Genomic DNA, 288,358 nt, shown 5'->3' on the forward strand with positions numbered 1-288,358 from the left:
GTGTGGAAGTGGCGTCCGAGATCCCCAAGGGCCAAGCCAAGTAACTGTAAGTTTTCATGTGAAATATGTTTGTTATACACATATAGCCTACACTGTGCCACACAATATATATATATATTTTTTTTTTGAGGGGGGGCGCCACAAGGTTAGCTTGCACAGGGCGCCTGAACACCTAAGGCCGGCCCTGAAGGTCAGCCCTGTAAAGTGAAAAGGGGTCAAAATTATGCTTGACATACTGTAATGACCATAGTGAGAAGGGGCTTTCTCATGTACACTATGTACAGACGTGGACAAAATTGTTGGTACCCTTTGGTCAATGAAAGAAAAAGTCACAATGGTCACAGAAATAACTTTAATCTGACAAAAGTAATAATAAATTAAAATTCTATAAATGTTAACCAATGAAAGTCAGACATTGTTTTTCAACCATGCTTCAACAGAATTATGTAAAAAAATAAACTCATGAAACAGGCATGGACAAAAATGATGGTACCCCTAGAAAACACAGAACATAATGTGACCAAAGGGACATGTTAATTCAAGGTGTGTCCACTAATTAGCATCACAGGTGTCTACAACCTTGTAATCAGCCATTGGGCCTATATATATGGCTCCAGGTAATCACTGTGTTGTTTGGTGATATGGTGTGTACCACACTCGACATGGACCAGAGGAAGCAAAGAAAAAGAGCTGTCTCAAGAGATCAGAAAGAAAATTATAGACAAGCATGTTAAAGGTAAAGGCTATAAGACCATCTCCAAGCAACTAGATGTTCCTGTGAGTACAGTTGCACATATTATTCATAAGTTTAAGATCCATGGGACTGTAGCCAACCTCCCTGGACGTGGCCGCAGGAGGAAAATTGATGACAAATCTAAGAGACGGATAATCCGAATGGTAACAAAAGAGCCTAGAAAGACTTCTAAAGAGATTCAAGGTGAACTTCATGCTCAAGGAACATCAGTGTCAGATCGCACCATCCGTCGTTGTTTGAGCCAAAGTGGACTACATGGGAGACGACCAAGGAGGACACCATTGTTGAAAACGAATCATAAAAAAGCAAGACTGGAATATGCCAAACTACATGTTGACAAGCCACAAAGCTTCTGGGAGAATGTCCTGTGGACAGATGAGACAAAAATCGAAGTTTTTGCCAAGGCACATCAGCTGTATGTTCACAGACGAAAAAATGAAGCATATCAAGAAAAGAACACTGTCCCTACTGTGAAACATGGAGGAGGCTCTGTTATGTTCTGGGGCTGCTTTGCTGCGTCTGGCACAGGGTGTCTTGAATCTGTGCAGGGTACAATGAAATCTCAAGACTATCAAGGAATTCTAGAGAGAAATGTACTAGCCAGTGTCAGAAAGCTTGGTCTCAGTCGCAGGTCATGGGTCTTGCAACAGGACAATGACCCAAAACACACCGCTAAAAACACCCAAGAATGGCTAAGAGGAAAAAATTGGACTATTCTAAAGTGGCCTTCTATGAGCCCTGACCTCAATCCTATTGAGCATCTTTGGAAGGAGCTGAAACATGCAGTCTGGAAAAGGCACCCTTCAAACCGGACACAACTGGAGCAGTTTGCTCATGAGGAGTGGGCCAAAATACCTGCTGAGAGGTGCAGATGTCTCATTGACAGTTACAGGAAGCGTTTGATTGCAGTGATTGCCTCAAAAGGTTGCGCAACAAAATATTAAGTTAGGGGTACCATCATTTTTGTCCATGCCTGTTTCATGAGTTTATTTTTTTACATAATTCTGTTGAAGCATGGTTGAAAAACAATGTCTGACTTTCATTGGTTAACATTTATAGAATTTTAATTTATTATTACTTTTGTCAGATTAAAGTTATTTCTGTGACCATTGTGACTTTTTCTTTCATTGACCAAAGGGTACCAACAATTTTGTCCACGTCTGTATATTGTGCATGATGACTATGTTGGTGGTACTGTTTGCCAGTTCAGTAATTGGTTCAGCCCAGTTAATGATGTCCTTTTGAGTATTTTTGCTACGGTGCAGAGGCTGACCAGAGAGCCAATGAAAAAGTAGGGGAGCGCCTAGCCCTACTTGTCTTAAATCTGTGACTTGAATACAGTACGTGCTATCCTGTTCTGCCCCAGCGGTGACCAGTGAAGACCTTGCTAATCTCTGCGAAATTCCAACTTGATGACCACAGCCTTAATCAGCCACATGCATCCTGTCCACGTGCATTCCGCATGTTCCCTAGAACCATCTACCAGGATACATCATTGCCAGACGGATTACAGCATCAACAGCCCACCAATCTGGAGTAGAACGCAACAAGCCCATGATGAATCCAGTTTATAACATTTAAGAGCCTAAAACCTAGGGGGAAATTGAAGGCCCCCCTAGAGCTGGACGATTTCAAACACAATGTGCATAATTGGTACCCTGTTGCACAAATCTTCTTTGTTAAATAGTCCTGACTGTGTGACACCACAGTTAAAGTAGAGTAGAGTGTAGTGCCCTGGAGCAGGGACTACTTTGACATTATTTGGACATTTTTGGACATTAGCCTATTTCCCCTATGCAAAGTTAAAACTTCTTACTTTATTTCACCGAAAAGGGTTAACTTGCACTGTTTAATACTGTGTAACTGCATGTTATATATCTATATATATATATATATATATATATATATGTTGTGATATATATCCTGTTCATTATCACTGTATTTACATGGCTCTGTGGAAAGGGTTTATGAATACTGAGAGACTGTTAGGGCTTTGATTGAGAAGCTGGTCATTTTCCACATCTGCCATAGGGTTTAAAGAAGACCATGTTTTGGAGGGGAAAAACCCAGACTTGTTTACCACCATGTTTTGGAGGGAAAAACCCAGGGTTATTTACCACCAAAAAGCAGACAGTCTGATCTTTTAAATGTCTGGTTTTAGCTATGTTGTTATGTCTGGAAACTTGTTCTTGTTTGGAAAACCTGCTGTGTCATTGCCATTGAGTATCATTGAAGCTCTAATGTAAATCTATACCAGACGGGAGCTGAAAAAATGTGTCTGTTTGTGCTGAGCTTCTCCACTCCACCCCTCCCACTAGAAGGTTCTAGTCTAGCAAAAACTGTATATAAGGAGAGCAGTCAGAGCCCCTAGTGTGTTGCAGTTAGGCAACAGTGTTTGGAAGAGGAGATTCTTCCAGACCACTGAGTGACCAAAAGAAGATGCAGAGATGGGGATACGCTGCCACAGACCCTGAATCACCAGCCTTGGACCAGGGTACCAGCCTTCTGAAGAGAAAGAGGGACAGCTAGCTCAGGCCTTTTCTCATCATCAAACACTTCATCTGCCAGGGTGGAGACTGGAGAATCCATCCCAATGCCTCATCTGTATTGTTTTGTACCTGAATTTCTCCAGTAAAGAAGCACCCTGGTTTACTGCAGACCCTGACTCTCTGGACTTATTTCCCATTGGGGTGCACCACGCCTTACCATCTCTCCCGGAGAACAGCAACACATGGTGACACCGCGACTGTGAGCAGGGGATCTAGTGTAGTGTTGGGGCCAGCCTAAACCAGGCCACTGCAGTGGTAACAAACAGCTTGTTTAATAACACACTGTAGTGTTGTTATATGCTGTTCTTTATTTGGGAGAAAATTCCACCAGTGTTTATACACACGGTGGTATTGGAAGAAGCAGTAGTTTGTTTTTGACAAGTAATTCAAAAAGTATCCCTTTGGGTGGAGTACAAACGCATTTGGTGTTATTTTAATGAAGAAAATGTGATATATAAATACATATATATATATATATATATATATATATATATAATATTTGCTTGAAAAAAGTCCCAGTAAAAGGACTGAAACATTGCATGGGTGAATAAAGGATAAAGGACAGATTTTTTCACCATATGGAGGTGTCCTAGAAGTCTTCTATCTATAAGGTAAATTGGTATAGTAGTGGCAGCAGCACTGAAAAATAATGGACAAGGCAGGAGATGTTTGGCTGGGTAGAGGTAGTAATAGTGGTAGCAGAAGCACAGTGTGGAACATTATGGACAGTCAGGGGATGTGTGACAGTATGGCAACAGAAGCACCATAATGAACATGATGTACAAGATAGGAGATGTGCCACTGTGTCTAGGCAAAGCAATAGCAGCACAGTATGGAACATAATGAACAGGCAGACACCGGCAATGGCATCACTGAGCTGGTGATAACTAGCCAGTCCCCATTGTCAGCAATGGCAGATCTATTCATTATATCAGCTAGAGGTGATATGGATCCATGCCAGATTAATTTTCACAAATATGTTATCCACACTTTGGTGTGACGACTATGCCACCTACCTACTGAATACACTCTCCATCAGCCCACTGGAGTCTGTACAAGACAGTACACCAATGACAAACTGGGACAGTCCCTGCTATTTGACTGTCCCACAAGTCCATGGGGCATGGATCAGGGCATTTAAGGGAGAGAGGGCACAGTCCAGGTACACCTGAACACGGTTATTCAGGTGGTTGTAATCTGTTTCCTGTCTTGTGTCAGGTTGGTTACAAAACTGTACCATCATGCTCAGCAAACTGTATTGGCTTTTGTTTCTGCTACTTGTTGTAGTGGTAGTGCTGGCAGAGGTGGTAGTGAGGTTAACAGGGAGTGGATAGGGGCCTCCTGGCATGGCATGAGGTCAGCAAGTGTCTGCTCAGCAAATGCTACGTCAAGCTGGGTACAGAGCATGTTCTGGTAATTGCAATTTTACTGCATAAGGAATGCTATAAAACAAAACCTATAAAAATGTGGCAGAGTTCTGTGGTTTTTTTTCCAATTCCACACCATGAAAATCGAAACCACAAAAATGGAAAATCGCCATGTCAGGAAGGGATTTACACCACCAAATTTATGAGGTGCCATGTGGGGAGCATGTGTTGTATTCCGCAAATGCAGGGCAACTATAATTTTTCTTCCACTACATTTCTCAGTTGTAGTTGGCAGGAAGATTTTCCAACCTCATGTGCTGGAAGTTTGTTGAAAGGATCTACTACTCTTCTAGTAAAATAATCTTTTTTACATTGCTTCTGATCGTTGCAACAAATTTTAAACTATGCTTCATTCTCACAATAATTTTTTTTTTCAGACTATGCTTTTGTCACGCTTCGGTGTGGGAGGAAAATACCACACCGAGCATAGGAGGGAAGGGGGAAACAGTGAATTAGGCCTGAGAACTAGGGAAGGAAAATGGACACCTCCTTGTGAAAACCCTAACCAAAATCCTGATTGACTACCAGTATGAACAGACCCCAAAGGTAGTCAAGTTCATGCACAGGAATACCTAGAGTCCTATCAAGCCCTATAGGACCCTGGTACTAATAGCAGGGACGAGACAACCTGTTCCTCTAAAAGGAAGGACGAACAGGAGTCTCCTTCAGGCCCAATACAAACAATAAGTAAATGCAACACACAGAACCCAAACAAAATACAAAAGGGAAAGTAAAGACTTAACTTCAAAGGAGCAATAGAAGCACCAGGAACTCAGCCGAGATCCAACCACAATCTATCCAATCTATACAAAGCACAGCATTGTGGGAGAAGCAACTATAAATAGAGAATGTTAAATGACCCTAATAGCCACACCTGGGGAAAGAAGGTGTGGCAAGCACCAGAAACAACACAGACGTCATTTGATCCAAACGGAAAATATGTCAGATCAAACCACGTGTTGGCAGTCTAACCAATCATCTGCCACCTGTCGCAGGAACGTCTTTGACAGCTTTGTTCTCACTTTCAGTTTTCTTACTAAAAGCTAATAGGCTGACATTTCCCATTCTGTAGAAATCACATTTCATCAATTAACTCATTATCATCAAAGCAAGATTAGGATATATACAGGCACATCTTAAAAAAAATTTATATCATGAAAACTTCATTTATTTCAATAATTAAATTCAAAAAGTGAAACTCATTTATTATATTGATTCATTACACAGAGAGTGTTCTATTTCAAACATGTATTTATTTTAATGTTGATGATAGGTCTTACACCTAATGAAAATCCAAAAGTCAGTATCTCAAAATTAGAATATTGTAAAAAAAAGTTACATTTTGTTGAGTCATGGTTTCACTCTAATCAACTAATCAACACAAAACATCTGCAAAGGTTTCCTAAATCTTTAAATGGTCCCTCAGTCTGGTTCAGTAGGCTACACGATTATGGGAAAGACTGCTGAATTGACAGTTATCCAGAAGACAGTCATTGCTAAAGAAGCTGGCTATTTCCAAGCATATTAATGTAAGATTAAGTGGAAGGAAAAAGTGTGGTAGAAAAAGGTGCACAAGCAACAGGCATAACCACAATGATTGTCAAAAAAGGCCATTCAAGAATATGGGGGAGATTCACAAGGAGTTGACTCTGGCTTGAGTCAGTGCTTCAAGAGCCACTACACACAGACCGAACCAGGACATGGGCTACAACTGTCACATTCCTTGTATCAAGCCACTCATGACCCAGAGACGTCAGAAGCGTCTTACCTGGGCTAAGGAGAAAAAGGACTGGACTGTTGCTCAGTGGTCCAACGTCTTGTTTTCAGATAAAAGTACATTTTGCATTTAATTTCTAAATCAGGGTGATAGATTCTGGAGGAAGAATGGAGAGACACAATTCAAGTTGCTTGAGGTCCAGTGGGAAGTTTCCACAGTCAGTGATGGTTTGGGGAGCCTTCTCATCTGCTGGTGTTGATCCACTGTGTTATATAAAGTCCAAAGTCAGCGCAGCCATCTACCGAGAAATTTTAGAGCACTTCATGCTTCCCTCTGCTGACAACAGCTTTATGGAGGTGCTGATTTAATTTTCCAGCAGGACTTGGCACCTGTCTACACTGCCAAATATACCAATACCTGGTTTAATAGGCACAGTATCATTGTGCTTGATTGGCCAGCAAACTCGTCCGACCTAAACCCCATAGAGAATCTATGGGGTATTGTCAAGAGGAAGATATCAAAGCAACCTGAGCTTCCATAACACTTCAGCAGTGCCATAGGCTGAAAGGAGCCCTGACCAAGTATTGAGTGCATATACTGTACATATTTTTTGGTAGGCCAACATTTTTGTATTAAAAATGATTTTTTTTTAAATTGGTCTTAACTAATAATCTAATTTTCTGATATACTGACTTTTAAGTTTTCATTAGCTGTAAGCCATAATCATCAACATTGACTGAAATAACTGCTGGAAATACATCACTCTGTGTGTAATGAATCTATATAAATATTAGTTTCACTTTTTAAAAATTTAATTATTGAAATAAATTAACTAATTTATGATATTCTAATTTATTGAGATGCACCTGTATAAATAACACAGGTCCACCATTCACAATAGGTGATGATCACAGCTTATCTACTCATCTTTACACAGTGACCCCTGCATAGATCAGAGAACATGTCTAGAAAACTTTTTGATAGACGTCAATTAGTCATCTGTCCATTTTGCCTTTAGTTCATGTGGATGCTATAAAGCATATACTATATGGACAACAGTATTGGGACATCTACACATCACATCTACAGGAGCTTTTTTTTTACATCTTGTTCGTGCACAAATGGATGAGGTGAGTGTGTTTTTTTTTTAACACTATTTCAGGGAAAATTGATTCGTTACCACAAAGCACGAGGAAATTCGGCTTTGTGGCAAATCAAATTTTCCCTGAAATTTGTATCAAAGTCCACTTTGGATACTTCGATTCGCTCAACCCTAATTGTCATTTTCCCCAAACTCTTCCCACAAAGTTTGAAGCATACGATTGTCAAAAATGTTTTGTTATGCTGAAGCATTAAGATTTCCCTTTACTGGAACTAAGGGGCCTAGGCCAGTGGTCGGCAAAAGTGCGGTTCGCGAGCCACAAGCGGCTCTTTAGAACCTTCAATGCGGCTCTTTGGTGCGGTTGGGCGGTGCTCAAGCTGCTTGCAAAATGTCCGTCATGCGCCTCCTGCCCCGTCTGTCTGCTCCTTCCACTTTATGAATGAAGCAGGCAGGCGGGGCAGGAGGCGCATGACGGAGGGTGAGATGTCACGCTGCGCACAGCAGCAAAAGGGCGGGCAGTGGCACTCTAGTTCGGCTGCCCACTGCCGGCCATGTGAGGAGTGGTGGAGTGGTGAAGAGGCTGCCGCTCAGGAGACTTGGAGCGAAATGTCCTGCAGCAGAAAGGTAGGAGCTGCCCCCTGTGTGTGCACAGTGCCGGGCACTGCATCGGCCCCGCCGCAAATGTCCCTGCCTCCTCCCTTCCCCCCACTAATACATTACTTTACTTACTAGAAGGCACTTATGGAGTATATCTGTGGAGGGCACTTATGGGGGATATCTGTGGAGGGCACTTATGGGGGATATCTGTGGAGGGCACTTATGGGGGATATCTGTGGAGGGCACTTATGGGGGATATCTGTGGAGGGCACTTATGGGGGATATCTGTGGATGACGCACGTATGGGGGATATCTGTGGATGACGCACTTATGGGGGATATCTGTGGATGACGCACTTATGGAGATATCTGTGGAGGGCACTTATGGGGGATATCTGTGGAGGGCACATATATAGCATCTTATGCTATATATGTGTCATCCACAGATATCCCCCATAAGTGCCCTCCACAGATATCCCCCATAAGTGCGTCATCCACAGATATCCCCTATAAGTGCGTCATCCACAGATATCCCCCATAAGTGCCATCCACAGATATCCCCTATAAGTGCGTCATCCACAGATATCCCCCATAAGTGCGTCATCCACAGATATCCCCCATAAGTGCCATCCACAGATATCCCCCATAAGTGCGTCATCCACATTACCTCCATATCTGCAGACAAGTTTAATAAAAGTAAAAAATGATAAAGATAAAATGAAATAATAATCAAGATCCAAATAAAAGAAAGTACATATAAAAGTATGTGAAAACACACTCTGGGCTCATGCCCACGAATGTAAGGGCAAATAGCGGTCCGCAATGCACGGACACAGACCATGGGGCAGCTGCATGAGGATCGCAGACCCATTCACTTGAATTGGGTTCGCGATCCGCATCCAACTGCCCGCACCGCAAAAAAGTAGCGCATGCTGAAGTCAATGGGTCAATGATGCGGGCTGCACACGGCCGTGTGCAGCCCGCATCATGGACCCATTCACTTCAATTGGTCCAGGACCCAGGATATGAGTGCTACAGTGTGCTTCCGTGGTGCTTCTGGCTGTGCCTCCGCACCGCCAAAAAGTTGTGTATGCGGCCTGCAATATGACAACGGCGGGCACATGGTCGTGTGCATGAGCCCTAATAGTCCTCACTGGTACTGTTGACGCAATGTTTTAGGTTTTAAAAATGTGGCTCTCAAAAGAAATTTCAATCGTGGTTTTGGCGATATTTGGCTCAGTTGACAAAAAGTTTTCCCACCACTGGCCTAGGCAAACCCTAAAAAACAACCTCGTAGCATTATCCCTTCACCAAACTTTACAGTTGGCACAATGCAGCCAGGCAGGTAACATTCTCCTGGCATTTGCCAAACCCACACCCATCCTCGAGACTGACAGATAGAGAAGAGTGATTGGTCACTCCACAGAAGACATTTCCATTGCTCCAGAGTCCAGTAGCGGCATGCTTTACACCATTCCATTTGATGTTTGGCATTGGGCTTGATCTAAGGTTTGTATGCAGCTGCTTAACCATGGAAATCCATGCCATGAAGCTCCCAAGGCATAGTTTTTGTGCTGTTGTTATCATCAGAGGAGGTTTGGAACTCTGCAGTTATTGAGTCAGTGGACCATTGGTGACTTTTATGAACTATGGGGGTCATTTACTTAGCCGTAATACACCTAAATTAGGTGTATTTCAGGCGCAAATGGCAGCGCAACAGTTAGTTGCGCCGCTATCTGCAACTTTTCCCCCGCTTAGGCAAGGTCTAAAAAAGTGGGTGTGGGCCTGTTTTATGCATTGAAAATGATCTAAATGTAAGACGCTGGATGGCCGAAGTGATGAAGAGGCCTGCACGGAACCACCGCCAGCTATGGGCCTTAATTAAGACCCGCGTCTAAAAGGACAATGTACCTCAGCGCTTGACATTCCTTCTCTGTAACTTCATGTGAATGTTCACTTTGTGCCTGAGCTGCTGTGGTTCCTAAACTCTTACATTTTTTAGTAATGGCATTCACAGTTGATCATGGAATATGTAGGAGGGAAGACATCATTTCATAAATTGACGTATCGCAACGGTGCCATCCTATTACAATACCACACTGAAATCCAGTGAGCTCTTTGGAGCAACCCATTATGTCTGGAGCTATGTATGAAGCTACAATACCAACAAACTAATGGTTGTAATGACATATTCTCACTACTTATTGACACTAGTATTCCTGACTGATATTTAATATGCTGAAAGTGACACATGGATACAGCACTTGGGATGCTATCAAATAATTTAGTTTGTTAAATACATCAGAATGGATGTTCTAGAAATTTGCTGTTACATAAAACTTTAGGCTTTGTGATTGAAGTACAGATTACCAATCTTACAGGCAGCATGATAGAAACCACCAGACTGAAAATGTAGTAACTGATACGTTGGACTTTTTTGAATGGAGTCTAGGTTACTCACCTTTAGGAGCAGCTTGTGACATGCAAAGTTCAATGACCGCTTTCAGTGAAAAGACAAGGTCACATTTCTGCAATATTAAAAGTACTGGGTACAGATCTCAGAATGAGCTTTTTACCCATTGAAATCTTATTTCTTTTTTTTTTTTACTGAGGACAGCCAACATTGTTTATATAGAAAAACAGATCATACATAGTGGTTATTTATTCAGAACACCTTAATAAACATGTCCTTGCCCTGGTATTCCTTTTCTCCAAAAACAGTGCTCTGTCATCTGTATAAGGACTAAAGGGATATTGATCAAGATTGGCGCTTGACATCCCCTGTGGTGCTGGAGGATGCGCCTAATTTATGACGAAGAGCACACCTTGTCATAATTAGGCACATCCTCCTACAGTCTGTGTGCTTAAACAGAGAGCTCTGAACTATCGTAGATTTCTTTCATCATTTGCACCAGAAAACTGGCGTAAAAGAAGATACATTTGTTGGGGCGGATGATCACGCCCCTTCACACCCTTGCCATGCCCCTTCCCAATCTTACCATGCCCCTTAACGCTGGGTTCACACCTGAGCGTTTTACAGCGTGTTCCTACGCGCTGTAAAACGCACAACAGGCAAGAACCAGTGATTTCCTATGGGAATGGTTCTCACCTGGGCGTTTTACAGCGCGTACGATCGCGCTGTAAAACGTCCGACGCTCAAACAAGTGCTTGAGCTTTTTTTTGGGCGTTTGTCGCGCGTTCCCGCACATAGAAATTCGGAAACGCGCGACAATGTGTGAACGCCAGTCTCTGTATGCGCAATTGTAAACGCCCATACAATCGCGCATACAGAGCGCTCGTTTCAGAACGCTCAGGTCTGAACCCAGCGTAAGGGAAAGTGGCGAACGCGGCGTAAAAGCCAAGAGATGCAACAATTTATTTATTTTTTTAAAGTTGCAGTATGCGACTTTTTAACACCGTTTTTCAGGAACATGGGAGATGATTAGTCTTCTTTCTGCTGTCAGCCAGACTATTCAGAGAAATGGAGGGAATGAGATAAAACAGCTACTTATGTTAAAAAAAAGAAAATGACAAAAAATGCTAAAGTACCGCAACACCTAAGGGGACATTCACACGGGCGTATCCGTTTTGCGATCCGCAAATCATGAATCCACAAAATATAGATACAATATAGATACTGTCCGTGTACATTCCGCATTTTTTGCTGTCTCCATTGAAAAAATACCTATTCTTGTCTGCAAAATGGTTCTATAGTTTGTGTTTCGTCTGCACAGGATGACATCTGTGTGCTGGCCACATTTTTTGAGGCCCCATAGAAATGAAAGGGGCAAGATGCAATTCGCAAAAGAATGAGGATCAGATGCGGACCGAAAATATGGTCTACAGTCATAATTAAATTCTAATTTTCTACTTCAAAAGCTGATATTAAGGTATACAAGAATATCTATTAAACTAATCTAGGGTTATTTAAATATCCAGAATAACTAGTCCTCTTGAAAAAATAATTTTTCTAGAGGTCTTAGTTATGGAGTCACTTTAGAAATTGAGATATTCCTGTACTTTAAAGAGGACGTTATTGACAGTTATATTTTAATATATTAGTGTACAGCCCAAATATGCACCAGAAATAGACCATTTTGTAACTGTATTTTTTATATACTAAGTTTAAAGCGTCATTGTTAAAGTATATATTTTTTCTGCAAATCATATTACAAGAAAAACTTTAAATGCTCATGTCTAGATGCCTTAGTTTCTTAACCACTTCCCGATCGCCCATAGGATATAAACGTCCTATGGGCGGTTGTTTATCTCTAAATGGACATTCTAAAAGTCCATTCATAGATGGCAGCTGCACACTAATCGTGCAGCTGCCGAGCGGGGGGCCTGCTGTCAGTGACAGCAGCAGGGCAACCCAGAGAGAAGGCAGGGACAGTTCCCAGGTGTCCCTGCCTTCTAGATCGCTGTATACACAGCACTCAACGAGCTATGCGCTTCCTGTCCCGGCCCGGTGTTCATGCTATGCGCTTCCTGTCCCAGCCCGGTGTTCATGTGACCGCCGGGGCCAGGAAAGTGCAGGAGCTGTCGGGTCTTCCACAGACCTCGATCAGCGCTGCACTGAGGCTGTACAGCACTGTATAGTGCTGTACAGCCTCTCTGGGGGTGTATTTCCACTGTAACTGGGGCTACTATGTCAGCCCCAGTTACAGGAGAAATAAAAAAAATAAAAAAAGTGAAGTTAAATGTCCCCCAGAGGTCTTGTATGAACTTATGGGGGACGCAAAATGTAAAATAAAATAAAAATGTTAAAAATAGAAAGAAAAAAATTGACACATTTGGTATTGCCGCATCCATGATGGCCGGCTCGGTAAATATATCCCATGATCTATCCTGTCCGATAAACACTATAAAAAAATAAAAATAAAACCTGTGTCAAAAAAAGCAATTTTTGTCAACTTACTTAAGAAAAAGTGCAACACCAAGTGATCAAAAAGGCAGGTGTCCTACAAAATGGTACCAATAAAACTGTCACCTCATCCTGCAAAAAATGAGCCCCTACATAAGAAAATCACTCAAAAATTATAAAATCTATAGCTCTCAGAACATTAAAGAGACATTAAAACATCATTTTTTGTTTCAAAAATGCTTTTATTGTGTTAAAGTAAAATAAATCAAAAACGTATACATATTAGGTATCACCGCGTCCGTAAAAACCTGCTCTATAAAATAATCCTATGACCTAACCCCTTACATGAACACCCTAATAAAAATTAAAAATAAAACGTGCCAAAAAAGCCATTTTTTGTCACCTAACATCACGTAAAGTGCAACACCAAGCAATCAAAATGGCGTATTCCCCCAAAATAGTACCAATCAAACCATCACCTTATTCCGCAAAAAATTTGACCCTAACTAAGACAATCGGTCAAAAAATAAAAAGCTATGGCTCTCAGACTATGGAGACACTAAAACTAAATTTTTCGGGTTTCAAAAATGCTATTATTGTGTAAAACTTAAATAAATAAGAAAAAGTATACATATTAGTTATTGCCACATCCGTAACAATCTGTTCTATAAAAATGTCACATGACTGTGAACGCTGTGAACATAAATAGATAAAAACTGTGCTAAAACAAACAATTTTTGGTCACCTTGCCTCATAAAGTGTAATAATGAATGATCAAAAAATCATATGTACCCAAAACTGGTACCATCAAAAAACGAGCCCCTGCACAAGATGACTGGCAAAAAAAAAAATGGCAATCAGAAAATGGAGACACAAAAACATAATTTATTTAAAAAATGCTTTATTATGTAAAACTGAAACAAACAAACAAAAAAAGTAGACATATTTGATATCATTGCGTCTGTAACAACCTGCTCTATAAAAGTAGCACATGATCTATAAAAAATAAAAACAGTGCCAAAACTGTTACCTTGCCTCGCCTCACAAAAACTTAATATAGAGCAATTAAAAATCATATGTACCCCAAAATAGTACCAAAAAAACTGCCACCTAGTTTTCAAAATGGGGTCAATTTTAGGTAGTTTCTACTGTAATCTAAATGGCATCTAAAAACCAGTTCAGCAAATTCGGCCTTCCAAAAACTATATGGTGCTTTTTTTGCGCCCTGCCATGTGCCCATACATCGGTTTATGACCACATGTGGAGTGTTTATGTAAACCTCAGAATTAGGGTAATAAATATTAAGTTTTGTTTGGCTGTTAACCCTCGATGTGTTAAAGAAAAAATGGATTAAAATGGAAAATCTGCCAAAAATTTGAAATTTAGAAATTTAATCTCCATTTTCCTTAAATTTCTGTGGAACACCTAAAGTTTTGAGTAACTTGAGGGGTGTAGTTTTTACAATGGGGTCATTTATTGGCGTTTTCCACTGTGTAAGCCTCACAAAGTGACTACAGACCTGAACTGGTCCTTAACCCTTTCATGACCAAGGGTCATTGATGCCCCAGTGTCCAGGTCAAAATTTACAAATCTGACATGTGTCACTTTATGTGGTAATAGCTTTGGAATGCTTTTACTTATCCAAGCCATTCTGAGATTGTTTTCTCGTGACACATTGTACTTCATGATAGTCATATATTTGAGTCAATATATTTCACCTTTATTTATGAAAAAATCCCAAATTTACCAAAAAGTTTTAAAAATTCCCAATTTTCCAAATTTCAATTTCTCTGCTTCTAAAACAGAAAGTGATACCTAATACAATATTTATTACTTAACATTCCCCATATGTCTACTTTATGCTGGCATCATTTTGGAAATGTAATTTTATTTTTTTAGGACGTTAGAAGGCCTAGAAGTTTAGAAGTAATTCTTACAATTTTTAAGAAAATTTCCAAAACCCACTTTTTAAGGACCAGTTCAGGTCTGAAGTCCCTTTGTGGGGCTTACATAGTGGAAACCCCCATAAATGACCCCATTGTAGAAACTACACCCCTCAAGTTACTCAAAACTGATTTTACAAACTTTGTTAACCCTTTAGGCGTTCCACAAGAATTAAAGGAAAATGGAGATGAAATTTCTAAATTTCACTTTTTGGGCAGATTTTCCATTTTATAATTTGTTTTTCTTTAACACATTGAGAGTTAACAGCCAAACAAAACTCAATATTTATTATCCTGATTCCGCGGTTTACATAAACACCCCACATGTGGTCGTAAACTGTTGTACGGGCACACGGCAGGGCGCAGAAGGAAATAAATGCCATACGGTTTTTGGAAGGCAGATTGTGCTGGATTGGTTTTCTGAACGCCATGTTTTTTATTTTTCTGCCGATCATCTTGTGCAGGGGCTCGTTTTTTGCAGAAAGTGTTGAGGTTTTTATTGGTACCATTTTTGGGTACATAGGATTTTTTGATCATTCCTTATTACACTTTATGGGGCAAGGTGACCCAAAAATTGGCTGTTTTGGAACAGTTTTCATTTATTTATTTTTACAGCGTTCATCTGAGGAGTTAGGTCATGTGATAGTTTTATAGAGAAGATCGTTACGGACGTGGCAATACCTAATATGTATACTTTTTCTTATTTATTTAAGTTTTACACAATAATAGCATTTCTGAAACCAAAAAAATGATGTTTTAGTGTCTCTATAGTCTGAGAGCCATAGATTTTTTATTTTTTGGGCGATTGTCTTAAATAGGGTATCATTTTTTGCGGGACGGGTTTACGGTTTGATTGGTACTATTTTGGGGGTCATAAGCCTTTTTGATCGCTTGCTGTTGCACTTTTTGTGATGTAAGGTGACAAAAATAGCTTTTTTTGGCACAGTTTTTTTTATTTTATTTTTATGGTGTTTATCGGACGGGGTCTATCATGTGATATATTTATAGAGGCGGTCGTTACGGACGCGCTGACACCTAATATGTGTATTTTATTTTATTTTTTCATTTTTTTATAGGAAAAGGCAATTTATTTGTTTAATTTACATTTTTATTTATTTACTTATTTTCTCTTTTATTATTTTCACTTTTTTTTATCAGTTCCCTCTTGGATCTTCAAGATCCAGTGGGGCTGATAGTTGTACTATACTTTGCAATGCTCTTGTATTCCAAAGTATAATACTTCCAGATGTCCTGTAGGTGGCAGCACTGGACACCTTTCCATGGCAACAGGACGCTTTTGCAAAGCGTCCGGTTGCCATGGCAACCATCGGGTGCTGCAATCACAGCGCTGCAGCCCCGATGGTGGAGAGAGGGAGCTCCCTCCCTCTGTTAACCTCATGGATGCCGCAACCGCGGCATCTATGGGGTTACAGGAGAGTGTCAGCATAGAGCTGACACTCTCTGCTGATGGCGGCGGCTCAGTAATGGAGCCGCCGCCATCGCACACAGCAGGGGGATCGGAGGGCAGCGCTGGAAAGGTGGGGGGGGATCGGGGGTCTACAAAATGACTGCATGGGTAGGGGGGGATCGGGGAGGCTACAAAATGACTGGAGGGGGCGGGGAGGGGGCGGACCACATCTCGGCAGCTAGTAGGAGTTGAGCTGCAGGCGGCACAAGGGGGGGCACAGACACAGATCAGAGGCACAGATCGGCAGGGGGGGGGGGTGTATTACTCGAGGACACATTACCTGATTTCATGCTCTGGTCTGCAGATCGCAGATCAGAGCATGAAACCGGCATTTTAACACTGCCGCGATCCGATTGGTTAGTCTGCACAGACTAACCAATCGGATCGATTGCCGGCAAGGGGCCACTCTGATTGGTCCCTTGCCGGCATTACTGCACTGTATGCTGTCCGTGACAGCATACAGGGCAGGGGCAGAAGCTTTAATCCAAGCGCTTTGCAGCGCTTGGATTAAAGAGCTGCCAGAACGTTTATATACGTGGTAGCTGCACGGGGTATGTGCAGCTATCACGTATATATACAGATTGCAGTCGTGAAAGGGTTAAAAAGTGGGTTTGGGAAATTTTAAAGAATTTTAAAAACATTTTAAGAATTGCTTCTAAACTTCTAAGCCTTCTTAAATTTTTTTTAATGACATTTATAAAATGGTGCCAACATGAAGTTGGGGAATGTTAAAAAATAAATATTTTATGAGGTATCACTTTCTGTTTTAAAAGCAGAGAAATTCTCATTTAAAAAAGTACAATGTGTCCCGAGAAAACAATCTCTGAATGGTTTGGATAATTAAAGCGTTCCAAAGTTATTACCACATAAAGTTACAAAATTAGGCCTGGTCAGGAAGGGGGTAAATGGCCTGGTCTGGAAGTGGTTAAAGGGGTTTTGCCTAGTTTTCAAGTTAGATCCTATCCACAGGATAGGGGATAAAAAACTGGTGGATGTCTGACTGCTGGGACCCCAACTGATCTCGATAATGGGGTACCAATCCCCTGTCTTGATGGGCATGGGACCCACTGCTCTATTCATTCTCTATGGGACTCTTTTATAAGACCTCTTTCACACGAACAATATGGATTGTGTCAGGATCTGTTCAGGAAAAAAACTGATGGTTTTGCACGTAAGTTCAGTAAGTCTTGTCTGCGATTCCGTTCAGTGTTTCAGTTTTTTCCGTGTGGGTGCAATCAGTTTTGGATGCGTTTCACGCGCATGAATAAAAACTGAACAATAACAATATTAATCTCCTGGCAACCATAATTGAAAAACGAATTGCACCTCCCTTTGCGTCACGTATGTGATCGGCACGCCGGTCGTGATATTTATCTACATAATAATTGCCACTTGCTGAAGTGAGACAACCCCTTTGAAGTTATGCAAAGTGGCATAGTACCCGCTTCCAAAACAGCCTCTGGCAGCGCTATAGACCACCCATATGTGCTGGTGATGTTACCGGGCTCACTGTAGCTGGCCAGCTAAGACCTGTCCTAGGTTGCTAGTATAGCTTATATGTCCAAAAGTTCAAAGATCCAGCTCCACTTCAGTAAAGGAATTCTTTTATTTTTGCTTGCGGTAAAAACACATCCAGTTTACAAAAAAGTCTTGTCTACGCTTTTCGGGCTATCATAAGACAATTCAAGCCCTTACTCATGACAACTTAAGACATTAAAAAGGCGATATTTGTAGGGAAGGTTGCATCTGTCTTCACTAATTGTGGTCACATGACTGCAAGCACCCTCAAAAAACGCCACACCTTAAACAACACTTCACCACAGGAATTTATGTTCAACACCAATTTTTCTTTTTGCAGATATCGGGGGTGTCGATGTGGGCAAAGTTCTCTCCCTCCATAGCCAATATTTTTATGGCATGGTGGGAGAGGAGCTTAATCCTCATCGACACCCACCCTTTTTGGCATTGCATCAGGTGGTATGGTCATTACATTGACGACCTGATCCTTGTCTGGACGGGCAATGTGACGGCCATACCAGCCTTTGGTTGTTACATAGATTCCTGTGTGGAGACCATCTCCTTTAGTCTTCATTATGACACACGGGAGATCTCTTTTTTGGATTTGCGCCTGAGAGGGGATCCTCTCACCACTAAAATCCATACGTCCACATACAGAAAGCCGTTGGCTGGCAATACTACTCTCCATGCCACATCTTGTCATCCCAAACATGTTGTAGCCAATATACCAAGGGGTGAAATAATTTGTGCAAGAAGGTATTGCACAGAGTTGAAAAGTTTCGGGATTGAAGCTGAAAATATTGCCCATAGATTATCTAAACGTGCCTATGCTGGAGAACAAGTGGCAGATGCAATACAGCAGGTGACGGATATTGAGAGGAGTTCTCTTATCTATCCTAAGCAGGAAAATCTGCCCGATAGTGATGAGAACCAATTGAGAGGAGTTCTCTCATCTATCCTAAGCAGGAAAATCTGCCCGATAGTGATGAGATCCATGGTACAAATAAAAATAGAAATAAAGAAAAGAATACCAAAAACAACAGAAATAAATTCATCAATCTATTTGTTACACAATATAGCATGGTGTTCACACAAATTTGTCATATCATTAAAAAAATTATTCCCATCTTAGCCTATGATAAGGAGTGGATCGATATAGTCGCAGATGGGGTTAAATGTGCAGCTAGAAGGGCGCCCACTATTGCCAGTTATGTTAGTCCCAGTTTATATCAGGAGAAGAAAAAAATCGCAACCTGTATGGTTAACGACTAAGGGGAGTTACAGATGCGGACATTATAGATGCATCTATTGCACTCATATGTCAGTCTCTACCACTTTTGTTTCAACCTCAAATGGCAAACACTTCCATATGAAATCATATCTTAATTGCAACACTACTCATGCGGTTTATTTAATTACATGTGGAAAATGCAAATTGCAATATGTGGGATGCGCCACTAATGCCATCAAGACCAGGGTACGCAAACATATTTCCGATGTGCCCCACCATGGCAGCCGCAATATATCTGCGGCTAGTCTGCACTTTGCTGTCTGCCATGGTGGGGACACGTCGGACCTGATCGTACAAGGCATTGAAAGGGTTGTAATGCCCAAAAGAGGAGGAGACCACAGAAGGAAATTACAAAAAAGAGAACCCTTCTGGATCTTTGAATTAAATACACGTCAGCCAGGGGGTTTAACTAAACGTCTAGACTTAATTTTACAACAATAGTTCATATGTGTAGAGTTTTTATAGCCTCCCATATTCATAAATGATTCCTTCAAACAACTTATTTCAAGCCAATATAACTCAAGTTTTTTTAAATTGATTGTATGTTTTTTTTTGTTTTCTGTGGTGAAGTGTTGTTTAAGGTGTGGCGTTTTTTGAGGGTGCTTGTAGTCATGTGACCACAATTAGTGAAGACAGGTGCAACCTTCCCTACAAATATCGCCTTTTTAATGTCTTACAATGTCATGAGTAAGGGCTTGAATTGTCTTATGGTAGCCCGAAACCCATAGACAAGACTTTTTTGTAAACTGGATGTGTTTTTACCGCGAGCAAAAATAAAAGAATTCCTTTACTGAAGTGGAGCTGGATCTTTGAACTTTTGGATTTGTGTTTGCCCGGTTCCTGATCCGGGCTTTCCGTGCTCACAGGTGAAGGTGGGGCAGGTGAGAGCTGCTGAACTTTCCTTCTCATATAGCTAATATGTCTATACAGCTAAACCTGCTAATAGCCGTAATACAGTTCCTATGTTTATGTGTTAAAAGACAAAAGCAGAGTTATTTACTGTGACATCATGTTTTGGATGTCATATATTTTGTGTTCACAGAAGCAGAAAAAGATAATATGCCTTTAAGATTCATTTTGTAATGTAAGGTAAACTCAGTGACACAGCAGAAACAACAGAAAGCATAGTGTTGCTGGGCAGAAGTCTAGACCAATCACAGCCAGCTTTTTTCACCAATCACAGCCAGCCTCACACACAGCCTGTCTGGGAATTCCCCCAGCTCCTGCTGCTAGAATCATTATTTACCAGAGACAGGAGCTGAAGAGACATTCACTCCACTGAGAGCTGAGTTTTATGGGAGCAAAAGGCCCATATAGGTATTTAAAACAGTTATATAATGTTCATATTGTTAGTATTGTGTTTAGAACTGTATACAGAACTAGATATATATGTGTTTACTTACATTTCCACCAATTGCAACCATACTGAGCCATTCAATCATACAATCCATACAAATTGCAAAAGCAAACTGCAATCTGCAGTAGAACTATTAGTTAGACCTCAGATATACCTCTCAGAGAGATCATAACGTGCTTAAATAACTTAAAGTGAGAGTATAGATACTCAAGAGAGAAATATATCTAGCATTTTATGTTGAATTGCAAGATTGAACAGTTGAACCACCATCTCATGCATACCACCATTCTGTGATATCTTTTCAACATGTGTTTTGTACATGGACTATCTACTGCGGAGGTGGCAGTGTTATATATGAAGAAAGTTGAAGTTAATAAATAAGTTATTTGAAGCATTTGGTGTGATCTTTAAACCTACAGTTTCCATAGAACGGCGCTAGAGGAATTACAGAGTAATAGACAGTCTGGTTGGACTAAAAGTCAGAGATATCAAAATTCTTCTAATGCCACAGCGCAAAAGGCACCTCATAGTGCTGCGCCTGCCATACTCGCTGCTGGGTGGAAGTCTCCGCTTAGCATAGTGAAGCCGGTATATCACCAGCACAAAACAAACACAGCCTTATGCTGCGTGATGCAAGGGATAGCATCGGAGCAAGGAAATGCTCCAATGCGCCACTCATATATAGTCAACGAATACAGAGCAGCTTATATCCATATTCAGTCCTGAACCCGGAGAACCCCTTTAATGTTACAAAAAAAAAAAATAACGGAGCAAAAACCATTACAGTAAATGCATTTTTTGTAATGTACTATTAAAGATGACAAAACAGTCTTTGGTGAACTGCATGTGTAAAAAGTGTTCCTTTTTTTGTTCATTTCAGTATTACTACTTATTTAGTATTACATCTGTAAAGAGAACAGTAATACTATTAGTAGTTTTTTAAGCATGGAAAATCCTATCGTTACTAAAGGCTAGTTCTATAATGTAATGGTAAATTGGCTGCTTGTCATACAGATGGTCTAGGGTTCAAACTCCAAAAGAGACCTGTAAAATAACATTTATTAAATGGGATCTACCCATATAGAGGGGAAGGGCCATATAGCACATATGCATTAGTATTTACTGCTCTGAAGTGAATATAAATCAGACTGATGAAGTCACAGATGCCAAATGGCTGGGCCCAAGCACCCATCCGCTTCCAGACTGTAACTGCAGTACCTCCAATACTGATGGCAGTCCATAGAACAGAAGCAGTGGGAATTGGTAAGGTATTACTTCTTTTATTACGTTATAACATTCTAAGCAATTTTGAATAAATGTACTTGGCTGGACAACTCCTTTAATTTTTGTGTGTGATATAAAGACCTTACTGTCAGTAGTGTCATATAATAAGCAGAAAGGTTTCCTCATGTTAAAATAAGGACATGGCAGATACAGATATACACAGCATCATTTCTTTATTGTGAGTTAGTTTTCAGCTACATAGTTACATGCAATTGTCTTTTAGGGATTTGGAGTTTTGTCACTTGTCTCCTTAAGTTCTTCTGGTTCTTCGCCATGTTTAAAAACACTCACAGTTACTTTCCCAACCTCTGACCCATACTTATTCTTCACAGTAATGCTGTAGTGCCCAGAATCCTCAGCACAGATCTTCTCTATGGTCAAAGTTACAATTGTACCCTTCACATCCAGTTTATACCGATCTTTCAAGACCACCGGCTTCTCATTCTTTATCCAGGAGACCTCAGGAGCAGGATCTCCAGATATATGACACGTTAAACACAGGGTCTAGAATTGAGAGGGAAGGTTTTTATTCTAATGGTATTTCTTGAAATGTATCACAAAATGTACTCTGTATTACTAAGAAAAAGTTTTACTGGGAAAGTAAAAAAACAGTACATATGTTATCTACGATATATACAGTAATGAGCCTCATGCAGAAAGTCCTAAATGCAATATGGTAAAAGAATAATATCTTAATCTGGTCATACAAATTAGATCTATGTTAAAGTGTATAAGGTCTACCAACATCTACTGCCGAGGGAGATAAAGATCAGGCAAGAAAATAAGTTTTTAGTGAACCATACCTTGTCCACCATTATTGTTGCCAGATCAGGAAGCCCACGGACCACTTTAGCACGATCTAGAGATATGAACCACAAATTACACAGTAAATCATACATCAGTTGATATCATACCAAATTGACACGAATGGATAAAAAAAAAAGAAATCAATGCAAACATTTTAGTGACAATCAAGATTTATGGCGGTCAATTATGTGTTATATACCCCACTTTTTGGCGTATTTAGGTCACATATTTTGTTGCAAAGGTGTTTTGCGACAAAATCTGTGACTTTTGCGAAGTGGTGGAAAAAGGAGGCATTGTGTGCGTGGTGAAGAGGTCAGGCTGTCCCATCCGTTCGGCCCATTGTGGATAGATATCAGCCAATTTAGCTGTGTATGACCAGCTTTAGGGCTCATGCACACAGCAGAGCCCAGTGTACATAGCCTGTATGGGTCATCAGTACGGAGCCATGCAGCCTGTAAGGATATATTTTCCTCAGAAAGTAATGCTCAGCAAATACGGGCTTATTCCCATAAGGTATTGCAGTCCATTAAATCACATATATGGCCAATTTATATGGTGTAAGAATTCCATAACCTGGTAACTTACTCTTTTCAATTACAGCAACTTCCCTGAAATAAATGTGATAAAAAAAATCTCATGAGACGTAGTTATAAAATGACAACATCTATTGAATGGAAGAACTGTAACACATTTATCATGTCAATATTGATTCTGAATTGTTAGTAAAGTCCTTTGTGTAGATGACACCTAAAATCACTTTTCACTAAATAACTATACTAGCTTTTAACAAAATACTGATAGTAGGAGAACAGCGTGGACTCCTTCTGTGATCTGTGGTGTGCAGCTGATGTGACAATTATGCCAAGGCTTGACGCTTTGTCTTACATATTAGCTAGCCAGAAGAACTAACTGAATCACTGCTTTCATACATGCCCCTATTTGAGACTAGGAAATCGCCCACTGTCTTAGATCTTTATGGTTCCATACCATATTGCATTTATTTCATAGTACTGTTTTGTTCTATGCCTAATATTGTATGCATAAAAGTAGATGTAACTAGTATTGAGCTGTGAATATCACATCAAGATTTTTAATTACAGGCATACTTGATACTATTAAAATTCACTTTTGATAAGACCTGACCTTAAAAGATCAAAGAATCATTCTTTGTCCATGTACATTGGCAAATTGGATTAATATAGCTTAATCAATAATTTAAGACAACCCGTCTAATATGAGAGATGTAAGTCAGATTCCAGAGACACCATCCAAAATAATTTTTTCCCATCAGCCGCTCATTCCCCTGGAACAGCTGTTAGTAGTATTACATGCCTCCATTCCGCTGCTTCTTGATAGGTCTTTCTGTTGTGGTTCAGAGGTGGGGACCCGAACAGGAGACCCCACCGTAAAGTTCACACCCTAAGGCTCCATTCACACGTCCGCAATTCCGTTCCGCATTTTGCGGAACGGAATTGCGGACCCATTCATTTCTATGGGGCTGCATGATGTGCGGTCCAGAACCAGAAATGCGGACCCGAAAAAAATAGAACATGTCCTATTCTTGTCCGCAATTGTGGACAAGAATAGGCATTTTCTATTAAGTGCCGGCGATGCGCGGCCCGCAAAATGCAGAATGCACATTGCCGGTGTCCGTGTTTTCCAGATCCACAGATCCGTGTATTCGCAAAACACACACGGATGTGTAAATGTACCCTCAGGCCGCTTTCACACAGTCAGGGTGCTGCCACATGTTGCGGCTGTGCTGTGTTTCGGCTGAGGCAAAAAAAATCACACAAAAAAAAGTTATGTGAATTTTACAACAACATACCTGCATTTGTAGTGTTTTTTCTTCCAAAAAGGGAAAACACGTGGGAAAATACACAATGACATGTAAAAAAAAGGTACAGCTACACTGCGACATTTGTAATCCACAAGTAAGTTGCACAACATCTCATGTACTGCATTTCAATAGTCTGGCAATGCGACATGCTGATACTGCAACGTGAGTCGCATAAAAAAATCCAACTTGTATGGATCCAACTTTCTTGTCGTGCGACACGTCACTGTGTAGCCCTAGCCTTGTTACTTTAATGTAAATCTATTTTGTAATTCATGTAATTTGGTTTTCCTGTGCGTTTTCCCTTTGCTGGAAGAAAATGCACCATGAATGTAGGGATGTTGTTGCAAAAACCAAGTTTTTTCTCAAAAATGCAGCACAGCCGTTATGTGTGGCAGTACCTTTATGCCTCATTTACATGTTCAGTGTTTTTACCAGTTATTTCCATTAGTGATGCCTTCACAAAGATGAGGTAAAATGGAAAGATTTGCACTTTGTGTTTTTAACCTGCACCTGATTTTGGCTTACTATCATACCAGCAGGCCCTTCTCATTTACCTTTTTCTACTCCTGTTTCAGGTGCAGCAAATGGTCTAAATGTAAGACAGTTAGGAAGCTGTCTTACATTTAAAACTAGCGCTGGATGCGGCAAAGTTATGGAGAGGGCGGCGCCTCCTCTGAACTCCGGCGGATCTTCCGCCAGCATAGGGGTTTATTAAGACTGGCATCTAAAACGCTGGTTTTAATAAATGAGCCCTTGAGTATACGGTCGTGTGCATGTAGCCTTAGACTAGAGAGAAATATTGGGGGAGATTTATCAAACTGGTGTAAAGTATAACTGGCTTAGTTGCCCAAAGCAACCAATCAGATTCCATTGGAATTTGTGTCCTCCTTGATCAGTTTAATTTCAATCTTTTAACAAAAATTGGTGAAGGCAGACAGCCCTTTTAAATGCGGCAATCATAAAGTCTAAAGTCTAAGTAAATTCACGTGCAACACGTATATACTTGCAATGATTTATTAATAGAATTATCTTATTTATCAATGCAGGTATCTTAAAATGCATGCCCCTTTAATGTATAGCATTGTGATCAGGTCTCTTAAATCAGAGGACATTAACACTTACTTGTATTTCTGGTGTTCTGCCATTGCATCATCAAATGCTGAAAATGAAGAAATAAATTATTTAAAGCATGTAGATATACAAAGTATCACTCCAGTTACAATACAAGCATTGCTTTGGCTGGATTTGGTTTAGGAAATGTATATAATATTTTTTTTACAGGAATATAGTAGAGTTGCTGTAGCCAACTTAGGCTACTTTCACACTTGCGGCAGAGAGATCCGGCAAGAAGTTCCGTCGCCGGATCCGGCAAAACGTATGCCAACTGATGGCATTAGTAAAACTGATCAGGATCATGATCAGTCTTAAAAATGCCTGATCAGTCAAAAAAAATGCATTGAAATGCCGGATCCGTCTTTCCGGTGTCATCCGGCAAAACGGATCTGGCATTTATTTTTATGACCTTTTTTTTTTCGGTCTGCGCGAAGGACGGATCCGGCATTCCGGTATTTTGAATGCCGAATCCGGCACTAATACATTCCTATGAAAAAAAATGCCGGATCAGGCAAGTTTTCAGTTTTTTTCACCGATGATAAATCCGTAGTATGCTACGGTTTTCTCTTTTGCCTTATCAGTCAAAATGACTGAACTGAAGACATCCTGATGTATCCTGAACGGATTACTCTCCATTCAGAATACAAGGGGATATGCCTGATCAGTTCTTTTCCGGTATAGAGCCCCTGTGACGGAACTCAGTGCCCGAAAAGAAAAACACTAGTGTCAAAGTACCCTTATTCCAGTTCTTAATTTTCTATAGATCCTACAGGGAAATTTCCCGGTGGGGCCGATGCCTAGGGATCGGCTCGAGCCCTCATCACGGTGGCTGGGTACCTAACGATCTGATGCTCTCAACATTAATTCATGCTAGGAGCATTAGGTACTTACGCACCTGGCCTGCAGCCACAGGTCTCCTCCTGAGCTCAACTGTATCACCGTCCTCAGTATGGTGATTGGGCAGCATTTTGTTCTGCACTGAAATATTTAGTTTTGCTGGAGCAGCATTTTGTGCTGCAGTACTGTATTACTGACCTGCCCAGTTCTGTTGTCCCTGCCTACTTGTATTGCCCCACCTTCTGTCAATTTGGACTCACCCACAACACAGGGCCTCTTTTAGGTTTTTTCCAGGTTCACTTTAAGTTCCCAGTACACTACCAAAAAGCAGTGACCTGTTTGGCTGCTCCTGGCCTCTTCTCTACCTACACTGATTTTGATAAGTTTTCCACATTATCTTTGTGACAAGACTAAAGGTCTCTTTAGACAGGATGATTATTGGGCACGAACATTCATACTTTCCTAATATTCAGCCTGTGTAAAGTTGCTGCTGATCACTGGCTGAAATTATCACCGATGCAGACATCAAAGTGTGATATTTGCACAGCAGACTGTGCTGTGTGAACAGGGATCTGCTGCCCAAAAACAAAGAATCTGTAGAGATCGCTTGTCCCCATGTAAATGCAGCCTTCACCACCTCTAATGAGGAGGCAATTATCAGGAATGAGTGGTTCATTCACAATAATTGCCTGCTCAGTTAGCTGGTGTAACTGGCTATAAGCTTAGAAGAAATCAGAACAGGAATAGATACCATAAAAAGCCTCACGCTCATTAAAACCTTCGGCACTGCTGAAAGATTTCTGGAAATCTTACACTTAGGCCTCATGCACATGACCGTTGTGTGTTTTGCAGTCCGCAAATTGCGGATCCGCAAAACACGGATGGCGTCCATGTGCGTTCCACAATTTGTGGAACGGCACGGACAGCCATTGATATAACTGCCTATTCTTGTCCGCAAAACGGACCACGGAACGGAGCAACGGATGCAGACAGCAAACAGAGTGCTGTCCGCATCTTTTGCAGCCCCATTGAGGTTAATGGGTCCGCATCCAAGCCGCAAAAACTGCGGCTCGGATGTGGACCAAAACAACGGTCGTGTGTATGAGGCCTTACAGTATTACTTCCAATGGCCATTTTTAGATTGGCAAGTTCACCGTGAGAAACACTCTCAGTGTGGGAACGTGATTTCCCATCCTGGACTTTGCTCATGGCATTATAATGATTTATAATGCTGTGTGTCCCTGCCAACATCAGCTGTAATGTATTGTACTGATAGCATTATGAGAGTACAAATCATTAGAGATGATGTCGGGATGGGAAACACAGCATTATAAATCACTAGGTCCTGTTACAAGAACATAGTCCAGGATGCGAAGTCACGCTCCCACAAGGAGCGTATTTCCCACAGACAACTCGCTCGTCTGAAACTGGACAGTGAGAGATATCTAGGAGTAGTGCCAATGGGGGTTGATTGTTTGATGGAGCCCTTTTGTTGTGAAAATCAGGGGAGGTCTGAGATCACAGACTACACATATAGAATGCACATGTATCTATAACCAAAAGCATAACTTGAAGCTTTTAAAGTGCCTATTCACTTATCCACTGAAAATGAGTGCACACTCAGGCCTGCAAATGTATTGGCGAGTCAGGGGAATATCTATCAGTTGAAGCTTTAGGCGTATTTCTGTTGCAGATTGCAGCGCAAAGGTCCTTTACGCCGCAATGTGCGACTTTTCCCTGTTCACGCCAGGACTAAAAGAAAGTGGGTGGGGAAGGGGACGGGCCAGCAGGCCCGTCTCATTTACCATTTTCCACACCTGTTTTACGAGTAGAAAATTGTCTAAATGCAAGACAGCTAGGAAGCTGTCTCACATTTATAAGCAGCAGTGGATCCACTGAAGTTATGGAGAGGCCGGAGCCTCTAAATAACTGTGATGGATACACCACCAGCGCATGGACTTTATTAAGACCGGTGTCTAAAATGCTGGTCCTAATAAATGTTCCCCTAAGTCTTATGTTGTAAAGGAGTCTTTGGCTACCATCAAGTGCCAGGCTACAAGTATGATCACTAGTGTTGATCACGAATATTCGAATTGCAAATTTTTATTTTGCGAATATCGGCACTTTGAGAATTTGCGAATATTTAGAATATAGTGATATATATTCGTAATTTTGAATATTCAAGATTTTTTTTAAATCAGTACACTTGATCCCTCCCTGCTTCTTGTTGGTGGGTCAATGAGAAGGCTGCAATATCTTTGACTTTAGGAGTAGTGTCGAATTCTCGTAATGCAAATTTTAATCGCAAATTTTTCAATTGCCGTTTTTCGCAATCAAGAACATAATGACTGGAGATAATGAATTCCCAAATTCGCGAGTATATGGCGAATATTCGCGAAAAATATCACAAATTCGAATATTGCCCTATGCTGCTCATCACTAATGATTACTACCTCTTCACCCCCTATAGCTACGCCCCTGTCTGTGACACATCATTTTGACTGACTCTTCAGTTTGAAGCGCTGCATCCTGGTTAAATGAAACTTTGTTAACATAACTTAAATACACAACATGACTATATATTTATTACCTTTACCACTGAGATCTAAGGTCCGTTTATGGATGTCTTTACCATCAAACAGTTCAAGTGTATACAGACCTCGGTCTGAGTCGGTAGGTTTGTTTATTTGAAGCCATACTTGATTCTCAGTGCTGCCTGATTTAACCTTTTCTGTACTGGACAATTTCTGAGTTCTGTGTATAGAAATAGCATTTTTTTATGTATACATACGTTTAAAGAGCAATCAAAAGGCCACCCTGAAAAACTTAAAAAAGACAAGACTTGACTGAAGTTTAGTACCGACTTAAAACAGGTAGTTCGGGATAGAGGTGGGACTTATCATCCCATTCACTTCAGTGGACAATCAGAGTATTGTGAAAGGGCTTGAAACTCCAAAACTTGGCAGCTGTGTGTGCAACTATACTATACATAACCAGATCACTGATGCTACAGAAAGTGTCACTTAGCTTTTCCAGTTGCCTGAATGTCAAGTTTACCTATATAGGCAGAAGGGATTAAAGGCAAATTGGACATTCATCAGTGTTGGAAAGCTGGATTATGTCTTGTGAAGCTGTACACACTGTCCATATAATGTCATCCTTACATTGCACAAGTAACCCATCCCAGGACTCTGAAAGGCAAATCTGCCTAGCTATGGCACTGTTTAGGAGTTCGGGGGGGATTTATCGTGGTAGATTTGGCAAATCTGTCTAGCTTGCTACTGTATGGAGGATTTGTCATGAGGATTCTTACTCCTAGCTAACAAATACAATTAGCCATTCTACAATAATGGGGATTTATCAGTTCTAGACTGATCTGGCACTTTGCCATCTGGGAAATCTGTTTAACAATCTCTGTAGGATAATGATCATGACATATTGGTGATATAAAATACAATGCTGCCTTGACACATTGTGTGAATCTATCACATAATACCAGGGCAATATAATCAGTTGTCACCAACGCGGCTTCACATTGTTGTCATCCAGCTTATCCAAAATCTGAATGGTAAGTTGGTCTTTCTATATGAAGGGATTTATCACTACATAACAAGAAAAAATTGGAATTCAGCACTCTAGAAAAGCTAGGTAGTATCCTCTGCGAAAATGTAATGAAACCACACTTGGTACATATATTCTTTACATACTATATTCATACATATCAAATCATATCAGGATATATGCTATTTATGTAGTTTGATCTCCAACATAAAATTCTCCCGGCTCTCCAAAGCTTATGAAAGACAAATCTGCAGTTAAGGGTGAAATTATCACTGCATAACTGGGCAGATTAGCTATTTAGTTGTATGTACTAAGGCTGGTACTATGTATATACTACAGCTGGCACTATGGCTTGCACTGTCACCCAGATTACTTTGTTCTATTAGTTGGAGATTCCTTCCAGCAAAATGGTCATTCTCACCGTGTAAACAAAAATTATACAACCTAAACCCAGCCCCCTCTTCCTAGACTTCCTGGTTCAGGTGCACTAACAGGGGAGAGCTAGGGGAAAAAGACATGGATGCAGCTGGTCTATAGGACTGGTCTATAGGAGTTCCAGAGATAGTCTAGTACAGTTCTTGGCCATCTCCGGAACTCCTATAGAAATGAATGGAGCAGCCACGCGCATGCCCATCAGGCCTCTCCTTTCATTTCTGGGTGGGGGCATCCTCATGATCAGTGGAGATCCAACAAGTAGGACCCCCCACGATTTAAAAGTTTTCCATTTAAAAGTCTGTGCAGCTGAAGGGGTTAATGTTTTTCCTCAAGAATCCAAAGAAAGAGCAATAAGCAGCATCTGGCCGTGCAGGGGGGCATGGCCAGCACAGTGATGTCTCGTGTACAGACAGAGATCTGCTCTCTCAGGCTTGTGCACCAAACCTCATCAGAGCAGGGAGAGAAGCTGAGATCACAGGTCATGCGACCCTCAGTGAAATCTGAGAAAGGAGCAACTGGAGATAAAGTAAGTGAATTGTAAAGTCCTTACATTTACCTAGTTAGAAACATACAAAGAACAAAAAAATAACTCAGACAATCCCTTTAAGTGTAAAAATTGCAAGTTTTACTAAATCTTTTCCCACAAAACGATACATCAATCTGTTCAGCTCTTCCTGCTCTATAACTTGCTGCCTACAGATTATTACGCATTTGACATTGTGGTGACATGGTCCTGGAGTCTGATCATATTTCTTTTACATATGCTCGTCTATATGGATGGCATATGTATGCATAGATCCTTTTGTACTCATTCCCTATATAGGAGGTACGATAAAAAATACTATTGATATGTACTGAGTTTTTAAGGGGGTTATCCAATAGTACAAATACCCCTCACAATGCCAAGGCCCCTCCTATAGGCAATACCCAGCACCCGCATGTCTCCAGACCCCTGCACAGGCTGCACTGCATCTCCCTGTCATGTGGATCAAAACATCCGTTGACGGAAGAGCAGTCAATAGCAGGGCTCAACAGTGACCAGCCTCCCTAGCTTTGCGGTTGACACCAGGGAGGCTGGTCAACGTTGCGGCCTGCTATTGGCTGCTCCCCCGTCGCCAGATGTTTTGATCCGCACAACAGGGAGTTGCAGGGTTCCGGAGGGACGCTGGTGCCAGGGACCAGGTAAGTATTGTCTATAAGAGGGGCTCGGGCATTGTGCTATTGGATAACCCCTTTCAGTACATTATAGATATATATATATATATATATATATATATAATTCCTTTAAATGGAGATTAAGGAGCTAGGACATACTTGTGGTGCCACGCTGGATTCATGATATCGGTGAACTGTTTCACGTCACTGTAGATCTTAATCCCTTCAGCAGTGCCTTGGCATTTCAGCGGGGAGGCAGAGAAAGCTTTGGGAACAAGAGATAGATTATTCAGTTTATGGAAGGTGCTTACAGTCCATACATTGTTACACTGTTACATACTTCTCTTCCCTTAATTTCACTTCTTTTCCCTGATTTCATATCCCCTCCCTTCCCCTGCACTCACAGAGCGTGCAGCCTGCTGTAGAACTTTATTATCAGCACTTAAAAGGGCTGTGACACTATTGAATATTAATTTTAATAATTGAATAGTTATTTTAATAATTTTCCGTATGAAAAACTAGTTACTTTTGTAATTTACTTTCTGTTATAAAAATGCTCAGTTATGAGGTATTTTCTTTACTTCATTATAATGGGGCCTCCCCGTGTTTAATCTGTATAGTAATGTGCATGTTCACTTACTGAGTTGGATGAGCATGGTCGCATGTGCTCAGTTCCATCCTTCAGCTGCCACCAGTCATATCTACTGTTAGAAGCTGGTGGGCTCATTATGCATGTTGGACCTGCATTCCCTGGATTTAATGGAAGCCATTATGGCACCAAAAGCTGCAAATGGCAGAGTGGACCCAGCATGCATGTGGAAACTGCATTCCCTGTATTTTGTGAGGATACATTTAGCGTAGGTTCCTGTCCTATAGAGATTGCCTTGACGCCAGCAGACAGACACAAATAATTTTGTACAAAATGTATTTGCCAAGAATCTCAAATTTATAAAATGAGCATAGCATTCGCACCAAAATATTTTCCATAGTGATATTGTACTTTATTTGTGTTTGCAGAGTGCTGCTGCATTGTTTTTTGTCTTTGTGCTTTCAGCCATGGCAACGTGCAGCTGCCTATTGGCATGTGCTGAGTGACCCCCTTTTTCTTCACTGTTAGATTGTGTGACAGTTACAGGGAGAGAGTTGTAGCAGTAAGGACATGCCCCCTTAGCTGCTAGGCTAAAGAGAATCTATTTGAACAATTGGAAGAATGAATGGCGGGAGCTATTTTCAGAACTCCAATAGAAGCGCATGGAGAGTGCTGTACATGTGTGGCCACTTTTCTATGAATGTCGGCAGCAGACATGGCTCTTTTCTTAAGACAGAAGCAGCTCCCAGAGGTGGGACATGCACCCATCTTGTGTATTACTTATCCTGTGGATATGACACTAATGTCCAGATGGGAGTACCCTTTTAAATTTACCTTGTGTTTTTTTTTTTGTGTGTGGAAGTTTTACCTATTTCCGTAATCCAGTCTAAATGATCATTCATGTTTATTTTCAAACATGCTATAAATAGGAGCTCCAATTGCTCTGCTAGATCTATTTCAAGCTGATAGTTCAGGGGAATTACCGTTCTCAAAGGACGTGTCCTTTCTGCTGCAACTCTCTCCCTATCACAGCTCAGGGAGCATGTCCTTTCTGCTGCAGCTCTCTACTTGTAAGGGTGCCTTCACACGCGGCAGATTTTGTGGCAGAAGATTCTGCAACTGAAAATCAGTTCCATTCACCTTAACAGAACTTGCAGAAATCCATGTGCTTGCTGCCCTATTCAAATGAATAGAGCATATTTTTCAGTTGCAGAATTTTCTGCCACAAAATGTGTGAAGGCACCCTTACTGTTACAGCTTCTAACAGAAGAACAAGTTAGGGCTGTGGCAGTTGAAGGATAGAACTGAGCATGTGCGACCACCTCAGAAAGGTGGACAGAGAAATAAGGAAAAGAACAAACAGCAGCTGGCATTTAATTAAATAACTCAGTGGCTATACAAAATTTTTAATTACATGCAACTACAAAAGTATTCAGATTCAGGTTTCGGTTGAAAAATTTAGCTTTTTTTGTGAAACAATCCCTGTAATGTAATTTTATAGCATGCATTTTCCAGTTTAGAAATGCTTACCACTTATTTTAGAAATTTCTTTCATTATATCTTCAAAACCTGAAATGATACAAACACATAAGCTTCTTAAATACATACTGCACACATCTCTATCCATTCGTCTTATTCATTTTATTAAGATGATTGTCTTGACTACTACAGAATTTAAAAGTTTGAGCAGAATTGTCCCCCACTTTCTTCCTGGCCACAGCTACTGTGAAATCAAGCATTTGGGCATATTTACGTCAAAGAACCTCTCATTGATCCATAACGATCTGAAAGATCAGTATGTATAAGTATTGGCAATTAGAGGGCAACAAATTTTCATCTTCTACTATGCATCTACCTAAATAGTTTCTCAAAACATGTAGCTACGTTTACAAAATTTATTTTCATTTTATTTTATTTGTATAGCACCCATATACTTCACAGTATCAATAGTCTCATAATGCCCTGTCCCTAAGGGTCCTTTAAAAAAGGAAAGTCTGGTACTGTGTTAGCCAATAGAAAACTCACTTAGTGCTCTCATTAAGAGAAATAAAATAAGAGTATTGCAGGTTTGATACCTTTTAATGGCTAACAAAAATAGAAGTGATGATGTTACATAGCGAGCGTTTGAGACATCACCAGTCCCTATATCAGGAGTACTACTAAGGGTCCTTTTCCACAAGCAGATAAACTACCCAAAATGGACATTAATACAATATTACAAGTTGATCGGCACTTGTTTACTTTCATTTTCCAGTTACCGTGACAGGTTTGTACCCACCTCCTAGTAGTACTGCCGACAAGTTTTCATGCCCATTTAAAAAAGATGTGATAGATTTAGTGCAAACATTTTTTGGGTTTGTCATTCAGTCGCTGGGCATGTTTTCACGGGCCAATGATAATAAATAAACGTTACTACGAAGATCGTCCCATGTAAAAGGCCCTTAAAAGCATTTTCTGGTAAGTAGTTATTTATGACCTATCCTCAGAATAGGTCATCAATATCAGATCAGTGTGGGTCCTACATCCGGTACCCCCACCAATCAGCTGTTTTAGGAAGCTGATAGTGACAGAATTTATAGAGTGGAAGGGGGCAGAAGGTTACATGCACTGTGTAGTGGCTGTGCAGGGATACCGCACTTGAGACTACATTCAAATTAATGGGAGTTGAGTTGCAGTACACTGGCGCAGGAAACTACACAATGGATGGAGTCTTGCATCCACTGTATAGTTTCTGACACATGCAGCTGCCCAATGCAGCTGATCAGTAGGGGTGCTAGGTGTTGGACTCCAACCGACCTGATATTGATGATCTATAGTGATGCTTGTAAATTTGTGAACCCTTCCTAAACTTTATATATTTCTTCATGACTATGACCTAAAACTACATTCAATTTTAACACAAATCCTTAAAACAAATTAAACAAATGAGTCAAAATTATTAGTTTTGGTCATTTATTTATTGAGGAAAATAATCCGATATGACATGTCCATGAGTGGCATGAGTATGTAAACATTAAGGATTAGCATATCATTTGAAGGTAAAATTAGAGTCAGAAGTTTTTAGCTAATGGGATGACAATCAGATCTGAGAGGACAACCCGTTTTATTTAAAGAACAAGGATCTATCAAAGTCTGATCTTCACAAGATGTTTGTGGAAGTGTATCATGGCATTAACAAAGGAGATTTGTGAGGCCCTTTAGAAGAAGACTTGTTGATGCTCGTCAGGTTGGAAAGGTTACAAAACCATCTCTAAAGAGTTTGGACTCCACCAATCCACACTCAGACAGATTATGTCCAAATTGAGAAAATTTAAGCTCACTAGTACCCTCCCCTGGAGTGATCAACCAAAAACAAATCTAGTCAAGAGCATGGCATGTAACAGTCTGCGAGGTCACAAAGGAACCCAAGGTAACCACTAAGCAACTAAAGATCTTTGCCACATTAGTTAATGTTAATGCTCATGATTCCACCATCTCGAAGACACTTAATGGTGTGCATGGCAGTATTGCAAGAAGAAAGCCACTGCTGTCCAAAAAGAACATTGCTGCTCACCTGCAGTCAGCTAAATATCACCTGGACACACCAGAAGGCATTTGGAACAATATGTTGTGGACAGATGAGACAAAATAACTTTTTGGTTTAAATGAGAAGCTTTATGTTTGGAGAAAGGAAAACTGCATACATTTTTTTATCCTATCTACGAAACACAGTGGTGGTATCATATTTGAGCCTGTTTTGCTGCATCTGGGTCAGGATGGCTTGAAATTATTGATGGAACAATGAATTATGAATTATAACAGCAAACTAGAGATATAGAAAATTCTTAAGGGTTCAGAATCTTGCAAGCACCACAGTATCCTGAAGAAAGGTAGTCAATATCTAAGTACCAGAAAAACCCCTTTAATGGCACTCATAATCAAATTTTAGGTATACAAGGGCCAACTTCACAGTTCATCAATTAACATGTAAGTATGTCTACTGTGGGTGAGCTGACAGCAGCAATAAGATCACTAAATGGCACACATAGCAATCAGAAAACTTTACACACGTTATCCCTAAATAACCTTATCCAAGACACATTAAAGAGGACCTTTCATGGGTCCAGCCATTATGAAATAACTAGCAGGTTATGTAGGGCATAGTGCAGGGATGTAATATTGCTTACTAGTTTGTCTGGGCACTGCTTGGTATGCTAATAAATAGCATCGGTACAAGGAGAAGGAGACTGCCCTGTTTCTCAATCGGCGTCTCCTTCTCCCTGGCTGTAGCGCTGTCCAATCACAGCAGAGAGCGTCACAGCCAGGGATAAGGTGAGTTTTTTTTCCTCCCTGGCTGTGACGCTCTCCGCTGTGATTGGACAGCGCTACAGCCAGGGAGAAGGAGACGTCTATTGAGAAACAGGGCAGTCTCCTCCTCCCTGTACCAATGCTATTCATTACCATACCAGGCGGGAATAGTGAACAGGGGCACAGTGGGTGAACGGAACGGCGCCCAGACAAACTAGTAAGGAATATTACATCCCTGCACTATTCCCTACATAACCTGCTAGTTATTTCATAATGTCTGAACCCATAAAAGGTCCTTTTTAAAGTTCTTCCTAGTTTTCATGCTGTTCAAAAAGCCTCTACAATGTACAGAAAATTGTCAACACCTAAAAACCAATTATACTAACCAAACTATAGCTACTTTTACAGCTTCTGATATATTAGTATTTTTTATTTTGCTTAGAAATTTTACCTTGCCTTCCTAATCTAGTATTTGGCAATATTTAACTTTTGGTTGATTGAAATCCTACCTTGTTTATCCCACTCCCTCTATAAGTTGAGGCATTGTATGCTTCTTTAACATGTATGCTAATGCTAACCTGTAAAATGTTCTTACTGATCTTTGATGTGATATTCTTATCCTACCTTCCTTGGTGAGGTCCAAATCACTGATATCTTCTCCTCTGCTATCCTTCACCACAGCTTTGTAATGTCCTTTCTCTTCTTTTGTGAACTGTTGAGAGAATGCTGCAATTAACAAAGATATCGTCTGTGTTACCCTCCAATTTTCTGTAAAAATGCTCAAATCCACTAAATGTTATGTTTGGGTATATCCAAATACAGCAAATTTGTTGCAGACCGTTCTGCAGCTATCAATTTATCTGAATGAATCTTGAACAAACCTATGTACTTGCAGCGGAAGCAGCCACTGTCAGTTGCCCAAATTTCTCTCCTTATCAACAAAGTAATATGCCATAGTTATGCATGTACAAAATGCTAGCTAAACTCATGACAAATATATTTACCACAGTGTTTGTCTTGATGCTGTTTAAAGAGGACACGTCATCAATAGTTACAATGTAGAAACCATTTTTTTATTTTTTATTTTGCATTGCACCATTACTGGGACAAAGACCTCCAGGCACTTCATCAATGCACCCCTATGAGACTTCAGGGCCAGGCTCGAATATATTTTCACTGCCTATCCTGTCAGTCAAAGTGGTACGGGTGTAGCAGAGGAGACAGGGAGTGGAGTCTCTGATGTAATGACATGCAACGATACTGTCCTCGTTGCACCAAGGGGCTAATTTACATATTATAAAACAACTATTTTCTCAACATTGTGGCTACCTACGGATATGCAATCACCAGTGTTACATTCAGCTGATAAGTTCACATCTCACATGTCAGTTGGATTATTGCTAATAAATGTATTGACAGATTTCAATTAGGAATGCTAAAATATATACCATGGAGCTCTGATTAGTCATTATGTGAAATAAATATTTTTGGAGCTGTGTCGAGTTATTTAGAATGAAAGACTTTACTAATACATTTACCAATTTTTTTTATTTTTTTTTGTCATTTTGTTTGTTTATTGCATATTCTGCTTGTAAATCAGTGCACAATGTATTCCAGGCCATTAAAGTCATTAATATTGTACTAATTCTCTGTAAATATGCTTTAAGAAACAATATCAAAAGTGTGTAAACTTCTGTAGGAAAACTAATGTATTTGCATTTACCTTTTTGATAACCAGTGTTCCCGATCCGCTTTGTCCGTCATATTGCCCCTTTGGAAGCGGCTTCTTATCAAAGGACCATTTAAGAGTTGTGTCTTTCTCAGTATTTGTCACCTAAACAAAAAAAGCTAATCTAACTGTAGTCATGAATATGCAAGAGGTCAATAAGCTATAGACAAATCAGAATACCAGTATAAATGCAATAAATATAATGAGATGTTAGGTAAAGAGTATATTAAGCTGCACATGCTTGCGCTGGAGCCATTGAATTGCCCTGAGGTTGGACAACCTGTTAAGGGCTCAACCTGTTACGTGTGAATGCACCCTGAAGGGTATTTTAAGTCCTAGGCCCTGGTACCTGTGTCCTTGAATATTGGCAGAATAGAAGGCTACCCCATTAGAGCTGCTCCATTCTACTGCTACTGAACACGCATGTGAATTTCCAGTAATAGTATAATGGTTTACTACACTTCTTACGTGTCTAGAGCCTGAAAGAAGGGGAGTACTCACTAGGTCACTATGGAAAATCACTAAACCAATGCATCTCAGTAGATGACCTCAAAATTATCCTAGATCAAATTTGTCCGAGAAGAACACCAACAAATGGGCCCTGCTGTATTGCTAGGTACTTGTTGGCACTATTAGGCTCCTTAAAATGTAAAAATCACAGCAGGTTCTATATTCTGCGTTTTTCACGCAATGCAGGCCCCATAGAAATGACTGGGGCTGCGTGAAAATTGCATAGCATCCGCAAGCAAGTGCGGATGCGGTGCGATTTTCACACATGGTTGCTAGAAGATAATAGTAAATGAAAGTAAAAGTAAATAAGGATGAGCAACCCCGGACCCCATTAAAGTCAATTCACTGTATTATTTTCCCTTCTAACATGGTTAGAAGGGAAAATAATAGCATTCTTAATGCAGAATGCTAACAAAAATGTCCATTGAGGGGTTAAAAAATAAAAAAATAAACTCACCTCATTCACTTGATCGCGCAGCCGGTATCATCTTTTTTCTTCTTCCTGCAGGTCCTGCAGTAAGAAGAAAGAATGTTTTTAACCCTTACTGGACATTTTAGTTAGCATTCTGTATTAAGAATGCTATTATTTTCCCTTATAACCATGTTAGAAGGGAAAATAACAAAATCAACAGAACACCTAACCCAAACCCGAACTTCAGTGAAAAAGTTCGGGTTCGGGTCTGGGTACCACATTCAGTTTTTTATCATGCGCATGCAAAACGCATTGCACTCGCGTGGAAAAAACTGAACAATGGAACAACACAATCGCAGACAAAACTGACTGAAATTGCGTGCCTATTTGCGCGGGTTTGCCGCAATGCACCCTGAACGCATCCGGACAAAATCCGTGATGCCCATGTGCAAGGGGCCTTACTGGTTTATCTTCTTTCCACAGTATCTCTGAGTCTGATGACGCCATCAGATCTGGAAAGACTGTCTTACCCCATTATAAGTGGGTCTCCAAGGTTTGTTTTGAATAAGTCCATATGTACGAATGTAGACAAATTATATAATATATTATATATCCCATATAGTTTTGTGAACCTAACAAAACATTTGTCTAAACATTATACGCACATGAAACATACCTTGCATGTTATAATAACGTGACACTCTTCTGTAACCTTCCACTCCAACTGCTCCACAAAATGCGGTCCTGTTACAAGTAAATACATTGCCATGAGGGATTGTTCATAGTTTGCTATAATAAAAATTATATTGCTGAAACGTTTACTTTTCTACCTTTCTTCTTTTTCCATTGTTTTCGTTTTTGCTTGGACTCATCATTAATCTTATCAAAATCTGCAAATAAAAGTACATTTAAGTAAACGACAAACACTTATAAAGGAAATATTGACCCAAATCTATAAACCTAAAGATGGCGTAAGCTTACACAGGCGATCCAGAAGTCCATCAGATTTATCACAGTGGCTCGGAATGGATGATAAATCTGGCGCAGGGATAGACACTTTTGTCTAACTCTGTATTAGCTATTGGTTGGGTTACTTTGAGACAAAATTATACCCTGCATTTCGGCACAACACGGCACATCTTGGGTCACGCTCCTTTCTCAAAAAGCTCCCCTTTTTGACCAGCCTTGCACCCCATTTTGAACAAGTTGAAACAAAAATGTAGAATCTCTAGCTGCTTCAAATTGTGCCATATTTGTGCCACTTTTTAGACAGATTTTACATGCAGGCACATTAGTGATTTACTAATGTGCCTGCATGTAAAATCTGTCTAAAAGTGGTTCTATGTGTTTAAACTTTGTATAAAAATGTCTATAGTAAATATGTGCATCAAAAGCATGTTGTGAAGAGCATGCTGATTATACGTAGATGAGTGTCTCTGCTTAGGCAAAAACAGACACACTTAGAACCTCCATTCCTTAAAGGGAATGTGTCATCAGAAAACAACATTGTTTAACCTCTTCAGGACACATGGCGTACCGATACGGCATGTTGTCCTGGTACTTATGGACACATGATGTATCGGTACGTCATGTGTATTTCCGATCACCGCCGCCCGGCGGGCGGTGATCGGAACAAGGTGCCTGCTCAAATCATTGAGCAGGCACCTTGGCTAAATGTGCGGGGGGGGGGGGGGGGGTCCCGTGACGCCCCCGTGTTGGCAATCGCCGCAAACCGCAGGTCAATTCAGTCCTGCGGTTTGCGGCTTTTACCTGCGGTTGCGGCGGCTGGCAACGGTGCCATCGGGTCCCCATGGGGCTGTAGGGGGGACCTGATGGCATGGAAAGCAGTGCGATGCCTTCCTGAGGCATCGCCACTGCCTTCCGGTGACGTGCCTGTGAGATCCAGCCCCCTGGATCTCACAGGCCGGAAGCTGTATGAGTAATTCTCACTGTATTACTCATACAGCCACTGCATTCCAATACAGAAGTATTGGAATGCATTGTAAAGGGATTAGACCCCCAAAAGTTCAAGTCCCAAAGTGGGACAAAAAATAAAATGAAAAAAAAAGTTGAAAAAATAAAGTTTTCCCCCCCAAAAATTAAAAGTTTCAAGTAAAAATAAACCATAACATAATTTTCCCCAAATAAAGTAAAAACAAAATTGGTAAAAAATAGGGGAAATAAAAAAAAGAGTATACATATTAGGTATTGACGCGTCCGTATAGACCAGCTCTATAAACATATCACATGACCTAACCCCTCAGATGAACAATGCAAAAAGTAAAAACTGTGCTAAATAAACAATTTTTTAGTTACCCTACATCACAAAAAGTACAACAGCAAGCGATCAAAAAGGCGCATGCCTACCAAAATAGTACCAATCTAACCGTCACCTCATCCCGCAAAAAATGAGCCCCTACCTGAGACAATCGCCCCAAAAAATAAAAAAACTATGGCTCAGAATATGGAGACACTAAAACATCATTTTTTTTTGTTTTAAAAAAGCTGTTATTGTGTAAAACTTACATAAATAAAAAAAGTATACACATTAGGTATCGCAGCGTCTGTAATAACTTGCTCTATAAAAAAATATCACATGACCTAACCCCTCAGGTGAATACCATAGAAAAAAAAAAATAAAACGGTGTAAAAAAAGCCATTTTTTTGTCACCTTACATCACAAAAAGTGTAATAGCAAGCGATCAAAAAGTCACACGCACCCCAAAATAGTGCCAATAAAACCGTCATCTCATCCTGCAAAAATCATACCCTACCCAAGGTAATCGCCCACAAACTGAAAAAATGATGGCTCTCAGACTATGAAATCATTGTGTAAAACTTACATAAATCAAAAAAAGTATGCATAATGGGTATCGCCGCGTCCATGACAACCTGGTCCACATGATCTAACCTGTCAGATGAATGTTGTAAATAACAAAAAATATAAACGGTGCCAAAACAGCTATTTCTTGTTACCTTGCCTCACAAAAAGTTTAATATAGAGCAACCAAAAATCATATGTACCCTAAACGAGTACCAACAAAATTTCCACCCTATCCTGTAGTTTCTAAAATGGGGTCACTTTTTGGGAGTTTCTACTCTAGGGGTGCATCAGGGGGGCTTCAAATGGGACATGGTGTCAAAAAACCAGTCCAGCAAAATCTGCCTTCCAAAAACCGTATGGCATTCCTTTTGCGCCCTGCCGTGTGCCTGTATGAGCAGTTTACGACCACATATGGGGTGTTTCTGCAAACTACAGAATCATGGCCATACATATTGAGTTTTGTTTGGCTGTTAACCCTTGCTTTGTTACTGGAAAAAATTGATTAAAATGGAAAATTTGACAAATTTAAATTCAGAAATTTCATCTCCATGTGCCAATAACTTTTGTGGAACACCTAAAGGGTTAACAACATTTGTAAAACCAGTTTTGAATACCTTGAGGGGTGTAGTTTCTTAGATGGGGTCACTTTTATGAAGTTTCTACTCTAGGGGTGCATCAGGGCGGCATTAGTCAGAGAGGCTGCAAAGTTACGCTCAGGTCCTAGTGACCACCTAATCCCAATTTGTTGTATTATAATAGCGTAGCAACCTCCTGAGGGATCTTTTCGTTTGTTATTTTCAATTGTTTGGCTGTTAATCCTTGCTTTGTAACTGGAAGAAAATTATTAAAATGGAAAATCTGCCAAAAAAGTGAAATTTTTTAATTGTATCTCTATTTTCCATTAATTCTTGTGGAACACCTAAAGGGTTAAAAAAGTTTGTAAAATCAGTTTTGAATACCTTAAGGGGTGTATTTTCTAAAATTGGGTCATTTATGGGTGGTTTCTATTATGTAAGCCTAGCCAAGTGACTTCAGACCTGAACTGGTCCCTAAAAATTGGGTTTTTGAAAATTTCTGAAAAATTTCAAGATTTGCTTCTAAACTTATAAGCCTTGTAACATCCCCAAAAAATAAAATATCATTCCCAAAATGATCCAAACATGAAGTAGACATATGGGGAATGTAGAGTAATAACTATTTTTGGAGGTATTACTATGTATTATAGAAGTAGAGAAATTGAACTTGGAAATTTTTTACACATTTTTGGTAAATTTTGTATTTTTTTATAAATCAAAATGAATTTTTTTAACTTCATTTTACCAGTGTCATGTAGTGCAATATGTGACAAAAAAACTATTTCATAATGGCCTGGATAAGTCAAAGCGTTTTAAAGTTATCACCACTTAAAGTGACACTGGTCAGATTTGCAAAAAATGGCCTGGTCCTTAAGGTGAAATAAGGCTGTGTCCTAAATGGGTTAAATCACATTTTTTTGTTTAACATATGTTTAAAGAATTTTTGATATTTTTTTGGGTGCAACATTTTCTTTTAAGTAAAGAAGTAATGCATAACTGCTATTTGATGCATCTGTTTTTAAAATATATCATATGTGTCGCAAACTAGGATTGAAGGGAATGTTTCATCAGAAAATGATCTACTGTTTAAATCATGTTTTTATGTTAAACATATTTTTTAAGAATTTTTGTTGATGTTATTTGTAAATTTATATGTTTATATTAAAAAAAGAAGCAAAACATAAAATCCCTTCTTACATTTGTATGTCATGTATTTTATATTTTGCTACACCCTTAACATCTGGCCACAGCATTTTTGCCCCCACCAAAAATGCATTAAAAATTGATTCATGGTCTTGTTTTTTTTGTTGGTTGTCAGTGAATAGGAATAATCATGCTGAAAACCCATACATACCTACCACAGACTACAGCTGGATCTTACAATTATATCTAGTTTTGCAATTAGTTTTGAATAAAAATGCCCTTCATTAAAAATGTTTTACGCTTTCTATGCAGACCTCCTATGTGCAGTGAGCCCCTGAGAAGCTAGTGCAGAAGATTGGAGTGGTAGTGTCCCTGATGAGATGACGTGTCACAGTGTACACTCTCAAGCCATTGCTCCCTGGGCATCTGTGCAGTGAAAGGGTGGTATAAGGAATCAGGCCAGAAGTAGAAGAATAAAATTCTCTCTTTACTAAGTGCAAGATAGGAGTTGTGATACATCTAGCAGTAGTTGGCAAAGGGGCAGTTAATGGCACCTCTGGTATACTATCTTGTTGATGTCTCTCTCCTGAACTTCTGTCTAACAGCTGAAAGCAGGTACTTGTGTCCACTGTGTAATACAGGCTTAATTTTAGTTGGCTTGGCCGGGATATAGTCTAGGTGAGGGGTGTCCCTCACCTGCAGTAGGTTCTGGATAGCTGTTGTTGCTGGTCAGTCTGCTGACTTTAAATGCTATAGCTTTGAAGATATCTGTAATTCTGTATTACAGTAGTCTTTATGGAGTAGTGATCTCACAGATGTGCCGGGTCTCAGATCCCTAAGGTCTTTGGAGCAGAGCAATAGAACCAGGGCCGTCTTTAATATTGATTGGACCCTGGGCAAAAATTTACTTGGGCCCCCTGGATCCCGCCTTCCCACACCTTAGCAGGCAATCACGCCCTCCACCACAACACACACACAAAAAATCCACACATCTGGTAGAGTACAGTGAATGACTGTAAATACTTCCAGTTCTGAAGACTCCAGCGGCTCAGGATCAGTGCTCTGGGCAGCTGGGCTCAGGCTGGAAGTGAGCACCGCTCTGCAGGAAGGAGACCAGGGCTCGGCTCACCCTAGTGTTACAGTGCACCCCAGCACCCCACAGTATGCAGTATAGCACCCCACACTATACAGTACCCCACAGTATATAGTAGAGCAGTATAGCAGCCCACAGTATACAACACCTCACAGTATAGCACCTCACCGTATACAGCACCCCAAACTATACACGATACAGCCCCCCACACTATACAGTACAGCAGTATAGCACCCCACACTATACAGCACCCACAGTATACAGTATACAGACCCCCACAGTATACAGTACAGCAGTATAGCACTCCACAATATACAGCCCCCACAATATACAGGCTCCCCACACTATACAGGCCCCCCACACTATACAGCCCCCCACAGTATACAGGCCCCCACACAGTATACAGCCTCCCACACTATACAGGCCCCCCACAGTATACAGCCCCCCCACAGTATACAGCCCCCCCACAGTATACAGGCCCCCCACAGTATACAGGCCCCCACACAGTATACAGGCCCCCCACAGTATACAAGCCCACCACACAGTATACAGCCCACCACACAGTATACAGCCCACCACACAGTATACAGCCCCCCACAGTATACAGCCCCCCACAGTATACAGGCCCCCCACAGTATACAGCACCCCACTATACAGTAGTTTACAGTATATTAACATAACAGCCCCTGTCACCTTTTTCTGATGTAATCTTTACACAAAAAAGCTCCACAGTTAACTTCTGCAACACTCCTGGTAGGACCTGTGATGACCTCATACCCATGTGACCAGTAATATTGCTAGGTTACTGGTCACATGGTGATGATGTCATCTAAGGTCCTAGATCACAGCTCTAACACAGTACGATGCCTGGACTCAGTGCCGGCAGGCATGGCATGGCAGCACCCCCTGTGTAGCTGACAGCCTGACACCCGGAGCAGTGGCTAGCAGGGCTCAAGAGACAGCTGCCTTGGGCCCCCCAGGAGCAACTGGGCCCGGGGCAGCTGCCCCTTTTGCCCCTTGGTAAAGACGGCCCTGAATAGAACGTGCTTCCTCACTCCTCATTATTTAGACTAGCACTCCCCTCCTTGACAGGGAGTAGAGCCAGCCCACTCCTACCAAGAGGGGAGGAATAGGGTGGTTAGCCCCATCCCTATGTTAACTGTACCCCACCTACTGGTGTGCGGTGGAAACATTACATAGCATGACATAACATAACGCTGCATTACACACCAAAAATTTTCAGATACTCCCTGTACTTGGGGTACTGCATATGCATCTTTATGGTGAAAGGGTGCAAACAAACCGTGCTGTGGTCTGATCCTACAATTATGTTCCCTTCTATTTATCCCCTTCTTGTATGTGAATAAAAAGTAGGAAATTAAATAGAATAAAGAGAGTAATCTGTGGGTTAGCTCTTAATTTCTATCAACGAGAAGCAGACAGAGGCAAAACTGTAGATTTCTGCTGATTATAATTATTCAGTGGAGGATATATATATATTTTTTTATATATATATATAAAAAAGTAGCACCGAAAGACAATGCTTGGGAGATCTCAGCACATACATACAGTGGGATGCGAAAGTTTGGGCAACCTTGTTAATCGTCATGATTTTCCTGTATAAATTGTTGGTTACGATAAAAAATGTCAGTTAAATATATCATATAGGAGACACACACAGTGATATTTGAGAAGTGAAATTAATTTATTGGATTTACAGAAAGTGTGCTATAATTGTTTAAACAAAATTAGGCAGGTGCATAAATTTGGGCACCACAAAAAAGAAATTAAATCAATATTTAGTAGATCCTCCTTTTGCAGAAATTACAGCCTCTAAACGCTTCCTGTAAGTTCCAATGAGAGTCTGGATTCTGGTTGAAGGTATTTTGGACCATTCCTCTTTACAAAACATCTTTAGTTCATTTAGGTTTGATGGCTTCCGAGCATGGACAGCTCTCTTTAAGTCACACCACAGAGTTTCATATATATTTAGGTCTGGGGACCGAGATGGCGATTCCAGAACGTTGTACTTGTTCCTCTGCATAAATGCCTTAGTGGATTTTGAGCAGTGTTTAGGGTCGTTGTCTTGTTGAAAGATCCAGCCCCGGCGCAGCTTCAGCTTTGTCACTGATTCCTGGACATTGGTCTCCAGAATCTGCTGATACTGAGTGGAATCCATGCGTCCCTCAACTTTGACAAGATTCCCAGTCCCTGCACTGGCCACACAGCCCCACAGCATGATGGAACCACCACCATATTTTACTGTAGGTAGCAGGTGTTTTTCTTGGAATGATGTGTTCTTTTTCCTCCATGCATAACGCCCCTTGTTATGGCAAAATAACTCAATTTTAGTTTCATCAGTCCACAGCACCTTATTTCAAAATGAAGCTGGCTTGTCCAAATGTGCTTTAGCCCAACTCAAGGGGCATTTTTTGTGCTGTGGGCGGAGAAAAGGCTTCCTCTGCATCACTCTCGCATACAGCATCTCCTTGTGTAAAGTGTGCCGAATGGTGGAACGATGCACAGTGACTCCATCTGCAGCAAGATGATGTTGTAGGTCTTTGGTGCTGGTCTGTGGGTTGACTCTGACTGTTCTCACCATTCGTCGCTTCTGTCTATCCGAGATTTTTCTTGGTCTGCCACTTCAAGCCTTGACTTGAACTGAGCCTGTGGGCCTCCATTTTCTCAATATGTTCCTAACTGTGGAAACAGACAGCTGAAATTTCTGAGACAGCTGAGACAGCTTTCTGTATCCTTTCCCTAAACCATGATGGTGAACAATCTTTGTCTTCAGGTCAGTGGCGTACCAAGGGGGGGGGGGGGTGGGGGTCGGGCGGGCCGCCCCGGGTGCCACTCACAAGGGGGGTGCCATGACGGAGTCACCCCGGCTCCATCCACTGCTGCACCGCGACCGCGACGCGACTCCGCCAGGCGCCGGCTTCGGTGGAAGGATTATTGCGGCGGCGCACAACATGACGTGACGTCACTACGCTGACGCCGCGCCGCCTTCATGGATATGAAGCGGAAGGATCCATTATACCAGCGGTCGGACGGGCATCATCAAAATAAATGTGAGTAAATAATTGTGTAATTAAGGGGTGTGTGTGTGCGTAATTAAGTGGGGGTTTGTAATTAAGGGGGGGGGGGGTGTAATTAAGGGATGTGTGTGTGTGTAATTAAGGTGGGGAGGGAGGGGGTGTAATTAAGGGGGGGTGTAAATTGTAATTAAGGGAGGAGGTGTAATTAAGGGGAGAAGAGAGGGGGTGTAATTAAGGGGGGGGGGGTGTAATTAAGGGGGGGTGTACCGTGTAATTAAGGTGGGGAGGGAGGGGGTGTAATTAAGGGGGGGTGTAAATTGTAATTAAGGGAGGAGGTGTAATTAAGGGGAGAAGAGAGGGGGTGTAATTAAGGGGGGGTGTAATTAAGGGGGGGTGTACCGTGTAATTAAGGTGGGGAGGGAGGGGGTGTAATTAAGGGGAGAAGAGAGGGTGTAATTAAGGGGGGTGCAGGATTTGTTCATTTTATTGATGGGGATTTGGATTTTTTTCTTTTTGGTGCAGATGGAAGTGATTTTTTTAAGGGGGTGCAGGTTTTTATTTTATTAAGGAAGGGTTAAGGGGTCTGACTCTATTAAGGGGTGGTTAATGGGTTTTATTAAGGGGGGTTAATGGGTTTATTTCGTTAAGGGGGTGTGCAGGTGTTTTTAATTATTAATGTACTATACTGCTGTACTCGAGTCGGGGGACATCGCCAAGCGGCCAAACACAAATATGAGCGTTTTGAAAACCGTAAAAATGTGTGATTTTGATACCAGTGAAAAGTGCAGTTTTTGTCAGAATGCAAAAAATAAATAAAAAATGTGAACACTAACTATGCCCACGGTTTGTGACTACTAAAAAATAGTGGACAATTTTAAATACCCTAGATTGTTTACTTTTACAAATGGCATGTCAAGATGGGAAATTTAAGACTGATATCGCACTAACCAACCCTGGCTAGAACCAAAATATATTAGATTTTTTTTTGCAGAAAACACCAATATGAAGCGAAATCGACCAAGCGGGTCTCAGCAGCGAAAAATTAAGAAGGCAAGAGAAAAGTCAGCTGAGGCGATGTCTGGATCAATTTTAAAATATGTTGCACCTTCAACATCTACCGCAGTAGGAGAAAGTGCTGAAGACATACAGTCTGGTGATGTTGCACCTTCAACATCTACCGCAGTAGGAGAAAGTGCTGAAGACATACAGTCTGGTGATGTTGCACCTTCAACATCTACCGCAGTAGGAGAAAGTGCTGAAGACATTCAGTCTGGTGAATCCAGAGGTGAAATGCCTGAAGTATCTTCTCAAGAAAATTTCTATGTGAACGCGCAAGAATTGGAGAAGATCGTTTTAGCTTCAAGCGGTGAAAGTGATGTAGACGAAGCAGATGCCAGCAAAAGCCTGCATCGGCAAGAATCTGATGATGATGAAGAAGAAAAAGAAGAGGAGACTGTACGACTGTCAGTTTATTCTGATGTTGCTGCTTGGCCAGTTCCAGTTCCAGATGTCTTAACCAGGGGCGTACACAGAAATCATTGGGCCCCATAGCAAGAATTTAGATTGGGCCCCCATGCCCGTTCCTAGTCCCTCCTACTATGCGCCCTGGCTCCTCTCACTACCCTCCCTAACTTCTCCCCTGCCCCACCTCATGCAGAAGTATTTTGTTCTACAAAATGGCAGTACTCATGCCGGAACCCAACAGACCCATTAGGGTACTTTCACACTTGCGGCAGGACGGATCCGACAGGCTGTTCACCATGTCAGATCCATCCTGTGGCTATTTCGCCGTGCCGCCGGACCGCCGCTCCGTCCCCATTGACTATATGGTGCACGGCGAAAGTCGCCGGACTAAAAAGTCAGACATGCAGTACCTTTTAGTCCGGCGGCTTTCGCCGTGCACCGCCATGCTGCGCCAGAGCTCCGCCCCCGTTATAGTCAATGGGGACGGAGCGGCGGTCGCGCGAAATAGCCGCAGGACAGATCCGACATGGTGAACAGCCTGTCGGATCCGTCCTGCCGCAAGTGTGAGAGTAGCCTTATAGAGAATGGGATCTGATAGGTCCCGGCGGTGTTCAGCATATATTGACAAGAATCTGGGGCGTTACATGATGTAATAGCACCCAACTTTCCTGCTGTCCAGCATTGCACATGCGCATAGACATGAGAAAAGTTTGAGAAAGTGCGTGCCACCATTCCCCCATCCTCTGTGTCATGCAGGACAGCTGGGAGACACTGACATTACTCGCTATCCTGCATGACACATGTGCAGAGACAGGAGTCTCTGGGAAAGCTGGGTGAACCCCTCCCCCCTGCCTTTCCATGTTCTTATTATCTGCATTTATGCCTTGCAGGATAGCAGGAAATCTGAGTGACATCACATGATGTAATAGCACCCAGCTTTTCTGCTGCCCTGCATGGCACATGTGGAGAGACATGAGAATAGTCTGAGAACGCTGAGTGACACTACTCCCACCTCCCCTCATATCTTCTCCTGCCTCTGCACTTGTGCCATGCAGGACATCAGGAAAGCTGAGTCACATTACATAATAGCACCCAGCTTTCCTCCTGTTCTGAATGGCATATGTGCAGAGGAATAGCCTGGGAAAGCTGAGTGATCCCCCCCCCTGCACTGTCCTCACCTACAAGTGGTCACTTACTTCATTACTGGTGGGGTAGTGGCAATCCGGAGGAAATAGGAATCAGGCATAATGGAGCTAACAGGCGGGAGGCGGAGCTAACAGGCGGGAGGCGGGGCTAGGAGGCGGGGCTAGCAGACGGGAGACAGTTAGAAAGATAGACGGGGCGGGGCCTCTCCTCCACTGCGGCCCCTCTTCCTCACGGGCCCCATAGCAGCTGCGTGGTCTGCCTATATGGTAGGTATGCCACTGGTCTTAAGAGTGGACCTTATTAAGAGGGGAAGTGAACCTTTCCAAAATAGAGATGGGCCATTCAATCCTGTTGAAAGACAAGGAGAGAAATCAAAAGGGAAGAGTCGACAGCTGACCACTGCATGGTTCTATAAGGCTCTGCCTAATGGCGAAAAAATTCTTAGAACGTGGATGGTGTACTCTCCATCAAAACAGAGTTTGCTTTGTTTCTGCTGCAGACTTTTTGCTGTAGATGACAAACTAACAGGTACATCTAGTTTTGTTACTGGGTTTCAATTGTGGTGGAAGCTGAACCCAAAGGTGTTTGATCATGAGGCTTCTGAGCAGCATCTTACATGCTTGGAGAAATGGAAGACCTTGAAAGCAGGATTGAAGCTACAAAAATGCCTTGATCATGTCCATCAAACAACAGTGGACAGAGAGAAAAGGAAATGGAGGGATATTTTGCATCGCCTCTTGGATGTAACTTTGTTTCTGGCTCACCAGAATCTTCCTTTTCGTGGTCATAGAGAGACCATGTCATCAGCAAACAAAGGAAACTTCCTGGAATTGATAGATTTGCTCTCAAACTATGATCCCATTTTAAAGGAACATTCCATGCGACTGAAACATGCTGTTGCATCTGGAAAGAGAATGACTTCCTATTTCTCTCCAAAAATTCAGAATGAATTAATTTGTCTTTTGGGGAATCACGTGAAGGACAAAATAGTGGCTGATCAAGAAAGCAAAATATTTTGGGATTCTTTTTGACAGCACCCCTGATGTGTCCCACACTGATCAGATGTGTGAAGTGATCAGATATGTTCATATTGAAGGTGACAAGGTTGAAGTAAAAGAATCATTCTTGAGCTTCTTTCCTATTGCTGGAAAGACTGCTGCTGAGCTCACAGAAAATATCCTGCAACATCTGGAGGAAGATGGACTAGACATAAGTCTTTGCGGTGGTCAAGGATATGATAATGCTGCAACTATGGCAGGGATTCATGGTGGTGTGCAGGCAAAAATAAAAGAGATTAATCCCAAGGCTTTGTTTATGCCATGTGCAAATCATTCCCTGAACCTCTGTGGGGTGCACTCATTTGGAAGTGTTGCTTCCTGTTTTTTGGAACATTGGAGAGAGTGTATTCCTTTTTTTCGGTTTCTACACATCGTTGGGAATTGCTGATGGAGAACTTAGGTGTGACAGTGAAAAGACTTTCCCAAACAAGATGGAGCGCTCATTATGATGCTGTGAAGCCAGTGAGGGCAAATTTCGAAAAACTGACTTCAACCCTTGAAAAACTGTGTAATCCCGAAGAAAATGTGGACACAAGAGGATCGGCTCAGATGTTGCTCTCTGCCGTATGTGATTTTTCTTTTTTGTGTTACCTTGCTTTCTGGTGGGAAGTTCTAGAAGAAGTTAATATCACACAGAAGTATTTGCAAACAGTGGGACTCACTCTTGAAAAGTGCATTGTGAAACTACAAGGTCTGAAAGCTTTTCTTGCAGATCAGCGCAGTGAAATAGTGGAGAAGGCCATTTGTTATGCAACTACTACGTGTGAAGAAATGGACATTTCTATGGAAAGGAGAGTAGTGTTGAGCGCGAATATTCGAATATCGAATTTTTTTCGCGAATATCGGCACTTCGCTAATTCGCGAATATTTCGAATATAGTGATATAAATTTGATATTTCGAATATTCGTTTTTTTTGTTTTTTTTTTAGTGTTATATTTTTTTCTTTCCCACTTCCCTAAAGTTGTTCTTACCTGTCCTTTGGATTCCTGGCTTCCTGGCTGCTCCAGTCAGTGCCCGTTGCCGCTTCTGCCGACTTCCATGCTCATGGAGCGTCCCCATCACCATGGGAACATCTCCATATACTAGAATGTACTGTCGGATTTGAGAATTACGTTGAAATCGCAATTCGATTTTTTCAAGTTATAATAATCGAATTTCGATTTTAACTTAGCACTGCTATATGCCATATTAGGCTAACTAATATGGCATATAGCAGTGCTAAGTTAAAATCGAAATTCGATTATTATTACTTGAAAAAATCGAATTGCGATTTCAACGTAATTCTCAAATCCGACAGTACATTCTAGTATATGGAGTCGTTCCCATGGTGATGGGGACGCTCCATAAGCATGGAATATGGCTTCAATGGCTTGGTAGAATTAGCGAATTGACGAATATATTCGTTATATTCCACAAAACGAATATAACGAATGTATTCGTCATATTCCACAAAACGAAGATAACGAATGTATTCGTCATATATCACAAAACGAAGATAACGAAGTATTCTGCATCTTCATTTTAGCTACCTATTCATCAATTTCGCTAATTCTAGCAATGATATAGGAAAGTTGACTATAGAGACAGCTAAGTTTAATTCACTATGCGATTATATGACTGCTTTTTTTATAAATAGTATAATTATAATAATTATCAGGTATTATAATTATTCTATTTATTTAAAAAAAAAGCAGTAATATAATCGCATAGCGAATTAAACTTAGCTGTCTCTATAGTCAACTTTCCTATATCATTGCTAGAATTAGCGAAGTTGATGAATAGGTAGCTAAAACGAAGATGCAGAATACTTCGTTATATTCGTTTTGTGGAATATAACGAATATATTCGTCAATTCGCTAATTCTACCAAGCCATTGAAGCCAACCATATAGTAAACCAGGTCCAAGTTGGAATCGCAATTCGATTATGTCAAGTTATAATAATCGAATTTCGATTTTAACTTAGCACTGCTATATGCCATATTAGGCTAACTAATATGGCATATAGCAGTGCTAAGTTAAAAATCGAAATTCGATTATTATAACTTGAAAAAATCGAATTGCGATTTCAACGTAATTCTCAAATCCGACAGTACATTCTAGTATATGGAGATGTTCCCATGGTGATGGGGACGCTCCATGAGCATGGAAGTCGGCAGAAGCGGCAACGGGCACTGACTGGACAGCTAAGTTTAATTCGCTATGCGATTATATTACTGCTTTTTTTTTAAATAAATAGAATAATTATAATACCTGATAATTATTATAATTATACTATTTATAAAAAAAGCAGTAATATAATCGCATAGCGAATTATACTTAGCTGTCTCTATAGTCAACTTTCCTATATCATTGCTAGAATTAGCGAAATTGATGAATATGTAGCTAAAATGAAGATGCAGAATACTTCGTTATCTTCGTTTTGTGATATATGACGAATACATTCGTTATCTTCGTTTTGTGGAATATGACGAATACATTCGTTATATTCGTTTTGTGGAATATAACGAATATATTCGTCAATTCGCTAATTCTACCAAGCCATTGAAGCCATATTCCATGCTTATGGAGCGTCCCCATCACCATGGGAACGACTCCATATACTAGAATGTACTGTCGGATTTGAGAATTACGTTGAAATCGCAATTCGATTTTTTTCAAGTTATAATAATCGAATTTCGATTTTAACTTAGCACTGCTATATGCCATATTAGTTAGCCTAATATGGCATATAGCAGTGCTAAGTTAAAATCGAAATTCGATTATTATAACTTGATAAAATCGAATTGCAATTTCAATAGGAGAGTAGCCTTTAAGTTAAAATCGAAATTCGATTATTTAAATCGCATATTAATCGCGATAACAAGAATAATGACGAATATTCGATTTCGACGAATATAAAACGAATATTCTATCGAATATTCGCGAATTTCGTCGAAATCGAATATGGCACCTGCCGCTCATCACTAAAGGAGAGGGAGAGTAAAGCTCTGGAAATCAATGCCAGGAGAGAAGGCAAAGGACGCTGGTCTCACATTGCCAGAGGAAATGAAAAGGGCTATGTTTGAGTGCCTTGATCGTTTTCATCACGAGTTGGCAATTCGTTCTAAGGCAATTGAAAAAATCCTTTCCATATTTGCTGTTATTCAGCCAAACACTCTGGTAGTTGCAACAGAGGAAGATATTCGGAAGTATACACCAAAATTGACTGAGATTTTTGACGAATTCTCCAATGAAGACATCTTTATGGAAATTGAACGTCTTCGGAGGCATTTGGAAGCTGCCAAAATCAGTGTGGAAGAAGCAAAGAAATGGACGGTATTGCAGTTCCTGGAGTTCATTGTTAAATGGGATTTTTGTGAATCTCTGCCAACTTTGTCACTGTGTTTAAGATTCTTTTTGACTCTCTGTGTGTCTATTGCTTCATGTGAAAGAAGTTTTTCCAAATTAAAATTGATAAAAAAATTCTTTCGCTCAACCATGAGTGAGACAAGGTTGACTAATCTGGCCATACTTTCCATTGAGCATGAATATGCAAGGCAGATTAGCTTTGATGAAGTAATCGATAAATTTGCAGAAATGAAGGCTCGAAGGCAGAGGATGTAAATCCTTTCCAATTACCTAGGCCTAATAGACTGAGTGGTCACTTTGGATCTCAGTTTTTTTTGTTTCTAGAAAGCTGTTCAGTAATTATTTAAGTTTAATTTATTTCCAAGTTAATTTATTTTTCACAGTTATAGTTTTTTCAAGTTGATATAGAGCTTACAAATTTGATATAGAGCTTACCCTTTGTTTGGGGGGGGTTTGCCAAACAAAGGGTTCGCCCCGGGTGCCAAATGCTCTAGGTACGCCCCTGCTTCAGGTCATTTTAGAGTTGTTTTGAGACCCCCATGTTGCTACTCTTCAGAGAAAATTAAAGGAGGAGGGAAACTTACAATACTCTTTCTCATAATTGGATTCACCTGTGTATGTAGGTCAGGGGTCACTTTTTCTGTGATTTATATGATTATATTTTCATCCGCACAATGCTCCATTTTGTGTAGGATGCCTTTGTGGTGCATGTGGACCGCGCCGACATCCTCCACCGTATGCATTTTTTTTGCTGGGGATAGTCGTTTGCTGCGGTCCACATGCGGTGGGGCTGCTCCCCCAATGAAAAACACGCTACAGTGTTAGGGGTTGAGCAGCTCCCCCAGATTTGCCACTATATTTCTGTGTTTGTGTCTTGTTTTATATGTAGTGTATGTGCCTTTACCTGGCATTCAAACACTCTCTTTTGCACCTGGTGGCCTCCATCACATGGTCTGATATGGGTGTGGCTTACAGTCTGGCTTTGTTCACATTGTATTAGTTGTCCTGCTAGGCGGTTGTGTGGAAGCCTGGCTGTGAGCTGGATTACATCACCTTCAGACCTTGTTCACACCATAGGTAGCTTATTGGTAGGACCCCTTACCATGCTGAGTGACCGTGACGAGGTGCATGATGGGCTCTGAAATTTTCCTGACAGGAATATATTGGCAAAAGTCTCAGCTTTTAATATCTGCATTTATGACTAGATAAAACAAGAGAGAAAAAACAGGAGGCAGCGCCTCGTGTGTAAAACCGTATGATATTTTTATAAAAACCACCAAAGCACTGATTGTGCTTACCGTGTTTGGTTGTGATGAGGCACAACTCCTATGGATCACTTTAGCTGGTAGAAAGGCCCGTCCAGCTTGCAGGGGTGACTGCTGCTGCCTAGGTTCTTACCGGTAGCCGTGGGGTACAGTGTCCGGGATTAGGTAGTGGTGGATAGTGATAAAAAATTTAACCTTATTTAAGTGGCGCTGCTGCAGAAGACAGGACTCAGATAGGTAAAATAAAGTAGGTTCTTTATTAATATAAGTCTACGCGTTTCTGGGGCGGACGGCCCCGTTCATCAGGACAATGGGTCTGTTCATTAAAAATAAAAGAACCTACTTTATTTTACCTATCTGAGTCCTGTCTTCTGCAGCAGCGCCGCTTAAATAAGGTTCAATTTTTTATCACTATCCACCACTGCATTTATGACTAGCCAGTATAGTCAGTGGTATATCCGTTTGGTGCATTTTTTCTGTGATTTACAGGGGTCACTGAGCTTACCAAGCCAATTTGAGTTCCAATAATTAGTTCTAAAGGTTTTGGAATCAATAAAATGACAACAGTGCCCAAATGTATGCACCTGCCTAATTTTGTTTAAACAATTATAGCACACTTTCTGTAAATCCAATAAACTTCATTTCACTTCTCAAATATCACTGTGTGTGTCTCCTATATGATATATTTAACTGACATCTTTTATCATAACAACCAACGATTTATACAGGAAAATCATGAAGATTAACAAGGTTGCCCAAACTTTCGCATCCCACTGTATGTATACAGTTACCACAGAATGCAATGGAAGCTGTAATATTCTGTTTGCACTGAGCTCCCCTTAGAGGTGACTGCATGAAAATACCATGTTGCCATGTGCCTTCTCTTTCTCTGAGCCCTTTAGCAATTGTGTGGTCTGTCTCTATGGAAGATATGCCACTGGATGCAGATCTGTGGTTTGACATAAGCACCCAATGATTGAACAAAAAAATCCCACATGGCAGACTGACTTTTCCAAATATCACTTCATACAGCATCTGTTCTGCTCAGTTGTGTCATGAAAAGCGACAATATTTTACAGAAAATGGTCCAAACTGTCCCAAATCTGCAATATTTGGTGAGCTTAACCTTACTACACTACAATGTATCAGTCACATGGACTAACGCAAGCACACGTCTAATGTGTAATAATGATTATAGGGTGTAAGTCCAAACATTGCTCACCTTCCCCAGTAAGGACGATACTGAACTGGTTTGATGCTTTTCCATCTACCACTTTGGCAGTGTATGTTCCCTTATCTTCTTCTCCAAAGTCTTCTTTGATAATTTCAATGAGACCATTCTCCTTGTCAAATGTTATTTTCCGTTTCTGCAATAAGAAATATAGACTTCAATTATTACACTTGAACTATCTTTAAATCTGTTTAAAGAGTTTGTCCCGAGAAATAAAAATTTATTTGGTTGTTGCTAAAGTGAAAATTAATGAAACTTACTAATGTACTTTCATTTTGAATATTGCTAATATAGTAACATAGTAACATAGTACATAAGGCCAAAAAAAGACATTTGTCCATCCAGTTCGGCCTGTCATCCTGCAAGTTAATCCAGAGGAAGGCAAAAAAACCCTGTGAGGTAGAAGCCAATTTTCCTCACTTTAGGGGAATAAAAATTCCTTCCCGACTCCAATCAGACAATCAGAATAACTCCCTGGATCAACGACCCCTCTCTAGTAGCTATAGCCTGTAATATTATTACACTCCAGAAATACATCCAGGCCCCTCTTGAATTCCTTTATTGTACTCACCATCACCATATATATACTTTCATATTTTGTTCTGACACAGTAAAGAGCCCCCCTCTGTGTCGATGACATGTATCAAGGGATTTTGGCTGTCTAGATCAGTTCATTAACCAAGCCAACTACCTTCTCCTTCATTGCTGATGGGATAAAGAAGGGGGCATGTTCAGCTAATAAACTGAGCCATGGAGCCATCCTCTTCATGCCCAACACTAACACAAAGAGAGGTAGAAGCTCTCTGCCGTGTCAGAACAAACTGGACTGTGATGGGGTCTGACATTCTGGCAGTATTCAGAATAAAAGTACATGAGTTCACCTTTCGTTTTTTCTTTATGTCGAGGGCATACGTTTATAAACAGTTAAAAGGATCTTAAAACATATTGCTCGAGGTACCCTTATACTATAATTGGGTAAACGTAGTTCAAAAGTGCATCCTTTTTGTGAAGAAAAGAAAGGTTTCACAAAAACGCACACTTAAAAAAAATAAAAAACGGATACAAACATATTGAAAGGTATGCATATCTCTAAAACGTATACATTAAAAAAGGAAAGATAACCTCAAAATTGCATCTAATGTACAGGGTGGGCCATTTATATGGATACACCTTAATAAAATGGGAATGGTTGGTGATATTAACTTCCTGTTTGTGGCACATTAGTATATGTGAGGGGGGGAAACTTTTCAAGATGGGTGGTGACCATGGCGGCCATTTTGAAGTTGGCCATTTTGAATCCAACTTTAGTTTTTTCAATAGGAAGAGGGTCATGTGACACATCAAACTTATTGGGAATTTCACAAGAAAAACAATGGTGTGCTTGGTTTTAACGTAACTTTATTCTTTCATGAGTTATTTACAAGTTTATGACCACTTACAAAATGTGTTAAATGTGCTGCCCATTGTGTTGGATTGTCAATGCAACCCTCTTCTCCCACTCTTCACACACTGATAGCAACACCGCAGGAGAAATGCTAGCACAGTCTTCCAGTATCCGTAGTTTCAGGTGCTGCACATCTCGTATCTTCACAGCATATGCTGCAGCACCTGAAACTACGGATACTGGAAGCCTGTGCTAGCATTTCTCCTGCGGTGTTGCTATCAGTGTGTGAAGAGTGGGAGAAGAGGGTTGCATTGACAATCCAACACAATGGGCAGCACATTGAACACATTTTATAAGTGGTCAGAAACTTGTAAATAACTTATGAAAGAATAAAGTTACGTTAAAACCAAGCACCAATGTTTTTCTTGTGAAATTCCCAATAAGTTTGATGTGTCACATGACCATCTTCCTATTGAAAAAACAAAAGTTGGATTCAAAATGGCCGCCATGGTCACCACCCATCTTGAAAAGTCCCCCCCCCACATATACTAATGTGCTACAAACAGGAAGTTAATCACCAACCATTCCCATTTTATTAAGGTGTATCCATATAAATGTCCCACCCTGTATACGTTAAACGTACAGCAAAAATGAGAAGTGCCCCTCATTTTTTATTAAAGAGGTGGTCTTGCCCCTTTCTTTTAAAAGCAACTCTGAATAGTGTAAAATAATAAAATAGATAATACTCACCTAATCGATATCCCACAACTCCTCCTCTGATGCTTTCCAGGTACCTGCCAGTGTATACTTCCTGGTGGTTCTAGAAATGGACAAGTGAGTACTGCACCAATCACTGTATGTAGTGGGTCACTTCTACAGTGATTTATTGGCTGCTGAGACACATATCCATACCAAGAGGGATCAGTGGGGTACCCGGGAAATGTCGGGAACAGGAAAATTGGGGAATCAGTAAGGGAAGTATTATTTATTTTAATATTTTACACCATTCTGCAATTAAATTAATTTGTGGTAATTGATGGACAGTGGTTTAAGTTTGGTTGGTGGGAGGGTGGCAAAGAGAAAGTAGGGAAATAAACATTGTAATTATGAATGTATGTTCAATTAAATGCCTGCTAGCTTGTACTCATTATATTGGGGGGAAATTACATATTTTACATAAAGTTAAAATGATTGAGCATAGTTAAAAAAAATAAGTATAAGGCAACATACTGGTGTATTTTCAATAACTTTGTCATTAAGGATCATTTCTAATTCTGCAGCAGGGGACAGTTTTTCCACTTCTAACCAGAGCCGCACATCCCCATTCTCCAGCACTTCCACATTCCAGCCTGATATCTTCTGTATCACTAGAAATAACAAGAGATAACATTATTGGTCTTTACATATGTTTTTGATGCCATTTTTCTGCACTTCTGTGTTTTAGTTGTGTTTTTGTGTATTTATGGCTTCTTTAAAAACGCTGTTCATAAAAAATAATCAAAAAAACATCACAAAAAATGCAGGTAACAAAAGAAAACAAAAACAATGTTTGTCTGGTGTTTTTTACCAGTAGAAAAACATCAGACAACATTTTTGTGTGTAAGGACCCTTAATCCCACCAGGTTTACCAAGCAATGAGATTTTATACATGATATTTTCCCTATCTTTTTACTAGGCATTGCAGAAGTTTAAGGTGCCCACTTACCTTCAACAGCTGTTAGGCCGCCAGCTATTCTTCCCCACTCCCACATACACATGCATGCTTGGCTGAGGATACATGTGTTTTATTGGGAAGAGGATTGCAACATTGAAAGTCAACATGCCTAGTCCTGTTTTCCCCCAACAACACATGGCAGAGGAAAGTCAAGAGATCTGCATGAAGTCGGTATGTTTGGCCAACTTTTTTGTATCTGAGGGCCTTTGGTTAACTTACAAATATTCACAAATCACTTTTTTTTTTTTAAACATTTGCAGATTAGAGTCTAAAGTTTCTTTAAAGAGCATCTTTCACCATGTTTAACTCTAATAAACCAAGCATTCTGCCTGGTAGCGTTGATCATTAGCAGACCAATAGTACGGCCAGCTGCACATGTGGGAGATTTCAGGGCCATGCATTGGAGCAGCGAGAATGTCTGGCCTTGTTAATCTCAATTGGAGGAGGAGTGGCAAAGGGGAGAGGTGGAGGTGAAGTGGTGCTCCAAGGGGTAGACCAGCCCTTGGTGCTCCGAGCACCTGATTTGCTTATAACTATAGATAAGAATTTCTCTGCATTGGTTATTCCAATTGTGATGGGAAAGGACTGAGCTGTAATATCATACACAACACATGAACAGGTGTGGTGCTGTTTCAGCAAAAAAATATTTTTCTGTGTACAACCCTTTTAATACTGAACAGTTGTGCAGATTTACTGAACATACACTCACTTACAGGGGTGTTGTACATTGTGGCTTTTTTTGAGCAAATCTTCTAATTCTAAGAGGGAAGAAAACAGAAAATATATAAAAACAAAAAATTTCTAATACATATAAAAGTTTTTATATGTATGACCATCTCTTATTCTTTACATGATCATATTTACCCTAAATGAACAAATTTATTTCTTAGAATTAACATGTTCAGATAACCATATATATGAGAAAGCTTTGATTTTGCCAGGATCGGCTGATGATCTCCCAACATCTATAAAGGAAGACCTGGCATGTTTTCAACTTGTCTCATCATTTGTTCCTACAGGTGAAAAGCCCCTGCAAGAAGTATCCTCCTCTTATTCTCTCTAAAGTCCGCATGTTAGTGAGCTATCTCATGTATATGATGCCCATCAATGTTAGCTGACTAATGTCTAACCAGATTATTTTTACATAGCTGACTCAATGCAACGTCATTGAAAGAAACATGTTTCCTACCCTCCTTTGTTAGTGTGTGGCTAGCAGATACCCCATCTGTATTTGGAACTTCCACAGAATAGATGCCTACATCTTCCTCAGATGGCTTTGTCAGGATTAGCTTGGACCTATTAAAAAGGAAAATTATTAACTCTCAAATCTTGAAACATGCAACATATTTATACAAAAATTTCACAGATCTTTCCTAGTAAAAGTACAGACATGTGCCAGGTAGATGTCAGTGGGCGTGCATAGATTATCTAGAACTTGCATTACATTCACATACACCTGTACACATGCCCAGTAAGTTTAATGACAATGATCATTTAAAGGTGTTGCCCAATGTTGGCCAACATTTGGCAGGGGGCTGGACAGAGTGTAAGAAGACAAAAAACTCACTCACTTTGGCCTCATGCACACGACGCGGACGCTCTTGTGTGCCTCCGTGTTTTTTAGCAGTCCTATTGACTTGAATGGGTCTGCGAACCGTTTTCCACAAAAATAATAGGACAGGTTATATTTTTTTGACGGACTGGAACCACGGATCACGGACGCGCATGACAAACGGTGCATTAGCCGAGTTTTCAACGGACCCATTGAAAGTCAATGGGTCCGCAGAAAATCACGAAAAACGGAACAACGGACACGGAATAAAACAACGGTCGTGTGCATGAGGCCTTTGTCAGAGCCGTTCCTGCACACGTCACCACGGAGTCCACTAATTGACTGGCAGCGGTCACGTGCATGCAGATGATACTTCTGGTCCAGCGGCGACAGGATCCGTGGCCCTGGAACTAGAATGCTCTGACAAGGTTTTTTTTATTTTATTTTATTCTTACACCTGTCCAGCCCCCTACAAAATTTGTCTAGACAAAATTGTCCAGACAAAATTTGTTGGACAAACCCCTTAAATAATGTACACTAAAGGGTCCATTCAGATGTCCGTAGTGTTTTGCGGTCAGCAAAACACTGACACCGCAGATCACCGGCACTATATAGAGGATTCCTATTCTTGTCCGCAGCTGTGGACAAGAATAGGACATGCTCAATTTTTTTGCAGTGCTGCGGATCGAAAGTTCGGGGCCGCGGACCGGAAATGTGGATGCGGATAGCACACTGTGTTCTGTCCGCATCTTTTCCGTCCTGATCTAAAAATAATGGGTCCGCACCCGTTCCGCATAATTGTGAAACATATCCGGACCATTCATATGAACATGTGAATGGACCCTAACTGTCAGAACAATAGGTGCTACAGCTAATATAGTTATTTACATGTTTCCGTCTGTAGAGATGTCAGTTCTCTCTGGATCTGGAGCACCCTTGTAGTCTTTAGACCAGTCAAAATGTGGGGAATCAACTGGCTCTGGATTCTCAAAGGAAAGATATATGAACCCTTCATCATCCACACCAACTTCAATTTCATTTGTGCCTGTGATTTAAAAAAGCATTATAGGGTATCAGGACTACCATCAGGGCAGCTTAAGTGGTATTGCTATTAGGGGTGTGACCAAATCAAGTGGGTGATAACCTCACCTATCCCATCCTAAATAACCAGTTATAAATTTCTATATACTAATCTATGGTTTATATCAAGTTTTTATGTTAAACACATTTTGGCCTGAAATGTTTCAGTTTGCATACTAGCCACTGACCCTCACAATTGACTGACTCTTTCTGTTCTGTAGAAACCACTTTTCAGTCACCTTATTATCTTACAGGCAGGATTACAATAACAGATAACACCTCTATTCTGACAGCAGGTGATGGTCACAGCTCAACTCCTGCACCTCCCTTCACAGTGACCTTTGCATAGGCTTCAGAACAGGCCCACAAGACTTTCCCAAAAATAGTCAATGAGTCATCTTATTTTCAATATTCATGTGGTTGCTTTAAGACATACATGTATTTCTGAAATGCTTTTAAAGGAGCATTCCAGGAATAATTTAAAATGGCCACAATCAACCTGTCCTAGAATGTAAGTGGGACTTGTGGTCATCACTTGCAGAGCTGCCTGGGAGGGGTGTAGGTGGCGGGGCCTCACTTTCCACTACACCATTGTACAATAGGTGGTAATGATGTGATCCATGTCTAAGCAGCCTGGTAGGAAAATTCACCAATGTGTAGTATATGCAAGTGCCAGAGCGTAGTGTGTAGTCAAGCCCTGCCCCCTAACCCCCTAAGCAACTGTTCAAGTAGAAGCAACCAGTCATGCCCACATTCTAGGACAGGTTGCTGGTGGCCAATTTAAATAATTCCCAGAGAACCCCTTTAACAGAGCAGAGCAGCTACTCAGCCAAGATAAGTTCCCCTATAATCCTGTACAGAAAGTAATAAAAATACAGGGGGACTGTGAGGAATGTGGAATTATGATCTAATGCCAGCCATTTGCTGTGATATAGTGAGGGAGTGAACTCCGCAGGGGTCCTGGATTCAAGCAGGCCAAATGCGTACAATTCACACCTCACTCAGCCAGCATGGAGGCCAACTTATCCTACAGGAAAACCTCCTGTAGGTGGTCTCAGCATACACCCAGTTAAACACTATTGCCTACTCGGCTAACTAACCACTCTTGTCCCAGACTAATAAAACATAACTTTTACTTGTTCATGTTAAAAAAGAAAAAAATCAAAAAGAAAAAAATCTATTGTGAGCTACCTATAGGGTTAAAAACACTGTACCCCATGAGGCTTACTGTATATAAAGGGTCACTTCGGTGTATGAGTTGGCGGGAGTGCACTAACACCACTCAGTCATACATCATAATCCCAATTGTATAAACAGATTCAAGAAAAGTGCCTGATAACTACTTGGCCCCCATGTCTGGGGAATACACACCAAGGTTAAATAGGCTTAAAGGTACCATATATTGTGGTATCAGGCACACAAAAAACACTGTAAGGGCTCAGTAGGGTCAGCAAGTTAAAATCCTAAATTCCGCCCCCCAACATGTTTCGCCAGCTAATCTGGCTTCATCAGGGGTCTGCCCGATACTGACTCCAGCCTGGAAGCCACAGGTGATAAAAACCAAGTAGCCACACCTAGCCAGGAAGTTAACCGCTCCAGCACCAGACAGGGGAGGAACCAGTAGAAGGGGAGCAAAGCACATAAATGCTGCGACAACAAGGCGTTGCCCCAGCACATGTTTGGTCTCCACCTGTAGCCGGAACCCAGGCGGACCCGTTGGTCTTAGAACCTTCTCCCTGTGACCTTCCGGTCTGGAGCTATGGGCCATAATGAATGTTGTGGGTCTTTGGCTATCAGGACAAGGAAGGGAGGGTGGACTCTTCCCAGAGAGAGGGAGGGAGGGGCGTGACTGACTACAGGTGAAAAGGCTCATGCAGGCCAGAGGCCAGGGTCTTTCTCTGAAGGGGGTCACATCGAGTAATGTGTTTGGAGGGACACATAGACAAACACATTGTCAAACTGTGGAAAACTGCTGATATCACTGCCCCCATGTGACTACAACCAAGCACTACAGCAACCCAGAACTCATTATAACCCAAAAGATGACTCATCTATCTGGTAACTGACCCTTGCTCTGTTTAACTCTGTTGTATCATACCACCTGTATTTGCACATCCGACCACTGTATATATTGTCTGTGTCTATCGTGTATTGTCTAGTGCACCCTTAAGGCAATTTAGTGCACCCTTAAGGCAATGTATCTCGGTCCATGAATTCCCACATCCGTGTTTCGGCATAGTTATACGCTACTGCGGGTTGGTTTCTCACCCTATATAATCCCGTTAGCGGACCGGGCTTAGAGGAACTGGTGGCAGTCTACTGGGCTGAGAAAGCTCTGTTTCACTGGGGTAGTGAAAAGGCTCTTTCAGGTTGTCAGGACCACCGTCTCTCACACCCTGCCTCTCTGTGCCCGCGTGGACAGGAGGCGTCTGTGTAAACTTTGTCAAGCTGACCTTACGTGCTCCCAGGGAGGGTGTAACATCACGTCTTGGAAACCAGCGACTAAATCGTATCTCGTGAGCTCGACGCAGTTGACATCAGGCGGGACCGCGAGGTGCGGTTTTCGTCACAGGGACATTTATTAAATGTGTTACTAAATTTACGCCTTTTGGCCTCCTCCACCCCGTGCTACTTTCAACAGAATAGTGGGATTTAGGCCAAGTTTGTTTTAGCTTTTGCAACTTTTAAAAAAGTTGCAAAAAAAGTCACAATTACACACCAGGCATCCCTCAGGCTAACTTTTACTGATATAGGTGACAGTTGGATGACTGAAATTCTGGTATAAAGGGAGCCATTATAGTAGCACATTTGGACAGCAGCGGGAGGTGATACGGTATATTTAATTAGTTTATGCCCATGACTTGACTTGATTTGCCTTCTTTCTCTAACAACTGACATTCACGTTACTGAATTTTGCATTAGCACGCAAAATGGTCAAAGGACCCAGTGTGATTTTCTTTTCAATGCGGCAGCAAATTGATTTCGAGAACTCTATTAAAACTTTCCAAACCTTGCTTGGTTACGGGAACCACAGGATCACAAGGCACAGATGCAATGCCAGGACCAGATGCGTTAACAGGAACAACACGGAACTGGTAACTCTTATCTGTTTCCAAATCGGAGATCTAAGAGAGAAATATCAACATATGTATACATCTCAGTGATTTTATTTAATGATAAGTAAAGTTTAAAGGGGTTTTCCGGTTTGCATCAACTGCCTTTAAAATACTCATTTATGAAGGTAGCTGTAATTTTTTATCACTTCCATTCTTGTGCTGCGGTCACATGACCATGTCCATGGAGCACTTTCCTATTTCCTGTGATGTTATGTCCATGAGCTTAACAGTGATAGGGGAGTGTCTATGTAACTAGCTGGGTGGAATGAGCTATAAACTAGCAACTAGCTGGGGTTGTTAGGGTAATGATGGAGCTGTGGTAGAGAAAGGAGAGCTGCATCATGGGTTTGGTTAGGGGGATTTGTTTACATGGTGAAAACAGGTCAGGAGAGTCCAAACTGAAGGAAAATGCATGGGAAATATATTCAGCAACTACATTAGTGTATCTATTAAAAGCCATAGTAATGCCGAAAAACCCCTTTAAAGGTTATGTCTACCTTTGCATACCATTTTACAGCACAGAGATATTGTATGTAAGAATTGAAGTAACTTTGTAAATACATTGCATTACTAAGGCCTCGCTCATATTTCTTTTTTTCAAGTATGTATTCTATCTGCATTTTCTGTGGACAGCACACGTACCCATAAATGCACTACTTTGGTCCGAGATGCGGACCCGACACACCCACTGAAGTCTATGGGTTAGAGAAAAACCACTAACACAACACGGATTGGCATTCAGGTTCGGTCCATTTTTCACTGACCATTGGTAGGAGCACAAATAGGTAGGAGACGCTCTGGAAATTAAATTTTAGTCTAGCAGTGTCCATGTAATATGGATGACACGCGGAGGGCAAAAAAACAGACACAAGGTTGAAACACGGACGGATTTATCCACGGACGTGAATGGGACATGGAAATGTGAATGAGGCCTTAGATTGTACTGGTCCAGAGTTACACTCTTTATTATAGTCCAGTATTGCCACCGTAATTCTGAGTTTTTTCTCTAGAAACAGTCAACAAGCTTGTAGTCAGACACTTTCTTGTTAGCTTATTAGCATTGTTAATGTGTTAAAAAGCTACTCAAATTTTTATGAGTATGAATTCGATATGTAAATTGTGAAACAATGCTCAAAGGTCACACTATTAGCATGAACTCCATGCTTATAAATTGTACCCTCATATGTGTGTCCGGCACTGGATTCTCATTAATCCTCTTCCATTCTCCAGAACCTTCTTCACATGCCTCTACCAGGTAGCCAGTGACACGGCTGCTTCCTGTGTATATAGGGCTTTCCCAGTGGAGCATCAGAGTGTTATCTCTCACTTCTCTGCATCTGACATCATATGGCGGACCTTAAATATAGAACAAAGTAGAAGAATAATGTGAAGCTGCTAGCCACTGAGCAAAATCTGTAACTGGGTTCTCACTTGACGTGACATTTATAATACTGGTATATACCCATATGGCAGAGTTCTACTAAGTCTCTGAGTCCAAAAACATGTATTCTCTCAGTGCTCTCTTTTCCATGTACTATATTTTCAGACTTGCTTTATCCTTCATATCATTACCTGGTTGAGGCATTGTCCATTCCTCACATTTAAAAAGGTCACTTGGCTCAGACATCTTTCCAACACCTGCCGAATTTAAAGCTCGGGCACGGAACTCATAGAAATGTCCTTCAGTCAGACCTGTTACCTTGTATGAAGATACATATATTACAATAACACTATAATCTACTGTAGTAAAATAAGATTATTTATACATTAAGTGATATATATTATGCGAAAATATAATGAATGGTACCTTATATATTGTTTCTTGGATTTGTTCATTATTGACGTCTTTCCAAGAAACATCCTCAGGATCATGTTGATCAAGAAAATATCCAAGCACTTCTTTCCCCGCTGTGAATTTTGGAGCCTTCCAACAGATTGTCATTTCATCCTTACCACAGCTCAAGAGACCAAAACCATAGGGGGCAGATGGACAGTCTATGAATAAATGATAGGTTAAGTAACATGTATAATTGTTGAGTGGCAGTGGAGTAACTAGAACTGACTGGGCTCTGCAACAATTTTGCAGACCTCAGACTAGTCCTAAAAAAATAAAAAAATACTCACCTCTCTTCTCCTCCTATGGGCATTTCCGCTCTTTGTGCAATACTGCGTCTAGGCACACACTACACTGTGACCTGAGGTTGCACAGCATCAGGTCATAGTGGTCACATTCCATCCCAGGACTAGGAGCATCATACTCACCGCTCACTGGGCCCTGGAAATGAATCAATTTGTCCTTCTCCTGAACCCCTTCCTGACTTTGGGCCCCATAGCCGCCACTTCCCCTTCTTCCATGGTAGCTCTGCCCCTCTTTAGTGGGCTACTCTGTTTAACATGGATCTGTCAGGTCTCCTATCTGATGGCAGTATGACAGAGGGGAAGATTCTGAGCTTGGAAATATTTCGTTTTATTTATAATTTATCATTATAATTTTACAAATAAAAAGAGCCTGTTAGTCATACTTACTACTGTTTGGTGGCCAACAGAAAGGACCCTTAGACATCCTGAGTTTAACCCATTACTGAAAGGAACTTGTAAGGTCTGGTTGTCTATGAGGGACACACTGGCCCCTTTCCATCCCCATTACTCCCTTCAAGTCTGCTTCCCAAAGCTATTACCAACATTGATTCACCTTAATCAGATTTTTGGGAAAAGTTTAAAAATATCCCTGTTGCTGATTTCATCTCAGCAGGATGCCATCGCGAGAAAAGCTAGATCTACTACAATATGCACCTATTAAACCGCTTCATCTAGCACAATTTAGAGATTAGAGTAGCAGAGAGATTCTTACAGGCCTTCTCTTTCAAAAGGCAACTTCCTTCTTTTGAAACTGCTCTGTCTACTGGTTTGTTAGCACCAAGGAAAGTGGGAAAACTCTACTCCTTAATCATCACTCCACAAACCTTTTCGAGACCTACTTTCATCTCTTCATGGGAAAGAAAGCTGAACATAACTCTCAAAGATGAAGAAGTACAGGCAACCCTGCGCACATCACATGGCTTTTCACCGTGTGTAAGACTGCAGGAAAATTAGCAGCGGCTTAAGCCCTCATCCCTCTTTATTGGCGGATCCACCATCTTTTCAAGAATGGATCTCAAAGGTGAACCAAATATGTCAATTTGAGGAACTCACTAGCATGGCAAGTAGAACCAGGGACAAATATCTTAAACTCTGGGCACCCTGGAGACAGTTCCAGTTACAAAGTTCACTAGAAACTTAAACACGCACTTTCCCACTCTCCTCGGCAAGACCTTCTCAATGTGGCATGTTGCAAGAAAGTAACATAATATCAGCTGTCCATCTCATTAAACCACCCCTCCCCCTCCCTACCCCCAGTCTCCCTTACCTTGATATTCTCCCCTCTCAATTAGAGGTTTATACTGCAAAAGTTTACAGTTTATCACACTACGTACTTGTATATCATTTATACAATCAATGTAATTTTAATGTAAAATTTTAATTTTGTTACAACAATGTTCTATATGGTCATTGTACCTTGGTTTATTTATGAAAAATAAAGAATTTATAAAAAATTTAATAAAATGACATGTCAGATTTGCAAAAATCGTCCTGGGATTTAAGGTGAAAAACGGCTCAGTACTGAAAGGGTTAAGCTATCTATTTAACATAAAAAAGTTTGTGGAGCAAATGAAAAAGAATGTTTTTGTGTAATGGAAACATGTTCACAGTGTCTTTATACTTACAAACAGCCTCATTTATATTCAATGGGTCAGATATAGGTGATATTTCACTAAGCCCAGCTTCATTTGCTGCTCTCACACAGAACTCATAGTCTTTCCCAGTCTGTAACTTGGGCACGGTAAACCTGTATAGATATACAATTGTTAACAGGTTATGGCTTAAAGAAATGTTACTCAAAAGAGATTAACACTAACATTTTAATAGTCAGATTCATTTTGATTTTTACCTCTTAAAGGGGTTGTCCAATGAAAAATATTCTACAGTTTTTAAACCAGCACCTGGATCTGAATACTTTTGTAATTGTATATAATTAAAAATGTAGTATAGATTTTGACTTATTTAACAAAATCTATCTGTATAGCGCCACCTGCAGTTTGCTCTTTTTATCATTTCTATTTCCACCTCACTGAGGTGGACGCACATGCTCAGTTTTATCTTTCAAATGCCACCAGCTGCAACAGACGGGACATGCCCCGTGAGAAAAGACTCCTGAGCTGCCAGTCTTTCCTAGGGAAAAACAAAGAACAAAACAGTTTTTGTAATCTAGCTACACTTAGATCTCCTTGAAGTATATTTTATTCTTCAAGCAATAAGCTGATGCCATGACAGGTGACAAACTGTTCCTGCAGTAATGCAGAAGGTGGAATGTTACACTAATAGTCCCCATTTACAGAGAATATGCTCAAAATTTTAAATCTGTGTACCTCCCTCAATCAGCACTACTCTGAGTCCTCCAGTGTTTTTCTCTATGTTCACCGGTCCTATGCTGTCAATGCTAATTGGTCAGTGTAAGAGCAGTAAAGTTCACTTTCTCTTTATATACAGTAAATGAGTGACTATGTAATTATGGTAGTACATTATTTCGAATATAGATTCATATCTATATGTCTGTGTGTGTATATATCTAAGTGTGTGTGTGCGCCAGACTGATATTATGGGCTGACATCTATTGGCATTTTCTTTATCTCTGTATTATGTCATGCTGACATTCTACACAGGACCTAACAGAAAGGTCAATGACAGTGTTTTTATGTTGGGCTCATACTGCTACAGACACAATATTCAGTCAATAGTATTAGTTCATTTAAAATATTTTATACATACTTTAGAAACAAATTTTTTCATGAAATATGTATTAAAGGTATGCAAATGTTAATTTGCCAAATAGTGCTAATAAGGACAATTAACATCGAAGTAGTGATTTGTTAATAAACCCCTTTATAAAAAGAAATGAGCATGTTCAAATACACAGAGTTTACGAAACAGAATGTTCTGTGCCAGACATCAGTCAGAAAGTTATGGCATATCATAGCCATATGCTATGACTTAGTATTAGGAAATACCTCATTGCACATTAGAGGAGTTGTCCTCAGGATAGGCCATCACTAGTTGATTGATGGGGGTTCTCACACTCCCCGCAGCCTCGCTGATCAGCAGGGCCAGATTAAGGGTTCCAGGAGTATTAGCAGTTCATTCACTGGGGACCCCAAATTAATGTGAAGCCCTCCTCCACCACATACTGAACAACGTTTAAAAAACTTATGTACTCCTTTGGAGTAAACCATGAGGAATTTTTAATGCAGTGTGCACCACACTGTAGTGTACTTGCCAATATGAATAAGCTAGCTCAAGGGAGGAAAAAGTAATTTTTTTTCAGGTGTGGACATGACCCTCTTTATGAGACTCTACCCGTTCCATGTATTCCTCCCACCCCTTTCATGAAGTGTCCTCCATGCGCTGTGCAGTGGATTTGTCAACTTTGCTGGGAGTTCAAGAGGTCTCAGCTTTTTCAAGGAACCCTCCTGGATGTTCCAGGAGAGGTGACAAGTTTGCACTATAGCTAGAATAACATCTACAGGGTGGGCCATTTATATGGATACACCTTAATAAAATGGGAATGGTTGGTAATATTAACTTCCTGTTTGTGGCACATTAGTATATGTGAGGGGGGAAACTTTTCAAGATGGGTTGTGACCATGGCGGCCATTTTAAAGTCGGCCATTTTGAATCCAACTTTTGTTTTTCCAATAGGAAGAGGGTCATGTGACACATCAAACTTATTGGGAATTTCACAAGAAAAACAAGGGTGTGCTTGGTTTTAACGTTACTTTATTCTTTCATGAGTTATTTACAAGTTTCTGACCACTTATAAAATGTGTTCAATGTGCTGCCCATTGTTTTGGATTGTCAATTCAACCCTCTTCTCCCACTCTTCACACGCTGATAGCAACACCGCAGGAGAAATGCTAGCACAGGCTTCCAGTAACTACGGTACGTCCTAGGAAGCAGCACCTGAAACTACGGATACTGGAAGCCTGTGCTAGCATTTCTCCTGCGGTGTTGCTATCAGTGTGTGAAGAGTGGCAGAAGAGGGTGGAAGTGGATCCAGCTGTGAAGCTGAAGCTGTAACTGAGGAACAGGCCAAGCAGACAGGATATCAGAGAGGTCAGTAGGGTAAAAAGAAACACAAGGAGGAACAATAGTAAAAGAAAACATTTAAAGGAGGAAGGGAGTGTCTGAAGACAGCGCTGCCCTGCGCTAGCATCACAGCTGATCGTCCCCGCTGCTGACACCTCATTGGCCGTCGCTGACTGACACCCGCCGCCGCCGCTCATCGCCAGCTGTCAGGTGTGCAAGTCTGCAGTTTGAATCCTGTGCCCGGGTATGAGAAAGGCTTGTACCTGGGCACAGGATTACAAACCCGGACTGTCCGTGTCATTCCCGTACGGGTGGCAACCCGACCCAATATAGTCTATGGCAGGCATGCTCAACCTGCGGCCCTCCAGATGTTGCAAAACTACAACTCCCATCATTCCCGGACAGCCTACAGCTATCAGTCTACAGAAGGGCATGGTGGGAGTTGTAGTTTTACAACAGCTGGAGGGCCGCAGGTTGAGCATGCCTGGTCTATGGGGTCTTTAGGCTCCGTTAAGCTCAGTTAGGTCTCAGTTATCCGCAGAATCCGTCCTTTCCGTTCTCCTGCTCCTCAATGGAGCCGGAGAAAGGAAAGGAGAAACGGTGATGTGAAAGGAGCCTGACTTGAAATGCAAATGAGCCAGTAAGGTGCCCAGAGGGGCGTCACTCTTGCAGGAAGGAGCTCAGACATGCCCCCTGCCACAAGGTATCCACCCTCAAAATACTTAAAACCCTGCCCCCAGGTCCCGCTAAGCCACGACCCTGATCTAGTTAGTCCATGCCTCCTCCTACTCCTGAGCCGACAGGGATTGAAAAAAATGAAGATAAAAATCAACTTCTGTCAGCTGCAGGCGTGGGAGGGAGAGTGACTTTCTCCCTGCAGCTCACACTCAGACAGTACAGTGCTGCTGTCTTAGAGTGAGCTGTTCAAAAGGACATGCCCCCGATTCAGTTAGGCCATGCCCCCTCCCACTCCTCAGTCGACAGATTATAAAAATGAAGTTAAAAAATCAACTTCTAGGTCCCGCTAAGCCACGCCCAGATCTGATTAGACCTCGCCCCATCCCACTCCTGAGCTGACGCGGATTGAAAAAATGAAGGTAAAAATCCACTTCTGTCAGCTGCAGGGGTGGGAGGGATGGTGACTTTCTCCTTGCAGATCACACTCAGACAGTACAGTGCTGCTGTCTTAGAGTGAGCTGTTCAAAAGGACACCCCCCGATCCAGTAAAGGCCACTGTTAAGGGGGCGGGCCCCTGTGCAGGTCGCTGTCAAGGTGGTGGTATGCTCTGAAAGTCACTGTTAAAGGGGAAGGCTGCTGTAAAGGTCAAAGTTAAGGGGGTGGGCTGCTGTGGAGGTCCAATTTTAAGGGAAGGGGCACTGTGAGGGGGTCAGTGTTAAGGGGTGGGGGGCTGTGGAGGTCACTGTTTTGGGGGCAGGGTGCTGTAGATGTCACTGTTATAGTGGATAGTGTTGATATCTTTTAACGACCCACACAAACATTAGATTAAATATACCCGAGCAAAGCCGGGTCCTTCTGCTAGTTATCAATAAAGAACAGCTGATCTATTGTGTGCATCAGGTTGTCTGAAAAGTGGGGTGGCCATCTTGGATGGCAGAGAAGGAGCTCAGCAATTGGAAGTGTTTTATTTGTTCCCCAGTTAATATGCATTTTTTCTTGAACTGGAGGATCACATTCATGAACTTACCTTGTACATTGCAATGGCTTGTTGTTTACAGGTTGCCAGCCATCCTCCCCTACCATTCGGCTGTACAAGTAATAACCTAGGATCTCTGGCTCATGCTCAACTTTCTCCCACTGTACTACTGCAGATGTCTTTGTATCTCGGAGGGCTAAAATATTCCCAGGTGCAGGTGGGACCACTGTAAAGGGACGAAATGTATATTTTCAGAAATGTAATAAAGAATGGGCTATTTATTAATCTGCTGTTCTAATATTTTTATACTAACAATTCATATTTAAAATATCTGATAGATTGATGTCCAAACCTTCAAGGCTTAAAAGAGTGTAATTTTCATGGGAGCTTCTGCAGATTGATACACAGTGATTATAGTGAATTGAAATTACAGCAATGACTATAGTTACAGGAAGAGAAAGCTACAATGTCTTCTGAATGGCTGCTCACATGTACTTCAGTGCAGGAACATGGAAGATATAAGTGGCACTGTGACAGGCATACTATTTTTACTCAGAACTGTGTATGGGCAGTGCTATTTCAGGCAACTTTTATGGGCATGTAGCACAAACTACTCAGTGGACACGGCAAAATATTATTGGTGATTGTGAAAGGTTTGAGTAATTACTACTTAGTTGTACTACTTTTTAACTTCTTTAAGGTTACTATGGTGAGAAATGGCACTACTGTAAGGACTATGTGATCCACGTTTGGAGACTAATCGGCACTACTGTACCAATGACTTGTTGTTTACTAAAAGGAAAACATTCGGCACTGCCGGGCATCTATCTGGAGTATGTTTAGACATCAAACTATAGGTGGTGGTCTACACTCTTATAACTTCCATAAATCCAGAAAGAACAAAACTAAAAGCGTAGCACTCACTAATAAAAACAATGGGCCAGATTTATCACGACTCTGACAGCTCACTCCACTTTCACATATAGCTAAAGTCAGTTTTAGCCAAGTCAGATTTATGATCGGCCCTTTAAGACTGTAATTAATGTGGTTTGACGGTAGCAGTTTATCCGCCAGTACGCGGCTTTACAAAAGTCGCACGTCTTTATGAAAAAGTCGCATGTTCTATTAAAAAGTCTCATAAGATAAGCATGGTCCTCACTGGAGTGAAATTGCGCATTTTTTTTGCGACTTCTTTGTGACTTTTTAAATAGTCGCAATAGTAAATCTGTCTAGAGATTCATTTACATAAGAAAACACACCCACTTTCAGAAAACTGGCGAGCATAGTGCAGAGCAGAAAAATGTTGCTAATTTTTGCGCAGTTTTAGCGATTGCGCAAAAATTTGCGCCTTTTTCACTGCATTATTCTGACTTGAGCTAATGATAAATCTGGCCCAATGTCTTTTCTTTAATCTTTCCCTTAAATACAACACAGGTGGGAGGAATGTGAAAGAGCAGGCGACGACTGTTTCGCATATTACCACCCTCCCTCAAGACCTATCTTGAGAAAGGTATTGAGGAAACGTGGTAATACGCGAGACGACCATCTCCTGCTCTTTCACATTCCTCCTGCCTGTGCTGTATTTTATGAAAAAATTTAATAAAAGACATTTGGGATCATTTATTAAACAGAAATACGCCTATATTTTCAGCTGAATGCCCGTTCGTTCAACAACTCTTTCTCTTGTTCCCCCCCATACATATGATTATCTGACCTTGCATGTGTTCTGAATGGTAACAGGGGAGAAAACCGCTGTCAGACTCCACTGGCAGTAGCGAATCTCCCAGAGAACACAAGGATTGTGCTGTTGAAATCCTACATATTCAGTCCTCAGCTCCCCCAACCAGCTTTAGACTATATATTATATATGTTTATTTGTGGGGGTTTTGGCCAAGATAATAAGGGAATTTTCAAAATATTTACAGTACTATGTACTTCTGTAAATGAGATTGCCAGTTGTCCATTATTGTGGCTCTCTAATACCATTAGACAATCACTCCTGCTTTTTTGTATTTGAAATAGAAAAATCCGTAAATAATCAGTGTTATACTGTATCATAGTAAAAATAACAAGTGTATTATTGATGTTCGTAATATATACTTAGTCCCGTGGCAAAGATTCTAATAGTTTTTGCATTGGACTAAAATCACTTTTACCGTATCCATAATTTACCTCAACCATGATTTTTTTTCTTCCTTTTTTTGCCTTCTGTTCCCCTATTTTGCCCATCACTACCTGTGATCTATTTTGGTTTTGTTATACTTTCTTATGAAATTAATTAATATATCCTTGAGATATATCAGACTTTCAGACAGATTTGCTTGGTCATGAGTTATGCCCTTTATAATATATATATTTTTGTGAAACTGCCTTGTACAAATATTTAAACAAATATTTAAACAGATAATTTATGTAAAGATAAAACCAAAGCAGTCACCTAATGTAGTTTTAAGAGTGATTGGGGAACTCGGCTTAGATAGACCACTGATTCCATGTTTGTTTGCAGCTTGTACTCGGAAACAGTAGAATTTGCCTTTATCAAGATCCATCACAGACAACCGTGGAGAATGGAGAGGTGTGTCCAGGTTAATCCTCTCCCATCTGTTGCTTCCTTCAAGGCACTTGACATGTAATGTGGACACGTAAATACACATCAATGAAAATATTGAATAAATACATACATGATTCGTGACAGAATGAATCTTTGTCTACCTACATCACCTCTTAATGGCAATGTTAAGTTTAAATAGTGAAGTATATACCTTTTCTACGTAGTATTTAACAGGGTCCTTGACGCATGGATCAGGTTCGTCCCATGAAAGCACAATATATTCTTCATTGACCTCAGAGGCATGAACATTTTTTGGCGATCCAGGGACTTTGACATCTTCTGTTTTGAACAGGAGAGAATAATGTGCAGAGAATGGTCATAGTTGTCACAGTAGGATGTTGAAGGGATAATGTGAAATTGATTGTGAGAAATAAGTCAATAAAAAAAATATAAATGGAAAAAAAAAACATAGAAAACCCTACATTTTATAGGGTATATCTTCTGTTTTCAATGGCCTTTATTGGTTTTCTTCACACTTATTCCTTGAATTCATTTATACATCATGGGATATCTCCTTTATCTACATATTTACCTTCAAGATCCTCTTTATTGATTGTAATTGCCCTTGCTTCATCATATGGAACTACTGGATAGACAAAATGAATAAAGAAGTAAGAACTTAGTAACTTATATATCTTTAAAATGTATATATTCCACACCGGATGAGCACACCATTGTCCGAATACATAATACCCATACACTTTGACACATATTAGACAAAACAAGAGAAACTATTTGCTCTTGCCAAATTTAGAGTTTTCTAATTGACATGTTGGCTAAATGTTTTCAGCAAGGGAGCCCAGCGGAGCATCGCAGGCCAGGAGGAGAAGGAATGGGAGCCAGCGTCATGGAGTAGGTAAGAAAGCTTCCCTTTACAGGTCTGGCCGAGTGTGTGTGGGGAGGGGGGTGCCAAATTTTCCCTCCCTCCATTCTTGCACAACCAATTCATATAATATCTGCTTTAGAAAATATAAAGAGAGAAAACAAATTCTATAGCTTTTGTGTCCATTAGCATCAGTTTTTCTGACACATTTCCTTCTGAGCCAGGCAGATGAATGTTGCATGCCATATTTCTCTGTCTGGCAATGTATGTATATTAAAGGGGTTGCCTCTCATTTCAGCAAATTGCATTTATAATGTAGACAAAGTTAATAAAAGTCACTTACTAATGTATTGTTATTATCCATAGTGCTTCCTTTGCTGGCTTGATTCATTTTTCCATCACATTATACACTGCTCATTTCCAGGGGTTAGGACCACCGTGTACTCCAGCAGTGGTGGCCGTTATTGCACACTATAGGAAAAACCACTGACCTCTCTGGTGGCTGGGACCATGGGAGTGTGCATAGGCCGATGCTTTGTCCTATAATATATAAGCACGGCCACCACTGCTGGATTACAGGGTGGTTGTAACTTCTGGATATGAACAGTGTATAATGTGATGGAAAAATAAAAACAAGCCAGCAAAGGAAGCAATACATTAGTAAGTGGCTTGTATGTACTTTCTCTACATTATAAATGCCATTTCATGAAGTGTGAAAACTCATTTAAAGTTGCAGGTACAAATTGAGTATAAATCTAAAGGATTATTGCAAAATGTCAGCATGTAAACAACAATTCTTATACACACCTATGATATTTTCCTTCTGAGCTGGATCTTCCATTGTCACAGGTTTACTAGGCTTTGAAGGATGACTAAGGCCAGCCTTATTAAGGGCTTTCACTCGGAATTGATATGTATGTCCTTCAGTAAGTCCACTTACAGGAAACTTGCAGATTTTTGCTGGAATATGATTGCATTGTATCCACTCATTTGTTGAAGCATCAAGTCTTTTTAGTAAAGACATAAAATGTTGTTACATTAGGGAAGATATTGTTGAGAAAAGAATCAAGTAAGTCAATATTTAGTGGTCTTTCACATCTGCATTGAGCTTGATCCATCAGAAGATCAGAAATATTGTTTTATGCCCCATTTGTTTTGATGGGTGTTTTACAGCATTCGTTATGATCCGTTAGTGTCCTCTCCATCATGTATCCACATATTTTAACGGAATTAAAATTATTGTCTCCGGTAGTTTTCTTTCCGCCACAAATAATGGAATATGTTTTGTTTGCATCTGTCTTTTGATTAATTTAAGATTTTTTTTTTTTTTCACATTTTCTGTTCTTCTGATGGATCAGAAAAATAGAAAACTCAATGCATGTGATAAAGAACCCTTAAAAGCATTGTCCACAATCACAGGTACTGGGACGCTAGCACATCACAAATGCAGCAGTCCCGTGTCCCCCGTTTGAATGGAGTGGCAGGTCCATTCAAGCTCTGTAGAACTGTGGGACAACCCCTTTGAGTAGGCTTACTTGTAGATAAATTACATACAACAAATTCAAGATTTAATTAAAGACTTTTTAGTTTTGTTTCAGGATGTAAATCAGCTTTTTAACAGCAAAGTCCTTATATGGCTGATTAAGGGATTCTTGAGGTGTGCAAATCACACCATGGTAAACTAGACCTAATATTTATAAATTTGAGAGATTTGGCCCTTTCCCCAAAACACCCTTATAGCTAAAGTATAGATCACATATTAGTGTACCTGTTCATATATACATATAGTTCCCTGTTGAATAAAGTCATACACTGTGTCATGAACCAGCGGGTGTGAACCCACTATGCCACGTGTCCTATCTCTTCTAAGAGCGTTGTCTAAGTGAACCCCTCCATCTTCACAGTACCCCTGATGGTGTGGATAGACTTTCCCAAGGGGAACACCAGGTTGCTACCTCTTGAGGCAGCTGGTTCAGGTGGACCAGGAGGTACCTGAGTAAGGTACCAAAGGTACAGGTGTTGTCATCAGGCCGAGTCCTAACCAGGAGCAACAGTACAGGACTGAAGGATGAGGCAGAGGCAAAGTCAAACAGGCAATAGGTCAGGGAAGACAGCACAGGTTCAGGTCAGGTAATCTGGATCGGCAACAGGAGAGTCAAGGCAAGCAGGCAGGGATCAAACAAGTAGCAGAGTCCAGGAATACAAGTATGAGTCAGGACCACAGGAACACAAGCAGAAATCAGGAACCTTAGCAGGACACAAGGACCTTGAAACTGAGGCATCTGGGAAGGGGCTGAGCCACTTATATATGTGCAGGAGTGCTAGGATTGGTCAGCGAGGTCACATGACCTAACCCATAAAGCACAGGAAGTGACGCACCCCGACTCTTAAGGAAGTGCTCCAGGAAACAAGCAGCAAGCATGCTGTGGCCAGGGCTGAGAGGGAACTGTGGAGCAGATCCCAGAACAACAGTACCAACACAGACAGTGGTGAATGGTAAGCACTTGAAGCAGATCACTCCTGAACACGGTGCCTGGGACTGCAACGCTAAGCAGGGGAACAGCGGCACACATTTTCCGCTGTTACAGTACCCCCCCCCCCCTTTCTCCCCCTCTTCTCGAGTCCACAACGAGAGAGAAACCTTTTTATCAAGTTCGGAGCATGAATGCTCTCTTCTGGTTCTCAAGATATCTCCTCAGGACCAAAGCCCTTCCAGTCCATAAGATAGTAGGTCTTCTTGCCAAGCTTCTCGATGTCCAGGATGTCTTTGACCTCAAATATCTCATCAGAATCTTCAGATACCGGAGTTGGAGTAGAAGGAGCCGTCAAGAAGTGATTAAGGACTACTGGTTTTAGTAAGGACACATGGAAGGCATTCGGAATACGCAGAGAGAGAGAAAGGCAGACGTAACTTATATGTCACTTCATTGATCCTCCTCAATACTTCAAAGGGTCCAAGGAACCTAGGAGCAAACTTGAAACTGGGAACTCTTAAGCGGATGTTTTTAGAAGAGAGCCATACCTTATTTCCAGATGAGAACTGAGGCGGTTTTCTTCTCTTGTCTGCATTCTTTTTCATGAGGGTCACCGCTTTGTTGATGCAGTCCTTGGTGTCACGCCAAATCTTCAAAATATGCCTAAAAGAGGAACCTGCAGCTGGTATCCCAGAAGATGTAGAAGCAGGGAGAGTACAACAAGGGTGTTGTCCATAAACGACAAAGAATGGAGAGGATCCAGTAGACTCACTAGAGTGATTGTTATAGGAGAATTCAGCCCAAGGTAGCAATTGTACCCAGTTGTCGTGTTGGGCTGAAACAAAATGCTGGAGATAGTTCTCTAATATTTGACCCACTTCTACTTGCCCGTTGGTCTGGAGATGATAACCGGAAGAGAAGTCCAGCTCAATTTCGAGCAGTCGGCAAAGAGCTCTCCAGAGCTTAGAGGTAAACTGCACCCGGGTTCGGAAACAATATGCCAAGGTAAACCATACAAGCAGAATATGTGTCTCACAAACAGTTTAGCAAGTTCAGCAGCAGAGGGCAGTCCAGCCAAAGGAACAAAGTGTGCCATCTTGGAGAAGCAGTCTAAGACTATCCAGATAGCTGTACATCTGGCAGAAGAGGGCAGATCTGTAACAAAGTCCATGGCAATGTGTTGCCATGGGGCATCAAGAACAGGAAGAGGTAACAGCCTGGGTGGTTTGATAAACTCACGATAAAAATGAGCAAATCCAAGGAAGCGCTGTATAGCACGAAGACCCTGTGCGCTGGGCCAGTCCATTACTGCATTACATTTTTCAGGATTTGTCTGCAACCTGGCATCCAAGATTATGTATCCGAGGAACGATATGGTAGATTTTTCAAAGATGCATTTCTCGAGTTTTGCGTAAAGTCGATTCTCTCTCAACCGCTGTAAAACTAAATGTATATGCTTCCGGTGACTGTTCAAATCTGGAGAATAGATCAGTATATCGTCCAGGTACACTCTCACGCAGACATAGAGCAGGTTCCAGAAGATATAGTTTACAAACTCCTGGAATACCGCGGGAGCATTGCACAGACCGAAGGGCATGATGAGATACTCATAGTGTCCATCACGAGGGTTGAAAGCAGTCTTCCACTCATCTCCCTTTCGAATGTGGATAAGGTTGTATGCGCCGTGCAGGTCGAATTTTGTGAAGACCTTAGCTCCCTGGAACCTGTCAAAGAGTTTGGAGATTAGCAGAAGAGGGTATTGATTCTTGACTGTGACCTTATTCAGACCTTGATAGTCGATACAGGGCCGCAAGGATCCATCTTTTTTGTGCACAAAGAAGAACCCAGCACCGGCTGGTAAAGTAGATTTCTGGAAAAAAAACCTCTTGAGATTCTCCTTCATGTAATCAGACATCACTTGGGTCTCAGTAAGTGAAAGTGGGTAGACTCGACCACGAGGAGGAGTGGCACCAGCAAAAGGTCAATCGGACAATCATAAGGATGATGAGGTCGCAGGGTCTCAGCCTGTTTCTTACTAAATCCGCAAAACTGGCATACTGCTGGGGATATCCAGGCAGGTCTACAGGTACAGTAGGAGAGGAAGCAGGTCAGACCTCTGATAAGCAGGTGGACTGGCAGGATGATCCCCAATTCAGAATCTGACTGGAGTGCCAGTTAAGAACTGGAGTGTGCTGTCACAGCCAGGGAAGACCAAGGATAACCGGAGAAGTAGATAATCTCTGAATGCAGAACCCCTATTTGCAACTTAAGGGGTATAGTTACAGAAAGCACAGGTTCAGGGAGTGGCAGTCCATTTACGGAAGCCACTGACAGAAGTCTTTCTAGACGGATGGTAGGAAGCCGGTTCTGATGGACCAGAGCTTGATGAATGAAGTTACCGGCTGACCCAGAGTCCAAGAATGCAGGCACAGACAGTGTGACTCCCTTGTGAGAGAGAGTCACCGGAACTGAAAGTTTCGGAGAGGACTTCTCCTTGTCTAGGACCACCTCTCCAACTGATCCTAGACATTGGGGTTTCCCGGCTTCTGTGGACAATTACGCACAAAGTGGGCCTTGCCTCCACAATACAGACACAGGTTCTCTGCTTTACGGCGTAAACATTCCTGGTCAGACAATCAAAGACGCTTTATTTGCATGGGCACTCAGATGGGACGGACAATAGAGGAAGAACTGGCCTCTTGAAGGATGGAGCCAAACAAGGTGGTATTCGGGTGCCTGCGACCTCCTTAGAATGTTTCCTGAAACACATATCTATCCTTGTGGCCAAGGCGATCAGGTCATTCAGAGTAGATGGACAGTCGCAACCAGCTAATTTATCCTTAATCCGGCCTTAAAAGGCCCTCCGAGAACACTGCCAGTTGAGCTTCATTGTTCCATGCAAGTTCAGCAGCCAAGGTACGAAACTGGATGGCGTACTGACCCACAGATGAGGAACCCTGTCTTAGACACAGCAGAGCTGATGCAGTGGAGAACATGCGGCTGGGCTCTTCAAAGACCAGCCGGAAGGTAGCCAGAAAAGACTGCAGATTAGGGGTCTCTAGACCTCCATGTTCCCAAAATAGGGTTTGGCCAAGCAAGGGCCTCATCAGACAGCAGGGACACAATGAAGGCAACCTTGGACCAGTCAGTGGGAAACTTCTGCCCATACAACTTAAAGTGGATCAGACACTGGTTCAGGAATCCACGACAGGTTCTTGGATCTCCACCATAGCATGATGGCAGAGGGAATTGCACACCAGCGGCACACAAATCTGGATTCACCAGTGTGGGAATTGCAGGAGTAGCAGCGAATGGCGACCCTGCAGTAGCTGGAGAAGCGATGGCATCCAGACGAGCAGCAACATTTTGCATGAACTGCATCATGACATCCTGACGTTCGCTCTGACACCTCACTTCATGTAACAATTCCTGAACGTCAGGCTTGGGTTGACCAGCGGGGTCCATGGCCTCAGTGTACTGTCACGAACCAGTGGGTGTGAACCCACTGTGCCACATGTCCTACCTCATCTAAGGGCGTTGTCTAAGTGAAGCCCTCGACCTTCACAGTACCCCTGATGGTGGAAATAGACTTTTCCGAGGGGAACACCAGGTCGCTACCTCTTGAGGAGGATTGGCACATGAGTCAGATGGTCCAAGCGGACCAGGAGATGCCTGAGCAAGGTACCAGAGGTACAGGCGTTGTCAGCAGGCTTAGTCGTAACCAGAAGCAACAGTGCAGGACCGAAAGATGAGGCAGAGCCGAAGTCAAACAGGCAATAGGTCAGGGCAGGCGGCACAGGTACAGGTTAGGCAATTGGTATCAGCAACAGGAGAGTTAAGGAAAGCAGGTAGGGATCAAACAGGTAGCAGAGTCCAGGAATACAAGTACAAGTCAGGAACACAAGCAGATATCAGGAACCTTAGCAGGTCACAAGGACCATAACACTGAGGCATGTGGGAAGGGGGCTGAGCTACTTATATATGTGCAGGAGGGCTAGAATTGGTCAGCGAGGTCACATGACCTAACCTATAAAGCACAGGAAGTGACACGCCCGGCCCTTAAGGAAGTGCTGCAGGAAACAAGCAGCAAGCATGCTGTGGCCAGGGCTGAGAGGAAACTGTGGAGCAGATCCCAGAACAACAGTACCTACACAGACAGGGTCCAGGACAGCAGCGGTGAATGGGAAGCACTGGCAGCAGATCACCATTGAACACGGCGCCCAGGACCGCGGCGGTTATTAGGGGAAAAGCACAGCAGTGGTGATATAAATAGTATTATACCCATATGCTGGTGGTGGTCACTGGAATTACCTGCCCTTGCCACCACTTTGCATCCAGATGCTAGGTCTCAGGCTCCTTTTGGCCTTTGGTGTGCATGGTCTGAGGTTATAAACTGATGCCAATACAGTATTTAGGCTTACAGCCTGCATGATGAATGGCAGGAATACAAAAGTCCTTTTTATCTGGCTATTTGTATTTTATCTTAGTTCTCTATACTGTTGTGACTGAATACAGTTAAGGAGAAAACAGATTGCGATTGTTTTTACCAGGATAATGGAGGCATGTCAAGGTATTTGCTGCTGTAAAGCAGAGAGTGAATAAAGACAATCCTGTAAGTGTAGATAAGGCATGTATGCATCTATTACATCTTACATCATTCCTAAATGCCTACCAGGCAGCCATGTTACCTTACAAACTGTGGGATAGTCTTTCAAAGGGAACCTGTCATCAACTTTATGCTGACCTCACTCAGGGCAGTATAAAGTAGTGACAGAAATGCTGATTTCACCAATGTGTCACTCATGAGCTAATAGTAAGTGGTTGCCGAGAACCAGCATCATAATCATTGCAGCCCAGGCCTTGAAAAGAGTCAAATCTACTTGAGAAGAGTCCTGGTTATACATAATCTCCTGCTCTCCCAGCCAATCTGCTGATGATTGTCAGTTCTCTCCTAGAGAGAGGGAGATAACTAGGTAGAAGACTGTCAGTCATCAGCAGGTGGGCAGGAGAGCAGGACTTCATGGATAACGAGGACTCTTCTCAGGTGGCCGGGACTCTTTTCCAGACCCAGTCTGCAATGATTGTGATGTTGGTTCTTGGCAACCTCTTCCTTTTAACTTAAAAATGATAGACCGCTGAAATCAACTCACCTGTCTCTACTTTATTCTGCCGTTAGTATGGGCAGCATAAAGGTGATGACAGGTTCCCTTTAAGCATGCAAAATATCCACTGCTTTTCTTAGTAGCCCGAGACTACTTCTTAATACCAGATAGACCCTATAGACAGACTTGGCACTGGTTTTAGAAAATAGCAGCCATGTTTCTCTAATCTCGGATAATTATTTTAATCCATCCCCCCTCCTCACAAACAAAAGTAGTGCAATGTGGCCATTCAGATAATTATTACAACTATTACACAATTCAGTAACATTAATGCATAGTTGTCCTTCGAATCCCGATCCCTGGTTTTACAGTGCACTTACCTCTCAATGAAGTAACCAATTACAGGGCTGCCTCTATCATCACTTGGAGGAGTCCAGGATAAGAGTAGACAGTCTTTCTGGATGTCGTAGCACTGTACACCGAGAGGTGATCCTGGTACCCCAGCCTTATTGGGTTCAGCATCTTGGCAAGAATATTGAAGATAAAATTTGCTAACCAGTATGGTATTAAAGGGGTGGTCTGCTTTTTTAAATATTGATGACCTATCCCAACCCCCCCCCCCCCCCCCCCCCGGCCAATCAGCTTTTTGAAGAAAAAGCAACACTCGTACGAGCACTGCCTTCTCTTCACTGTTCATTGTTCATCTGCTTGCCGTTGCAACTGCAGCGGCAAGCAGGGTAATTCTCAGCTGCCCCATTCACCTCAATTGGACGGCTCCTTCCTATTCACTTGAACAGTCGGCCCCCGCTGATCTCATATTGATGATCTATCTTGAGGAAAGGTATTCAATATTAAAAAAGCAAACAACCCCTTTAAACTTAAATGTGCTTCAATAACAATATTATGTAATAGATAAAAATATAATTTTGTAGCTATATTTAAATATGCCTGTGAAAATACATGTTTAATCCTCTCTGCTTTTCCCTGCTGTTCAGTGTTCTTTTAATTGTCATAATCGTACATAATTAAGATAGCAGTGTAACAGATAATGCAATATTTTTGCCAAGCAGTCCTGCATGTATTAAGAATAAAAACAGAGATTTTTAGCCTCTGACTTTTGCGATCTAAAATCTCTTGGTCTTTAGTATTGTCATAATCTATAAAATTTACAATAGAGTTATTAAAGGGGTTGGCTTCTTTCTCTAAGAAATAGCTCAAAACGTGTCTACAAGTTGTGTGTGGTATTGCTGATCAGTCCTATACACTTCAAAGGAGCTGAGCTTCAATACCAGACACAACCCATGGACAGATGTGGCAATGTTTTCCAAAAAATTCCTTTAATCCATACTTATTTTATTTTTTGTTGTTGTTAAGGGGTTGTCAAATTATAGTGGTCCATCTCCTGGTCATCCCCCCCCCCCCCCGTTCCCACAAACCATCCAGGTAATACAAGGATGGCTTCAGTCCACCACGAACCTTTAAGATGTCTACATGCCTGAATAGGCAGACTGGATGTCTGGATCTGCTCCCCTTCCTCATCCTGCTGCCCTTCCTATAGCTGGAGGCCTCTGAGGATTTAAGGTGCCTTCCAGCTTAACTAGTTAAACTAGTAAACTAGGAACCTAAGCTCAGGCACCCTCAGGAGGGTGCCTGAGCTTAGGTTTCTAGTTTAACTAGTGAAGCTGTTCTGTTTGTCTACCGAACTTCTGCCTGTTAACCGACTCTGCCTAATACTCCTCCGACTTTCCTAACCTTAGCCTGTCTACAGCATTGACCCCTTACTGCTTGCCCTGACCTCAGATTCATATTTTGGAATCGCATGAACTCTGCCTGTTCTGACCTCTGTCTTTTAACTGACTAATTAACAGGGGATGGCTTAATGAGACAACACCTTCAACGCAAAACATTATGATCAAAAGAGTTTTCATACAAAGGCAGCTGCTTTTCAAATTAAATTTTCCCCAACAAATGCATGGTCATCTCTGATATGTCTTTTATCACATTTGTCAAATATCTAAATTTGCCTCATAGGGCACATGGGCACATGAACATGGGTTTGCAGCGAGCCCGGGAGGAGGGGAGTGGTAGTTGTGGCACTGATAGGAGTGGTGATGATTCACGGTGGCTATGCTCACTCCAAGGGGCCATGCACAGTGGCGTCTCTAGCTTTCAAATTTTGGGGGGGCACACTGGGGGCCAGGACAAAAGTAGGGGGAGCAGCTATAACAACGATACATTTACACATGTACACTTAGAAATGCTGCGATACTTTACCCAATACCTAAAACCGCAACAGGAAAGAAAAGTCCAGCTGTCTGTGGATGACACTGCTATGGGGGGGATCTGTGGATGCCACATACCGTGTATAGCATCTTATGTGTCATCCACAGATCCACCCCATGACAGTGTCATCCCCATTTCCCCCTCCATAACAGTGTCATACACAGATCTCCCTCCCCGCCTCTCACAGGAGTGTACATTTGACATTTCTAAACTGTAATCCATATCCTGCAGTAACTTTAACTTTAAATCAGGATTAAGCGGCCGCTCATCTCTACTAGTACCTTAACCTTACACCACTCGGCTAGCTTCAGTAACAGGGCCAGGCTACAGCCTACAGGTCCTGCCTGTTAGTTGTTAACGAGCGAGTGCTGATTTCTGCAGGTCAGAGCATACGGATTACAGTTTAGAAGAAATGTACACTCCTGTGAGCGGTCCAGAGCCTGGTCTCGGGAGGGGCACTTCCAGATTATTTTCTGTCCGCCGCCACAGAACAAGGGTGCTTATAGAACAGACTACACAGTGTAGAGGTATACTGTATATTGTGGGGCACAGTGTAGAGGTATACTGTATATTGTGGGGCACAGTGTAGAGGTATACTGTATATTGTGGGGCACAGTGTAGAGTATACTGTACATTGTGTGGCACAGTGTAGAGGTATACTGTATATTGTGGGGCACAGTGTAGAGTATACTGTATATTGTGGGGCACAGTGTAGAGGTATACTGTATATTGTGGGGCACAGTGTAGAGGTATACTGTATATTGTGGGGCACAGTGTAGAGGTATACTGTATATTGTGGGGCACAGTGTAGAGGTACACTGTGTGGCACAGTGTAGAGGTACACTGTGTGGCACAGTGTAGAGGTACACTGTGTGGCACAGTGTAGAGGTACACTGTGTGGCACAGTGTAGAGGTACACTGTGTGGCACAGTGTAGAGGTACACTGTGTGGCACAGTGTAGAGGTACACTGTGTGGCACAGTGTAGAGGTACACTGTGTGGCACAGTGTAGAGGTACACTGTGTGGCACAGTGTAGAGGTACACTGTGTGGCACAGTGTAGAGGTACACTGTGTGGCACAGTGTAGAGGTACACTGTGTGGCACAGTGTAGAGGTACACTGTGTGGCACAGTGTAGAGGTACACTGTGTGGCACAGTGTAGAGGTACACTGTGTGGCACAGTGTAGAGGTACACTGTGTGGCACAGTGTAGAGGTACACTGTGTGGCACAGTGTAGAGGTACACTGTGTGGCACAGTGTAGAGGTACACTGTGTGGCACAGTGTAGAGGTACACTGTGTGGCACAGTGTAGAGGTATACTGTGTGGCACAGTGTAGAGGTATACTTTATATTGTGTGGCACAGTGTAGAGGTATACTGTACATTGTGTGGCACAGTGTAGAGGTATACTGTATATTGTGTGGCACAGTGTAGCGGTATACTGTTTATTGTGTGGCACAGTGTAGCGGTATACTGTATATTGTGTGGCACAGTGTAGAGGTATACTGTATATTGTGGGGCACAGTGAAGGCTATATGTCTATAACATAAACATATTTCACATGAACACTCACAGTTACTTGGCTTGGCCCTTGGGGGTCTCGGACGCCACTTCCACACTTTGGCCGGGGGCTCGGCGGAGCTGATGTTGTGCTTTATCCTAATGAGAAAGATTTCATAATAAGGATTTGGAGAAGGGGCAGAGGGATAGCAGAGCAGGGAGAGGCTGGTGCTGCTACTAGGGGGTCATACCATGGGGGAGTAATAAAGCCCACCATTATGCCCCCCAGTAGAAATAATTCTCCTTATAATGTGACAGTGCAAAAAATACCCCCTTGTAATGCCTCCAGTTGAGCTAATGTCCCCCATAATGTGCCAGTATAAAATACCCCTATATAGTGCCCCCAGTAAATGCCCCCATAGTGCTCCTCTCCCCCTTCCTCCTAGTGCCCCCATAATGTACCAGTATAAAATGCCCCAGTAGATGCCCTCAGTGTCCCCCATAATTTTGCAAGTACAAATTACCCCTTCTTAGTGCCCCCGTAGATGACTCCATAGTACTCCTCTCCCCCCTTCCTCATAGTACCCACCATAATATGTCCCAGTATAAAATGCTACGGTACAGAGCCCCCCATATAAAACACCCCTTCTTTGTGTTGCCTCAGTAGATGCCCCTATAGTGCCCACCAATAATGTGCCAGTAATAAGCCCCCCATTACGTGCCAGTAATAAGCCCCCCACTACGTGCCAGTAATAAGCCCCCATTACGTGCCAGTAATAAGCCCCCCATTACGTGCCAGTAATAAGACCCCCATTACGTGCCAGTAATAAGACCCCATTACGTGCCAGTAATAAGACCCCCATTACGTGCCAGTAATAAGACCCCCATTACGTGCCAGTAATAAGCCCCCATTACGTGCCAGTATTAATCCCCCCCATCATGTGCCAGTATTAAGCCCCCCCATCATGTGCCAGTATTAAGCCCCCCATCATGTGCCAGTAGCCAGTATTAAGTAAGTCCCCCCCATCATGTGCCATTATTAAGTAAGTCCCCCCATCATGTGCCATTATTAAGTAAGTCCCCCCCATCATGTGCCATTATTAAGTAAGTCCCCCCCATGTGCCATTATTAAGTAGGCCCCCCCATCATGTGCCATTATTAAGTAAGTCCCCCCATCATGTGCCATTATTAAGTAGGCCCCCCCATCATGTGCCATTATTAAGTAGGCCCCCCCATCATGTGCCATTATTAAGTAGGCCCCCCCATCATGTGCCATTATTAAGTAGGCCCCACCATCATGTGCCATTATTAAGTAGGCCCCCTCATCATGTGCCATTATTAAGTAGGGCCCCCCATCATGTGCCATTATTAAGTAGGTCCCCCCCATCATGTGCCATTATTAAGTAGGTCCCCCCATCATGTGCCATTATTAAGTAGGCCCCCCCATCATGTGCCATTATTAAGTAGGCCCCCCCCATCATGTGCCATTATTAAGTAGGCCCCCCATCATGTGCCATTATTAAGTAGGCCCCCCCATCATGTGCCATTATTAAGTAAGTCCCCCCCATCATGTGCCATTATTAAGTAGCCCCCCATCATGTGCCATTATTAAGTAGGCCCCCCCATCATGTGCCATTATTAAGTAAGTCCCCCCCATCATGTGCCATTATTAAGTAGGTCCCCCCCATCATGTGCCATTATTAAGTAGGTCCCCCCATCATGTGCCATTATTAAGTAGGCCCCCCCATCATGTGCCATTATTAAGTAGGCCCCCCATCATGTGCCATTATTAAGTAGGCCCCCCCATCATGTGCCATTATTAAGTAGGCCCCCCCATCATGTGCCATTATTAAGTAAGTCCCCCCCATCATGTGCCATTATTAAGTAGGCCCCCCCATCATGTGCCATTATTAAGTAGGCCCCCCCATCATGTGCAATTATAAGGTCATCCCCCCCATCATGTGCCATTATTAAGTAAGTCCCCCCCCTCTTGTGCCATTATTAAGTCGCCCCCCCCATCATGTGCCATTATTAAGTAGGCCCCCCCATCATGTGCCATTATTAAGTAGGCCCCCCCATCATGTGCCATTATTAAGTAGGCCCCCCATCATGTGCCATTATTAAGTAGGTCCCCCCCATCATGTGCCATTATTAAGTAGGTCCCCCTCATCATGTGCCATTATTAAGTAGGTCCCCCCCATCATGTGCCATTATTAAGTAGGCCCCCCCATCATGTGCCATTATTAAGTAGGCCCCCCCCATCATGTGCCATTATTAAGTAGGCCCCCCCATCATGTGCCATTATTAAGTAGGCCCCATCATGTGCCATTATTAAGTAAGTCCCCCCCCCCCATCATGTGCCATTATTAAGTAGGGCCCCATCATGTGCCATTATTAAGTAGGTCCCCCATCATGTGCCATTATTAAGTTGTCGTCCCCATCATGTGCCATTATTAAGTAAGTCGTCCCCCCCATCATGTGCCATTATTAAGTCGTACCCCCCCATCATGTGCCATTATTAAGTAGGCCCCCCCATCATGTGCCATTATTAAGTCCCCCCCCCATCATGTGCCATTATTAAGTATGTCACCCCCCCCATCATGTGCCATTATTAAGTAGGCCCCCCCATCATGTGCCATTATTAAGTAGGCCCCCCCCCCGTATCACTATTGTAAAAAAAAACAAAAAAAAAACACTTATACTTACCTCAGTGTCAGCGATGCGATGCAGGCCTCTTCTGGCCTGTGTCCCACGCTGTATGGCTCAGGCGGCTCGATGACGTCATCGCGCCGCCTGCACCGGCCTCTGATAGGCTGCCGGCCTAGTGCCTGCAGCCTATCAGAGCAAGGGGAAGGGACACGCCTCTCCCTCCCCTGCACCGCGGCTGGCACAGGCAGATTACCAAGGAGATGAGCGCAATGGAAGCGCTCATCTCCCTGTGCCCGGCGGCGGCTCTCTTGGGGGGGGGGGCGCATTTTAGTTGGGGGGGCACATGGGGGGGCGCAGCATGATGTAGGGGGGGGGGCCGTGGCCCCCTCTGGCCCCCCCCCCCGGTGACGCCACTGGCCATGCAATAAATGGAGGTCCACAACTCTTCTTCACCTTGGGGCACTCCTGGTATTGAATATCTTGCCTAATGGTGGTGATGAGTTGCAAGGCAGGAGAGCAGAGTCAGGTAGGGGCTGATGGATGATGGTACACTTGTTTAGTTGCAATAAGTAGAGTCTCTCTTTACTAAATAGACAATGGGAGTTTATAGTACAGGTAGCAGCAATCGGTTCCAAGGTATGTTACAGAGTAGGCTTATCCAAATAGCTGTTTATAGACAGCGGTAATGATGGTAGTAATCCTCCCTGAGTCTCACTCTCACTCTAGTACACTTTGCAATTTCCCAAATATCCAAAGGTATGCAATTCTGTTCTCATTAAAGATCCTTTTAGATGGGATGATACAGCAGGCGATTGTAGGAAAAGAAGCGTTCTTTCCCGACAATCGCCTGCTCTTCAGTGGAGGAGACTGCTGCATTTACATTCAGCGATCTCCTCCACAGTATGGGGAGGTGTGATTGCTAATGCCATCGTTCATCGCCATACTGACTCGTTATTTGCTGGCAGTAGAATGTTGTTTGCAGACGACGATTTTTGTGTTCGCACAAATGATCTATTACCCAATGAACAAGCTTTTTCGGCGGCGGCATCTTTATACCACCAGATAATTGCTAACAAATGTTCCTATGAATGCTTGTTAGCTCGTTCTGCAATTCCCAGGCTGCAGGGTGCTGAACTCACATCCTGATGGCCAGTCCGTCTCAAAGTGTGGTGGGTGCCGAAGCAATACACCCTTTTCACAAGCAAACAACCTACATAGAAGAAATTAGCCCACAACGTACCCATAAAATGTATACAGTTGAAATAAAAAAGTTTCCAGACCAGAGGTAAAAAACTAGTGTCAATATTCAAAACTCAGCTATTTGTAACTGTGGTCAGTGGTGGACGCAACCCCAACCACCGTGGTGCGGACAGTAAGGAGAAAGGTATTATTTTTAGTCTATGTGACAGATTCACTAGAAAATGCTAAATAATTCAGCATTGTAAAGTCAATGTCTGGAATCAGAAAGCATACTGTGTAAGTTTCAGGTCAATATCAAAAGTCATTAGACATTCATAGTGGACTAAACCATAGCTAACCCAGAAAACAAGTCTGTTTTGAGAGTGTATGTATATTTTATCAATATAAATTCCATAGAAAGTCAGTCAAATCCAGACAGCCTTAGGCTACTTTCACACTTGCGTTCGGAGCGGATCCGTCTGGTGTCTGCACAGACGGATCCGCTCCTATAATGCAGACGATGGGATCCGTTCAGAACGGATCCGTCTGCATTATAGTTTAGAAAAAATTCTAAGTGTGAAAGTTGCTCAGACTGATCCATCCAGACTTTACATTGAAAGTTAATAGGGGACGGATCCGTTTGAAATGGAGCCATATTGTGTCAACTTCAAACGGATCCGCCCCCATTGACTTACATTGTAAGTCTGGACGGATCCGTTTGCCTCCGCACGGCCAGGCAGACACCCGAACGCTGCAAGCAGCGTTCGGGTGTCCGCCTGCTGAGCGGAGGACAAACGGTGCCAGACTGATGCATTCTGAGCGGATCCGCGTCCACTCAGAATGCATTAGGGCAGTACGGATGCGTTCGGGGCCGCTTGTGAGAGCCTTCAAACGGAACGCACAAGCCGAGCCCCGAACGCTAGTGTGAAAGTAGCCTTACCAATAGGTACGTACAAGGGGTAAACTACCCTTACTTGACAAGATGGAGGGTATTCATATATAGCTAGGGAGGCTCATCCCCGTCACGGCCTGCTATTGGCTGCCCCCCCGGATGTTTTCATCTGCGAGATGGGGAGATGCAGCGGCGGCCATGACGACATTAGAAGCAATGCGGGTGCCGGGTGAGCGGGGTAAGTACAATCTATATGAGGGGCATTTGGGGGGGCATTATAGGCCTTGGATAACCCCTTTAAGATTACAATAAAATAATATTAAAAATACAATGATCAAGTACCTGCTATAAACATAAATCTACACATAACATAACACAGATTAGGGGAGGAATTTAGTACAGCTAGATTTAAATATTCATTAACCCCTTAGTGACCACCCATACGCCTTTTTACGGCTGTCACTAAGTGGCCTTAGGCTGGGCTGCCGCTTTTTTACAGTGGCCCAGTCTAAGCGCTGCATGGTTCCCACGGGGAGCAGGGATCCGGCTCTCAAATTAGAGCTGCTGCTCTGCTCTAACAGCCCAGACTGGCAGGAGTGCCGATCTGGGCTGTTTAACACTTTACATGCAACGGGCAATGGTGCTCGTTGCATGTAAAGTGCTGACAGAGGGAGCGGAATCCCTCTGTCTCCCATCGGCACCCTGCAAATGCGATTGGCGGGGTGCCGATGGCTGGGGGGCCGATGTGTGTGAAGGCTGCCTGCTGGTCAATGTCAGAATAGCATTGCCATTACAATGCAATGCACTACAGGGATAGTGCATTGCATTTTAAAAGCAATCAAAAAGCTGTCTGTTAAAGTCCCCTTGTGAGACTATTAAGTGGTAAAAAAAAAGTTAAAAAACACCAAATTTATTCAATTAAAAAATCCCATTAAAAAATTGCATTTTTTCCCCATAGAAAATACGCTTTTTCAATGAAAAAAAAATCGCTAAAAAAAATTCTTCCCCATATGTTTGGTATTTCCGCGTCCGTAACAACCCGGACTACATAAATATCATGTAAATTATCATATAAATATCATGTAAAAAAAAAAAGACAGAATTGCTAATTTATTATTAGTTGCCACCGAAAAAACGTAATAACAAGCGATCAAAACAAGCGCCATTTACTCCAAAATGATACCATTGAAAAATAAAACTCATTCCCCAAAATGCAAGCCCTCACACAACTCCATATAAAGAAAAATAAAAAAAGTTATGGGTCTCGGGAAGTGGCAATGCAAAAAAAATTATTTCTTTAAAAAAAAGGGTGTTTTATTGCAAAAAAAAGGAGTAAAACGTAAAAAAAAATATATATATGTATTTGGTATCACTATAATTGTACTGACCCAGAGAATAAAGATATTATGTTACTTATACCGAAAAATGAACGCCGTAAAATTTATAACATAAAAACGCAGTGACACTATTGCTGTTTTTCCCATTTCCCTCCCAGAAAGAGTTAATAAAAGTTAATAAGAAAGTTATGTGTAACCCAAAATGGAGCCATTTAAAACTACAACTTGTCCCGCAAAAAACAAGCCCTCATAAAGCTATATAGACGCAAAAATAAAAAAGTTATAGCTCTTGGAACAAGACCATGAAAAAAGGAAGAAAAACGCTTGGTCAGTAAGGCCCAAAACAGGCTGGTCCCTAAGGGGTTAAAGTTATGATAGTTGAATTATGTTAATTGATAAAACAACCTAAACTCCCCTGAAAAAAGATCTGAGTTCTCCTAGTACTTTTCCAGAACAAAATGTGATTTTAGGTTGAGTTCAGCAACCTCTTGGTTAAAAGTTAAAAGGGTAGCACAGATTACTGACATTTTATGCAGTAGGGTCGATATGGAACTTAACCTCTTTGCTTTCAAAATCTATTGCTGACTGCTGCAAATAGTTCAAACTGAATATTTAACATGTTCTTGCTGCATTATATATGCATCTGCTCTATAATAGTAAAAAATGTAACTTAAAATGGGAACTTAGTGTTTGTAAGAAGCACAGTGCAGATGATATTTAACTTAAAAATGAAAATCCGTATACACTGCGAAACAACAGCAGCTGTGTGAGCTAGACCAGGTTAAGGCGGGTTTGCAGCCTCTGAGTATAACTATGGGTGCTATGTGACTGTAAGCACAGGAAAATGACAAAGAGGGGAAGTTATCAAGCCCTGCATCGCAGAATTGTGGCTCTAAAAAATCGCAAGTTGGGGTTTTGCCTTTTTTTGGAGTCACTTGTGACATTTTGAGTACTGTGCCTTCCGGTGCCACCTACAGAGATAGGGGGAGATTTATCATAGACCAGCATTTTATATAAGTCTGTGATATCCCCTGTGATGCCGGAGGATATGCTTAATGTATGACAAGTCGCTGACCTCGTCATAAATTAGCCGCATCCTCCGGCAGTCCGTGCACCAGAATGAAATCTACGGCGGTGCTCTGAGCTGCTGTAGATTTCAGTTTTCTTTAACTGAAAAAGAAGATAAATGTGCTGGCCCCACTGGCCCCTCACGCTCTCTCACCATGCCCCCTTTTTCGGGAAAGTGGCGAGGGCGTTGTGCAATGGCATTAAAACATCGTAAATCCAGGATTTGTGACTTTTTTATGCCAGCATTTGAGGGACTCACAGTTACATACCTCCCAAATGTCCCTCTTTTGGACCCAAGTCCCTCTGTCCCTCTTTACTCCTTATATGTCCCTCTTTTAGGTCTGAGGTACAGATTTGCATTATCGCATTTACAATATTGATCCAGAATGTGTTTCCCTGGTTCCTTGCATATTATTTCATTATTTGAAATATTATTTGATGCAATTTAATTTTTTTTTATTTTTTATTTTTTATTATACCATGCTATATAACAGGCATCCTCAAACTGCAGCCCTCCAGCTGTTGCAAAACTACAACTCCCAGCATGCCCGAACAGCCTACAGCTATCAGCCTACAGCAGGGCATTGTGGGAGTTGTAGTTTTACAACAGCTGGAGGGCCGCAGGTTGAGGATGCCTGCTATATACCATCATGCCGTGCAAACAACGAGTTAGTATGTGGAGAAGTGATGGCATTAGCGATCGCTCCTCCTTAATGTTGGTCTTTGATGAATAACCCCCATAATGTTATCTGGGAGAATTGATAGAAAATTCATTTGAGGAAATCAGCTTAACCTGTCCCTTTGATGTAGGTTGAGACAGCATAATGCATAACTGGGCAGTGAGTGTCACCAATGCATTATACCATCAGCACTTATTGATGCTGAATTAAAAACCTTATGCAAGTCCTCCAGCACATATGCCATGGGGAGGGGGGATCCTATTGTAAAGGCAGTGTCTGGAAGACCATTGGAAAATTGTAGTGAAATATTTCTGCTGCTCCCCTGAAGTAAGAGAGCACCTACAATGGAACATTTGTCCAACTACCAGAGCAAAGTCAGAGAGAACACAAGTACTGAACAGAGTATGTCACCTTCTAGCTTTACTTTCCTATGGCAGAGGTGACATAATCTGTTCAGTGCCTGCGTTCTCTCGGACGTTGCTCTCGTAGTTGGACAAGTATTCCGTAGTAGGTGCATGAGGTACAGGCGACGGTTGTGCATAGGGAAAGGGTCACTGACCCAGACACTGGCTGTTGGATTACTGAAAAGAATCTGTCACCAAAGAAACCACCTTGAACTACTGACATGGCTGCATAGCTCTAAAGACTCATTCAGAATATGTCATTTATGTCTTTCTACTCACTTGCATTCCCCCCACATTAATCCGCAAAGGGTCATGTACACTGAAGCACTTATTGCAGAACTTAGGAGTCCTCAGGGTGCATTAGCATGTAGTGCACATACAGTATCATATGCAGGATAATTGGGGAATTGCTCGTGAGTAGAAATATAAAAATTGCATATTCCTAATCAGTTTTTTTAGAATGATCCAGCCATTATAGTAGTTTAGGGAGGTTTACTGTGATATCATATTATCTCTAAGGACCTTCCCCTTTTTGACACCTTTTTGACAGAGAGCAGACATAGTGGGACAGGTGCAATCTATGTAAGGCCTCATGCACACGACCGTTGTGTGCATCCGCGGCCGTTGTGCCGTTTTCCGTTTTTTTATTTTCACTGACCCATTGACTTTCAATGGGTCTGTGGAAAAATCGGAAAATGCACCGTTTTGCAGCCGCATCCGTGATCCGTGTTTCCTGTCCGTCAAAAGAATATGACCTGTCCTATTTTTTTGATGGACAACGGTTCACGGACCCATTCAAGTCAATCGGTCCGTGAAAAAACACGGATGGACACAAGATTGGCATCCGCGTCCGTGGTCCGTGGCCGTAGGCTACTTTTACACAGACGGATCCGCAGATCCGTCTGCATAAAAGCTTTTTCAAAGCTGAGTTTTCACTTCGTAAAAACTCAGATCCGACAGTATATTCTAACACAGAGGCGTTCCCATGGTGATGGGGACGCTTAAGGTTAGAATATACTAAAAGAACTGTGTACATGACTGCCCCCTGCTGCCTGGCAGGTGCTGCCAGGCAGCAGGGAGCAGACCCCCCCTCCCCCCCCTGTATTTAACACATTGGTGGCCAGTGCGGCCGGCCCCCCCTCCCTCCCTCCCCTGTAGTTAACTCATTGGTGGCCAGTGCGGCCGGCCCCCCCTCCCTCCCCTGTAGTTAACTCATTGGTGGCCAGTGCGGCCGGCCCCCCCTCCCTCCCCGTAGTTAACTCATTGGTGGCCAGTGCGGCCGGCCCCCCCCCCCTCCCCTGTAGTTAACTCATTGGTGGCCAGTGGGCCCCCCCTCCCTCCCCCTCCTAATTAAAATCTCCCCCCTATCATTGGTGGCAGCGGAGAGTACCGATCAGAGTCCCAGTTTAATTGCTGGGGCTCTGATCGGTAACCATGGCAACCAGGACGCTACTGCAGTCCTGGTTGCCATGGTTACTTAGCAATATTAGAAGCATCATACTTACCTGCTGGCTGATGCGCTGTCTGTGTCCGGCCGGGAGCTCCTCCTACTGGTAAGTGACAGGTCTGTGCGGCGCATTGCTTAATGATCTGTCACTTACCAGTAGGAGGAGCTCCCGGCCGGTCACAGACAGCGCAGCTCGCAGGTAAGTATAATGCTTCTACAAATTGCTAAGTAACCATGGCAACCGGGACTGCAGAAGCGTCCTGGTTGCCATGGTTACCGATCAGAGCCCCGGCGATTAAACTGGGACTCCGATCGGTACTCTCCGCTGCCACCAATGATAGGGGGGAGATTTTAATTAGGAGGGGGAGGGGGGGGGCACTGGCCACCAATGAGTTAACTACAGGGGAGGGAGGGGGGGCCGGCCGCACTGGCCACCAATGAGTTAACCACAGGGGAGGGAGGGGGGGGGGGGCGGCCGCACTGGCCACCAATGAGTTAACTACAGGGGAGGGAGGGGGGGCCGGCCGCACTGGCCACCAAGGTGTTAACTACAGGGGGGGGGGTCTGCCCCCTGCTGCCTGGCAGCACCTGCCAGGCAGCAGGGGGCAGTCATGTACACAGTTCTTTTAGTATATTCTAACCTGAAGCGTCCCCATCACCATGGGAACGCCTCTGTGTTAGAATATACTGTCGGATCTGAGTTTCACGATCTAACTCAAATCCGATGGTATATTCTAACATAGAGGCGCTCCCATGGTGATGGGGACGCTTCAAGTTAAAATATACCATCGGATTGGAGAAAACTCAGATCCGATGGTATAAAAGGGACTCCTGACTTTACATTGAAAGTCAATGGGGGACGGATCCGTTTGCAATTGCACCATATTGTGTCAACGTCAAACGGATCCGTCCCCATTGACTTGCATTGTAATTCAGGACGGATCCGTTTGGCTCCGCACGGCCAGGCGGACACCAAAACGGCCTAAGAGAGAGTAGAAGGAGAGATAAGCTGGAATGGATGGAATCGGCAATAGGGAGGTAAGCCTCATTCACACGTCAGTGTTTTGGTCAGTGATTTCCATCAGTGATTGTGAGCCAAAAGCATGTGTGGCTCTAAACACAGAACAGGTGCAAATCTTTCCCTTAGGGCTCATGCACACGACCGTGTGCTGCCCGTGGCCATATTGTGGCCCGCATACGGCGGGTCCACAATACACAGGGCACCGGCCGTGTGCAGCTGCATCATGGATCACGGATCAAAGACCCATTCACTTCAATGGGTCCGCAATCCAGTGCTTCTGTGGTGTTTCTGGCCGTGCCTCCGCACTGCAAAAAAGTAGTGCATTCACCCCGGATGCGGATCGTGGACCCAATTCAAGTGACAAGAGTGATACACATCAATTCCTAATCTGTCTTCTATGTAAGACACGTAGCTGAGGATTATACTGCAGGGCCCTGGTGCATTTATGTCCTTTTTTTTTTTTACTTTTGGATTTTGGGGCTTTTTTTAATTATTGCATCTAACTTTTGGGACAAATATAAATGTATTTCACTTGGGGGCACATTTATTAAGAGGGGGTTTTAAAGTCCTAAGCTGGGAGTAGTTCCGCTGGCCTCTTCATAACTTTGGCGCATACAGCGCCAATTCTAGAAGTAAGCCAGCTTCGTAGCTGTCTTAGCCCTCTTTCACACGGGCGTTGCAGGAAAAGGTGCAGGTGCGTTGCGGGAACATGCGTGATTTTTCCGTGCGAGTGCAAAACATTGCAATGCGTTTTGCACGCACTTGAGAAAAATCGGCATGTTTGGTACCCAAACCCGAACTTCTTCACAGAAGTTCGGGTTTGGGATCGGTGTTCTGTAGATTGTATTATTTTCCCTTATAACATGGTTATAAGGGAAAATAATAGCATTCTGAATACCGAATGCATAGTAAAACAGCGCTGGAGGGGTTAAAAAATAAAAATAAAAATGTAACTCACCTTAATCCACTTGCTCGCGCAGTCCGGCATCTCTTCTGTCTTCTTCTTTGCTGTGTGCAGGAAAAGGACCTGTGGTGAAGTCACTCCGGTCATCACATTATCCATCACCATGGTAAAAGATCATGTGACGGACCATGTGATGACTGGAGTGACTTGACCACAGGTCCTTTTCCTGTGCACAGCAAAGAAGAAAACAGAAGAGAAGCCGGACTGCGCGAGCAAGTGGATTAAGGTGAGTTACATTTTTTTTTTATTTTTTTTTATTTTTTTTTACCCCTCCAGCGCTATTGTACTATTCATTCTGTATTCAGAATGCTATTATTTTCCCTTTTAACAATGTTTAGCTCAGTTTCGTTAGACGGACACAAAAACGCTGCAGGCAGCGGTTTGGTGTCCGCCTCCAGAGCGGAATGGAGACTGATCGGAGGCAAACTCATGCATTCTGAGCGGATTCCTTTTCCATTCAGAATGCATTAGGGTAAGGCTCCATTCACACGTCCGCAAAATGGTTCCGCATCCGTTCCGCAATTTTGCGGAACGGGTGCGGACCCATTCATTCTCTATGGGGACGGAATGGATGCGGACAGCACACAGTGTGCTGTCTGCATCCGCAATTGCGGAGAGCGGCCCCAGTCTTCGGGTCCGCAGCTCTGCAAAAGAGAGAACATGTCCTATTCTTGTCCGCAGCTTGCGGACAAGAATAGGCATTTCTATGGGGGTGCCGGGCTGGTGTGTTGCGGAACCGCAATTTGCGGGTCCACAACACATCACGGACGTGTGAATGGAGCCTAAAACTGATGTGTTTTGGACCGCTTGTGAGACTGACTGAGCCATCAGACTGAGCCGTCAGAGCAGTTCCCTGATGGAGTCATTGTCCATCAGAGAGCCTGCTAAAGTTGGAAAACACACAGAAAGTGAAAGCTGTACAGTGAAAACTAAAAAAAAGTTTTAATAAAGACCAATTGAAATAATGATTTTACCAAAAATTAATAGAGTGTGATAATAAAAAAGGCCCTCAAAGATGTCCATGTTAGCCTTTAATATGCTATGACTATTAGATAATGTATGTAGTACAGACTATAATGCCCATAAGTGCAAATGAAATATTGGAGGAAAAAATATTTTAGCTCACCTCTCACAAACATATAAGCAGTTTGTTCCTGATGCCCTGAGGCAGCGGGAACACTGACTGTGTAGAAACCTTCATCTTCTTTGAAAGCAGGAGACCCCCTTAAGGACACACCCAAGCCTTCACAGCTTATCTTCCTGTCTTCTGTCTCTTCCAATATTGTTCCTGTTGATTTAAGCAAAAAGGTATGTACAGTATGTGCATGTATTTTCTCACACATTTTCTAGTAACATCAAGACCATCTTCTAAAACTATGACTATCTTGTATTAACATTTTAGGACTTATGAACACCCTCTGCACATGCAAATATAATATATATATTTACAGTTATAAAATATACATACCATCTCTAAACCACTGAACACTTGGCTTGTATCTTTCAAGACTGGAGGAAACCGAACAAGACAAGATAAACGATTCCTTCTCCTTTGTAAACACTGGTCCCAAGGCACTAGTAAATTCACCTTCATAAGCTGGCAGCAAAGCTACAAGGTACAACAATACAATAAATAGCTAATAATTTAAAGATAATAGACATTAAGGTCACAATATTTATAATATATAACTACACACGATACTGAGGTGGTTTTCTCACGTAAGAGATTAATCATAATATACTGTAACAAAGATATGCCATCAATGTCTGGTGATTGAATTTACCAACTTCTAGAACAAAGTGGCAGTAATAAAGTGAACTTTGCTTAAATTTTGGCTGCCCATTGTAGTCAATCCTGACCATGTAGACTTAGAAAATTCAGAGGGCAGCTGACAGTACCCAAAGTGATATGAAGCGTATCAAGTGTGGCTGCCACTCCAAGCAACTAGCATAATTTATGTTAGTTGAACTTGCATTATTTGATATTGTTGGAATACCCCAGCAATATATATTATTTAATTATATAAATAGGTGTAACTAGCAAATGTATAAACCACTCAATTTAAAAAATATGCCTGCATCCACCTGAGAAAAAGCTGTAAAGTCATGGCCACTAGGTGTCTCACTTCCACCTAAGTTGCAGTCAACTGCCTGTTGTCAGGCAAGATCCATCTCTGGTAACAGAGACTCAGAAGAGGGCTGAGAGGAAGTGGGGGCATGTCAGAGCTAGCTGAGCTTATGAGCCTTTTAAAACAGCTGCTTCTACACTGTTTCTGGAGAGCTGAGAATCTCCTGTGTGCCCGTTAGTGTGATTTTTCCCTCCTTATCAGCTTTCTGAGCTCTCTAGAAGAAAACATAGTGGGAAAGGATGTCACAGCAGTACAGTGCTGGCAGAAGGGAGATGCCCCCTGCTTCTGAGTGAACTTCATCTAGCTGTGCAGCTGAAACAAGGAATACGGCTGAAATAAACATTAGGGAAGCCCAAACATAACTGTTCCTTCACAGTTATGATTGTACAAAGAAGCACAGCCATTATGCAAACTTTTTTTTTTTGAAAACTCAGGTACACTTAAAGTGAGAAATCTCTTAAATGATGAGTCCACGTGTGCCAATTTTCTTCAGCTGAAATCCGCAATTCCACAGGAAAATCATTGTGCATTACATTTAGACTTTAATTTGGATTGTGCTGTGGTTTTACAGTAGAGTTAACTTCTAACGGGGTGAAATCAACTGTGAAAATCTTCTACAAATCCACAACATAATACACATGTTGCAGATTTGAAAATCCCCATCCACGTGTATTGAAGTGAAATTTTTTCACAGCAAATCTGCATCTTATTGTTCATTTTGTCTTTAATGCAGGGGGTAATATAATTTTTAGGTATAACCATTGTACTCTCCTGTCTCATTTAGCAGTTTGATATATGCATCATATGTAAAACCAGTAATATTAATTTGTTACACTCCTGATGAAACTTGATAGTTGTCATAATCCAATACAGATAGACTAATAGCCGTATATAACATGTTTAGCTAAAAGGTTTAGAGATTCACTTACCAGGATATGTAACAGAATCCCAGCCAGACTGTAACCCTAGATATTCTGCAAAAAAAAAAAGGATACTTTGGTTACAGTTTCAGTTATGGTTAAAAAGGTTGTCTGCTTTATTTTATATTGATGACCTATCCCTTAGTTCATCAGTATCAGATTGGCAGAGGGGCCAACTCCCGGCAGCGCTGCTGATCAACTGCTTGAAGAGAAAGCAGTGCTTGGGCTAATGCTGCCTTCTCCTAATTGTTTACCTGCTCGCCACTGCAACTGCACTGCAGATGGAATTATAACTACATCACCTCATTCACATCAATGGGACGGCTACTTCAGATTTAAAGTTGTTATCCAATTTCACAAACAGCCCCCCCATGTGCTGGGCCCCTCAGAGGGAATGTACTTACCCCACTTCCTGCGCCGCTCCTGGTCCCCGCACCGCTGCTTCTCCCTGTACATGGATGAAAACATCCGGTGTCGGGGGGAGCAGTCAGCTGCAGGCAGGGACGGGGACCAGCCTCCCTAGCGTCACCTGCGATGTGAAATTGGATAAACCCTTTAAGAAAATAGGAGGGAGACACCTCATTTAAGTGAATGGGACAGCAGAGTTGTAAATATAACTGTTCACCACTGCAGTTGTGACAGCAAGCAGGTGAACAGTAAAGAGAATGCAGCGTTAGTGGTCTTACACATTCAGTGCATAAAGGGTTTGTCCCACGAAAAATACTAAATTTTTTTTTTAAACCAGCACTTAGATCTAAATACGTTTGTAACTGCATGTCATTAAAAAATTTGAATAGCCACTGAATTATTTAATAAAAACCTATCGGTATAGCATGTTTAAGGATAAGACATATTTATCAAAAAACATGCGACATTTGATAAATGTGGCATAGAGTACTCCAACACAGACGTAAGCAAAACTCCTTAAACCTAGCACGTTTTCCTAGAAAAGCTTCTCCAGTTTTCCTACTCCACCTTGCTATTGGAGTGAGATCGTGACATTTTAATTTTGCAATGTTTAAAAAAATATCTCAATGATAACTCTGGAGTGAAACTCATTAACATAGCTGACCAAGCCCACTTTCCACCCACATTTCAAAACTGCAGTAAGTGGTATAAAAATGCAAAAAGTCCCCAATTTTTTGCCTAAGTAAGTGCAAAAAAGCCCTACTTTGCCCTACCAGAAATCGGGAGTGAAGGCATGATAAATTGGGCACATGGTGTATTTTTAGACCAAAGAAGAATCAGGTCTCAGAATACCGTATGCTGAAAACACTGAACTCTAAACTCTCTACTGAACAGAAAAAGATATCACTAGAATGCACTTGAACAAGCAGAGCAAAAAGGTGACATTTCTGAACTGTGTACTCGTGAAGGTTCATCTAGTCTATATTTGGCGTGTACATTAACCGCTACAGGACCGCCGTACGCAGGATTGCGTCCTGGCGGCGGCCCTGCTCTTCTGGGTGGACGCATATACGCGTCCTCCCGCGAGAGCCGAGATTTCCTGTGAACGCGCGCACACAGGCGCGCGCGCTCACAGGAATGGAAGGTAAGCGAGTGGATCTCCAGCCTGCCAGCGGCGATCGCTCGCTGGCAGGCTGGAGATGTGATTTTTTAAACCCCTAACAGGTATATTAGACGCCGTTTTGATAACAGCGTCTAATATACCTGCTACCTGGTCCTCTGGTGGTCCCTTTTGTTTGGATCGACCACCAGAGGACTCAGGCAGCTCACTAAAGTAGCACCAAACACCACTACACTACACTACCCCCTGTCACTTATTAACCCTTTATGAACCACTGATCACCACTGATCACCCCATACAGACTCCCTAATCACCCCCCTGTCATTGATCACCCCCCTGTCATTGATCACCCCCCTGTAAGGCTCCATTCAGACGTCCGTATGATTTTTACGGATCCACGGATACATGGATCGGATCCGCAAAACGCATACGGACATCTGAATGGAGCCTTACAGGGGGGTGATCAATGACAAGGGGGTGATCACGCATATAGATTCCCTGATCACTTCCCTGTCATTGATCACCCCCCTGTAAGGCTCCATTCAGACGTCCGTATGATTTTTATGGATCCACGGATACATGGATCGGATCCGCAAAACACATACGGACGTCTGAATGGAGCCTAACAGGGGGGTGATCACGCATATAGACTTCATGATCACTTCCCTGTCATTGATCACCCCCCTGTAAGGCTCCATTCAGACGTCCGTATGATTTTTACGGATCCACGGATACATGGATCGGATCCGCAAAATGCATACGGACGTCTGAATGGAGCCTTACAGGGGGGTGATCAATGACAAGGGGGTGATCACGCATATAGACTTCCTGATCACTTCCCTGTCATTGATCACCCCCCTGTCATTGATCACCCCCCTGTAAGGCTCCATTCAGACGTCCGTATGATTTTTACGGATCCACGGATACATGGATCGGATCCGCAAAACACATACGGACGTCTGAATGGAGCCTTACAGGGGGGTGATCAATGACAAGGGGGTGATCACGCATATAGACTTCCTGATCACTTCCCTGTCATTGATCACCCCCCTGTAAGGCTCCATTCAGACGTCCGTATGCGTTTTGGGGATCCGATCCATGTATCCGTGGATCCGTAAAAATCATACGGACGTCTGAATGGAGCCTTACAGGGGGGTGATAAATGACAGGGGGGTGATCAATGACAGGGGGTGATCAGGGAGTGTATATGAGGTGATCACCCCCCTGTCATTGATCACCCCCCTGTAAGGCTCCATTCAGACGTCCGTATGTGTTTTGCGGATCCGATCCATGTATCCGTGGATCCGTAAAAATCATACGGACGTCTGAATGGAGCCTTACAGGGGGGTGATCAATGACAGGGAGGTGATCAGGGAGTCTATATGGGTGATCACCCCCTTGTCATTGATCACCCCCCTGTAAGGCTCCATTCAGACATTTTTTTGGCCCAAGTTAGCGGAAATATATATATATATATATTTTTTCTTACAAAGTCTCATATTCCACTAACTTGTGTCAAAAAATAAAATCTCACATGAACGGGGAGTGCACCTTTCGGATTTCACCGGTCATTTTTTACAGATTTTGATTGCAAACTTCTTCTCACACATCTGGGCCCCTAGAATGCCAGGGCAGTATAACTACCCCACGAGTGACCCCATAGTGAGTTCATGGAAGTTTTTATTTTTTGTCACAAGTTAGTGGAATATGAGACTTTGTAAGAAAAAAAAAAAAATCATAATTTTCCGCTAACTTGTGACAAAAAATAAAAAATTCTAGGAACTCGCCATGCCCCTCACGGAATACCTTGGGGTGTCTTCTTTCCAAAATGGGGTCACTTGTGGCGTAGTTATACTGCCCTGGCATTCTAGGGGCCCAAATGCGTGAGAAGTACTTTGCAATCAAAATGTGTAAAAAATGGCCTGCGGAATCCGAAAGGTGCACTTTGGAATATGTGCCCCTTTGCCCACCTTGGCTGCAAAAAAGTGTAACACATCTGGTATCGCCGTACTCAGGAGAAGTTGGGGAATGTGTTTTGGGGTGTCATTTTACATATACCCATGCTGGATGAGAGAAATATCTTGGCAAAAGACAATTTTTCCAATTTTTTTAAACAAAGTTGGCATTTGACCAATATATTTATCTCACCCAGCATGGGTATATGTAAAATTACACCCCAAAACACATTCCCCAACTTCTCCTGAGTACGGCGATACCAGATGTGTGACACTTTTTTGCAGCCTAGGTGGGCAAATGGGCACACATTCCAAAGTGCACCTTTCGGATTTCGCAGGCCATTTTTTGCAGATTTTGATTGCAAACTTCTTCTCACACATCTGGGCCCATAGAATGCCAGGGCAGTATAACTACCCCATAAGTGACCCCATTTTGGAAAGAAGACACCCCAAGGTATTTTGTGATGGGCATAGTGAGTTCATGGAAGTTTTTATTTTTTGTCACAAGTTAGTGGAATATGAGACTTTGTAAGAAAAAAATAAATAAATAAAAAATTCATCATTTTCCGCTAACTTGTGACAAAAAATAAAAAGTTCTATGAACTCACTATGCCCATCAGTGAATACCTTAGGGTGTCTACTTTCCGAAATGGGGTCATTTGTGGGGTGTTTGTACTGTCTGGGCATTGTAGAACTTCAGGAAACATGACAGTTGCTCAGAAAGTCAGAGCTGCTTCAAAAAGCGGAAATTCACATTTTTGTACCATAGTTTGTAAATGCTATAACTTTTACCCAAACCATTTTTTTTTTACCCAAACATTTTTTTTTAATCAAAGACATGTAGAACAATAAATTTAGCGAAAAATTTATATATGGATGTCGTGAACTGAAAGTGAAAAATTTCATTTTTTTGCAAAAAAATCGTTAAATTTTGATTAATAACAAAAAAATTAAAAATGTCAGCAGCAATGAAATACCACCAAATGAAAGCTCTATTAGTGAGAAGAAAAGGAGGTAAAATTCATTTGGGTGGTAAGTTGCATGACCGAGCAATAAACGGTGAAAGTAGTGTAGTGCAGAAGTGTAAAAAGTGGCCTGGTCATTAAGGGGGTTTCAGCTAGCGGGGTTGAAGTGGTTAAAGGGGTTTGTCCCGCTGCTGAAAATGTTTTATAACTGACTCAGAATTACATAAAACAATAATATAAGGGCTATTCACCTTACTGTTTCCCCACCACACCAGTTCTGAGTCTTGCGGGGTCCAACACCGGTCTTCCTTGTCCCACATGACCATGAAAGAAATGCCCGCTCAGCCAGTCACTGGCCACAGTGGTGACCTGCCTTAGGTTAGTGGCATTTGAGTTAGTGGCATTTCCTGTGTGTTGAGGTGGAATCAGGAAGTGGAGACCGGAAAGGAGCGGTAAGAGTCAGAGTTGTAGCGAGAAATGTTAAGGTGAGTAGCCTATATTTTATTGTGTTACACTGTCATTGTCCACTCAACCCCTTTTAAGGTGAGTCGTTTCTTGCATAACCTAAGTGAGGTACAGGATACAGGATATTTGAGTCAGGATATTTGATTCACATGGTATACTGTTAAATAAAAAGCTATTTGGGTCTCTGTTCCAACAGCTAGAAGCGCATAAATAGTAAAAACTAGATAAGGGGACATATGGAATTTCTGAGTGTCAAGGCAAGCCAACAGAATTTGGAGACCCTGGATTACCTGTGGATAAACAAATTTTACACATGTTTAAAAAGGTGTGATTTTGGTGTTGCTTTGTCCATTGCTTTTTGTATACTTATTTCACCCATGTTTGTATATGAAAGTGAAAATTCAAAAAGTTCAGTATCTACCCAGGGTCCAAACAGTAGCAAGTTCAATCTCTGATATCTTGGCACTTACGTCTGACAAGCACATTAGCAAAAGAAGTTGCCTGCCCAAAACTATTAGTAGCCACAACACTATAGTCAGCAGAGTCTTCCATGGAACATCTGTTGAGGACAAATGAAAATCACAGTCATTGATGTAGTATGGTACAATTAATTTCTAATAATGGGCTTATTCACACAAGTGTTTTTCTCTTCTGTGCTCTGTCCGTTTTTAAAACAGACAGAATATGGATTCATTCAAGCCCATAGGGCTATTCACACAACCTTTTTTTCTAGGATCTATGTGCCCAATTAGTGCATGTCTATTTTTGGTCCAATTTTTTACTCCCATTCAAGACTATACATTTTTCATAAATCATTTTTTTTTTTGTGGTTGCAAAATCAGACTGTCAATTAGGGTCCATTCACACGTCCGTAGTATGGGTCCGGACCTATCCATTTTCAATGGGACCGGAAGAAGCTGTCCGCATCTGTATTTCTGGTGCGCGGCCCCGAACTTCCGGTCCACAGATCCCGAAAAAAATAGAACATGTCCTATTCTTGTTCGCAATAGTGGACAAGAATAAGCATTTCTAGAGGAGTCCGCAATACACAACGGAAGTGTGAATGGACCCTTAGGCTTACAATTGTAATAGACCTGTTTCAGACGAGTGTGTCCTGCACGGAAATCATTCTCAGTATGTGACCGTGATCCCCTGTTAAGTGCACTGCTCGTTTCTCAGGAGAGGACGGTATTATAACGATTTACAGTGATCCCTTAAAATACCATGGCCTCAAGATACAATATTTTCAGCATACAATGGTCTTTTCTGACCCATCGTAAGTTGAAACTAGACTCAACATACAATGCGTCAGATTCAGATCAAAGCAATCAATGCCACTTCTCTAGAAAAATAGCTGGATTAGTTGCTAGTTAGCAGCTATTTCTGACTGTTATATGTAAGGACTTGTTTTATCTGTCTTAGTTATCTGCTTATTTTACTTGAATCTTCATTTTCTCTTATCTTGGCTGACATTTTGGGGCCTTGGAACCAATTACTTAACTTACAATGGTTCAACATACAATGGTCCTGAAAACAAGGTTAGTTAGTGGTCTGTAGTTAGTGGCCAGATAACCTGTCTACTTTTACACTCTGTTTGTGAGATCCGTTCAGGGCTCTCACAAGCGGTCCAAAACGTATCAGTTTGCATTCTGAATGGAAAAGGATCCGCTCAGAATGCATCAGTTTGCATCAGTTCAGTCTCCATTCCGCTCTGGAGGTGGACACCAAAACGCTGCATTTTGGTGTGCGCCTCCAGAGCGGAATGGAGACTGAACAGATGCAAACTGATGTATTTTTTCTCTGGCACAATAGAAAACGGATCCGTCCTCCATTGACTTTCAACGGTTTTCAAGACGGATCAATCTTGGCTATGTTAAAAATAATACAAACGGATCTGTTCTGAAAGGATGCAGACGGTTGTATTATCTGAACGGATCCGTCCATGACGAATCCGCACAAAACGCGAGTGTGAAAGTAGCCTTGTTTTGAACCCTGTGTTGGAAATGTACACCAATTGCTGTGGAAGTACGCTGTTTTGCTGTGACAAGAGATAATATAGCTGGCTGTGGCCAGTTTGCAACCAAATCTATGATGTTGGAGTGTCTAAGCTTGTTTGTACCTTTTATATATGTGCTATGCTTGGTTTTACCTATATATGCAGTACGCACTATACCTGGTCATATAACTCTTTGTATGTGCTATGTTTGGTCACACCTATTATATTAGGTATGTGCTATCTATATTTACAGGTAAAACAAGGCATAGTACATATGTAAAGGATATATATACAGTGGATATAAAAAGTCTACACACCCCTGTTAAAATGTCAGGTTTCTGTGATGAGACAAAGATAAATCATTTCAGAACTTTTTTCCACCTTTAATGTGACCGATAAACTGTACCACTTAATCTAAACTGAAATCTTTTAGGTGGAGGGAATAAAAAATATAAAAAATTATAATGTGGTTGCATAAGTGTGCCCACCCTCTTATAACTGGGGATGTAGCTGTGTTCAGAATTAAGCAATCACATTCAAAATCATGTTAAATAGGAGTCGGCATACACCTGCCATCATTTAAAGTCCCTCTGATTAACCCCAAATAAAGTTCAGCTGCTCTAGTTGGTCTTTCCTGAAATTTTCTTAGTCACATCCCACAGCAAAAGCCATGGCCCACAGAGAGCTTCCAAAACATCAGAGGGATCTCATTGTAAAGACTGTCACCATCAAGTGGAGAAAATATGGCACAACAGTGACATTACCAAGAACTGGACGTCCCTCCAAAATTGATGAAAAGACAAGAAGAAAACTGGTCTGGGAGGCTACCAAGGAGCCTACAGCAGCATTAAAGTAGCTGCAGGAATATCTGGCAAGTACTGGCTGTGTGGTACATGTGACAACAATCTCCCGTATATGGGCTATGGGGTAGAGTGGCAAGACGAAGGCCTTTTCTTACGAAGAAAAACATCCAAGCCAGGTTACATTTTGCAAAAACACATCTGAAGTCTCCCAAAAGCATGTGGGAAAAGGTGTTATGGTCTGATGAAACCAAGGTTGAACTTTTTGGCCATAATTCCAAAAGAACACCATACCCACAATGAAGCATGGTGGTGGCAGCATCATGCTTTGGGGCTGTTTTTCTTCAGCTGGGGCCTTAGTTAAGTTCGAGGTAATTATGAACAGTTCCAAATACCAGTCAATATTGGCACAAAACCTTCAGGCTTCTGCTAGAAAGCTGAACATGAAAAGGAACTTCATCTTTCAGCATGACAACGACCCAAAGCATACATCCAAATCAACAAAGGAAGAGCTTCACCAGAAGAAGATTAAAGTTTTGGAATGGCCCAGCCAGAGTCCAGACCTGAATCTGATTGAAAATCTGTGGGGTTATCTGACGAGGGCTGTGCACAGGAGATGCCCCCGCAATCTGACAGATTTGGAGTGTTTTTGCAAAGAAGAGTGGGCAAATCTTGCCAAGTCAAAATGTTCTGGAGGACTTTGCTATATCCTCTCCAGCACTGGATCGGTCAGGTGTCTCCTGGCAATGCCCTTGAGATGGTGGACCTGGTGTAATGCTATGACGCTACCAGGAATCTAAAGGAGGGTACTGTCGGAAGGGAGGTCAGCAAACCCTGGAAATCTCCACCCCGGTCCCGGAGATTTGAGCTGATAAAACCCGCCCGGGATGTACTCACGGTGGATCTGGCTCCGATAGTCTGCTGGTGGTGTCAGGAGCCTGGTAATATAAGAGCCCATGGACACTAACTAAGGCTACCGTCAGTTGCTATATGCCAGGAGGCTGTGTGCAACAGGTACCCCAGAGTCTCTAGATCACTTGTGGGAGTCACTCAGGCAGATGCTCTGCTGGACTCAGGGAGTCTGATGACCCTAGTAAGGGCTACACTGGTGCGGTCCACTGAGTATACTGGCCGGAAAGTCGGAGTGATGTGCATCCACGGAGACTTAAAAAACTACCCCACCGCACTGGTGTTTCTAACCACGGTGGCCGGTAGATGGACCCACGAGGTGGCTGTCGCCACAAATCTAAATTATGAACTTATAATAGGGAGAGGCTTTCCGGTCTTCCCGACACTGTGGCCTGCCATGAGAGTGACTGATACCCATGAGACAGGGGTAACCCTAGCAGAATGGCCCGGCTCTGGGGGGAGACCAGAACCCTGGGAACCTGAGACAGAAGGGCCAGCAGTAGGGATGACCGCCACTTCGGTAGAAGAGAGGGAGACAACCCCGCTAAGTGTGATGGTGGGAGGCGTGGAGGACTTGCCGCTGGGGCCTGAATTGGCAGACCTCAATGTCTCCGGGGATAATTTTGGCACCGCCCAACATCGGGACCCAAACCTCCCTCCTTGGAAAATGTGTTAATAGTAGATGGTGAACCACATCAACCAGGGGCAGAGTCAGTGTTTCCCCGTTTTGTGGTTCATCAGGATGTGTTGTATCGGGTAAACCAACTACGGGGTGAGCCTATTGAACAATTGGTGGTCCCCAAGACTTATCGCAAGTTTGTGTTAGATCTAGCCCACCAACATGTTCTCGGGGGTCACCTGGGGCTGCAGAAAACTCAGGATTGTATTCTACAGCGGTTTACTGGCCCAGCATATTCAAAGATATGGAAGAGTTTTGTAAGCCTTGCTCGACCTGCCAGATAACTAGCCCCCAGCCACATTTCCGTAGTACCCTAGTACCTCTCCCGATTATCGAAGTACCGTTTGACCGAATAGCTATGGACATCATACACCCAGTACTGAAGAGGGCATCAACACATCTTAGTCATTCTAGACTACGCCACTCGGTACCCGGTGGCGGTGCCACTGCAACATACCTCGGCCAAACTCATAGCTAAAAAGTTAATGGAGATGTTTTCCCGAGTAGGACTACATAAAGAGGTTCTGACCGACCAAGAGACCCCTTTTATGTCTAAGGTCATGAGGGAACTCTGTAAGTTGTTGCACATAAAACAACTACGGACGTCCGTTTACCATCCACAAACGAACGTCCTGGTAGAACGGTTTAACCAAACATTCAAAAATATGTTGAAAAAGGTAGTGTCTAAAGATGGGAAGGACTAGGACCTCCTTCTGCCCTATCTCATGTTCGCACTGCGAGAGGTACCCCAGGCCTCTACTGTGTTCTCGCCCCTTCGAACAGACACCCTCGTGATCTCTTGGACGTGGCCAAAGAGGCGTGGGAACAACAACCCACTCCACATAAAAGTGTAATTGAGTATGTTACCCAGATGCAAGATCAGATAGAGACAGTGTTGCCTCTTGTTAGGGATCATATGGAGGCAGCTCAGCGAGCCCAGAGTCGGGTCTATAATTAGCAGGCTCGGGTCTGGATCTTTAACCCGAGTGATTGGGTTTTGGTTCTGGTGCCAACCGTGGACAGTAAGTTCCTGGCTAAGTGGCAGGGGCCCTACGAGGTACTCAAGAAAATTGGAGATATAAACTACAAGATACACCAGCCAGGGCGGCGAAAGCCGGAGCAGGTTTACCATGTGAAACCGTGGAAACATAAGGAAACCTGTACAGAAGACAGCCCATGCCCGGGTTTTCTAGGAGAAGAGGTACCGGCCCCTCTGTCCGATGCAAGAGAGGCCACAGTAAAAATTGCTGACAGGCTCTCCTCTAAACAGACTTAGGAGGCCAGGGAGTTTGTTAGTCAAACACGGATGTCTTCTCGGACCTCCCTGGACACACCTCCATAATTCAGCATGACATTGTCATTGAGCTTCAGGCAAAAGTCTGATTAAAACCATACCGGGTACCCGAGGCTTTTTCCTACACAACAATGCTACGGACAACTCGCAGACTGAGTTCTCCCCATAAAGGCAAGTTTTTATTGCTTAAAGGAAATTTAAAATGAGCGCAGTGTAATATATAGTTCAGTTTTGAGTACTTGATTGCATTCTAAAATACACGCGTTCTTGTAGCTGTGGAGTAGCCCTAGACCCCCCCCCCCCAACCCAACACTGATTGGAAGAAACATTTGAGCTACTCATAGTGCAACTTGTGGAAGAAGAAAATACTAGTATGCTGGCTGAAAAATGATAATTCTATTGTTTGTAAAACAGCATACATTGTATTACTGAGATTGCCCTCTAGATGGCAGCATAACTCAAGGTTATTCAGAGTGCTTTCACATCAATATCAGCTGGTTAATATATCCAGAGATACAATTCCACAAAATTATACTGAAGATCCCAAATATCTTACAGCAGCTTTACATTATTTTGTAATGATATTATATCCTATCATGCTGAAATAATATAAGAAATACAATTATTTCACATTCTTCTGTTCTCTACAGGGTGTCTAACTAATATATTTTTGAATCTGAGGTTTGTGACATTCCAACACATTGTAACAAGGGATATTTAGGAATATTTAACTTTCTTTGGTTTAAATAATGTGCATATGTTATATTTTCTCAAATCAGTCACTTTGCTTAAAGGAAACCTATCATCTTGAAAATGCAGTGTAATCTACAGGCAGCATGTTATAGAGCAGGAGGAGCTGAACAGACTGATGTATAGTTTTATGGGCAGGGGCGTACACAGATCTCACAATATGTTTATTATTTTTTTATCATGTAGAAGAAATGTAAATTAAATACAAACTGTAATTTAAAAAAAGTTGCCTTAAGGCTACTTTCACACTTGTGGCAGGACGGATCCGACAGGCTGTTCACCCTGTCGGATCCGTCCTTCCACTATTTCGCCATGCCGCCACTCTGTCCCCATTGACTATAATGGGGACGGGGGGGAACTCCGGCGCAGTAAAGCAGTTCGCGGTGGGAGGCTGCCGGACTAAAAAGTCAGACATGCAGGACTTTTAGTCCGGCGGCCTTTCGCCGTGCTCTGCCGTGCTCTCCCATTATAGTCAATGGGGATGGAGCGGAGGTCCGGCGGCACGGCGAAAAATAGCGGAAGGACGGGATGAACAGCCTGTCGGATCCGTCCTGCCGCAAATGTGAAAGTACCCTTAGCCTCAACCACTTTATCCGACTTTTATTTTTGGAAAAGTGGAACAGGTGCTTCAAGTATATGATTCTCATTCTGAACACCATATTTCTCAATGTACTTACACCAAGAAACTGGCAAAAATACATTGATAAATCTGCTTTTCTTCTATTACAAAGCTAGCTGACTGCCTACAGTACAGCTACCAGTAGGGGGAGCTCAGTGAATAGGAAATAATAATACAACTACCATGGAAGATATACTTTGTATTGAGCTTCTTCCTAGAGGCGGTTGTTTGAAAATGCAGTGCTTTCATGTAGAAGAGAAGAGCAAGTTCCATGTGGGAGAATTTCTTGACGCTTTGTGGTTTGTGGTTTTTTAACCCCTGATTAACCCCCTGATAGACTGAATGGGACAAATTCAAATTTCTTGTCAAAGTTCGGCAAAGCAGCCGAATCACATTTTTAAAAACTTTGCTCATCACTAATTACCATAGAGACTATAGCTGCAGCAAGTGAGATTGTTAATTTAGGTTTCTGCATCTGTGCAGACTCAATAGACTAGGCATACAGTGCACAGGAAATACTTGTAGCAACTAGAATGGGAACACGCTTGTATGGAAAATGAGCAGTTCCTAGTGCATGTAATGGAAGTGCGGGATTCTGCAAAGAACTGGCAGGAACAGAGCCTAACAGATCCTATTGACTATAATGGGATCTGTTAGGTTTCCGTTCGGGGGAACGTTTTTTTTACCGGAGAAAAAAGTCCTGCATGCAGGACTTTTCTCTCTGCTACATTTGACAAATTCCGTGACAGAAGCCCCAAACAGAGCTTCCAACACAGATGTGAAAGCAGCCTTAGGCCTCATGCACACGACCGTTGTTTCATTCCGTGTCCGTTGTTCAGTTTTTCGTGTTTTTCTGCGGACCCATCGACTTTCAATGGGTCAGTTGAAAAGTCGGCTAATGCACCGTTTGTCATCCGCGTCCGTGATCCGTGGTTCCAGTCTGTCAAAAAAATATAACCTGTCCTATTTTTTTCACGGAAAACGGTTCACGGACCCATTCAAGTCAATGGGTCAGTGAAAAAACTTGACTTAGACTTTTTTTTACTTTCCTTCATGTCTAATGATCCTCCAAAAATAAAGGAAGATACACGGAAACAAAAACAGAAACAGATCACGGAACGACGGAACCCCATTTTGCGGAACGGAACACAACAATGATCGTGTGCATGAGGCCTAAGCCAGACTTTGACCCAGTTGATATTCTACAGTTTTAACTCTACATTTGCTTTATTTGCAAAATCTTCCTTTAGCATACACTTCTGAACGATTTATAAGAACCTCCTTGTGGTACTGGACATGTATTCAGCAGTGCCCTTTCTTAATTGCATAGTGATGGAATTAACACAGAGCGGCAGCTGATTGCACTTCTAGGGTAGGACAGAGCTCAATGACAGTGGTAAGAGTACTAGGACTTACAATAGGAACTTATTAGCTTCCTCATATTGGTCCCCATGTATAGAATAAAGGGCACCCATCCCATGTCTCTCTCCACAAGGACAGCTGTGATAAAGGAGAAGTTGTATGGACCTGCAGTAAAGCATATGTTTTACCATACAGCTGTATGGGAGATAGGAAGAGCTGAGAGAGCCCTTGGCTTCCGTATCTCCCATAACAGTTGTAGCCCCTTCAGTTTAACATTTATCACCTATTGAGTGGATTGGATTTCTTTTAGTCCTGTGCCAACTCTTGCTGATGGAAATACTCCACATACTGCGGAGGGTCAGTCATGGAAATCATGCAACTACTAAAATTACTGAACCATGCTTGTGGCTGGTGGCCATGATTCCACAACTGGATGTTCTCTCAATCCACAGTTACCTGTTTGACCATTTCCTTATGACCAGTTTGCAAACTCCCGAAATACTTATGTTAAAAGGGATTACTTTACCTGCGTATCTCCAAGGTAAGCAAGCCAAATTCATTAAGGATTTTATATTTTCCAGGGGGTGATGTTTTCAAGTCAATAGGCTGCCCATTCTTGAACCTGTAAAGACAGTCCCAGAAGCACATTAAAGGACGTACAATAAACTTCTACATATGGTTGTTAGAAATCCCATATTTTACTTTTCTTGATTGTATGTCCTAATCCTAGGTTGCTGGCTTAAAAATGAATTTTGACATGATACTAGCATAGCTTGAAAGGTGTTCTGGTAGGACATGTGCGCCAGGTACAAAAGGGGGTCGCCAGAGAGTTTGGCCAGGGTATGCAGGGTATCTTTAATCCTGAGTGAAATAAAGCCTAGATAGACCTCTGTAGGTACTTTTCAGAAGTTGCCACCACCACTTTCCAAAACAGATGGGTTGTATAGGTTTATAAAGTACTGGAAACTCTTAGGAACGTCATCTATTGTATCAGAGGCTACTGAATTTTATTACATGACACGTAGGCTCATATTACTATCTCTTTCTTTACTAGATTAAACAGCAGCAAAGAAAAAATACAAGTCAAACAAGTTGCCATGGCAACAGAACCCTCCCCATATGATCCAGTATAATAGGTCTGGACCCCGAACACTCCTCCTCTTTCTTTGCTGCTGCTTCCACAGATAAGTACTTGTGTGGGCTAATCTGTGGGGCTTCATTTTGTTAAGGGCATTATCTCCCTTCTCAATTTATTTAGGCAATTGTCCTATTACTTTACTGTGTATAAGGTTTACTGTCCGTATATTTCTTCCTTAGGTATATATATATATCTATGTTAATTTCGTTATTCTATTGTTCTGTGGGTATCCCTGAGTTGTTTTTTATTCCACAGGATTCGGTCGGTTAATTCCGTCTACCTCCCCCCGCCTGTTTACCCTCTTACTTTACAGGTTCGCTCTCCTGTGCGCTCCCGTCGGCGGCCGTTGTCTCGCGGGACTTCGGCCGCCATATTCTTATCTTGTCTTCTGTCCTGCTTCTTCTCCGGTTCTTCGCGCCGTTTCTTTGCCCTGTTCTCGCGGGATCTCGCGCTTCCTTGCCCCCAGCATCGCGAGATCTCGCTCGCGTGCGTTCACTGTGTATTCCTTGCTCCCAGCATCGCGAGATCTCCCTTGTGACCGTTTGTTAGTATATTGGTGCGGACGTTTTTTTCCGGCAGTAGCGCTCTGTTCCTTGCCTTAGTGTTTCCTGCTGGCTCTAGGTTGGTTATCTCTGGGGCCCTTACACATATTAGTGCCCCGTCCATATACTCTCTACTCTGATCCTGTCCCAGGTCATATTTTTTAGTCAGGCATATATAGCTGCTTTAGTTTTACCATGACTGATCACAATCAGCGCACCCCCACTCCTAGGGACTTGGAGCAGTTGTCTCTGGCCCAGGAGTCTGTTGCTGGTCAGTCTGATGATCAGGCGCTGGCGATTCAGCGCTCTGTTGCTATGGCCATTCAGTCCGCTATGGGGTCCATGGCTTCGGCCATATCGCACTCCATTTCTGAAGCTTTCCTTTTGCATAATCCGCCCTCTAAGGATAGTTCCATCCCTGCACCCTCTAGTTCTCGGGCACCTGCCCCTGAATTACCTGCCTCCAGAACCAGTAATGTTGGTGAGTTACCTGCCACCCTAGATAGCGCGCCTCATCCGCGCAAAAGAGCCTAAGCCCGCCAGGCAGAAAAGGCGAGGCAGTGGAAATGCGCCAGAGCGCAACATGACACTGAATCTGACTCCGATCATTATTCGGATGAGGAGGCACAGGATGATTGTTTTTACGGTACAGAGGAGGAGGGTTTAGTCCCTTTGGATATGGACCCCCCCCCCCGGTCCTTCTTCTAACCCGGCCTTACCCCTTACTTCCAATACTGACGGTTCCGTGGAACCCTCCTTGGCCATACTAGACCCAGCGGGAGTACCGCTTTTTGATCCGGATGCACTTCACCATCCCAGATCCGCTGAATGGCTCCCCTCTGAGCATGTTGCCAAATACTTGGAGGCGAGAGTTCGCCAACCTCTTAGTAAAGAGGCTAGAAATAAGTTACGGGCTGAATGCCCCAGGCCAATTGTTCCCAATAAGGTCTGTGAGACCCCTATTGTGGACCCCGAAAATGTCCCAATATTTAACGAAGTCAGGATGGAATCCCCGCAGAGGGCTTGAATCTGCTCTAAAAGCCTGCCAAGACAAGGTCTTAGATATTTTGGGCCCCCTGACTAAAATATTTGAGTTGGCTGAGGCCGCTAAAGCTCAAAACACGCTGGTTGACCCGGAAGAGCTACGAGGTTGGGTCCAGCGTGCAGTATGTATCACTGGAAATATCAATACGTCCCTCTCTATTGAGAGACGTAAGGCCATATTGTTTAAAATTGAGCCAAAACTCTCGAATTTGGCATTAACGGAAGCAGGCAAGGATGCTCAAGGCCTCCTTTTTGGAGATTCTTTTATAAAAGATCTCTCCCGTTTTGTTGGGGCCTTTACAGCCTTGGATAAGGCTCAAACGTCTATGAGACGCGTTTTTCAAGGTCGGGTCTCCACCAGGGCCGGCAGCTCTAGGGGCCGCCTGTCCGGCCGTTCATCGTTCCAGACCCGTGGTTCGGGTCGAGGCTCCTTCATGTACCGCAACTCCAATCAGGAATCCAGACAGCCGTCTACCTTCTTCCCCTCTCGTGGCCCGGCTTGGAGATCCAGAGGCTCCAGAGGTTTCCCAGCTTCAAGACGTCCATTCGGTAAGTCTACCAACCCCATCCCTTTCTTCAGTTTCCTGTGTAGGGGGAAGACTCCGTCTTTTTTCCCACGTTTGGGCTACAATAACCTCGGACCCATGGGTTCTCTCTACTGTACTAGGTTTCCGAATAGAGCTAACCAGATCTTAGATCTACATTCCCCCTCCAGACCCGTACCACCTTCCTGCTTCAAAACTCCTCCTTTTGCACAAGGAATTATTGGCCCTATTCCGGAAGGGCGCCATAGAGCCGGCCCCATCTTCCTCCCTGGGAGTGCTAAGCAATATGTTTCTTGTGGCCAAAAAAGGGGGCCAAATGCACCCTGTGATCAACCTCCGGCCACTAAAGGCCTTCGTCCTTTACCGCCATTTCAAAATGGAGGGTATTCACCTCTTGAGAGACATGCTCCTTCACGGCGATTGGATGGTAAAGTTGGATCTGAAGGACGCCTACCTGACTGTACCAGTGTCTGAGGTTTCCAGGGACCTCCTTCAATTCCGATGGGGCAAGGAGATATGGAGATTTACTTGTCTCCCATTCGGTCTTTCCTCAGCTCCTTGGGCCTTTACAAAGTTATTGCGCCCGGTTGTCTCCTACCTTCGCAGTCGAGGGATCCGTCTCATCGTCTATCTCGACGATATCCTTCTTATGGCTCTGGATCGAACTACCCTTCTGACGCATTTGAGTTGGACAATGGACCTACTGTCCCGTCTAGGTTTCCTGCTCAACCTAGAGAAATCCTGTCTCACTCCGGCTCAGGAGATGGAATTTTTGGGTTTTTCCATCAATTCCATTACAGAAACTCTCAGTCTCCCGTCTTCCAAGGTCCAGGCGATTCGCAAAGAGCTTTACCGGACTCTATCTCTCCCGCAGGTCTCCCTGCGTCAACTGGCCCGTGTCATCAGCCTCCTTTCGGCCTCTATCCAGGCAGTTTTTCCTGCTCCCCTGCAATACCGGGCCATGCAACGCCTCAAGAACTCTCATCTTCTGGCGGGCCTTTCGTATTCGGACCTGATCACCTTGGACGTGGCAACCAGGAACGAGTTGACTTGGTGGATTGGCAACTTGGAGGTCTGGAACGGCAAAGCGATTTTCGCCTCTCGTCCGGATTTTACTGTCGATTCGGATGCCAGCCTTCTGGGTTGGGGAGCCTTCTGCGACGGAGTGACCACTGGAGGACGCTGGTCTGCGGAGGAATCTGCCTTGCACATCAACGGCCTGGAGTTGCTCGCGGGCACCTTCGCGATTTGCAGTTTTGCGAATGGATTGACCGGAACCTGCATCAGACTACGGATGGACAACGTGTCGGCCATCCGTTATGTCAACGCCATGGGAGGCACGCACTCATCGACCCTGTCCCGACTGGCTCGGGAATTTTGGACTTTCTGCCTTTCCAGGGACATCACCGTGGTTGCAGAGTACCTACCCGGTCTCCACAACACTCACGCGGACTGGAGTTCGCGTTTTCTTTCCGATTCCAGCGATTGGAAGCTAGACTCGACTGTGTTTGCTTCTATATCCTCCCTTTGGGGACCCTTTTATTTGGACCTTTTTGCGTCCCGCTTGAATTCTCAGCTGCTCCGTTTCTACAGCTGGCGTCCAGATCCGGACGCGGAGGCAATAGACGCCCTGTTGCAAGACTGGTCGGGTCACCTGATGTATGCCTTCCCACCATTTGCCCTGCTTCCCCGTGTCCTGGCTAATATCACCCGTCGCACCAAGACCAATATTCGTTCAGTGTCTTACCCATGTTTCCCGGATTCTCCGTCTCTATGCCCGGTCGCTTGTCTGAGAGAATATGAGTCCCGTACTTCTTCTCATCGTATCTCCTCCTGTTCTCACCTTTTGCTATCATATCGCCGTCCTTTTCAACCTGTCACCAGCGTCACCTTGGCCAGATGGGTTAAATGGATTATGTCCCAAGCGGGAGTGGATACCGCGGTATTCACCGCACATTCCACCAGAGGTGCTGCTGCAACTTCCATGGCAGTCGCCGGAGCACGATTGGAGGACATTATGCGTCTGGCGGACTGGTCCCGGGTGTCTACATTCCGTGAGTTCTATTTTCGGCCTTCTTCTCATGCTTTTACTTCAGTTGTTTCCCAGCTTTAAACTCGCAATATGAGCCTCCGTGTCATGTAATAAAATTGCATGATTTTCCTATTTTATGACGTAAAGTCATGATTTTATTAAGGACACAGAGGCGAGTATTGCCCCTCCCTTCCCTCCCTGATTTATTCGGTTGTCATTTTACTTCTGAGATTGATACCTTCATTATGCCATGTTTTTAGTCTCCTACTGTATTTGAATGTTCCCTTGCTGCAGAACATCTTGTTAATAGCGTTGTCCTTCTTCCTTAAAAGGTTGATTACCCTTTGTTTTTCAGTTTTTTCTTTCTCAGGATGAACTTACCTATTACGCTACAACGGCTGACTGCAGCGTCTACCTTTTCGTTTTCCAGCTCTGCGAATCCGGTTCCATGAGGATTTCGTCTTAAGTTTTCCTTTTCAGCTGGAACTTTTCTTCAAGTTGGATTGTTCAGTTCTTCTATTACGGAATCACCATCAAAGAAAGAGGAGGAGTGTTCGGGGTCCAGACCTATTATACTGGATCATATGGGGAGGGTTCTGTTGCCATGGCAACTTGTTTGACTTGTATTTTTTCTTTGCTGCTGTTTAATCTAGTAAAGAAAGAGATAGCAATACTCGCCTCCGTGTCCTTAATAAAATCATGACTTTACGTCATAAAATAGGAAAATCATGCAATTTTAAGGCGTTGTCCAAAATTAGAAAAAAAGGGACAGTTTTTTCCCAAGTAACAGTGCCACTTTTGATTACCCTGTGTATTGCATTGCAGCTAAGCCTTATAAGCCTTATAGGATGAGATGCAAAAGCAGACAGAGTCAATGGAATTTCCTGGAATTGATGACGAAATTCATAGTACTTGAGTTTCTGTGCAATTAAAGATCTAAAGATTTAAGCAGAAAATTCATCCATGCGTCAGATGACATGTAAAGTTAAGTGTTAGTACAGCCAGAGATTAATATTTCACGGTTTGGTCCATCGGACCTCCCTTGGTATTAAAGGGGTTATCCAATACTATAAACTGCCCCCCCATGTGCCGGGCCCCTCACAGGGAATATACTTACCCCGCTCCCCGTGCCGCTCCTGGTTCCTGCACCACCGCTGCTGCTTCTCCCTGTGTCGGGGGGGGGGGGGGGGGGAGCAGCCAATGGCAGGCGGGGACGAGCCTCCCTAGCATCGCGTGTGACGCTAGGGGGAGAAGTATATTCCCTGTGAGGGGCCCGGCAAATGGGGGCAGTTTATAGTATTGGATAACCCCTTTAAGGCTACGGTGAGATGTAGAAAGTCACCTTGGGCCTGGAGTGGTAACTGCAGGGAAAATGTAGCATTACATGGAGACCATTGAAATGAATGGCCATCTGATACAGCGCTGCTAGAATGGTAGCTATTCTATATTTTGACTCATAGAACTCTATGATTTCCTGCTCTACGAGTCCCTCTCTTCGATTTCCAAATAATGGGGCTTATGACTAGTGATGAGCAATGTTTTCAAAAATTCAATTCGGCTGCTTGGACAAACTTCAACAAGAAATGTGATTTGTTACAAATTACTTTGAAATGAATCATATTCCTTTGTATAGAGCAGATGGTATGAGTGCAGGACATTAATCCAGCAGGCGGCCATAGTAACCTATGATGCTGTGCGCTCCCGTGCGCACGATGTATGCCGCTCCGGGACATATGGCCCGCTCACGGACCGTATGTCTCGGAGGGCATACGATTGTGTGCATGAGCCCTTAGTCACATTAGGGCGTTAATCAGGGGTTAAACCAAAAGATACATACTCATCTCATCCATTTGATCGCGGAGAGGCTGTCGTGGCCATCTTGATTGAAGAAGACACGTCAATTCTCTTGCACACTGACGTGATGACTTCACTACATCATCACGTTGGGCGGGTGTGGTGACGTCATTAGCGATGATGTTATCATGTCATGCGCCGTGAGAATTGACGCGTTTCTTCGATTAATATGACTGCGATGGCCTCTCCACGGTCGAATGGGTGAGGTGAGTATGTATTCTTTTTTTACTGGCATTCCAGGAAAAATTGATTCCTTACCACAAAGCGGCAAGAAATTCGGATTTGTGGCAAAACAATTTTTTTCTGAAATTTGGATCGAATTCTATGTCTTTAACTTCAATACGCTGAACACTACTTATGACCAGTGACTTTCTTAATGAAGAGTCTGAATGGATTAAGGAGTTTATGGAATTCAATTAAGAAGTTATTTTCTATTTTGAACATTTTAAATAAATGTCTGTGAGTGCTAAATTTAACCAGTGCCTGAACTCTCAGTGACTATAAACTTCCAGGCAGTCTGGATTTATCTCTGAACTGATGTTTTGGAACGTCCGTTCAGAGGTCGCAGCTGCACGCTAATTGTGCAACTGCTGAGCGGATGGCCCGTTGTCAGTGACGGCAGGGCACCACATAGAGAAGGCAAGGATGGTTTCTCAGTGTCCCTGCTTTATAGATTGCTGCATACACAGCGCTGAACGAGTGCTGTGTTTACATTTGATGAAATGCCGCTTCCTGTTCTGGCCCCAATGATCATGTGACCACTGGGTCGGGAGACTGCAGAAGCTGCCAGGTCTTCCTAGACCTCAATCAGCTGTGCAATGAGCTTTACAGCATTGTATATCACTATGTCAGCCCCATTTACGATAAATCAACAGTAAAAAAAAAAAAAAAAAAATGTTAAATGTCCCCCAAAGGTCTTGTATGATCTTATGGGGGACACAGAGTGTAAAAAAATAAATAAAAAGTCTTTTATAAAAATAAAATTTCATTTGCAGCAAAGCCGAATAAGTAATCAGTCAGGTGCGCTTTGTCGTAACAAATTTGATCTTTTCTAAAATGGCTGCTGCACACGTTACAAAATGAAAGTAAGAAGCCTGGGAACGATATATGCTGTGCAGCTAGCCAATCAGCAGATAACAATTCCCTGTGATGTCACAGCCCTATAAAAAGCCTCATCCTGTGCAGTCTCCACCATTTCACTGTGGAATGAGCATATGGAGAGACATGAGAAGCGCTAATTGGCTACGGACAGTGTTGCAGAAAGCTTTTAACAGTAGAATATTTGATAGGGAGAGTGCGGGTACAGTGTAGGGAGTTCGTAGGGAGAGTTTTTAGACACTGTAAGGCTGGTTTCACACGGGCGTGACGGATTTGATCCGGATGCGTTCAGGGTGCGTTCAGTGAAAATGCTGCGATTTTGGCACTAAAATAAGTCAGTTTTGTCTGCGATTGCGTTTAGTTTTTTCCGCACGGGTGCAATGCATTTTGATGCGTTTTTCACGCGCGTGATAAAAAACTGAATGTTTACAAACAACGTCTCTTAGCAACCATCAGTGAAAAACGCATCACACCCGCACTTGCTTGCGGATGCAATGAGTTTTTCACGCAGCCCCATTCACTTCTATGGGGCCTGTCCTGTGTTACAAACGCAGAATATAGAGCATGCTGCGATTTCAAAGCATTGCAGAAGTGATGCGTGAAAAAAAACGCTCATGTACACAGCCCCATTGAAATAAATGGTGCCGGATTCAGTGCGGGTGCTATGCGTTCACGTCACGCATGGCACTCGCGCGGAAATCACGCTCGTGTGAAAGGGACCTAAGGAGAGCATACAGAGACTGCAGGGAACGTGCAGGTTGAGTATAATCGCTGTGTGCATCTTGTTCAACTACTGCCTTAATCCCAGTTAATCTTTTAGTTTATATATAGAATTACTGTGCAGCAGTATTAAAGGGTGGTCTAATAAATCGCTTTGTGCATCTTGTTCAACTGCTGACACATTCACAGTTAATCACTTATTTTAAATATAGAATTACTGTGCCTCAGTATTAAAGGGCAGTCTAAGGGTACTTTCACACTAGCGTTAAAGTTTTCTGGTATAGTTCTGTCATAGGGGGCTCAATACCGGAAAAAAAAACGCTTCAGTTTTGTCCCAGTGCATTCTGAATGGAAAGCATGTGATGTCAAGTTCATCGGTCACATAGCCTAGACGCAGCTCAGTCCAATTCAAGTGAATGGGCCTTGGCTGCAATACCAAGCACGGCAACCATACAATGTAAGATACTGTGCTTGGTAAGCTGTGAGGAGTGCAACACGCCAGACCTGCAGGGGATGACGAAGTGAGGTCACAGTTATGGGCAATCGAGGGTACTCACGATATTTGAAGAACCCTGGGCAGGCGCGTGGCAGTGAAGGAGAGGTAGACACAGTTCCTCTGGGGCACGCTCTGTAGATAGGGACCAGGCCTGATGGTAGTTGAGGTGCCCTGGATGTTACAGGTATTTTGTGTGCCTGGGGCAAGGTCCCTGTGGTATTCGTGACGCCAGTGCCTTTGGCCGGTGGCACGCCGGTTGGTGGTTGGAAAGATGAAGGTACACAAGTATGCAGTGAACCAAAACATAAACTTTACTGGACAATCCAACTTTGTACAGCAGGGAGTAGTATAGTCTTCAGATTACAGTTCCACAAAAAGGGGCTTATTCACAAGTATGGCAGGCAATAGACATGCAAGTTACACTGAGGGTAAATTCCACAAGCACTCAGCAGCAGGTTGCACTTTTACACTGTCCTTTATAGAACTCCTACTCTGGCTTGATAATTCCCAAGGCCCGGATGCCTAAAAGGGTGGCTTATATCCTTGGTTACTTCCTTCCTCAGGTATTATACTGCTTGCAATGGTTCCTAAGTTCCTCTGCCTATCAGGGGCACGTGGCTTACCCTGGGACGCCTCCTCCTATCAGGTGGATAACTGTCGGTTTCTCCCAGGAGGTTGAATCCTGCAACTGGGGTATCTCTTCAGAGCTAACTTAGGCTCTCTTGTTCTTCAGGCAGGCTGGAGCTTCTCAACAGCCTCCTGGACATCACTAGCAGCCAGGGCTATCCAGCTGCATGTCAGGAGCAGGCTTACTGGCCTCTGTCTTCTCAGACTCCTGACTCTGCACTCACACTCCCTGTCTGGGCCTGGACATTTATACTAGGGGCTCCCTATCTCCCTCTAGTGTCTGGGATGTCTAATTACACCCAACTAGGCCTGCTGCTGCATTAGACAGGGGTACATTGCATCTAACAACACAGTAAAACATACATTAAATGCAGAATAAAATATGACATTTCCGTTCCTTGTGAGTAAGAGTAATGCGCACACCAATTGACCCTTGTGTAGTGCCCACCCATACCTAGTGGGACACTACATACCCCCACGCTATAACGTTGCCCGTCCTCGGCGCAACATGGAGGGTACCTGCACAGCTGGATACTGCACCTGTAATGAGGACAATAAAGCAAAGCAGGAAAACACATCTACATTTGCAAAATATACATTATATGTATACATATATTAGGCAGTTCCACTGGAATAGGAGCAAGTAATGGTGAAAAGGGGCGTCGTTCTCTTCTCTCAGGATAAAACAATGGGAACAGGGGCGCTGACCTGGCACAGCGTACCAATAAATACCAGGATAGTCCATATAATACTTTTTAAGTGCAAATTGTCCATGATAGAACAGTTGTAGTCCATGGAAAATGTAAACATTAAATAACAGTTCTTTGGAGGCTCAAAGCATTTAAAATGAGTCCGTACCCAGGTTCTTTTCTTTTCGTTCATTCCACAGCTAAGTAGAGATATAGGCAGAGGCGACCATAAAGGGCAGTAAGAATCACAGAGGCTCGCACGGGGTGGAGTCCATCTCTGGGCACAATACTTTAAAATAGTAGCAAAATCTCAGAGGCTCATGTGCATTTGAGTCTATCCCTGGGCCCAATTCTTTTAAATTCCAGTTGCATCATAAAATAGCAGCACATGAAATAGTCCATATTATTTAAATGGCATACACATCAAAGTAGTGCTGTAATACCCTTAATCAACCTGAAAAGGGGGTTAAAGGGTTAAAAGGTGCAACATGGAAACAGGCACAACTGGGTTTTCACTCTGAGAAAGCAGGCAGGAGGTCCTGTAAACAAGATGGCCTTGCTGCACGTGGTACTTCAGTGGCTTGCCGCTTCCACTGAGCCGTGGGTAACTGGCAGCAGCAACAGAGGGCCAAAACAACGAAGGACTCCTGTCCTGAAAGGGTTAACTCTTCTTTTAGGATCCCTTGGCAAAATAAACAAACATCAAGGGCCTAGCAGGCCAATTCACAGGGGCAAGTCATATCCACTTTGCATTTCAGTGGGGCTCCCTGGCTCCATTTGTATATTGGGCCTGTACTGAGGTTCAATCGATGGATGTGCCCACAACACAGTATTGGGGGGCAACTGTAGCATAAACGGACCCCTAATAGGTATAGGCCCCATAGGCCTAGGGGTTATCACAGTCGCTGACCTCACCGGAGCAGGCATAACAATCGTAGGCTGCTGCACTGGCCTGGGTACCGCTGCTGCAAGCGGTCCGGTGGGTTCTTGGACGACTGGCTCTGTGCGCCGGTGCACAGCGTATGAGGATCCCACCGCAGGTGCCGGTACTAAGGGGGGACGACTGGCAGGGACAGGTACTCTCACCTTAGACCCGGAGACGTCCGAGTCCTTACGTTGTAGGCCAGGTGGAGTCCGGATCCTGGCGGAGGCAGTCTGGCGTAGCTCCCGCAGTTTCAGCTCCAACCGCACGATCTGGTTGTCCAGGCTTTCGGAGTCGGGATCGCTGGTCTCCGCTGTCGTTGTCGGCACTGGAGCGGTGGGTGGTTCGTCCTGCGCAGCCGCTGCAGGCTCAGGTGAGGCGTCCGCTTTCCTCCCTCTGCGGATATTCTCCAGGGTAGCTCTGAATCTTTCTGTATCCTGAAGCTCACGGATAGTTTTCTCCCTGCGAGGCAACTCAGGTGAGGGCCATGGGCTAACCCTCTTCTCTACCACTGTCGGCTGCCAGAACACATTTGGGCCAATGAAAGAGCCCCGTTCTTGGAAGGCGTGATGGGCCGGTCCTGGAGAGCATTCAGATTCACGCTCGCAGCCAGGGTTGTCCTCCGGAGAGCGCACAGACTCACGCTCGCAGCCAGAGTAGTCCTCATCAAAGTCCCAGTCCTCTGTCTTCTTCTTAGGACGGGACACGGCAGTGGCGTAGGGGCCTCGCAGGCCCTCAGCAGGGGTAAATTCAACCTCCTCTCCCTCGCGGAGGTTGTGTAGACGTTCTGGGAGGTAACTCCGCTTGACGGACCTCCTGTTGACATATAAGTCTCGTCCAGTCAGGTAGTCTTTTATGAAACCGAAGCCTCGGTCCTTGTCAAAGGCCACAACCAGCCCCATTCTCCTTTCCAGGCGGGGTTGTGTGTCAGTGTGGCACTCGTGAACGGTCTTTGCCAGTTCTTCATAGTAAATCTTGGTTTTGGTTGTCTTCTTTATGGCGGCCTCCCGGATCTCTGCCATCAATGCGGACCACTTGAACGAGGGCTGGAAGAAGTCTCTCCAGGAGGCATAATAGGTCTCCGGTTGCGTCCTCAGTGGCGGGCAGGCGGGTCTCTCCGGTCCCGGAGAGTAGGCCGGTGGAGCGTCCTCTCGCTCAACACCAGTCACATTCATGTTTAATAAGTCAGGCGCGGACATATCATCAGGAAAGTCCTCACTCCTCAACATGCTCGATCCTTCTCTGGAGAGCGACAGGGTGGCGCCAATAAGTTCAGACAGATCCTCCCATTGCACTGGGAGGCCGCCCCCCAGGTACTCCAGTATTGGGGAGGCGGAGTCCATCACAGCAGACATGCAAATGTCCAGACAGGGCAGTGGCGCCAGCATACAGCCTTCCCGCACTTTTAGCAGAAGGCGCCAATTTTTACCGCCAATTTATGATGAAGATGACGCAGCAAACAATTTCAAGCAAGCTCAGCGGCCATCTTTGAGCAAAATAGCTGTCTATTCATTGACAGCAAGCGGTGGCTTAAATAAGCAGAAAACAGTCCATATAGTGCAATCTTCACACCGCAATTATTACAGTTCACTTTGGCCCAGCAATTTTCAATAAAACAATTGGGGCATGTCACTTTAAGATAATTTTCAGCACACAGTTTTTAAATCCGCTATGGCGCAGGAATATTCGGATCCTGTTCGTGACGCCAATTTATGCAACACGCCAGACCTGCAGGGGATGACGAAGTGAGGTCACAGTTATGGGCAATCGAGGGTACTCACTATATTTGAAGAACCCTGGGCAGGCGCGTGGCAGTGAAGGAGAGGTAGACACAGTTCCTCTGGGGCACGCTCTGTAGATAGGGACCAGGCCTGATGGTAGTTGAGGTGCCCTGGATGTTACAGGTATTTTGTGTGCCTGGGGCAAGGTCCCTGTGGTATTCGTGACGCCAGTGCCTTTGGCCGGTGGCACGCCGGTTGGTGGTTGGAAAGATGAAGGTACACAAGTATGCAGTGAACCAAAACATAAACTTTACTGGACAATCCAACTTTGTACAGCAGGGAGTAGTATAGTCTTCAGATTACAGTTCCACAAAAAGGGGCTTATTCACAAGTATGGCAGGCAATAGACATGCAAGTTACACTGAGGGTAAATTCCACAAGCACTCAGCAGCAGGTTGCACTTTTACACTGTCCTTTATAGAACTCCTACTCTGGCTTGATAATTCCCAAGGCCCGGATGCCTAAAAGGGTGGCTTATATCCTTGGTTACTTCCTTCCTCAGGTATTATACTGCTTGCAATGGTTCCTAAGTTCCTCTGCCTATCAGGGGCACGTGGCTTACCCTGGGACGCCTCCTCCTATCAGGTGGATAACTGTCGGTTTCTCCCAGGAGGTTGAATCCTGCAACTGGGGTATCTCTTCAGAGCTAACTTAGGCTCTCTTGTTCTTCAGGCAGGCTGGAGCTTCTCAACAGCCTCCTGGACATCACTAGCAGCCAGGGCTATCCAGCTGCATGTCAGGAGCAGGCTTACTGGCCTCTGTCTTCTCAGACTCCTGACTCTGCACTCACACTCCCTGTCTGGGCCTGGACATTTATACTAGGGGCTCCCTATCTCCCTCTAGTGTCTGGGATGTCTAATTACACCCAACTAGGCCTGCTGCTGCATTAGACAGGGGTACATTGCATCTAACAACACAGTAAAACATACATTAAATGCAGAATAAAATATGACATTTCCGTTCCTTGTGAGTAAGAGTAATGCGCACACCAATTGACCCTTGTGTAGTGCCCACCCATACCTAGTGGGACACTACAGGAGGTCACAGTACTCATAGGAGCCCGGGCGTACATACAGGGGTCACTGTTGCGACCGGGTCCGGCACTCCAGGGGGCCCGGTCGCCTGTGGACCCCTGGCTCCGCCCTGCTGTAGTGCTGTGTGTATCCGGGGCCGGGCCCGCCGCCCAGTGCTCCTCGTGCCCGCCCCCCCAGTGCTCCTTGTGCCCGCCTCTTTAATATACTTACCCTCCTCTTCCCGACCACAACTTCACTGTCCTGAGCACGTACAGCGTCAGGACGTAGTGCGCGCACTATAACCTGATGCTGCACACTGTCAGGTGATAGTGCAGCACCGGCTGGGAAGACAGACAGAGAGATGCGAAGCGCGACTTCTGCCGGAGGCCCGAAGAGGAAGAGTAGCCCAGCGGAGTGGGGGTCTGATGGGGGTCTTTGGGCTGATCTAAGGTCTGATGGGGGCTTAGTGGGGGTCTGATGGGGGTCTTTGGGCTGATCTGAGGTCTGATGGGGGCTGACTGGGGGTCTGATGATGATGGGGGTCTTTGGGCTGATCTGAGGTATGATGGGGGCTGATTGGGGGTCTTTGGGCTGATCTAAGGTCTGATGGGGCTGAGTGGGGGTCTTATGGGGGTCTTTGGGCTGATCTGAGGTCTGATGGGGGCTTACTGGGGGTCATTGGGCTGATCTGAGGTCTGATGGGGGCTGACTGGGGGTCTTTGGGCTGATCTGAGGTCTGATGGGGGCTGAGTTGGCTGATATGAGGTCTCTCTGCAGTGGCAGAGAGACTCACCGAGGCCAGCAGCAGCCATTTTAGTAAGATTACAGCCACTCTGCAGCTTTGGCTCTAATCTGACTGAAATGGCTGCTTCTGCCCCTTATTTGTTGTTATAGATGATGGGACGGCGGGTCCGGCTCAGGCATGGTCACTTAAAGTACCAATGGCAAGGGGCAGGGCCTGGCAGCATGTCCGGATCACACTGCACGCTTACGTGACGTCACAAAGTTATCAGCGCTGCAAGTCCGGCAGGATGTAGGGAACAGAGGAGCGCCGGAGCCACTGCTAGTCTGCCACTGCCCAGTAGTCTGACTCTATACTACAGTTACTCACCCCACCTCGCCTCGCTCTCTCTCTGCCAGACATTTCTGCCAGCCTAAGCCAGGCCCAGGAGCAGCACTGAGCCCAGCCAGCCTCCAGCAGTGACGGAGACCAGGTAAGTGTAAACCCCACTGCAGGTCAGCCACTTTCTAAGGTCTTTTAAAATCTTGGATAACCCCATTAACTCTGCACCTTTCATGTTGGGAATTGCAGAAAAAGTTAACAAGAAGCTCATTGCTGCGTATGGTTCTGTTAAGAGACTTTTGAGAAAGAGAGAGACAGCGAGAAAGAGTACTGAAACCTCCATTGCTACTGTCTATACATTGCTGTTGGGGAGGAACTGCATTGTGATCTACTTAGAACTGTGCCTTGTTACTGCTGAATTTACTACTACTCCTATTCTGTACTTTAGTAAAGAGAGACTTATTTATTTATCTCAAGTGGCCTGGTTACTGACTCCACCACTTGCTGGCCACTCCAGCTGCCCTCCTACCTTGCACCCAGACACCTAACACAAAGGGTACCCTAACTACCACCAGGTAGGAGGCCCAATATCAGGGTGTGCCCAGAGGTAAGAAAGGGTACACACTTCTGTCACTGCATGGCCCTAAGGAGTACCAGTGAGTATTGCCCCACCACAAGAGACACTGCCTCTCCCATCCGCCATCCGCTCCTCCTGGGCTCGCTATGACAACACTTATCTGACATGTTGCAGCATAATGGAAGATGGGGGAACATACTGTGACATATTTACCCCCTCATCTGCCTGTCTCTACTTCAGTTGTCAAATCTCAGTAATGGCTAAAGAAACATTATTTAAAATTCAGTACAATAGTAAGGGTCATGGGTCATGGTAAACACAAGCCAGCTATTTTAGAGTCTTACATGGACCGTGTAGTTAGGTAGATTTTATAACTGGGTAGAAAGTCAGGACTTCTCATTAGGGACAGGATAGGGTCAGTTAGTGTACTCTACAGCCAGGGCTGGGACTGTTCATAACTTCATGTGTTGCACTGTGTAAGATGCGCTTTTAGAGAGACAGTACTCTTTATGTGCAGGATCTAGGCTTTTGTGCAACGCTTATCCAGTTTATAAGTGGGCCAACAACACAGTGTACTGTATATTTTTGTCACAGCCACGAGATGTTCAGTTGCATCTGTTTTTTCCCCCAAAACCTGTTTCAATTCTTCTACTGTTTGTGTGTGCAAAGAACTTAAAGGGAACCTGTCATCAACTTTATGATACCCATACTAATGGCAGTGTAAAGCAGAGACAGGTGAGTTAATTTCAGTAGTCTGTCATTTATAAGTTAAAAGTAAGTGGTTGCCGAGAACCAAGATCACAATCATTGCAGACTAAGCCTGGAAAAGAGTCACATCCACCTGAGAAGAGTCCTGGTTATTCATGAAGTAATGCGCTCCCTGCCCACCTGCTGATGGCTGACAGTCTTCTACCTAGTTATCTCCATTTCTCTCTATCAGAGAACTGCCAATCATCAGCAGATGGGCGGGAGAGCAGGAGATTATGTATAACCAGGACTCTTCTCAGGTAGATTTGACTCTTTTCCAGGCCTGGGCCGCAATGATTATGAAGCTGGTTCTCGGCAACCACTTACTATTAGCTCATGAGTGACACATTGGTAATGTGAAATCAGCATTTCTGTCACTACTTTATACTGCCCTGAGTGAGGTTAGCACGAAGTTGATGACAGGTTCCCTTTAAATAAGTATATTTTAGTGCATCAACAGCAGTGTATATGTTTAGTCACAGCCAGGAGATGCCCAATTGTGCCTTTCCCAAACACCTGTTGCAAATTTTCTAGGATTAATAAATGTACAAATGAGCAGATGTTAGTGCATTACCAACAGCATATATTTTGGTTGCAGGGGTTGTCCAATTGTGCCCCTTTCCCAAGAATCTGTTGAAAAATTCAGAACAAGCCTACATTTTTTCTGATACTAACATGTTTGTATAAATACCATCAGGTATCTAACCCCAGTAAGGGACTATTTTTTAGTACCTTTGTAATTTTAAAAAGCATGACAAATCTGACAGCGTGGTGTGTTTTTAAACACACAGTTTGTTTAAGGGATTCTGTCACCTGGATTTTGCCTATAGAGCTGCGGACATGCGATAGCACGTCTGCGATATGCATTCTCGATAGCTGTGAGTGCTTTTATTTAGGCAAAAATACTATTTTATATATATGTAAATGAGGCAAGTAAGGAGCCCAAGGGGCTGTACTAACGTTTCTGGAGCCCAGCCACGCCCACTGTGAAGGAGCCTAGCACCGCCCGCATCCTCCAAATCTCCTTCATGCTCCCGGACGTCACAAAGTTAGAGCGCCATAATCTCGCAGCTACCGCATGCGCAGTTCGCTCCCTGATGCTGATGCCAGCACAGGGAAGGAACACTATGCAGGCACTGACATGCCACGTACTCGCACATGCGCGAGATTACGGCGCTCTAACTTGGTGACCTCGGGGAGCAAGGAGGAGATTCATAGGATTGCGGGGCGGTGCTGGACTCCTTCACAGTGGGCGTGGCTGGGCTTCAGAAACGTTAGTAACAGCCCCTTGGGCTCCTTACTTGCCATATATATGTATTTATATATATATAATCGTTTTTTTGCCTAAATAAAAGCACTCAGAGCTATGGGGAATGCATATTGCGGATGTGCTAGCAGCGATCTAGCAGCACATGTCTGCAGCTCTATAGGCAAAATCCAGGTGACAGAATCCCTTCAACACCGACAATCATGTGTTTACCCAAATCAATATATGTCAGTGTCATTCTGACATTATTTTCTATAGCTGTCTTTGCGTTAAAGACCTTGAAATGGGACAAGGAAAAAAAAGAGAGTGTCATACACTAATATTTAGGCCAATTGGAGCACTTTTGATTTGGGTTGAATTTACTTGTACCTGAATCAAATTCTCTGACCGATTCTTTAGAATCAGAGTCTAAAACTACTGTAATTTCTAGAAATACTCTCATCCCTACTGTTTTTCTTTCCTCCAAAAATCCAGAAAGTTGCCCTAAAAGGAGTGTGTGTCTAATATAGGGAAAACACATACATAATGCTGCCTTACCACTGGACGGCTGGTTTAGGTGTCCCAATCACAGTGCAGACCAGCGTGACAGACATTCTTTCCCACACACAATGTGCCCTGAGGGGTATCCAGAACATTGGTGCACGTCTTCCACATAACTCTCTGAATTCTTTATTCTGTCTGGATTTTATTTCAGCCTACATTCAATACAAACAGTCATAATATACCAGATTCTAATATGTATTACAATTAAAAATATACAAATTACATAAACATACAGTATGTAGAAGTTCAGTAAATGAGACTAACCTTTGAACCGGCTTTTAGACACAAGGTAGATTAAAGGGGTTTTCTGGGAGTACCATACTGATGACCGAAGGGTAGGTTATCAGTTTTTGTTCGGTGGAGGTCCAACTACTGGCACCCCAGCCAATCAGCTGTTTTAAAAAGCTGCGGTGCTCCAGTGAGCACTGCAGCATCTTCCTAGGTCAATCACTCCACATTCATTGGTCTCTTTGCTGCTCAGTCCCATTCAAATGAATGGGCGTGGACTGCTATGCAAAGAATGGCCACTATACAAAGTATGGCCTCATGCACACGACTGTTGTGTGTTTTGCGGTCCGCAAACCGTGGATCCGCAAAACACGGATGGCGTCCGTGTGCGTTACGCAATTTTTCACCTTAAGGACCAGGCCATTTTTTGCAAATCTGACATGTGTCACTTTATGTAGTAATAACTTGAAAACACTTTTACTTATCCAGGCCATTCTGAGATTGTTTTCTCGTCACATATTGTACTTCATGACAGTGGTAAATTTGAGTCAAAATATTTCATTTTTATTTAGAAAAAAATTCCAAATTTACCCAAAATTTTGAAAAATGTAAAATTTTCAAAATTACAATTCCAAATTTACCAAAAATTTTGAAAAATTTCAAATTTTCTACATTTCAATTTCTCCACTTTTAAAACGGATAGTCATACCTCCTAAAATATTTATTACTTTACATTTCCCATATGTCTACTTCATGTTTGGATCATTTTGTAAATTACATTTTCTTTTTTTGGGATGTCAGAAGGCTTAGAAGTTTAGAAGCAAATCTTGAAAATTTTCAAAACATTTCCACAACCCACTTTTTAAGGACCAGTTCAGGTCTGAAGTCACTTTGTGAGGTTTACATAATAGAAACCACCCATAAATGACCCCATTTTAGAAACTACACCCTTTAAGGTATTCAAAACTCATTTTTACAAACTTTGTTAATCCTTTAGGTGTTTCACAAGAATTAAAGGAAAATGTAGATGAAATTTAACTTTTTGGGCAGATTTTCCATTTTAATCCATTATTTTCTGCTAACAAAGCAAAGGTTAACAACCAAACAAAACTCTATATTTGTTGCCTTGATTCTGTAGTTTACATAAACACCACATATGTGGTCGTAAAAACAGCTGTACGAGCACACGGCAGGGCGCAGGAGGAAAGGAACGCCATATCGTTTTTGGAAGGCAGATTTCACTGGAATAATTTTAAGTTGCCATGTGACATTTAAAGACACCCTGATGAAACCCTAGAGCAGAAACTCAAAAAAATTACCCCATTTTAGAAACTACAGAGGGATCTGGATAGATTGGAGGCTTGGGCAGATAAGTGGCAGATGAGGTTTAACACTGACAAATGTAAAGTTATGCACATGGGAAGGAATAATGCAAGTCACCCATACATACTAAATGGTAAAACACTCGGTAACACTGACATGGAAACAGATCTAGGAATTTTAATAAACAGCAAACTAAGCTGCAAAAACCAGTGTCAGGCAGCTGCTGCCAAGGCCAATAAGATAATGGGTTGCATCAGAAGGGGCATAGATGCCCGTGATAAGAACATAGTCCTACCACTTTACAAATCGCTAGTCAGACCACAAATGGAGTACTGTGTACAGTTCTGGGCTCCTGTAAACAAGGCAGACATAGCAGAGCTGGAGAATGTCCAGAGGAGGGCAACTAAAGTAATAACTGGAATGGGGCAACTACAGTACCCTGAAAGATTATCAAAATTAGGGCTATTCACTTTAGAAAAAAGACGACTGAGGGGAGATCTAATTAATATGTATAAATATATCAGGGGTCAGTACAGAGATCTATCCCATCATCTATTCATTCCCAGGACTGTGACTGTGACGAGGGGACACCCTCTGCGTCTGGAGGAAAGAAGGTTTGTACACAAACATAGAAAAGGATTCTTTATGGTAAGAGCACTGAGACTATGGAACTCTCTGCCTGAGGAGGTGGTGATGGTGAGTACAATAAAGGAATTCAAGAGGGGCCTGGATGTATTTCTGGAGCGCAATAATATTACAGGCTATTGCTTCTAGAGAGGGGTCGTTGATTCAGGGAGTTATTCAGATTTTAATTCCCCTAAAGTGGTGAAAATTGGCTTTTTTTTTTGCCTTCCTCTGGATCAACTAGCAGGATAACAGGCCGAACTGGATGGACAAATGTCTTTTTTCGGCCTTATGTACTACTATGTTACTATGTTACAGGATAAGGTGGCAGTTTTGTTGGTACTATTTTAGGGTACTACTGTTCTATATTACAGTTTTTATGAGGCAAGGTAACAAAAAATAGGTGTTTTGGCACCGTTTGTATTTTTTGTTATTTACAATGTTATTACAGATGCGACAATACCAAATATGACTACTTTAAGCTACTTTCACACTAGCGTTCGATCGGATCCGTTCTGAACGGATCCGCTCATATTAATGTAGACGGTGGCTCCGTTCAGAATGGATCCGTCTGCATTATAACTTAGAAAAATTTTCGAAGTGTGAAAGTAGCCTGAGCGGATCCGTTCAGACTTTACATTGAAAGTCAATGGGGGACGGATCCGCTTGAAGATTGAGCCATATGGTGTCATCTTCAAGCGGATCCGTCCCCATTGACTTACATTGTAAGTCGGAACGGATCCGCTCGCCTCCGCACGGCCAGGCGGACACCCGAACGCTGCTTGCAGCGTTCAGGTGTCCGCTCACTGAGCGGAGCGGAGGCTGAGTGCTGGCAGGCGGATGCATTCTCAGTGGATCCGCCTCCACTGAGAATGCATTAGGGCCAGACGGCTGCGTTCAGGGCCGCTTGTGAGCCCCTTCAAACGGAGCTCACGAGCGGACACCTGAACGCAGGTGTGAAAGTAGCCTTAGTTGGTTGTTTGTTTCAGTTTTAGATAATAAAGCATTTTTGAAAAAATATGATTTTTTTTGTGTCTCCATATTCTGAAAGCCATATTTTTTTTATTTTTTGGGTGACTGTCTTATATAGAGTAAAATGTTTTTCGTTATGAGATGCCAGTTTAATTGGTACTATTTTAGGGTGCATATGACTTTTTTATCGCTTGGTATTACACTTATTGTGATGTAAAGTGACAAAAAATGGCTTTTTTGACACACTTTTTATTTTTTATTTTTACGGTGTTTACCTGAGGGGTTAGGTCATGTGATATTTTTATACAGCAGGTTCCTACGGACGCGGCGATACCTAATATGTATACTTTTTATTTATTTATTTAAGTTTTACACAATAACAGCATTTTTGAAACAAAGAAAAATCATGTTTTAGGGCTCATGCACACAAATGTTTTTTGCGTTCCGCATACGGGCCGTATTTTGATTCTGTATACGGTCTGTATACAGAACCATTTATTTTAATGGGTCCGCAAAAGATTTTTTGGGAGATTGTCTTAGGTAGAGTCTAATTTTTTTACGGGATAAGATGACAGTTTGGCACTTTTTGTGATGTAAGGTGACAAAAAATGGCTTTTTTTACACTGTTTTTATTTAATTTATTTTACGTTGTTCACCTGAGAGGTTAGGTCATGTGGCATTTTTATAGAGCCGGTCGATACGGACGCGGCGATACCTAATATGTGTACTCCCCCCCCCCCCTATCTTTTACACATTTTTTTACTTTATTTTGGGAAAAGGACGATTATTATTTTTTTTACAAAAATGTTTTTCCTAAAACATTTTTTTTTACTTTCTTTTTTGTCCCACTCTGGGACTTCAACTTTTGGGGGTCTGATCCCCTTTACAATGCATTACAATACTTCTGTATTGTAATGCATTTGGCTGTAAGTGTATTACTCAATGTAATACACTTACAGCTTCCTGCCTTTTAGTCACAGGTCACACAGCACTAGGGAAGGGGTATGGGTGTCTGAGGGGGACTAAGTGCAGCTGATGGGGTAACTGCAGCTGAGGGAGAAGGGCAGGTACAGCTCACTGGTCACACAGCTCCCCAAACATCAGGGAGCTCTAATGAAGGGCTATAGATGTGTGAGGGGGACTGAAGGGGTTAACTCTGCAGCTGAGGGGGAAGGGCAGGCTTATCCACCGCTCCGATCCCCTCAGCACTGAAGACAGAGGGTTGAGGGGGGATATCAGGCTGCAGCTGCAATCTCCTAGACAATTGGGAGTGAACTGCTGAGGATATATAGCACACAATCTCGATCTCCCCAGCACTGTCACAGTAATGACAAAACTGTGGAGATCGGAGTTGAAATAGGCGCCTTTAGCTGTGATTGGTCAGTCTGGATTGACTGACCAATCACAGCCATCGTCAGACGGGGACAGCTGTGGCTGTCTCTGTCATAGGTGTTGTGACCAATCATCTGTCTGTAACAACTATTGTCACTATCCTGACACTGTTGGGGTCATTTATCAAACTGGTGTAAAGTAGAAATGGCTTAGTTGCCCATAGCAACCAATTAGATTCCACCTTTCATTTTCCAAAGGGGCTGTGAAAAATGAAAGGAGGAATCTGATTGGTTGCTATGGGCAACTAAGCCAGTTCTACTTTACACCAGTTTGATAAATGACCCAATGTGTGTTTACTCACAGTGACAGTTTGACTGCAGGACCAGAAGTCTTGTCCTAGTGCCTGAAGTACCTGCAAGTTAGGACGAGCATTCTGGTCCAAGGTCCTGAAGGTGTTAAGGATAAAAAAGTAATACCTCACTGTTTTCCTGCTGATCCTATTATAATGCTTCCTTGGTCCCATACTGGTTTCTACTTCCTGTTTCCTCTTGATATGAAAATGTGGGCGCTAACAAATAGCAATTACTCTCCTCTTCCAGTGATCCGCTCAGCAGTCACATTGCCAGGAAGTAGAAACCAGCATTGGGACCTGGGAAGTGCCAAAACAAACATTCAAATAGAACCTATTTCTGTGTGCGAAAGCATCTTTAGGTAGTTTATAAGTATGTTATTATTCTGATTATTGCCACTCATTTTTCAGGGTAAATGTTACATGTTATTACATTGTAGAGGCTCCTAGGCCAATAGGGGATTATTATTTGCAATAGGCAATTAAAAGTCTTAGCAGAATACTTACTTTTTCACGCAAGGCTCTGCGATCTGCTCTAACACGCAATGATCTGCAAGCTTGAAGTACCTTGATTTCTAACTTCTCCATATTGTTTCTAAAACCAACATGCTTCTGTCCTCTTGTTTCCAGCCACAAGTCTGTAGAATTTGACTTTATTCTGTTATCTCTGTGGAAGCATTCATTATTGATCAGTAGCTTCCCATGCTCATATTTAGTTGCACCATATAAAGAGCTCATCTGCCGGTATACAATTCTATTCTACCGTACATGTAACAGATAGTAATTACAGGAGTAGTCAGAACATACGTGTAATACATATGAGCAGCTCAGAGAAATTATTAATAAATCAGGCCTAAGATTAAAATGCATTTCTGGATTGAAGATATAACAACAAAGCAATGGTATGGTGGCAATTTTCTCCTACATATTTAAGTACTGGGGATGTTGCCTCTGTCTCTACAGCAGAAGGAAGTCACAGCAAGCACATGAGAGTACTGCAATTCCACTATTCACTCTACAACAAGTCATCATTGTGTAAATTTAGTTATGCATTGATTGGTTTACTATCAAAACTTGCCAAGTGTTCTATTTTCCTATAGTGCATGTGAACATCCCTTACAAGGCATATGGACACTGTCAGACTGGACTTCCTAGGGCCCACTAGAGGAAATTATTCTCGAGGGCCAACCTCTATATGATCAATAAAGTTTATAGGTTTTGAATCACAGATATAAACCCTAGTAGAAAGTGATTGGCTCCAAAGACAGCCAATGGGGGTTTTCTCCTGGATCTTTGGGACCCATTAGGGTATCATAGCCTGGCCCAACAGAGGATTTTCTGATACTCTGGTCTACTACTCCAACCCTGCATATGGATTAGATAAGGGTCTGTATTACCAACCTGTAGGCATTCTGCTGAATGGTGCCTTTGCGACTCACTATATTCTCCCTTATAAGCAATATCAGAAGGGGAGAATACTTCCATAGTGTTGGAGAAAGACACATTTTTCCCACAAATTCATATAAATCTATGAGAATAAAAACTGCCTCAGATATCTAGGAGGCACATGGAGTTAAAGTAAGGATTCCTTGAAGTCTATGATTACATGTTTGTAACGTGGCCATGAGCAAGAACGGTCTTCTGGGACAATATTAGAATGCTAACTTCTGTATTTCTAATCTTCCTTAGGTTTTGTAGTATGATATAATGATTTGAACTATGTCTTTAAGAAAAAAAAAAACTGGATCATTAGTTGATGATTAATAAGCCACTTAACAAAATAAACTTTTTTTTTTACATATCACAAGAATAACAAAGAATGATGTACTTACAATGTAGATCTCAATGTTTGTTCTGCTCTCGCTATTGAAAAGTCTATGGAGGAAACCGGTATGTCGAGAAGTTCTTCCTCACTGAGAGAGATAAAATGGAAACATTATTTTATCTCTTCAACTTCTTATATATTGTGTGTATTACAATATATTGTACATTGTGTTATAACCTGTTTAATATTAAGATTAGAAATGAGCGCTTTGTTTACTGGTAAAAGGTGAATTGTGTTATGGATTTCGTTACCACGGACCATAACGCAATTCTATGACAGAATGCATAACGGAATGCCTATAGAGGACTCCCCTGCATAACTTAAACAGGACGGATCCGTTTTGCAGCCCATAGACTTCTATTATGACGGAATGAATAACGGAATGCCTCTAAAGGCATTTCATTATGCATTCCGTCATAGAATTGCGTTGTGGTCCGTGGTAACAGAATTCATAACGCAATTCTCCTTTTACCAGTTCACTCATCTCTAATTAAGATTGCATTAGTCCAAATCTGTGTAATTAAGGCTTGTTCACATCTTGGTTGGAGGCTCCGTTCAGGGCACATTCCACCAAACAGAGTGCATAAAAAAAGTCCTCCATGAATCTTTTTTGCCCCAAAAAGCACACATCTGAATGGAAACAGAATGGACACCATCATAGTCAATTGTGTCTGTTTGGTTCTATTTGTTTCAGTTACATACCGACTCTGGTACTTTCATTATTTTTGTTGTTCTGCTCTTCTAACAGAACATCAACGACAATTGCTAACACTGATGTGAGCACTGTCTTATTTTTGCCTGTTAACATTGATGACTGACAGTGGATACTATTCTATAAATGAGATTAGCACACTGAAGCTTCCAATTATGGTGCCCGTTGAGAACTTGGCAGTCAAAAAGGTCCAATTTGTAAATCAGGAACAATAGAAAAAGAAGTGCATGGCTGCAATTTCAGCAGATAGATGGAGTCTTGAACTTTTCACAGGGTCTGGTATACAAAGTGCTAACACATAATAAGTGAAGAAGTGCTTTATAGGGCGAAAACATCTGAACACAAAACTGGTGGAAGACACCAGAGAGCAATAGCTTAAATGCTCCCCTTAATTAGTTGTGCAACGATACAGCTCTTAATTCGCATAGAACAGTTTTGCACACATCTGGTAGCCCCATGGTTGATTTTGGTGGCAAGTTGCTCAACTGTACTGTGTTGGGCTGTCCTCCTGCACCTTTGTAGTAATTGTTCACTTCTCACATGAATGGCACGTGGTGCTCCACAGTTTCCACAGTGCTTATTTCCAATGGTGCCATTTGTAAACAGTTCACAAACTACGTAGTTTCCAAAATACTGACACCCCGTGGCCCGAAAGCTAATAATCATTAATTTTTGCAACTCTGATAAATTGCCCCTTTAACCATGACAGCAACCAACGAAGGATATATGTGCAGACAGCCTATCTCACACTCTATATAGTCTCCAAGCCAGCTCTCGAAACGTGACTTCCTTCATGAGCTACGTACTGACAACATCTAAAGTAAGAAGTTGTCATATTAATGTGTATCTATCTATCTGTCTATCTTTATATCTATCTGTCTTTTTTTCTATCTGTCTTCTTTCTATTTATCACATTGTCTATCTATCTCTTGTAACTATCTACTGTATCTATTGTAGGAAGGCGCAAGGGACTGTCGTTGATGGAAGGTATGTGTCATCGAGGTTCCTGGTCTCGGTGGAGTAAGAGCCAGTTTTCATGTGTCAGCAGCTGTTGCTGTTTGACACCTTGCTATGTAGTATAGCTTTAATAGCTGATCCGGGAAGGCTCCTACTGGGAGTAGTCAAAGTGCTGGGTGGGTGACTACTCCCCACGTTCCAGGCTGGGTTTAGAGAGGCCTATAAAAAAACAGGCAGCAGTGTCAGGTGGTGGTGAAGATCTCTCTCTGACTTTGGAGCTCTGGTAATCTTTGTGGGATCTGAGCTTTGTGCCAGGATGGAGGCCTGAATCCGGGAGGACTGCTCTGTCCTGTGCTATGCCGACCGGGTGTGGATTAACACCCAGGATAAAAGGTGACTGTTTTTGCTGTATGAACTGTCAAAGTGTGAATGAACACCAAAACTGCAAATGGCCTGTCGTACTGTTTTGTTGCTATAAGTGTGAATAAAACACTGACGTTTTTGAGTTACAAACTGGTCTTTGCCTCTATACTGTGTCCGCTTGTCCTGTCTACCAGAGCGATTCCCCACACTATGTATCTACTGTATGTATCTATCTAGTAACTTCATTGTTTTTAGATTCTCAACAATTTCTGTTTCCCATCTCCTTCACTTCATCCGAGGCATAATAGGAGATATCACTCTGTTGAGAAGTTATCATTTATAGTTTTAGGTACACTGGATCTGCAGCTAAGTGTGGGAAACTATTTTAATACAGCTAAAGAGTTTTTCCAGGACCCTGATATTGATGCTCCTGATACTGATTGATACCAGGGGCTTGGAAAATCACTGTCAGCAATGATAAGGACTGTCCTTGTTATGTTATTCTCTGTGGCTCCTTGTAACTATGAAAGCTGTATAATATGCTGGATAGAAGAACTATTTATAACTTCCATCATTTGGCAAAGAATTTAGACAATATAGTGAATTATAAGGGAAACAGATAGATCTATTACAACATTCAAGCCACTTGAAGCCCAGATGAGGCTATTCTTGCCATGCATGACAAATATACTAATTAATTACTATAATTATGAACGCCCAACTGTTCCTTTTACATGGGCCAACTGTGCTGGCAATTATCAGAAGCAAACTGTTCGTTCCCAATAATTGCCTGACCTTGAGCAGAGATGAGAGCTGCGTTTACATGCAGCAATCTCCTTTGCTGTACAGGGATGAGTGATTGCTACTCCCTTTTACACAGGGCAATTATTGTGAACAAATATTCCCAGGAACACTTCTTCCCAATAGTTGTCCCAATTGTCGGCCTGTGTAAAGGGACCTTTACTTTGTCAGAAAGTGGGAGACTTAAAACTACAGTAAGTTTCCTTGCTTCGGACATTTTGCCACATATTGACACAGTTCTACAAGCCTCTAAGGTCACTTCACTGTGTTTGCTGTACTAAGAATCAAGAAAATACATTACAAAAGTGCTCTCCAGATAGTAATTAACTCTGTCAACCTGAAGCAAATGTATAGCTATGAAAATACTTCCTGCTGGTGATTCAGACTCCATACAGGCACCTTCTTAGATATTTGCGGGAAATCTGTTCTTTTTGTCAACAGGTCTTTAATAACTTAAAGGGGTTGTCCCACGAAAAATATTCTACAGTTTTCAAACCAGCACCTGGATCTGAATACTTTTGTAATTGCATGTAATTAAAAATATTGTATCGCTACTGAGTTATTCAGTAAAATGTATATTTATAGGGCCACTTAATCTCTTATTTCTTTGACCTGCTCACTGAGAAGGCCGCACATGCTCAGTTTAATCTTTTAACTGTCTCCTGAGCTGTGATAGGGAGAGCATGGACAACGCCCCCTTAGCTGCATTGGAAAATACACTCCCTTGATATAAATCTAGCAGAGCAATGAATGGGGAGATCGATCTCTGGATCCATGTGAGGTACAGGGCTGGTTCTAGTTTTGTTAGTAAGAGACTATCATGTACTATATGATGTCGGATTTTCATTTTTTACATTATTCATGGGATAAACCCTTTAAACAAAATTTGCAACAATAAAATACCATCCTTCCCAGAAATAGTGCTCATTGTTAGTGATGGACGAACATCGGCCAGGACGGTTCACGAACGCGATCAAATGTTCGTGAACCGCAAGATTGCAGCGGGCCCCATTCACTTTAATGGCAGGCAAACCTGAAAAACCTTCAGCTCATATTTGCAGCCACCAAATACTTAGTAGAAGTACACAAATAGTCCCACAACATGGACAGTGACATACTAGAGGGGGATTGCAGTGAGCTGGACCATGGTATGCACTCTGACACCAAATTATGCAATGGCTGGGTCAGGTGTAGGTGATAGTATATAGTTTTGTTCGTGGTGCCAATTGCAGCGTGCGCAGGGTACAATCACAGGGCCCACCAAGGTGTTATAGCTCACGCCCCAGGTTAGGAATGCCAGAGTGGTGTGATGTCTCTTTATGGTAGTAGTAATGGTGTCAACGGTGTCTCCTACCCGGGTACGGCTGGACTCCTGGATCCTGGATCACTTGCAAAAAATTGAGTGTGGTGCTAGTAGGAGTAATAGAGGAATTTGCAGCAGAAATTGAGTTCAAACTTGTCTTTACTGATTATAACTTTCATCCAAGCAAGATACAGCTTTAGTCTTTGGTCCCAGCAGGTATTGGCAATGGTTGGCAGGGATTTATCTTCTGCTCTGTCAACCTGGAGCTTGCAGGAAAGGACGTCTGCTTTGTAGCTCTAAACTGTGGCAGGAATTTGGCTTCTGCATTTTCTATGTTCTGCTGTATGAAGACTGACTAGCTGAGGAGGATTATGGCTTCTCCTGGGTCTCTGGACTTTACTCACAGTTATCTTCACAGGGTATGCTTTCTTCTTGGAACTCTGGAGTTTGTCTGCTTGCTTCATCCAGCTGAGACTGCAGGGCTCAGGCTGGGGATTTGATCAATGTCTCAGCCGAGACAAGATCCTGATTTGGTTCCTTATATCTGGGAGCTCCTAACACACACAGCCTTCCCCAATAGGGGTGGCTGGCACACTGACTCTAACTTCCTTCTCTCCCGATGCTGCAGGATATCAGCACAGCCCACTCTGCTCACAGAGAGGGAGCTAAACTGGAATGAACTATTCTAGCTTAGATGTACTAAACTGAACCTGTCATTGCTAACACATTGCTGCCACCTGCTGGTGAACATTGAAATTACACAAGTACTCGGCGGCACCAAATCAGAAAAAATATGTCCTACCACAATCCGGGGGGTTCCAGTGCACATAGATGAATTCCATAGGGAAAGCAAAAAACATCTATCCCTGGGCTAGATGATGATGTGGTATTGAATGACTGAATGTAAAATGGTGGCCAAATCAGGTCTATTTACAAGGTAGGGGGTATGTCCATGTGCTGAAACGTCTCAAATGGCTGTCCTGTACCACCTGATGGATGTGTCATGGGTCAAAGTTCTTCACAATGTATAAGAATATGGCGGGCGAGAATATCGCCATATGTTCGCATGTTCGGCGAATCGCGAACGCGCAAAGTTCACCGCAAAACGACTGCCGGACGAACTGCAAGGCCATCTCTACTCATTGTTTCTGATTAATACGCCTAAAGGGTCCCTGGACTCTAATAACATATATATTAATGCCAATAATGGCCTAGACCTATCTTGACCCAGGTATAAAGTATGTATTAAAACTTCACTTTTAATTCAATATAATGATAAATCGGCTGTGAGCCATAAAACACAATTAAAACACTTTGTTTCCACCCCAAAGAGTTGACGACTTAGTTGCTGCAAGGGTGAGGGAGATGTGCACAACTATATCTGCAGAGCTTAAACATAGGGGGGCAACGTGTGGATAGATTAATGTAAGCAAACTACCTGTAGTTGCCTGCAAAAACCAAATAAACTGCCCCCCAACATATTTCACCAGATCACTGGCTTCTTCAGGGGTTTGGGCAGAATGTGTGTGTGCAGTGTGTGAATGCGTCTTGACAGCTACTGACGTAGTGTCAGACAAGTGTGCTGTGCTGTGAATGTTTGTGTGTAGGAGCACAGTTACCTATTCCATTTAATCCGTTTTTGTAGTCAACTCCACACGTTGCCCCCTTATGTTCAAGCTCTGCAGATATAGTTGTGGTGAATAGGAGATAGTGCACATCTCCGTCACCCTGGCAGCAACTAAGTCGTCAACTCTTTGGGGTGGCAGCAACTAAGTCGTCAACTCTTTGGGGTGGAAACAAAGTGTTTTAATTGTTTGTTATGGCTCACAGCCGTTTTATCATTATGTCGAATTAAAAGTTAAGTTTTAATACATACTTTATACCTGGTCAAGATAGCTCTAGGCCATTCTTGGCATTAATATATATGTGTATACAAATAGCTTCACCCAGGTCAGGTCCCCTCCCCCTTTTTTGTAAACTTTGGACTCTAATAACGACCTTATTGCTGGCAGCATACCTTCTAATCACTATCCAATGAAAATGAACAGAAACTACCTCCATTGGATTAACAAAATTGAAGAAATTGCTCTCTCATTGGGAACTCGTTATATATTCTTACACATTTGGAGTAGATGTGCAGTGGCCATGTTTGGCCAACACTATTCTGGGCTTCACAGATACTGTTGTGGTGCCCTCTAGAGTTGATGCTAAGGCATAGTGCACTCATGGCCTAGTTTGCAGTAAACCAGTGTACTTCTTTACTGGAGAAACTCAAGTGCAAAACGATACAGAGAATGCACTGAGCTGGTTTCTCCAGTCTTCCTTCTTGTAGCAGAAGGTTCTTTGCCAAGGAAGATCCAGTGCAAAGCTATTCCTCTCTTCCTCAGAAGGCTGGTACTCTGACCAAAGGGTTGTTGGCTCAGGGGCTGTGACTCAGTCATCCGGCTGGCTCCTTGGTCAAAGTGCTGGAGACCCAAGGTTTGTGGCAGAATATCCCCTAGCTTAGCATCTTCTTCTGGTCACATTTGCAATCCGGCCGAGACTGTCCTGCTAAACACTGGTCCCTATGTGCAGACATCTAGGCGCTCTGGCTGTTGTAGTTGCAGTGTACTGCAGCACGCCAGACCTGCAAGGTATAGCGACAGCGAGGTCACGGTATGGGCAATCGAGGGTTACTCACTTTTTGGAGGACCTTGGGCAGGCATGCAGCAGTGAATGAGAGGCAGACACTAGTTCCTCTGGGGCACACTCTGGGTGTAGAGACCTGGCCTGATGTTGGGTGAGGTGCCCTGGTTGTTGCAGGTGTTTAGAGTGCCTGAGGCAAGGTCCCTTTAAGGATTGTGACGCCAGTGCCTGTAACGGTGGCACAGCGGTTGGTAGGGATAGAAATTGAGGTACACAGATTGTATGGTGAACCAAACATTGCTTTACTTGGTAAACGGCAAACAGTCCAACTTTGTACAGTCTATTACAGAAGTTACAGATGATGATGCAGTCCCTTAAACACAATGTCCCAAGCAGGCTTACTTCACAATGATGGCAGGTATAAATCATGCAAGATACTTGGAGGACAAACAGTTAATGCTTTGCAGTGCAATGCTGCTCTATCCCCTCAGCTATTCTAGCTGGCTGGATCCCAAGGCCCGGATGCCTAAGTGCTGGCTTAAATCCTTGGTATAAATTCCTTCTTCCCGTATAGACCCTTGCTCTTCACTTTATAGTGTTCTGCCCATCAGGTTACTTATCTGTACTTGGTTGTGTTCTCCCCTCTTGGTAGGGAAACTGCAGGTTGCTCCCAGGAGGTGCTGTCCTACTACTGGGGTATCTCAACTGAGCTAATGCTTAGCCTCAGGAGCTTCAGGCTGACGAGGTAACTCCTCTAGTCCCCTGGAATACACTCAGACTCCAAGCAGGCTGTACTCCTTCTAGCCTCTTGGTGCAGCTAGGAACCAGGACTATCCAGCTGCATGTCAGGAGGAGGCCCTCAGCATATCCTGGGCTGGTGCCTTCTCACTTCTGTCTCCACAGACTCCTGACCATAAACTAACCCCTCCCTGTCTGGGCCTGGACATTTATACTAGGGGCTCCCTATCTCCCTCTAGTGTCTGGAATGTTAAATTATACCCCACTAGGCCTGATAAAGATATGACAGGGGAAACCATTGCATGTAAAAACACATAGAAAATGCATTAAAGTGCACAGTAAAATGTAACATCACTGTCCCTTGTGAGTAGAAGTACACACTACCCAATTGACCCTTGTGTAGTGCCCACTCCTACCTAGTGGGACACTACAGTATTGCAAAGTTGTGGGTACTGCAAAGTTGTTATGTTATGCTTTGTATGCTGTATACAACCTGTTTTATGCTGCAATGCATCTTTATGCATGATCCCTGCCTACAGGTGTGTCAGATTGCATTACACTGAGCCTACCACTAGGGGGAGACAACACATCCCATATATATATAGCCCAGCTCAGGCCTAGTCTTGGCAGTTGTTTTTTAGTCTTAGCTCTCAGTCTGGAGTCTTCAGCCCTGAGCTGAAGTGATCCGCATACTCAAAAGGATATTAATCTAAAAAGCACTAAAGAAACAGACACCCAAAGGGTTACGGCCATCGCAATACGGCCTTTGGAGTCAAAAGTGAAGGATTTACCGGCCTCCGGCAGCCTCACTAACCTGCACTGGGATAACAGGAACCAGCATAAAAGTCCTCTACCAGTAAGCATAAAAACTTATATCATTAATATCTTAAGAGACATCACACCTGTGAGCAGTGGACCTCTTGCAGCTTTACCTCTGTCCATCTTAGAGAGACTATTTTCTATATGGATGTGACTGTTACTAGGAGCAACGTTCAGTAAAAGTTCTAAGTTGGCTTGCATGTAATTCCCCTGGCATACCGCATAGTTTTATACAGATTCTAACTGTAGTGAAAGGGGTGAAGCTGGCAAAGCTTTACTCCTAACAAAAACAATTGCTCTTCATAGTCTAAAACTTTGCTCTTCATAGTCGATTATGACTGCAGTGGAACATTACTGGCTTCTCAGTGCACATGCTGGAAATTTTCAAATTTTATTTTTTGTGTGTGAACTGGCTGTGCATTAACCCTTTTCACAATTCAGTAGAAATACAGTGCAAATAAACAGGATATATCATATAAAATAAAATTCAACAGCATAAGTGCAAATAATGGCATAATCACAGTGCAAGTTAACCCTTCAGAGTACACTAAAGTACTGAGTGGATGGCTTTGCATTGCAGTAATAGGGGCAAAAGTCCACAAACCTCCAGACTCCAAAGTATACTCACTCCAGGGCACTACATATATGGCCAGAACTATTCCTCTCTCTGGTGCATGCGCAAACTCCCGAATTCATCTCATCAGCACATGCGCCAGGGAGAGGAAGAAGTCGGTTTGCCAGGGCCCACCGGGTCATTTAAAACCCCTTTAAGACTCATTCCTGTCATTATAAGCGGGGCGATAATCTAGTATTCATCTTTTTCTCACCATGGTTTAGTCAGTGGTACTTTATCATCATTCTGCTCTTGTTGTAGCAGAAATTACCGTTCTATGCACTGGCATCCTGTGAGCATCTCTGGCATAGCAAACGCCGAGGATAATCAACGGCGTCTTGGACTGCAGAGAAGCAAGAGGAGCAGGGGTTAATGTATGGAGCAGCTAAAGAGAGTGGTATAACCCGCAAGGGGTGTATGGCATCTAGGTTTAAATAAAGGTTATAGGAGCTGTATTCACCCGATTATTCCCCCCCCTGTTATCTGATTGGCTGTTGTGGTGGCCTTGCTGGAGGTTATGAAAGGGGCGTCAGGAGTCCGCCCTGCCTCTTTCTCCTGGCACCTATGCAGCTTCCCAGGTATGGCCACGGAACAAGACCTTATGGCTGCGCTTGCAGCTCGCTTATATACTGAAGGGCCGGCTTTTATATCTCGCCTGCTGGCGGGATTACAAACCCCCGCGCTGTCCTCCCTAGCTCCCCCTGATCCCACACCACCTCCGGTAAGAGCGGCTGTCAGGCTCACTAATAGAACCGTCCGCCAGCCAGCTCGCTAACGCTGGTTGGGGGAGTGCCGGCAGGACAGGATGTGTGTCTTCCGACCGAGCGGCTCTTAGCCACGCCCCCCGACCCAGCAGTTGGCACGGCTGTTCAGGAAAGCAGGAGTATCTTACACAGAGTGCCACTGCCAGAACACGTGCCTCTCACCATGGGCAATCGGCCAAGTAATGTCTCCTCTGCTGAGGAGAACACCCCCACCATTCCCCCAGCCTCCATAGCCCTGCTCCATACTGTTTCACAGGCGGTGTCTACCCCTCCAGCCCCCTCCCAGTTAACCCCCGCACCCCCATCAATAATTGCTAACCTGGAGCCTCAGGAACCATCTTCAGTGAGGCCATCCTCTACCCTTCCTGCTGCACCGATGCGATTAACCCCCTACATGCCGATCGGCGGCTAGATCCAGATCCCAAGCTGCAGTACCCGACCGCCGACACCGGCGCAGGTCGGCATATCATTCGCGGCGCCACTCACGCGTCAGGGCTTCTCGTCGGAGGCACAGGGATACCCGCTCCAGGTCATCCAGGTGGCGGTCGCTGTACTCATCAGATTGGAGTTCCAGCGGACCCAGTTCCGGCGGGTCAAGGACCAAACGGAGACGTGATGACAGGCAAGCTGCCAGCCGTTCGTCTTGCAGGACCGATCCAGCAAGCATCACACAGACTGCAAACCCTCAGATCGCTCAAGCTGAGGTGGTGGCACCATCTACACAAGGTCAGCTTAATTGCACAGGGGCATGGGGCATTGACAAGGTGGGTACAGGTTTAGTGCCAGCATTGCGAGCGTTGTTAGCACAGCTAGAGGCCGCCCCTGCGGTTGATCCCCTTCCTGTCCGGTTACCTGATAAAGCACGCGCTAGCGTCCATAAAGAGTCTTTATTTTGCGGTCTTAGCCCATTAGGTACCCATTTGGATGAGGAAACGAAAAATAATATATGGTCAAACCAGTATGTTGATATATGGTCCTTAGTTTCCATAGATCAGCATACAGTAGACAAAGAAAGGAGGCCGAATGCGGAACGTTTCCTAGACCGTAAACCAAAGTAGCTCGCACCATAGGAAATTGGCTACAAGCTTTTACTGTATTAGGCTATACGATGGCTACTCGTCATCCTGAGCGGTCGGCGGAACTCTTTATCTACATGGACTCCATTTATAATGCATACAAGTCACATGGGGGTTCAGCCTGGTGGCGATAAGATGAGGAATTCCGTCGACGGCTGGCATTGCACCCAGAGATTGGTTGGGGTGTGAATGCTACGGACTTGTGGCTTCGGCTCATGTTAGCTCAAAAATCCAACCCCTTTCCTTCTGCGGCCGCTGGCCCCCCCCAGCAATTATACAGGGACCAGTGGCCGTCCGCAGACCAGGGGCCTATTGTCTATACAACAGTATAAACATGAGTGCTCAGTGTGCGGAGGAGCCCACCCCGCCGTCTGCTGCTCACGTAACCCCCACGGCCACTAGCCTTCCCCTGCCGCAGGCGGGAAAGACCCGAGTGAGCATTTACGCAATGGCACATTGGCTAAATAATTACCCCAGTAAAGATGTGGCGTCACAGTTGCGTTTTGGTTTCACTTTCGGTTTCTTCATCCCTTTCAACTATTCGAGGTTACCCATGTTTTCCCAAAACTTAAAATCAACATTAGAACACCCAGAGCAGCTACGCCAAAAAATTGCAAAAGAAGTTTCATTAGGCAGAATAGTGGGGCCATTTTCCTCCCCCCTTTTTATAACATTTGTGTTTCTCCATTAGGCCTTATCCCCAAAAAAGAACCAGGAAAATTCAGGTTGATCCACCATTTGTCCTTCCCTAAAGGCGCATCGGTTAACGACGCCATTTCAAAAGTTGATTCATCAGTCACCTACGTCCCTTTCGACAGTGCAGTGGCCTTAGTCAGACATGGGGGTCATCGTGCGCTATTAGCTAAGGCGGACATTGAGGCGGCTTTCCGTTTAATCCCCGTCCACCCAGATTGTTATCACCTACTGGGTTGTATGGTTGACAATTTGTACTATTACTACACCTGTCTGCCATCTCGTGTCATTATTTTGAGATGTTTAGCACTTTCCTGGAATGGGAGATAAGATATGAGTCAGGCTCTCAGTCGATAACACACTACTTGGATGATTTTCTGTTTGTCTACCCGAGCAATACTAATCAATGTCAACACCTCCTAACACGTTCCGTTATTTTATGTATAAGTTTGGCGTTCCCCTATCTGAAGAAAAAACCTGTGGTCCCAATACGACTATTACATATCTAGGCATTGAAATCAATACCATCTTAATGGTTTTCCGCCTTCCCCAGGATAAATTGCAGAACTTAGTCGGCTTAATCCAAGGTTTTATAGCATCAAAATCTGTCACTTTAAGACAAATGCAGTCACTGTTGGGTTCCCTAGTTTTCGCATGTAGGATTATGCCCATGGGACGAGTTTTCTTCCGCCGTTTATCCCTCGCTACACGCGGTGTTGTTAAGGCTACTTTCACACTAGCGTTCGATCGGATCCGTTCTGAACGGATCCGCTCATATTAATGCAGACGGTGGCTCCGTTCAGAACGGATCCGTCTGCATTATATTGTCAAAAAATGTCTAAGTGTGAAATTAGCCTGAACGGATCCGTCCAGACTTTACATTGAAAGTCAATGGGGGACGGATCCGTTTGAAGATTGAGCCATAGTGTGTCATCTTCAAACGGATCCGTCCCCATTGACTTACATTGTAAGTCTGGACGGATCCGCACGCCTCCGCACGGCCAGGCGGACACCCGAACGCTGCAAGCAGCGTTCAGGTGTCCGCCTGCTGAGCGGAGCGGAGGCTGAACGCCGCCAGACTGATGCATTCTGAGCGGATCCGCGTCCACTCAGAATGCATTGGGGCTGGACGGAAGCATTCGGGTCCGCTTGTGAGCCCCTTCAAACGGAGCTCACAAGCGGACAGCCGAACGCTAGTGTGAAAGTAGCCTAACCCACATCACCATGTCCACTTAACTAGACAGATAAAAATGGATTTACTAGTTTGGCATCAATTTTTGGAAACCTACAACGGTCACACGTGTTACCAAGGGCCGGAAATATCATCCCCTGACTTGTCCTTATTCACAGACCAGTGGCGTAACTACCAGGGAAGCAGGGGAAGCGGCTGCTTCGGGGCCCGGGCTGCCAAGGGGCCCGGCGCCCAGCGTGTGTGTGAAAGTTTATTTTCAACTTGATTAATGATTCGATTCTCATTCTTCACAGCAGGCACAGCAGGCGCAGCGGCGGCGGCGGCCGGGCCCCCCCCCCCCCCCATGTGATCGGATCGGATCATGATCTTTCATCTTTCTATTCTTACTGTCTCCAGTCTCCTGAAGTCTGCGCCTCCTGTCACTTACTGCTGCCGCCTGCCGCTCCCTGCTCTGCTCTTAACCATCAGTATGTGGGCGGGCTTAATACAGTCTGCGCGCTGCGCAGACTTCAGGAGACTGGAGACAGTAAGAATAGAAAGATGATTGAAAGATCATGATCCGATCCGATCACATTGGGGGGGGGGGGGGGGGCGGCCGCCGCTGCGCCTGCTGTTAAGAATGAGAATCGAATCATTAATCAAGTTGAAAATAAACTTTCACACACACGCTGGGCGCCGGGCCCCTTGTCTGCGCAGCGAAGTCTGCGGCCCCGAAGCAGCCAGGAGGAGCTGCGCAGGCGGCAGCAGTAGAGAAGAAGAGGCAGAGCACTGAGAGCAGCACCACATCCATGTCAGGTCCAGCACCAGCAGTCCAGCGCCCAGCCAGCCCAGAGCCAGAGTGTGGTAGCTAGTAAGTTGAACTTGTAACTACTTTGTCTTTGTGACTGACTGAGGTTGGGTACTAATGGAATATGGCTACTCTGTGGGGGCTGGGGCAATAAAGGGGCAATGGGCATTCATTGATTGGCATAACTAGTGTGTGGACACTAATGGGGAATAATAATAACATTTTACTGTGTGGCGTGGGGGCAATAAGGGATGCTGGGCCTGGGAGCATAACTACTGTAAAGGGGAAATAATGGAGCATAACTACTGTTTGGGGGTACTAAGGGGCATACATACTGAGTGAGTGGGACATCCGACGTTGTGTGGAGAGTGTAGGAGTCTTACAAGCCGCTGCTGAGGGAGGGGTTATGGGGAAGTTGCTCTGGGCATTCATAAATTTGCTCTGGCTGGGGCTGGGGCCCATACATTTCTAGCCATTGTCTGCGCCTCCCTGGCCCCTGGCCCTTATCTGTGCCCCCTGCCTTTGTCTGCGTACTGGCCCCTGTGTGCACCTCCCTGGCCCTTTCAGTGCAGCCCCTGGCCCTTATCTGCGCCCCCCCCGGCCCTTGTCTGTGCCCCCCTCCCTCCGGCCCTTGTCTGTGCCCCCCTCCCTCCGGCCCTTGTCTGTGCCGCCCTGACCTGTGCCCCCCTGCTTGCTGTTCTGCCATCTACTACTGCTTATTTTATTGCTCTTATATATGCAGAGGGTGTGCGCTTATATGTGCCATAATAACCACTAGTACATGGCAGAACTGCGGGCAGAAAGGGGAGGCTGCCATGTACTGCAAGCTAAAGACATTATCACCCCCCTTGCCAATGTTTTATATAAAGATAAATAAATAAACAAAACAAAAAAGTCTTCCCTTTTAAAATATAAAAAATACTAAAAACATGGTTTTGGTGACCATAAACCCCCCCCACTCCTCCCCAACACTCACACGCACACACCAAACAAAAAAAAAATGAATAAGGGCCCATGCACACGACCATATGCCCTTATGGTCGAAGCGCGCTGAGGGGGGCCCTTACAAAAATTTGCTGTGGGGCCCAGTCACTTCTAGTTACGCCCCTGTCACAGACGCAGCTGGTTCCACAGGTTTTGGGGCAATACTTGGTAACGAGTGGTGCACTTCCCCATGGCCTAAAGAATGGCGTACCTCCAGCCTTTGTACTAATATTACCTACCCTCTTGGAACTTTTTCCTATCATTGTAGCTGTTAATCTATGGGGTCACAAATTCACTAATCAGCGAGTATGTTTTTGGACTGACAACATGGCAGTGGTTTTCTGTATAAATAAGCTTACGTCCTCTTCCCCTCCTGTACTGGCGCTGCTCCGGCATTTAGTATTTAGCTGTTTAGAGCTCAACATCTGGTTTCTCGCTCGCCATGTACTAGGCATACTAAATTCTGCTGCTGATGCTCTCTCTCGCTTCTAATGGCAGGAGTATCCTGCCGGGAGCCACCAAGGAAGGCCTCCCCTGCCTGCGACACCTATGGGATTTGCTGACGAACGCCTGATGTCATTGGTGAGAGTGTCAGTGACGCCATCGACGTGGTCAGGACATGGTAAGGCATGGGCTGAATGGTGCGCGCAAGCGAGTATTAAACCCAATGATGCATTACCCGAGGATACCTTTCAGGTGACGATCTTATATTTGTCTTGGCTTAGAACGCTAGGGGTTTCCGCTGCAGTTGCGCAATGGCGACTTGCGGGTGTCAGTTTTTACCTAAAGTTATGGGGTTCACCTGATGATACTAAGCATTTCTTAATTCACCAGGCCATTAAAGGAGAAAGGAACATACCCATCGCGAGTGTAGGCGCCCGATATCTTATCCCCTGTTAATCCGAATTTGCAATGTTCTGCTTAATATCGCCCCGAAACGCGTTTGGCTCAAGACCCCCAGATCAACCACATGGACTTGATGTTGAACATGTGCTGAAACCATTCCAGGCTGATCCCGAAGAAAACCGTGAATACCCTGAAAACAGCCAATACCTTACACGCAGACTATTACAAATCGCAGCACGAGGATACAAGGTATCGTGACTGTGTACCAAACCAAGCGTGGGAGAAGGTAGTTAAAGGCTCAGAGCACACTGGCTTCTAAGAAGTACAGAGCGGTGCCCAGAACGATCCAGGGTGACGGCAGAGGAAGCCTGGGAGGAACGTGTACAACATCACACCGGACCGCAACTATAGCAGTGGAAAGCTTGTAACGGGACATCGCTGTGCAGTGAGTATAGCGGGACGCTGCTTTCAACACTCACTGGGAACTACTTACCAAAGTTACAATAGTATTTCCACTAGGAGGGGACCCAATCCCTATATCATCCAAGTATTTATAGAAGATACTTTAAGACCGTAAATGATGAACCAAATACGGACATTTCTTATGTTTGTTAAGTCCCACTCTTGATTAGATTGCTGTACAGGTACCGATCCAGCGTTATAGTCATCCAAGTTGCTACATTGTGTATCAGCACCATGCGATTTTAGTTTGTGCATATTAGTGCATTATTATTTTATTGTACTTTTTACTAAGGCATTTTATCAAGGTATTTTAGTAATAATTGCTTATTTGCTTCTTTAATCTCCAAGGTTGTTTTACATGGTATATGTATATTATGCATTATATGTTTTAGATGTGAATATCTATTTGTTAATAAATCGCATGTTTCCACTTATAGAGTGAGTGCCCAGTATCTATTTCACATTTATTCTATTTTCACCTGAGGAGGGGCGAATCCTCATTACTGCGAGCACCTCCTGTGTTTTATTCACTCCTGTGTGTCTCATACCCATATTTATTTTGAACTAAAAAAAAGTAGGTGTTGGAAAAAATTAATAGTCAAATAAAAGCTGTGACCGACTCTCACCTAACAAAGAAGGTGTTGCGTGGTTTTTATGTTAGCTGCGATAAGATGGGTTGGGGGGGTAGGTTCAGTTTTCTCGGCAGTCTAGCCAACGCCGAGGATAATTGACGGCGTCTTGGACTGCAGAGAAGCAAGAGGAGCAGGGGTTAATGTATGAAGCAGCTAAAGAGAGTGGGATAACCCGCAAGGGGTGTATGGCATCTAGGTTTAAATAAAGGTTATAGGAGCTGTATTCACCTGATTATCCGCGCCCCCCCTGTTATCTGATTGGCTGTTGTGGTGGTCTTGCTGGAGGTTATAAAAGGGGCGGCAGGATTCCGCCTTGCCTCTTTCTCCTGGCACCTGTGCAGCTTCCCACCACCCCTCCCTGTTGTTATTTTTCGTTTTTTCAATGTCATATCTTTGCAGATCATTCATAACAGAAGTCACAGCTGAGGTCGGTGAAATAAATGGAGATGGAGAAGAAGGCGGACTTGCCCACGGAGGGATTCCGTGGGGCATACTACTTCATATGACTCCGAGTTTGGTATAAGTTTGAATTTAAAAAAGTTGGTGTTGGAAAAAATCAATAGTCAAATAAAAGCTATGACCGACTCTCACCCAACAAAGAAGGTGTTGCGTGTTTTTTATGTTAGCTGCGATAAGATGGGTTGGGGGGGGTAGGTTCACTTTTCTCGGCAGTCTTCAGCCAATCTGACAGGATCCCGGACATTAAGGAGGGGTCCACATGGCAACAGCAGCATTGTTCCATCTAGATTTAGTCTTTATCACTGGGCTTAGATTGATTTCTGCCCAGTGATTAAGATACAACTTTTAGCTTTAGTTTTGGAGGGAAAATTTTCCGCCTCTGTTTTGTGGGTCACTGGGCAGCATGGTTATTCTGCCCTGTGATGGCCAAAATTGGTTAAAGTAATGGGCCTATTAGGGGCCCGCCCAGTTGCTGTCAGAAGGGGGGGGGGGCGTCGCCACCCCGGCAGGGCACAGCAGGAGATGAGCGCTGCGCTTCCATTGTAGAAGCACTCACTCATCTCTATAGTCATCTGTCATCCTCAGGACAGCGATACAAATGTCTGTGCTGCGGCAGCAGTCAGGGGAGGGAGAGGTGTGTCCCCTCCCTGTTCCTCTGATAGGATGCCAGCACTAGGCCGGCAGCCTATCAGAGGCTGGTGCAGGCCGCGCAATGACATCATCGCATAAGGGGGGGGGGGTAGCGGCACATAAGGGGAGCTACTTGCACATAAGGGGGGCTACTGGCACATAAGGGGGGCTACTGACACTTGATAGTGGCGACTGGTACATAAGGGGGCTACTGGCACATGATAGGATGCTACTGGCACATAAGGGGGGCTACTGGCACATAAGGGGGGCTGCTGGCACATAAGGGGGGCTGCTGGCACATAAGGGGGGCTACTGACACAGAAGGGGAGCTATTGGCACAAAAGGGGGCTACTGGCACATAAGGGGGGCTACTGGCACATGATAGGGGGACTACTGGCACATAAGGGGGCTACTTGCACATAAGGGTGCTACTTGCACATAAGGGGTGCTACTGGCACTTGATAGGGGGACTACTGGCACATAAGGGGGACTACTGGCACATAAGGGGGACTACTGGCACATAAGTGGGACTACTGGCACATAAGGGGGGCTACTGGCACGTAAGGGGGTTGCTGGCACATAGGGGGGCTGCTGGCACATAGGGGGGCTGCTGGCACATAAGAGAGGCTACTGGCACATGATAGGGGGACTACTAGTACAAAAAGGGGACTACTGGCACATAAGGGGGGCTACTGGCACATAAGGGGGGGGTAGCGGCACATAAGGGGAGCTACTTGCACATAAGGGGGGCTACTGGCACATAAGGGGGGCTACTGACACTTGATAGTGGCGACTGGTACATAAGGGGGCTACTGGCACATGATAGGATGCTACTGGCACATAAGGGGGGCTACTGGCACATAAGGGGGGCTACTGGCACTTGATGGGGGGGCGACTGGCACATAAGGGGGCTACTGGCACATAAGGGTGGCTACTGGCACATAAGGGGGGCTACTAGCACATGATAGGAGGCTACTGGCACATGATAGGGGGGACTACTGGTACATAAGGGGGGCTACTGGCACATAAGGGGGGGGTAGTGGCACATAAGGGGAGCTACTGGCACATAAGGGGGGCTACTGGCACATAAGGGGGGCTACTGACACTTGATGGGGGGCGACTGGTACATAAGGGGGCTACTGGCACATAAGGGGGGCTACTGGCACATGATAGGAGGCTACTGGCACATAAGGCGGGCTACTGGCACATAAGGGGGCTACTGGCACTTGATGGGGGCGACTGGCACATAAGGGGGCTACTGGCACATGAGGGTGGCTACTGGCACATAAGGGGGGCTACTAGCACATGATAGGAGGCTACTGGCACATAAGGGGGGCTACTGGCACTTGATAGGGGGCGACTGGCACATAAGGTGGCTACTGGCACATGATGGGGGCACTCTGGCTACTAGCACATGATGGTGGGGGCTCTTATTACTGGCACATGATTGGTGGGCATCTATGGGGGCACATCTTACTGGCACATGATTAGGGGGCATCTATGGGGGCACATCTTACTGGAACATTATTGGGTGGCACTATAGGGGCATCTACTGAGGCTAAAAAGAAGGGGTATTTTATATGGGGGGCTCTGTATAGGGGCATTTTATACTGGGACACATTATGGTGGGTACTATGGGGAAGGGGGGAGAGTAGCACTATGGGGTCATCTACGGGGCACTAAGAAGAGGTATTTTATATTGGCACATTATGGGAACATTAGTTCAACTGGGGGCATTACAAGGGGGAGAATTATTTCTACTGGGGGGGGGTATTATGCTGGGCTTTATTACTCCCCCATGGTATGACCCCCTAGTAGCAGCACCAGCCTCTCCCTGCTTTGCTATCCCTCTGCCCCTTCTCCAAATCCTTATTATTAAATCTTTCTCATTAGGATTAAGCACAACATCAGCTCCACCGAGCCCCCGGCCAAAGTGTTGAAGTGGCGTCCGAGATCCCCAAGGGCCAAGCCAAGTAATTGTAAGTTTTCATGTGGAATATGTTTATGTTATACACATATAGCCTACACTGTGCCACACAATATACAGTATACCGCTACACTGTGCCACACAATATACAGTATACCTCTACACTGTGTAGGGGTTATACTGTTTATTGTACAGCATGGCACAGAGGTTATATTGTCTGGCATGGTGTAACCTCCATACATTTATGTACAGTATACAGTAATCCGCCTTGCCAACTATAATTTTAATCTGGTTTTATATGTTACTTTGTTTTTGTACATTTACTTGCGTGTGCTAGTTGAGATCTGCTGTGATTGGGTTTTAGTTAGTTATTAATGCTAACATGACAGTTTTTTGGTTTTGCACATTATTGATGATTGTATTTCATGACTACTCTTCTAAGGGTATTGCCTTCCTTTATACTGCAGTTCTCCTGTACCACTCTGCCTGCGACTTTTAACAGTTTAAGCAGTAATTTATGATTTTCTTTTGCTCTCAATAAATCTTGCATTAAGCATAAAAAATAAAATTAAAATATATGGTGAGACGGTTGCAAGTACTCTTCTGATATGATTTCATTGAGCAGTTTTGATGGGGGGAGGAGGAGTTTTTTTGACACGCTGAGAGAAATTTTACCTAGAAACTGCAGTGGGCCTATTGTGTTCCAGGGTCCTAAGTAGGGCTACCTGGACCCTGGTAACAGGTACCTAAATGGTGGAGGAGGTTAGGATTGGGGCTATAATTGTGCTGGCTCTACAGGCTGTCTTGTCTTTTGTCTGCACCAGCCTGTGGAGCTGAATCTTTGTGCCCCCGTCCGCCCTTCCTTAATAAGATTTTATGGTAGGTGGTTTGATATATGTCATCCTGTGTAAAAGGATGGACTCTGAAGTTGTTGTTATTGATGGTTTGAGTCTGAGTTTATGGCTAGGCTATGAAAAATGTTGCTGGTTGATGGTTTTAATATTATACCGGCCTTCTGAGGAAGAGAGGAATAGCTTTGCACTGGATCTTCCTTGGCAAAGAACCTTCTGCTACCAGAGGGAAGACTGGAGAAGCTGACGTTAGGAGGTGGGCTAGGGATAATAAGTGGAATGATCCGACTCTCCATAGCCAGGGGTTATCAGAGAGGCTGAAGGACGCTTTGGCCTTTCATGAAACTCCTATATCTCTGGAGGCTGCTATGTCTCTTGCATACGCATTGATAGATGCCTGAGAGAGAGATCTAGGGACCCCAACTTTCAGGACGTACTATCACATGATGTATCGTCCTCCTCTGACACTTTGGGTGAATATACTCCTGAGTTTAGGCCTGCGGACGAACCCATTCAGTTAGGGGGAGATACTCCTGGATCCACTTTTAAGCATACTGGTCACAAGAAGGGATTGTGTTTTTTCTGCGGACAGGAGGGACATTTTATCAGAGTATGTCCATACATTTAGCGTTAAAAAAAAAAGGGGACGTTTAATTCCCATCTGACTCTTGGAGGGGTGAGAGGAGAGTCAGAAAATGTGCATTTGTCTTTGACTGGTACTACCCAATTTCTCCTGACTGTTGAGGTGGCACTAAAGTAAAAAACTGTGGGGATTAAGGTGTTTATCAACAGCGGGGCAGTGGTAAACCTGGTTGTTGCTTACTTCGTCCATATGCATAGGTTGTCACCGAGTGCATTAGAGAAAATTATTTCCATTTTTGCTATTGATTCTGTACTTCTGACTCAGAAGTGTTTATTGCAAGTGGTGCATGATTTCAGATTAAGAATGGGTGACTTTCATCAGGAATTTATCTTGTGTTTTGTGTTGGAGGGTCTTCCTGCTCTGGTGGTCCTGGGTTTGCTGTGGTTGAGCAAGCACAATCCAACCATCGATTGGCAAGCTAGACAGATTCTGGATTGGGGTGATTGTTGCGTTGACAATTGTCGTAATACATCTTGTTCTGTACTAAGACCTTGCCTTCATTTATATCTGATTTTGCAAACGTATTTTCTGAGAGTGGATACCGGGATTTACCTCTACATCGGGAATATGATTGTCCTATCAATCTTATTCCCGGAGCTAAGTTGCCCAAATCTAGGTTGTATAACCTTTTTGGACCTGAAATACTGGCCATGAGAGAGTATATTACTGAGAGTTTGGCTAAAGGACACATAAGACCTTCCAAATCTCCAGCGGCAGCAGCAGGTTTTTTTTGTAAAAAAAAAAAAAAAGACGGAGGTCTTAGGCTGGATTTCCGTGAACTCAATCGGATTACTGTCTGTGATCCTTACCCACACAAGCCGTCCCATTAATTTCAATGGTACAGATCGCTTCTATACACTTGTCGCTCGTGCTCCTTCTCTTTAAACAGCTGATCGGCAGGGGTGCCGGGTGTCAGACCCCAGCCGGTCTGATATTGATGACCTATCCTTAGGATAGGTCATCAATAAATATAACTTGGACAACCCCTTTAAGGGGGGCATATAATCTGGTCATGATCAAGGAAGGGGATGAATGGAAGACGTCTTTTAATACTCCTGAGGGTCACTCCGAGAATCTGGTCATGCCTTTTGGGTTGACCAATGCTCCTGCGGTTCTCCAGCATTTTGTGAATAACATTTTTCATCACCTGTTGGGAAGGGTTTTGTAATGTAGTTTCGATGACATACTAATTTGTTCTCCAGACGTGGAGATACATCAGGATCACGTTAGACAGGTGTTGCAGATCCTAAGGGATAATAAATTGTATGCAAAATTAGAGAAGTGTGTTTTTGCTGTACACGAGGTGCAATTTTTGGGATACCAGTTGTCGCCTTCAGGTTTTTTAATAGATCCGGAGAAAGTCCGTGCTGTATTGGACTGGGATTGACCCGAAAATCTGAAGGCTCTTAAGTGTTTTTTTGGGGTTCACAATTATTACCCAAAATGTATTAAGAACTATTCTACAGTGGTGAAACCCTTAACTGACATCACAAAGAAAGGGACGGATTTCTCAACGTAGTCTGATTTGGCGTTACGAGCCTTTTCTGCGGTTAAGAAGTGCTTCTCCTCGGCCCCTATATTGGTGTAGCCGGATGTATCACAACCTTCATTGTGGAAGTGGACACGTACGAGGTGGGAGTAGGAGCAGTTTTATCGCAGGGCCCATCGCCTGGTAAATGGTGTCAATGTTTTTCTCAAAAAAACTCTCTTCCACAGAGAGAAATTACCATGTGGGTAAGAGATAGTTACTGGCTATTAAGTTGGCTTTCAAGGAATGGCATCATTGGTTGGAAGGGGAGATTTATCCAATCACGGTGTTCACAGATCACAAAAACCTGGCTTACCTGGAGTCGGCTAAACGACTGAACCCAAGGCAGGCCAGATGGTCTTTGTTTTTCACCAGATTCAATTTCACTGTCACTTATTGTCCTGGGGTTAAGAATGTCAAGGCAGATGCCTTGTCATGTAGTTTTCCTGGAGGTGGTAATTTTGAAAATACGAGTCCTATTCTGTCAGAAGGGGTAGTGATATATGCTCTATACCCTGACATAGAGGTGAAGGTGTTAGAGGTCCAGGGAGAAGCATTGGAGTCTTGCCCCTCTGAGAAATTGTTTGTGCCATCGGAATTGCGTCACAAGGTGTTTGAGGAACATCATTATACGGTTCTTACGGGACACCCTGGGAGCATATCCACTGCCGACCTCATCTCTTGTATATTCTGGTGGCCGGGGTTGCGTAAGTGTGTTGAGGATTATGTGTCAGCCTGTAGTGTCCGTGTGCGTGCTAAGGTGACACATACTCGGCCTTCTGATCCCTACTTCCGTTGCCCATCCTGGCCAGACCATGTACTCATTTATCTATGGATTTGATCGCTGTTCTGTCTAATTCGTCAGGAAAGACGTTTTACGTGGTGGTTGATCGTTTTAGTAAAATGATGCACTTTATAGCATTGTCTGGCCTACCTAATGCTAAAACACTTGCTCAAGTGTTTGTTGACAACATTGTGAAACTCCATGGCATTCCCTCTGAAGTGGTTTCGGATCGTGGGACTCAATTTGTGTCTAGATTCTGGAAGACATTTTCATCCTCAGTCGAAAGGACAGACAGAGCGCACTAATCAAAGCCTGGAGACTTACTTAAGATGTTTTGTCTCTGAGACCAGGAGGAGTGGTCCTTGTTTTTGTCTTTGACGGAGTTTGCCATAAATCATAGACAGGAGTCCACTGGTAAGTCACTTTTTTGGGGGGGCATATGGGTTTCATCCGCAGTTTGCCCCATTCTCTAGTTCAGATACTTTAGGTATTCCTGAGGAGGAACTTTTTTTCTTCATCATTATCATCTATATTGCGGAAAAATCGAAATAACTTGAGGAATATGGGCAACAAGTATAAACGTGTGGCTGACAGGAAACTTATGAAGGGTCCGGACCTAAGAGTGGGTGATTTGGTGTGGCTGTCCACAAGAAACATTAAGTTGAAGGTATCTTCTTGGAAGTTGGGTCCAAGGTTTAATGGTCCATTTAAAATCACTGTCATTATTAATCCTGTAGCTTTTCGTCTTGAACTTCCTCAGGTTCTGAAAATACATAATGTGTTTTATAAATCTTTGTTGAAAAGATATGTTGAACCTTTGGAGCCGTCTTTCCTGCCATTCGCTCCTGTCATGGTGGACGGTAGTTTGGAATTCCAGATCGCCAAGATAATTGACTCTCAAGCTCTCTGTAGATCTCTTCCGTATCTTATTCACTGGAAGGGTTATGGACCTGAGGAGAGGATGTGGGTACCGGTATCTGGCGTTAATGCCAGTCGTTTGGTGAAAGCTTTTCACAGGTCTCATCCGGATAAGGTCAGTCCTGGGTGCCCGAAGGTCACCCGTAGAAGGGAGGGTACTGTCACGGACGTACCGAGACATACAGACGTCTCCGCAACAGTGATTGTCAGGAGATCTTTGAGACTGGCAATACGTGGTTTGATTTGACATGTTTACCTTGTGGATCAATAGGCATCTGTGTTGTTTCTGGTACTGGCCACATCCTTAACCTCCAGGTGTTGCTATTGTGGTCATTTAACTTTCCCTATTTATAGTTGTTTCTCCCACAATGCTAGGCCGTTTATAGCTTCAGTTGGACCTGTGGATAGCTGGTGTTTGGATCATGGCTGAGTTCCTGTTGCTGCCATAGCTTCTTGGAAGTTAAGTGTTACCTTTCCTTTTTGTATTTTATTTTGACTTTTCTGTGGGTTGCATTTCCTTGTTGTTTTGTATTAGGCCTCAGGGAGACTCCTGTTCATCCTTCCTATTGGAGGAACAGGTTATCTCATTCCTGTCATTAGTACCAGGGTCCTTTAGGGTTAGATAGGGCATTAGGTATTCCTGTGTATGAACTTGCCTACCTTTGGGGTCTGTTCATACTGGTAGTTAGTCAGGGCTTTGGTTAGGGTTTTCAGTAGGTGGTGTCTATCTTCCTTCCCTAGTTTTCAAGCCTTATTTCCTTTCCCCTTTCTTTCCTATGTTCGGTGTGGGGTTTCCCTCTAACATTAAAGCGTGACACAGGGACAGTTAATATACTGGCAGAAGTTCCCATAGGGAGATAGGAGATGTAGGCAGGCATCATAGTTTGACCACTGAGGGATACATCTCCATCATTTTATTTGTTAACATTCGCTAACATGGGAGTCCTCTGCTCCTCCTCACCCCTACAACTTCGAATGGAGCAAGTGCATGCATGCTGCCAATCCTTTCTGACTCTATAGCATTGACAGAAACATGCAAAATCATGTTTTTGGTGCACCTAAGGCACTTTGTCTCAAGATAAGATTATTTTATTTTGTAAAATGTATATTTAATATATGCCAAATAATATAAGGCAATGTAACGTCATCTAATATTACTGATGCAAATCTGTAGGCTTCTAGGATTGTCATAGTTTTCCACATACATCGGATAGGTAATCTAAGACATTTTCCTTCAAGGACCAATAAAGGACCAATAAATCTGTTTTAATGAGGACAGTTTTTCCATGCCAATAAGGATTAAAGCCTATGTAATTCTATCATGGTATGCAAACATTTTTAGATACTTGGCATTACATCTACATTCTAGAGCAGTACATGGAGGGTGAGAAGAGTGACAGGTGATGATTAAAACTAACATTTTGTAAACAGTATTGACCTCACAACTGCTTAGAAAATGCAAACAAAACTGGGAAGACATTTGGTAGAACTGACTACACATACAGAATAAACCATGGACATCACTAACCCCTTGAATACTTACTGTTGCAAAGTTGCAAAGTTAAAAGTTTGAGAGTGACTTTCAATCATTTATCTTTTCTAATGATGTGCATAAATCAATGGTACAGGCAAATATACAGTAACAAACTTTGTAATATATCTTATCAGAGAAAAATGCCTTGTTCTTCACTTATCAGCAGTTTTTTTGCTCCATAAATATTAAAATATATATATTTTTTAAATAATAATATTTTTTTTCCCCAAAGGTTGTTACTTTTTAAAAAGTATTTAAACATAACAAAAATCTATAAGAATTTGATATCATTGTTATCATACTGACCCTGAAAATGAAGTTAACATGTCAGCTTTAAGGGTGTATTAGACTCCAGATTTTCAGGCAGATGATCGCTAATGAGCGTTCCTTTTAGCGATCATCTGGAAGTCTAAGGCCCCTTGCAGACAAGCGTTCCTCCGGCAGCGAGTCCGCATCACAGCACCCGGCGAGTCACTTAGCATTATATTGAGGAAGAAGTCAGTACATTTTGGGACTTCGAAACGCGTCTGGGAGGAACCTGGACCCCATAATACCACCACTTTGGCGTACGCAAGAACATCTTCACCTTTATCTCCTCATCAATAACCTTCTAAGAGACTGACTCGTCCCATACAGAAACTTGTGCTCATTAACTTCCTGGAGTGATACAGTTCCATTCCCAGCTTGATCGGAGCTAGTGAGGATTCGAGCACAAGGGACGCTGAAGGAGCGGTGATCAAACGAACAAGCCGCACTATGATGCTGGAGGTAAGGGAATAAGATAGCTCGATAATAGGTGGGACGCCACCTAGAGCTAAAACTCCAGAATTACTCAAAATAACGATAAGCCTATGAGCTGCTACATAAGAACTATTTGACTCTTCCAGCCGTTCGAACCAATAAACAAATCGAAAAGTGTATAAGTACATCATATTACCGAGAATCGACGATTATAGTAATCACATTTTTGGTGATTATTTAATTGAGAACTTTGCTTCAGGTGAATTATCGATAATTAGATTTCTTTGTGGTGGATACACCTAGCACTTATATGCTGTCTGACCTATGTGACAACCAGTTAAATTCCTACCTCAAGTGAATTTTATCTTCATCGTCATTTTTGTGATGTTTTATCCATTTGTTTGTTAATTTCTATGCAATTTACGTATCTTCTATACAATTTACGTATACTCGCTGCGGGAGGAAGCTCGTCTGCAAGGGGTCTAATACTGCCTCCAAATACCCAATAAATTAGCTCATTCATCGGACAATTGTGATTTTTCAGCATGTTTAAAAATCACAATGGTGCCGGCCGCAGATAGCGCTGTGTAAAAGAGATCTGCAACCACCACACTGGTCCCCTGCATGGGGATGAGCGATGGCATAGTGATCACCCCATAAGTTTCACCCACAGATCCCCCATAAGTGTCACCCACAGATCCCCCATAAGTGTCACCCACAGATCCCCCATAAGTGTCACCCACAGATCCCCCATAAGTGTCACCCACAGATCCCCCATAACAGTGCGTCACCCAGAGATCCCCCATAACAGTGCCATCCACAGATCCACCATAACAGTGCCACCCACAGACCACAATTAGTTCAAAACCCACCAAAAGCACACCTTTTGGTTCAAAATATTTTTTTTCTTATTTTCCTCCTCAAAAACCTAGGTGCGTCTTATGGGCCGGTGCGTCTTATAGGGCGAAAAATACGCTAACCCTTACAGTTCTGGAATGTGTTGGATAACACTGACAGCATTATGTCAGTGTTATCCAACACATTCCAGAACTGTAAGGGTTACATAGCATCATAAATCAGTATAATGCTATGTGACCCCAGTCAGCGCTTGCAGGTCAAGCTTTCAGAGCTAGTTATTACTTACATTATTACAAAAAACAGTAATAATTTAATGCAGTGACAATAATTTATGATAATAAAGAGTGGACACATAGTCCTACAGATACAACCGGCCCTTTGAGGGTGACCAAACTGCTGATGCGGCCCCCGATGAATTTGAGTTTGACACCCCTGCTCTATACATTTATTTTCATCCTAGCAGTCTCCATGAAATACAGATGACACACGGAGGGCAAAAAAACGGACACGGATTCCTCAAGAACATCTTTATGAATGAACGGATGACTATCTTATCACAGATGTCGTCATTGACATGGATGTTTAACTGAAGCTAACTAGTACTTTTATATTTTGATAGGCCTCCATATGTAGTCCAGGAGCCTTTAATATGTACTAAAAGTGTATGTTACAAAGTGATTTACTGTTCCTAGAAGGGTCACCTGAATATAAGGTATCACAGGGTATCATGTTGCTGGTACATCTGGTTCCTAATGCCAGGTCCATCTGGTCTCACCTTTAGGGGTATAGCCCCATGCAGCGACTGCAACGTGGTCGAGAAACCCACTCACAATCAAACGTATTTTATGTAACCCTTAATTATTACAATGATCCAGCCTCACAAGTGTGCAAAGAACTGGGTGTATCTGTTTAATGATAGACTGACCTTGTTCTAAATTTCTTCTTGGTAGTTGCGGTTTCCATTTGAAGTTTACGCTTGTTTTGCTCAGACTCCTCTTCTTCCCTGTGGACATATCTAATAGTCTTCTCCATCTCAGACACAGACTTCTCAAGGTATCTAGAAAACAAGAAGGATGTCTGTCTGCTCTGTAGTTTCAAATTTTAATTCAGTGTATAGCCATATATGTGTTAATACTATAGGGTCCATATTGTCCTCAGAAGTAAAGTCGTCACACAGTAAACATCTGCATTTTGCTAAAAGTATGATTTATTGATAAAATATACACATTAATTTGTATTTGACTTTACAAAAAAAAAAAAATTGTCTTTACTAAATCATTAATTACTCCTTGGCTGGCTGCTAGGTGTGTTTTATGCCTCACACCCACTGGATGAGGCTTGACAATAATAATAGTGAGAGATGCCAATATGTCTACTAGCTTATAAGGGCAGATGCTAAATGATTAAGTGGGTCGAACAGGGATGTGACCATTAATGAATATTCATAATGATCCTTTTTAAGATACACAGCTGTAATTAAAGAATATCAAGGGATTATACACAGGAGTATGTGACATTAGTAATATCATAAGTGATAGCCAGCCAAGGACAGAAGTTGTCAAACTAACCTGATTTATGAAGAGATGAGCAGAAGTCTGTAAGGTGCGGCAGCTTTGGATATATTGGACTTTTGGACTTTGCAAAGGTGTTTGACACTGTCCCTCATAATGGGTAAAATAGGGTCTATATTTTGCAACTGGGTTGTAAACTGAATTAAGGATCGTATCCCAAGATTGCAGATAAATGATTCTTAAGGTACCTTTACACATACTGATAACTGCGGATTATCAGGAAAGGATCAAACATTTGTATTAACACCCACTCCTGATAACCGGTCTGTTTGAAGGGACTTCCCATTACAGGATGATGCTCCAGGGGCGTAGCTATAGGGTAAGCAGGGGAAGCGGCTGCTTTGGGGCCCAAACCCACAAGGGACCCCCTCAGGAGGAAGACAAAGATTTTATTGTCAGGGTTGCTTCAAAGGTATTATACAATGACATTATATACAGACGCACTGTAGGAAATGGCGGGCCTCATCTGACAGTGAGGGTGGCACAAAAGTTGGGAGTTGCAAAGAAGTTGCTGGGGGGCCCCGTTCAAAAATTTTCTATGGGGCCCAGTAAGTTGTAGTTATGCCACTATGATGCACGTTCATTGGGTGAAAGCATTGTTGGGGCACAACCAAAACCATTGTTTCTGGGCAGCAGACTGTTATGTGTAAAGAGAGATCTGCTGCCCAGAAACTAAGAATCTATTTGGGGAAAAGTGATCACTGTAGCCATTGCTTATCCTCATACAGTGGAGGTGATTGCTGCATGTAAAAGCAGCTCTCGCCTCCTCACAAGAAAGCAATTGTGATGCATGAATGAATGCTTTGCAATATCAGTCAGTGTAAAGGGGCATTTAATCTGAATGATGCCAAGTTAGAAATAGTGCATTCCGAGGTTCAGTGTTGGATCGACTATTTTCCAACTTATTTATTAATGATAAATAATGGGATTAATAGTTTCAATTTTTGTACACTACATAAGGCTTCTATTGTTTTCCTTTGTGTCGATTTGGTCATCTCATCATTAAAGGGGTATCCCCATGTTAGACATTGGCATTTCCAGTGGATATGTCATATGTATTTAATAGATGTGGGTCCCACCTTTGGGACCTGCAGCCATCTCGTGAAACTGGGAGTAGCAGGAGAGGACTGGATTGGTAGGTATGCTTTTGCACGGTTCCCTCTGTTTACTTCTATGAAAGTCATAGAAACAGCCCAGTATGGCTTGCAGGATGGGGTTTTAGGAAGATAGGTGGAGACTCAGAGGTGGGATATGCAATTACGTGTAACCACCCTTTCACTCCTGACATCAGAAGAAATATGTGAATATTTAGATAGGGTAACAAGTCAACATACAACTTTACAGTACTTTGTTCCACTGACAGGTCTATGCAAATCATATCAAGTAATAATTAAATATGATTGTCTATCTATTCAGTGTGATTGCCAACTGTCTCCTACACCTCTATGTGGTAATTGCTTGGTGTCTATTTTATATTCCTTAGGATGAAATAAATCTGTCTGTGGTATCACTAGCTGGCATGGTATCTTAGCTTTACATATTCTTTTGCTTGGGTACCAGTTCAAACACAGCCCTTTTTAGCTTTTTTTGCTTACTAGTGGAATTCAGTTTGATATATTACTCGGAGTGAATGGTTTGTTACATGGTCGATAAACAGAATCCATCCGTCTTTCCCTAATGTGTTGCCTTTTCCCCTCTTGAATTGACTGTAGTATGCATCTACATTTGCAATGTTCTCCTAATACATTCTTACATTCAGTAAGCAGTACTACAAAATACTAGCTACTTCTATTCCTTAGCTTGTATCTATGTTTGCGTCTTTCAGTTTATGTATACATATTAAACTCCCCACAGTTTAACAAACTACGGTAATTTATTATTTTCTAGATCCTTAGAATTATCACTATAAAGAGACAATGTACGGATGTATAAACCAAAAAATATATAAAACTAAAATAATATTGAAAAGTGATTACTCACGATTATTGCTGTAGCTGTTCGAGAACGTGTTGCTCAGAAAGAATAACCACAGTCCCCTATCTCGGCTGGTGACATCAGAGGGACACTTAAAAAAGGGGCTGATTATAAGCAATATAAAAATAGCTGCTCTTTGAGAGATGAACCTTGTAAACTATGATCCCAAACAATCTCTGGTTTACTTTCAACAAAAGTCTCAGTACATAGTGCATCTTCTATTTTGTACCAGGATGAGAGAATACACTATGGGTATATAAATATACTAGAGATTAAGATGGATTTAAGAAAGGACATTGGGAGGGAGTTGGATTAAGTTCTGGACACTGACATTTAAAAAGAACAAAGATTAAACTATCTCATTTAATTAAAGTTATGGTTGAACCTCAAAATGTTCTCCCATCTATTTAAACAGCTGTATATAGATGCATAGTATGTCACCATGATATGTTACTATAGAACTATTTATGTATAGTAAGGCACATACATTTATGAATACTTCATAAACAATGCACCATTCCATTGTTAGAGATGTTATCTGGGAATTTGATATTGATGACCTATCTTTAGGCACCCTGGCAGCTACTCTTACCAGAACTCCGGTCAGTGCTGCAGTCTCTTCACAGCTCACCAAGCACAGTGCCGTACATTGTATAGTGGCTGTGCTTGGTATTGCTGTTCTGCCCCATTCACTTGATTGGGATCGAGCTGTGTCTAAGACACATGACCAATGTATGTTGATGTCACTGGCCTAGGAAGAGACTTAAAGGCTATGTACACCTTCGGAGGCAATTTTTTTAATGATTCCATTTTACTCATTTTTGGCTAAAAATATTTTTTTCAATTGGTCTTTATTAAGAATATTGAGCTGTTCTGTCACAAAGGGTTAACAGTTTTTTCTATCTGTGTGACTGGTCTTTTCACTTTCACTTTGTGCTGGTCATCTAATAAACCTATAATGAGCTATAATGAGTGTTTAGGAGTTCAGAAAGCAGAGGTAAGGAGTCCGTTAGCTCCTGGTCTGACGAAAAAAATCCAAAGGGTTCTCCTATTAGGATTCAATATTTTTAATAAAGAACAATTAAAAAAATATTTTTAGCTCAAAATGAGTATGATGCAATAAGAAAAATGCCCACAAAGGTGTACATAGCCCTTAAGTGCTCACAGAGCACTGCAGCCTCTTCTTACACCTGATCCAACCCTCGGGATCTCCTCTGATAGCATGCTGATGATCTATCCTAAAGAAATATCCTAAATATCACATTTCTAGATAACCGCTTTATGTACAAACAAAAAATCACCCCACTATGTAATGTTGAATGTGTGGGTGAGTGACAGAGATTAACCCTTTAAGGGGTTGCCCCAAGGATAGACCATCACCATCTGATGAGCAGGGGTCCAACATACCTGGTGATCAGCTGTTCTGCTGTAGCTCCAGCACTGCAGAAGTCTACACCAGAACTACATACCATAACTCTGTCAGTTGAGCAGTGGATAAAGCTGGTTACTGCAGCACTGTTTCCATGTTCAGCCCTTTGGTGAAGTCAAGGGCCGCACTTAAAGCTTCCACGAAAGGTCCTATTGACTGCCTCTAGTTTAACGCGTATATTTTTGCATAGAAGGTACAATTGTGACATCCTGTAGTATGTCACTAAATTCCTGTTTCCCCACTACAACATGTCAGGTGCATATTTATTGTCATCTTGTGTAATCTAACATTGCATTTCCCTGTATATGTATTTTTCCAGGCCTGTTTGATATATCATGCTGTAATTTCCATGTGCACCAGAAGGTGGCAGCAATGTATTCAGCAGACCTTAGCCAGTTTAGTATATCTAGGCTGGAATAGTTCATTCCAGTCTAGTCTCCCCTGTGTGAGCAGAAGTGGGCTGTTCCCATGTCCTGTCTCATGAGGAGGAGAAGGAAGTTAAGTTAGTGTACCAGCCACCCCTGCCAGGGGTAGGCTGTGTTAATAGGAGCTCCCAGTTACAGGGATCCCAACCTAGGATCCAGCCACTCCTCCCAGTCTGAGCCCTTCAGCCTCGACTGTGGACAACCAAGCAACACCTCCAGAACTACAGATCTCCAGGAAGAATCATTCCCTGCGAGCAGTCCTGTGAGTACTTATCCAGAGTCCAGGAGAAGCCAAATTCCTCCTCAGCTAGTCAGGCCCGTACTAAGCAGAAGACACACAGAGCAGAAGATAAATACCTGCCACATTCTCCAGGCATATAGTATAGGAGCGGAAGAGATATTAATCCCTGCCATACATTGCCTATACCTGCTGGGACCTAAAGACTTTTGCTGTAACTCGTATGGCTTTCTGTTGCCATTCAGTAAAGACAAGTTGGATTATATTTCAAGTCTGGATCTCATTTACTGCTACCAAAGTTCCTCAATTACTCCTATTAACAACACTAAATTTATTGCAAGTGAGCCAGGATCCAGGAGTCCAGCCGTACCAAGGTAGGAGACACCGTTGACACTACCATATCTGCTATACAGAGACATGATCCCCCTCTGGCATTCCTCACCTGGTACGTGAGCTATAACATCTTAAAGGGCCCTGCTACAGTACCTGCGCAAGCTGCAATTGGCGTCACAAACTACTCATAAACGTTTACACCTATCTATCCTGACCCACTGCATTGTACCAGTGTCCTGCTCATTGCACAATACTTTCATCTAAGAGATGGATTTCAGAGCCTCCATGATGCTTTGCAGTTAACACTTATGAGCACTCAGCTATGCAGCTGTTACTACTCTAGGCTTGTCTTTCTTTCAGACCCTAAGACAAGAAGTAGATTTGTGACAGCTGCCATTGGCATATTAGTTTTTACAGATCTAATTTCTTTGTTCCTACTTTTCTCTCAGTTCTCCCTGGCAGCAAGTCAAGGTGAAACAACTCACCCCTTGTCATTGCTCTCACTATGCTTGGTATTGTCTCATTGGTTTCAGCCAGATTTGTAGGGCTTTCACTGATTGAGATAATTTACTCAGCTGTTTCTGTATCACCCCTTCACTATAATGGCATCATTTAAACATGCCTGCCTCTCTCTCAGGAGAAGCTTGACCACACCTGGTCTATGGAACTGCCAGGATTCAAAAGGTCAGGCCCTCTCCAATCAGAAATACTGTATATAATAGGGGGCGCAGAAACAATATACGGATCAGAGGTTTACCTGAGCCTGATATAGAGGAAAATCTGTACGACACATTGGGAGATCTATTCAATATCATACTGAACTCACAGTCCCCCTTGGTCATCAAGTTGGATCGAGCACACAGAGCATTACGCCCCAAAAAACTCCTCTGCGCAACCCCGAGATGTAATCTGTTGTGTGCATGATTTTCAACTTGAAGAATCCATCATGGCTAAAGCCAGGTTGCTATGGTCCATTAAATTCCATGGTTCAGTTATACAACTATATCAAGACCTCTCCTGGCTGACACAGAGCGTTGCATTCCCTTTTGCTTTGTCTGAGGGATAAGAAAATACCATACCAATGGTGATATCCCTTTGCATTAATAGTCTCAAAGAATGGAAAAACATCTATCCTGAGACCACATGCAGACTTGCCAGTATTTTGTTCAGCCCTGGACATTTCTGCCCCCCCCCCATTGATGATTGGGAAGTTCCTGCCCACCTGAAACATCTGCAGATGAGAAGAATCTCATCAACTGCCTCCTATCGGAAGTCGCCACAAGGAATAGCGGCACTGAAGTCTACACAGACTGCCTCACTACCAACACAGTTTGATATAGTTTGATAATGTTTTTTTTCTTTTATCTTTTTTTTGCTCTTCCATATACTTTCCATTTTGGAGGGCGTTCAGTCAGGCTCCTACGACAGGGATTCATCCTCTTGCCCTTTTCCTCTCCCTCATCTCTGACACGAGTGAGGAAGAGCGACGGGGTTACCTTAGAAATGTTTGGTGCATCCTATTGACCCCTATCTGGGTACAGGTACCCAATGATTGGATAGTTCCATTGTTCATTGCTATATGTTTGCAATCGTGTGTGTTCCCCCTTCACTTATGTGCTTTCCTCCCACCTCTCCCATTCATAGGGCTTGCTAGCAATACGTGGTTGACGCATGGTTGGCTCCCTTGTTCTGAGTTCTCCTGGAAGAACACTTGTCACGCACTTTATAGCAAGTATAACACTTTTTCTACACTGATAAGATGATTAAATGTGTTTCATTGAATGTTAAAGGCCCCAATTCAAATACTAAACAGAGATTGGCCTTAAACGAATGTCGCTCTCAGAAAGTGTCCGCTATTCTTGCAGGAGACTCACTTTGACAGCAGTGGTTCTTTTAAGTTTGCAACTAGAGAGTTTTTTCTGCATCATCGGACAGAAAGGTTGCAGGGGTGGCCATCCTACTATCTGCAAGTTGTCCCTTACAGGTTGAGTCATGCATCACAGATATAGATGGTAGATATGTTATCCTTAAAAAAATCTTTCAGAGTAATCCACTTATAATGTGTAATCTATATGCTCCAAACTCTGCACAAATTTCTTTCTTAAAGAGGACCTTTCACCTAAAAAAAAAATTTAAACTAAGACTATAGCGTTACTTACATGCCCCCATGATTTCTTGAACGTTAATTCTTTTTTCATTCTGTGCCCCCGTTTGTCCGCTATGCCCCCCGGAATAATTCCCACCGTTTATGCTAATGAGCCAGCCTCAAATGGGCTGGCTTTAAAAGTTCTCCCGGGTGACAGCCTAATGCTCTCCCCCAGCAGATGATATCAGAAGGGTCTGACCACGGCTCTGTCCCCATTGAATACACCTACACGTTCAGCCGATCCGAACATGTGTATGGCCGAGCGATCTTCTGGAATGTGTTTGGCTGCCTTTAGAACTGTTGTGCCTCTCCATTGTAAGCTGTTATAGATGAAATAAATGATAGATGAAATCGCTCCAGTTCTCTGAAGTCTCGCGAGAACTGGAGCGTCTTCTCCCTGGCTAAGAGCGGAGCGCGCTGATTGGATGCGCTCCATGCCAGGGAGAAGATGGAAGGCACGCCCGCGAGAACTTTTAAAGCCAGCCCATTTGAGGCTGACTCATTAGCATAAACGGTGGGAATTATTCCGGGGGGCATAGCGGACAAATGGGGGCACAGAATGAAAAAAGAATTAACGTTCAAGAAATCATGGGGGCATGTAAGTAACGCTATAGTCTTAGTTTAATTTTTTTTTTTAGGCGAAAGGTCCTCTTTCAACAAGGTATTTTTGGAACTTACCCACTACCTTCCAGAACTACCTTCCAGCCGCATTATTAGTAGGGGTGACTTTAATGTCTATTTTTCTGAGCACTTAGATAGAATGTCCCTTAGTGGGGCTAAAGTATCAGATTCTCAATGTTGGCTCTCGCGTCTGTTTAGATGCTTGATCTGAAAGTTCGCATTGTATGATCTTTGGAGAATAAATTACCCCACATCTAGATCTTCTACTCTAAACCTCATAGTACGCATACACGTATTGATTATTTTTTTGGGTAATATGCCCATTCTTAGAATGTTGAGTGAAGCAGAGGTGGGTAGTATCACATGGTCTGATCATGTTCCATTTTCATTAAAACGGCCAGCAACTCTGTGAAATGGCTTTTTTTTTAAACGGAAAAATTACTCTTGTACTCGAGACAACGCTGGGGTAATAAGGCGCATACGATTTCTAGCACGTCAGTTACGCGACTCTAATGTTACAGGGACGACAACAGCTTTGAAGAGGGCTGTGTACTGGCTAGTACACACTGTGATACCTTTTGGCGCAAAACCACGATAGCACATGTCGTCTTTTTTTATAAATATTTATTTGTTCAGATGACAACGCGTTTCGGAGTAAAAACACTCCTTTATCAAGTCTAAAAGAAACAGTAGTATGTGAAGTGATGGTATCAGGGGATAATACATAAGAATAAAACATATCGAAAGAACAAAATATATACATATATATATATATATATATATATATATACATATATATATATATATACATATATATATATATACATACATACACACACATGGGTGTGTGAATGACAATAAAAGTGGATCATAACAATGATGGATCAGATAGAGGTAAAATTTGCGGTATAAAATACGGTAAAACATTTTTTTTTTATAAAAACGCGAAGGGCAGCTGTGGTTGAAGCGGTGGCCTAGGTACAGCGAGGACGGATGGACTAATACAATGTAATGCATAATAAATTAAGGGTAGAGAATATATTGAGAATAAACTGAAATAAAGCTGTAATATTGGATGTGACTGTGGGTGCAACACCCACAAATGTACTTTTGTTTGAGCGATGATACGTATATATACACGCATATACACACATAAACACACACACACCTGCATGTGAAAATGGGAAGCAAACTAAACCATCTAGATACTTAAATGCACATGTACAGTAGTGAATGTGATGGTGTATGTGGGTGGTTGGGGAAGGGGATGGGGGGAAAGAAGATGGAGGCAATTACCTTATGGGCCTGGCAGACACGATTGGCAGGGCTGGTCCAATTGCTAAAGTTGAAATAAGGGGAAAGACATTAATATCCAGACAATTAATATTGGTTCAAATGACCAGATTCAGTGGGATCAGATTCAGTGGGATAGTGGTCCGCTTGTTACCTGGTGCCTGGTCCTGTCCTTGTGTAGCGCGGCTTGCCATGTGCGTGCAGGCACGCGCTTTAAGAGCCGAACGGGGGGGGAGGAGGTGTGGCAGTGTGCCGGCATGTGATTGGAGGATGCGAGGAGGCGGGGGGCGGGGCTGATCGCGGACTGCTGCGGCGGAGTTCCTTAGTGTCTGTGCGCTCTGGGGAAGGTGTGGCAGCTTGCTGACGGATGATTGGTGGGGGCAGTTACCTGGGGGCGGAGCTGTTCTCGGGCTGCTGTGATGAACTGTGTTGATGTCAGTGCGCTGGTGTTGTTGCGCTGATGTCGGCGGTTAGGTGCTGATGTCGGGGAATAGGGTGTGTGGCTGTAGGCTGTATGCATGGGATCAGTAGTGTGGGAGGTGGGTGAAAACCTGGGTGGGCAAAAATTAGGGTGAGATGAGGTTGATTATGGGGGCAACAAGAGGTTAATGAGGTGTGGTGGTCAATGGTGGGTGACGATGGTGATGATGATAAAGGCACCTTGTTATTAATGATGATTGTTGTAGTGGTGGTATGGGGGATTGGTTGATGTGACTGGATGGTTGATAATCAATGTGTGATGGTGTAGGTGATGGTGTATGGTGATGTTGAGGGTGATGGACCGATTTGCGTACTCACCTGTGTATGTGTATATGTGTGTGTGTGCGTGCAAGTGGACTATGGTATGAATGGATTGGGTAACTAGATGAAATTGTAAAATTGGAAAGTTATAATATTAATACCTATATACGCGCATGTTAATACATACATATACACAAGCAACTGCACGCTAATGTTAATGTGAGTGTGATTGGTATTGTTTTTGGAATGTGTGTTTTTTGACTGGAGGGGGGTTTTTCGGCTATTAGAAGCAGTTGCTTTCGAGGGATTCGTTAAGACCATACGGCTCTATTGTCTGTAGTTTGAATATCCAAAACATTTCTTTTCTTCGTAATTTTTGGTACCGGTTGGTACAGGTGGTCGGGATTTGCTCTATTGGTGTTATTGAGAGATCCACAGGATTTTTGTTATGGCAATTGAGAAAATGTCGCGAGACTCCGTGTTTTATGAAGCCGTTAGTGATATTCCACCGGTGTTTGTTTGTTCTCTCTCTGAGAGTCATGGTAGTGCGGCCTATATATTGTAATCCGCAGGTGCATTCAAGCAAATAGATGACATAGGAGGACGAGCAGTTTAGGAAATTTTCGATTTTGAATTGTTCTCCGGTGACATTGCTAGTGAAATTGGTGACCCGGGAGGAGATGTTATCGCAGCATTTGCATCGGCGGTGTCCGCACTTAAAGCTTCCAAGGACTTGGGGGAACATGGTTGCCGTAGATGGTTTGTGTGTCTTTTGGGACCGTAAACGACTGGGGGCGATCAGATTCTTGAGGGTTTGTGCTCTTCTGAAAGTTATTTGGGGTTTTGATTGGATATGTTTTTTTAGGAACGGATCTGCTTGTAGGATGGGCCAGTGTTTTGAAAAAATATTGCGCAAGACATTATGGTTGGTGTTAAATGTGGTGGTGAAGGAGGTTTGATATTTCTTGGTGGTTTTTGAACCGACCTCTTCAGTTTTTGAGGATAAGCAATTTTCTTGTGTGTATCCTTGTGTTCGCTTGAGGGCTGCCTTAATGACTCCACTGGGGTACCCTTTGTTTAAGAATCTCCTTTCAATGATTTGGCTTTGTTGTTTGAAGTCTTCGTCATTAGTGCAGTTCCTCCGGTACCACCAATAGAGCAAATCCCGACCACCTGTACCAACCGGTACCAAAAATTACGAAGAAAAGAAATGTTTTGGATATTCAAACTACAGACAATAGAGCCGTATGGTCTTAACGAATCCCTCGAAAGCAACTGCTTCTAATAGCCGAAAACCCCCCCTCCGTCAAAAAACACACATTCCAAAAACAATACCAATCACACTCACATTAACATTAGCGTGCAGTTGCTTGTGTATGTGTATGTATTAACATGCGCGTATATAGGTATTAATATTATAACTTTCCAAATTTACAATTTCATCTAGTTACCCAATCCATTCATACCATTGTCCACTTGCACGCACACACACACATATACACATACACAGGTGAGTACGCAAATCGGTCCATCACCCTCAACATCACCATACACCATCATCTACACCATCACACATTGATTATCAACCATCCAGTCGCATCAACCAATCCCCCATACCACCACTACAACAATCATCATTAATAACAAAGGTGCCTTTATCATCATCACCATCGTCACCCACCATTGACCACCACACCTCATTAACCTCTTGTTGCCCCCATAATCAACCTCATCTCACCCTAATTTTTGCCCACCCAGGTTTTCACCCACCTCCCACACTACTGATCCCATGCATACAGCCTACAGCCACACACCCTATTCCCCGACATCAGCACCTAACCGCCGACATCAGCGCAACAACACCAGCGCACTGACATCAACACAGTTCATCACAGCAGCCCGAGAACAGCTCCGCCCCCAGGTAACTGCCCCCACCAATCATCCGTCAGCAAGCTGCCACACCTTCCCCAGAGCGCACAGACACTAAGGAACTCCGCCGCAGCAGTCCGCGATCAGCCCCGCCCCCCGCCTCCTCGCATCCTCCAATCACATGCCGGCACACTGCCACACCTCCTCCCCCCCGTTCGGCTCTTAAAGCGCGCGCCTGCACGCACATGGCAAGCCGCGCTACACAAGGACAGGACCAGGCACCAGGTAACAAGCGGACCACTATCCCACTGAATCTGATCCCACTGAATCTGGTCATTTGAACCAATATTAATTGTCTGGATATTAATGTCTTTCCCCTTATTTCAACTTTAGCAATTGGACCAGCCCTGCCAATCGTGTCTGCCCGGCCCATAAGGTAATTGCCTCCATCTTCTTTCCCCCCATCCCCTTCCCCCACCACCCACATACACCATCACATTCACTACTGTACATGTGCATTTAAGTATCTAGATGGTTTAGTTTGCTTCCCATTTTCACATGCAGGTGTGTGTGTGTTTATGTGTGTATATGCGTGTATATATACGTATCATCGCTCAAACAAAAGTACATTTGTGGGTGTTGCACCCACAGTCACATCCAATATTACAGCTTTATTTCAGTTTATTCTCAATATATTCTCTACCCTTAATTTATTATGCATTACATTGTATTAGTCCATCCGTCCTCTCTGTACCTAGGCCACCGCTTCAACCACAGCTGCCCTTCGCGTTTTTAAAAAAAAAATTGTTTTACCGTATTTTATACCGCAAATTTTACCACTATCTGATCCATCATTGTTATGATCCACTTTTATTGTCATTCACACACCCATGTGTGTGTATGGATGTATATATATATATATGTATATATATATATATATGTATATATATATATATATATATATATATATATATGTATATATTTTGTTCTTTCAATATGTTTTATTCTTATGGATTATCCCCTGATACCATCACTTCACATACTACTGTTTCTTTTAGACTTGATAAAGGAGTGTTTTTACTCCGAAATGCGTTGTCATCTGAACAAATAAATATTTATAAAAAAAGACGACATGTGCTATCGTGGTTTTGCGCCAAAAGGTATCACAGTGTGTACTAGCCAGTACACAGCCCTCTTCTAGCATTCTACATCACTCCTCTGGAGTACTGGCGACTCCAAGGATTGAGAAAGATACCGGCAGCATACCTCATCCAGATCGGATTTTTATCCCCCGCCTTTGCAAGTGTTGTGCTGACACAAGCACAAACACCAGAAGGTGAGTGGAACTACTGACACAATACTCTATCTAACACTATCCACCAGAAACTACTACCCTATGAGCGCCTTGTTTCCCGTTTATCTCGCCAAATTAGCCGACAACAGCTTTGAGACAGTCAGATGGGAGTATGGTATACGACCCTAAGATTATCTCAAATCTATTCCAAAAGTTTTATGCTTCTCTCTATTCCCTCCCGCATCAAGGGCCTTCTGATCAGGTGGAGAATAGGAATTTATTCACCACCTTCTTGAACCAATGCAACCTACCTAAGGTATTAAAAGAGGCTTTAGCTTCCCTTAACGCTCAGATTACAGTTGAGGAGATTCAAGAGGTGATAAAACATCTTCCTAACAGCAAAGCTCCCGGACCAGATGGTTTACCTTACCTTTCCTACAAAACGTTCTCTGCTACTCTTGAATCGTATATGTTAGCACTATTCAATTTATTCCTGCAAGGCTCACCAATACCCCCCACAATTTTACATTCTTACAAACCAGTTATCCCAAAACCGGGTAAAGATCCATTGGATTGTTCACGCTACTACCCTATTGCTCTTCTTAATTCCGATTTAAAAATCGATACCAAAATTCTTGCTAACATATTGGCTTCCTCAATTTATATATAAGGATCAAGTGGGCTTTGTGATCGGCCGTCAAGGTGGGGACAATACAAGGAGAACCATAAGACTTAATAGATATTATTAGTAAGCAAAATCATCAAGCCTTGTTGTTAAGCCTTGATGCAGAAAAAGCATTTGATCGCTTGAATTGGCCCTTTATGTTCTCTACTAGTGATGAGCGGCAGGGGCAATATTCGAATTCGTGATATTTCGCAAATATTTTGTAGAATATTTGTCATATATTTATGAATTCGAGATTATATTCTTGATTTCGAAAATCGGCAATGTATTATTTGTGTAATGCGCGCGAAAAACCGGTGTGGGGTAGGCAACTTTTCTTTTGGTTGCTAGGGATGTTGCTAAGCTGTGACAAAGCCTTCTCATTAGCCCACAAGCTAGAAGAAGGGAGGGATGATCACCTGATATGTACTGTGTTAAAAAACAAAACAAAAAAACGAATATACGTCATTATGCATATATAGCACTATATTATAAATATTCGCAAATTCTCGAAGTGCCGATATTTGCGAAAAAAAATTGCTTTTCGAATATTTGCGCTCAACACTATTCTCTACCTTTGGTATTATAGGCCCCTTCCTTGGAGCGCTTCGAACACTCTACCTCCAACCTACTGCCACCATCAAAATGACTGATGCTCAATCTGATATAATCCATATTCAGAACGGCACATGTCAGTAATGCCCGCTGTATCCTCTCCTTTTTATGCTATGTATTGAACCCCTTGCTGCAGCCATTAGATCTCACCCTGATATACATGGGGTCACAGTTAATCACGTGAAATGTAAACTTTATTTGCAGACGACATACTCCTTAGGCTACTTTCACACCTGCGTTAGGTGCGGATCCGTCTGGTATCTGTCCAGACTGATCCGCACCTATAATGCAAACGCTTGTATCCGTTCAGAACGAATCCGTTTGCATTATTCTTTTAAAAAAAAGTCTAAGTCAAAACTGATCCGTCCTGACTTACATTGAAAGTCAATGGGGGACAGATCCGTTTTCAATTGCACCATATTGTGTCAGTGAAAACGGATCCGTCCCCATTGACTTACATTTTAAGTCAGGGCGGATCCCTTTGGCTCCGCATCGCCAGCATTTTGGTGTTCGCATCCAGAGCGGAATGGAGGCGGAACAGAGCCAAACTGATGCATTCTGAACTGCATTGGGGCTGAACTGATCCGTTTTGAACCGTTGGTGAGAGCCCTGAAACGGATCTCACAAACGGAATTCAAAACGCCAGTGTGAAAGTAGCCTTACACTGAAAGACCTACATGTCACTCTTCCAAATCTCTTTCAGCTGCTGGAGAGATATAGTGGGTTATCAGGCTATCAAGTCAACACTACTAAAACTGAAGCTCTGCCACTAAACATCCCATCAGATAGACTATCCATATTTAAGACCAATTTCCATTTCCACTGTAATGAAAAGACTTTAGGGTATTTAGGAGTTAAATTAACTCAGGCATATTCTTCAATATAGACCTATAATTTTCCCCCTCTTTTTCAAGAACTTAAAATTCTTATGAATAAATGTATGTCCTTACCAATCTCTTTATTTGGCTGTATAGCCACGGTTAAAATGTCCATTCTGCCTAAATCATTATATTTACTGGAAACTCTCCCGGTTCCTATACCGGGAAAAGAAGTACAAGCCCTCCAATCCTCCATTCTAAAGTTCATAGGGAACGGGAAAAGGCATAGAATAGCATGTAGCGCTTATACAGCCCTGAAGTCACAAGGGGGGCTGGCGGTTCCTGATGTCACCAGATATTACTGGGCTAAACACCTTAGGCGCCTTCCAGCAAGGTCCAACCTTTATGCGTACTCCAGGTGGATGGAAATAGAAAAATTATGGATTGCACCAGTGCATCCTAACTCATTATTGTGGTTCCAGACACTGCTCACACCGATCCCTAAATTACTAGGATCAATGTCTCTCACATATAATATCTGGAAGACATGTATGCGGAGATTCTCCCTAGTATCTGATAGGTCCTCTATGACTTCGTTCTTATGTAATCCATTGTTCCAGCCTGGTTTGCAACCCATCTTCTTGGGGCCTTGGTTCTCTAAGAGGATATTTCGCTTTGCAGATATAGTAGACTATAAAACCTTAAAACTTTTACCATTCAATACCCTCAAATTCAAATTTCTATTGCCAGAATCTTCTAGCTATCAGTACCTACATAATACAACACCTGCTTACTAGTCAGTTTAACTCTTCCCAGGTCTCCACCCCAACACAATTTGAAAAATAATGAAATCTTTTAGATTCGACCAGGAGACTCATTTCAGAAATTTATGTCATTCTATCATCCTCGTCCTCTCCCGCATCTACAAGGCACTCATATACAGGTCCTTCTAAAAAAATTAGCATATTGTGATAAAGTTCATTATTTTCTGTAATGTACTGATAAACATTAGACTTTCATATATTTTTGATTCATTACACACCAACTGAAGTAGTTCAAGCCTTTTATTGTTTTAATATTGATGATTTTGGCATACAGCTCATGAAAACCCAAATTTCCTATCTAAAAAAATTAGCATATTTCATCCGACCAATAAAAGAAAAGTGTTTTTAATACAAAAAAAGTCAACCTTCAAATAATTATGTTCAGTTATGCACTCAATACTTGGTCGGGAATCCTTTTGCAGAAATGTCTGCTTCAATGCGGCGTGGCATGGAGGCAATCAGCCTGTGGCACTGCTGAGGTGTTATGGAGGCCCAGGATGCTTCGATAGCGGCCTTAAGCTCATCCAGAGTGTTGGATCTTGCGTCTCTCAACTTTCTCTTCCCAATATCCCACAGATTCTCTATGGGGTTCAGGTCAGGAGAGTTGGCAGGCCAATTGAGCACAGTAATACCATGGTCAGTAAACCATTTACCAGTGGTTTTGGCACTGTGAGCAGGTGACAGGTCGGCTGAAAAATGAAATCTTCATCTCCATAAAGCTTTTCAGCAGATAGAAGCATGAAGTGCTCCAAAATCTCCTGATAGCTAGATGCATTGACCCTGCCCTTGATAAAACACAGTGGACCAACACCAGCAGCTGACATGGCACCCCAGACCATCACTGACTGTGGGTACTTGACACTGGACTTCAGGCATTTTGGCATTTCCCTCTCCCCAGTCTTCCTCCAGACTCTGGCACCTTGATTTCCGAATGACATGCAAAATTTGCTTTCATTCGAAAAAAGTACTTTGGACCACTGAGCAACAGTCCAGTGCTGCTTCTCTGTAGCCCAGGTCAGGCGCTTCTGCCGCTGTTTCTGGTTCAAAAGTGGCTTGACCTGGGGAATGCGGCACCTGTAGCCCATTTCCTGCACACGCCTGTACACGGTGGCTCTGGATGTTTCTACTCCAGACTCAGTCCACTGCTTCCGCAGGTCCCCCAAGGTCTGGAATCGGTCCTTCTCCACAATCTTCCTCAGGGTCCGGTCACCTCTTCTCGTTGTGCAGCGTTTTCTGCCACACTTTTTCCTTCCCACAGACTTCCCACTGAGGTGCCTTGATACAGCACTCTGGGAACAGCCTATTCGTTCAGAAATTTCTTTCTGTGTCTTACCCTCTTGCTTGAGGGTGTCAATGATGGCCTTCTGGACAGCAGTCAGGTCGGCAGTCTTACCCATGATTGCGGTTTTGAGTAATGAACCAGGCTGGGAGTTTTCAAAAGCCTCAGGAATCTTTTGCAGGTGTTTAGAGTTAATTAGTTGATTCAGATGATTAGGTTAATAGCTCGTTTAGAGAACCTTTTCATGATATGCTAATTTTTATTTTAGATAGGAATTTGGGGTTTTCATGCGCTGTATGCCAAAATCATCAATATTAAAACAATAAAAGGCTTGAACTACTTCAGTTGGTGTGTAATGAATCTAAAATATATGAAAGTCTAATGTTTATCAGTACATTACAGAAAATAATGAACTTTATCACAATATGCTAATTTTTTTAGAAGGACCTGTATGTCCAAATGGGAAACACTTCTAGAACATAGCATCTCCTCAGATGAGTGTAAATTAATTTGGAAAAGAGCCGCATTGACCTCTACCTGTATTACTTATAGAGAGAACTCATACAAAATATTGATATTTTGGTACCATACCCACAAATTACTAAAGCACCTGGATCCCAAAATATCGTACAGGTGTTGGAGGTGTTGGAGGTGTGGGACAGGAGTGGGATCTCATATATATTTTTTGGGGGAATTCCCCTTGATACGCCCATTCTGGAGAACAACTCAGGATATCCTTCTCCAACTGTTAGTGTCACGGTCCCTCAGGTGACTGATGTCGTGAAATCAAGGAGATTGGCTAAGCATGGAGGAATCTAACAGCCTCCTTGATTTCTCTTGATTCAGTGTTGATAGGGTTAATGACCACTTCCATTTTGTCAGCTGTTGCTCAGTGGTCATCACTTCTACCCTTTATAGTCTCACCCCACCCTTCTGACTATGCGGTTGATAGCTTCATTTTGGTTTGGCTGAGCTGGTGTGAGATCCTATCTGGTGTTCCTGTTCTTCCATCTCTACAGAAGTTAAAGGGATTCTGTCACCTCCCCTAAGGCAAAAAACGATTTAAAACCAGCCATGCAGCACAGCTTACCTGGATTAGGCTGTGCTGTTCAATCTTGAAATCCGTCCAGCAGTTAGTTCAAAAAACGAGTTTGATCAATGAGGAAATGCGTCCTGAAGGTGCCCAGAGGGGCGTTTTTTTCTTCTGAGAGAGCCCAGTCCCGCCCCTTTTTCAGTGCCCAGCCCGCCTTCCTTTTACTTCCTAACCGCCGCCCCCAGCCTGCCACAGCCTCTCCTGCCTCTCCTCCCCCTCCCTCTTGCCGAACGAAGTCTCGCACAGGCGCAGTACCCACTGAGGGCTGCGCCTGTGCGATCATCAGGAGACTGAGGGCGGCAGCTTCATCTTCGTCACTGGGCATGCGCCGAGCCCAGTGACGTCCGATGCTCGCTCTTCCCTGCTGACTGAGGGAAGAGCGAGCATCGGACGTCACTGGGCTCGGCGCATGCCCAGTGACGAAGATGAAGCTGCCGCCCTCAGTCTCCTGATGATCGCACAGGCGCAGCCCTCAGTGGGTACTGCGCCTGTGCGAGACTTCGTTCGGCAAGAGGGAGGGGGAGGAGAGGCAGGAGAGGCTGTGGCAGGCTGGGGGCGGCGGTTAGGAAGTAAAAGGAAGGCGGGCTGGGCACTGAAAAAGGGGCGGGACTGGGCTCTCTCAGAAGAAAAAAACGCCCCTCTGGGCACCTTCAGGACGCATTTCCTCATTGATCAAACTCGTTTTTTGAACTAACTGCTGGACGGATTTCAAGATTGAACAGCACAGCCTAATCCAGGTAAGCTGTGCTGCATGGCTGGTTTTAAATCGTTTTTTGCCTTAGGGGAGGTGACAGAATCCCTTTAAGTGTCACGTTTGTATTTGTTATATTCCCTGTTGTTGTATCTTGGCCTGAGACAGAGACTTCCATTTGCCCATCTGGGGAGGAATGGGTTGTCTCTGGTCCTATACTTTTTTTTTAAATCCTTTATTATTTTCTGGAACAAATATACAAATTCTCATATCAACCAGTTAAAATTTACAAATATACTTTATACAAGTTAATACACTTGTTCCTTTTAACCCACCACATTCCTTTTGTTTCCCTGCTGCGGGATCCGTCCGCATTTTAATATCTACCTTGATTTCTGTTTCCAAAAATTCCAGTATAAGGGATCTTGGGAGCCTGAAGCAAGTAAGGGAGCCTGCCCCCTCAGGGAGCCATCACTCCAATTTCCCTGCCACTCTTCTATAGGCCTCAATAGTGTCTAGCCGAGCTCTCCATTCATAAAAACTAGGGCTATTTTTCGTACCCCAATCTTTAATTATCAAGGTCTTTGCCACCATAAAACCTTCCATGCTAACTCGTAATTGGTAGGGGGTCAGCTCAGAGCGGGGGAAAAGACCCAATATTGCCTGCGTAAAACTTTGCTTCAATTTGATCTTATATCTTTTATATAATTCCTCATAAATACTAGTCTAAAACCCACGCACTTCTGGACAATTCCATAGTAAGTGACCTAACTCCGCATTTTCTGATGAACATTTCCAACACAAGTCCTTCTCTTCCTCATATATCTTGGCGAGGAAGGAGGGGGAGTAGTATAGGCGGTGAACAATCTTGAACTGTATCAATCTGTATTTCTGAGAGATCGATACTTTTTTTATGTTTTGATATACCATATCTCTGGTCCTATACTTATTCCTGGGCCTTATATGGAAATCAGGGCCTAGGTATACTGCTTATGAATATTCCTACCTTTACAGTCTATTCATATTGATAGGTAGTCAGGGCTCGGATTAGGGTTGTCTAGGAGGTGACCTGTTTCTTCCCTAGTTTCCAGGCCCAGTTACTGTTCCCCTTCCCTCCTGTGTTCAGAGTGGAGTCCCCTCACTTATTACTGAATATGCCACCTGTGTCTTTAAAAAAATATATCCGTTACTATTTATACTACAGATACTGACGGCGGCCAGACACCTTTTGGCCAGCTTTTGGAAGAGAACAGATCCCCAACCCAACTAGATTGTATAACCAGTGTTATGGACATTAGGAAGATGGAACATCTTACAGCCCTCATGTCCAGCAGATTGAACGATTTGATCGAGCCTGGCAGTTATGGGATGAATATATAGAAGCACGTACCTAGGGAATAAATTATCCCTTTCCTAGCTTACCCCTCCCTTGTGTGTCTTGTCTCGTCTTAGTCATAAGGTGTTTGCCCCTTTATATTTGCTCATTCTTCGTTAAAGGATAAGTATGTCATTGATTGTACTATCAATACTTTATTGATTCGCTAAATTGATACCACATTTTATAGTTATGTGGAGTTATAGTTAAGTTGTTGGACATCTATCTAACCTAATGTATATGTTAAGCCACCCTTAGTAAGTGGTCAATTGTTCTTCACTTGATTTAATCTTGCTGACATTTTTTTTTACTTTTAATCATTTTTATTTAATGTTTTCAGCAAATTTACATTACATACACCATCTGTTCATTTGTAGATAGCAAGGTTGAATGCATAGATAGTCATAGATGGTGATACAGCAGGTATAATAATATTTGAACTAAATAAAGTGTATCAAATTAAAACAAAATTAAATATTGCCAAAACATAGCAGTAATCTCAGATTTTACTCAGATGTTTCTAAATTGCCAAGTCATGTGGTTGATTCAGGTTCTGGGACATAGTCAATAGCCAGGTCCCCCATTAGTGAGTAAACTTATCCACATTATGTTCCCTGTAGGCCATTATTTTCTCATATGTACAGTCATTGTGTACTCTGGCTAAGATTTCGGCTTTCGTAGGGATGTTGGCAGATTTCCAATACCTGGTGATTGCCAGTTTCGTTGCCAAGAACAGGTGAGCCACTGGGACTCTGCTCTGAGCCGGTATGGTGTATATACCCCTGAAAAAGAGAGCCCAATGTACAGATTTCTGAATAGTGATCCCACAGAATCTGGAGGCCACTTTGAATATTTCTGACTATATCTGTAGCACCAAGGGGCACATCCAAAGGACATGTAGCAAGGTACCAGTATTTCCACACCCACGCCAGCAAAGATGTTAAGTGCTGGGGTAGATTCTGCTCAGTTTATCAGGGTTATAATACCATCTTAAACATGTCTTGATAGCAGCCTCATATAGAGAGGTGCTACAGAGGGTTGCAGAAATAAATTTAAATGTTGCTAACCAATCTACGTCAGATGTATTCCCCTGTAGTTCTCTATCCCATGCTAGGAGTGGGGCGGTTTTAGAGAAAGTGGATTTAGAGCTTAAGGCTACATATAATGGTCTGATGCCCACCTTACAATTGGGCCGTGACGGGGAGGTCCAGAGACGGGGAGGTCCAGAGATATGCGATGCTGAACTCTCCCTATTGAATGCCAGAGATGTCTGAGTGGAGTCTAATAGCCTGAGCTAGGGGTTCCATTGCTAATATGAAAATCAAGGCACCCTTGTCGAGTGCCATTTGTTAAAGGGAATGACAAAGACAAAAAATCTCTCCCAAGCACATTTTTCCCAACACAAAGAAGGCAAACGACCAGATTAAGCGGTCAACCGCCTTCTCTGCATCGAAGGTCACCAATAATGTCCCATCACCCCTACGGTTAATATAGTCCACTAGGTTCAAGGCCCGATGGGTCTATGATTTGTCTCCCCTTAACAAATCCCATTTGGTCAGCATTTATTAGGAGTTGTAGGATGTTTGATAATCTAGTTGCTAGAATCTTGGCATAGATTTTTAAATCTGTATTTAATAGGGAAATAAGTCAAAAATTCTGGGGTCTATCTGGGGGTTTGCCAGGTTTTGGTAGGGCGACTATAGTAGCTGACAGCATCTCATCTGGAAAAGACCCATCTAGAAATGCCATGCTGTATACCTGTAGTAGGCAGGGTAAAACTTAGTCTTGAAAAGTTTTGTAGTATATGTTAGACAAGCCATCAGGGCCCGGGGACTTATGCAGGTGGAGGGAGGAGATGGTTTTAGCAATTTCCAGATGGCTAATGGGGTGAGACAATAAGTCACTCTGCTGAGTAGAGAGGAGCGGGAGATTTAAGTTCTCTAAGTAGGAGTTCATTTCGAAGGGCGATGCTATCTGTTTCTTGGAAGAGTCTTTAAGATTGTATAGTGCCGAATAGTATTCAACAAACTGGTTAGCCATGGCCTTTGTGTCGTAGATCTTGTTACCATTAGTGAGGTGTGTAAGGTAGGGAATTCTGGCTTTCGCTGCTCTTATTTTTAGGAGACGGGATGAGGAAGCCGGACTGCGTCCACGATACGCGTTGGGCATTTCTCATGTTTTCAGGTCCACTGCACCAGCTGTTCATGCAGGTTCTGGCTCTTGATATTTGACTTCATTTTGGTCTGTTTTTACTTATTAGCGGCCTTACCTTATTCTACATTTTCTTCATGCTGTTTATAGGTATATTTTATATATAGTTGGTTTATATTGTATGTCCCCATCTAGTGAACGCTCAGTGGACTCTGTATGTGTCTGTTACACATATTTCTTTGAATACCAAAACTTTGTTCATTTTGTATATAATTTTAAATGTGTGTTTGTTGGTGTGTCTAATAAACTTTATATATTTTATCATTGGCTTATTATTGGATGTGCATTGATAGGGTGGTTCTTGTGACTCTTTCTTGGGTCAGGCGTTTCTTGGGTCGTAGATCTTGTTACCATTAGTGAGGTATGTAAGGTAGGGAATTCTGGCTAGGAGAACTCCCCTCTGTTTTTTGCGATAGTGAGACTGTACGACATGGGGAAACAAAGGATGTCTAATCCTGTGGGCATCTTTGCTGACTAAGTGGGTTTCTTGCACACAAAGTATGTCGGCTTTAAGATCAAGTGCCTCCGACCACATATACAATCTTTTTTGAGGGCTATTAAGCCCTTTGGTATTTAAAGAGACTAGTTTAAGAACCATGGGAAATAGTTCAAAGGCAGATATGACCAGCTAAGAAATCTGACCATGTCTTTTCCCCCCTCCCCACAATGCACAACCATCTGAGACTGTACAAAAATACTGTATATGGCTTAGCCAACTGATACATGTCTGTAGTGGCTAACTCCTTCTACCCCGGGCCAGTTTTCACCCTCCTGCCCAGGCCATTTTTTGCAAATCTGACGTGTCACTTTATGTGGTAATAACTTTGGAACACTTTTATTAATCCAAGCCACTCTGAGATTTTTTTTCTCATGTCACATTGTACTTCATTACAGTCATAAATTTGAGTCAATATATTTTCCCTTTATTTTATGAAAAAATCCCAAATTTACCAACAATTTTACCAACAATTTAGAAAAATTAACAATTTTCAAAATTTCAATTTCTCTGCTTTTAAAACAGAAAGTGATACCTCATAAAATATTTATTACTTAAAGGGAACCTGTCATCGGGATTGTGTGTATAGAGCTGAGGACATGGGTTGCTAGATGGCCGCTAGGACATCCACAATACCCAGTCCCCAAAGCTCTGTGTGCTTTTATTGTGCAAAAAAACCCTGCAAACATGCAAATTAACATGAGATGAGTCCTGTCCCTGACTCATCTCAGAGACAGGACTCATCTCTGGTTAATTTGCATATGTATCAAATTGTTTTTTTTACACAATAAAAGCACACAGAGCTATGGGGACTGGGTATTGTGGATGTGCTAGCGGCCATCTAGCAACCCATGTCCTCAGCTCTATATACAAAATCCCGGTGACAGGTTCCCTTTAACATTCCCCATATGTCTACTTTATGTTGGCATTATTTTGTAAATGTCATTTTATTTTTTTGGGACGTAATAAGGCTTAGGCTATTTTTACACTTGCGGCAGAGTGATCCGGTAAGCAGTTCCGTTGTCGAAACTGCCTGCCGAATCAGGCAATCTGCATGTAAACGGACAACATTTGTAGATGGATCCGGATGCGGATCCATCTCACAAATGCATTGCAAGAACGGATCTGTCTCTCCTTTTGTCATATGGATAAATGGATCCGATTTTTTTTCGTATTCTTACTGGTCTGCGCACTGGCATTCAGTATTTTTAATGCCAGATCCGGCACTAATACATTTCAATGTAAATTAATGCTGGATCCGGCGTTATGGCAACGGATCCGGATTTTTGGACGGAGAGAAAACCGCAGCATGCTGCGGTATTTCCTCCGTCCAAAACGCCGTTCAGTGAGTGAACTGAAGACATCCTGATGCATCCTGAACGGATTTCTCTCAATTCGGAATGCATGGGGATGAAACTGATAAGTAATTTTCCAGTATTGAACCCCTATGATGGAACTCAGTGTCGGAAAAGAAAAACGCTAGTTTTTAAGGACCAGTTCAGTTCTGAAGTCACTTTGTGGGGCTAAAATAGTAGAAACCCCCCATAAATTACCACATTGTAGAAACTACACCCCTCAAGTTACTCAAAACTGATTTTACAAACTTTGTTAACCCCTTAGGTGTTCCGCAAGAATTAAAGGAAAATGGAGATGAAATTAAAAAAAATCACTTTTTTGGCAAATTTTCAATTTTAATCTATTTTTTAATTTAACACATTGAGGGTTAACAGCCAAACAAAACTCAATATTTATTACCCTGATTCTGAGGTTTACAGAAACACCCTATATGTGGTTGTAAACTCATGTAAGGGCACAGGGCGCAGAGGGAAAGGAGCGCCATATGGATTTTGGTAGGCAGATTTTGCTGGACTGGTTTTTAGACACCATGTCCAATTTGAAGCCCCCCTGATGCACCCCTACAGTAGAAACTCCCAAAAGTGACCCTATTATGTAAACTATGGGATAAGGGACAGTTTTATTGGTACTATTTTGGGGTACATATGATTTTTAGTCGCTCTATACTATGCTTTTTGTGAGGCAAGGTTTTGGCACCGTTTTTATTTTTTGTTTTTTACAATGTTCTTCTGACAGGTTAGATAATGTGCTATTTGTATAGAGCAGGTTGTTATGTATGCAATGATATTAAATATGTCTACTTTCTTTGTTTGTTTCAGTTTTACATAATAAAGCATTTTTGAAAAAAAATTATGTTTTTGTGTCTCTATTTTCTGAACGCCATATTTTTTTAATTTTCCCGCTGATCGTCTTGTTCAGGGGCTCGTTTTTTTCAGGAAGAGTTGACATTTTTATTGGTACCATTTTTGGGTACATATGATTTTTTTTATCATTCAATATTACACTTTATGGGGCAAGGTTACCAAAAAATTGGTTGTTTTGGCAGTTTTCATTTATTTATTTTTACAGTGTTCACCTGAAGGGTTAGGTCATGTGATATTTTTATACAGCAGGTCGTTATGGATGCAGCAATACCTAATATGTATACTTTTTCTTATTTATTTCAGTTTTACGGAATAATAGCATTTTTGAAACCAATAAATGATGTTTTATTGTCTCCATAGTCTAAGTCTTAGGTAGGGTCTAATTTTTTGCAGGATGAGGTGATGTTTTGATTGGTACTATTTTGGGGGGCATATGCCTTTTTGACCACTTGGTGTTGCACTTTATGTGATATTAGGTGACAAAAAATAGCTTTTTTGACGCAGTTTTTATTTTTTATTTTTACGGTGTTTATTGGACAGGGTGGGTCATGTAATATATTTATAGAGCCGTTCATTATGGATGCTGCGATACCTAATGCATGTGTTTTTTCATTTATATTTCTATTTTTATTATAAAATCTGGAGAAAAGGGGTGTTTTTTTATTTTTTTTACTTGAAACTTTTTTTAATTAAAAACACTTTTTAACTTTTTTTTTAAACTTTATTTCTGTCTCACTCTGGGACTTCAACTATTGGGGGTCTGATCCCCTCTGCATTGCATTACAATACATCAGCGCTGACCGCAGCATAGAGGTGGTTAATCTGCCGGCATCGGCTTTTACAGCGATGCCGGCGGATACAGCAGGGGCCCGGCTATCAGGGACTTCCAGGCCCCTGCAGTGATCGGGCGCCCACCCCTCAGGTGCCCGCCCGATCACTATGATGTAATAGTACGTCCAAATGCAGGAAGTCACTTGCTGCCATGATGTACTATTACGTCATGTGTTGGGAAGGGGGTTAAACTCCTTAACAGTGAAAAGATCTCTAAAGTCTAACAGCATTTTGTTATGCCCAACTTTAAAAGGGTTTTTGCATCTAAAAAAAAAAAACAGGCTCAAAGCTTAAAGGAAATGTGTCATCAGAAAATTACTTATTGTTCAAACCAGGGGTACTCAAGTACTTTTTGTAAAGGTCCACATACCTGAGTCTACTGTAGGATGAAGGTCTGAGCTGCAAAACAAAAAAATACACCATTGGCGTGTAGTGCTGCATTATTATTTTTTTTTGCAATAATCCACACCTCCAAGCCCACCTAATCTCCTTTCTGCCGACCAAACAGTAAGAATGTCCTTTCAGTAACCCCTAATAAAAATAATAATGCCCCTTTAATGCCCCTCATACAGTATGATATGCCTTTAGAGCTTCACAGAGTATGATACCCCTAAGTGCACCCTCACAGCAGGGCGATCCCTTGGTGCCCCCACACATTATGATGCTCCTTAGTGCCCCTGACACATTGCGATGCCTTCTTAGTTTCTCCCCACAGAGTAAGAATACCCTAAGTGCCCCCTCACAGTAGGATGATCCCTTAGCTGCCCCCCACACAGAATGAGCCCGACTTAATAACCCCAGAACAAAGTGATGTTCTCTACATGTCCCGGTCACACAGTATGATGTACCCTTAAATGCTCCCCTCATAAAGTGATGCCCCTTAAATGTCCCCCACACAGTATGATGTACCCTTAAATAGACTACACACAGTATGATGTCCCATTAAGTGGCCCCCGCACAGTGCTTTCCCTTTAAGTTCTCCCTGCATTGTATGATGCCCCTTTAAGTAGCCCCACACACAGTGATGCCCCCTTCATAAATTATGCCCCTTTATATGGCCCCAACATTGATGCCTGCCTAATAATTATGCACCCTTTGGTGGTGCTCCTCACAGAGCTATGCCCAGCTCCCCACCCAGGTATGCCCCCTAGATGGCCCCCACACACAGCTATGCCCCCTTTAGTGGACCCCACAGAGTTATACTCCTTTAGATGTCTTCCCACAAAGTTATGCTCCCACTGTGCTGCCCTCTCCAGTGCCTCCACACATAGTGATGCCCCTTTAGGTGGTTTCACAAACACAGTGATGCCCTCCTCATAAATAATGACCCCTTAGATAGCCCCCAAACAAAGTTATGCCCCTTTTAGTGCCCCATCACAGTTATTTACCTTAAGTGTCACCTACCCAGTTATGTCTGGTTAGATGTCCCCCACACACAAAGTTAAGTGCCACCCACAGAGTTATGTTCGCTTTAGTTTTGCCACTTGGATATCCTCCTTCAAAGGATTATGTCACCTTATATGGGCCGCCCCCACACACACAGTTATGCCCCCTTTACTGCCCCCCAGTGTTATGTAGCTCCCCCTCACAGAGTAGTGTCTCAGTTGTAAAAACTCACCTATCATATGTTCCCCTGACCAACAGAGCTGCTCAGTTCTGTGCTCTGCTGTTTGTGGTAGAGCGCAGCAGGCGTTATGATGTCAGTACATTGTGCCTGCATGCACTGGACTACGAGCAGCACAGGATTGGTGAAGCAGGAAGGGGACTGCTCTACTTCACCATTCTATTCAACTGGATCTGTGTCCTCAGGACACAGGATAGAGCTGAAAGTGGGACATGTAGGCAGTGGCGTGCCTAGGTTGTTTGGCACCTGGGGCGGGTCCTTTCTATGCCCCCCAATACTTTAAAAAATCGTACCCCCTTACAGTAGTACAGTAGATCTGTGCCTGCAGGCTGAATGGTGGAGCAGGGAGAAGTCTTCCTCTTTCACCATTCAGAACGCCGGCCTGAAGGAAGTGAGGAGTGCAGGTGTAAGCCGTGTATCGGGTGGGCTCCCCAGGATACAGCAAAGTCACAGACAAGAAAAGCGACACTGACACCAGCTTTATATGCAAGAACTTTACTTTAACAATAGTGAAAACACAACAATATAAGTATACACCGACTCAGTTATACCCCAGGCCCACAGTCACCGTGCCTGTCCGAGGGACAGGCCTAGCCCGATGGCGCACACAGCAGAGCCTGCAAGTCGTGCTGTGCCGCTAAAGAGGACACAGCTAGCCGGTGGCGGACACAGCAGAGCCTGCAAGTCAAATACTGCGCCACAGTCCAGTACAGTAAGGCCTAGCAAAACATATAACCCTAACTATCTAACTACTATAAGGCCTAGGCTAGTCTCTGTTACTTCAGGCGCCACACAGTAGAATACAATCAGTAACCAGGTGTACTGACCTGCGTCCGTTCTGGGCCAGAGGATGCCGCTTACCCGGGATGGCCACCAACCTCTCAGAAACCTTGCGGCCTTGCTTGATAATAAAACTGCCCACACGCTGTACACTGTCTTCCTGGAACAATCTCTCTTTTAAAGAGCCCGATCCAGTAAGAGCACAACAGCTAATCTCCTTCCTCTGCGTGTCCATTCACTCCCGGACTTACGCAAGCCAAGATGGAATCAAATTCAGTCTCTCAAAGAACAGTGCTTCCACCATGTCAGATCAGCACTTTCTGGTTTTAGAAGCAGCAAGCATGAGTCATCATCTGCTTTACATATGCAGATCCTAGAGTGTGCTGCCTGTGCTGAAAAACAGTGGCCTCTAGTGACCGGAATGCCAAATGACAGCTCCAATACAAATTAAACATGAACATTATACAGGCAGAGTTTTTCCACAATCTCACACAGGGAGCTGAGCGGTGAGTGACAGGACTGCAGCTCCCGTTGCTCCAGCAATGAGCGCTTCCATCTCATTGCGTCTGGACTCTGGCACCCCCTGAGAGCGGGCACCCGGGGTGGATCGAGCCCCCACCCCCCTCCCCGAACTCCCGCCACGCCAATGCACGCAGGTGTACGGACAGCTGGCAACCGTGGTCCAGATTCAGACCGCGGTCTGCCAGTTGAGTGCCCCTGGTTTAAACCATGTTTTAACATATTTTTAAAGAATTGTTGGTGGTTATTTTTACTTTTTTACATCAACCTCACAGAGTAAGAATACCTCCCCCCCCCCCCCTTCCCGGTTCACCTAAACATACACAAAGAGGAAAACAATATTTTTTAATTACAGATCATTTAAGTGCAAGTGCAAACAAGTACAATCATACCCAGTGTCACTCATAGCCAGTCCCCTGCCCCCCTTAATCATACCCAGTGTCACCCATAGCCAGTCTCCTGCCCCCCTTAATCATACCCAGTGTCACCTTTGCCTAGTCCCCTGCCCCCCTTAATCATACCCTGTCACCTTTGCCCAGTCCCCTACCCACCTTAATCGTACCCAGTGTCACCCAGAGCCAGTCCCCTTTCCCCTTTAATCATACCCTGTCTCTTTTACCCAGTCTCCTGCCCCCTCAATTAGACCCTGCCCCCCTTAAATTAAGGGTGACAGACTGGGTATGATTAGGGAGGCAGGGATCTGGATAAGGGTGACACTGGGTATGATTAAGGGGCAGGGGACTGGCTCTGGGTGACACTGGGTATGATTAAGGGGGGCAGGGGACTGGGCAAAGGTGACAGGGTATGATTAAGGGGGGCAGGAGACTGGCTCTGGGTGACACTGGGTATGATTAAGGGCCTTTTAATGTGCCAGTAAAAAGGGACCCCCATAATGCCCCCCAATAATGTGCCAGTAAGTGTCCCCATAGATGCCCCCCATCATGTGCCAGTATCAAGTGACTCTCTCCTCCCCCCACTTGTCCCAGTATCATAGTGCCATTTGACCCCCCAAAGTGTCATTATTATAGTGCCATCTCTCCCCCCAATGTGCCAGTATTATAGTGCCATCTCCCTCCCAATGTGCCAGTATCAAGTGCCTCTCTCCTTCCCACCCCCATGTGCTAGTATCATAGTGCCAAACCCCCCATGTGCCAGTATCAAGTGCCAAACCACCCCTTGTACCAGTATCACATGTCTCTCCCCCCCATGTCCCAGTATCATAGTGCCACTCCCCCCAAAAAGTGCCAGTATCAAGTGCCTCTCTCTTTCCCCCCATGTGCCAGTATCATAGTGCCATCTCCCCCCCAATGTGCCAATATTAAGTGCCTCTTTCCTTCCCACCCCCCATATGTGCCAGTATCATAGTGCCATCTCCCCCCTCCCAATGTGCTAGTATCAAGTGCCTCTCTCCTTCCCCCCCATGTGCCAGTATCATAGTGCCACCCCCCCATGTGCCAGTAACAAGTGCTTCTCCTTCCCACCCCCCCCACGTGCCAGTATCATACTGCCATCTCCCCCCAATGTGCCAGTATCAAGTGCCTCTCTCCTTCCCATGTGCCAGTATCATAGTGCCAACCCCCCTCCCCCCATGTGCCAGTATCAAGTGCCTCTCGCTCCCCCCATGTGGCAGTAACAGGTATTTAAAAAAAAATAACACTTATACTTACCTCCATGTCAGCGATGTGATGCAGCCTCTTCCTGTGTCCTGCGCTGTATGTCCATATATGGAGTTAGTGCTTGTGTATTCTAATTTAGCCTGTATTTCAGAAAAGTTTCTGCTGGGACTCGAACCCACAACCTTCTGAATCAGAGGCAAGGCACTTAACCACACAGCTATAAGAGCTGCATAGCCACTGACTGAAAAAATATGAGACTTCTACTGTAGACTCGTTTATAGCTTTGATAGCCAGTGTACATCCATACACATGACAGCTGCCCCAGCACACTCAGCTCTGTTATATCTCTATATATCTATCTACTGCTATAGATATAGCAGAGCTGAGTGTGCAGGGGCAGCTGTCATGTGTATAGATGTAGCAGAGCTGGGTGTGCTGGGGCAGCTGTCATATATAGAGATATAGTAGAGATGAGTGTGCTGGGGCAGCGTTTTGGTGTCCGCCTCCAGAGCGGAATGGAGGCGGAACGGAGCCAAACTGATGCATTCTGAACGGATCCTTATCCATTCAGATCGCATTGGGGCTAAACTGATCCGTTTTGGGCCTCTTGTGAGAACCCTGAAACGAATCTCACAGGCGGACCCAGAAACGGCAGTGTGAAAGTAGCCTCAGACCTCAGACCCATCATTATACTATTAATCTTTCTCTGTTCCTACGCTTTCTTCCACTTGGTATCAGGATGTTAGCAGGACCTGGCAGAAGTGGGTATGTGGGCCACCACAAGATTTGTTAGGTCCTCCTGGAGTCCCTCAGACATTCTGTGAGAGCGATATAGAATAAAGGTCCCAGCACTCGAGTTTTGCAGTATATTTGTTTCTTGTTTATTCAAACTTCATAGTAAGTACAATCGCTTTGCAGGACGCACTTTCAACCCACCCATATTTTTTTCAACTGCATAAACAAACAATATGCTAATATCACATATATTTAATTCTACCTTAGGCTTCATTCAGATGACCATTCTGAATTGCGCCTTCAAAAACATGGACATATCTGGATGTCTGGATGATGTCTGGATGTGTCCCTTTTTTCCAGCGCCATTCATTTGAATGAATGAGTTTTGGAAAACGGACAAGAATGGTGGGTGCTGAAAAACTGAATTTGAATTGCACTACTGTGATTTGCACCATTTATTTTAATGGGTCTGTGTGCTATGTGGGTGCAGTCCAGATAGTAATCATACGGAAATTACTACTATCTAAAATAGGTCTTACGGTTTGAGAAGTGCTGCTCTGGAGAACTATATTTTGAAAGTGTAAATAATGGTAACATAGTGAATGAGGCAGTCCTGCCTACTGCAATAGAGTCTGTCACCAAGATACTCTGTAGATGGCAGGCACATGCTAGAAATTCATTGCTGGTGACAGTGTGGTATAGCAGGTGAAAGGGATTATCACAGAATACCAGCACACATACCAGTATCGCCTGCCAAATTATTCTATGAGCTCAGACCCGGAATTTGTCGTAGAATAAACTATGCAGCTATTAAGCCATATTGCAACATTTTACAACTTACCCATGAATGCTTCCTTCCCTTTACTATACTGTATATCACATATAACTTGTTATTAGGGATGAGCGAACTCGAACTGTATAGTTCGGGTTCGTACCGAATTTTGGGGTGTCCGTGACACGGACCCGAACCCGGACATTTTCGTAAAAGTCCGGGTTCGGGTTCGGTGTTCGTCGCTTTCTTGGCGCTTTTGTGACGCTTTCTTGGCGCTTTTTGAAAGGCTGCAAAGCAGCCAATCAACAAGCGTCATACTACTTGCCCCAAGAGGCCGTCACAGCCATGCCTACTATTGGCATGGCTGTGATTGGCCAGAGCACCATGTGACCCAGCCTCTATTTAAGCTGGAGTCACATAGCGCCGCCCGTCACTCTGCTCTGATTAGCGTAGGGAGAGGTTGCGGATGCGACAGTAGGGCGAGATTAGGCAGATTAACTCCTCCAAAGGACTTCACTTGATTAATCGATCGATCTGCAGCTGTGCATCATTGAGCTGCTGAAATTCAAATGCTCACTCACTGATTTTAGGCTGCCCAGACCGTTTGTCAGTCACTTTTTTCTGGGGTGATCGGCGGCCATTTTGTGTCTTGTGCGGTGCTGCGACCAAGTGCATCCAAGCTGCGACCAAGTGCATTTAACCCTCAATGGTGTGGTTGTTTTTTGGCTAAAGCCTACATCAGGGTGAAGCTGTCACACCAAGTGCATTTAACCAGCAATAGTCTGTTCATTTTTTGGCCATATACTAAATCAGGGGCAAGCTGCGCCTGTCACCAAGTGCATTTAACCCTCAATGGTGTGGTTGTTTTTTGGCTAAAGCCTACATCAGGGTGAAGCTGTCACACCAAGTGCATTTAACCAGCAATAGTCTGTTCATTTTTTGGCCATATACTAAATCAGGGGCAAGCTGCGCCTGTCACCAAGTGCATTTAACCCTCAATGGTGTGGTTGTTTTTTGGCTAAAGCCTACATCAGGGTGAAGCTGTCACACCAAGTGCATTTAACCAGCAATAGTCTGTTTATTTTTTGGCCATATACTACATCAGGGGCAAGCTGCGCCCGTCACCAAGTGCATTTAACCCTCAGTAGTGTGGTTGGTCAAGCTGTGACACCAAGTGCATTTAACCAGCAATAGTCTGTTCATTTTTTGGCCATATACTACATCAGGGGCAAGCTGCGCCCGTCACCAAGTGCATTTAACCAGCAATAGTGTGGTTATTTTTTGGCCATATCCCAGTCTAATTCTGTCACTAAATCCATACCGGTCACCCAGCGCCTAAATACTAGGGCTCAAATTTATATCCCGCTAAATCTCTCGTTACCGCTGTCCTGTTGTGGCTGGGAAAGTTATTTAGTGTCCGTCAAAGCACATTTTTTGTTCTGGGTTGAAGTACAATTCCCAATTTAGCAATTTCATAATTTAGTGGTTCCTGCTATATCAGAGCTATTTGAAATCTATCCCTAAAAGGGTATATAATATTCAAGGTGCACATAGGGTCATTCAGAATAACTTCACACACACCCGCTACTGTGCATTTCCAAGTCTAATTCTGTCACTAAACCCATACCTGTCACCCAGCGCCTAAATACTAGGCCTCAAATTTATATCCCGCTAAATCTCTCGTTACCGCTGTCCTGTTGTGGCTGGGAAAGTTATTTAGTGTCCGTCAAAGCACATTTTTTGTTCTGGGTTGAAATACAATTCCCAATTTAGCAATTTAATAATTTAGTGGTTTCTGCTATATCAGAGCTATTTGAAATCTATCCCTAAAAGGGTATATAATATTGAAGGTGCACATAGGGTCATTCAGAATAACTTAACACACACCCGCTACTGTGCATTTCCAAGTCTAATTCTGTCACTAAACCCATACCTGTCACCCAGCGCCTAAATACTAGGCCTCAAATTTATATCCCGCTAAATCTCTCGTTACCGCTGTCCTGTTGTGGCTGGGAAAGTTATTTAGTGTCCGTCAAAGCACATTTTTTGTTCTGGGTTGAAATACAATTCCCAATTTAGCAATTTCATAATTTAGTGGTTTCTGCTATATCAGAGCTATTTGAAATCTATCCCTAAAAGGGTATATAATATTCAAGGTGCACATTGGGTCATTCAGAATAACTTCACACACACCCGCTACTGTGTATTTCCAAGTCTAATTCTGTCACTAAACCCATACCTGTCACCCAGCGCCTAAATACTAGGCCTCAAATTTATATCCTGCTAAATCTCTCGTTACCGCTGTCCTGTTGTGGCTGGGAAAGTTATTTAGTGTCCGTCAAAGCACATTTTTTGTTCTGGGTTGAAATACAATTCCCAATTTAGCAATTTCATAATTTAGTGGTTTCTGCTATATCAGAGCTATTTGAAATCTATCCCTAAAAGGGTAGATCATATTGAAGGTGCACATAGGGTCATTCAGAATAACTTCACACACACCCGCTACTGTGCATTTCCAAGTCTAATTCTGTCACTAAACCCATACCTGTCACCCAGCGCCTAAATACTAGGCCTCAAATTTATATCCCGCTAAATCTCTCGTTACCGCTGTCCTGTTGTGGCTGGGAAAGTTATTTAGTGTCCGTCAAAGCACATTTTTTGTTCTGGGTTGAAATACAATTCCCAATTTAGCAATTTCATAATTTAGTGGTTTCTGCTATATCAGAGCTATTTGACATCTATCCCTAAAAGGGTATATAATATTCAAGGTGCACATTGGGTCATTCAGAATAACTTCACACACACCCGCTACTGTGTATTTCCAAGTCTAATTCTGTCACTAAACCCATACCTGTCACCCAGCGCCTAAATACTAGGCCTCAAATTTATATCCTGCTAAATCTCTCGTTACCGCTGTCCTGTTGTGGCTGGGAAAGTTATTTAGTGTCCGTCAAAGCACATTTTTTGTTCTGGGTTGAAATACAATTCCCAATTTAGCAATTTCATAATTTAGTGGTTTCTGCTATATCAGAGCTATTTGAAATCTATCCCTAAAAGGGTAGATCATATTGAAGGTGCATATAGGGTCATTCAGAATAACTTCAAACACACCCGCTACTGTGCATTTCCAAGTCTAATTCTGTCACTAAACCCATACCTGTCACCCAGCGCCTAAATACTAGGCCTCAAATTTATATCCCGCTAAATCTCTCGTTACCGCTGTCCTGTTGTGGCTGGGAAAGTTATTTAGTGTCCGTCAAAGCACATTTTTTGTTCTGGGTTGAAATACAATTCCCAATTTAGCAATTTCATAATTTAGTGGTTTCTGCTATATCAGAGCTATTTGAAATCTATCCCTAAAAGGGTATATAATATTCAAGGTGCACATTGGGTCATTCAGAATAACTTCACACACACCCGCTACTGTGTATTTCCAAGTCTAATTCTGTCACTAAACCCATACCTGTCACCCAGCGCCTAAATACTAGGCCTCAAATTTATATCCTGCTAAATCTCTCGTTACCGCTGTCCTGTTGTGGCTGGGAAAGTTATTTAGTGTCCGTCAAAGCACATTTTTGGTTCTGGGTTGAAATACAATTCCCAATTTAGCAATTTCATAATTTAGTGGTTTCTGCTATATCAGAGCTATTTGAAATCTATCCCTAAAAGGGTATATAATATTCAAGGTGCACATAGGGTCATTCAGAATAACTTCACACACACACGCTACTGTGCATATCCCAGTCTAATTCTGTCACTAAATCCATACCTGTCACCCAGCGCCTAAATACTAGGCCTCAAATTTATATCCCGCTAAATCTCTCGTTACCGCTGTACTGTTGTTGCTGGGCAAGTTATTTAGAGTCCGTCAAAGCACATTTTTTGTTCTGGGTTGAAATACAATTCCCAATTTAGCAATTTCATAATTTAGTGGTTCCTGCTATATCAGAGCTATTTGAAATCTATCCCTAAAAGGGTATATAATATTCAAGGTGCACATAGGGTCATTCAGAATAACTTCACACACACCCGCTACTGTGCATTTCCAAGTCTAATTCTGTCACTAAACCCATACCTGTCACCCAGCGCCTAAATACTAGGCCTCAAATTTATATCCCGCTAAATCTCTCATTACCGCTGTCCTGTTGTGGCTGGGCAAGTTATTTAGTGTCCGTCAAAGCACATTTTTTGTTCTTGGTTGAAATACAATTCCCAATTTAGCAATTTAAAAATTTAGTGGTTTCTGCTGTATCAGAGCTATTTGAAATCTATCCCTAAAAGGGTATATAATATTCAAGGTGCACATAGGGTCATTCAGAATAACTTCACACACACGCTACTGTGCATTTCCAAGTCTAATTCTGTTAGTAAATCCATACCGGTCACCCAGCGCCTAAATACTAGGCCTCAAATTTATATCCCGCTGAATTTGAATACAATACATTGGGCCAAATAATATTTTTGTTGTTGTGGTGAACCATAACAATGAGAAAAACATCTAGTAAGGGACGCGGACGTGGACATGGTCGTGGTGGTGTTAGTGGACCCTCTGGTGCTGGGAGAGGACGTGGCCGTTCTGCCACATCCACACGTCCTAGTGTACCAACTACCTCAGGTCCCAGTAGCCGCCAGAATTTACAGCGATATATGGTGGGGCCCAATGCCGTTCTAAGGATGGTAAGGCCTGAGCAGGTACAGGCATTAGTCAATTGGGTGGCCGACAGTGGATCCAGCACGTTCACATTATCTCCCACCCAGTCTTCTGCAGAAAGCGCACAGATGGCGCCTGAAAACCAACCCCATCAGTCTGTCACATCACCCCCATGCATACCAGGGAAACTGTCTCAGCCTCAAGTTATGCAGCAGTCTCTTATGCTGTTTGAAGACTCCGCTGGCAGGGTTTCCCAAGGGCATCCACCTAGCCCTTCCCCAGCGGTGAAAGATATAGAATGCACTGACGCACAACCACTTATGTTTCCTGATGATGAGGACATGGGAATACCACCTCAGCATGTCTCTGATGATGACGAAACACAGGTGCCAACTGCTGCGTCTTTCTGCAGTGTGCAGACTGAACAGGAGGTCAGGGATCAAGACTGGGTGGAAGACGATGCAGGGGATGATGAGGTCCTAGACCCCACATGGAATGAAGGTCGTGCCACTGACTTTCACAGTTCGGAGGAAGAGGCAGTGGTGAGACCGAGCCAACAGCGTAGCAAAAGAGGGAGCAGTGGGCAAAAGCAGAACACCCGCCGCCAAGAGACTCCGCCTGCTACTGCCCGCCGCCATCTGGGACCGAGCACCCCAAAGGCAGCTTCAAGGAGTTCCCTGGCATGGCACTTCTTCAAACAATGTGCTGACGACAAGACCCGAGTGGTTTGCACGCTGTGCCATCAGAGCCTTAAGCGAGGCATTAACGTTCTGAACCTGAGCACAACCTGCATGACCAGGCACCTGCATGCAAAGCATGAACTGCAGTGGAGTAAACACCTTAAAACCAAGGAAGTCACTCAGGCTCCCCCTGCTACCTCTTCTGCTGCTGCCGCCTCGGCCTCTTCTGCTGCTGCCGCCTCGGCCTCTTCCTCCGCCTCTGGAGGAACGTTGGCACCTGCCGCCCAGCAAACAGGGGATGTACCACCAACACCACCACCACCACCTCCGTCACCAAGCGTCTCAACCATGTCACACGGCAGCGTTCAGCGCTCCATCTCACAAACATTTGAGAGAAAGCGTAAATTCCCACCTAGCCACCCTCGATCCCTGGCCCTGAATGCCAGCATTTCTAAACTACTGGCCTATGAAATGCTGTCATTTAGGCTGGTGGACACAGACAGCTTCAAACAGCTCATGTCGCTTGCTGTCCCACAGTATGTTGTTCCCAGCCGCCACTACTTCTCCAAGAGAGCCGTGCCTTCCCTGCACAACCAAGTATCCGATAAAATCAAGTGTGCACTGCGCAACGCCATCTGTGGCAATGTCCACCTAACCACAGATACGTGGACCAGTAAGCACGGCCAGGGACGCTATATCTCCCTAACTGCACACTGGGTAAATGTAGTGGCAGCTGGGCCCCAGGCGGAGAGCTGTTTGGCGCACGTCCTTCCGCCGCCAAGGATCGCAGGGCAACATTCTTTGCCTCCTGTTGCCACCTCCTCCTTCTCGGCTTCCTCCTCCTCTTCTTCCACCTGCTCATCCAGTCAGCCACACACCTTCACCACCAACTTCAGCACAGCCCGGGGTAAACGTCAGCAGGCCATTCTGAAACTCATATGTTTGGGGGACAGGCCCCACACCGCACAGGAGTTGTGGCGGGGTATAGAACAACAGACCGACGAGTGGTTGCTGCCGGTGAGCCTCAAGCCCGGCCTGGTGGTGTGCGATAATGGGCGAAATCTCGTTGCAGCTCTGGGACTAGCCAATTTGACGCACATCCCTTGCTTGGCGCATGTGCTGAATTTGGTGGTGCAGAAGTTCATTCACAACTACCCCGACATGTCAGAGCTGCTGCATAAAGTGCGGGCCGTCTGTTCGCGCTTCCGGCGTTCACATCCTGCCGCTGCTCGCCTGTCTGCGCTACAGCGTAACTTCGGCCTTCCTGCTCACCGCCTCATATGCGACGTGCCCACCAGGTGGAACTCCACCTTGCACATGCTAGACAGACTGTGCGAGCAGCAGCAGGCCATAGTGGAGTTTCAGCTGCAGCACGCACGGGTCTGTCGCACTACAGAACAGCACCACTTCACCACCAATGACTGGGCCTCCATGCGAGACCTGTGTGCCCTGTTGCGCTGTTTCGAGTACTCCACCAACATGGCCAGTGGCGATGACGCCGTTATCAGCGTTACAATACCACTTCTATGTCTCCTTGAGAAAACACTTAGGGCGATGATGCAAGAGGAGGTGGCCCAGGAGGAGGAGGAGGAGGAGGAGGAGGAAGAGGGGTCATTTTTAGCACTTTCAGGCCAGTCTCTTCGAAGTGACTCAGAGGGAGGTTTTTGGCAACAGCAGAGGCCAGGTACAAATGTGGCCAGACAGGGCCCACTACTGGAGGACGAGGAGGACGAGGATGAGGAGGAGGTGGAGGAGGATGAGGATGAAGCATGGTCACAGCGGGGTGGCACCCAACGCAGCTTGGGTCCATCACTGGTGCGTGGCTGGGGGGAAAGGCAGGACGATGACGATACGCCTCCCACAGAGGACAGCTTGTCCTTACCCCTGGGCAGCCTGGCACACATGAGCGACTACATGCTGCAGTGCCTGCGCAACGACAGCAGAGTTGCCCACATTTTAACCTGTGCGGACTACTGGGTTGCCACCCTGCTGGATCCACGCTACAAAGACAATGTGCCCACCTTACTTCCTGCACTGGAGCGTGATAGGAAGATGCGCGAGTACAAGCGCACGTTGGTAGACGCGCTACTGAGAGCATTCCCAAATGTCACAGGGGAACAAGTGGAAGCCCAAGGCCAAGGCAGAGGAGGAGCAAGAGGTCGCCAAGGCAGCTGTGTCAATGCCAGCTCCTTTGAGGGCAGGGTTAGCATGGCAGAAATGTGGAAAACTTTTGTCAACACGCCACAGCTAACTGCACCACCACCTGATACGCAACGTGTTAGCAGGAGGCAACATTTCACTAACATGGTGGAACAGTACGTGTGCACACCCCTCCACGTACTGACTGATGGTTCGGCCCCATTCAACTTCTGGGTCTCTAAATTGTCCACGTGGCCAGAGCTAGCCTTTTATGCCTTGGAGGTGCTGGCCTGCCCGGCGGCCAGCGTTTTGTCTGAACGTGTATTCAGCACGGCAGGGGGCGTCATTACAGACAAACGCAGCCGCCTGTCTACAGCCAATGTGGACAAGCTGACGTTCATAAAAATGAACCAGGCATGGATCCCACAGGATCTGTCCGTCCCTTGTCCAGATTAGACATTAACTACCTCCCCTTAACCATATATTATTGGACTCCAGGGCACTTCCTCATTCAATCCTATTTTTATTTTCATTTTACCATTATATTGCGAGGCTACCCAAAGTTGAATGAACCTCTCCTGTGTCTGGGTGCCGGGGCCTAAATATATGCCAATGGACTGTTCCAATGTTGGGTGACGTGAAGCCTGATTCTCTGCTATGACATGCAGAATGATTCTCTGCTGACATGAAGCCAGATTCTCTGTTACGGGACCTCCCTCCTCTGCCTGGGTGCTGGGCCTAAATATATGCCAATGGACTGTTGCAGTGGTGGCTGACGTGAAGCCTCATTCTCTGCTATGACATGCAGACTGATTCTCTGCTGACATGAAGCCAGATTGTCTGTTACGGGACCTCTCTCCTCTGCCTGTGTGTGTGCTGGGCCTAAATATATGCCAATGGACTGTTGCAGTGGTGGCTGACGTGAAGCCTCATTCTCTGCTATGACATGCAGACTGATTCTCTGCTGACATGAAGCCAGATTCTCTGTTACGGGACCTCTCTCCTCTGCCTGTGTGTGTGCTGGGCCTAAATATATGCCAATGGACTGTTGCAGTGGTGGCTGACGTGAAGCCTCATTCTCTGCTATGACATGCAGACTGATTCTCTGCTGACATGAAGACAGATTCTCTGTTACGGGACCTCCCTCCTCTGCCTGTGTGTGTGCTGGGCCTAAATATATGCCAATGGACTGTTGCAGTGGTGGCTGACGTGAAGCCTCATTCTCTGCTATGACATGCAGACTGATTCTCTGCTGACATGAAGCCAGATTCTCTGTTACGGGACCTCCCTCCTCTGCCTGGGTGCTGGGCCTAAATATATGCCAATGGACTGTTGCAGTGGTGGCTGACGTGAAGCCTCATTCTCTGCTATGACATGCAGACTAATTCTCTGCTGACATGAAGCCAGATTCTCTGTTACGGGACCTCTCTCCTCTGCCTGGGTGCTGGGCCTAAATTTATGAAAATGGACTCTTACAGTGGTGGGTGACGTGAAGCCAGATTCTCTGCTATGGGACCTCTCTCCAATTGATTTTGGTTAATTTTTATTTATTAAATTTTTATTTTAATTCATTTCCCTATCCACATTTGTTTGCAGGGGATTTACCTACATGTTGCTGCCTTTTGCAGCCCTCTAGCTCTTTCCTGGGCTGTTTTACAGCCTTTTTAGTGCCGAAAAGTTCGGGTCCCCATTGACTTCAATGGGGTTCGGGTTCGGGACGAAGTTCGGATCGGGTTCGGATCCCGAACCCGAACATTTCCGGGATGTTCGGCCGAACTTCTCGAACCCGAACATCCAGGTGTTCGCTCAACTCTACTTGTTATATGTTTTATATACTGAATGTTGTTCATTATGCCAATAGCCTTAAAGAGGTTGTCTTATCTAGAACATTTATGGCATGTCACTAGGATATGCCATAAATGTCAAATAGAAGCAGGTGCCAGAACCCACACCTGTCTCAAGAACGGTGACATTGAAGTGAAGGAAAACTTTTGAAATTAGCTGAGCAAGCATGGTTGACTGGAGAGCAAACTGCACAAGCACAGTCACCTCTCAATTCACTACTGTGGGACTGGTGAAAATAGCCGAACCAGTATTTAACAATTTTCGAAACTTCTGTAATAGTGAATGGAGGGTGGCTGCACATGTACGGTGTGCTCTCCCTTCACTTCATAGCCAATAGAAATAGGAGTGGGACCCCACTTATCTGACATTTATGGCAAATCCTAGTGCAGTGTTTTCCAACAAGTGTGCCTCCAGCTGTTGCAAACACAGCCAAAGGCTGCCCAGGCATACTGGGAGTTGTAGTTTTGCAACAGCTGGAGGCACACTGGTTGGAAAACACTGTCCTAGTGATATGCTACAAATTTTGAGATGGGAAAAGCCTTTAAAGAGCCAGGGCTGGAAACAGAATACATTGGGTATCTTAAAAAATATATATTCAGAAAATCATCCACACCTTTTTTTTTTTTTTGCAAAAAAAAAGTTGTATATGGGGGTTATCTTACAGTATATAGCTCAACTCCTCTGGCTTTATTACATGTGGCTTGCTGATCAGAGACCACTTTCAGTATGTCAGGTTCCCATTTAAAACTAGCTGCAAGCAGACATCCTACAGCTCGTAAGATAAAGAAAAGTATCAGTAAGTGCCCAGTGCTCAAGATAAAACATAATAATTTGGTCGTCAGGCTTGCTGTTTGCCTTGTTACATGGTGAAAGGAAACCTTAATTACTTGCAAAAAAAAAACTACTACTTATAAAGTATGTCTCCAATTTTTGACTGGTCCTTTTTTTTATGTATTTAGTTCTCAAGAGTTATAAGGGTCACAAAACTTCTGTATATTTCAGGTTTTCTTTTCAATTCATTGCATGCATATAGTACAATAATATTATAACTAGAGATGAGCGAATTTCCCAAAATTTTGGTTCCATCCGAATTTATTTGCGGCGAATTGCGCTAAAAAACTGCTATTTCCTGGCTGCAGAGAGCCTTTATAATGGTGTAGAACACTGTGTAGTAACACGCATAGGGACTCTGCTTTGGTAGTGAAATAATACTGTGAGTCCGTATGACATGCAGATGACAGGCGTCGCTCTTAGAATCACTGCACACTTCACTTATTTGGGTAGTCACGGGGCAAAAACTGACCAAATATCTATGAACTCAGCCTTACAGGTCGATGTTAGTGTCAATAAGAAGCGCACTCCTTTTATACCATCGTCAGCTGATTCCACATAGATGTCTACAGAACCTTTTCTATTAAATGCGTATATAAGTAGAGCCCCCCGACAGAGTGGAGAGGGTGTCATCAGTAAGTTTGTGTTGACGTCACTGATTATTTTTCCCTTCCTCTGATCCGTCAGAACAATAACCCTCAAAAAACGGACCCTGTCTGTTGAGCATCCGCCTTCACTTTTTCAGCATTTGGTCAGTAATCCATCAATATTGCTAATACCAAAAAAAAAACAGGAGTGGATCCAAAACACAGATGGCCAAGTCAGCCATTCAAGAACCGCTGGGTTGCTGGTCAAGACACGACTGCTAGATGACAGCGGGAGCTCGGGCCTCTCGCTGTGACTCCTGCTGCCTGCCCCCTTATCTGCTGCGACCTGTGCCTGCGCCAGAAACATTTAAGCCTCTGCCACTCCCCTGTGAAGGGCCTGGCACTTCTCTGTCTGACATACTGTTAGATCAGATAAATAAATAAAAATGAAATTACAACACCCCCAAAAAGTAAAATGTTATCACTTCACCACACAACGGCTAATAAGCCCTTTTCCCCCCCACTAATACACGCCAAAAAGGGCTGTAATTTTCTCACTTCACCCCACAACTGCAAATACTTTTTTTGTGCCACTAATACACGCAAAAAAGGGCTTTAGAACCTGCACCTCTGAATGGAATATATATTTATTTTCCACTTATACACTTCACAGAAGGCTTTAGAACATATAACTGCACCACTGAACGGCAAATATATTTTTCTTTTCCTACTAATACATGACAAAAAGGGCTTTAGAGCATATAACTGCACCGCTGAATGGCAAATAGGCCCTTATTTTTTTCCCCACTTATACACTCCACAAAAGGCTTTAGAACATATAACTGAACCACTGAATGGCAAATATATTTTCTTTTTCCCCTAATACACGACAAAAGGGCTTTAGAACATATAACTGCACCACTGAACAGCAAATATATTTTTCTTTTGCCACTATTACACAACAAAAAGGGCTTTAGAACATATAACTGCACCGCTGAACAGAAAATATATTTATTTTTTGCTACTAATACATGACAAAAAGGGCTTTAGAACATATAAATGCACTGCTGAACGGCAAATATATTTTTTGGGTGCCACTAATACACGCAAAAAAGGGTTGTAATTTTTGCACTTTACCACACAACTGATAAGCCCTTTTTTCCCACTAATACAAGCAAGACAATGCTTTAGAAGACATAACTGCACCACAAAAGAGCAAATAAAATGTAGAAATATTTCCTTGTAATAAACCCTGTTAATGGCTGTATCCAACAGCACTTGCACCCTAACAAGAACGGTTTGCTGGAATTACAGAGCTGTATAATGGCAACTTGGATCCCCAGTCAGTGCAGCAAGGTGTAATAGGATAGTTCCTAATAGTCTGTAACCTCCCTTACTGAACCCTGTTCTACATAAAGGGTGTGGAATGATTCCACCCTATCCTTTCACTACACCTTAAATAATCTTTCCCTCAACTTGTAAATAGTTTTTTTTTAGCACAATAAAGTCTTTCCTACCACTGTCCCTAGCGCCTGCTGACATCTCTACCTGCAGTAAGTACACTGGAAAATGGCAGAATCCAAGATGGCTTAGGCTATTTATAGGGCTGTGACATCACAGGGTTGGCTGGCTGCTGATTGGCTGCATGCACGGCATTGTGGGTGATCCCATGTTCCCAGAGTTCCTTGCTCCATGTCCTCACACGGGCAGCAGCAATTTTAGGAAAAAATGCGATTAGTTACCACAAAGCGTGAGGAATTTCGGATTCGGTGTGAATCGAATTTTTCCTGAAATTCGGATCAAATTCCACTTAGTCAACTTCGATTCGCTCATCTCTAATTATAACTATCATATTAAATGTTCTCCAATCACAGTAGTTATTTAAAGGGTTAATCCAGCAATTTTACATCTACTTCATAAACAGTATAACACGAAGGGGCTTTCCTAGAGTATAATATTGATTACCTATCCTCAGGAATTCAAAGGTGCTCACAAAAGGACACGTCAGCCCGGTTACTAATTCAATACATTTGTGGCACACTTCTTGAGGATGCAAATTGTCACATTTATTATCCAAGGGATTAAACCTTTTGCTATCCAATAAACGTGGTTTAATTTGCATACTCAAGAAGTGTGCTGCAAAGTTATTGAATTACTATCCTTAGTATGGGACATCGGTATGAGGTGGGGGTCTCATACAGATCAGCTGTTTGGGGAGGCTGTAGTGCCCGAGGAGTACTGTGGCCTTATCCTAAAGCCCATCATGTCACGTTCATCATTCACGTGGTTCTTAACTGAGTGGGCCCAGGCTGCAACGCCAAGCACAGCCACTATGCAGTGTATGATACTGCATACTGTTCAAACAACTGATTGGTGGGCGTGCCAGTTGGACCCCCCCGATCTGATATTGATGACTGACCCCCAATAATAGGTCATCAATAGTGTGCCCTGGGAAAACCCTTTAAAAAAAAGAAGTAAAATACTCTCACTGATCCCCTTCCACTACCGTTTCCACATTGCTCCAGTCCCTGTTAATCTTTGCTTTGTGATCCCGCCTTGACATGCTGTGGTGCTCACTGCTATGGCGAGTGAGCAGCACTGAAATAGCATCAGTGGGGAATCGGTAAGGGTGACTATATGTTTTGTTTGTTTTTTTAACCCATGAACCATATATAAGAAAAAAAATAGCTGTGGACAACCCCTTTAAGGGTTGCTTCTCTTTCTGTGATGACCTTTTCTTCATGATGTTAACAAGTCTATGGAACATGTTACAGAATGCATTGCTTTTTGTAAGGACTTGTTCTGTCCAAAGTATCTGGTGCAGAATTCTCTACAGGATATGGTAGCGTGTACAAATTACCACCTTGTCCAAAGAAACTTTGTTGCAAGTTCTGTTCCTCCATCTGGTTACTTATAAAACCATCAAAGTTTAAGTCATCTGATAGTAAAACCGGTGGATGTTCCTCAGTTTTGTCTATCTGTGCAGTAAAATCCCTATCATCTCTTACCGTAACACTTGATAATAATCCCATAGACGTTATGTTGTTCAGAAGAGTATTTGACTCTTTGCTAAGTAAATTGGAGAACAGATCAAATTGGAAGCCAATATTAATGGATGCAGTGGACATGTCACCATCAAAGACTACAGAAGGTTGAAGAGTATTTATCTGGAAGTCTTCTTCAGGGTCATCATAATAAATGTTGCTGCAAGGATCTTGGGTAGTGTTTTGGAGGTATGCCACATTACTACTTGTCCTGTCGAACACCTTTCCATAATGTACTGAGGAGACTAAGCTGCTGTCATTATTCTGAGGGCTATATGACTCCTGCGTATCCACTGCAGAATCCTGTCCTGGTGTGATAGCCCCATGTGATTGACTTGCATACATATGTGGTTGTGAGTTTCCAGGTATCTCTTTATTTCTTGATGTCTCCTGATGTATTTGGTAATAGTTTTGCATAAATATAGCTGGAAAAAATCCCACAGTAAGGGAACTGATAACCTTATCCTTTGGCAGCACCAACAAAGGAAGGGATGTAGATTTTGTGAAAACCTGTAAAATGAGCACGTCATGTTATTTTAATTCATAAAACCTTCAGAATCAATGTTGATGCATCAGCAATATTTGTGGAGGTTAAGTGAAGCTGAACTACACATGTAATAAGACATTGGCTCATCTTTTTAATTGTTGTTGTTTATTCATGACATAATATATGGAAGATGCACACTCCCCATCATCATAGATTGTATACAGCCTTTTCAGGCTGGGATTCTACATTCAGCTTTTTTATGCAGTTTTGATGTGAAAGCCAGAAGTAGATGAATGGGTGCAGCACTGCGGTAACTAGACATGGCCACTACACATTGCACAAGCTGTGCAGGTTTGATGCCTGGTCCCGATCTGATATTGATCACCTATCCTAAGGAGTGATTATTAATCAGCACTGAACAACCCCTATTTGGCCTGCAACATTCAAAACGCAAATGCATCTGGTATTGAAAATTTTTGGACGATATTATTAGATGTTATAGGATCTGTAGTTTTTAAAAACTATATTTTCTATAGAACTTAATGATCATAAATGTTTAATCATTAGTAATGAGAGTAATAGAGCATTGGTGCCTGCCGACAGTTAAACAACACTTGTCTACATTCAGGGAGATACAAAAGTCATGGTGGGCTGGATAGTTTTTAGGGTCCTGAGTTGCTGTGGTTTCATGTTTATATCTTTAGGCTAGGTCTACACAACGACATTTGTCGAGCGACAAAAAGTCGCGCGACAGATAGGGCGCAACAGTTGTCGCGCGACATTTTGCTGCACCAATGTTGCGCGACAATTTTTATAATGGCAGTCTATAGTGTCGCACAGCAATCTTGAATGGATTTTCTGCGACTGTCGCGTCGCAGTCGCAGCATGTCGCATGTTGCAGTGCGACACCATAGACTGCCATTATAAAAATTGTCGCGCGACATTGGTGCAACAAATGTCGCGCGACAAATGTCATCGTGTAGACCTAGCCTTATTCGTGGGAACCATTGTGTACATGAAACATGAACTACCTGAAGGAAAGCATTTGAAATGTAAAAAATATTTGAAAAGTACTCAGATGTATTAGGGCAAATTCTTCATGAGATGCACCTGCTTTTCTACTCAAGGAATTACAAATATGTAGATTACTTTGTTGAATAAAGTGATAGCTTGGGAACAGAACAAAATTCTGCTCTAGGGCCCACATGCCATTAGTCACTCCCTTCCCTGCTACCTTCCTCCTTTTGCTATTCGTTTACTCGCTTAAACCAATTGAACATGAAGGCAAGCAATAACATCGCCCAAGAAAATTACAGTCCATGTAGACCCAACAGACGACCTTAACATTGTATGACTAAACACAAACTAACCCTATCGGTCCAGTTAAATATGCTGATTCTTCACTGAAAATCATTCAAAAGTCATTCCTATGCTTATCCATATGTGGAAAAAGCTGAATAAAGGTAATATTAAAAACATGTCCTAAGATATGCCTCAATTAGGACCATGTCAACAAGATGTCAATCCCACAGTAGGTGCCTTTTTACAGTTTATAACTAGAGCTATGGGGTGCATTTATCAAACTCATACTCCAGTTTTCCTGTGTCAAAAAGTTGCACATTTTTGCCCAAAACCTCACACTTGCGCAACAATGTGTGACTTCCTGAGAGTTTGTTGCCACATTCTCCAATTTTCAAAAACTGTTTGCAGCTCCTACTTGCATACATTTCAGTTCTGGCTCACAGATGATGTGCACTTATCAATAACTGATGCACAGCTGACACCAGTAGGGCAGAGATTAGGGCTGGCGTACAAAACATAAAACCAGCATTTTGCATTCCAGCCTCATTTTAATAAGTGTCCTGCTGTGTTCCCTAAATTACCAACAAAACTTAATGTTTTTTTCCAAGATCAGAATAGTGATGGCATATCCTCAGTTTTAGGCAACTGTAATGCTGCTGCATTTTTCACACCCATATTACGACTGCAATACCTGAACTTTCCCTTATGTTGATTCTAGTTTTGGTTCAGGAGACATGCAGCAGGACTCATTATTGAGTTCATAAAATAGACTTATGTGTGCATTACAGCTTTCTGAAACATCTATCAAGCTACAGTCCTCCGTTTCTGTATTTATATTCTGGACCAGCTGCAATCTATGTTTCAAAATGAGGGTCGTTGCTTTGTCGGTGTCCCGATAAAGCTGTAGGTAGAATGAATATGTTTTGTAACTCCTTGTGGAAAATGTGGCCTTGAACTTTACACTGATCCTTGCTTGACCGTAGGTATTGAAAATGAAACACTGCATGGTATGCTTTGCTTGTTTTTTTGTTTTGTTTTTTAAGACAGGGAAACACATGGATAAAGTGTATTTTCTTTTTGTACTTTTCTATGTTTAGTAGGTATGGCTCAAAAGTAAGATAAATGGAAATCCTGAAAGCAAAAAGACCAGTTTTACTAGTTCATTGTAAAGAACGTATATTTGACCTGCATTTAAAAAAAATCTAAAGATCTTGTCTTGATTTGTGAAATGGAGAATGCGACTTGTGGTTTTTTAAAGCTGAAGTATCGCAAAAAAAATGCCCTGGTGTGCTGGTCTTCTGGTTAAATGTCAATGCGTGAACCTGCTACCTGCTGAGCTGAATACTGCCATCCATCCTATGGATTAGCAGCCTTCTCTAACAGTAAAAAGCACAGAAAAGATGTTGCATGTGAGTGACACAAAGGGGGTAATTTATCATAGACCTGCATTTTATGCTGGTCTATGATATCCCTTGCACTGCCAGAGGATGTACCCAATTTATGGTGAGGAGCAGGCCTAGTCATAAATCAGGTGCATCGCCCAAAAGTCTGTGTGCTTCAAGCTGCCATAATGTTTAGTCTTCTTTTATGCAAGAAAACTAGTGTAAAAGAAGATAAATGTGATGGGTCTTTTGGCCCCTCCCCCTTCCTGCTCTCACCATGCCCTCTATTTGGAAAGTGGCAAGGGTGGTGTAGAAACGCCAATTGTGCCTACATTTAGATGAGATGACGTTTCAAAAATTGCAGACAGTGACTTTTCTAGCCCAGGAAATTGGCATGGGGGAATGATACATTCCCCTCAGAGTTCTGCATACCACTTCAGGAAAAGTTGTTTTTTATTATTAGTAAATTTACTAGTATTACTTTACTCTGTTCCATAAGTGTAGTGCTACCTCCAGTGTTATGCATATATCATGAAAGTTGTGCATGATTTGGTCATTTATTTAACCAATGTCACCAGGTTTGTCTGTGTTTCTTATGATTTCACCAGTATTACCACAAAGCTTCATGTCTAATAAACATTTTTTGTATAACATGTAACACAGATCCATAGTACAGTAAATACATAATTATAGGTCTCTGCTGTATACTCACTAGAGAATTTGGTGTTTGTACTTGCTGTTTTATGTATTTACAGCTGAACAAAAGTAACCCAGTACCCAAGACAATGACAAAAACAGCAACCAGACTGGCGATAAGTGTAATAAATGAATAATCTGCAAATAGAAAACATATACATATTAAAATAACATCATAATTAAAATATAGAGTTTCTCTGTACACATTTGTACTATTTATATAGTTGAAAGTAGCATAGAATATTACTTTATACTTACTATTAATATTACATATTAGTTATACTTACTATTAAAGTGTAACCCCTTTTTTAAATAAAAGTGTAAATTAGGTGATTTTGTTACATTTTCCTATATATTTTATTAGGGCATTTAGCATTCTGATGTATATAAATTGTGCCGGAGCAGCAGACAAAATCCATATTCAGTGACTCCAGGTCCTTTACAGGGTAGAGAGACAGATTGTCCTGAGAAAACAAATGCACCCAATGTTTCAGTCCATTAGCTTTTTCTATAAATGTTTTCTCTTGGTGATCTCTAATCAGCATCCAAAAAAACCAGAGATGGGATCGGATGGACTCACATATGAATTTTATCGTAAATATAGGGAGGTTGTTTTTCCCCGCCTTCTGAAGGTATTTACTGAGGCAATAGAGGACAGTACTCCTCCGGAATCTATGACAGAGGCTGTAATAGTATTAATATTGAAAAAAGTAAAGATCCTTTAGATCTGAGTTCATATAGGTCGATATCTTTGCTAAACACAGATGTTAAGCTTTTTTCAAGGATTATCACTAGAGTTGAGCGAACACCTGGATGTTCGGGTTCGAGAAGTTCGGCCGAACATCCCGGAAATGTTCGGGTTCGGGATCCGAACCCGATCCGAACTTCGTCCCGAACCCGAACCCCATTGAAGTCAATGGGGACCCGAACTTTTCGGCACTAAAACGGCTGTAAAACAGCCCAGGAAAGGGCTAGAGGGCTGCAAAAGGCAGCAACATGTAGGTAAATCCCCTGCAAACAAATGTGGATAGGGAAATTAATTAAAATAAAAATTAAATAAATAAAAATTAACCAAAATCAATTGGAGAGAGGTTCCATAGCAGAGAATCTGGCTTCCCGTCACCCACCACTGGAACAGTCCATTCTCAGATATTTAGGCCCCGGCACCCAGGCAGAGGAGAGAGGTCCCGTAACAGAGAATCTGTCTTCATGTCAGCAGAGAATTAGTCTGCATGTCATAGCAGAGAATGAGGCTTCACGTCAGCCACCACTGCAACAGTCCATTGGCATATATTTAGGCCTAGCACACAGGCAGAGGAGAGAGGTCCCGTAACAGAGAATCTGGCTTCATGTCAGCAGAGAATCAGTCTGCATGTCATAGCAGAGAATGAGGCTTCACGTCAGCCACCACTGCAACAGTCCATTGGCATATATTTAGGCCCAGCACACACACAGGCAGAGGAGAGAGGTCCCGTAACAGAGAATCTGGCTTCATGTCAGCAGAGAATCAGTCTGCATGTCATAGCAGAGAATGAGGCTTCACGTCAGCCACCACTGCAACAGTCCATTGGCATATATTTAGGCCCAGCACACACACAGGCAGAGGAGAGAGGTCCCGTAACAGAGAATCTGTCTTCATGTCAGCAGAGAATTAGTCTGCATGTCATAGCAGAGAATGAGGCTTCACGTCACCCACCACTGCAACAGTCCATTGGCATATATTTAGGCCTAGCACACAGGCAGAGCAGAGAGGTCCCGTAACAGACAATCTGGCTTCATGACAGCAGAGAATCAGTCTGCATGTCATAGCAGAGAATGAGGCTTCACGTCACCCACCACTGCAACAGTCCATTGGCATATATTTAGGCCTAGCACACAGGCAGAGCAGAGAGGTCCCGTAACAGACAATCTGGCTTCATGTCAGCAGAGAATCAGTCTGCATGTCATAGCAGAGAATGAGGCTTCACGTCACCCACCACTGCAACAGTCCATTGGCATATATTTAGGCCTAGCACACAGGCAGAGCAGAGAGGTCCCGTAACAGACAATCTGGCTTCATGACAGCAGAGAATCAGTCTGCATGTCATAGCAGAGAATGAGGCTTCACGTCACCCACCACTGCAACAGTCCATTGGCATATATTTAGGCCTAGCACACAGGCAGAGCAGAGAGGTCCCGTAACAGACAATCTGGCTTCATGTCAGCAGAGAATCAGTCTGCATGTCATAGCAGAGAATGAGGCTTCACGTCACCCACCACTGCAACAGTCCATTGGCATATATTTAGGCCTAGCACACAGGCAGAGCAGAGAGGTCCCGTAACAGACGATCTGGCTTCATGTCAGCAGAGAATCAGTCTGCATGTCATAGCAGAGAATCAGGCTTCACGTCAGCCACCACTGCAACAGTCCATTGTCATAAATTTAGGCCCAGCACCCAGGCAGAGGAGAGAGGTCCCGTAACAGACAATCTGGCTTCATGTCAGCAGAGAATTAGTCTGCATGTCATAGCAGAGAATCAGGCTTCATGTCAGCCACCACTGCAACAGTCCATTGGCATATATTTAGGCCTAGCACACAGGCAGAGGAGAGGTTCATTCAACTTTGGGTAGCATCGCAATATAATGGTAAAATGAAAATAAAAATAGGATTGAATGAGGAAGTGCCCTGGAGTCCAATAATATATGGTTATGGGGAGGTAGTTAATGTCTAATCTGGACAAGGGACGGACAGGTCCTGTGGGATCCATGCCTGGTTCATTTTTATGAACGTCAGCTTGTCCACATTGGCTGTAGACAGGCGGCTGCGTTTGTCTGTAATGACGCCCCCTGCCGTGCTGAATACACGTTCAGACAAAACGCTGGCTGCCGGGCAGGCCAGCACCTCCAAGGCATAAAAGGCTAGCTCTGGCCACGTGGACAATTTAGAGACCCAGAAGTTGAATGGGGCCGAACCATCAGTCAGTACGTGGAGGGGTGTGCACACGTACTGTTCCACCATGTTAGTGAAATGTTGCCTCCTGCTAACACGTTGCGTATCAGGTGGTGGTGCAGTTAGCTGTGGCGTGTTGACAAAAGTTTTCCACATCTCTGCCATGCTAACCCTGCCCTCAGAGGAGCTGGCCGTGACACAGCTGCCTTGGCGACCTCTTGCTCCTCCTCTGCCTTGGCCTTGGGCTTCCACTTGTTCCCCTGTGACATTTGGGAATGCTCTCAGTAGCGCGTCTACCAACGTGCGCTTGTACTCGCGCATCTTCCTATCACGCTCCAGTGCAGGAAGTAAGGTGGGCACATTGTCTTTGTAGCGTGGATCCAGCAGGGTGGCAACCCAGTAGTCCGCACAGGTTAAAATGTGGGCAACTCTGCTGTCGTTGCGCAGGCACTGCAGCATGTAGTCGCTCATGTGTGCCAGGCTGCCCAGGGGTAAGGACAAGCTGTCCTCTGTGGGAGGCGTATCGTCATCGTCCTGCCTTTCCCCCCAGCCACGCACCAGTGATGGACCCGAGCTGCGTTGGGTGCCACCCCGCTGTGACCATGCTTCATCCTCATCCTCCTCCACCTCCTCCTCATCCTCGTCCTCCTCGTCCTCCAGTAGTGGGCCCTGGCTGGCCACATTTGTACCTGGCCTCTGCTGTTGCAAAAAACCTCCCTCTGAGTCACTTCGAAGAGACTGGCCTGAAAGTGCTAAAAATGACCCCTCTTCCTCATCCTCCTCCTCCTCCTCCTGGGCCACCTCCTGTTCCATCATCGCCCTAAGTGTTTTCTCAAGGAGACATAGAAGTGGTATTGTAACGCTGATAACGGTGTCATCGCCACTGGCCATGTTGGTGGAGTACTCGAAACAGCGCAACAGGGCACACAGGTCTCGCATGGAGGCCCAGTCATTGGTGGTGAAGTGGTGCTGTTCTGTAGTGCGACTGACCCGTGCGTGCTGCAGCTGAAACTCCACTATGGCCTGCTGCTGCTCGCACAGTCTGTCCAGCATGTGCAAGGTGGAGTTCCACCTGGTGGGCACGTCGCATATGAGGCGGTGAGCGGGAAGGCCGAAGTTACGCTGTAGCGCAGACAGGCGAGCAGCGGCAGGATGTGAACGCCGGAAGCGCGAACAGACGGCCCGCACTTTATGCAGCAGCTCTGACATGTCGGGGTAGTTGTGAATGAACTTCTGCACCACCAAATTCAGCACATGCGCCAAGCAAGGGATGTGCGTCAAATTGGCTAGTCCCAGAGCTGCAACGAGATTTCGCCCATTATCACACACCACCAGGCCGGGCTTGAGGCTCACCGGCAGCAACCACTCGTCGGTCTGTTGTTCAATACCCCGCCACAACTCCTGTGCGGTGTGGGGCCTGTCCCCCAAACATATGAGTTTCAGAATGGCCTGCTGACGTTTACCCCGGGCTGTGCTGAAGTTGGTGGTGAAGGTGTGTGGCTGACTGGATGAGCAGGTGGAAGAAGAGGAGGAGGAAGCCGAGAAGGAGGAGGTGGCAACAGGAGGCAAAGAATGTTGCCCTGCGATCCTTGGCGGCGGCAGGACGTGCGCCAAACAGCTCTCCGCCTGGGGCCCAGCTGCCACTACATTTACCCAGTGTGCAGTTAGGGAGATATAGCGTCCCTGGCCGTGCTTACTGGTCCACGTATCTGTGGTTAGGTGGACCTTGCTACAGATGGCGTTGCGCAGTGCACACTTGATTTTATCGGATACTTGGTTGTGCAGGGAAGGCACGGCTCTCTTGGAGAAGTAGTGCCGGCTGGGAACAACATACTGTGGGACAGCAAGCGACATGAGCTGTTTGAAGCTGTCTGTGTCCACCAGCCTAAATGACAGCATTTCATAGGCCAGTAGTTTAGAAATGCTGGCATTCAGGGCCAGGGATCGAGGGTGGCTAGGTGGGAATTTACGCTTTCTATCAAATGTTTGTGAGATGGAGAGCTGAACGCTGGCGTGTGACATGGTTGAGACGCTTGGTGACGGAGGTGGTGGTGGTGGTGTTGGTGGTACATCCCCTGTTTGCTGGGCGGCAGGTGCCAACGTTCCTCCAGAGGCGGAGGAAGAGGCCGAGGCGGCAGCAGCAGAATAGGCCGAGGCGGCAGCAGCAGAAGAGGTAGCAGGGGGAGCCTGAGTGACTTCCTTGGTTTTAAGGTGTTTACTCCACTGCAGTTCATGCTTTGCATGCAGGTGCCTGGTCATGCAGGTTGTGCTCAGGTTCAGAACGTTAATGCCTCGCTTCAGGCTCTGATGGCACAGCGTGCAAACCACTCGGGTCTTGTCGTCAGCACATTGTTTGAAGAAGTGCCATGCCAGGGAACTCCTTGAAGCTGCCTTTGGGGTGCTCGGTCCCAGATGGCGGCGGTCAGTAGCAGGCGGAGTCTCTTGGCGGCGGGTGTTCTGCTTTTGCCCACTGCTCCCTCTTTTGCTACGCTGTTGGCTCGGTCTCACCACTGCCTCTTCCTCCGAACTGTGAAAGTCAGTGGCACGACCTTCATTCCATGTGGGGTCTAGGACCTCATCGTCCCCTGCATCGTCTTCCACCCAGTCTTGATCCCTGACCTCCTGTTCAGTCTGCACACTGCAGAAAGACGCAGCAGTTGGCACCTGTGTTTCGTCATCATCAGAGACATGCTGAGGTGGTATTCCCATGTCCTCATCATCAGGAAACATAAGTGGTTGTGCGTCAGTGCATTCTATGTCTTTCACCGCTGGGGAAGGGCTAGGTGGATGCCCTTGGGAAACCCTGCCAGCGGAGTCTTCAAACAGCATAAGAGACTGCTGCATAACTTGAGGCTGAGACAGTTTCCCTGGTATGCATGGGGGTGATGTGACAGACTGATGGGGTTGGTTTTCAGGCGCCATCTGTGCGCTTTCTGCAGAAGACTGGGTGGGAGATAATGTGAACTTGCTGGATCCACTGTCGGCCACCCAATTGACTAATGCCTGTACCTGCTCAGGCCTTACCATCCTTAGAACGGCATTGGGCCCCACCATATATCGCTGTAAATTCTGGCGGCTACTGGGACCTGAGGTAGTTGGTACACTAGGACGTGTGGATGTGGCAGAACGGCCACGTCCTCTCCCAGCACCAGAGGGTCCACTAACACCACCACGACCATGTCCACGTCCGCGTCCCTTACTAGATGTTTTTCTCATTGTTATGGTTCACCACAACAACAAATATATTATTTGGCCCAATGTATTGTATTCAAATTCAGCGGGATATAAATTTGAGGCCTAGTATTTAGGCGCTGGGTGACCGGTATGGATTTAGTGACAGAATTAGACTTGGAAATGCACAGAAGCGTGTGTGTGAAGTTATTCTGAATGACCCAATGTGCACCTTGAATATTATATACCCTTTTTGGGATAGATTTCAAATAGCTCTGATATAGCAGGAACCACTAAATTATGAAATTGCTAAATTGGGAATTGTACTTCAACCCAGAACAAAAAATGTGCTTTGACGGGCACTAAATAACTTTCCCAGCTACAACAGTACAGCGGTAACGAGAGATTTAGAGGGATTTAAATTTGAGGCCTAGTATTTAGGCGCTGGGTGACAGGTATGGGTTTAGTGACAGAATTAGACTTGGAAATACACAGTAGCGGGTGTGTGTGAAGTTATTCTGAATGACCCAATGTGCACCTTCAATATTATATACCCTTTTTGGGATAGATTTCAAATAGCTCTGATATAGCAGGAACCACTAAATTATGAAATTGCTAAATTGGGAATTGTACTTCAACCCAGAACAAAAAATGTGCTTTGACGGACACTAAATATCTTGCCCAGCAACAACAGTACAGCGGTGGGTAACGAGAGATTTAGAGGGATTTAAATTTGAGGCCTAGTATTTAGGCGCTGGGTCACCGGTATGGATTTAGTGACAGAATTAGACTTGGAAATGCACAGAAGCGTGTGTGTGAAGTTATTCTGAATGACCCTATGTGCACCTTCAATATTATATACCCTTTTAGGGATAGATTTCAAATAGCTCTGATATAGCAGAAACCACTAAATTATGAAATTGCTAAATTGGGAATTGTACTTCAACCCAGAACAAAAAATGTGCTTTGACGGACACTAAATATCTTGCCCAGCAACAACAGTACAGCGGTGGGTAACGAGAGATTTAGAGGGATTTAAATTTGAGGCCTAGTATTTAGGCGCTGGGTCACCGGTATGGATTTAGTGACAGAATTAGACTTGGAAATGCACAGAAGCGTGTGTGTGAAAATATTCTGAATGACCCAATGTGCACCTTCAATATTATATACCCTTTTAGGGATAGATTTCAAATAGCTCTGATATAGCAGAAACCACTAAATTATGAAATTGCTAAATTGGGAATTGTACTTCAACCCAGAACAAAAAATGTGCTTTGACGGACACTAAATATCTTGCCCAGCAACAACAGTACAGCGGTGGGTAACGAGAGATTTAGAGGGATTTAAATTTGAGGCCTAGTATTTAGGCGCTGGGTGACAGGTATGGGTTTAGTGACAGAATTAGACTTGGAAATACACAGTAGCGGGTGTGTGTGAAGTTATTCTGAATGACCCAATGTGCACCTTCAATATTATATACCCTTTTTGGGATAGATTTCAAATAGCTCTGATATAGCAGGAACCACTAAATTATGAAATTGCTAAATTGGGAATTGTACTTCAACCCAGAACAAAAAATGTGCTTTGACGGACACTAAATATCTTGCCCAGCAACAACAGTACAGCGGTGGGTAACGAGAGATTTAGAGGGATTTAAATTTGAGGCCTAGTATTTAGGCGCTGGGTCACCGGTATGGATTTAGTGACAGAATTAGACTTGGAAATGCACAGAAGCGTGTGTGTGAAGTTATTCTGAATGACCCTATGTGCACCTTCAATATTATATACCCTTTTAGGGATAGATTTCAAATAGCTCTGATATAGCAGAAACCACTAAATTATGAAATTGCTAAATTGGGAATTGTACTTCAACCCAGAACAAAAAATGTGCTTTGACGGACACTAAATATCTTGCCCAGCAACAACAGTACAGCGGTGGGTAACGAGAGATTTAGAGGGATTTAAATTTGAGGCCTAGTATTTAGGCGCTGGGTCACCGGTATGGATTTAGTGACAGAATTAGACTTGGAAATGCACAGAAGCGTGTGTGTGAAGTTATTCTGAATGACCCTATGTGCACCTTCAATATTATATACCCTTTTAGGGATAGATTTCAAATAGCTCTGATATAGCAGAAACCACTAAATTATGAAATTGCTAAATTGGGAATTGTACTTCAACCCAGAACAAAAAATGTGCTTTGACGGACACTAAATATCTTGCCCAGCAACAACAGTACAGCGGTGGGTAACGAGAGATTTAGAGGGATTTAAATTTGAGGCCTAGTATTTAGGCGCTGGGTGACAGGTATGGGTTTAGTGACAGAATTAGACTTGGAAATACACAGTAGCGGGTGTGTGTGAAGTTATTCTGAATGACCCAATGTGCACCTTCAATATTATATACCCTTTTTGGGATAGATTTCAAATAGCTCTGATATAGCAGGAACCACTAAATTATGAAATTGCTAAATTGGGAATTGTATTTCAACCCAGAACAAGAAATGTGCTTGAACGGACACTAAATAACTCGCCCAGCTACAGCACTAGGGACAGATTTAGCTGGATATAAATTTGAGGCCTAGTATTTAGGCGCTGGGTGACCGGTATGGATTTAGTGACAGAATTAGACTGGGATATGGCCAAAAAATGAACAGACTATTGCTGGTTAAATGCACTTGGTGTGACAGCTTCACCCTGATGTAGGCTTTAGCCAAAAAACAACCACACCATTGAGGGTTAAATGCACTTGGTGACAGGCGCAGCTTGCCCCTGATTTTGTATATGGCCAAAAAATGAACAGACTATTGCTGGTTAAATGCACTTGGTGTGACAGCTTCACCCTGATGTAGGCTTTAGCCAAAAAACAACCACACCATTGAGGGTTAAATGCACTTGGTGACAGGCGCAGCTTGCCCCTGATTTTGTATATGGCCAAAAAATGAACAGACTATTGCTGGTTAAATGCACTTGGTGTGACAGCTTCACCCTGATGTAGGCTTTAGCCAAAAAACAACCACACCATTGAGGGTTAAATGCACTTGGTGACAGGCGCAGCTTGCCCCTGATTTTGTATATGGCCAAAAAATGAACAGACTATTGCTGGTTAAATGCACTTGGTGTGACAGCTTCACCCTGATGTAGGCTTTAGCCAAAAAACAACCACACCATTGAGGGTTAAATGCACTTGGTCGCAGCTTGTGCTGGCGCACCACAAGACACAAAATGGCCGCCGATCACCCCAGAAAAATGAGACTGACAAACGGTCTGTGCAGCCTAAAAACAGTGAGCAATTGAGGATCAGCAGCTCAATGATCCACAGCTGCAGATCGATCAGTTAATCAAGTCCTTTGGAGGAGTTAATCTGCCTAATCTCGCCCTACTGTCGCAGCCGCAACCTCTCCCTACGCTAATCAGAGCAGAGTGACGGGCGGCGCTATGTGACTCCAGCTTAAATAGAGGCTGGGTCACATGGTGCTCTGGCCAATCACAGCCATGCCAATAGTAGGCATGGCTGTGATGGCCTCTTGGGGCAAGTAGTATGACGCTTGTTGATTGGCTGCTTTGCAGCCTTTCAAAAAGCGCCAAGAAAGCGTCACAAAAGCGCGAAGAAAGCGACGAACACCGAACCCGAACCCGGACTTTTACGAAAATGTCCGGGTTCGGGTCCGTGTCACGGACACCCCAAAATTCGGTACGAACCCGAACTATACAGTTCGAGTTCGCTCATCCCTAATTATCACGACTAGGTTGTCTAAAGTTATTTAATCTATTATACCAGCCTGACCAAAATGGGTTTATACCTAATAAGGGTATTCTTTTTGCCAATATCCAGTCGTTCCGCGCTCCATCCTGTCTTTGGATGCCTCAAAGGCCTTCGACAGGGTGGAGTGGAGATTCCTGTGGAGGGTATTAGAGAAGATGGGATTTGGTATTAAATTCATAAATATGGTTAAGCTTCTCTATAAATCCCTAAGGTGAGATTGAATATTAATTAAGCTTATAAGGTGTATTCCCTTGGAGAGAGGAACTCGTCAAGGATGTCCACTCTCTCCATTATTATTTGATATTTATATAGAGCCCCTTGCTGTTAGGGTCAGGCAGGATCCTGAGATTGAAGGGTTTGGGACATTGGGAACAGAAGACTGTATTTCTTTATATGAAGATAATGTTCTATTTTATATATAACATACTAACACCACACTTTTGAGGGTTAATCAAGTTGTTAACTTTTTTGGTGAAGTCTCAGGCCTTGATATCAATTGGTCCAAAGCTATTCTTTTTTCTCTAGACAGATTAGAACCCTTTATTGAGGAGTTGATTAGCAATTTGAGGATCTCTGATTCATTTGAATATTTAGGGATTACCATTTCCTCTAAGATTAAAGATTTTCTACAGCTTAATTTGAGATAACAAATGCTGGCCAATCCCCTGTCCAAGACACAGGCCTAGATGCCTCCCGCCATGCACCTGGACCTTCGCAAGCACCATCAGCTAGCACATCTACTTCTGTGTCCCAGCGCAGAGTACAGATGTCTATACCTGTCTCAACGAAAGCGCAAATACCCAGCCACCAACCCACAGACCATAGCACTAAATGCACACCTTTCCAAATTTGTGACCCTGGAAATGTTACCATTTAGGCTTGTGGACACTGAGGCTTTTTCGCAGCCTGATGGCGGCAGCTTTCCTGCAGTACTCTGTCCCCAGCCGCTAATATTTTTCATGGAGTGCAGTCCCAGCCTTACACCAGCATGTGTCCTGCAACATCACCCGTGCCCTGACCAATGCAGTTATTGGGAAGGTCCACTTAAGGACTGACACATGAACAAGTGCTTTTGGCCAGGGATGCTATATTTCCCTGATGGCACACTGGGTGAACGTTGTGGAGGCTGGGAGCAATTCCTACCCTGGGATGGCACAGGTGCTATCAACGCCAAGAAATGCGGGCCCTACTTCCATCAGAGTTTCTGCCGCCACCTACGTTAGTGGCTGCAACCCCCCTTCTCCTCCTCCGCCTTCTTCTCCACTATCATCTTTCAGCACCAGTCAGGCATCAGTCAGTAGCTGGAAGCAGTGTAGCACTGGAGTGGGGAGGTGGCAATAGGCCACGCTTAAACTGATCTGCTCTGTTAGGTGACAAACAGCACACCTCCACAGAGCTGTGGCAGGGGATAAGGGATCAGACTGAGCTGTGGCTCTCGCCACTCAACCTACAACCAGGCATAGTTGTGTCTGATAATGGCCGTAACTTAGTGGTGGCTTTGGAGCTTGGCAAGCTCACACACATACCATGTTCAACCTAGTGGTTCAGCGTTTTCTCAAAACTTACCCCAATTTGCCTGAGCTACTGGTAAAGGTGCACCGAGTGTGTGCCCTTTTCTGCAAGTCATCGACAGCTTCCGCCGGTCTGGCAACGCTGCAGCAGCGCTAGCAATTGCCAGCTCACTAACTGTTGTGCGACGTGAGCACGCGCTGGAACTCGACGTTCCACATGTTGGCCAGGCTTTGTGAGCACAACAGTTGGTGAGCTGGCATTGTTGTCTGACCTCTGTGAGGTTTTACGCAACTTTGAGGAATCAACACAGATGGTGAGCGGCGATAACGCTATTATCAGCGTAACCATCCCACTTCTGTGTCTACTCAAACGCTTTGCATGTGGAAGAGGTGGAAATGGGGGAAGAAAGTACACAGGGTGATAGCCAGACCGCCCTCAGTTTGTCTTCTCAGCGCGAATTGGATGATGATGAGGAGGAGGAGGAGCAGGAGACGGTTGCCTCCACTACAGAGGGTAGTACAATGGAAGTTTTATTCCATCTGTTCATCGTGGATGGGTAGAAGAGGAGGAAGAGGATGAGGAGATTGAGAGTCATCCTCCTGATGAGGACAGTGAAGTCCTGTCTGTTGGGACTCTGGCACACATGGCTGACTTTATGTTAGGCTGCCTTTCCCGTGACCCTTGCGTTGTACGCATTTTAGACAACACCGATTACTGGTTGTTCACCCTTCTCGGCCCCCGCTACAAAGAGAACTTCTCACCTCTCATTCCTGTGGTGGAGAGGATGAGCAAAATGGTGCAATACCAGAAGGTCCTTGAGGAAAAATTGCTCCAAAAATTTCCAGCTGACAACGCTGGCTGCAGAGTACATAGTTCCTTGGTGAACCGAGAAGGGGAGAGACGAGGGGAACACACAGCAGTTCCAACAGGCAGAGGCAGGGCAACACTTTTTCCAATGCCTGGGGCAGTTTTATGACACCCTGCCAGCACCCTCAACCTGATGCGCGAGCTAGTGTCACAAGGAGGGAAAAATTTTGGAAGATGGTAAAGGAGTACGTAGCAGACCGTGTCAGCGTCATCAGTAATCCCTGTGTGCCTTACAACTATTGGGTGTCCAAGTTGGACACATGGCACGAACTGGCGCTCTACGCCTTGGAGGTGCTGACAGGTTGACTCTTATAAAATTGAACAAGGCCTGGATTTCCCCTGACTTCTCTACTCCACCAGAGGAAAGCGGCGGAACATGCACCCCTTCCACCACTAAAAAGAGCAGGGCCGGCTCCAGGTTCATGTGGGCCCTTGAGCGATAAATCCCAGTGGGCCCCCATGAGGCATTTTTTTACATTGACATGTCCCCCTGTGGCTCCCACACGGTATAATGACCCCCAGTCGCCCCTATACAGTATAATGACTACTAGTGGCCCTTCACACAGTATAATGAACCCCCAATTCCTCCCCCCCACTGTATAATGACCACCTGTGGCCCTGCATTCAGAATAATAACCCCCAGTCGCCCCCGTTCAGAATAATGACCCCCAGTAGCCCCCACACTGGGGGAATACTGTATGGAGGGGGCTCTGGGGGTCATTATACTGAATGGAGGGTCATTGGTGATCATTATACTAAATGGGGGACACTGGGGGTCATTATACTGTGTAAGGGGCCCTCACAGTGTGATGGATGACCCCCCAGTGGCCCCCTCACATACCTATCATTGCAGGGGAGCTGGTGGTCCTGTCATTCACTAACCGCAGCTCCCTGCGCTCCTTCTCTCCGGCGGCCCGCTGCAGCAGTGAGCCAGGCCTGGAGGAGAGAGGGAGATGTATAGTGATATAGCTAGAACTGACTGGGCCCCACAGCAAATTTTAGTACGCCCCCCTCCCCCCCAATGTGTGTTCACATCACGTTTTTCCTATTGGTTTGATGTATACAAATGTGCAGCACTCCACGTTTTTGTATCCTGCAGAGTCAAGTAAAAAATGCATACATTAACGTATGTGTTTTTTTTTAAATGGAACTGTATGGTGAACGGACGCCACTGTACGGCATCAGTCTGAGGCATCTGTTAACGCATACATTTTTGGTATACATTAAATGGATGGCACAAATGGGATGTGAACCCAGCCCTAGTGTCAGAATAAGCCCCAGTACACAGCAGAGCAGCGTGGCGGAGAGGGGAGGCCGCCATGTACTGACAGAGCGCTACCTGGTCCTGGTGGTCAGGGATGAGGACTGTGTTTACCAAGGATCATTTTCTACTGGGAAATACAGGGAACAGTATAATACACTGGAATCTATATACTATAAAGATATTAGCCCTACCAAATAATAATACAATTAGGGGGTCATTTATTATATATAGAAATACGTCTATATTAAGCGTATTTCTGACACAGATTGTGGCGCAAAGGTCCTTAACACCGCTTCCCGCTCATGCCAGGTCTAAAAAAAGTGGTGTGGGCAGGGAAGGGGATACAGTTATGGCCATGCAGTTATTGGATACCACCGCCATATAGTGATAACACCGCCATACAATGATAAAACCACCATACAGTGACCGGATAAAAGGGTATAAGAGGGCACAGTACAGGGAATGACTATGGGCACTGCACAGGGTGTGGTAAGAGGGCACAATGCAGGGTATAAAGGGGCACAGTACGGGGTGGGGGGCACAGACACATGACCCTGTGACGTTAGAAGGTCCTTATGGTGAATGCTGTTCAGATGCCACCATAATGAGAGGCAGAGGAGTGACACAGGGGCCCGGGGCCCTGGATGGACAGGAAGGTGGACACAGCAAGTAGGTGGAAGGGGCTCTGAGGGGGATTCATACAACAAGTAGTGGCAGGAGGTCTGTGCAGGGCAGCAATAGGAGATAGGAGGGTGAAACAGGAGCTCTGGATACATTACATGAGGGAGGAAAGGAGACAGCAGGGGCCCCATGAGTATGAGATAGGACAGGATATGTGGGGGGGGGGGGCAGGTGTCATGGAGACAAACTGCTTAATGAAACAGTAACACAACTAAATAGAATGAAGCAGCAGCAGATCGAAGAGTCCCCCCCTTCTGTCCCACAGACAAGAGACAGTCACAGTGCAGACTTACTCACAGACTGTCTTCACACTTCTCTTCTCCAGCTCCAGCCCTCCAGTCTCTCTCCTCAGGCAGCATGTCCTGTGTAGAGGGGGCGTGTTCTGAGTCTCTGCAGCTCAGAGGGCCCACCAAAGGGGTACTGCGTAAGTAAAGTGACAGCAGTGAGAGCTCCCATCTGTATTGATGGAAGTGCTCATAGCAGCTCAGTGGGCCCCCCCCCAGGAGCATTGGGCCCCGGCACTTGTCCGGGGATACCGGGTTATGACGCCGGCCCTGAAAAAGAGTATATGGTTCAATCTCCCTTTTTTCGTTGTCCTCCTCCTCCTCCATCCTATCAACATGCTTATTAGGCTGCCCTCGCTCCTAATGCTTTAGAGGGTCAGCTCAGCAGCGGGCCCCCACCCATAATGTTTTAGAGGGTCACCAGCAGGCCCCCATCCATAATGTTTTTGAGAGTCACCAGCAGGCCCTCAACCATAATGTTTTAGAGAGTCAGCTCCGCAGCAGACCCTCACCCCTAAATTTTTAGATGGTCAGCTCGGCAGCAGGCCCTCGCCCACAACATTTTTTATATGGTCAGCTCGGCAGCAGACCCTCGCCCGCAATTTTTTTTAGATGGTCAGCTCGGCAGCAGTCCCTCGACCACAACATTTTTTAGATGGTCAGCTCGGCAGCAGGCCCTCTCCCATAAAATTTTTTAGATGGACAGCTCGGCAGCAGGCCCTCGCCCACAAAATGTTTTAGATGGTCAGCTCGGCAGCAGGCCCTCGCCCATAATGTTTTAGATGGTCAGCTCGGCAGCAGGCCCTCTACCACAACATTTTTTAGATGGTCAGCTCGGCAGTAGGCCCTCACCCACAAAATCTTTTAGATGGTCAGCACGGCAGCAGGCCCTCGCCCACAACATTTTTTTGATGGTCAGCTCGGCAGCAGGCCCTCTCTCATAAAATCTTTTAGATGGACAGCTCGGAAGCAGGCCCTCGCCCACAAAATGTTTTAGATGGTCAGCTTGGCAGCAGGCCCTGGCCCATAATGTTTTAGATGGTCAGCTCAGCAGCAGGCCCTCTCCCACAACATTTTTTAGATGGTCAGCTCGGCAGTAGGCCCTCACCCACAAACTTTTTTAGATGGTCATCTCAGCAGCAGGCTCTCACCCCTAGTGTTTTAGATGGTCACCAGCAGGCCCCATCAATCATAATTTTTGAAGGCTATATATGATGCCCTCCTTTCTGTGTAATAAAGGGTGTATTGGAGTGCCGGTTCCTTGTAATTTTTGGAAGCCCTTTCCCTTAGTGCATAGGCTTTATGAGTGTAGGAGTCCCACTACCTGAACAATTGTACCACAATGTGAATGAGGACCTCTTTTATGTGATATACAGGTTGTATCGGAGTGCCTCTTCCTTGTAATTTTTGGCAGCACTTGCACTTTATATACAAGTTAATATACAGGAAAGAATTTCCTCTAAAATTGATTTTATCTTCGGTTTTGTGCTGATTATTGTCAGTCTGTAAAAGTGGCGTACTACTCGGACAACATCGTTCCCAGCAGCAATCTGGGAGTCCAAGATCCAGACATCCTCCCCATGCTGTTCCCTAACCATTTCAGTGGTATTTCCATCAATTTCTGAACTTTTCCTATGAACCAGGCACCCTCCCCTCTTCAGAGCAGGGGGTGCCTGGTTTCATGCTCGGGTTCTCCCTTTGACTTCCACTACTCGGTATGATACCCAGACACCGGTGGGAATGGGGGGGGGGATACCTTGTGCATTTGGTATTGCTGCAGCAGACAGACTGAAGACAAGTTGTTCCTCTAGCCTGTACAGGACCCATATTCAGCATCTACTGAGAGCTGAGAGACACTCTATAAGGGTTTTCCCGAGCAAAACTGTAGGTTGCTGTTGGCATAGGGGCTGTTGTTTAGGCACATCCTAATAAATTGTATTGAAAAAATGAATAACAGTCTCGCCCTACAATTTCCCGCAAAAAACAAGCAAAAAACAATACAACAGTTTTGTTGAGAAACTAGTGCAAAGGAAAACTGGCTTACTTGTCCATAGTAACCAAACAGATTCCACCTTTCATTTTTCAGAGCTCCTTTGGATAATGAAAGGTTCGATCTAATTGGTTGCTATGGTCAACTAAGAGCAGCTTTCATTTGCACCAGTTTTGATCAATCTCCCACTATAACTGTAAGTGGCCTCTCGTCTCACCCTTATTTCCCTTGAGAGATAAATATTTCAACTGTACTTGTCACTCATCATTTTGCATAAAAAATAGTACCTGTGCATATTTGAAACTTTGTAATATACCTTATTAGAAGGTGGAGAGAGGAGGACAGAGAATGATACTACAGACCGGTCCCCCTACAGAGGGCACTGTAGGGGGACATTAGGCATTCGTATTACTACTGGGGGCTCTATAGAAGTGACTTATAGAGCCACCTTATTTCTACTAAGAGCACTATGGGGGGTCTAATTACTACTGAGGGGTCTGTAGAGAGCTTAATTACCATTGGGGGAACAATAGGGGGGGGTCTTATGTCTACTGGGGGCTCTATGAGGGCATTGTTAATACTGGAGGGCTCTTTTACAAATAGAGACACTCTTGAGGAGCATTATCTCTGGGGGGGGGGGCACTGTAGAGGGCTTTATTACTAATAAGGGCATTCTAGAAGGGAATTACTATTGGTGGGACTTTGAGGAGCACTATTACTATGGGGGGCAGTAATTTTTTTTCAGGGTAGTATTTGGGGGTATTGGGGAGCACAGCCAGCAGCAGGATAGCACTGTTGTGTCTCCAGGTTGGGGGATGATGATAGAAAAGTGAGGAAGCTAAGATGTCTGTGTGTCAAACTCTGCAGAGAAGAGGCACAGCTGATAGAAGTTGTCCTGACCGAATGGAGAAGATGATGACAGAGAAGATGTACATCAGAGGAGATGTCACCTGGGAGGCACTGGATGTGAGAGGTATGTGCTGCTGTATAGCAGGTACAGTAAAATGTCTTTAGAGTATATGGAGGTGTGGTGGGGGGTCGACTTAAAGAATTGGGCCATATGCATTAAGGCTTGGGCCCTGGATCTTTTGAAACCCTCACAACGCCCCTGCTAAAGACTTTCTGTTATAGTCGGTGTGTGAGATTTAAGGTGTAAGAGAAGAGAGGGCGCAGCAGTATGGATGCATCTGAGAGTACACATAGCTCTCACATCACACCTAGAAGTGTCTGCTTACTTACCAAGGATGGTGAGATAAAACGTACATTTAGAAAATCAGCAGAGGGAAGCAACATACCCCAGATATCCAAGTTAGAGCTAATTGCTCTTTGTGTAACAATAAGTACTTTTTTTTTAAAAGAAATGAGTAATCAGAAAATTACATTTTATTTAAATCTGGGTTTTATTATAAACATATTTGTCTTTCTGCCTTCTTCTCAGATAACTGCTCCCCAGCCTCTTGCTTGGCCTGCCCTGTAAGCCCCTTGTGTCATCTAGTGTGCTGGCCGAGATCCCGCCAGCGCATGCCCGGCGGTGAACTGCGCACTCACGGGATCTCGGCCTGCACACTGGATGACGCAAGGGGCTTACAGGGCAGGCCAAGCAAGAGGCTGGGGAGCAGTTATCTGAGAAGAAGGCAGAGCAGCCTGGGCACTTACAGCCCGAACACCACCCCTGGGCACTTGCGACCCCCTTATTTGCATATGGATAAAACTGTGTTTTTACTGCTGGTCAATGTCAGAACAAAAGAACAAAGGTACCATTTGACTCATGTACATTTATGCTATAGTGCTTGGAAGCAGCGTATAGGGTGAAATTGTGGTGGCAGACTCCCTTTAATATTTTACTTTTATTTGCAAATATATTGCAATCTTCACACTGGCCAAAGGTACATAAATACTAGACCGAAATATCTTGTTTTCTGAAGGTCACTTTTCAGCTTTACTGTATAGACTAGGGAATGGTTAGCAAAGTTATCACTAGTGTTGAGCGAATTAAAGTATACAAAGTGGACTTTGATCCGAATTTCAGGGAAAATTTGTTTAACTGTGAAGCCGAATTTCCTTGTGCTTCGTGGTAACAAATCAATTTTTCCTGAAATGGGGGATCAAAGTCACCTCATCCATCTGATTGATAGAGGCCGTCGCAGCCATCTTGATTGAAGATCCAGTGCGAAAGGTGATGTCATCACACACCGTACAGGATTTTGCCCTGGATCTTCAATCAAGATGGTCGCAGTGGCCTCTATGCGATCAAATGGATTAGGTGATTTTATTTTTTTTCTCACTGGATTAATCCCTGAAAGCCACAATGTGTATCTCAGATGCCACGATCAGCGATGACAGGGGGTGGTGCAATCGCCATTCCCCGTCATTGCGCCCGCTAATTACAAAGAAATACACTTTGTGACGAAGTAATTCATCATAAAGTGATTTTTTGGTTTTTTTATTCGGCGAAACAGCAAAATCTAATTTTGAAAACTTTGCTCATCTTTAGTTATCACATTATTGACACCTCTATTGTACTGCTAGAGGTCTAGCTTTTTCCAAAGGTGCACTAAAAAACAAAAAGGTAAAATCTGAGCTATGGGCAACAAAGTCAGTTTTACTTTACACCAGGTTTGATCAATTTCCTCTGGCATTTTCTGTCCCTTTCAAATTATGATAAATGAGCTGTGATTTGTGCAATGCTGAAGCTCAGGCCTTTTTCCACCACATTTGTATCGGTATCAAAGAAATGTAATCACATAATATTTTTAGGTGAGGCATATAGCCTCAGGTGAAAGACTGTTATTAATATAAGAATTAAAGGTTAAGGACACCTTTGGGGACATATTTAAAATTATTTTCACCTTTTAAGTATTTTTTATACAGGTGAAACTCGAAAAATTCGAATATCGTGCGAAGTTAATTTATTTCAGTAATGCAACTTAAAAGGTGAAACTAACATATGAGATGCAAAGCAAAGCGAGATATTTCAAGTCTATATTTGTTATAATTTGGATGATTATGGCTTACAGCTTATGAAACCCCAAAGTAACAATTTTGAGGTCCCCTTTGCTCAGGGGGTATAGGTTAATTAGCTGACTAGAGTGTGACACTTTTAGCCTAGAATATTGAACCTTTTCACAATTTTCTAATTTGAAGTTGCATTAATGCAACTCCTTTTAAGTTGCATTACTGAAATAAATGAACTTTTGCACGATATTCAAATTTTTCGAGTTTCACCTATAATTTCTCGTTCAGTCTTTATTAAAAATACCAGCAGAAGGACCCCGCTTTGCATGGGTATATTTCATCTATTTCATTTAATGTTTGTGTGTGTTGTTAAAAGATATCAACAGTATCCCCCATAACAGTGACCTCTACAGCACCCCACCCCTTTAAATAGTAAACTCCACAGTCCCCCATCCCTTAACACTGATCCCCCACAGTGCCCTGTCACTTTAAAATGGGACCTCCACAGCAGCCCATTCCCTTAACTTTGATCTTCGCAGCAGCCTGCCCCCTTTAACAGCGAGTTTTACAGCACCCCACTCCCTTAAAAGTGACCTCCTCAGGGGCCCGCCCCCTTAACTGTGACCTCCACAGTAACCTGCTGCCTTAACAGTGACCTCCACAGTAGTTGCCCCTTTAATAGTGGCATATGAACAGAAGAAAAAGTTCTAGCATCCAGGATAAAATGTTGCCAACTGCTTTATTAAACTTCGGTTACATTCCAATTAAACAGACATGATCTCCCTCCACCGCTCGGTTAACATGTTTTGAACCAACCTGGTTCTTACTCATAATCAGGTTATGAGTAAGAACCAGGTCGGTTCAAAACATGTTAACCGAGCGGTGGAGGGAGATCATGTCTGTTTAAGGCCTCTTTCACACAGGCGTCACGTTTTGGCTCAGGATGCGTCCCGGGTGCATTGCGGCAAACCCACGTAAGTAGGTACGCAATTGCAGTCAGTTTTGACTGCGATTGCGTTCCGTTCTGTTTTTATCGCGCGGGTGCAATGCGTTTTGCACGCGCGTGATAAAAAACTGAATGTGGTACCCAGACCCGAACTTCTTCACTGAAGTTCAGGTTTGGGTTCAAGGTTGTGTAGATGTAATTATTTTCCCTTATAACATGGTTATAAGGGAAAATAATAGCATTCTTAATACAGAATGCTTAGTAAAATAGGGCTGGAGGAGTTAAAAAAATAATAATAATAATTTAACTCACCTTAATCCACTTCTCTTCTGTCTTCTTTCTTCAGGACCTGGGTAAAGGACCTTTGATGACATCACTGCGCTAATCACATGGTCCATCACATGATCCATCACCATGGTGATGGATCATGTGACGGACCATGTGATGAGTGCAGTGACGTCGCCACAGGTCCTTTTCCTCAAAGAAGAAGACAGAAGAGAAGCCAGGCTGCGTGAACAAGTAAATGAGGTGCGTTAAATTATTTATTTTAATTTTTTTAACCCCTTCAGCCCCATTTTACTAAGCATTCTGTATTAAGAATGCTATCCCATTTAACCATGTTATAAGGGAAAATAATAATGATCGGGCCCCCATCACAATCGTCTCCTTGCAACCATGCGTAAAAATCGCACAGCATCTGCACTCGCTTGCGGATGCTTACGATTTTCACGCAGCACCATTCACTTTTATGGGGCCTGCGTTGCATGAAAAACGCACAAAATAGAGCATGCTGCGATTTTCATGCAACGCACAAGTGATGCATGAAAATTACCGCTCATATGCACAGCCCTATAGAAATTAATGGGTCCGGATTCAGTGCGGGTGCAATGCGTTCAACTCACGCATTGCACCCGCGCGGAAATCTCACCCGTGTGTGTAACGGTCAGCAGAGGAAGAGACCGTAGAGCAGGACTCAAGTACAGTGCAGCAGACAAGGAGGCTGAAGCAGAAACCGGCTTTATTAAAAGAGAACTCTAACTGCCGGAAAAGCAGATTTACAATATGAACAGCTTGAGAATTCACAATAAAGATAATGGAAATTTGCATAAAGAACACAAATGAATCACAAACACCAGTACAGAAAATGGCAGGCTACTCTCTTCTAGGTAGTCCTATCTGTCCCCGCTACCCGGGGTGCACCTCTACGGTGCACTAAACTAAATCCTATTCTACTATGTCCTAGCTCAGATTAGCATCAGTGCACTCACAGTTCTGTGTCCGGCACATGCAGGCAGATACAGTCTGGGTCCCGATCTGGTTGCTTGCTTGCTTGCTTGCTTGCTTGCTTCAGCGTGGCTCAGCTCTGGCAGGGGTGATGCTGCAAGCCTCACTTTGCAGTTTCTGTAACTCTGGTTAGAGATAATCAGCCGCTCCGGACGTATAATCAGGCAGGGCCTGGAATTCACTCACAAGCCCCTCTGGTAAGTGCCTCACACTGCAGCGGTCTCTCTTCTGCACCAGGAAACATCAGCTCAGTCAGAGAGCAAACACACTCTAATGTCCCAGATACTGTGTCACAGCAGGCAGGGAGAAATCACTCTAATCTTCCCTGTGGATCTCCCTCTCAGTGGACAGCGTCCTTCTTCCTGTGTACTCAGACACCTTCAGCCCAGGCTCTCTGCTCAGCCCGGGAAAAAACCTTAACTCCTTATCCTCTGGAAACAACTCCTCTCACTGTCCTACTCAGCCACAGTGGCCTCTGGTGGCTGGAGGGAAACATGACAGTCTGATATATATATATGTGTTGGAAATGTTGCTGGATGATCAGGGCTGCCTCTTACATGCCTCCCCACTTAAAGGTGGTCATCCTCGGCCTTGCTATATAGTCCATAGAAATAATGGTTAGTGTAACTTTTTATACAGCAGTACAACATTGTCCACAATGCATACAGGTGGACCAAATGAACTCATCAGCAGCGTACCTGTTTGGTGGAACCCCTGCAGTAAGCCTACTGGATCTCCGGAGGTCCTGGCTATCTGTTACGACCTGACTCTCTCCACTAGGAACTGCCAGTCTGGATTCATCCACCACAATAGGAGGTTCGGGTGTGTCCAAGGGCCCCTCTCCATTACGGGCTGGCAATGGTTCTGTGACAGTGCCTTCATCACCTGTAACCTGGGAGGCTTCTTCAGTGTTGGGAGCAGTCCACCAGTCTTCACCATCATCTCCATCAGAGATAACAAGTTCTGAGTATGGGGCAGGAGGAGGAGAAGGAGGAGGTGTCCTCTGAACAGGTGCGGGATCTTTGGACCGGCATGGCCGTAACATATTCCTATGTAGAGTCCGTGAAGAAAATTCCCCATTCTCAACCTGCACTTCGTAGACCGGACCATTAGGGTACACTCTCTTGATCACTTTGTATGGCTGTACTTCCCAACGCTCACTCAACTTGCCTCTGGGACGTTTCTCTCGTACCAGTACCCGATCCCCAGGCTGCAATGGAACCTCCTGAACTGGAGGACGGTCTGTATGAGCTCTCTCCTGTAACCGCTGACCTGCCAACCGGCGAATGGTCTGGAGATGCCGACGGTGTTCTTTCACCCATGAGGTGGTTGATCGCTCTATTAGGTCTTCTGGCTGTTCTAGGTTTAATTCCACGATCTCTCGACCAGCCCTACCGAACAGTAACATGTATGGGGTGTAACCGGTGGTGGTGTGGACACGATTATTGTAAGCCCAGACTAATTCTGGCAGGTAGTCAGGCCAGTGTGCCCTCTTGTCTTTCTCTAGCGTCCTCAGCATTTGCAGCAATGTGCGGTTAAAGTGCTCACAGGCCCCGTTTCCTTGGGGATGATAAGGAGTTGTCCTGGATTTTTCAATGCCGTACAGTCGATGTAGCTCTTCCATCACTTTTCCTTGAAAGCACGCCCCTTGATCTGAATGGATCCGCTTTGGACACCCATAGACCCGAATGAAGTCTTGACAAATGGCTCGTGCAGCGGACTCGGCCGTCTGGTCCCGAGTTGGGGTGACTACTGCAAACTTGGAGAAGTGGTCGATCATGACCAGGCAATACTGTGGACCTCTTGACGATTGTCCCACAAGAAGATAGTCTATCATCAACACTTCCAGCGGTTCTGTGGTCTGGATGGACTGTAGGGGTGCTCTCTGTTCTGTACTCTTCGTGAGTTCACACACTCGACACTGTCGGCAAACTTCTTCAACTGTGGCCTCCAGTCGCGGACAATACACATAACGCTGCAGCCACTGGTATGTCTTGACTGGCCCGAAGTGAGCTCCAAACTCATGAGCCTCTTTGGCTATCTCCCGTGCCATTCTTCTGGGTATCACTACCTGCCACCTCGCCTCTAGGTCGGCAGGCTGTTGCCACTTGCGGAACAAAACAGCTCCATGCACTTCCAGTCTGTCCCATTGATGTAGAACGGACTTCATCTCGGCATCCAGATCAGTCCTTTCTTATTTGTTGGGTTTCCTGCACTGGGTTACCCAGCTTTTCATTTGCTGCAGTCCAATGTCTTCATCTTGCAATCTGCCCCATTCTTCATTAGTTCTCCCCAATGCTTTGGGTAGCTTACGGGCCTCCCCACTTGTCTGGGCCGCGACTGTTGGGGGAGCGAACTTGCGGAAGTCAGGAGTTTCATCTTCTTCCTTTTGTTGATCCATATCCCCTACTGGAGTTTCAAAAGTAACCCTCGAGAGACCATCAGCATTAGTGTTCTCTGTAGCGGAGCGGTAGCGAATTGAGAAGTCATACTTTGCAAGGCGAGCCGCCCAGCGTTGCTCCAGGGCTCCCAACTTGGCAGTACCCAGATGGCCGTACGAAGATCTTAGCTCCTGTCAGATATCCTGCAAATTTCTCCGTCATAGCCCACACCAGGTCAAGGAGTTCCAGCCGGAAGGAACTGTAGTTATGGGGGTTTCGCTCCGTATCTCGCAAGGATCTACTGGCATAAGCGATCACTCTCTCATGTCCATCTTGTACCTGCGACAGGACTGCCCCAAGTCCGTAGAGGCTGCCATCAGTAGCTAAGATGAATGGTTTATCAAAATCGGCATAAGCCAAGATGGGGGCCGATGTCAGGGCTTCTTTCAGGGCCTGGAAGGCCTCTTCCTGTTTCTGTCCCCAGGGGATACTTTGGCCCTTGGGTTGCCCAGCCGTTCCTCTCAACAACTCATTCAGAGGGCCCGCTATTTTTGCGTAGTCTTTGATGAACCGCCGGTAGTACCCAGTCAGTCCCAGGAAGGCCTTCAACTCACGCAGTGTTCTCGGCACTAGCCATTGTCGTATCGCAGCCACTTTGTCTTGGGACGGTAGCACTCCGTCTTGGGACACCCTATGGCCCAGGTACTCGATCTCCCTCTTGAAAAGATGACACTTCTTTGGCTTTACCTTCAGGCCATGGGATCGCAGTCGCTCGAGTACCTGCCCTAGCCGATTCAAGTGTTCTTGAAAAGTAGCAGAGTATACGATGATATCGTCTAGGTATATCAGAGTGGCTTCAAAATTCAGGTCTCCCAGGCATCTCTCCATCAGCCGCTGGAAGGTTCCAGGGGCATTAGTCAGTCCGAATGGCATCCTGTTGAATTCAAATAACCCCATGGGGAGTATGAATGCTGTCTTTGCCTTGTCCTGCTCAGCCACGGGTACTTGCCAGTACCCACTTGCTAGATCCAGGGTGGAGAAGTATTTGGCTCGTCCTAGAGCCGTCAGAGACTCCTCGATGCGTGGCAGAGGATATGAGTCTTGCGCAGTGCAAGCATTCAACCGCCGGTAATCCACACAAAATCAAATAGTGCCGTCCTTCTTCTTGACAAGCACCACTGGGGCTGCCCAAGGGCTCTGGCTTCCCCGCACCACTCCGGAGTCTATCATCTGTTTCAATAGCGTCTTCACTTCCTGGTACAACTTGGGCGGAATCTGTCGATATCTCTCCCGAATTGGTGGAGTGTCCCCCGTCGGTATATCATGTGTGATAGTATTCGTGCAGCCAAAGTCATCAGCGTGGCGGGCAAACGCAGCCTGATTCTCCCACAGCATGGTTTAAACTGCTCGCTGTTGGTCTAAACTGAGAGCCTTAACATCTATCTCCATTTGGTCCAAGATGGTTCCCCCATTCCATTCTGGGGTCGGCGCCTCTTCTGCACTGGCAGTAACTGCCAGGGTCCAAACAGCATCCCCTACCGGAGCTAGAGTCACTTCTCTCTGACTCAGGATTTCTCCCTGATGTAGGTACACACGAGTCAGTTCCACCCCTGGCGTCAAGGGAACTTCTAGATATCCCACATTCACAGCTCTTATGGGTACTCGTCCATTCTGGACCACTCCCAGTGTCCGGGCCACCAGGACGTCCTGACCCAGCTCTCCTAGGCCTGTTGGTTCAACGAACATCTCCATGCCTTCAAGATTACGGAAAGTTCCCACGGGTAACGTCAGCACGGTCTCCCGACCAGGGGGAAGGGTGAAGGTAGCCTTTCCTGGCGCTCGGATCGTTCCCACCGCCTGGTGTGCTGGTACACTTTTCTGTGTTCCACAAAAACGGATTAGCCGTTGAAATGCTTTCTGGGTAGGTTTGTGCGGGGTGGCTTGTTTCCAGTAACCCGGACCCCGTTTGGTGAACATGATCTGATCCAATTCTCGCAGGATATTCATGCCCATTATCACCGGCACATCTTCTTTGAACGTTTCGGGGACCAACAAGATACCTTTCCGCCCCACTTCCTGTCCACATAGCCGTACATTCATCGACACGACCCCGGTGACAGGAATCTGTTGTTGGTTAGCCGCTGTAACACGGACCAGGGTCTCTCGTTCTGGCTTGGCCAGCGCTTGAAAGTAACGGTAGAAGAATGACTCGGGCATAGTTGTCACCTGAGACCCAGTATCCACTAAGCAGTCGACAGGAACACCTTCGAATTCAGCTCGTATAGTGGGGCACCCTGCGACCAGGTGTTCGGAGCTTTGCTGGGTAACTTGGCTCTCCACCTCCCCTGCAGTACGCCCCACCACTGCAGGGGTCAGTAGTTTAACGGCGGCTCTTGGCGTCCAGCTGGATTATTCCGACACTCTCTGGCGAAATGTCCTAGATCTCCACATCGCCAACACTGTGCCCCTTGACGGCCCACTTTTTGCCTGCGAGTGGGAGGTGCCCTCAGAGCTTGGCTGGATGGCCCCACTGAAGGATAATGAGGGGCTTGATGGTATGGTAAGTTAGCATAAGGGCATTCGGGTGTAGGAACCCACGGAGTCGCCTGATAGGTTTGTTGTCGGGCTGGATAGGCAGCCTCAGTGGTATGGCACGACTCTATCCGTTTCTCCAGGTGTGTCAACTTTTCGTGCATGGCACTCAGGGAGCTCTGCAAGTCTTGTACCACTCTGACCAGGGCTTCCTCATTTCTTGTAACCCCGGGGGGTGTAACGGTCTGGGTCCGTATTACTCCAGAAGCATAGCCGTCTTCTTTGCTTCGCGTCACGGCCTCTGCCAAAATTTGTCGAAAGGTTAGGGTAGGGTCTACTCTGACTCGTTCCCGCAGAGCCTGTTTCAGGGGATTGCTGTAGAGCCCCAGAATAAATTGTTCCCGCTACCCGGGGTGCACCTCTACGGTGCACTAAACTAAATCCTATTCCACTATGTCCTAGCTCAGATTAGCATCAGTGCACTCACAGTTCTGTGTCCGGCACATGCAGGCAGATACAGTCTGGGTCCCGATCTGGTTGCTTGCTTGCTTGCTTGCTTGCTTGCTTGCTTCAGCGTGGCTCAGCTCTGGCAGGGGTGATGCTGCAAGCCTCACTTTGCAGTCTCTGTAACTCTGGTTAGAGATAATCAGCCGCTCCGGACGTATAATCAGGCAGGGCCTGGAATTCACTCACAAGCCCCTCTGGTAAGTGCCTCACACTGCAGCAGTCTCTCTTCTGCACCAGGAAACATCAGCTCAGTCAGAGAGCAAACACACTCTAATGTCCCAGATACTGTGTCACAGCAGGCAGGGAGAAATCACTCTAATCTTCCCTGTGGATCTCCCTCTCAGTGGACAGCGTCCTTCTTCCTGTGTACTCAGACACCTTCAGCCCAGGCTCTCTGCTCAGCTCGGGAAAAAACCTTAACTCCTTATCCTCTGGAAACAACTCCTCTCACTGTCCTACTCAGCCACAGTGGCCTCTGGTGGCTGGAGGGAAACATGACAGTCTGATATATATATATGTGTTGGAAATTTGCTGGATGATCAGGGCTGCCTCTTACATGTGAAAGAGGCCTAATTGGAATGTAACCGAAGTTTAATAAAGAAGTTGGCAACATTTTATCCTGGATGCTGGAACATTTTCTTCTGTTCATACACCAAGGACCGGTCCAGTCTGTTCAGTGCAGAAGGCTTTCATGGTGAGCTGGAATATTTTTCTTTATTTGATTTTAATAGTGGCCCCTGCCCTCTTAACAGTGACCTCCACATTGCCGGCCCCTTTAACAGTGACCTCCACAACGCCCTGCCCCTTTAATGCTAGGGCTACACGACAACATGTGTCACGCGACATTTTGTCCCAACAATTTTTATAATGATAGTCGATGGTGTCGCACTGGGACATGTGACATGCTGCGACTGCGACATGACAGTTGCCAAAAATCTATCGCAGCATGTCACATGTAGTCATGTAGCCCTAGCCTAAAGCTGACCAACAGCAGTGAAGAAAAATGGCTGGGCTGTTATGGAAACCTGGAGTAAAACTGGGTGTATGTGGAGACTAAGGGCCTGCGAGCTTCCATTGGCTGATAAGGGACATGTGACCGTGTGTATGGCAGTTGGGATATGAAGAGAAAGACTTGCAGGCATGTATTGGCTAATGCAGGTCATTTTTTGGCAATATCTCAGGAACGGTACATCCTAGACAGCTGTGACCCCCACACAATTTCTTTCCAGGTAGCAAGGGATGTGTATACTAACAACTTTTGTTGAAATCGATGGTTGCGTTTTTGAGTGATCGTGGAATATACATACATACACACACACATATATATATATGTCCTTCTTTATATATATAGATTCAAAAGTTTATATTCTACTGCCTTCAGTTTCACTGCATCTGCAAACTGTTGCTTCTTCTCAGTGAAATCCATCAGTTTTACTACAGTTTACTAAATACTTTTTATTTTACCATTAAAGAGTATGCACTCTGTGTAGGGGAAGTAATTTTGATTATTTTTGCAAGATACTACTGATTTTGTATTTTTTTTTACAAAAATTTACTTAAAAACAGGCTCTGAAGTTGTCCCTTATTCGTCTTCGGAGCTCAGTGCAGTACTGAAGGCTAAAGATGCTCTCGGTTCACAACTAAATACAGAACTGTCCTGCTGCCCTCACTGCCTCATTCCTATATAGCCCTGACAGGGTGTGTGTGCTCAGTTTTCCCGGCATGCTCATTAAAGGGGTTATCCAGTATCTACAACAGCTCCCCCCCATGTGTCGGGCCCCTCCGTGACAATATACTTATCCCGCTCCCCGCGTCGCTCCTGGTCCCCGCACCGCCGCTGCTGCTTCTCCCTGTACACGGATGAAAACATCCAGTGTCGGGGGGAGCAGCCAACGGCAGGCAGGAACGAGCCTCTCTAGCGTCACCCACAGTGCTAGGGAGGCTCGTCCCCGTCCCCGCCTGGCATTGGCTGCTCCCCCCCCACCCCTCATTCATCCATGTACAGGGAGAAGCATCAGCGGCAGTGCAGATGTTTTATGTGGAACAGAAAACCGTTTATCAGCAGTACATTGCACCTTATAAACAGGGATGTGCTGACAACAAACAATGAATCTGTATGGGGGCATATGGACATTGGTTGTCTTCATTACATAACCCATTTTACCTAGTTCTATTTAGAACTGATCAGTTGAATACATTCTGCCTCTGTTTTATACTCAGAAATTAAAATTAAGAATTGCAATTATTTATCTACAAATGAGAAGGTTACCTTAAGTTATGCCTACCATTTAAATTACAACAAATACGTTTTGAAAAGAATTACAGTATTTACCTGGAAGTGTTCTCACCACAAAATATTGTATATCACTTTTCCTCTCGTTACCAACCAAAATGTATACATTTCCATTATATTCCATGTCAGGAGACAAACCAGACACTTCAAACGTTCTGTCTGTCTGGGTTTTTTGCCACTGAAATGTTATGTAAAAAAAGAAGGTAGAGCTTAGATTCATAATGTATCAAATAACAACTCTAGCCACATTAGTCACCAGTAGTCGCCAATAATAAACCAAACTGTAATAATAAGTGGGTATGGAACCATTGTATCAAACAACTGGTTTGTCTTTGGGCTAAACCTAAAGGCATTATCCTGGCAGTTCTCTGAAATTCACCCTTTAACCCCTATACCAGGGATGGCCAACCTGATGCTCTCCAGCTGTTGCAAAACTATAACTCCCAGCATGCCCAGACTGCCTACAGCTAGCAGCCTACAGCAGGGCATGGTGGGAGTTGTAGTTTTAAAACAGCTGGAGAGCTGCAGGTTGTCCATGCCTGGCCTATACAGTGATCTTGACTATGTGCAAATCCATGAAACAATCCAAAGGTCAGGACAAGCAGCACAGGGTCAGTATGGTGATCAGGCAGAAGTTGGCACAAAGGCAGACAAGCATAGTATAGCAACTTTGGAGGATCTAGCAAGCTCAGGCAGTGAGTAAGATAAACAGCTCAGCATATATAGCAGAGCTGAATAACACATGAAAGCAGCTGCACACAGAACAAAAGAAAGATTAACCCTTACAATACTGCAGAATGAAGTTAAGTTTAATGAAAAATATCTCCAATAGACACACAGGACACACAGGTGCCTGGACCTGCTGCTGAAGTTCTGGAAATGGAAAGAAACAGGGTCAGGGGAACAGCGCCTGTGCTCACCCAAAGTAGCAGGGCAGGGGTCGGCATGGGCTGCCAGTGTGACACAAACTGAATTGGAAGGTGCCAATTGGTATTATATCTGATGACATGTAGTGAATAAAAAGTGGAAAACATAGATAGGCTTCTTAACCTTCTTGAGTTATGAAAATTAAGGCAAAACATTAATGAAAGGTTGATGCTATTTCACCGGATTCTGCCATAAACATGCATGCATGGCTAAAAATGCATGTTTATTTAAATAGGGAGTGTGGAGAAGATTGCTTCCAAAAATGGCTTTAAGTCCCATGGGAACAAAGGACGAGGCATGTTAGAATCCAACATACCTGATCTTTCTTTCCCTGAACATCTACCTTTTGGGGACAGTCGACAGAACACAATACACATGAGACTATTGCCCATCCTGTCGAGTTTAGAAGGTTCAGTTGACTTTTATCTTGTGTATAATCAGCTATAGTGTCCTGAAATTGATTATACTGAGACAAAAGCAGTTGAAGAAAATTGTTCAAAAACTGTCTTTATTAAAGGGGTTGTCCCATGCATCTGGATCTCAGCATTTCAATAAAATGTATCTGTATAGCGCCACCTGCTTTTTGTTCTTTTTAGTATTTTTTAGTCCACCTCAGCAACGTTGCTGAGGTCGTTGCACATGCTCAGTTCTATCCTCTAACTGCCACCAGCTGTAGCTACTGTTAGAAACTGTGACAGTTAGGGTGCCTTCACACGCAGCAGATTTTTTGGCAGAAATTTCCTCGACTGCAAATCAGTTCCATTCACCTTGCAGAAATCCATGTGCTTGCTGCTAATTCAAATGAATGGAACTGATTTTCAGTCGTGGTATTTTCTGCTGCTAAATCTGCTGCATGTAAAGGCACTCCTACAGAGACAGAGCAGCAACGAAAAGGCCACACCTAGAGAAAGGACATGCCCTTGAGCTGTGATAGGTAGATAGCTGCAACAGAAGGGACACACCCCCTGAGCCACCAGCTTGACGTAAATCAAACAAAGCAATTAGAGCAATGAATTAGGAGATCTCTGGATCTATGTGAGGTACAGGGCTGGTTCTAGCTTTGTTAGAAAGAGATTGTCATGTACTATATGATGTCTGATTTTCATTTAACTTAAAAAATTCTTCACAAAGGTAGCATGCTTACAGCTTTTTTGGCTGGCTTTTTATGTCTATTAGGCTACAGTGTAACATAGTATCATAGTTTATTAGGCTGAAAAAAGGCCTCTGTCCATCCAGCTCAGCCTGTTATCCTGCAAGTTGATCCAGAGGAAGGCAAAAAAAAAAAAACTTTGAGGTAGAAGGCTATTTTCCTCACTTTAGGGGGAAAAAAATCCCTTCCCGAATATAAAAAATAATAAAAAATATATAATGAAATAAAAAAAATATAAAATAAAATATATAATGTAATAATTTGTACCATGACTGCAGTGGAGTGCCAATCAAAAAATAAAACTGCCAATATATTAATAAATACAAAAATATTGGCATTTTTCTATTCAGTTGTTTTTGAATAAATGACATCAGGACGATCAGCAATGTTCAGTTAGTTTCTCAGAAAGGGTGGGGGGGGGGGGGGGGGTTTAAACTGCCACTTCTAAGTTGGGCTCTACTATGTTGATTGCATTATGTACATTGTTTATGAAGCAGGACGTAATACCATGTAAGTTGGACTTGACAGAGCATGTGAAACGACCATTGGCCAACTCATCACTTCTTCCCACTAGGAAGTCAAAAAATGCACATTGCTAGAAATTGTAAAATGAAAATGTTCCTTTCAGAATTTTGCAATTATCCCTTTAAGGTAAAAACACAACTTACTATGTCTTTTTTCTCAGAATTGAAAAAGTTCAAGTTGTACTCAAAATGATCATTTTTGTAAAGATCTTCCACTGTCACTGGCTGCTTGTCTCTGCCCCTTATTGGTACAGGAGGAGTTGGAACAAAAAGTGTTATTGAATTCACATGCTGAATATAGTTCAATTTTGGTAAAATCAGATATGCTGTAAAGAGAAGCAAAAACAAAAAAAGTTAGTATAACGTTAAAAAATAGAGAACTATCTATTATTATTGGAAATGTATTAATGAAGTAGCCAAAAAGTCACATAGCTTTATAAAAATCTGTACTGTAAATGCATCGAGACTACAGGGGAAAGATGTTTTATTGGAAGGCTGAAACGCACCAAACATGCTGATAATGGAATCTAAACAGCAATCTTCTAGGAAGATATCTGTTGGTCGTGTGCTTGTTAAGGCTTCACATAAATACTGCATATCCACTTTCATTCTCAGAAGGTGCATCTTTATTTTTATAAGGAGATGGGTATAAGACGCCACTGGGGGAAGTAGTGTCAGGGCTGCCATCAGGAATTTTCACAGCCTCATACAGGCAAGCTGTATGGGTCCCACCCCCAAGCCCACCCTCCAACTCTTCTCACATTCATAGCCATAACAACCCACAACACTTTTTTGTGTCAGGCCATTTTGCCACATACATAAGTAAGATTTTAAGGTCTATCTACTTTTATTATGAGTTAAGTAAAGTAATAAAAAATTACACCATTTTTATTCACTTTTTTTCTGATCACCCTAAGAGATACCAAACACTATATTGTGATATTTAATAAGTATGTTACAAAAACACATTTATTGCAGTGGTTTTTGCACCGTTATTTCTTCTTTTGCTCCCTTGCTGGTGTAGATTTAAGCAGTTTTCTCCGCCAAATAAACTGGTCTGAAAAATGATAAACGAGATTGGCCTGCCGGCGCGGCATGAGCGGGGAAATGATGCAAATTTTACCGCACAAATAGAATGCAACAAAATTTCAAACCTATTTATGCCACAAAAGTTGCATAAATAGATTAATAAATGTCCGCTTAACTTTTACTTCAGGTTTTCTTTTACGATAAAAAAGCTGGGAAGTAAAAGTTACATTTTTAAATGTCTTAACCTTTACTAAACGATTTATTTTATATGCCTCTGTTGGTTATTAAACCCAGGACCTTTTATATAGCAGGCTAACCACTGCACTATAGTTAGACTGTAGTTAGCCTGTTAGCAGGACATATTTTACATGCTTAAAATTCTACTAAATTGTATTACTGTTTTCTTCAAAGGCATAATATTGCATAGTATTAAGAGTATCATGGTTTAGTACCTTTTTAGGCAAATAGGGGCACATTTATTAACAAATGAAATAGATTAACTGGGCACTCTCAAGATATTGGAACCATACAGAAGTTTATTAATCTTTGAAACAACCTTTAAAACAACAATGAAAAGGAGCAATAAAAAGGATATAGCCCATGTATTAAAATCACTATAAATATTCAACAGTACCTAGCATAGAATATGGATGAATGGTGGTCTATAGACTGGATAGCATACCAGTACTAAAACCTAGATGGCATATATATATATATATATATATATATATATATATACAAATAAAATACAAATGCAAAGTACTTTAAATCGATGAATAAATAGATATTTGCATAAATATTCACATAAATATTTGAATCCGAAATAGTTACTATTAGATCTTCGCAGAGAACGTATTAGCTACAATTTTCGTATAGCTCTCTCTCACGAATTACTCCCAGAATGAAATAATGCTGACAATGTTCATAATGTCCTGAAAAATCCAGTACAAAAATGATTAAGGCAACGTTGATTATTTCCCGTCCCACATCGGCAAGATGTAGCGGCGTCCCGCTATATATTCAAACCAGCGACGTCCCACTGGGATAATAACACTGCAGTTTTGATAAATATCCTACCGGTAAATGTTCGAAAGGGGTTCGAAGGTAATCTTACCGTATATCTTTCCTCACCAAATCGCTACAAAATCGCTCTGCTGGTTCTTTCTTTATGTATAGCAGCCAGTTGTATTCGAGCGATCGTAGTGTTCACTTCCCACGTTGGTAAATGTTTAACACGTGCAGTCCGATCTTTGCTGTAGATTGTGGTCTTTCAAGGTTTCTTTCTTACTTACCCTTTCCACGGTATTGAACAAAATACTGTGAGGATTCGGCAATATCTTTCAGTCTCCAATCTTTAGAGGTTCGGGGTCCTGTATAGGCTAGACGCGTTTAAGGGCATTTGATCGCCCCTTCCTCAGTAGCCAGCGATCAAATGCCCCAAAACATTTCTCAGTTCCAATTTAAGTGGACTTTACTGAGTGCACCTCTGTTTGGTCAGTGTGGGATCCTGTGCGCCACATTCACATTATCCATTGCACATTTATTAAGACCAGCATTTTAGACACTGGTTATAATAAGCCCTATAGCTGGCGGTGGATATCTGAAATAAAAAAGAGGCGCTGACCTCTTCATAACTTCAGCGCATCCAGCGCTGATTCAAAATGTAAGACAGCTTCCTTGCTGTCTTGCATTTAGACCATTTTCTATGCCTAAACCAGGCAACGAAAATGATAAATGAAACGGGATTGCCGGCCCATGCCTTTTCCAGTGCACGCCACGCCCACTATTTTAGACCTGGCGTGAGCGGGTAAGGTCGCAGATTCCGCTGTACCATGGCATGCAACATAATCTGCGCCAGGTGGGGTATACCTGGTCATAAATGACCCCCTTATAATCCTATTTTTTATACGGTAGAGTAGTTGTTTCGTGGTAAACTTGCTTCCTGCCATATATAAGGAGTTTCAGTTATCACTATATATGTAATCATTATTGTCATCTGGAGACATAGAATCATAGGAATAAAAATGAAGTTGTTTGGGGAGACCTGTGCAACAATTTCTTTTGTAACTTTTATAGCAGAAAAATATTACTTTCCAGATTTTTTTATGGTAAAAGTTACATTTTTCTTCAAAAGTTATTGTTAAAAAAATAATGGACCAAAAACCATTACAATAAATGCGTTTTTGGAGCATACCTACTATTAGATATTACAAAACAATATTTGGTATCCCTGTAATCATAAAAACCCATAAAGTATAGTTAAAGCACATTATTTATGGCGACTAATAAACAGCATAAATTAAAATTGTGCAATGATTTCAACTTCATTTCAATAATACTATTTATTTAATGTTAAGTCTGTGAAGAAACCAACAATACTTTTTGGTAGCTTTTTAAGCACAAAAAAACTAATTTTACAACAGAGCAGGTCTGTAGTGTAGTTGTGAATCTGCTGCCTGCCATACAAAAAGTGAAGGGTTCAATTCTCACAGGAGACCTGTAAAATAATTTATTTGGTAAGGGTCTCTGTGCCAGGAGAGGGCCCCTTACCCAGCTTAATTAGCATTCACTGAAGATAATATTAAAGAGGATATTAGAGACCCCAAGTTCCTGTCCTGGGCCTATGACTCCAGTATTGCCTTGATGGCAGCTCTAGGCATGATAAAAATGTCAAATATTTTTTCTGTTGAACTGCCCTCGTATGAATTATTCTGTTAGCTGATCCTGCCAAAATCATAGGGTGCAGCTGACATTAAACTAATGTTTAAGGCCAATTATTTCCCTAGAGTTTATATTCTTCTCAGTAATTCAATCAAGTTACTAATATGGTATGAACCTTAAAGGGGGTTGTCCTGCCATATGTATTGATGACTTGTCGTCAATTCAGCTGTTTGGATAGACGACGGTGCTCCATGTGAGTGCTCCACTGCTCATTACACTCACTATGCATCGTCTACTATGGAGTGGTGGCGTAGTGTAATTACAAGTACTTGCTCTATTCAAGTAAATGGAGTGAGTACTTGTCACAAGACGACTTGCAGTGTAATGAAGAGAAGCAGCGCTCGCATGAAGCGCTGCTTCATCTTCAAACAGCTGATAGGTGGATTGCCGGATGTCAGACCCGCCAATCAGATATTGATTACCTTTCCTGAGGATAGGTCATCAATATAAGGTAAAATGTGAAAAATTGCCCCCATTTAGTAGGCCATCAGGAACAACCACAAAAAAAATTACAGCAAGATTATGATATCGTGGGATTAAATTAAATACTGTGAAGTTTAAGGTACTATAAAATCAGCTGACAATGGTTGACAATGATCTCAATGGCTGAGGCAGGTCATTGCAGTGGACTGTGATTGTCTGACCAGTTATTTCCTGTGTGTTGAAAGGGACCAGAAAGCAGAGATCAGTGAGTAACCCAACCAGCATCTGAACAGGAGTGGCAGGGGGTGAATGGTGTTTTTTGTACACCATTGTGAACTGGTTTAAAAGTAGTTTTTATTTGCTGGACAACCCCTTTTCTCAACTTCTGAAATAGAACTTTTTGCATTCTCTTATTACTTTGCCGATTCCTTCTATTTTAAAAAGTCTGAACACGAAGGGTAGCAAAGGGTAGCATTAAGAAAGGGTAGCATGTGTGGGTGGCATGACAGCTATCTTGGCCTCATAAAGTTGGCACAGGCATAACACATTTGCACAATACAACAAATAAGCTGTACATACAGTAATTTAGATAGGTAGTCTGCTCTGTGCAAAATGTATAGTATAAAGGGGTTTTCTGGGATACAGATATTGATGATCTATATCAGATTGGTTGGGGTCAACGTAAGAAATACTGGTATGTTTGAATCAGTTTTTATAGTGCACATGGCACGTCAATTATTATATTGGATCACGTCACAAGGACATGTTCTGTCATATGGTTATATTAGTTCACTGGATTGCTTAATTTTCTCTGTTGTACTGCACTTGATGAATAGGAGCTGAGCTGCAGTACACTGGCATGGCCACTACACAGTTTGTGGCACTGTCTGCTCCAGCTCAGTACACTGTATAGTTTCTGGTACTGGTGGCTGCCCGAAACAGCTAATCAGTGGGTGTACCCTGAGGATAGATCTTCAATATCTAAGTCCCTAAAACCCCTTTTAAGGTAATTTAGACATCATCAGCATTACAGTATAAAGTAACATCAAGGAAAACTCTATATTGCAATTTATGAAGGAATGTAATTAAATATTAAGTTCATATTGTATATATATATATATTTGACACATCTCTTAGAAATACTTACTGTCATCTCTCGGGTTCAGTCTTTTTGATATGACCCAGTCAGAGGTACAATTTGTGGACAATGCCTTGACTCTCCCAAAGTACTGGTTTGTCATGAAGTCTTCTTCATCACCAACTATTGCATGTGTCAAATTACAGTAAACCCTGGTGATATTTTGACAACCAGGAAGCAGCAACCATTCTGTTTGCCCGTATCTACATAAATATGAGAAGAATGCTTAGAAACTCCGGTCAGGACCCAGTCTGCAGCAGGCATTGTCTCTATCCAGGAGACTTCAGAAAACTAAAATGTATTCAAATCGATAGAGTAAAAATCCTTTAACCAAGCATCAATAGGATCTAAGAGGTGTTATATTAGGAGATATTTAGGAATTATTGGACAAGTATAATACTGGAAGCACATATAAGGCTACTTTCACATCTGTGCTTTCCCTTTCTGCTATTGAGATCTGTCATGGGGGGGAAATGCTTCCATTTTTCCCCCATTCATTGTCAATGGGAACAAAACTCAACTGAACGAAACAGAATGCACCAGAATTCATTCTGTTCGGTTTGGCTGTTTCCCCATCGCGGACAGAATAACGCTGCAAGCAGCGTTTTTCTGTCCGCGATGTGGTGCGGAGCAAGCAGGATCCATCATAACATACAATGTAAGTCAATGGGAACAAAACTGAACTGAACGAAACAGAATGCACCAGAATTCATTCCGTTCCGTTTGGTTGCCTCCCCATCGCGGACAGAATAACGCTGCAAGTCAATGAGGACTGATCCGATTTCTCTGACACAATAGAAAACGGATCCATCCCACATTGACTTTCAATGGTTTTAGAGATGTATTCATCATGGCTATTTTAAAGATAATACAACCGGATACATTCATAACAGATGCAGATGGTTGTATTATCATGACGGAAGCGTTTTTGCTGATCCGTGACGGTCTAAAATAAAATATTAATGTAAATTCTGTTATTAGGCTTTCTAAGAGGCTATTTCTGCTGTTTACTCTCAGGTCTTGAGAAGTTCTGTATTATTGGTGACAGGGGGTAGGGGGTAGCTATTGGGGTGCAAAGGTAGTAGTCACACCTGGGCTCTGATGCCTAAGTTTGCACTCTGGCACATTCATGAGAAGACACCAGTATTATAAATAATACATACTAGAGGGGCTCTCTGCACATTTTGCACTGGGCCCCAGGAGCAAGTTACACCCCTGTATATTATTCTACAATTCTGTGCTGGACGCAAGTGGTAGATTATCAGATTATTGGATATTGGTTTAAAGGTGGCTCGGGTAACAGTTACACCTGGGCCCTGTACCTGATAAGGAGACACTAGTATTAGCGGAACATGGTGAGGGGCTGTTACACATTTCATATTATTGAATACTGTTTTAAAGGATAATCTTAGAAGAAGATTTATTATGCGGAGAATTTTTTAAGTAAGTTTTACAGGAGTCTGAGTTACCATAATTTGTGTCAAATGTATCAAATTTACCAGTATGTTTGATATATTTGATGCATCTTTAAGTCTAACACTTCTGTCTTGAGATGTTACTCCACTTTCTATGCCGCCTCTTTATTGGAGTCAGATTGTAACATTTTTTAAAAAGTCAGAATTGATAAATCTGGCATAATCTTAACAGGCTAACCGTGTCCACTTTCCCACCCACTTTTTAAAACTATGGTTAGCGGTATAAAAATGCAAACTGGTGCAACATTTTTACTAACTAAGATCAAAAATCCCCACAGCCCTATTTTGTGACTTTTTAAAGTCAGAATTGTGGAGTGAGGACATGATGCATTTCCCCTTTGGTATTTAAAAAATAATCGAATGTGCACATTTTTAAGTAGTACTATAAATGTTTATTCTTGCAAGAAAAAGTTTAATTGATATGCTTATTTTATGTAACTAAATCTTGGTATTTTTTGTTTTGTTCTATAGTCATATTTCCTTGTCCACAAGCAATAACAGTGAGAATTAGGGCTTGTTCACACAGCCGTTGTGCGGCTGTTCCGTGCATTGGGGACCGCAATTTGCAGGCCCCAATTCACAGGCAACATCCGTGCGGCGGCCGGGACGGATCCAGACCCATTCAACTTAAATGGGTCCGTGATCTGTCCACACTGCAAAAAAATAGAACATGTTCTATTTTTTTTTTTTTTGCGGTGTCGAGGCACGGCCAGAAACACCACAGAAGCACTCGGGACTGTGCCTGTGTATTGCGGACCCTCCGTATGCAAGCCGCAATACCGCCACCGGCACACAACGGCCATGTGCAAGAGGCCTTAAGCAGATAACTTGAACATGAATGGTCATCATAACAGAACGGTTATGAGTTCAAAATAAATGACAATATCAGTGTATCAATGTATCACTCCCAGAAATGTAACCCCAAAAAAGTTGCATATTTTTTGCACAAAAACACAATATTATGCAACTTTTTGTGATTTTACATTGCTCACTGCACTTCTGGCATAAATACACAAATGAAGATGCACAAAATGTATCAAACATCAGGGAAAGTTTCATAAATTTGACAGATATTACCTCAACATATAGTCATATGGATTAGAGGATATACAGGTGAAACATGAAAAATTAGAATATTTCAGTAATGCAACTTAAAAGGTGAAACTAACATATGAGACAGACTTGTTACATGCAAAGTGAGATATTTCAAGCCTTTATTTGTTATAATTTGGATGATTATGGCTTATAGCTTATGAAACCCAAAAGTCACAATTTTGAGGTACCCTTTGCTCAGGGGATATGGACTAATCAGCTGACTAGAGTGTGACACTTTGAGCCTAGAATATTGAACCTTTTCACAATATTCTAATTTTAAGCTGCATTAATGCAATTCCTTTTAATTTGCATTACTGAGATAAATGGACTTTTGCACAATATTCTAATTTTTCGAGTTTCACCTGTATAGATATGATATAGAGATCTGTGAATCTGTGAAAATGTGCCATTTTTACGTTTTACCAATTTCCTATTATGTTATTGTGGTTTTACCATATAAGATCTTGGAAGCTAAAAGACAGATTTAGGCCTCTTTCACACAACCGTTTTTTTTTTCTGTTTATGAGCTGTTCCTTTCACTGGTTCAGCGCAAAAAAAACGGAATGTACTCCGTATGCATTCCGTTTCCGTATTTCCATTTTTCCGTTCCATTCAAAGATAGAACATGTGCTATTATTGCCCGCAAATCACGTTCCGTGGCTCTATTTAAGTCAATGAGTCTGCAAACAAAATGGAACACATATGGAAACGCATCCGTATGTATTTCGTATCCGTTCCGTTTTTGCGGAAGCATGTATTGAAAATTTTATTCCCAGCCCAATTTTTTCTATGTAATTACTGTATACTGTATAATCCATACGGAAAAACAGAAAGGAAAAAACAGAACAGAAACTAAAATAAAAAGCGGAACAACGAATCCGTGAAAAATGGACTGCAAAACACTGAAAAAGCCATACGGTTGTGTGAAAGAGGCCTTAGCCAAGTGCTAACAAGGCAAGTTTCAGATTTGTTCACCTAAAAAATGATGGCCTGTGTACACCAGTTTTTGTTGTGAACAGTGTTAGGCCTATTGCACACGCCCGTATGGCTTTTTCAGTGTTTTGCGGTCCGTTTTTCATGGATCCGCTGTTCCGTTTTTTGTTTCCGTTGTGTTTCCGTTTCTGTTCCGTTTTTCCGTTCCGTTTTTCTGTATAGCATATACAGTATACAGTAATTACATAGATAAAATTGGGCTGGCCATAACATTTTCAATAGATGGTTCAGGAAAAAACGGAACGGAAACGGAAGACATACGGATGCATTTCCGTATGTGTTCCATTTTTTTTGTGGATCCATTGACTTGAATGGAGCCACGGACCGTGATTTGCGGGCAATAATAGGACATGTTCTATGTTAAAACGGAAAAACGGAAATACGGAAATACGGAAATACGGAAACGGAATGCATACGGAGTACATTCCGTTTTTTTTGCGGAACCATTGAAATGAATGGTTCCGTATACGGACCGTATACGGAACGCAAAAAACGGCCAGTAAACGGGGAAAAAAAACGGCCGTGTGCAATAGGCCTTACTGAAATTATGCCAAATTTTATGTTTTAGCAGCACAATTTGAGACTTTTCTTGTTCATCACTAAACTTGAAAAGTAACAAGTAAAGTGGAAGTGGCCTCCAAAGACATACTTGAAATTTTACATCTGCTGAGATCCAAAATAAATTTAAAGGGAGTGTGTCAGCAGTTTTGTTTTATGCAATAGGCTGGGACACGGAACAGGAAGTAATACATACCTTTGTCCTTGCGTTTAATCACCGTAGTGCTGAGCAATTTACTTTTAATCTTGTGAGCGCCACTCCCGAAATAGCACCGACGGTGGGCATGCAGGTTAAAGTGCTTCAGGCTGAGTGTTTGAACTGCTCAAACTGCACAGTCCCTTCCTTCCCTGCTGTGAGTGATGGCTGTATCCAACCCAAAAATTGCTAAAGCCTTCACTCACAGTAGTAGGGGGCTGAAACACTGAGCCTGAAGCACTCTAAGGGCTCATGCACATGACCATATGCCCTCTGAGACATACGGTCCGCGAGCAGGCCATATGTCCCGGAGCGGCATACATTGTGCGCACGGGAGCGCACAACATCATAGGTTACTATGATGCTGTGCGCATCAGGCCAGCCGCGGGGCTATTGTCCCGCACTCATAATATCATATCACAAAAGGCTGTGGCGATTGCAGTCGGTGCCTTCTCAAACAGCTGATAGGCAGGGGTCCCATGTGTCGGACCCCCACCGATCATGTACTGATGACCAATCCATATAATAATTCATCAGTATTAAAGTCATGGAAACCCTTTTAAAGTACCTGATCGGTAGGGGTCCGACACATGGGACCCCTGCCTATCAGCTGTTTGAGAAGGCACCGACTGCGATCGCCGCAGCCTTCTGTTTACTTACTAAACACAGCGCCATACCTTGTATAGTGTCTGTACTTGGTATCAGCCTCATTCACTTCTATAGAGGTGAGCGTCTAGGCCAGGGGTAGGCAACCTCCAGCTCCCAGCTGTTGTAAAACTACAATTCCCAGCATTCTCCATTCATTTCTATGAGAGTTCTTAGAAGAGCAGAGCAAGTATGCATACTGGGAGTTGTAGTTTCACAACAGCTGGGAGCCGGAGGTTGCCTACCCCTGGTCTAGGCCATGTAACCAATGAATTTGTCATCAAATGGCCTAGGAAAAGCTGGAGAAGGGTGCAGCACTACTGCAAGCGCCACTGCCATCTCAAACAGCTGATTGGCGGGGGTCCCGGGTGTTGGACCCCCACTGATCAGATACTGGTGACCTATCCAGAGGATAGGTCATCAGTATCAAAGTCTCAGAAACCCGTTTAAAGTTCACTTTCTCAACGATATGGTGATTGAAAGCAGGGACAGAGGTATCTATAACCTCCTGTCACCTACCTCTAGCTATGTTGGTTAGCCAACTCATTTAACTTAACAGATATTAACTTACCGTTTGTATTGGACATTGAATGATATATCTGGTACTAAATCATATTTGCTCCAGTGCAATATGTATTCAAAATTTCTTGCAGTAAAGGTCACATTGTATTCAGAGATGTTCAGGCAGCTGTGACAAACATGCACTGGAATAAAAATATTAATAATAATAAAATAAATATAATATTAAAGGGCTTCTGTCACCCCACTAAAGTCATATTTTTTTTGGGGGCGAGTTAAATTCCTTATACTGCGATATATGAAAATATAATGGTGTTACTTACTTTCCTTCAGCAGTTTCTTATAAAAACGAACTTTTATAATATGTAAATTAGGTCTCTACCAGCAAGTAGGGCGTCTACTTGCTGGTAGCCGCCGCAAAAAAACGCCCCCTCGTCGTGTTGATTGACAAGGCCAGTAGCGATATCCTCCTCCGGCCGCCCTGTCAGCATTTCAAAAAACGCGCGCCTGTATTCATTCGGCGCAGGCGCTCTGAGATGATGAGCTTCCCTGAGACTGTTTCTGACAGTTTGTGCAGAAATTAAAATTTAAGGGACTATAGGTTTCACATATTGCAGAAAAAACTTCCCAAAACTGCTGGTCTCTTTAAGGCCTCTTTACATGGGCTGACACAGTAAGCTGATATTGAGTATTTAATTCTTCATAATTGCCTACTTGTCAGATTTAGGTGAGAGTTACATTTACATACAGCAATCACCTCCATTGTTGCAATTGCTCGTCCCCATAAAGAACCATTGCTTCTGGAATTCAGATCACTGTTACACAAGATGATCTGCTGCCCAGACATGATGTCGTCCAGCAATGCTTTCACCTGATGAATGTGTGTTTACTGTTTTGTGGACTTTTTCACTTCAGCAAATTGCATTTGTCATGTAGAGAAAGTTAAGGGTGGTCATAACCATAGAAACGAGCAGTGTATAGGAAGCAAAATAGACAATCACAATAAATTACTAAGTGCGTAGTATTAACTTTTCTCTACATGCCACTTGCTGAAATTATTCAACCCCTTTCAATTTTCCATCACATTATACAGTGCTCGTTTCCATGGTTATGACTACCCTGCAATCCAGCAGCAGTGGGCGTGCTTACACAGTGTCGGACTGGGGTGCCTAGGGCCCACCAATAAAATTTATTTTGGGGGACCACTGTATGGATACATTCAAATATTACCTGCTAACACAGCAGCAAGATGCTAACAAATTACTGAATATGGGGGTCCCTGTAGCACATCTGAGAAAGCAGGTCCTGGGGAGAAGAGGACACTGGCAGCTTTCCTCTGTACCTAGAAGTCATCTCATCTCTGACCATGTCTATAATAATAAACTGGGGAGTTTCTTTAATAATCAATCAATTGTTTTAGATGAACATAGGCTGGTTGAGGTGCTGTACATTTAATATATGTACAGTCATGTGAAAAAATTAGGACACCCTTTGAAAGCATGTGGTTTTTTGTAACATTTTTAATAAAAGGTTATTTCATCTCCGTTTCAACAATACAGAGAGATTAAAGTAATCCGACTAAACAAAGAAAACTGAAGAAAAGTCTTTTCAAGATCTTCTGTAAATGTCATTCTACAAAAATGCCTATTCTAACTGAGGAAAAAGATAGGACACCCTTGCCCCTAATAGCGAGTGTTACCTCCTTTGGCTGAAATAACTGCAGTGAGACGGTTCTTGTAGCCATCTACCAGTCTTCGACATCGGTCTGAGGAAATTTTACCCCACTCCTCAATGCTGAACTTTTTCAGCTGTGAGATGTTTGAGGGGTTTCTTGCACGTACAGCCCTTTTCAAGTCACCCCACAGCATCTCAATGGGATTCAAATCTGGACTTTGACTTGGCCATTCCAGGACTCTCCATTTCTTCTTTTTCAGCCAATCTTTGGTTGATTTACTAGTATGTTTTGGGTCATTGTCATGTTGCATGGTCCAGTTCCGCTTCAGCTTTAATTTTCTAACTGATGGTCTCACATGTTCTTCAAGCACCTTCTGATACACAGTAGAATTCATCGTGGATTCTATGATGGTGAGCTGACCAGGTCCTGCTGCAGCAAAGCAGCCCCAAACCATGACACTTCCACCTCCATGCTTCACAGTTGGTATGAGGTTCTTTTCTTGGAATGCTGTGTTTGGTTTACGCCAAACATGTCCTCTGCTGTTGTGTCCAAATAATTCAATTTTGGACTCATCTGTCCAAAGAACATTATTCCAGAAGTCCTGGTCTTTGTCAACTTTATCTCTGGCAAATGTCAGTCTGGCCTCGATGTTTCTCTTGGAAAGCAAAGGTTTCCTCCTTGCACACCTCCCATGCAAGTTAAACTTGTACAGTCTCTTTCTGATTGTAGAGGCATGTACTTCTACATCAACAGTAGCCAGAGCCTGCTGTAGTTCTCGAGATGACACTTTAGGGTTTTTGGAGACCTCTTTTAGCATCATGCGGTCTGCTCTTGGGGTGAACTTGCTGGGGCGACCAGTCCTGGGCATGTTGGCAGTTGTTTTGAAAGCCCTCCACTTGTAGACTATCTTCCGGACAGTGGAATGGCTGATTTCAAAATCTTTTGAGATCTTTTTAAATCCCTTCCCAGACTCATAGGCTGCTACAATCTTTTTTCTGAAGTCCTCTGACAGCTCTTTTGCTCTCACCATGGTGCTCACTCTCACTTCAACAGTCAGGAGCACACCAAACTAAATGTCTGAGGTTTAAATAGGGCAAGCCTCATTCAACATGCAGAGTAACGATCTACTAATTATGTGCACCTGGTGTGATATACCTGTGTGAGATCTGAGCCAATTTAAGAGGGAATACATGTGAGGGTGTCCTATCTTTTTCCTCAGTTAGAATAGGCATTTTTGTAGAATGACATTTACAGAAGATCTTGAAAAGACTTTTCTTCAGTTTTCTTTGTTTAGTTGGATTACTTTAATCTCTCTGTATTGTTGAAACAGAGATGAAATAACCTTTTATTAAAAATGTTACAAAAAACCACATGCTTTCAAAGGGTGTCCTAATTTTTTCACATGACTGTAAGTCTACTGTGTTATGTGCCACTTGTGGAGGGAATGGGAAACTAGGGGTCCAGCTTGCTCAGGGGCCCACCGGGGGATTCACCTGTAACCCTGTGGGCCAGTCCGAGCCTGTGCTTACACATTGTAGAAAAAAGTGCTGGACTGTGCACATTCCCAGGGTCCCGGCCACCAGAGAGGCCTGCACTTTTTCCTGTATTGTGCAAGCTTGGGCCCCCCAGGAGCAACTGGGCCTGGGGCAGATGCCCCTTTTGCCCCTTGTTAAAGACGGCCCTGAACAATCACAATATATTAATAAGTGGCTTGTATGAACTTTCTTTACATAATAAATGCCATTTGATGAAGTGAGACAACCCTTTTAACCACCTAAGGTCCCTTTCACACAGGCGAGTTTTCCGCGCGGGTGCAATGTGTGACGTGAACGCATTGCACCCGCACTGAATCCGGACCCATTAATTTCTATGGGGCTGTGCACACGAGCAGTGATTTTCACGCATCACTTGTGCATTGAGTGAAAATCGCAGCATGTTCTATATTCTGCATTTTTCACAAAACGCAGGCCCCATAGAAGTGAATGGGGTTGCGTGAAAATCGCAAGCATCCGCAAGCAAGTGCGGATGTGGTGCAATTTTCATGCATGGTTGCTAGGAGACGATTAGGATGGGGACCCGATAAATTATTATTTTCCCTTATAACATGGTTATAAGGGAAAATAATAGCATTCTTAATACAGAATGCATAGTACAATAGGGCTGGAGGGGTTAAAAAAATAATAATAATATAACTCACCTTAATTCACTTGATCGCGCAGCTCGGCTTCTCTTCTGATCTCTTCTTTGCTGTGCACAGGAAAATTACCTTTATTGACGTCACTGGTAAAAGATCATGTGATGGACCATGTCATGAGCGCAGTGACGTCATCAAAGGTCCTATTCCTCAAAGAAGAAGACAGAAGAGAAGCCGGGATGCGCGATCAATGGATTAAGGTGAGTTAAATTAATTTAGATTTTTTTTTAACCCCTCCAGCCCTATTGTACTATGCATTCACAAAACGCAGTACAATGTTTTGCACCCACGCGGAAAAAACGCAAACATGGAACGCAATCGCTGTAAAAACTGACTTGTTTTAGTGTCAAAATTGCACCATTTTCCCTGAATGCATCCGGCCCTAATCCGCAACGCCCGTGTGAAAGGGGCCTAACTGTTCTGCTGAAGTTCTCACTGTGGGAAAAGTACTTAACTGTTTTGCTGGAGCTTGGGCAGAAGTGAATAGGGGAGGGCTGCTTTAGATGCTGATACCTCTGGAACTGTAGCAGCTGGAAGCATGGAACTAGCATACAAGACCAAAATGACAGCATTAGTCCGAGCTAAACAGGAGCTATCACTGTTAGAAATCGAGTTGGGAATAATCATGGGTAAAAGCTGCTTTTACTTTCACTTTAAGCTGTATTCACTGCATCCCCATTTCTAACAGTGATATGTTCCCATGTCCTAAAGATATTGCTAGTGGAATTCCAACTCTCAAACAATACAAAGCCCATATCTCTAGCTGCTACCAAACCACAGATATGAGCAGCTAAAGCAGCTACCCCCCTCCCTGTCAGTCTGGAGGATGAGGGGGAGCAGTTGCAAAGCTGACAGGCTGCAGCAGGAAAGGAAAAAATATTTAAAATATATAGAAATGTGGCATTATCATAATAAAACTATGTTAACACCATAAATAACGCCATATGAACGTCATAAATTCCACAAAATGTTGTTTTTTATCTTTTCCCCAAAAATAAAATAAATAAAAGTTATGTACTACACTCTATATACCCCAAAATAGTTCCTAAAAAAACCTACAACTATTCCTGCAAAATAAATAAAAAATGTAGAAGTAAAGATTTAAAAGTTATCACTGCTAGAACACAAGGGGGGAAATAATATTGGTCCTTAAGGCTAAAATTAATTGTGTCACTAAGGTCCCTTTCACACAGGCAAGTATTCCGCGCGGGTGCAATGCGTGATGTGAACGCATTGCACCCACACTGAATCTGGACCCATTCATTTCTATGGGGCTGTGCACAAGAGCGGTGATTTTCACGCATCACTTATGCGTTGAGTGAAAATCGCAGCATGCTCTATATTGTGCGTTGCGGTGCGATAATCCACGCAACGCAGGCCCGATAGAAGTGAATGGGCTGCGTGAAAATCGCAAGCATCCGCAAGCAAGTGCGGATGCGGTGAGATTTTCACGCACGGTTGCTAGGAGACGATCGGGATGGAGACCCGATCATTTTATTATTTTCCCTAATAACATGGTTATAAGGGAAAATAATAGCATTCTGAATACAGAATGCATAGTAAAATAGCGCTGGAGGGGTTAAAAAAAAATAATTATCATTTAACTAACCTTAACCCACTTGCTCTTCCAGCCCGGCATCTTTTCTGTCTCTTTCTTTGCTGATTGCAGTCAAAGGACCTGTGGTGACGTCACTCTGGTCATCACATGATCCATCACCATGGTAAAAGATCATGTGATGGATCATGTGATGATCGGAGTGACGTCACCACAGGTCCTTTGACTGCAATCAGCAAAGAAAGAGACAGGAGAGATGCCGGGCTGCGCGAACAAGTGGATTAAGGTGAGTTAAATTATTTTGAATTTTTTTTTAACCCCTCCAGCGCTATGCATTATGTATTCAGAATGCTATTATTTTCCCTTATAACCATGTTATTAGGGAAAATAATACAATCTACAGAACACCAATCCCAAGCCCGAACTTCTGTGAAGAAGTTCGGGTTTGGGTACCAAACATGCGCAATTTTTCTCACGCGAGTGCAAAACGCATTAGAGTTTTTTGTTCCCGCAACGCACCCACACATTTTCCCGCAACGCCCGTGTGAGACCAGCCTAAGGGGTTAAATGAAATTGTGTCACCTGTAAAAATCTACAATTAAAAAAGTGACTTTTTGGGAGTGTTTTTCCAATTTTAACGTAACTGTTAGGCGATAGTGTTGATCGAGATGCTCGGCCGAACACTAGTTCAGCTCGAGCATCTCTATGCTCGGCACATGGCGGTATTCGTCCGAATACCGCATGTGCTTGAGCGTACTGCCCTTCACTGTAATGCCGTAGCCATGTTGGTTACTGGCATTACAGTGATTGGCTGGCCGGAATGCGTCATCGGGTGCTATATAGCACCCGATGACAAGTGTTCGGCTCAGTGTTAGTCAGGGAGAGCTGTGCTGAAGAAGGGAAAGATAGGGGAGTGCATTTTTTTAAATTTAAGTTGAAAAACTTGTCAGAGACCCAAAAGTCCTTTTAAGGACTATTGTTGTGTGTGGCAGCAGCAATATATATTTTTAGCGCAACCTGCGCTAAATTGCTAAAACTTTACAGACCCAAAAGTCCTTTTAAGGACTATTGTGTGTGGCAGCAATATTTTAGCGCATACTGCGCTAAATGGCGTGCAATAGTTAGGCCTCTGTATACAGCGACATTATCTGTGCTACATCTCCTGTGTAACATGTGCGCATTCCAAAAATATCTGTGACATCCAGTGTACTTTTTCCGTAGACAATGTCTGCTGTGGACAGTGACATTAGCTGCGCTACATCTCCTGTGTAATGTGTGCACATCCAAAAAATATCTGACATCCAGTGTACTTTTTCCGTAGATGGTGCCCGCTGCGGACAGTGACATTACCCGGGGTAGATCTCCTGTGTATTGTTTCCACATCCCAAATACCTGTTATATTCCCTGTAATTTTTTATTATTCGCTGGTGACAGCATTGAACTTATCTGCAGTATATCTCCTGTGTGATGTTTCCACATCCCAAATACCTGTGACATTCCCTGTAATTTTTTATTGGCCGCTGGTGACTTCAGCGACATTATCTGCGGTATTTCTCCTGTGTAATGTTGTCACATCCCAAATACCTGTGACTATCCCTGTAATTTTATTTAAGCTGCTACTGAAATCAGCGACATTATCTGCAGTATTTCTCCTGTGTGACGTTTCCACTTCCAAAATACCTTCTTTTTTTTTTTTTTTTCGCATACACTTACAAGTCCTACGCTACTGTACATGTGGCATACTTTCAAGCATATATAACATTTAATATGAAGAAGGCGAGCAGTAAGGGACGAGGCAGTGGCCATGATGCTGATGGGCCACGGCCTCTGCGTGCACCTGGGCACGTTGAAACTGTGCCTGCTGCCAGAGCACAAGAAAAACAATCATCCACGATACCTAGCTTCAGTCCCAGTTTGCAGGGCAGCGCAGGACAATACTCTCGAATTCAGACCAGTGCGACAGGTGGTTGGTTGGATTGCAGCAGATAATGCTTCCAGTTGGTTAAGCACCACCCTGTCGTCCACCAAGTCCAGTCTCAGTAACCGAGAGTCTGGTCAACACAATCCTCACCCTGATCCTCCCTCCTCCCACCATGGAGAGTCTTGCCAAACAAGTGATCCCACACTCAGATATTCCGAGGAGCTCTTTTCAGCCTTTTCATTCCTTCATTTGGGCCTCTCGACAAGCCTGCTTTAAGAGGGACATGAGATCTTGTGCCCTGATTCATCCACAGTCACAAGAAGATGATGGTGGGGAACGGCAATTAGTGTTTCACGAGGTAGATGATGATGAAGAGACACAGTTGCCAATAAGTCAACGGCAATTAGTGTTTCAAGTGGTTGATGATGAGGATGAGGCACAGTTGTCAATAACTAACGTTGTTGTTAGGTCAACAAGCCAGGAGGATAAGCAGAGTGAGGAAGTGGAAAAGGAGGTGGTGGATGATGAAGTCACTGACCCAACCTGGGAAGGTGGCAAGCCAAGCGAGGACAGCAGTACAGAGGTGGAGAAATTCGTAGCACCGCAACTGGCTGGGAGAGGCAGTGGGGTGGCAAAAGGGAGAAGGCGGGCCACACCAAACAGAAATCTCCCTTGCCAAACAGTAGGTGTTCTGCAGTCTGTTGCTTTTTTGAGGAAAGTGCAAACTACAAAAGAATTGTAATTTGCAACCTGTACCATACAAAAATGAGCAGGGGCGTGAACACTAGCAACCTCACCACCACCAGCATGATCCGCCACATGGCATCAAAGCACCGTAATAGGTGGGCCGAACGCCTAGGTCCACAATCTGTGTCTGCGGGTCACACTACTGCCTCCTCTTTCCCTGTGTTACGCGCTGTCCAATCCCCTGTCGAAGGCGCAGGCCCTGATGCCTCCCGCCCTGCACCTGGACCTTCGCAAGCACCATCAGCGGCCACATCCACTTCTGTGTCCCAGCGCAGCGCACAAATGTCCTTACCCCAGGCATTTGAACGCAAGAGCAAATATCCAGCCACCCACCCACAGGCCATAGCACTAAATGAGCAACTTTCCAAATTACTGGCCCTGGAAATGTTGCCATTTAGGCTTGTGGACACTGAGGACTTCCACAGCCTGAGGTCGGCGGCCGTCCCTCATTACGCTGTCCCAAGCCGCCAATATTTTTCACAGTGTGCTGTGGCCGCTATACACCAGCATGTTTCCCGTAACATCACCTGTGCCCTGACCAATGCAGTTACTGGGAAGGTCCACTTAACCACTGACACATGGACAAGTGCTTCCGGCTTATAAAGAAGCTTGGATGCCTCTGGAGCCAGAACTTTTTCTTCTCCAGACATAGGCAGTGCCGCTTGTCTTTTGAGGGGATTTTACATGGGACAGTTTCCATTATATTGTTTGTACAACTGTATGCAGTCAGGACAGTGCAACGCGGGCCAGGACTAGACTAGGGAGCAGTGAGTACAAGCAGCGCTACAGTCACTGCTCCACACGCCTTCTGCATACTAATGAGGGATTCCATAATGGAAGTGCTCATTATTATTCACTTTATATGATGCAGAGCCATTTCCCCCCTACTTTTGGGGGGAAATAGTGCGACTCTAGGGCATCCTTTCTATGGACTAGTGCCCAGAACAGAACTGCATAATCCAGATGACGCCGCATGAAAGCGTTGTAAAGTGATGATATTATATCCCTGTCCCAAGTGTCCATGCAGGTTTAAAACATGATAATATCCTGCTAGTCTTAGAAGCAGCTGATTGACTTTGCATGCTTTTATTTAGTCTATGATCTATAAGGACACCCAAATCCTTCTCTACAAAAACAGTATAATAACCTTTTTAAAAAAATCCTTTTTATCATATAAAAAAAACTACAAAAAGTTAATATTATTGGTATTGCTGCACCTAAGATGTCCAAACTGCAAATGTTATTTTTCTGGCATGGTGAATGCACAAAAAAATTCACAGTTTCAGAACTGCAGATTTTTTTGTAACGTCAACTCCCTTCTATACTGAATTAAAAATGACCTAAAAGTTGTCTTACCACAAAATAATATCAAGAAAACTAAACCCCCCCCCCCCCCCAAAAGAAAGCAAAACAAAAACAAAACAAGCCTTTTCATACCTATGCTGAAAGAAAAATAACATATTTATGGATGTCAGAATATATCAACACAGAGGAAATCATTTTTTTAAAGAAGTGTTTTTTCCATTTTTTAAAAGGTGGTAACATACTGACCCACAGACTAAAGTTACATGTTATTTTTAACACAGTGAATGCAGTAAACATGATGAAACCTAAAAAACAATGGTGGAATTCCATTTGTTCCCTGTTACAGTTCATTTTTTTCTCAATACACTATATGGAACATGAATAGGTACCATTAATACAACTTGTGCAGTAAAAAACAAGCTATGATATGGTTGTAATGTTATGCTATAAGGTGCAAAAGGAAAATGAAAGCTTTTGTTCCAAAGTTGGCTCGGTCTTTAAGGAGTTAATGCAAATCTAATGAAGTATCATTTATATAAATGCCAAGAACTGCTATTAACAACTATGGGGAGATTTGTCAAACTGGTGTAAAGTAGGACTGGCTTAGTTGTCCATAGCAACCAATCAGATTCCAGCTTTCATTTTCCAAAGGAGCTGTGAAAAATGAAAGGTGGAATCTGATTGGTTGCTATGGACAACTAAGCCAGTCCTACTTTACACCAGTTTGATAAATGACCCCAAATGATTTACGCTTTCTCACTAGACTTCCTGAAACACTTTACTATTGCTCTTTACATACTATGATGATAGATTACAACTCATAAAACTTACCTGAAATCAAGTTTAAAACCAGGTAGAAATGTGTTCTCTCCATCTACTTCCAGAGCCCATTCAGTATCACAGAATATCACTGACGTTTAGGGGAGTTATACAGCCAACACGGAGTTCCAGGTCGCATGTGGTGCTCTCTGCCATATAGCGCAGAGCAAGTAATAGTGTAAAAGATCTATGTTTCTATGGAAGAAGGGAGTTTCCTGTTTCAAGGTTGTTGATGACTCAAGCTTCAATTATATCTACAACCTGAAAGTCAGGTCTTGGGAAACATGTCTATGGCTGCTTACATGTGTAGAATGCTTTATGCTACCATGTTACATTGTGCAGAGCCTCCGCCAGAGGCATACCTTGAAGCTCCTCGGTCCAAATGCATAACCTATAACAGAGATAACCCACATACCACATGTCCTTTAGGCCTCATGCACACGACCGTTCCCTTTTTGTTGCGATCCGCAAACTGAGGATCCGCAAAAAACGGAAGCCGTCCGCGTGCCTTCCGCAATTTGCGGAATGGAACGGGCGGCCCATTGTAGAAATGCCTATTCTTGTCCGCAAAGCAGACAAGAATAGGACATGCTATATATTTTTTGCGGACCACAGAACGGAGCAACGGATGCGGACAGCACACAGAGTGCTGTCCTCATCTTTTGCAGCCGCATTGAAGTGAATGGGTCCGCACCCGAGCCGCAAAAAATGCGGCTCGGATGTGGACCCCAACAATGGTTGTGTGCATGAGGCCTGATAATGAGTGTTTTCTAGTCAACCTGGTGCGATTCCTTCCTCTGCATTCCCTATAGCTATTGTACATCCCCGGGTCTTTTTGAAGGACACATAAGATCTTCAAATTTTTCTAAATTGGAGCAGATTTTTTATTTCATAAGTTTTGGACTGAAACTGGAAAAATTTATTTTTTCTGATCATTTTCATATTCAATTAACAATATTCTCCCTAAAAAAGTATCCCCTAAATCTTCTTCATGCACAGTATATGTACATTGTCTGCTTTATGTGAGTGCTCTCTGCAGGATATTATATTTCTGTTCTCTGACATAGTACAGGGTTGCAGAGTACAGAATAAATGAAAAAAAGACCTTTATCCAGTGCTTCACAAATAGTGGAAGTATAAAAACATAACAAATAACGTGTTTTGGGTCAATGCCCCTTCTTCAGATACAGATAAAGAGCTCATGCACACGACCATATGTATTTTGCGGTCCGCAAAAAAACAGATCCGCAAAAAAATACGGATGACATCCGTGTGCATTCCGAATTTTATGGAACAACTGGCCCTTCATAGAATAGTACTATCCTTGTCCTTAAAGCGGACAATAATAGGACATGTTCTATTTTTTGGCGGAACGGAAATACTGACATACCGAAACGGAATGCACACAGAGTAACTTTTGTTTTTTTGGGGGACCCATTGAAGTGAATGGTTCACCATATGGTCCGCAAAAAAAACTGAACGGACACGGAAAGAAAATACGTTCGTGTGCATGAGCCCTAAGTGTGAGTACTTTTAGAGGAAGCGCTGGAAAAAGGTGTTTTTTTTATTTATCCCGTACTGCATTTCTTCTCCACCTTTGACCATGACCACCGTCCAGACGTGAATGACCATGTCCAGCCAGCAAGCTTCCTATTCCATGAGCATACAAGCATTTGGGCTATTGTGACCACTCACAAAACCAGCAGGTGAGTGACGTTGCACCTTGTTTCAATTCTGTTGGCTTGTCACCCTATGTTTGTAAAAAAAAATATTTGGTTTTTATCTACATAGTGCAGGGTTGATCTGTCAGGACAGCTTGATAGTGAAGAAAAAAGAACACAAATGGAACATGTAGCTCAAACCCATAGAAGACCTTAGGGTGAATTAGTAAACTTTTGCTCACTGTTTCAGGTTGTGTACCAGTAGACACAACCCAACTCATAAGCTCATAGGGTAAAACATGAAAACCTGAGGATTCCATTTTTTGGGGTCCTCAGGAAATGCAGTACAGGGCTTTAGTCTGAATAAAAAAAACTACAGAAAAAAATATCGGTCAGTTCATTGTACCTTTATGCCGCTACACATCTCCGGTGGTACAGAGAAACAGCATGTCGGCACATTGGTAGAACACTTGGCTCTGTTTTTGGTATCCAGCATACGTCCAATTGACATTAAAACCAAAACATATTAAGGCACAATTGAATCCATAGTAGTGATTCAGTGAACATTCAAGTAACTCTTACACAGTTCGAACCTGGGTGGTTTTTAGTCATAGTGGTTTTCAATTCCTATCGCATGTGACATACTGTAGATGACTAACAGATTTAAAATGTATGCAAATTAATTTGCTAGTTAATAGTGATATTTAATAAAAACACTGCTTCTAAATATTTCAAGACACAGAGTACAGTACCTACAATCTACTGTGATTCTGAGTGTAATCGCTCAGTAAACACCATATTATACTGTGATGCTGCCATTCATGCTACTTCATGCATATTTCAACCAACTTGGTTTCTCCCACCATGAATACCTGAATACAGTGCTCAGTGCTGCTTTGAGTGCTTAAATAATACCACAATACAGTGCTCAATTAGTCCTGTCATTTTAATGCTCCATTAATATGTCCATCTTTTGCTCAGTCAATAGCCCTTTTCAGAGCCCAATACCTATAGACCAGGGGTCAGCAACCGTTGGCACTCCAGCTGAAACTACAATTCCCAGCATGCTCTATTCATTGCTATGGGAGTCCTGAGAAGAACAGAGTGAGCATGTATTCTGGGAGTTGTAGTTTCACAACAGCTGGAGTGCTAGAGGTTCCCTACCCTTGCTACAAACAGTGGCCCCATTTTACTAAATTGCACCAAAAAGGTGCCTAAGAAGTGGCTCAATTTTGCACATCTAGGGTTTCTACACTTCTAACATGCACCATTGTGGACCACTATTCTGGTTTAGAAATCTGTCAAATTTATCATCCAACCAGAGCCACTGTGGTAAATGTTGTGCAGGTCTAGACAGCCTATCAGCATGTTTAAGCTTACTCCATCTTTACAATTTTACATCTGGGCCATAATGTATTCAGTTAACTCCTCCATACAGTGCTCCAATAAAATCACATGTACTGTAATGGCGAAAGAATACACATGCAAACTTTTAGATAGATTAGGTTAGGATCAACAATTCTGAACCCATTGTACCAACTAACCAGTTTGACTTTGAACTAAATCATAAGTAGGGATGAGCGAATTGACTTCGGATGAAACCGAACCCGATGAGCGAATCGACTTGGAACTGTACCCGAGTTCGGGAAATGTTTTTTTACAGTATAAATCAATTTCTGAAGTTATTATGCAAAGTCTCGCAAAACTTCGCAAAGTAATAACTTTGGCTCACCGGAGCCAATATATTTTAATACTGTACAGAGCTCTTGATCCGTACAGTATTAAAATAAAGTTTTATGCAAATCGACTTTAGATGTTTCATCCAAAGTCGATTCGCAAATCACTAATCATAACGGTGTTATCCCGGAACTCCCCTGGTATTCACCCTTTTAACCCCCATAAAGGGATCTGACTTTGCTGTATGGTAGCAACTGGACCACTACCTCCTGGGATAGTCCTGTTGCATTTGGCAGCTGACCCACTGGGTTAAGGGGCTCTGGTAGAAGCACCAGAAGCTCAGGGTGCAGAAAACCTACCCAAAAATGCATGAAAACCGCAGGTATAGCCTGCTAGAATGTTGTTGTTTTTTAAATCCTGGAAGAGCACAATTAAGCGCTCTTGTCCTGGAGTCGTTCCTCCCCCCGCGTGCGGTCCCCCCGGTCAGCAGCAGAAATCCGGCAGTTACTGACCGCCGGATCCCTGCTGCATCCACCAGCATCGGCGATAATGCCGGTGGATTAACCCCTCATATGCCGCGGTCAGCGCTGACCGCGGCATATGGGAGGTTTGCGCTCCCTCACCTGATTGATCGGGTCCCCGCTGTGCTGTGGCGGGGACTCGAATCATTGCCATGGCAGCTCCAAGCCATTCAGAACCCCAGGCTGGGTTTCCTAGGCAACTGTTAGCGTCTTACAGTGTAAGACACTAACAGTACAATACAGCACAATACAGATGTATTCTGCTGTATTAAAACAAGGATCAGACCCTGTAATGTTGAAGTCCCATAGTGGGACAAAAATTAAAGTGAAAAAAAAGTTAATAAAATTAAAGTTTTACAAAAAATTTAAAGTTTTAAGTAAAAAAAATAAAAAATGTCTTTTTCCAAAAATAAAGTAAAAAAAATTTGGGAAAAAACATAGACATATTAGGTATCGTTGTGTCCGTATCGACCAGCTCTATAAACATATCACATGACCTAACCCCTCATATGAACACCGTAAAAAATAAAAACTGTGCTAAATAAACTATTTTTTTGTCACCTTACATCACAAAAAGTGTAATATCAAGCGATCAAAAAGTCATATGCACCCCAAAATAGTGCTAATCAAACAGTCATCTCATCCGCCAAAAAATTAGACCCTACCTAAGATAATCGCCCCAAAACTGATAAAACTATGGCTCTCAGAATATGGAGACACTAGAACATGATTTTTTTTTTGTTTCAAAAATGATATTGTGTAAAACTTACATAAATAAACAAAAAGTATACATACTCGGTATTGCCGCGGCCGTATCTACTGGCTCCATAAATATATCACATGACCTAACCCCTCAGATGAACACCGTAAAAAAAAACAAAAAAACTGTGCAAATCAAACTGTCATCTCATCCTGCAAAAAATGAGACCCTACCTAAGATAATCGCCCAAAAACTGAAAAAACTATGGCTCTCAGAATATGGAGACACTAAAACACTTTTTGTTTAAAAAAATTAAATCGTTGTGTAAAACTTACATAAATAAAAAAATTGTATACATATTAGGTATCGCCGCGTCCGTGACAACCTGCTCTATAAAAATACCACATGATCTAACCTGTCAGATGAATGTTGTAAATAAAAAATAAAAAAACGGTGCCAAAAAAGCTATTTCTTGCTACCTTGCCTCACAAAAAGTGTAATATAGAGCAACCAAAAATCATATGTACCCTAAACTAGTACCAACAAAACTTCCACCCTATCCTGTAGTTTCTAAAATGGGGTCACTTTTTTGGAGTTTCTACTCTAGGGGTGCATCAGGGGGGCATCAAATGGGACATGGTGTAAAAAAAAAAAAAAGTCTAGCAAAATCTGCCTTCCAAAAACCGTATGGCATTCCTTTCCTTCTGCGCCCTGCCGTGTTCCCGTACAGCAGTTTAAAACCACATATGGGGTGTTTCTGTAAACTAAAGAATTAGGGCCATAAATATTGAGTTTTGTTTGATTGTTAACCCTTGCTTTGCTACTGGAAAAAAATGAATTAAAAATTTGGAAAACTTGCCCAAAAATTTAAATTTAGAAATTTCATCTCTATTCGCCAATAACTCTTGTGGAACACCTAAAGGGTTAACAACATTTGTAAAATCAGTTTTGAATACCTTGAGGGGTGTAGTTTCTTAGATGGGGTCATTTTTATGGAGTTTCTACTCTAGGGGTGCATCAGGGGGGCTTCAAATGGGACATGATGCCCAAAAAAACAGTCTAGCAAAATCTGCCTTTCAAAAACCGTATGGCATTCCTTTCCTTCTGCGCCCTGCCGTGTGCCATTACAGCAGTTTACGACCACATATGGGGTGTTTCTGTAAACTACATTTATCAGGGCCATAAATAATAAGTTTTGTTTGGCTGTTAACCCTTGCTTTTTAACTGGAAAAAAGATATTTTAATGGAAAATCTGCCAAAAAAAGTGAAATTTTGAAATTGTATCTCCATTTTCCATTAATTCTTGTGGAACACCTAAAGGGTTAACAACGTTTGTAAAATCAGTTTTGAATACCTTGAGGGGTGTAGTTTCTAGAATGTAGTTTCATTTTTGGGTGGTTTCTATCATGTAAGCTTTACAAAGTGACTTCAGACCTGAACTGGTCCTTAAAAAGTTGGTTTTTGAAAATTTCTGAGAAATTTCAAGATTTACTTCTAAATTCTAAGCCTTGTAACAAACGCAAAAAATAAAATATCATTCCCATATCATTCCCAAAATGATCCAAACACGAAGTAGACATATATGGGGAATGTAAAGTAATAACTATTTTTGGAGGTATTACTATGTATTATAGAAGTAGAGAAATTGAAACTTACCAATTTGCAAATTTTTCCAAATTTTGGGTAAATTAGGTATTTTTTTTATAAGCAAAAATGAATTTTTTTGACTCCATTTTACCAGTGTCATGAAGTACTATATGTGACAAAAATACAATCTCAGAATGGCCTGGATAAGTCAAAGCGTTTTAAAGTTATCACCACATAAAGTGACACTGGTCAGATTTGCAAAAAATGGCTTGGTCCTTAAGGTGAAAAATAGCAGGGTCCTGAAGGGGTTAAATAGTGAGGTCCTAGTTAATTGGCTGAGTTCACACGGGCGAGATTTCCGTGCGGGTGCAATGCGGGAGGTGAACGCATTGCACCCGCACTGAATCTGGACCCATTCATTTCTATGGGGCTGTGCACATGAGCTGTGTGTGATCACTTATGCGTTGCGTGAAAATCGCAGCATGCTCTATATTGTGCGTTTATCACGCAACACAGGCCCCATAGAAGTGAATGGGGCTAAGTGAAAATCGCAAGCATCCGCAAGCAAGTGCGGATGCGGTGCGATTTTTATGCATGGTTGCTAGGTGACAGTCTATTCACTGTATTATTTTCCCTTATAACATGGTTATAAGGTAAAATAATAGCATTCTGAATACAGAATGCTTAGTAGGTGTTCAATTGAGGGTTAAAAAAAAATAAAAAAATTAACTCACCTTCTCCTCTTGATCACGTAGTTCCCGGTCTCTTCTTTACTTCTTTAATGATGAACTACCGGCTAAAGGACCTGTGATGACGTCAGATCACATGGTCCAATCACATGGTCCATTACCACGGTGATGGACCATGTGATTGGAGCATGTGATCTGACGTCACTACAGGTCCTTTAGCCGGTAGTTCATCATTAAATAACCATGTTATAAGGGAAAATAATAACATCTACACAACACCGAACCCAAACCTGAACTTCTGTGAAGAAGTTCGGGTCTGGGTACCACAGTCGGTTTTTTACCACGCGCGTGCAAAACACATTGCCCCCGCGCGATAAAAACTGAACATCGGAACACAATCGCAGTCAAAACTGACTACAATTGCGTACCTAATCGCGCGGGTTTGCCGCAATACACCAGGACGCGTCCGGACCTAATCTGGACACGCTTGTGGGAACCCAGCCTTAAGATGAAAATAAGCCAGGTCCTTAAGGGGTTAATTCAAAGGGCATCTGTCAGCAGATTTATACCTATGACACTGGCTGACCTGTTACATGTTAACTTGGCAGCTGAAGGCATCTATGTTGATTCCATGTTCATATGTGCCCACATTGCTGAGAAAAATTATGTTTTACATTATGCAAATGAGCGTGTAGAAGCAAGGGGGGATGTTGCCATTAAACCTCCTCTCTTTGCAACTTCCACGTCCACTTTGATTGACAGAGCCAGGTGTGATCAATTTTACCCTATCTGACACTGTCAATCAAAGTGCAGAGGGCGCGGCAGTTGCAGAGAGACCAGAGCCTCTAGGTGTAATGCATGTTGCTCCTAGACGCTCATTTACATATATTATAACTTAATTTTTTCAGCAATGTGGGAACAGATGCCTTCAGCTGCCAAGTGCATATGCAACTGGTCAGCCAGTTTCATAGATACAAATCTGCTGACAAATGCCCTTTAAACATGAACTCAACTGAACGTGCAGACACATAGGCAGGAAATAATGTTTGATAAACACAGGCAATTATCATCAATTGTCAAAGCTGACCCTTTCACACATGTTGAGACACTTTAATGATCAATATTTACAAATGGTCCAGAGGACCAATGGTTGTCTCTAGTTACATGCGCTACCAGTAATCATATCTTTAAACGTAACATTTATTACCTATTATAAAATCCTTTCTCCTAACTAAAATAGAATTTAAAACTATCAGTGGTGCCTACGAAGTGACTGCTATTTGCCCTATAGAATGTGCTAGCACTGTTTAATCACAGTGCAGTGTTAGCAAGAAGACTGTGACGCAGTGTATGTTCGTATCGCTTTTAGCTAAGACTCTTCTGAATTGTCCATTTAGTTCAGTGCAGTCAAATCTAGAGTGCACACTCTGTCTAAAAACAGTTCACAAGTTGCCCCCCGACATGTTTCGCCAACTCATTGGCGTCTTCAGGGGTTTTGGGCAGTCTGCTAGTGAGAAAAGGGGCGGGAACCAGACTTTAAAACGTACCTATTGTGATGTCACTGCCCTGATAGCTAATTAGTAACTACTTTGTTACAATGTTATTCTACTATCCTATCAGAGGTTGGTCCGAATGACTGCTATGCATGTTGACCCCTCCTTTTCCTTGTGCTCCAATGATCGCTTCGTATCCACTGCTCATGCGCTACTACTTGGACACAGAATGATTCTTTTGTCTCTACTGCAAATGTCAGAGGGCTTGTATCAGTGCTCATCTATCAAACACTATGAACTAATAATAGGGAGAGACTTCCCAGGCTTCGGTGGAAGAGGGGGAGACAATCCCGCTAAGTGTGATGATGGGAGACGTGGAGGACTTGCCGCCGGGTCCTGAATTGTCAGATCTCAATGTCTCCGGGGATAATTTTGGTACCGCCCCACATCGGGACCCAACCCTATCCCGAGCCTGGGAAAATGTGTTAATAGTAGATGGTGAACCACAACAACCTGGGGCAGAGTTAGTGTTTGCCTGTTTTGTGGTTCATCAGGATATGTTGTATCGGGTAAACCAACTATGGGGTGAGCATGTTGAACAGTTGGTGGTCCCCAAGGCTTATTGCAAACTCGTGTTAGATTTAGCCCACCAACACGTTCTCGGGGGTCACCTGGAGCTGCAGAAAACTCCGGATCATATTCTACAGCGGTTTTACTGGCCCAGAATATTCAGAGAGGTGGAAGAGATCTGACAGATAATTAGCCCCCAGTCACATTTCCGTAGTCCCCTAGTACCTCTCCCGATTATCGAGGTACTGTTTGACCGAATAGCTATGGATCTCATAGGCCCAGTACCGAAGTCCACCAGAGGGTATCAACACATCTTAGTCATCCTAGACTACGCCACTCGGTACCCTTAGGCAGTGCCACTGCAACATACCTCGGCCAAACTCATTGCTAAGTAGTTAATGGAGATGTTTTCCCGAGTAGGACTACCTAAAGAGGTTCTGACCGACAAGGGGACCCCTTTTATCTCCAAGGTGATGAGGGAACTCTGTAAGTTGCTGCACATAAAACAACTACGGACGTCTGTTTACCATCTGCAAATGGACGGTCTGGTAGAAAGGTTTAACCAAACATTAAAAAATATGTTGAAAAGGGTAGTGTCTAAATATGGGAAAGACTGGGACCTCCTTCTGCCCTATCTCATGTTACCCCAGGACTCTACTGGGTTATCGCCCTTCGACCTGCCATATGGCATACACCCTCGTCGTCTCTTGGACGTGGCCAAAGAGGCGCGGGAACAACAACCCACTCCACATAAAAGTGTAATTGAGTACGTTACCCAGATGCAAGATCAGATAGAGACAGTGTTGCCTCTTGTTAGGGAGCATATAGAGGCAGCTCAGTGAGCCCAGAGTCGGGTCTATAATTGGCAGGCTCGGGTCCTGATACTTAACCTGGGTGATCGGGTCTTGGTTTGGTTCCGTCCGTGGACTATAAATTCTTGGCTAAGTGGCAGGGGCCCTACGAGGTACTCAAGAAAATTGGTACACCAGCCAGGGCGGTGAAAGCCGGAGCAGGTTTACCATGTGAATTTACTCAAACTGTGGAAAGATAGGGAAACCTTTACTGAAGACAGCCCGCAGTCGGGTTTTCTAGGAGAAGAGGTTCCGGCCCTCTGTCTGATGCAAGGGAAGCGGCTGCCACAGTAAAATTGCTGACACCCTCTCCTCTAAACAGACTCAGGAGGCCAGGGAGTTCGTTAGTCGGAACACAGATATGTTCTCAGACCTCCATGGATGCACTTCCATAATCCAGCATGACATTGTCACTGAGCCTCAGGCAAAAGTCCGGTTAAAACCATATGGGGTACCCAAAGCTCGGCGACTAGCCATCTCAGAGGAGGTGCAGCTGATGTTGCAACTGGACGTTATTGAGGAGTCAAAAAGTGAGTGGGCCAGACCTATAGTATTGATACCCAAGCCGGACGGTACGTTGCGGTTTTGTAATGACTTTCGTAAACTTAACGATATTTCTAAGTTCAACACATATCCCATGCCCTGGGTGGATGAGCTAGTCGTGAGGTTAGGACAAGCACGGTACGTTTCTGTTTTGGACCTCACGAAAGGGTACTGGCAGGTGTCCTTAACGGAGGTTGCCAAAGAGAAAACTGCCTTCGTCACATCTGAGGGGCTGTATCACTATAAGGTGTTACCCTTTGATTTGCATGGCGCCCCCGCCACTTTTAAGCATCGTCCACATCGTCGGTATGCTTCGGCTTGCCTGGACGATATTGTCATCCACAGTACCGACTGGGAAAGTCACCTACCCAAAGTGCAGGCTGTAATGGACTCCGTTTGGAAGGCTGGACTAACCGCTAACCAGAAAAAATGTGCGATAGGGTTAGAGGAAACTAAGTACCTGGGGTATGTCATTGGGTATGGAGTCATCAAACCCCAAGTAAACAAAATAGAGTCAATAAGAAATTGGCCCCGACCTGTCACCACTAGGCAAGTAAAGTAATTCCTGGGAATAGTGGGCTATTACATGAGGTTTGTTCCCAACTTTGCTACGGTGGCCGCGCCATTGACAGGACTCTTGAAGGGGCACAACTCAGTGTTGGTTCGCTGGGATGATCGGGCAGAAGAGGCTTTCTCCGCTTTGAAGTCGGCCCTGTGTGGGTCCCCGGTTTTGGCGACGCCCGACTTCAAAAGGGAGTTTATAGTACAGACCAATGCCTCCGAAGTAGGCCTCGGTGCTGTACTGTCTCAGGAAGTCAATGGGGAGGAGCATCCCATTGTATTCCTCAGCCGTAAGCTCACCCCAGCCGAGAGCAGGTATAGTATAGTGGCGAGAGAGTGCCTGGCCATCAAGTGGGCACTTGAGTCTCTCCGCTATTATTTGTTGGGGAGAAAGTTCCGCCTGGTGACTGACCATTTCCCTCTCAAATGGATGAGCCAGGCCAAGGACAGAAATGCCCGGGTCACCCGATGGTTTCTGTTCTTACAAAACTTTACGTTTTCGGGGGAACATAGGGCAGGTCGGTTACAGGGACACACGGATGCCCTGTCCCGGGTACACTGTCTGGCGTGTGTTCACCCCCTCAGGGTTGAACAAAGGGGGGGTATGTGACACAGCGAGGGGTTTTGTCTGGGAAGGCAGGTATTTTCCTCCCATGTAGTAAAGAAAATCCTAACAGGTGTAAATCTTCAATTGATGTATCCTTTATTTCATCATAGCAGGAATGCAACAATGTAACAATGGACGCGTTTCGGCCCGTCCTGCCTTCGTCAGCTCAAGTTAATACAATGTTTCACCATCTTAAATAGCAAAGGAATCAATCACCTGTGGTGACGTCAGACACCCACAAATGTGGGCGGTACCCAAATCAATAAATTCCAGTTCTCCTATACAAAACAATTATAATGAAATAAAGCCATAAATGCTGATATAATGCTGATTCAACTTGTAGCAACTCATCTCTGATTTGCTGTCTGTAAAGAAACGTAAAATTGTTAAAGATTTGATTAAATGGCAACACAAATCACATATGCATAATCTCATATTCCCTATTTAACCCCCTGGGTTGCAATGTACCCATAGTGTGGATCCAATAGGTCTCTCTCCGTAATAGTTGTTTCTTAATGTCTCCCCCTCTCCTATTTCGTTTCACGTGTTCCAGCACCTGGAATCTCAATTGAGAGATTCTGTGTTGGTGTTTATGAAAATGAAAAGGCAGGGGGAGCAGTAAATTGCCTGTGTGAATATCCAATTTATGTTTGCTGATGCGATCTTTGACTGCTTTTATAGTTTCCCCTATATACACCAGACCGCAGGGACATTTCACCAAATAAATGACATCAGCAGAATCGCAAGTAAAAAAAACCTTTGTTCCTGCAATTGGGGATCGGAAACAATTCTTTTTACCCTTTGTACCTGTGATTTAGCGATAGATTTCTTTAGGGGTAGAGGATGTGCACTTGTATAGTGCAATACACTGTTCTTATCAGTCTTCTTCCTATAAAGATCTGTGTGCAAATTACCCTCCTCATCCTTAATGACCAATATGGTAAGAAAACTAATCTCAGTCTGATCATATGTGACTGTGAATTTTAACTCAGGAAAAATCCCATTCAACCGATCCACAAAAAGACGCGAGGGGCTCGAGTGGCCCTGCCCACTCGCAAAACACGTCATCAATATATCTTTTCCACAACAAAACGTGTTTCTTATAACTTAAATCTTTATATACACTCACCTAAAGAATTATTAGGAACACCTGTTCTATTTCTCATTAATGCGATGATCTAGTCAACCAATCACATGGCAGTTGCTTCAATGCATGTAGGGTTGTGGTCCTGGTCAAGACAATCTCCTGAACTCCAAACTGAATGTCAGAATGGGAAAGAAAGGTGAAATTTTGAGCGTGGCATGATTGTTGGTGCCAGACGGGCCGGTCTGAGTATTTCACAATCTGCTCAGTTACTGGGATTTTCACGCACAACCATTTCTAGGGTTTACAAAGAATGGTGTGAAAAGGGAAAATCATCCAGTATGCGGCAGTCCGGTGGGCGAAAATGCCTTGTTGATGCTAGAGGTCAGAGGAGAATGGGCCGACTCATTCAAGCTGATAGAAGAGAAACGTTGACTGAAATAACCACTCGCTACAACCGAGGTATGCAGCAAAGCATTTGTGAAGCCACAACACAACCTTGAGGCGGATGGGCTACAACAGCAGAAGACCCCACCGGGTACCACTCATCTCCACTACAAATAGGAAAAAGAGTCTACAATTTGCACGAGCTCACCAAAATTGGACTGCTGAAGACGGGGAAAATGTTGCCTGGTCTGATGAGTCTCGATTTCTGTTGAGACATTCAAATGGTACAGTCCGAATTTGGCGTAACCAGAATGAGAACATGTATCCATCATGCCTTGTTACCACTGTGCAGGCTGTTGGTGGTGGTGTAATGGTGTGGGGGATGTTTTCTGGGCACACTTTAGGCCCCTTAGTGCAAATTGGCCATCGTTTAAATGCCACGGGCTACCTGATCATTGTTTCTGACCATGTCCATCCCTTCATGACCATCATGTACCCATCCTCTGATGGCTACTTCCAGCAGGATAATGCACCATGTCACAAAGCTCGAATCATTTCAAATTGGTTTCTTGAACATGACAATGAGTTCACTGTACTAAAATGGCCCCCACATTCACCAGATCTCAACCCAATAGAGCATGCTATCCTATGAATATGGGCCAACATTTCTAAAGAATGCTATCAGCACCTTGTTGAATCAATGCCACGTAGAATTAAGGCAGTTCTGAAGGCAAAAGGGGGTCCAACACCGTAGTAGTATGGTGTTCCTAATAATTCTTTAGGTGAGTGTATATGGTTATCCTCAAATGATGACATGAAAGCGTTTGCGTAGGGCGGGGCCACATTCAAGCCCATCGCGGTCCCCCGCCGCTAAAGGTAGTAGACGTCACCAAACATAAAATAATTTTCATATAGCACCAAACGTAAGAATTCCATGAAATATTCTCTCTGTAGGTCAGTATAATCACTAGTTTGCAATAAGCGTGAAACTGCCTCCACCCCGCCATCGTGACTGATGGAGGTGTAGAGGCTGACCACATCTATCGTGACAAGCCAGCTTCCCTTAGGAACCGTGTGTATCTGTTTAATAATGCTCAGAAAATGGAATGTATCTAAAAGGAAAGATGCAGTCTTTTTTACAAGGGGTGTCAGAACTTTTTCCAAACAATGTCTAAAGGCGATAAAATAGACTCAACTTATGCCACAATGGGGCGTCCTGGGGGGTCCACTAACGCTTTATGCACCCTGGGGAGTATATAAACCTACACAGAAAAATGCCAGACCGCTTATTCTAATCAAATTCTTTATTACAAAAATCACAATGTGTTTGCATGATTAAATACAGACAAGATTAAAACAAGGTGCAGGAGATCGACATCACTGGAGGAGATCTACAGCGGATCCAAGTCCATTATTATTCAACATGATTCTCATTCACTAAAGTGCATGTGCAACAAAATGATGAATATATTATAAATAGTAAACATTTGGACATTTACCCATGCTGTTTCTCCTCCAGGATGGCGCCAACCCCAACACGCGTTTCGGCGTACCTTCGTCTGGGGGTCATACCCTGGGGAGTATACAAAATACCGGAGTAATTGGTGACTGATTAATTAGAAATTCACTCATTTTTTTATCTATCACTCCCAAAGATGCATAATGATCAATGACACCCAATATCTTATTTTTTATCCTGAACACTGGATCACTATCAAGAATCATATAGGTATCCTTGTCTGACAATTGACGTATTATTTCCATCACATACTTGGCTTTATCCAGAATGACAAGCAATCCACCCTTATCAGCGGGTTTTATAATTAATTATTTATCTTATGCTAGGGACCGGATCGCTTGTCTTTCTTCAGCTGAAACATTATCTGTCATATACAATTCACCCTTGCGGAGGTGCTTCCTTTCCCGTGCGGACGTCCTGTGGGGTTGAAGTGAAGTTCACTACATTACACAGTATTTTCCTCCCAACATGTGCGCCTGGGCTGGTTTCCAGCCAGGTGAGGTCAAATATGCGAGAGAAGTTTATTTGCCGGTCCGGGTTTTGGCAGCACCTGGCTGTCCTTTAATACACAGCAAGGCTCAGAAGCTGAGTCTCTGTGTTGGGATATGAGGTTTTGTGCCAGACTGGAGGGCTGAGACCCATGTGCAGGGGGAAGCCTGCTGTGGACTACTGGAGACAGAACTGCCAACAAGGCGACTTGTGCAATATGAACTTTCCATTGTGTGTGAATTAACACCAAAGACTGCAAAGTGACATGTTCTGTGCAACTGCCGCAAGTGTGAATAAACACAG

General features: G+C 43.5%; 2 protein-coding genes across 2 annotated transcripts; both read right to left on the minus strand.

The window, feature by feature from the left end:
• Positions 1 to 22,026: 22,026 nt before the first annotated feature.
• MYOM3 (myomesin 3) lies at positions 22,027 to 173,117 on the minus strand. Its single transcript, XM_044286798.1, has 37 exons — positions 172,958 to 173,117; positions 170,332 to 170,463; positions 142,174 to 142,254; positions 140,849 to 141,008; positions 135,508 to 135,665; positions 117,342 to 117,437; positions 108,877 to 108,965; positions 103,503 to 103,547; positions 101,913 to 102,053; positions 101,571 to 101,732; positions 85,403 to 85,544; positions 78,254 to 78,453; positions 77,156 to 77,209; positions 76,775 to 76,902; positions 76,450 to 76,633; positions 74,064 to 74,238; positions 69,943 to 70,064; positions 67,986 to 68,173; positions 67,751 to 67,877; positions 67,356 to 67,534; positions 66,073 to 66,187; positions 62,871 to 63,027; positions 61,620 to 61,726; positions 61,144 to 61,188; positions 59,947 to 60,083; positions 57,324 to 57,468; positions 39,976 to 40,035; positions 39,822 to 39,889; positions 38,218 to 38,328; positions 37,119 to 37,206; positions 33,738 to 33,776; positions 31,778 to 31,883; positions 29,058 to 29,221; positions 25,640 to 25,676; positions 23,263 to 23,285; positions 22,674 to 22,729; positions 22,027 to 22,374 (listed from the first exon to the last, which is right to left on the minus strand). Exons 2-37 carry the CDS (start codon positions 170,436 to 170,438, stop codon positions 22,090 to 22,092), a joined length of 4,281 nt encoding a protein of 1,426 aa, XP_044142733.1. The 5' UTR covers positions 170,439 to 170,463; positions 172,958 to 173,117; the 3' UTR covers positions 22,027 to 22,089.
• Positions 173,118 to 214,965: 41,848 nt separating this feature from the next.
• IL22RA1 (interleukin 22 receptor subunit alpha 1) lies at positions 214,966 to 273,162 on the minus strand. The gene is made up of 8 exons (XM_044287176.1): positions 273,129 to 273,162; positions 267,225 to 267,313; positions 262,953 to 263,085; positions 257,429 to 257,622; positions 252,253 to 252,434; positions 249,547 to 249,685; positions 220,163 to 220,284; positions 214,966 to 216,789 (listed from the first exon to the last, which is right to left on the minus strand). The coding sequence occupies exons 2-8, from the start codon at positions 267,307 to 267,309 to the stop codon at positions 216,004 to 216,006; spliced, it is 1,641 nt and encodes a 546-aa protein (XP_044143111.1). The 5' UTR covers positions 267,310 to 267,313; positions 273,129 to 273,162; the 3' UTR covers positions 214,966 to 216,003.
• Positions 273,163 to 288,358: the final 15,196 nt, after the last annotated feature.

The sequence above is a fragment of the Bufo gargarizans genome, chromosome 3, assembly GCF_014858855.1.
Source record: "Bufo gargarizans isolate SCDJY-AF-19 chromosome 3, ASM1485885v1, whole genome shotgun sequence".
Classification (NCBI taxonomy): domain Eukaryota; kingdom Metazoa; phylum Chordata; class Amphibia; order Anura; family Bufonidae; genus Bufo; species Bufo gargarizans.

Bases quoted from the DNA above. Each gene is read 5' to 3' on its own strand.
- IL22RA1 (XM_044287176.1), bottom strand. From the start codon at position 267,309: ATGCTTCCAGCTGCTACAGTTCCAGAGGTATCAGCATCTAAAGCAGCC. The intron at 263,086-267,224 runs GTTAAGTACTTT...TTTTTATTCCAG, and splicing joins GCCCAAGCTCCAGCAAAACA to TGCATGTTTGTCACAGCTGC. The intron at 216,790-220,162 runs GTGAGTATACAG...CTCATTTTACAG, and splicing joins TACAAACACCAAATTCTCTA to GTTTTCACAAAATCTACATC.
- MYOM3 (XM_044286798.1), bottom strand. From the start codon at position 170,438: ATGGAGAAGACTATTAGATATGTCCACAGGGAAGAAGAGGAGTCTGAG. The intron at 108,966-117,341 runs GTAAAGTAATCC...TGTCCTCAACAG, and splicing joins CTTACCTTGGAGATACGCAG to ATGTTCCATGGAAGACTCTG. The intron at 61,727-62,870 runs GTAAATAACTAT...CCTTTTTAATAG, and splicing joins ATCTCTACAGACGGAAACAT to GTCCAAGCTAATCCTGACAA.